Raw genomic sequence first — 288,358 nt, forward strand, 5'->3', positions numbered from 1 at the left:
TGAATGGGGTATGGTAGTAGGTGCCAGGCACACTGGCAGTTCTGGTGTCAAGAACTGCAAAGATGATGTCCCCCCCCCCCTCCCCCCGTGTCTATCAAGAATGGTTCACCACCACCCAAAGGACATCCAGCCAACTTGACACAACTGTGGGAAGCATTGGAGTTAGCATGGGCCAGCATCACTGTGGAACGCTTTCAACACTTTGTAGAGTCCATGCACTGACAAATTGAGGCTGGTCTGAGGTCAAAAGGTCGGGGTGCAACTCAATATTTGGAAGGTGATACTAATGTTTGGTATACTCGGTGAAGAATGTTAAATGTGTTCAACTGACAGTCAGTGTTAAGCGCTCCCAATGGTCAATGGATGCTACTGCGTGTGATGCTCATGACGTCACGAGCAATTCCCTGGGGTGTATTCATTCCACCTATTCTGTTGCAAAACGTTTCTTAAACGGAAGCGAACGAAACGAAACGGGCGGAACCTACTTGAATTGGTCCAATAGAAACTCTCGTTCTGCTCTCTTTGCTTCCGGTTGGTTCTTAAACGGTAAATGGTTATCGTAATGAATACATACCAGGACTTCTGAGGGAGTCGGAGGGTGCTGCTGCAGGAAGGGGAGCTCTGGGAGAGCTCGGATCTGCACCCGGCAGTCTATCGTGGAAACTTTACATGTTTTATAGACAATTAGTGTCCGACTGCACAGGTTGAAACGCATACGAGGTAGGTAACGTCCGCGACTGTCTTTTTCCTCCACAAACTGAATCCAATGTAATTGTTGAAAGCTTTGGAAATGGTGGTAGTTTTCCGTAGCTGGCTAACGTTAGCAGGCTACATTGATGCCAATGGAGGCTGTCAACACAGAAAGCGATTGACATCAAATGTATCATTCCTTTCGAAAACCGTAAACGCTGCATCTTGGAATGTGGAATTGTGTTGCCATTGTCGCTGAAAGCAATGCTCCCTTTTAGAAAAAAACTACAGGTTTCGAATGATATGAAGCTATATCTGGAAAATTCGACATTTGACAAAAACTCCAGGACAGAACAGTGTGGGAATCACTGGTTCGTTACACCACTCTTCAGTTCAGTCGTTTCCCAGCTGTAGAGCATGCCAGACGGTTGTTTTATAACCGTTCCAAGGAATAGTTATATTCCAATAGAATCCTGTCAATCGCGCATCCCCAACGCGACTCCATGAGGATTAATGGAACCCTTACTTGTCCCCTGGCCGTGGTGTACCGGTTTGTGTATTCATTGTCCACAGTGTTAATGAAGTATGGGCTTAGGCCCGCATATATCTTACAGTACACAGTGTTGAAAATAGAAACAGATGTCATATGTGGACACACAGGTGTGCGGGCTCACGTTATGATTGCAATAACTAATGCCTATGCTCTTTTCACATGTGTAGCCTACTGTCCTGAAAATTCTACCCTTTCTGTTAATGATTACGTAAGAGTTCAGTGTGTGCAATGTAATCAACGCTGTTCTCGGGTCTGACAATTAGACCAGACAGACCACTGATGATGGAAAGAACTAGAGGTTTCAATTTGACAATTTCCCATTGGTCCCGCTGTTTGTGGAGGGACGTTTTCCACAGAACATTATTTGTCATCGTTTTTCGAGGGACTATGATCTTTGGTCATTTCCCTACCTGGTTTTACGAGAGTGAATTGGTATGAGTCATGTCACAGTGATACTGCTGCTTTTTGCCACAGAGGTGTAGTACCTGTGACATCCTGCTAGTAAATGTTGAGGGAATTAAAACTTCAAAGTGCTTTTCATGAAATGCTCACTTCAATACCCAGCTCCTGAACTAACCTGTTTTGTTTACATTCTGAAGACCATAATGGCGAGACCCAGTGGAGGCTCCTCCAGAGGAGGAAGGGGAGGACCGTTCTCAATTTTTCAGAAGTTCACTAAAGTTAACCTGACTCATAAGAAGGCAGTGGTGTCAGTTCAGCTGGGAAACTTTCCAGTGAATCGGCGCACTGCCTAAACAGTTTAATTTGCTGGTCAGCCATCTGGCCCCATCTCTGCTTTTTTAATTTAAAAAAAAGAAAGAAAGGTGTGGCAGGCTGGCAACTTCTCCCGAGGCAATGCTCCGCGTGGTCCTAAAGCCAGCCTGTCTAGATGCTTAACAGCCGTTTCATTTGAATTGAGATTGATTTTAGTCTACTTTTTTGTAGTCTACTTTTACATTTTGGCCTTGAGATATGCTATGGTGCCATAACCTGTTTGAAGGCCTTTGGATTTACTGGCGCTGCGCGTACACTATAAAACACAAGGTTTTTGAGGCTGTAAAATGCAATCTCACTGGTTACTTATTTGATTACTGTCGTCTGTGTGTTGATTGTGAAACTTGGAGATGTTTTCCTAAAACAACATCCCACACATTGGCCTAGCCAGGGTTACTGTGACCCTTTCATCAGGCGTTGGCTGCATCCTTGATAGTGCCCTACATTTGACTGGGGTCCTGGTCAAAAGGAGTGCTCTATGTAGGGGATAGGTTGCTATTTGGGACGCAGACATTGACTCCACCCATAACCGAAGCAGATTTTAAGGCTAACCACCACAGTAGTGCGGTGGGTGCCAGTGATGACAGAATGGGGACGGGACTGCACAAATGGATCGTGTTTCTGGATGGTGTGATGCTCCTATGTAAGGTTCCAGACCCCACCACCTTTGTAATTAGTGTAATGTGAGCTGAATTAGTCATGTCCCAGTGATCAGACTGAAGTCTCAGTTTAGTGTGATGAGGAGTGTCACCTTACACAGTTTGCGGTGTAGGCTATTGAGCCTCTTCTCCAGGTGCTGTGTCTGTTGTACGTGCGCGCACTGTTGTACAGGACAATATGCTTAGATTGAGGGGCAATGGAGGTTGGAGCTGTAAAAGGAAAGTATTTAGTTTTTCTTTCATTGTGCTATTAGCACATAAAACAAACTGTTCTGGTTTGTAGATGTTTAGGGGTGTAAACATTTCTTTAAATCCAATTGGGATGTTAATAAATAATAAAATCCCTAACCAAAACTTTTTCTTCCACAAAATAAAAATCCCAGCGCAGTTATCACACACTTCCACTAACAGGCGAATACTTAACACATCAATGCTGTAACGTTAGGAGACGTCTTTCAAATGATTTGCCATGGATATAAAGCACTCCGCACGTAATCGTTGGAAAAATGGCAGAGAAAGGCAAGCAAAAGTAGCGAAACAGCCTGCTCTGCCCTGAGTCAATACTGCTGCCTGTGCTTTTTAGTGGGCCCAATGTTACAACGTATCGATTGTTGCTTTGGAAACATGTCGACAACTTCATCAGCAAGCTGTCAAACAGTTGTAAATAAGTGACAAGTTACACGCTGTTTATCAGTGCAGTGCCCAACATCCTTGGCTAGCTAGCTAAAATTCCATCTCTGTGTTTGTCAGGGAATCTACCTAGCAGCGGACAGGCTACAGCAAACTAAATCAGCTGATGAAATCACTGGTGACTGATTTATACTTCACAACTTTCTCAGGGCAAGTTTGTCTCTCCCCCAGTGTGTTTCATAGCGAGTGAGGCATGCACAACGGGTTGCGGGAAGCAATGCTAGCGAATCTATTTAGAATTTTTGAAATATTGATAAGTGGCAGTTGGGACATGGAGTGTGCATCGTCTCCATAATCATTTTGGCCCAAACACTTGCGGACTAGTAATCACTATCGAACAAAACAGCAAGTGCCCACTCAATAAAGGGCTTATGGGCGAATTGTTCAGTTTGAGATTTAAGACGGACTGCGGTAGGTAGAACTTCATTGCCCCCTAGAGGTCATAGGCAATATGACTATATTCGCATTGTGAATAAGTGTGGAATTGTATTCATCTTTCTAATTGAGACATATTCCCCCCCCCCATCTGTCACATATCTATGTGATTTCTTTCTTCACTTCCTAAACCAAATGGCTGAGCCTCTGTACTGACCATGGCACATTTGGCATGACACTTACCACCTCAGACTGTTGTGTTTTGGGTGTGGGCTCGACTCTTCCGTTCATGTGTTTTTATCCCTCCATAGCTCAGCTGTGAACTTGGCCTTATTGCCAAACTTAATGCCTTATGTGATTCAGCTGGCAACATGCATGCAAATGAACCCAGACATAACTAAGGCAGGGAGTGTAACATACATTGCATTATACCTTGTCCCGGATGCCAGAGATCACACGTTTTTGACCTTTGGAACCTCAAGCCAAGGCTGCCCTCAGAAATGGCGTTAGCCTCTGTGTGTCTCTGTACCAGATAGTCTGTACTATTGCTGTAAGGACAATAGCCTACATGGTTTAGACTGCAGTGCACGCTACAGTTAATGTAGGCCATTTCCATGTAAAAGGACCCATGAGCACCAACGTGAAGTTCATAAGGGCGCATATGATTGTGTCAAATGAAAGCAAAGGGTCTATATTTGAGAAATGAAGGCATATATATATATATATATATACTTTTTTTTCCCAATCTAAAGATTTTGAATGAGGAAAGCCATTTTGATTTCTGGTTTAACAGATGGAGTAGGGGTCTTCACTTTTAAGACTTTCTGGTAGCTGTTTTATATTAGAAATGCCTCAACCCAATAATGTTGACGTTAAGACCCTTGCCAACTAATATCAACTTTTTTGTTTCGTTTTAGAATTAGAATAATAGCCAATGTGTCAAATAATACCCAAACATGCAAAAGGAGGATATGGCCTGTTTCTAACTTTTTTTTTTTTTTGTACTTATTCAGGATGCATCACAATGATCACATAAGTATGCATTTCTGTATAGTACACATCAGGGACTCACGATGTCATTCACTTATCAGGTGTAAATCCGCTTCATTTACTGTACCAAAACATATTTTTTTTCAAACTCAAGGTGTCATATCTGACACCCCATTCTTTCTGCTGACATCTTAAAATCTTAATTCAGTGTAGACATTTTTTGTGTTTTTGGGGAACTTGGTGTCAAAAAAAAAAAAAGAAACTGAGGGAGATGTTCACGTCCCTATGCACTGTTCTTTGGCAATTTTCTGTGGATGTTTTGTGTAAGGTGGTAAAAATCTGTCTCCTTGTGGTTCTGTTACCATGGAAATTGCCCAGTACCCGTATGTTTTAGTGTTGTTGCTGTTAGGAAGTGTGTAATCTCGGATATATTTGGGGATTTGAGTATCAGCTCGATAGTTTTTATACCAGTGCCCAAGGCTGAATAAACCTAGTAACACACAGCCACAACACACAGGCTAGACAGAGGCCTATTAAATCCATTTATTTCCATCTCTTTTCACTGTCTGCAGCCAGCTAGTGCTCTAAGCTATGACTTTAGACTAAAAAGTTGCTGTTGACTCAAGCATGAGGAGTTTCCATTTGTAATATATGACTGCATTATTGATCCCTTCCATTGCCATCCCTGAAGGCTCATTAGGTATTTATTCTGAACAAAAATAGAGGCAACGTTTTTCAAATATTTTACTAAGTTAACAGTTCAATTGACTGATTTCCTCATGAAGTCAATTAATTAAGCCCTAATCTATGAATCTCACAACTCGGAATACAGATCTGCATCTTGGTCAAAGATTCCTTTAAAAACAAATAATAATAATAATAATAATAGAGGCGTGGAGCAGAAAAGCAGTTAGTATCCGGTGTGACCACCGTGCTGCGCTGCATGAGGTAAATCTCCTTTGCATGAAGTTGAACAGGCTGTTTGTGGCCTGTGGAATGTTGTCCAACCAGAGCATCCCAAACATGCTCAATGGATGGTGACATGTCTGGAAGAACTGGAATGTTTTCAGCTTTCAGAAATGGTGCGGCAAACTGCTCGTCAACATGACGTCATACATGTTGTCTGCCATTTTCCTCGTACTGTTGAAACCGGTATTCATCCATGAAGAGTACACTTCTCCAGTGTGGCAGTCAAAGGTGAGCATTTTCCCAGTCGGTTACGACGCCGAACTGCAGTCGGGTCAAGATCCTGGTAAAGATGACACGCATGCAGATGAGATGTTTTCTGACAGTTTGTGCAGAAATTCTTAGGATGTGCAAACCCACAGTTTCATCAGCTGTCTGGGTGGCTTGTCTCTGACAATCCCGAAGGTGAATAAGCTGGATGTGGGGGATCCTGGGCTGGCATGAGTTACACGTGGTCTGCAGTTGTAAGGCCGTTTGGACGTACTGACAAATTCTCTAAAATGACTCTGGAGGTGGCATATGGTAGAGATATGAACATTCAATTCTCTGGCAACAGCTCTGGTGGACATTCCTGCAGGAGCGTGCAATTGGCACACTGACATCCGCTCGACACGCCTGTGGCATTGAGGTGTGACAACTGCATGTTTTAGTTGCACCTGTGTAATCCACCTCTTGATATGCCACAACTGTCAGGTGGATGAATTCTTGGCTAAGGAGAAATGCTCACTAACAGGAATGTAAAGAAATTAGTGCACACAATTTGAATTTGTTTGTACGTATGGAACATTTCGATTATCTTTTATTTCAGCTAATGGAACATGGGACCAACACTTTACATGTTTTTATATTTTTGTACAGTATTTATTAGGGTTGTCGCGATGCTCTGAGGTATCGTGGCAAGGTAACAAACATAAAGCGGACTGAATTTCTTGAACAAAAAAGTTCTGTTGGAACAAGCGGCCTTATGTTGTAACCCTGAGTCACATGTTTCTTTTCCAGACTATAGTACACAATATTTTACATACAGTACTTTAATGGACCAAAGAGTTTAGTCTGCTTTATGTTTTCCTTTTATGCCATGGAAAATCCGGTGTCGAAGTATCGCTGGTATCGTGACAACCCATATTAGGATCCCCCATTAGCTACCACGGCAGCAGCTGCTCTTCCTGGGGTCCAAACAGGAATTAAACAATACATAATAAAACAATACATCATACAAGACATTGTTATACATGTTTAAGTTGCGCCAATATTACAAATGTATTATATTGCTAAAATATTTACAGCTGTGTGTCTCCACAGTCCGTCTGGTTCCATCAGGTGTTTCATTTATTTTTTTATTTCAGGTTTTACTGCTAGCTTGAGTTACCCAGCCTGGATGAGTTCCATGTCGTCATGGCTGTATATAGTACTGTGCATTTCCTAGCCTCTGTTCTGGACTTTGGGACGGTGGAGAGACCACTGGTGGCATGTCTTGTAGGCTATGTATGGGTAAAGCTTATTCAAGGTGAACTGAACCCATATTATTCCATCAGCTCCCTTATCCCAACCCTGTGACATAAAAGGGAATAATAGGCCAGTGCTTTTAATTGAGGATGTTTTTATTTTATTTTTTGGGGGGCTATTTTTCTACACAGAAATATTCCGGTTCTATAGATAGAGTAGTGGAAAAGGTTTTGCCTCGCCCATGGGATGAGCATTCAGCGTTCACTGTTTTTAAAAATAAATAAATCAGCATTTCGCCACAGCATCCATTATTCACGTGTCTCTCTCGCCTTTAACCATGTATAGCTTTTTACTAAACTTAGCTCTCCACTGTGTTGCTATCCATCCTGTACCTCTGCTGATACTCAACTAGTGCTTTTTAAGAAACAGTGGGATAAGCAGCTTGGGGCCTCCAGACCCTATTGTGGGTTTGTCGGTCTGGGTTTCCTGGGCCGTGTGTGTGTGTGTGTGAGAGGCCACCACGGTTTTCCTTCCAGTCCCATTTGGCTCCAGTCAGTATCTCCATGTGTTTTCCATGTTCTCTTCAGCTGGATAAGATTGATTTGCCTCTGGGGGAAGTGGGGACTCCTCTCCTGGTTCTTTGGTTGGCGGTGTGCCTCTGTTGCTATTGGAGTGTCTTCCGACCGTGGCGCCACTGAGGCTTCCACTCTATTCATTGTGGGCGTCTGTAGAGTCCCTAAGTCCCAAATGGCACCCTATTCCCGAGTGCACTACGTATGGCCAGAGACCTATGGGCCCTGGTCAAAAGTAGTGCGCTTTAAAGGGAATAGGGTGCCGTTTGGGATGTGCACGTAGAATAATCAGTGGTGTTCACACAGCAAAGAGATTACTGTACGCCTGAAAAGACAAGATTGTGGGGAAGAGATTTTGTCTGTGTATGTCTCGAGGGACTGGCGGTAGAGGAAGTTATCTTAGGGGTTAGTTGACAAAAGACCGACTGCACAGACAGGGCCCCAGTTCTGTCTCGTTTTCAGTGAGCGGAATCCTTATTTGAGTGACTCGCACCAAAATTAGCCTATGCATACAGTATGTCAATGGAAGATTGGCACGAATCGTTGTATGTGACGATGGAATCAAAGATTATGGCGCACGACTCGAAGCATGACTGGAAATAAAATAAGAGTGTACTTTTTTTAATATGAACTTGAACAGTGATGGGCTTCTTGCCAGAGGAGTTTAAAAGCTCTTGGAAGCTGTGGTGCCAATAAGGCTGGGCACATTAGAAGTGAATTGACACTGAACATGTTAAGCTCATTTTAAAATGTTTTATTGATACTTTAATTTCAGGTAATAATGTGTGATCTGTAAGCCACCTTGGCCCTTTTTTAGTCAGTTTGACTTTTTAATAATACCAGTGGATGTAGCCTAGATCTAGTGCAGTGCAATCAGGATCAAATCCTCTCGTCTATGCTTAGGCAGAAATGCTGCTCAGTTCATTAGGGGCAAAACATTTGTTAATCTTTTTGTGGATTAAAGTTGGATTGAATTTGGACAATTGTTATTTAAAGTGCTTTCGGAGAGTATTCGGACCCCTTCCCTTCCACATGTCATGTTACAGCCTTATTTTAAAATGGATTAAATACAAGTTTTTCCCTCATCAGTCTACACAAATTTACCCCATAATGACAAAGCGAAAACAGGTTTTTAGAAATGTTTTTCAAATTTTATAAAAATAAACAAATACATTATTTACATAAGTATTCAGACCATTTGCTATGAGACTCAATTGAGCGCTGGTGCATCCTGTTTCCATTAATCATTATTTAGATGTTTCTACAACTTGATTGGAGTCCAACGGCGGTAAATTCAATTGATTGGACATGATTTAGAAAGGCACACACCTGTCTATATAAGGTCCCTTAGTTGACAGTGCATGTCAGAGCAAAAACCAAGCCATGAGGTTGAAGGAATTGTCCGTAGAGCTCCGAGACAGACAAGATTGTGTCGAGGCACAGATCTGGGGAAGGGTGCCAAAACATTTCTGCAGCATTGAAGGTCCCCAAGAACACAGTGACCTCCATCATTCTTAAATGGAAGAAGTTAAGAACCAACAAGACTCTTCCTCGAGTTGGCTGCCCAGCCAAACTGAGCAATCAGAGGAGAAGGGCCTTGGTCAGGGAGGATGGTCATTCTGACAGCGCTCCAGAGTTCCTCTGTGGAGATGGGAGAACCAGAAGGACAACCATTTCTGCATCACTCCACCAATCAGGCCTTTATGGTAGAGTGCCTAGATGGAAACCACTCCTCAGTAAAAGGCGCATGACAGCCCGCTTGGAGTTTGCCAAAAAGCACCTAAAGGACTCATACTATGAGAAACAAGATTCTCTGGTCTGATGAAACCAAGATTGAACTCTTTAGCCTGAAGTGTCGTGTCTGGAGGAAACCTGTCACCTTTCCTACAGTGAAGCATAGTGGTGGAAGCATCATGCTGTGGGATTGTTTTTCAGCAGCATGAACTGGGAGACTAGTCCGGATCGAGGGAAAGCTGAATGGAGCAAAGTACAGAGTTCCTTGGTAACCTGCTACAGAGCGCTCAGGACCTGACTAGGGCGAAGGTTTATCTTCCAGCAGGACAACGACCCTAAACACACAGCCAAGACAACCCAGAAGTGACAAGTCTCAATGTCCTTGAGTAGCCCATCCAGAGCCCGGACTTGAACCCGATCGAACATCTCTGGAGAGACTTGAAAATAGCTGTGTAGCGACGCTCCCCATCCAACCTGACAGAGCTTGAGAGGATCTGTAGAGCAGAATGGGAGAAGCTCTCAAATACAGCTGTGCCAAACTTGTAACTTCATACCCAAGTAGACTCGAGGCTGTAATTGCTGCCAAAGGTGCTTCAACAAAGTACTGAGTAAAGGCTCTGAATACTAATGTAATTTCATTTGAAAAATGAACACTTCTAAAAACCTGTTTTCACTTTGTCATAATGAGGTATTGTGTGTAGAACTATTTTAATCCATTTTAGAATAAGGCTGTAATGTAACTGTGTAAAGTCGAGGGGTCTGAATTCTTTCTGAATGCACTGTATGCCCAACACCTCTAAACAACTGTATGAAATAGGAATTAGGCCCAATAGGAAGGAATTGATTCGATCCACTAGACCTGTAGAATTTGTCCAATGTTTAACTTTTAAGTTGTAGAGTCCCTCTGAGAAACTTTTTTTAATGGGGTTAGACTTGAAGATGATTCTTGTCAATCTTTAAGCTGTGTAACAGGGGTTGTAGGTTGAAGTTTAGCTTTGGATTCACTGCATCTGCTGACCTCATCAAAACCAAATTCACTGGACTGGGAGGGAGTTCACAAAATGGAGTCTCTAGGAATGAGGGAGGGGGGGACTCAGGAGGGGAGGAGATTCCTGTCCACTTCAATAGCAAAAAGCTGGTAATCTTCTTATCCTTTTACACTCCTAGTTTGGGCAATGCTTGGCTTTAGGAGAGTAGTGCTTCAGCTTTTGTACAGTTGCCTATACTGGGTCAATCGCTCACTGGGCACACAAACTGGAGAAATGTTGTCAAATTGAGAACATGAGCAGTAATACAGGCTGAGTTCAGGTACTGTTGGCTACCTCCTGAGTTTAAAACCCTTGTTTTAAACCCTAGACTCATGTCTGGTGAGCTTGACCCCCTAGTAGCCATTACCTTCCTAGACCAGACTGGCTGGAACCAGGATCAGGGAACTTCTCCTGCTGAGCCCATGTCAGCTCCAGTTAACAGGGCATGGATAAGCCCTATTTCTGACCTGCAGTCAGGAACCTTAGAATGAGTTTACCAGACCAATTGCCAAGGTTAGAGGGTTGGAACCTGTTCTACTCATTCTATTTCTTTGGGTGGAACCCTTTCTGACAAAACATTTATTTTGTGTGAGCATGACAGTGAGAAATTGAATTCCCCACATAGTTATAACAAGATGTATCCGTAAGGTGTTAACTTAAATCATTAGGCCCTATAGTTCCAAAACCTGTTTTTGTCAGGTATGTACAGACTGTGTTCTAGGGCAAACCGACGCACCCTTCAGCAGGGAAGCAATAGTTTTATAGTCTCTCTCACTCTGGGACATAGGTCATGTCTCGACAAACCACCTCCACCTGACTCTTACTCCGTGAATCAAGTTCTAACATAGTTATTAAGCATGGCATATGTTATTAAAGTCCACTAATCTGCTGGAGTAGGCCTCTCCCACTCTGAGCTCATACCACCATTTAGCTTACATTTTGCAGGCTGCAATAATTGATATATCTGATATCCAATCATGTTAAACACATTAAACAGGAAACGATAGTTCATACCAGTAATGTGCTATATTTATAGAGCTAAGCATAGCCATAGAAAGAAAGGCTGAGTGTCATAGAAATTGAAAGAGACTTTGCAGGCAGATTCACAAGGCTTTGAAGGCTCAGCTCTTCTTGGCACGTTCAACACAGCCTCCAGGCCCATTGTTTCTAAACCCATCACAGGGTTTTGTGTTCAGAAGCTGTCTGTGTCCCAAATGGTACCCTATTCTCTGTATAGTGCACTGCTTTTGACCAGGGCCCCTAGTCTCTGGTCAAAAGTAATGAGCAGGGTGACATTTGGGATGCAGCCTCTCTTTTGTCTCTCCACCACGTGACTTTGCTTTACCATGACAGTAAAGCTCTGTGTGCAGCAGACAGTACAGACAATACTCCAACAATCCTCTGTTTTGTTCCCGCTGTGGCCGAGTGAAGAGTAGGCCCGACATGCATAACTCACAGCCCATTCAAACACTGCCTCTCAACTATTTCCTCTGCTAAGGTAGCAGTGTCTTTCTTTAGAATGGAAAGGCTACAGTCTGCCTTGATCTCCAGCTCCTCTTCAGAAACACACAAGAAACCTCAACCAGCAGCTGCCATTGGCCTAAACGTTCAACTGAATACCATTGGTTAACTGTCTTCACAGAACTGTCCCTTTTCTTAAATACCATTTTGGTTAGAGTGAGTAGGCTTGGCTATGTCTCCCAAAACAAATACACACACACACACTCCCACCCCTCGTGGCATCCTCCCTAAGCTCTTCTCCCATATTTGCGTCCCTCTGTTTTGACAGATTGTGGCATCCTCAGAAGAGCGAGAGTAGCGTGCAGAGTGGGTGAAAACGTGCTTTGGTGATGACATTCTATGTAACAAAATACATTTTACCAAGACACACACAATTTTCATGTCCTGAATCGTCAATCATGAAGATTCTCATGACCCCAACCATATGAAGACATTTGTGATTAACAGCCAATGTTTACTTTTTTTTTTTTTTTTGAGGCTATAGCAGTCAATGGAAAAACATTCTAACATGCTGACCACACCGACCGTTTTGCGTGCTTGGTTCTATTTGAGACGCTCAACACGCTGCAAGTCCTGCCTCTCCCATCTCCTCATTGGTTTTTAGGAGCATATGCCCATGTGGGTGATTGAAAGATGAACTGAGGTCCCCACTCCAGTTGGTGGTGGTAATGCACCTTAAAGTTGGTTGCCAACCTCCATATGAAGGCCAAAGAAGACTAGAGAAGGAGTGATGACTAGAAACTAACTTCATCCTGCGTGTCCTGATCGTCTGTGGGTGGGCCAAATCAACATGGAGCACGCAAGTGGTCAGCATGTAACAGTATTTCTGATTTTTGTCTTCTCAACTCACAATCACTTTTTTTATGTCTGGCTATGACTGTCAAATGCAAATTAGTCTGACATGTCTATCTCTACGCAACTAATGAGATGAGTGTGCTTAATGAATGTCTGAGCTTTGCAAAGTTGGGGCGTGGTCAACAGTACGCACCTCATCTCTGCAGACGAGCACACTAAACCCAGCTTCACACAGATATGAGCTGGCGAAGGGTACCGTGAGTTTTGATGCTCAGAGGAAGGTGGCAGGGTATTCCCTTTGAATCAGGTATCAAAACCCCTCTGCAGGGTCCCGTGAATGCGTTGTCTGCAACATTCTGTCACATGACAGCTCGAACAGTTTTATTTCACTTACCGGCATGACAACTGAGCCAGGATCACAGTCAAACGGATTGGGAAGTAGGTCCCGAAGTGCTCTGCCAAACGTTGGCGGTGAGCAGTCACCACTCGTGTGTGTCACTTACTGATGCTGTTCTGCTGTTTTCTTTCAAAAGCATGATTCGCTTTTGAAAGACATTCTTTCCACTGACTCGATCACTCATCTGTCGAATGTTTTTGTATTTCCCCTGCATGCTTGTGTTCAGTTCATTCAGTTTCCCAAATATGTCTGTTACATAGGCAAGGAGACATTCTTTTCATTACACAAAGTCAACCAAGTGTTTAAAAAAAAAATGGTTTTATTTTTTTACATCCATTGTGAATCACAACAGTTCCCCTCTTAATGTGAAAAATCTTTCCAACCCTCCCTCTTGATAACCACCAAGCCTTGGTGTGTAGCCTGGTCAGCGTGAAATAGAACATCGTCATGTTCTGATCCCACATCTCCACATAGCAACAAAAAAAACAACTAACAAGCAGTGGATGTGGTTTACAATTGAAGTTACCTGCTGTAGTAAATCTCAGTTCTGTGATAAGCTCTTGCCGACAGTTGCTCTCGTTGTATCATACAGTGCGTCCATATGACAGAGGGAGACCCCATTCATAACTAGAGTGCAGATACCGTCGCGCCTTAGATGGAGCCCATCTGTTGCGGAAGCCCACTGTTCAACCCCATGGGATCTGTTTTTCGTCAATATAGCCACGCAGCACACTGAACATCCCCTGTGCCGTTTCATGCTTGTGAATTGTGAGACCGAACAATATTTCCTTGTGAATAGTATTCCCCCGAGATGTATAGCAAACAGAGGTCAATGCTTGGGAGTCTTAGCCTCCCTCACAGTTAACATCCATTTGGAGAGCGTAAGCTATGGAGTTCTTGACTTGTTCAGTTGATTGCCAGCAATGGCAACACTTGAAGAATTGATATCTGACAAAAGGTATTGATGTGAGTTTCTGTGCCTCTGCCTCCCCACACATTTATTTTCACCATATACATTTTAGGCGGTAATATGTAAGTCTCTGTCATAGTGTTTCGTAGCGAGCCTAGCCATGAACTGTAGGAATGATTCCAAGGGCAACGGTCAAGTGGCCTTTTCCCATTGGTTGGTTTAATTTGATTCTTTTAGATTTGAATAATTTTCGTTAAGGGTAACCACATTTTACAATGATTTGAGATTCAAAGACTATTAGTTTTTGTGTATGTATATATTAGTTTCTCTGGATTTGGGAAATTTTCCTGCAACCTCATTTTCATATCAGGCGACCCCTAATTTGGTTACTGCTGCCCTAACATTAACATGTTATATCCAATAAGTCAAATTTTGTTACCTAATACATCTGATAATAAACACCAAGCTCTGGCAGAACGGTGCAGATTCCTCCCTAAAACTTTTGAGAATTTTACATTTTGTGGTTGTGCGCTCACAAGATACTTTGGGGGCAGCTGACATTTCACGTGTACACACAACACAATCACTGATGCAACTGGTTCATCATGATGGCATAAGGCTGTGCGAACTCTGCGTGACGGTAGTGTGTATGTCGCCTTGTTGCTGCTAATGTACCTGACTCCAGCTGGGCTCATTATGACAGTAAAGCAAGATTTTGTGGTTTCGTTGAGCTGAACAACAAGTCAACCCTTAAGTTCCCATGTCATTTGCTATGTTGTATGCTGAGCTTCTTTGAGTTAGGCCTACATTTTGAATGTTACTGAAAAAGAGCCGTGCATTGCTCAAGTTGTTCATGTCCGAAACCAGTTACTGGCCTTGATGTCTTCCTCAAATTTCTTTGCTTATTATGTAAATTGTAAGAGACGTGGGCTGATAAGCAAATACCTCCTTGTTACACAAGCATTGTCCTAGTAGGTGTGTCGAGCCAGCGTGTCATGCCCCCCCCACCCCAAAAAAAGAAATTCCTGTGAAAAATGTCTTCTTTAGTTGCCAGGCGTTTGCCCAGGCGCCGTGCTGGAGTTGCCATGATGCAGCAATACATCACAGCAGGACTTTGTCTGTCTCAAATGGCACCCTGTTCCCTATATAGTGCACTACTTTTTTTTACCACAGCCATCTAGGCCAGGCTGGGCACTAGTCCTACACAGGGAATAAGGTGCAGCCCTTGTCACAAGGCCAGGCAAATAAGTCTCGGCATGCCCTTTCCTCTGCCCAGGGATTGGTAACATGTTTTCTTCAAATGCACATTGCTCAACCTATTTCAAATGTGCCAGAGTGCCTTTTTTTGATCAATGGCGTGAGCTGTGAAGATTGGCTGGCATACCTAAAGTGCGTTCAGGAATCTCATTTCTGGTTTTTATTTCACATGCCAATGGATGTGATAGTGAGCATGCGTGATGTATGCCAGTCAGCCCTGTGGTGGAACTCTGACACGCACAGAAGGAGAGCCCTTTGCCATGGGACCTTTAGTTTTAGACTACGAGCTAAAATGTGACCACAATTCTGCTTGTGAACACATGGGCCTACATGCATTTTTAGGTGCTCATTGAACCTTCAATAATTCTGCTGAAGCTAAACTGTCAGATGTTGCAGTGTGTAGGCTTCTGTGGGTGGGTATCAGGTTCAGTCTTGCCTCGCTCTGCTCTGCATGGCTCCAGCTTCTTTCCATGTCATTTCAGCAATCCATGACGCCCACCATCTCAAATTTGTCTGAAATTGTTTCTGTAGTTGGAAACGGATAAGAAAAGTATTACAGAAACCTTATTCTGTTGAGTTTATAATCTGATTTCTGAGAAATTAAGCTAATTCATTGCACCAAAATTAGCATTTTTATTTATAGGATTCATTTGACAGCAGTCTATGCAGTGGTTTTGTTGGACACTGTTTCAAATGCTAACTTTTTTTAGCATTTGTGTCAAATTCATTGCAAGAAAATGGTACCTAATATTAGAGTTTTCGCGCTTCATATCCAAGTCGTCTAAAGTAACATCGTTGTTCCACAATCCATTTTTTATGCATTAGGATGATTTGGACATGAAGTGTGTAAATGCTCATATAAACTTAGCAAAAAAAAGAAACGTCCCTTTTTCAGGACCAGGTCTTTCAAAGATAATTTGTAAAAATCCAAATAACTTCACAGGTCTTTGTTGTAAAGGGTTTAAACACTGTTTCCCATGCTTGTTCAATGAACCATAAACAATTAATGAACATGCACCTGTGGAACGGTTGTTAAGACACTAACAGCTTACAGATGGTAGGCAATTAAGATCACAGTTATGAAAACGTAGGACACTAAAGAGGCCTTTCCACTGACTCTGGGGAAAAGCACCGACAGCCAATCGTCCTCGCAGTGGCAGATCACGTTTAACAACACCTGCACAGGATCGGTACATCTGAACATCACACCTGCGGGACAGGTACAGGATGGCAACAATAACTGCTCGAGTTACACCAGGAATGGACAATCTATCCATCAGTGCTCAGACTGTCCCCAATAGGCTGAGAGAGGCTGGACTGAGGGCTTGTAGGCCTGTTGTAATGTAGGTCCTCACCAGACATCGCAGGTAACAACGTCGCCTATGGGCACAAACCCAATGTCGCTGGAACAGACAGGACTGGCAAAAAGTGCTCTTCACTGACGAGTCGCGATTTTGTCTCACCATGGGTGATGGACAGATTTGCGTTTATCGTTGGAAGGAATGAGCGTTACACCGAGGCCTGTACTCTGGAGCGGGATCAAGGTGGAGGGTCCGTCATGGTTTGGGGCGGTGTGTCACAGCATCATCGGACTGAGCTTGTTGTCATTGCAGGCAATCTCAACGCGGTGTGTTACAGGGAAGACATCCTCCTCCCTCATGTGGTACCCTTCCTGCAGGCTCATCCTGACATGACCCTCCAGCATGACAATGCTACCACGCACAGAATGAGCAGTGTGACTGATCTCCTGCAAGACAGGAATGTCAGTGTTCTGCCATGGCCAGTGAAGAGCCCGGATCTTCAAACTATTTTTCACTTAATAGCAGGAACAGCGTCTAGGTGTTCAGAACCTGGTAGTATTAGTGCTGGAGGGGACATAAATCTAACTAAGTTCTCTGAATAGGGGAAAAAATAAACTTCTTCTCCAAATTCACTGAGAATACATTTTACACAGGATGAAGAAGCAAAAATCAGAAACGCAGCTGCATACTACATGGGTGACTTTTGACTTTCTTGGGATTCCTCATGTCGAAGTCATTGTTAGAAAAAAGTTTGGTCCAAATCGGATGTTAGGTACTATATTTAGTTTAATATTATGTGAATCCTCTAAATTAAGTGCCAATTTGGGTGCAAACAGTTACCATTTTTAGATCAAATGATTTCAATAGAATGCTGCAAGAATCTTAACCGTTTCTAATAACGGGAACGACTTTGGAACAATCTGAGATGGTTGGGGTCAATCTTCTTTCTTGTACTTTTTGAGGTGGAACGACCCTCCAGGCAGTTCTAGTAACGCATTTGGTTCATGTGACTATATTAGAGTACTGGATGGGCATGTGTAGTACGTGGTAGTATGTGTTGAGGTAATGTCTAACTGGGTTAATTTAGCTTAAAGATTGCTTAAGGTTAGGAAAAGGGTTAGCTTTAATGCTACAGTTCTGTCACTCGAACGTGCAACCTTTTGGTCTGTAGCAGTACTCCATGTACCCACAACCTCCTGATGTGGTTTCAGGAATTAAGCTTTGACTTCAAATGATCCTGCATCATCAGCTCTGTCACGTGTCTTCGCATTGGGAGAACTTCCTTCTCCTCAATAGACTGGTCAGAGTGACGTTAGCCAGATGCCAAAGAGTTATTGGCCAAGTGTAGCAAAATATTATGGACAGACAAAAGAAAATAGTCTTTAGACCTAGTATTTCCGATGGAGTTAGCCTATCTCTCTCAAGAGTACTCATCAGCATGAGGATGTGATGTGTAAAACTTACAAGGGCAGGTGAATTTTACAGCCCAGCCAATAAGTTACTAGCAAAGGCTGATGTTTTGTTATGCCTGATTGGATAAAGGGACATTTCTGGAGTAGTGAGTCCCTTTTAGGGTTATGTGGAAAGCAGACTCAGCTCTTGGCACAGGGCTGAATTGATAGAGGTAATGACTGAAGGAAGGTCCCCACACCTACTCACTCCAGGGTTTTTCTTTATAGTTAATGTTGTCTTCATTGTACAATAGTGAAGACATCAAAACTATGAAATGGCACATATGGAATCATGTAGTAGGAGTTAAAAGGAGTTAAACAAATCAAAATATATATAATAATTTCTTCAAAGTAGCCACCCTTTGTATTGATGACTGCTTTGCACACGCTTGGCATTCTCCCAACCAGCTTCATGAGGTAGTCACCTGGAATGCATTTCAATTAACAGGCGTGCCTTAACCTGTCTAAGATATTGGTTCCCAATTGGGGATCAACCCTCCCACGTTCAGCTGAAACGGTGGCGCATGGAACGCAAAAATATTCTTAAAAATATTTAACCTCCACACATTAACAAGTCCAATAGCTCAAATGAAAGAAACACCTTGTTCATCTAGCCAGCAAGTCAGATTTCTAAAATGTTTTACGGCGAAAACATAGCACATATATATGTAAAACCACCACCAGACACAGCTCATTTGAATAGCCAAAACATGCAATCAACAAACGCAGGATTAAAAAATAAATCGCTCACTAACCTTTTGAAAATCTTCATCAGATGACAGTAATATGACATGTTACACAGTACATATATTTTTTTTCAATAATATGCCATTTATATCCATAAATGTCCATTTACAGTGAGTTCACGTTCAGAAATTACTCAAAAATGCCCGCAGGAAATCTATGTAGCGCGGCAAGATAACGTAAATAGACATCATAAACTTTGACTAAATATACATGTTCTACATATAGTTAGAAAGATACACTGCTTCTTTATGCAACCGCTTTGTTAGATTTATTTTTAACGTTACAGAAATCGCACACTATTCCATATGCTGAGACAGCGCTCAGTTCCAAGCTACATTTCTACGTAATGTTGGAGTCAACAGAAACACAGATTTAAGCATAAATATTCCCTTACCTTCGATGGTCTTCGTTCAGAATGTTCTGGAAGGCTTCATACTTACCCAATACATCGTTTGGTTTCAAGTCTTGCGTCTTTGTATTAGCTACTGCTAATAACATCAGCTGAAATGCACCCAAAACGTCCTCTGGTCCGGAAAAGTTGCGCATCAAAACTTCAAAATTACATATTATATGTCGACTAAACAGGTCAAACTAAGTGCAGAAGCAAGCTTTATGATGTTTTAGACACGCAAAACAAACTTCAATTCAATCGGCCATCGTCTGCCCTTCTCTTGAGTGCTGGAACAAAGGAATGGCTGGGACCAATTCGCGCCCATACGCACAGCCTATTCTCTCGTGGCACGCACTAATTTCACTCCCATAGGGTCAATTCTTGCGGGATTTGAACGATTCAAAGCTCTACTGAAAGAGGACATCTAGCGGAAGAGAGAGTGTCCCCAGAATCATAACTGGTTGGGAAGGGTGGGGGCCATGACGTCAAAGTTGCTCCAACTTTCATGGCCACAAAAACTAGTTTGGAAGAATGCCTGCCCTGTGAGTTCTGCTATACTTACAGACATAATTCCAACGGTTTTAGAATCTTTAGAGTGTTTTCTATCCAATAACTTTTATTTGCATGTATTAGCAATTTTTGACAGATTTTTTTTTCAGTTTACTAGGGGTACCCAATCTCTCCAAAGGGGGCGTATGTCTGCCATATCCTTTTTAAGTTACTTTGTGGAACTTCTTTCATCCTTTTAAGCCAATCTGTTGTGTTGTGACAAGGTAGGAGTGGTATTCCAAATATAACCCGATTTGTAAAATACCAAGTCCATATTATGGCAAGACCAGCTCAAATAAGCAAAGAGAAATGACAGTCATCATTACTTTAAGACATGAAGGTCAGTCAGTATGGGAAAACGTGCAGTCGCAAAAACCAAGCGCTATGATGAAACTGGCTCGCATGAGGACCGCCACAGGAAAGGAAGACCCAGAGTTACCTCTGCTGCAGAAGATAAGTTCATTAGTTACCAGCCCAAATAAATGCTTCAGAGTTCAAGTAACAGACACATCAACATCAACTGTTCAGAGGAGACTGTGAATCAGGCCTTCATGGTTGAATTAATGCAAAGAAACCACTACCAAAGGACACCATTAAGAAGAAGAAGATGAGACTTTCTTGTGCCAAGAAACACGAGCAATAGACATTAGACCGGTGGAACTCTGTCCTTTTGGTCTGATTCCAAATGTGACCTTTTTTGGTTCGAACCGCTGTGTTTTGTGAGATGCGGAGATCACAGTAGATTCCTACTGTGAAGCGTGGAGGGGCTTTGCTGGTGACACACTGATTTTATTTCGAATTCAAGGCACACTTAGCCATGCTGGTTATGTGGCAGCTTCATTAAATAGTACCCACAAAACACCAGTCAACGTCAACAGTGAAGAGGTGACTCCGGGATGTTGGCCTTCTAGGCAGAGTTGCAATGAAAAAGCCATATACAATAAAAGATTAAGGTGGGCAAAAGAACAGACACTGGACAGAGGAACTCTGCCTAGAATGCCAGCATCCCGGAGTCACCTCTTCACTGCTGACTTTGACTGGTGTTTTGCAGGTACTATTTTAATGAAGCTGCCTGTTGAGGACTTGTGAGGTGTCTGTTTCTCAAACTAGACACAGTGTTCTTGTCCTTTTGCTTAGTTGTGCACCGGGGCCTCCCACTCCTCGTTCTAGTGTTTAAAAAAATATATATTTATATTTTAAATTGAATAACTGTTTCATGGCTTTAGGAATGTGAACAGGCCTCTAACGGTCCCCTGTTTCTTTCCTTTTGTGTTGCAGTGCTCTTCAAGCGGTCCAATGGAGGATGGGAAGCCGGTGTGGGCGCCCCATCCAGCAGATGGGTTCCAGCTGGGGACCATAGTGGACATCGGAGCCAACAGCTTGACCATCGAGCCGCTGAAACAGGGGCAAAAGGTAGGCGATCATATGTCCTGCAAATATACACACACCCTTGCGAAAAACAGACATCATCGCTGTAACATTTTGCACATAGAATTAGAATTTGCGTAATTGTGGTGGTGGCCATCAGTAGGCAGGTTTCTATTGCACCAGGTTAAGGTGACAAAAGCAATGTCCCCACCCCCCTAAAAAAACATTGTGACATGTTAACTGCAGCTATAGGATAAATGCTCTAAAGATCAACTTATCTGTTCGACAGGTGGATTTTCTTCTAAATTTATTGTGACAAATTTTGATGGAACCAGTTTTTTGAATAACTTAGGATTGACAAGGAGGGACCTCCACTCTGCAATTTATTTTAAAGGTGTACTGCTTGGTAAAATCTTGTACTGACTTTCAAGAATGCCTGAATTGCTTTGCTTTGCTTTTTTGGATGCAAGTTCCACCATCCAATTATTTCAGATCTACAGGAGTGCAAGTTTCCCCATGGCACGGACCGTGGCAATACCTTGATACCTGGTAATATTTAGAAAATTGCAAATATTTGATGGGGCGGGGGCCACAAAAAATCGGAACTTATCTTGAGGGGCCGCAGTTGCTGGCGGGTTTGCGTGCCCATTTTGCCATGGGGCGTAGAGAAATGTTTGCAGGTATTAACATATGAGTAAGACTAACAAAATCATATCTTTTTATATAAAAAATGTTAGTTGACATGTCAGTAATTGATAGTCACTCAATTAGCCTAACACGAGAAACTACTGATGCATAACCAAATTTTGAAATTGCACCTAGTGTATTCGACTATTCAAACTCTCAACAGTAAGTTGAGACCCCGACTGAGTTCCTAACACTGTTCAATATACAGTCTGCATAACCACAGCATTCAAATAACGCTGCAATGAAAACTAATGGGACTGTAGAAACTGTGGCATTAAAATCCGGGGTGTAAACTACATTTCTATTCAAGTGTTGATTGACAATGGTAATGGACCAATAGTACTGGAGAAACTATGAGAAAACGGACCTCTCTGACGCGGTACTCTACATCGTGATGTTTCGGCACGCATTCTGCAACTCGTTGTGTGCCGTACAACCTCTTTCCACCAGGAGTAGCGCTTCTCTCGCAGAATAAAAAACAAGAAATGATCAATGGTGAGTTAATTACTCGTGAGTTCATCAATAGTTAATTCAATCAATAGTCAAATGTTTGCGTCATCGCTGCGAGCCGTCATGACTCTAAAAAGTCGCGATGGCCGCGGTTTACTTGTGAGAACGTTTTCCCGCACAACATATCTCCCCCCTTTTTACCATCACTCAGTAGCCTTCGCTTTCCCCTCCGCCCTTTTTAACAAGACCTGGCAGAGCTCCATTGCCTTTTTTAGTCCTCCGTAGACGTGCAGCATTAAGGTCTCATTTATTTTGTTGGAAAGGTGAGATTGCGCTTTACAATGATATTCATATTATAGTTGACCAGGAAGTATTACATTTTTGGGGTGCTAAAATAAGGTCAAATGTACAGAAGTTTGCTAGCTAGTGTTTTCACACACCGAGTGTGTATACAATACATTAAGATCATGATTATGAAAGCTTGCAGTCTATGACCCCTTACTGATGATGTCACTTGTTAAATCCAACATCAATGTTGATGAAGGGGACGAGACCGGTTACAGAAGGACAAGACCTGGATTGTGGATGGGTGCCATTCAGAGGGTGAATGGGCAAAGGATTTAAGTGCCTTTGAATGAGCTATGGTAGTAGGTGCCAGGCGCACCAGTTTTTTGTCAAGAACTACAACGCTCCTGGGTTTTTAACTCTCAACAGTTTCCCTTGTGTATCAAGAATGGTCCACCACCCAAAGGATATCCAGCCAACTTGACACGACTGTGGGAAGCAATGGGGCTAACATGGGCCAGCATCCCTATGGAATGCGTTCAACACCTTGGAGGGTCCATGCCCTGACGAACGCAATATTAGAAAGGTGTTCCTAATGTATATATATGTGTGTATGTATATATATATATATATATATATATATATATATATATATATATATATATATATATATATATATATATTACACAGTGCCTTGCGAAAGTATTCGGCCCCCTTGAACTTTGCGACCTTTTGCCACATTTCAGGCTTCAAACATAAAGATATAAAACTGTATTTTTTTGTGAAGAATCAACAACAAGTGGGACACAATCATGAAGTGGAACAACATTTATTGGATATTTCAAACTTTTTTAACAAATCAAAAACTGAAAAATTGGGCGTGCAAAATTATTCAGCCCCTTTACTTTCAGTGCAGCAAACTCTCTCCAGAAGTTCAGTGAGGATCTCTGAATGATCCAACGTTGACCTAAATGACTAATGATGATAAATACAATCCACCTGTGTGTAATCAAGTCTCCGTATAAATGCACCTGCACTGTGATAATCTCAGAGGTCCGTTAAAAGCGCAGAGAGCATCATGAAGAACAAGGAACAGGCAGGTCCGAGATACTGTTGTGAAGAAGTTTAAAGCCGGATTTGGATACAAAAAGATTTCCCAAGCTTTAAACATCCCAAGGAGCACTGTGCAAGCGATACTATTGAAATGGAAGGAGTATCAGACCACTGCAAATCTACCAAGACCTGGCCGTCCCTCTAAACTTTCAGCTCATACAAGGAGAATACTGATCAGAGATGCAGCCAAGAGGCCCATGATCACTCTGGATGAACTGCAGAGATCTACAGCTGAGGTGGGAGACTCTGTCCATAGGACAACAATCAGTCGTATATTGCACAAATCTGGCCTTTATGGAAGAGTGGCAAGAAGAAAGCCATTTCTTAAAGATATCCATAAAAAGTGTCGTTTAAAGTTTGCCACAAGCCACCTGGGAGACACACCAAACATGTGGAAGAAGGTGCTCTGGTCAGATGAAACCAAAATTGAACTTTTTGGCAACAATGCAAAACGTTATGTTTGGCGTAAAAGCAACACAGCTGAACACACCATCCCCACTGTCAAACATGGTGGTGGCAGCATCATGGTTTGGGCCTGCTTTTCTTCAGCAGGGACAGGGAAGATGGTTAAAATTGATGGGAAGATGGATGGAGCCAAATACAGGACCATTCTGGAAGAAAACCTGATGGAGTCTGCAAAAGACCTGAGACTGGGACGGAGATTTGTCTTCCAACAAGACAATGATCCAAAACATAAAGCAAAATCTACAATGGAATGGTTCAAAAATAAACATATCCAGGTGTTAGAATGGCCAAGGCAAAGTCCAGACCTGAATCCAATCGAGAATCTGTGGAAAGAACTGAAAACTGCTGTTCACAAATGCTCTCCATCCAACCTCACTGAGCTCGAGCTGTTTTGCAAGTAGGAATGGGAAAAAATGTCAGTCTCTCGATGTGCAAAACTGATAGACATACCCCAAGCGACTTACAGCTGTAATCGCAGCAAAAGGTGGCGCTACAAAGTATTAACTTAAGGGGGCTGAATAATTTTGCACGCCCAATTTTTCAGTTTTTGATTTGTTAAAAAAGTTTGAAATATCCAATAAATGTCGTTCCACTTCATGATTGTGTCCCACTTGTTGTTGATTCTTCACAAAAAAATACAGTTTTATATCGTTATGTTTGAAGCCTGAAATGTGGCAAAAGGTCGCAAAGTTCAAGGGGGCCGAATACTTTCGCAAGGCACTGTGTGTGTATATAGATAGATATATATATATATATATATATATATCTATCTATCTATCTATATCACATACACACACACACACACACACACAGTGGGGCAAAACAGTATTTAGTCAGCCACCAATTGTGCAAGTTCTCCCACTTAAAAAGATGAGAGGCCTGTAATTTTCATCATAGGTACACTTCAACTATGACAGACAAAATGAGAAAGAAATCCAGAAAATCACATTGTAGGATTTTTTATGAATTTATTTGCAAATTATGGTGGAAAATAAGTATTTGGTCAATAACAAAAGTTTCTCAATACTTTGTTATATGCCCTTTGTTGGCTATGACAGAGGTCAAACGTTTTCTGTAAGTCTTCACAAGGTTTTCACACACTGTTGCTGGTATTTTGGCCCTTTCCTCCATGCAGATCTCCTATAGAGCAGTGATGTTTTGGGGCTGTTGCTAGGCAACACGGACTTTCAACTCCCTCCAAAGATTTTCTATGGGGTTGAGATCTGGAGACTGGCTAGGCCACTCCAGGACCTTGAAATGCTTCTTACGAAGCCCCTCCTTCTTTGCCCGGGCGGTGTGTTTGGGATCATTGTCATGCTGAAAGACCCAGCCACCTTCCATCAGCAAGGGCATTGAAGATGAAATGAGGTTTTCACTCAATCTCACGATACATGGCCCCATTCATTCTTTCCTTTACACGGATCAGTCGTCTTGGTCCCTTTGCAGAAAAACAGCCCCAAAGCATGATGTTTCCACACCCATGCTTCACAGTAGGTATGGTGTTCTTTGGATGCATCTCAGCATTCTTTGTCCTCCAAACATGACGAGTTGAGTTTTTACCAAAAAGTTATATTTTGGTTTCATCTGACCATATGACATTCTCCCAATCTTCTTCTGGATCATCCAAATGCTCTCTAGCGAACTTCAGACGGGCCTGGACATGTACTGGCTTAAGCAGGGGGACACGTATGGCACTGCAGGATTTGAGTCCCTGGTGGCGTAGTGTGTTACTGATGGTAGGCTTTGTTACTTTGGTCCCAGCTCTCTACAGGTCATTCACTAGGTCCCCCCGTGTGGTTCTGGGATTTTTTCTCACCGTTCTTGTGATCATTTTGACCCCACGGGGTGAGATCTTGCGTGGAGATTCAGTGGTCTTGTATGTCTTCCATTTCCTAATAATTGCTCCCACAGTTGATTTCTTCAAACCAAGCTGCTTACCTATTGCAGATTCACTCTTCCTATCCTGGTGCAGGTCTACAATTTTGTTTCTGGTGTCCTTTGACAGCTCTTTGGTCTTGGCCATAGTGGAGTTTGGAGTGTGACTGTTTGAGGTTGTGGACAGGTGTCTTTTATACTGATAACAAGTTCAAACAGGTGCCGTTAATGCAGGTAACAAGTGGAGGTCAGAGGAGCCTCTTAAAGAAGAAGTTACAGGTCTGTGAGAGCCAGAAATCTTGCTTGTTTGTAGGTGACCAAATACTTATATTCCACCATAATTTGCAAATTCATTAAATCCTACTATGTGATTTTCTGGATTTTTTTTCTCATTTTGTCTGTCATAGTTGAAGTGTACCTATAATGAAAATTACAGGCCTCATCTTTTTAAGTGGGAGAACTTGCACAATTGGTGGCTGACTAAATACTTTTTTGCCCCACTGTATACACACACACACACACACACAAGTATGTGGATTTGGCTATTTCAGCCACACCCATTGCTGACTGGAGTATGAAATCGAGAACACAACCCTGCAATCTCCATAGACAAACATTGGCAGTAGAATGGCCTCACTGAAGAGCTCAGTGACTTTCAACGTGGCACCTTCATAGGATGCCACTTAAGTCAGTTTGTCCAATTTCTGCCCTGCTTGAGCTGCCCCCCGGGCAACTGTAAGTGCTGTTATTGTGAAGTGGAATCGTCTAGGAGCAACAACGGCTCAGTCGCGAAGCGGGTAGGCCACACGCGCTCATCATATAGGTTTCCATTGCCGAGCTGCCGCACACAAGCCTAAGATCACCATGCGCAATGCCAAGCGTCAGCTGGAGTGGAGTAAAGTTCGCTGCCATTGGACTTTTGAGCATTGTAAACGTGCTCTCTGGAGCCCTGACCTCAATTGGACCGCCGACTGCATGTCAGGCCTAATCGCCCAAAATCAGTGCCCGACCTCATTAATGCTCTTGTGGCTGAATGGAAGCAAGTCCCCGCAGCAATGTTCCAACATCTAATGGAAAGCCTTCCCAGAAGAGTGGAGGCTGTTATAGCAGCAAAGAGGGGATCAACTACATATTAATGCCCATGATTTTGCAATGAGATGCTCAATAAGCAGATGACCACATACTTTTGGTCAAGTAGGGTATGTATTTTTAATTTGGGTGGGGCAGGGAATTGATCCGAGGACCTTCAAAAGGGGGGCCGCCAGTTGCCGATTCCTCTCATAAATGGATAATGGAAACACTTCAACCACTTTTATTTGACACTAGGTTTTTGTAAAAAATTGTTTTAAAATTATTTTTACCGACAGTCAATTGTCACATCTATTTTCTATTAACTTTTTTAAAGTCGACCAAAAATCGCTGGAGAAGTTAATGGAAACATATCTTGACACGAAGACCCTCCACTAGCTAACATACTAGTGAAACATCAAATCTCCCAGAGGCTGTAGTTTAGTCGTTTACCCTCCACTGGTACAAAATGAAGCCCCAGTGTCTGAGGTAAAGTGGCTCTTACCTAGTCAAGTAGGCTTTCCCTTCGACGCCACCAGCCACTGCTAATTCACTAGATAATGTATTACGCTAAAGCTCTTGACGTTAGCGAAACCCAGTTTCTATGGTAACTCGTACTTCCTTGTGTGGCTTTGTCATAAAGTGAACGTCCTCCTCAATTTGCTCACTTCTAGTGTTTACATCCGGCCCATAAATCATCAGACTCCGTCAGATCTTTTATTATGAAGGAAGTTGTACGTGTGTGTTCCAGTCATTTGTAACGGAAGAGTCCGTTCTCTGGAATTTATGGTCCGTTCTGTGCTGTAACAGGCAGTCTGAGGGGCACAATGTGTCTTCTGTTCCTGCAGCAGCCAGTTAGTGCCAGTCTACAGCTCCCTTCCTCCACACCCAGTCCGCTCAGAGCAGCAGCGGTGTACGCAGCCTGGCAGACCCCTGGGGGGGGGGCTGGCTGTCAGGAGAGAGGGGCTGCTCAGTGCATGACACCGTGTCACACACACACACAGCCTGAGCCACAATGGCTGACTCTGTGGCCCACAACGTTAGGTCATGTGTCCCCAATGGAACTCTATTTCCTATATAGTGCACTCATTTTGACCAGAGCCCTGTTTGAAATGGGTGCCCTATAAAGGGAATAGGGATATATATATATTTTTTTCTCACTGTTTCGCTCTGCCTTGGTGTCTGTGAAGAGGGAGGGGTGAGGGACGTATTTAAATTCAAGGGGGCATTGCCTCACCGTTCGTCCCTCCCCACCTCCCCACCTCCCTCTCCTTTTACTCTTGCCTTCAGTCACCCCATGTGGCTCAGTGCTTTGGAATCCTGCCAGTTTGGGCCCAGAATGTGGCACATGTCAGTGCAGGAAGAATGAACTGACTGTACGTCACCTTGGCATCTCCACTCTTGGATGTTTTAAAACCTTCTTGCAGTGCCTCTATTGGAGACACTAAGGACACATCCCAAATAGCACCCTATTTCCTGTATAGTGCAATACTTTCAAAAGTAGTGGACTAAATAGGGAATTGCGTGCCAATTGAGACGATACCTAAATTGCTGGCCCAGAAGAGGAGATGCCAACAGGTCCCCATGGCCCGCAGGAGGGAGCTAGCACGGGCTGTGTGTGTCCCAAATGGCACTCTATCCCCTACATAGTGCCCAGAGCGCTGGTCAAAAGAAGTGCACTATGTAGGGGATAGGGTGCCATTTGGGACGCAATGCTATGTCTGGCTTGGCCTAGTTAGCTACACACATTGCAACCCGCCTGACCCGCCTAAGGTCACCCCACATATGTTCCCCAAACGAACTTCTAAAATATTTGTTAAACATGTACGTTTTTTCCCCCCTGGTGAAGAAATGTTTTTGCCACGTGTGGAATGGACAAGGTAAAATTGCAGAAGGCTTTTAGCTGGTGCTGTGTTAGGGGCAGGCCAGGAGAATGTAGCTCTCAAACTCCAGGCTGCATTCTGCCTTCTCCCTACAGTTTTTACCAGTTAACTCAGCGCCGGGATTGTAGTTCACATGCGCTTTAATGTTTAGAAACGTCAATCATCGCTTGCGATACGGCTTTCGAAAACAACATATGGCACTTATCTTTCATCTGCGAGAAAGATAACCCTTCTAATAAAAAAATATACACTTTTACTGTAGCAGTTATGCACAGATCCATAAGGCTGTGTGTCCATCTGACAACTACACTTCCGTAGTGACGCTTGGAGCACACTAGATGGCGAATTAGCACAGGCGTTCACCTCGGCCTTTTGTCTGTTTTCCTTAAACAAGCGCTGTAACATTGGGATATGCCCCGGTGGGAACACTAACCCTATAAAGGTGTGTAGTAATTTAAAGTTTTTAATTAAAAAATATATATATTTGTATAATATTTATATTCTCACTGATATGAAAGATGCGGTACTGTTTTAGAAACATAAGGAAGGCAAGTTGTGCGTGTTAATGTTTACAGCAAGCGTCTGGGCTCTTACCAAAACTCCCTCGGTCAGAAGATACCATCGTCACTAGGCGCTAAAACAGTTGGCGTCTCTGAATTGGGTAAGAAGAATGTATCCATGCAGAAGGAGAAAGGATGGCTGGCTGCACCTTTCACTAGCTTTGGTTATCCAAGTAGTCCACTGTGTTTGTTCATAGTTCCATAAACATGAATGCACTGCATAGCTTCAGAAACTATTCATACACCTTGACCTTTTCCACATTTTGTTGTGTTACAGCCTGAAATGTATTCAATTGACATGTTTAGTCACTGCCCTACACAAATATACCCCATAATGTCAAAAGTTGAATTATGTTTTCGGAATAAATTAAAAGCTGAAATGTCTTAAGTCAAATATTCAACCCCTTTGTTATGGCGAGACTAAATCATTCCAGGAGTAAACATTTGCTTAAGTTGCATGGACTCTCACTCTGTGCAGTAATGGTGTTTAACATGATTTTTGAATCACTGCCTCACCTCTACCCCACACATACAATTATCTGTAAGGTCCCTTAGTCGGGCAGTGGATTTCAAATATAGATTTAACCACAAAGACCAGGGAGTTTTTCCAATGCCTCGCGAAGAAGGGAACCTATTGGTGGATTGAGTAAGGAAACTCATCAACTACGCTGAACTGCTAGTGCGCTCTCACATACGGAGTCACGCTAACTTGCAATTGCAGTGTGCTTTTGATTCTGAAATAACCCATAGTACTCGCCAGATGTGTTCACCTTAAAAGCACATGCTATGAGTTAAACACACCAGCCTCACATCTCAAGCCCTGCCTATGGGAACATGTAGCTAGCCGTATTGTTTGTCCTGGGCCATGCACGTGTACTGATAATGCATGGTGGCTGTGCTCTGCAGTGGAGGTGCTGACCAACAACCATGGGCCTGAATAGGGGAGGGGCTGCTGCTTGCAGCCAGTCTCCACAGCGCCTCACTAGTTACTCCCAGATCCTGTTTCTGCCGCTCTCTCCAAATAATTAATTGTCCCTTGACGTGTCACTCACTGCTGCATACACCAGGGCTTTTTGAAGCAATGGCGTTCTGAACAGTCAGTATTTGAGTGGCCGTTGGGGAAACTTGGGGATTGATGAAAGAGCACGTTAACTGACTTGGAAAAAGGTTACTGACTTGTATTTTTTAAAAGCAGGCACATTGATCGGAGTCAAAGTAGACTTAATGGGTTTATTTACTCGTGTGTGTGTGTGTGTGTGTCTCTCCTTTGTGCGTTATTTGGTATTTTAGGCCACATACTTTTTATGTACTTCGTTGAACTACTCCAACTTTAATGCATTGGAAAGAGAACAGCACGGTGAAATGCTTCAATTGAACAGATTTCAACCCTGTTTCACGTCCATCTTGTTTTGACAGAGCTTTACGGCCCAGATCAACCAAGTGTTCCCAGCTGAGGATGATGTCAACAAGCATGTGGAAGACAACTGTGAGTTTTTTTTATAGCACCAACACTGCTATTGTTTTACAAGAAGTCTCCAGCACAAGGTTTTTGTTTCTTACCATCACATAAAGTTGCCCTAATGGGCACCTAAGTGATTTTGCAGCAAGTAATGAACTCAATTTACAACCCTGAAACTGTTACCCCCCCCCCCCCCCCCCCAAAAAAAATAAATCCACTGCGGATTTAGGAATGCCATTTTGTGACATTGTGTTTTCCATTTTGATCCGTCCTCTTCTTGACAGCTTGTGATTTACTGTTTTTTCAGGTTCGTTGATGTACTTGAATGAAGCCACTCTACTGAACAACATCCGCGTGCGGTATAGTAAAGACAAAATTTATGTAAGTACTTTTATAACAGACCTAACCTGTATTTACGCTGCCGTTCAAAAGTTTTGGGTCCGGTGCACAACTGAGCAAGAGGACAAGTACATTAGTGTCTAGTTTGCGAAACAGACGCCTCACAAGTCAACTGGCAGCTTCATTCAATTGTACCTGCAAAACACCAGTCTCAGCGTCAACACAGAAGAGGCGACTTCGGGATGCTGGCCTTCTAGGCAGAGTTGCAAAGAAAAGGCCGTGTCTGACTTTCCAATAAAAAGAAAATATTAAGGTCAATGGTCAAACGAACAAAAACTGGACAGAGGAACTCTGCCTAGAAGGCCAACATAACTGCAAAAGGGTTTTCTAATGATCAATTAGACTTCTTAAAATGATTAACTTGGATTAGCTAACAACGTGCCATTGGAACACAGGAGTGATGGTTGTTGATAATGGGCCTCTGTACGCCTATGTAGATATTCCATTAAAAATCAGCCGTTTCCAGCTACAATAGTCATTTACAACATTAACAATGTCTACACTGTATTTCTGATCAATTTGATGTTCTTTCTTTTGTGCTTTTTATTTCAAAAAACAAGGACATTTCGAAGTGACCCCAACCTTTTGAACGGCAGTGTGAATCCTGCTGTCTTCCCCATCAGTCTTGTTCCAACAGGTTGAACCAGTAGTGGCAAGGCCGATCGAACACTCACTCATTATCATGCTAAAGCCCTGTCGCCTCAGCCACTTCTGTCTCTCTATGCCTGCTGTACTTTACTGCATGTGTTGTGTCCCCTCCCTGATGGACGGCGTGACGGTCTTATCGTTGTCACTCTGGGCTGCATGTCCGGTGGCTGATGGGCGCGAGGGCCGTTACATTGACGCGCGCACACACACACCGTTATAGCGCGTGTCACTGTAACTACCCTCCCACCCAGCAGCCACCTGACAGGCAGCCCAGAGTGACAACGACAAGGCCTTCACACCGTCCATCAGGGAGGGGACACAACACATATACACACACTGACACAGCTAGCGCTTGTCATCAGTCTCCCTGCTGGCCCCTGTGTCTACCCCTTTTGTAATTGGCCAGGGAGCAGAGCAGAGCCTGGGAGCGCTATCCTGTTCCCCACTGAACTTAATTAGGTCCTCTGAGGTGACAGCCAGGCAGGCAGGCAGGGGGACATGGATGCCAGCTGGTGGGGAGAGGAGAGTCATGGGACACTTGTCTTCCAACGGGTGGCATCTAGTGGCTGCAGTGAGAAACTGCCTTGCTGTGTTCTATGGAAGTGTTTGGCTGATATGCAGTGAGACAATTCCTTTTAGCAGTGATGAGACTCATGATTTGTTAGGTACTTGAGGAAAAGCTGGGTGTTATATCAGAAGTGTTTACCCCAAAAGCATTTGATGTGTATTGAGCATTTAACTGAAATGTTGGTCATTTCTTTGCTTTTTAAACAACTAATTTGCTGACATCAGTTAAATTATTTGAATTCCATGTTCCTTTTTTTTCCTGTGAGCTCAATGCGCAGTTTCTCTAGAGAGAAATCTGATGAAGCCTGAACTGTGTGAGTTGTGGTTTTCAACATGGCAGAAATAATATGAACTACAATAACCATAATCCATTGCATGCCTACGTGTCCGGTCTGTGTGGGGCAGACATGGAGAGGGAGAAAAGAGACGGAACGTGCTGTTGCTTTGCTTGGTATATCTACCTGAAAATGCATGATTTAAGTGATTTTGATAGTTGGTATTCAGCAGTCAGTATGCCTCATCTCTATAGAGATGAGATGCTGATATAGAATGAAGTCATAAAACAAAGTAAATGTAATATACATTAACAAAATATAGTTAAGTAATGTGAATAAATGATGGTTAATAAGTGCCGTTACGGGCAGTCACTACCATCATGGGACTTATTAATTGTTTTATTCTGTGTTACATCATTCAACCCACAATGTATGGTGCATTATATTGTTTTAAAAAATGTACGAAACTGAACCGACCTCAAAAAGCACTAATCGCTCAGCACTTAGTACCGTATCTTGCTTAAAAACTACCTTCTGTGCTAGAGTATTTCTGACTTCAGGTTTCCCTTTGATTTTCTCCCAGACGTTTGTAGCCAATATCCTGATTGCAGTGAACCCGTATGTTGACCTCCCAAAGCTCTACGCTCCAGAGACCATTAAACAGTACCATGGGAGGTCCCTGGGCACCCTGCCGCCCCACGTCTACGCTATCGGTGAGTACTAGGGAGGAAGGAACACACAGGCTGCATTCCAAATGGAACTCTCTTCCCTATATAGTGCACTACTTTGATCTAGTCAAAAGCAGTGCGCTATGTAGGGAATAGGGTGCCATTTGGGATGCAGGCACACAGCTGTCTCTGTGCCACTGTTGGGCTGACAATGCGTTACTTTCACATCTGTCCACTGGAGGGCAGTCTATAGTAATTTTCACAATACACTTATGCTCTGAAAATCACATTTTATTGGTCACATACACATTTAGCAGATGTTATTGCGGTCATAGTGAAATGCTTGTGTTCCTAGCTCCAACGGTGCAGTTATCTAACACATCACAATACACATCTAAAAGTAAAATAAAGGAATTCAGAAATATATAAATATTAGGACGAGCAATGTCTGAGTGGCATTGACTAAAGTTGAATAGAATACAGTATGTGAACATTATTAAAGTAACCAGTGATTCCATGTCTATGTATATAGGGCAGCAGCCTCTAAGGTGCAGGATTGAGTAACCGGGTGGTAGCCGGCTAGTGATGGCTATTTAAGTCTGATGTCCTTGAGATAGAAGCTGTTTTTCAGTCCCAGCTTTGATGCACCTGTACTGACCTCTCCTTCTGGATCATAGTGGGGGGGGGGCAGGACGTGACTCGGGTGGTTTGATGTCCTTGATCTTTTTGGCCTTCCTGTGTCTTGGCATATTTTCAGTGTGATTTCGCGACCTATTTCCAGTTGACATTCAATGTACAGTTTGACTTTGCCAATGCAGCCATCCATCTTGAGGATCCCATTTGGATGATGTGGTGTGTGTGTGTTACTGATGTCAACACTAATCATTTAGAAGTACAAGGAGCATTCATTGTACCTTCTGCATGGCCATTGCAACCGTATACTTCATTTATGATCCCATTGAGATACTTTTTTTGTGTCACTGAGGTAGTGTAAATAAACTGTCTAATGGCTGGATGTCTCTTGTCAGCTGACAAGGCCTATAGGGACATGAGGGTGCTGAAGATGAGCCAGTCCATCATCGTGTCCGGGGAATCTGGTGCCGGAAAGACTGAAAACACCAAGTTTGTCCTTCGGTAAAGTCATGACGTTCTCTGTGCATCGTCAACAGACCGGCTGTGTCCCAAATGGCACCCTATTCCTCATGTAGTGCACCATTTATTTTCCAGAACTAGTCAAAAGTAGTGCACTATATAGGGGAGTAGGGTGCTATTTGGGACGTACCCCAGTCTGATCTGGCAGGCTGTTTCTATTGGTTCGTGTAAAGAAGTGCAGTCAGAATATTCACATTAACTCTGACATGTTTTTTTTTCTGCCCTGTAGATACTTAACAATGTCCTATGGAACAGGTCAAGATATTGATGAGAGAATAGTTGAAGGTACATCAAAATCTCACTCCCCAGCAGCATGACTTAATACCACACTGTATGGATTTGTGTTTTGATTTCTTTTTATCAATCCCACAGCCAATCCCTTGCTGGAGGCTTTTGGGAATGCTAAAACTGTCAGGAATAATAACAGTAGTCGCTTTGGGAAGTTTGTAGAGATCCACTTCAATGAAAAGGTACAGCAGCAGCACTGTCAACAGACAACACCATGATAATAGTGTTTTAAATACTATTTGAAATTGTTAAAGTACTTTTGAGCGTTTGCTTTGGCTACGTCTGCTGCTAATTGAACCGGTGTTGTCTGGTCAGAATACTGTGGTGGGAGGCTTTGTGTCCCACTACCTGCTGGAGAAGTCCAGGATCTGCCAGCAGAGCCAGGAAGAGAGGAACTATCACATCTTCTACCGGCTGTGTGCCGGAGCCTCAGAGGACATCAGGACCAAGTTCCATCTGGAATCCCCAGATGCCTTCAGGGTAAGTGGGGCCTATCGGCCGGCCTAAAACTCACTCACCTTTCGCTAGCTCCTTGGAGCCATGTGCGCTCAAGAAGATCAACCTGAGTAAGGCGCTCCGCAGAATCGCTGATCTACAAATCATCTTGCATCTCAAATAACGAGTCATCGTGTGATTGAGATTCGTGAACCGGCGCAGCTCCTTGCTAAGGGCGATCCCCTCAAACACACTACTTGACCCTCGTATCAGTGTGAGGGAGTGAGGACTCAGCTCCTCCACCTCAAGCAGTCAGCTCAACAGCTCCTCGTTAATATTAAGGAAACTCACGTTTTGGTGTTTAGGATTGACATTTTCATAGCATCATTTTATGTTAAGTCACGATACTTGTTTGGATACATTTTTATTGTTGCGCCGTACCTCTGAGACCACTAGATGGCAGTCTCAGCCATCCTTAAAGAAGGGCTTATTTTCTTGCCATAAACTTCACAAATATAACAATCAATTTCATTGCGCTTTAATTAAACAAAAGCCAATTCTGTTATAGTCAGTTGTCAGATTATTTGAGAAGTTGTACAAACTCTCTTCCTGCCTTGTCCATTATCGTTCATCCTTTATTAAAATTCCCTGTCTGGTTCCCCTCAGACTCAGTGTTATCGACACCCAATTCTGCTGTTATTAGCTGGCAGTTGTACTAACTCCGTGCCTGCCATTTCTGTCCGTCATTGGTCTAAAGATCCATGTCAGGGGGATGAGATTCTTTTAAGACACCCCATTATGTTAACTGGCAGGTTTTTAAGGAAGTTGTACAAACTCCCCTCCTGCTTTGTCCAATATTGGTCCCCTCTTTTAAAGTTCCCCGCCAGGGCTCTTTAGGCCCGGTGGTTCCCAACCTTTTCTGTTCTGAGGACCACCAAATTGTGATCAACTGCGCCACATTTCTTCAAATTGACCACCAAGATATTTTATCAGGGAATGTAATAGATTAAAGGCATTATTATTGTTATTATTATTACTATTATTATTATTATTATTACTATTATTATTATTATTAACAATTGTCATTGTAGAAATTAATGTAAAATTGCAGAATAGCATTAATACTCCAAAAAATGGTGAACTACCTGCACACCCCTGCAGACCACCAGTAGTTGTTCAGGAAGATGAAGTGCTTTGACTCCACCTCCTGACAGGAACATCATCCACTATAATGGAGATAGTCAAACTGAGGGATGCAGTGAAATCTCAACTTGGACATTACTATTGACCGTTGGCAATTATATCGAATTATCAGCACCCAGACAACCCATGTGCTCTCTGTTTCACATCCAGTGCAGATTAGCATCGCATGGAATTGAAACAGAGTTTGAGCAGCTAGACAGGAAGGAAGTTGCAGGGAAAAGAAAGGATTTCAGTACCTTCAACATCACTTGCTGCAGACACATCATTTCAGAGTGGCTCCAAAGGTAGCCTACATCTCCCCTCTCTTCAGCTGGGCATCACTTTAATGTCAGAATTTTCTTCAGCCTCCTCTCATTTGTGTCATTTTAAGTACTGCTTTTGGCCATAGTTTCCCTGTATTTCTGTGATTTATCTCCCCTGCGAAGCATTCTGGGCAGTAAGCCAGGTACTTCTGCTCGACCGTGGTCCCTTGCTTCCTCGAATAGTCTTATCTGTCCTACCATTTTTCTGATGATCTGGAAACGGAAAATGACATTTTATGTATTGATCACAACAATTACTTTTGTGCACAGCAGAGACCCAGTGGGATTAGCAGCAGGGCTGTGTGGAGCTTTGTAAGATGTCTGTTATGCTCTATAGCCTTGTGTTGTTACTGAATATGCCCTGTCTGGAGTGTAGAGCACAGGGCTGGGAAGAGAAGGAGCGCGACATGTACAATCCTCCTCAAGGCCTATCTCTGTAATTAAAGTCTTTGTTCCGTTCCATCTGGCCAGCTGAAAATGACTCGTCTCCTACAAACAAGATAAGCAACCGGGTTCTGTTTTGTTATTCTCTCCTACCCACCTGGGACACTGTCGTCGCGCTCATCAGGCCCGTATCTCTAGTGACAGGCAGGAAGGGAGCAAGCGACTGAGAAGTCATTAAAAGTCGCACAAAGGCAATTACGGAGAGGAATAACGTATTTTGTGCCAAATACACTCTTTGCCATGAACAAATGGTGAATGATCAAGACCCAAGTAAACAGCAAATCCGCTCACAGCGAAGTGTAATCCATCATGTGGAACGCCTGTGCAGGCCACACAGACTTTACATGGAAATAGAGAGACAGTGATGTGGAAATACAATCGCTACGTTTTGTTGCCTTCACATGAACCCTCAAAAGGGAATAACATTAGTTATTTATTTTTTTGTCCTACTCCACATTTTCAAAGTTGAGCTACAATTATCAAAACGTTTCCAATTAAATAAAAAAATAAAAAATGTAGTTATTGCTCAATGCTTCACTCACCAGAGTTGATGCTTGTTGGAAGCACCTTTCGTAACCATTACAGCTGTAATCGTTTTTTTATGAACATCTACTAACTTTGCACAACTCTCAGGGCAGCATTTGTTTTTGTCAAAATTGCTCAAGGTCAATCAATTTGGCTGAGTCATTGATGGACAACAATATTCAAGCCTTTTTTTAAGTCTGTTCTGAGGCAGGACCACTCGGACTCTCAACACCTCATGGAAAGCCATTCTTGTGTTTTTTTTAAAATTTATTTTACTATTTTCTGCATTGTAGAATAATGGTCAAGAAATCAAAACTATGAAATAAAACATGGAATTATGTAGTATCCAAAAAAGTGTGATAAAATATATTTTGATTTGTTTTATCTAAATTCTTCAAAGTAGCCACCCTTTTCCATGATGACAGCTTTGCGCACTCTCCCAACCAGCTTCATGATGTAGTCACCTGAAATGCATTTCGATTAACAAGTGTGCCTTGTTAAAATAATTTATGGAATTTCTTTCCTTAATGTGTTTGAGCCAATCAGTTGTGTTGTGACAAGGTAGGAGTGGTATACAGAATATAGCCCTATTTGGTAAAAGACCAAGTCCGTATTACGGAAAGAACAGCTCAACTAAGCAAAGACAAATGACAGTCCATCATTACTTTAAGACATGAAGGTCACTCAATACAGAAAATATCAAGAACTTTTAACATTTCTTCAAGTGCAGTCATAAAAACCATCAAGCACTATGATGAAACTGGCTCTGAGGATCGCCACAGGAAAGGAAGACCCAGAGTTACCTCTGCTGCAGAGGATAAGTTCATTAGTCACCAATCTCAGAAATTTCAGGCCAAATAAATGCTTCACAGGGTTCAAGTAAGAGACATCTCAACATCGACTGTTACGAGGAGACTGTGTCAATCAGGCCTTTGTGGTTGCTGCAAAGAAACCACTACTAAAGGACACCAATAATAAGAAGAGACTTGCTTGGGCCAAGAAACACGAGCAATGGATATTAGACCGGTGAAAATCTGTCCTTTGGTCTTAGTCCAAATGTTTGATTTTTGGTTCCAACCTCCGTGCCTTTGTGAGACGCAGAGTAGGTGAACAGATCTCCCTCCGCATGTGTGGTTCCCACTGTGAAGCATGGAGGATGTGGTGTGGGGGTGCTTTGCTGGTGACAATGTCTGTGATTTATTTAGAATTCAAGGCACACTTAACCAGCATGGCTACTACAGCATTCTGCAGCGATACACAATCCCATCTGGTTTGGGCTTAGTGGGACCAACAGGACAATGACCCAACACCTCCAGGCTGTGTAAGGGCTATTTGCCCAAGGAGGAGAGCGATGGAGGGCCTACACAATCACCCGACCTCAACCCAATTTGAGATGGTTTGGGATGAGTTTGACCACAGAGTGAATGGAAAGCAGCCAACAAGTGCTCAGCATATGTGGGAACTCCTTCAAGACTGTTGGAAAAGCATTCCCTGTGAAGCTGGTTGAGAGAATACCGTGTGCAAAGCTGTCAAGGCAAAGGGTGGCTACTTTGAATAATCTAAAATATAAAACATGTTTTAATTTAACATTTGTTTTTTGGTTACTACGTGATTCCATATGTATTATTTCATTAATGAGTAGGTGTGTCAACTTTGGACTGGTACTGTGTGTAATTTTTAAAATTGTATTGTTCCAATAACAAATCAAACTCTATCCCAGGGTTAGCTTTTCAGAAGACTAAGGCAGGTTTTCCTCAAACTTTTTACCTGGGCTTTGCTCCTTTTACATATTTTATCCTGACAAATGTTCCATTCCTTGCCAGTGACAAGCATATGCATGACATGATGCTGCCACCACACTACTTGAAAATACAGAGCGTTTCACTCTGTTTTGTTGTACATGATTTGACCCAAGACTGTTGTTTTTAATGAAGTAAATGTCTTTGCAGTATTACTTAACAGCCTTGTTGCAAACAGAATGGATGATTTGGAGCAGAGTGTTAAAAATTAAAAAGAGACTTCATTATGCGTATGCCGATCTCCTGCAGGGACTGGGGAGTTTGTTAGGATAAAAGTAAACATGAAAGTAGCAAAGCCCAGACAAAAAGTTAGAGGAAACCCTGCCTCAGTCTTCTGAAAACCTAAACCTGGGATCGAGTCCAATTTTTCAGCTGGACAATTACACACATTTTTTATGCTAAAGACACACCAGACTGGCTTTCCAATATGTGTTGAGTTTTCCTGATTGGTCCTGTCTCAGGCCTGACTTAATTGTGCTTGAATCTCAGAGAAGATGATTGAATGGTTCTGGCATCAATGACACCCAACCAAACTTACTGAGCTTGAGCAATTTTGACAATAATGATGTATATATGTTGTGCAAAGATTCTTATTCAAAAAACTTTTCATTTTTTAAATGTGGAGTAGGTTGTGCACATCAGTAGGAACAGAAATCTAATTTTAAAATGTTTTAATGTAATTTTAAGGCAGCAAAATGTGAAGACTGTGCAAGGGGTGTATAGACTTTTACTAGGCACTGTATTACTTACCAATGGCTTTCAAAAGTCATAGTTTCCCATATTACTGCTAATGGATTGTGTTTGATGTGTTGACAAACCATCCTGTACCAAGGTTGATGGGATATTCAATAGATTTAGGGCCAGTTTTAACTATACTGAACAAAAATATAAACGCGACATGTAAAGTGTTGGTCCAATGTTTCATGAGCTGAAATAAAAGATCCCAGAAATGTTCCATACGCACAAAGATTTCTCTCAAATTGAGCGCACATGTGTTTACATCCCTGTTAGTGAGCTTTTCTCCTTTGCCAAGATAATACATCCACCTGACGTGTGGCATAAAAAAAATCTGATTTAAACGGCATGATCATAACACAGGTGCACCTTGTGCTGGGGCCAATAAATGGCCACTAAAATGTGCTGTTTTGTCACAACACCACAGATGTCTCAAGTTTTGAGGGAGCATGCAATTGGAATGTTAACTGCAGGAATGTCCACCAGAGCTGTTGCCAGAGAATTTAATATTCATATCTCTACCATAAGCCAACTCCAGCGTCGTTTTAGAGAATTTGTCAGTACGTCCAACTGGCTTCACAACCGCAGATCACATGTAACCATGCCAGCCCAGGACCTCCACATCCGGCTTCTTTACTTGCGGGGTCGTCTGAGAGGGTGCTGAGGCGTGTTTCTGTCTGTAATATATCCCTTTGTAGGGAAAAACTAATTCTGATTGGCTGGGCCTGGTTCCAAACTGGAACCCTCCAAGGCCCACCCATGGCTCGGCTGGGCTGCGCCCCTGCCCAGTCATTTTAAATCCATAAATTAGGGCCTAATTTTATTTTAATTGGCTGATTTCCTTATGAACTGTGACTCACTAAAATCTTTGAAATTGTTGCATATATATCATACGGCAGTATCTTGATCCATGCAATCTTCTGTTGATTGTTATATTTCTCTGTGTTGCAGTATTTGAACAGAGGATGCACTCGCTTCTTTGCAAACAAGGACACAGACAAACAGATCCTTCAGAACCGCAAGAGCCCAGAGGTACAGTGCATGTCTTAATCTCTTTCTCTCCTTCATGTACCTTCCATATTGATTGTCTTTAGCTACTCTGGGTATTCCCAGATATCTGGACAACCACAAAGGAAAATCCTCACACTGATGCTTAGTTTTTGGCTGTCTAATGACAGATGGTTTGTCATCTCCAGAACTAACTGGAAATGCACTTAGGCACGACTGTCTGTGCTGAGAGAAAATAACAGAACGTACTCTTTCATCCCGATCTTGCTCGCTGAATCTGTCACAATGTCTTTTTACCTTTTACTAAACGACCTGCTCAGTCAAATAACGATCATTGTTCTTGGTCTGCGGATGCAATGATGTAGTGACTCTTTTTATTTTATTTTAACTGAACGAGACACTTAAATATATTTTTTTACAAGTTTTAGAACTCCCACCAGTTGCCTACAAATTGTTTTATTTTATTTGTATCACTTTATCTGAGATGTAATGCAAACAATTGAATTAAGAAAGGAGCCAATGAGATGAGCACCCCTTTTGAATAGATGAAAGTACCGTATCAATGAGAATTCTTTATGCTCAGTCGAAATGAGTTCCTTGCTTTGCCTTCTCCCTTTGATTAATTATGCATAAGTTCTCCATTATTGCAACACCCCTTCAGGACTCACAAGTGTAATGAATTATTATTGTTATTATGAAATGCTCTGTACAACAGTATGCCTCTCTTTCTCCCTTTGAGGGACATTGATGATTAATCCATTCTATGTAGTCAGGGACATCAGTGGGAGAAAATAGCGTGGCTATGAGTGTGGACGTTTTCAATCCGATAATATGTTTTGTAATTGTGCTGCTGATGCCGTATGTTTTACTAGAGGTTATACTACCATGTAGGTTAAAACCATACAATTTAGTATGACTTCCATTTCTATAGTTAAAACTACACAGTAAGCAAACAAATTGAGTACTTTTTGGGCTGAGTTTTTCAGCGTCTGTTTTACCTAAGCAGATGGTTTTCAGATGACTCTTTTAGACGGGTAGGAACAGTATATGTAGGTGATACCTTTGGCCCCTTTTTAGGTTCACACCAGGAGAAGGCAGTCTCCAGAGAGGTGTGTAAGCTTGTTGTATGATCATGGAGGATTGTACCTTTTTGATCACAGGAAGCACCTGTTCATGATAAATGCTGGGTTTGGCCTATTAGAGAGAATCATGTTGTGACCGATGCTGAATAAGGCCTTTATGCTCATTGTCTGTGTTCCAAATGGCACCCTATTCACCGTGAGGCCTGGTCGAAAGTAGTGCACTAACTAGGGAATAGGGTGCTATTTGGGACGGACCCCTCGTTTTATACTATGTTTACTGTCACTGTTGTTGATCAAGGTTGTATGTCTCTTTGCACTGCTTCTGCTCTATATAATACAGGATGATCAGGTGATTATAGATTTGGTGCTGTTACAAGGATTATTTATTTTATATTTTATGATGATGTGAATTTTGGAGTTTTGTTTTTTGTGTTTGGGTTCACATTGGTGCTGAGTGTGGTGGATTCCTTGCATGCTTTCTCTCTAAGTGCATGATGGGATTTTTCTCTGGAGTGTAACACCTGAGGTCAAAAGGACCACATATTTAGTGTCCAGCGTAAAGTTGGACCAGAATGTCAGAGTACAATGGGTTTTTTAATGGTGTAGTCGAGGACTACAGATGCAAAGTAGCTATTAGCGAAATCTGGTGGGACGCATCATTTGAGTGCTCTGAGACATATTTTTTTGTTGTGCATCGTCCCTGCCAAATAAACCTAAATAAATAAACTGGCACTCGGGGCAATATTATCCTTCTATTTGATATCCAAAAGTTACTGGAAAGTAAAGGAACCAAGGAACTTTTACTCGGTACATGAAATGCAGCCAAGCAGCTACTGTATAATTGGGAATGAAGTGTTCAAATGTGCTTTTAATAAACTGCTTGGTTTCCATTATTGTAATGGCTTGCATTTCATATCACCTTAGGCCATCAATTTTACTGTAGAGAAGAATAAACTGCTCTTACACACTCCTATCACTCCTATAACTTATGGTTGTTGTTTACAAGGCCATGTCTGCTCTGTACTGTTGTATGCAGAAACGTATTACTCATTGCCTTCGAGTTCATTCATAAACCAGTGCAACCACCTTCAGTTACAGAATGTCAGTTTATTGCTTTCATGAAAAAAAAATTAAAGAGTGTTAAGTTGAATGATGAGATGGATTCGTACGAGTGTCTCATTAGCCACAAAACCCATTCAAATGTACGTCTTTTTAAAAAAAACGATTTTATATTAGGGAAGCCCAATTATCATGAAAGCCATTTATCTGCCATTCTAATCTGGTGTTTGAAGCTACTGTATGTTGTTATTGCAATGCCAGTATACCATTGTACTGTAACATTCTTCTTTGTGTTGCTGGTTTTCCAGGTGTGGGCTCTACCTTACTATCCTTGCTCCTCTTCCTACCGCAGCGAGCAGGAGATGTTATGTACTTTGTCTTCCATGCAGGTTTAATGTGCTTATTCCATTTTAAAAAATCAGCCCAATTAGCTTAAAGTCCAATAGCATTGCCTCATCTCGGATCTAAACAAAAAAGTTGTGCCAGTGAGGGAGATGGATGGTATTTTTTATTACTTTATAGGGTAATATGTTTTGTGTCATTTTATTGACGTTGGGGCACACCATTAACACGGCTACAATGCAAGCCTTCAATCTTTGAGACAGTACCCCTTCTGTAAAGAGCTTGTGACCCTGGTCACTGACCCATCCTCTCCCCGTGGTTCCTCAGCACCTGAAATCTGGGCCCCTGAAGGACCCTCTGCTGGACGACCAGGGGGACTTCAACAGGATGTGCGGGGCCATGAAGAAGATCGGCCTGGATGACACGGAAAAGCTGGACCTGTTCAGAGTGGTGGCCGGGGTTTTGCACTTAGGCAACATTGACTTTGAGGAGGCAGGGAGCACATCAGGTGAGCAGGGTGTCTGTCGGTCTTTGTCCGTCTCTTCGTCTGACTGTCCTTTTTCTCTCTCACACACTCTCACTTTGTCTCTCACTTGTTCACGGCTCACTATAGTTTCCACATCAGGTGAGCAGGGTCTTGGTCTCTCTCTCCCTCCCTCTCTTCCGCTCAGCGCTCATTATAGTTTCCATGTCATGTGAGCCGGGTCTCGCGCTCACTCTCACTGACTCCTCATTCTTTCAATAGTTTTTTTTGCATGCTTGTTTGCAAGCTTTCTTAACAGATGGCTGGCTTATAAGATGTCAGAGTATATCACCCCACTCACTATTTGGTACACTAACCGACAACAAAGACACAGCTGTCTCTCTTTCAGTGCAGTGACAATATGAGTAAAGCACCAGGGCACAGGACAGGATGTCTAAGGGATGCTGAGGAAGTGGTAGTGTTTTGTCAGAGAGCTGGCAGATACCTTTTTGCATTTTCCTCATTTGTGTGGTGTTGCCTCAATAAGTCATCTGTCTAGTCCAGGTATGGGACATTTTGATGGGGGGGTGGGACACAAAAAATCTGAACTCATCATGAGGGGCCGTGACCAGAAACACAAGTCTTCTTTTGTGTTCTTGCAGTAGGTGCGCCATTTTTCTGTTGTCCACAGGAAACTCTGCTCTGTGATCAATTACTTTAATCTTCAGCTTTCTTCTAAAGGCCCACGTGGCCTCTTGTTGTAGTCTGAAATGTCTTTTATTCACTATCAAAGAGCCACCGACACAAGGGCACTTGGGACTTGTCATTCTCCTCCCATTCATTTATTATTGATACAAAGCCATTGGATTAATTGATGAAATGTTTCACATGTCTCTTTGTGAGTGTCGCTCTTTGTTAAGTCCCCAACGGTTATAATAATATCATACAGAATAATCTCATAGATTTCTATTATTGTTGTTAGGGCAAGTATATTCTTTCATTTGGCAAGGCTGATTCATTACGATGTGAATGTCTTAGGCTCTCCTCCAGCCACTGACTTCACATTACACAACATGCTGTTTCCGACAACCCAAAGGAAGGTCACACTTTGAGAATAGACCATTCCTTTTGAACATCAGAGTGAAACTCGAACGTACTGCCTTTCAATTCTCTTTTTTCCCCCCTCTGTGAGAGTAAGAGCGGCACAGCACGGCAGCATTTAAAACGAGTAGTTTGTACTCAGTGGGAGTCTCCCGTGGCGCGTTTTTACAGTGACCTGAAGCAAAGAGTCCAGTCAGAGAAGATGATGATCATGAGGATGGGAACTGTCCTGCTGCTCCCTGTCCCTGACATGAAACACAGGATATCCTGCCTCAGCTCCTTTTGAGAGAAGGGCATTCTGGTGTCGCACGGAAAACTGTCTCCCTTATCGCCCTTTTTCCGTCGTCACCACCAAACTGTACCCCTTATCCCCTCCTTCCCGTGTCGCCCCAGCCAAACATCCCCCTTATCACCTCCTTCCTGTCACCCCTAAAATTGTCCCCCTTCTTCCTGTCACCCTTAAACAGTTCCCATTATCCCCTCCTTTGTCTCCTCCCGAAACTGTTCTCCTTATCCTGTGTTGCACTTGAACTAGCCATTTTAGCTCATTACTTTCCCACTCACCTGCTTATTGCAATCTACAGACTGTATGCCAGATAATGTGATATAACCAAAGATTGTTGGGTGTCAGTTACAGGAAAGCCCCACACAAACCACGCCATATAATTTTGAAATAACCTGTTTTTGGCCATTTTAATTTCTCAATTTGGACAAAAAGAAAGTATCTTTTAGAAATGTCAGTTTCCAGTTGCATGTGGTTCTACAAAAAAAAACATACATTCTGAAAGATATGAATAAATCCATGTTTTGTGTCAATTGAGATGTCATCTTCTACACATGGCCGCGTCGCATAGAAACGACTAGTACCTGTGAAGATGCTGGGAAATGTTAGATTTGGGAAGCTAAAATGGCGAGGAACCTCCTTGCTGGTTTTTGTAGGACCACCTGCAACTGGAAACGGCCATTTATAACAGAATGAAGACAGTACCGCCAGGAAATGGTTAGCTGAAAAATCTATGGCGGCGGTTTGTACGGGGCTTTCCTGTAATGTCCAGAAAATGGACACCAAAAACCTTGTGGTTATATCACGTTGGCGTAAAATCTGTAGCTACCTCTTGTCCAACCCTGGCACGGTTGGAGACTAATGAAATGCATAGCGTTAGGCAGTGATGGGGTGCTATGGTTCAGGAATAATGAAGCCTGTTTCATTGTGAAATAGATTGGCAAAAAGGTTACGTCTGTGCTGATAAATCATGCGAGATTGTTTTGTAGGCTTTGTCCTAATACAATTGAGACCAGATTAGGGTGAAGCTGGATTGCTGTACGTAGCTAGTTCTTTTTTTTTTAAACGCAATAGTCCCGCAGCTAGCAAGAGTATCAGACTTTGATCGTGCTGTTTCCTTATTGACGGTCTGTCAGAATCAATGACTCTATGGCCGGAATGGATGTTATCGATATGGGCAGTATTGAACTGCAATCCATGTCATATGTCAAGACCGTGCTGTAATGTACAATATGTGCAATCACTGTATGCATCTTTACCCAGGGTCAGAGTTTACTCAGTCTTCAATAAAATCACTGACATTCTTCCTAACCGCCAACATCATTCTACACGTCATCCTTACAACGTTGCTAACAACCTTACTAGCTACTTACAACGTAACCACTCCGTATGTCTGGCCCACCAGGTGGCTGCACCATAAAGAACCAGTCAAGCCAGACTGTGGAGTACTGTGCTGAGCTGCTGGGTCTGGAAGAGTCGGACCTGCGAGTCAGCCTCACCTCCAGGGTCATGCTCACCACAGCAGGGGGCGCCAAAGGAACAGTTATCAAGTAAGTCACCATATAATGACTTTTTGAACATTATTATTACATACAGTACCAGTCAAGTTTGGACACACGTACTCATTCAAGGGTTTTCCTTTATTTTTTAAAACTAATTTCTACATTGTGGAATAATAGTGAAGACATCAAAACTATGACATGGTCCTCGTGAGAGCCAGTTTCATCATAGCGCTTGATGGTTTTTGCGACTCCACTTGAAGAAACTTTCAAAGTTCTTGAAGTGTTCTGGATTGACTGACCTTCATGTCTTAAAGTAATGATGGACTGTCTTTTCTTTGCTTATTTTAGCTGTTCTTGCCATAATATGGACTTGGTCTTTTACCAAATAGGGCTATCTTCTGTATACCAACCCCTACCTTGTCACAACACAACTGATTGTCTCAAACGCATCAAGAAATAAAGTAAAACAAATCCACAAATTAACTTTTAACAATGCACACCTTTTAATTGAAATGCATTCCAGGTGACTACCTCATGAAGCTGGTTGAGAGAATGTGCAAAGCTGTGCAAGTGTGCAAAGCTGTCATCAAGGCAAATGGTGGCTACTTTGAAGATTCTAAAATATATTTTGATTTAACACTTTTAATTACTACCTGATTCCATGTTATTTCATAGTTTTGATGTCTTCACTATTATTCTACAATGTAGAAAATTGAAAAGATAAAACCCTGTAATGAGTGTCCAAACATTTGACTGGTACTGTATAGCGCTATAGCATTTCTGTTTTAAGTCACTTCCTTCTCCTCAACAGCCTTGCATGGAGAGAGGACTGAGGGTGCATCTTAAATTGCACCCTATTCCCTATATGGTGCACTACTTTTGACCAGGACCTATAGGGTGTTTTTTGGGAACCATGCACTGCCTTTTATGAGAGGACAGGCAAAATAACAGGGAGCGCCTGTGTTCTTTAATTGCATGTGACATGTGTTTGAATTCCTAAACGTTCCGATGTGAGACAGTATGTGTGTCAATATGGTGATTCTAGCCTATATTTCTATTTATATTGGAAGGCTTGTCTTTGTGCAGATGGTGTCAGGTCCACATGATTAGCACTCATGCTCTGTTAACAAATGCCTTACTGTTCACATGCCAGTTACCATAGGAACCAACAGATGCGTGTGTGTGTGCGCATTTGTATTGTGTGTGTGTGCTGCAGTTGTCACTAACAGTAGTGCTGTGCCTCTGAGTAAAAATAGGAACTAGCCACTTTAATGAATACGGGCCCTTCCCTAGTCCCTGTATGTGTCCTAAATGGCACACTATTCCCTATATTCTGTAGTGTACTACTTTTGACCAGACCCCTATGAGTCCTGGCCAAAAGAAGTGCACTATATAGGGAATAGTGAACCATTTGGGATGCATACCTCGTTCTTGATCTATGGCAAGGCCCTGTGTGCATTTAGCCGTGGCCCAGCCTGTCTTATGCCTGACAGTGATTGTTGTATGGGCAGCTTGGCGCTCCCTCAGCTCGCCAGCCTGAATGCCAAGCCAGTCGCTATGTGCAATTACCCTTATGTCCTCCCTCACTAATGTTTGTCTCATTTGTGGCGAGAGAGCGACACTTCACCACAGTAGTTAAGCTTTAACTGCTGCTTTATACGGGCCTGGCTGCGTCTTAGGGTGTGTCCTACTCTATTCCCTACATAGTGCACTATTTTTGACAAGGGCCCATGTTGTTCTGGTGAAAAGAACAATGCGGGGGATCTGGTGCGATTTGGGACATAGCCTCTGAGGGCGTAATATTAAGCAATTAATTAGTGGTGTGCTGTGGCTTGTTTAATTAATAGCAGCAATCGCAATGTGTGAGTACAGTTACATTAAGTGACTTATAAAGGGTGGGTAAGGATTTCAACCGGCTCTCTCGGTCTGTGGCTCCACCACTAAGCGGCCTATTTTTATGACTTATGTAAGGGGGAAAGCCGTAACTAAATGTTAGCCTGTTTAGGGACTAGCTTTTAAGGTGTTTATGTGCGAGGCAGAGTGTGTGTGGGGGGGGGTGTTAATCGTGTTGACCCCACCACGGTGAATTCACTGGCGGACTTGGCATCTCGGCAAAGCCAGGTGGGGTCAGTCCACTCTCTCAACCTGCCCATATGCGCAGTGCAGTACCAGACTCTTAACGGTGATTTAAATAAGATGTGTGCCCCTCAACTTCCTGATAACATGCTGCCGGAGGTAATTTTGTGGAGATCATTGAGCAAGGTGGATAACCTCGAGCTTCATAGGGAATACACACATCCCCCGCTACTGTTAGTATTCTGGAATTTCATACCTCTTGGTTTGTAAATGAGAGGCCAGGGCTTAACCCTGGTATTTAAATGTTTTAGCTGTGGACCGTTAGTTTCTCACTGGCTGGGAGAATATAAATGAAACATGGTTTGTGGTTGAGAGAGGGCGAGCGAGGGCCCAGGTGTACTGAGAGCTTAAGGGGGCAAAGGTGTAAGACGAGGTGGTGTGATGCTGGTATCATAATGGGGAGTTCTTGTCTTGTGGGATGTGTTAAATGGAGATCCACAGGGGGGACGAGATAATGGATAAGTCCTGCCCGAAGAGTTTGTGTGTGGGTGTGAGGGGTGAAGGTGTATGTGAGGAGAATCTTTAAATCAACTCTCACTTCAAGACATTAGAGGTGTCTTTTGGACATAGCCGTTCTCTAAGTACTTAATGGCTAAGTGCTACTTGTACTGCATTATCCTGGTTCTCTTCCGCCTGAAAGGAGAGACTTTAGAAGGCAAGTGTCACTTGCCACTTAATCACAATGATTCATTTTACATCATCTTAATGTGACAAGTGACACTTTGCATCTTGAAGTACAATAGCTTAGACTTGACATGCAAAACATTGTGGACTAATGAAGAAAAATACCAAAAATATAGTTTGAGTGGAGTTTTCCTTTTAGGTGCACGACAAAGAAGCGAAGGTAAAGCTTGACGAGAAGCTTCAGTCCACGTGGTAGTCACGGTGTACATTTCACGCTCCGCTGCATTCATAGCCCTCTCTCGGTCTTCTCGGAGTATTCAGCTGAGCACTTGACCGCAGTCCAAGCTCTGGGGACGTCGCAGTACCTTCACAGAGCTCTTTGACGCTTATACTTTCTCTCATTGTCATGGCTCTTTATCACACCACAATCACTCTTTCCCCAAGATGTCAATAACCCAATTATCCGTTTGGGAAACCAAGCAGACCCTCAGTATTTTTGCAGACCCACGGTGATGAATGCATACGATTATTTAAACGGACTCTGCCTCTGTTATGAATTGTTAGGCTATTGATTTCACCAGCCGCCATTGCTCAAGTCTCTTGCCTTAGCGCTATGTTTCTTTGCTGGTGACAAATCCAATTTCCCCTTGTGCGGACCACATGGTAGATTTTGGATGAGATATACTTAAATGTACTTTGCATGCAGAAAAGGCAAGTATTCAATTATAACATACAGTATGCTATTTTTAGCAGCTGCTTTTATCCAAAGCAACGGTCATGCTTGCATACGTTTTAGACATGGTTGGTCTTGGGAATCGAACCCGCTATGCTGGCGTTGCAGAGTACGGCGCTTGCAAAACGGAGCTACAGAGGACCAGTGCTAGAAGGAGGAATTATGTGCTCTCTCTTTGTCTCTCCCTCCCAGGGTGCCATTGAAAGTGGAGCAGGCAAACAACGCGCGGGACGCCCTGGCCAAGGCTGTGTACAGCCGGCTGTTTGACCACGTGGTCACCAGGGTCAACCAGTGCTTCCCCTTCGACTCCTCCGCCAACTTCATTGGGGTTCTGGATATCGCAGGCTTCGGTCTGTATCCCCTATATGTGCTATATCTACGTGATATATGATGTAGTAGTAAACGATATTATCCCTCAGGCGGAAAATGGTTTTGCAGCGTAATTGTCCATAAAAACGACATCAAACAGACATTTCGCCATGGACATTATACACAACATAACACAAACCACACATTGCACACGCATGCTAGAGTTCATTAGTCGGAGACGGTGGTTTACAGCTGAAGTGTCTTTTTTTTAATGTCTTTTCATTTCCTCTTCCAGAGTACTTTGAGCACAACAGCTTTGAGCAGTTCTGCATCAACTACTGTAACGAGAAGCTGCAGCAGTTCTTCAACGAACGCATCCTGAAAGAGGTGAGAGCTTCTTCCACTGTGTCTGTAGACCCCGATGCCCCCTCTCGACTTAGTTGACATCCCAGCTGTCCAAGAGCTCAATCTCAAGTTGCCTTTCTGTGATTCCTACCATCCTATCTGCCTTGACTCCTCCTCAACTGTGTTAGAGGGGAAAGACCAAGGTCCCTCCCATTGGACCTTCTCCAATGCATCCTGAGAAGGAGAGAGGATGCGAGAAATCTAGGAAAGATGAACTGAGAACGAGGCCAGATGTTTGCAACAAGCAAAAGGAAACCTTGATTTTTATAAGATTCAGTTGTATTGGTTAGTGAACTTGCTAACGTAATGTATTATTGCTGGATAGCTATAATAGACAAAGCTTCTGCCCTCATAGACTTTATTTGAACACATTTGAGTCTTTGTTCTCTATTCTAATGGAGCAAATCTTATATACACTACCGTTCAGAAGTTTGGGGACACTTGGAAATGTCTTTTTTTTTTGTCCATTTAAAATAACATCAAATTGGTCAGAAATAGTGTTGACATTGTTAATGTTGTAAATGACTATAGTAGCTGGAAACGGCTGATTTAAAAAAATAATAATACAAAAAAATATGGAATATCTACATAGGCGTACAGAGGCCCATTATCAGCAACCATCACTCCTGTGTTCCAATGGCACGTGTGTTGCTAATCCAAGTTCATCATTTCAAAAGGCTAATTGATCATTAGAAAACCCTTTTGCAATTATGTTAGCACAGCTGAAAACTGTGGTTCTGATTTAAAGAAGCAATAAAACTGGCCTTCTTTAGACTAGTTGAGTGTCTGGAGCATCAGCATTTGTGGGTTCGATTACAGGCTCAAAATGGCCAGAAACAAAGCACTTCCTTCTGAAACTCGTCAGTCTGTTCTTGTTCTGAGAAATGAAGGCTATTCCATGCGAGAAATTGCCAAGAAACTGAAAATCGACCGATTTTAAAACAATTAAAATATTTTTCAATGCCGATTTATTGGAGGACCAAAAAAAGCCCATACCGATTAATCATCCTATTTGTTTACAGTTGAAGTCGGAAGTTTACATACACCTTTGCCAAATACATTTAAACTCAGTATTTCACAATTCCTGACATTTAAAACTAAAACTTCCCTGTCTTAGGTCAGTTAGGATCACCACTTTATTTTAAGAATGTGAAATGTCAGAATAATAGTAGAGTGATTTTATTCAGTTTTTATATCTTTCATCACATTCCCAGTGGGTCAGAAGTTTACATGCACTCAATTAGTATTTGGTAGCGTTGCCTTTAAATTGTTTAACTTGGGTCAAACATTTCACATTTCCACAAGCTTCCCACAATAAGTTGGGTGAATTTTGGCCCATTCCTCCTGACAGCTGGTGTAACTGAGTCAGGTTTGTAGGCCTCCTTGCTCGCACACGCTTTTTCAGTTCTGCCCACAAATGTTCTATAGGATTGAGGTCAGGGCTTTGTGATGGCCACTCCAATACCTTGACTTTGTTGTCCTTAAGCCATTTTGCCACAACTTTGGAAGTATGCTTGGGGTCGTTGTCCATTTTTGGAACACCAATTTGCAACCAAGCTTTAACTTTAACTACTGATGTCTTGAGATGTTTCTTCAATATATCCACAATTGTTCTCCCTCATGATGCCATCTATTTTGTGAAGTGCACCAGTCCCTCCTGTAGCAAAGCACCCCCACATGATGCTGCCACCCCCGTGCTTCACAGTTGGGAAGGTGTTCTTCGACTTGCAAGCATCGCCCTTTTTCCTCCAAGCATAAAGATGGTCATTATGGCCAAACAGTTCTATTTTTGTTTCATCAGACCAGAGGACATTTCTCCAAAAAGTATGATCTTTGTCCCCATGTGCAGTTACAAACCGTAGTCTGGCTTTATTTATGGCAGTTTTGGAGCAGTGGCTTCTTCCTTGCTGAGTGGCCTTTCAGGTTATGTCGATATAGGACTTTTACTGTGGAAATATATACTTTTGTACCTGTTTCCTCCAGCATCTTCACAAGGTCCTTTGCTGCTGTTCTGGAATTGATTTGCACTTTTCGCATCAAAGTACGTTCATCTCTAGGAGACAGAACGCGTCTCCTTTCTGAGCGGTATTGCGGCTGCGTTGTCCCATGATGTTTATACTTGCGTACTATTGTTTTGTACAGATGAACATGGTACCTTCAGGCGTTTGGAAATTGCTCCCAAGAATGAACCAGACTTGTGGAGAGCTACGATTTTTTTTTTGAGGTCTTGGCTGATTTCTTTAGATTTTCCCATGTTGTCAAGCGGAAGAGGCACTGAGTTTGAAGGTAGGCCTTGAAATACATCCACAGGTACACCTCCAATTGACTCAAATTATGTCAACTAGCCTATCAGAAGCTTCTAAAGCCATGACATCATTTTCTACAATTTTCCAAGCTGTTTAATGGCACAGTCAACTTAGTTTATGTAATCTTCTGACCCACTGGAATTGTGATACAGTGAAATAATCTGTTTTGTAACAATTGTTGGACAAATTACTTGTCATGCACGAAGTAGATGTCCTAATCGACTTGCCAAAACTATAGTTTGTTAAGTGGTTGAAAAGGTTTTAATGACTCCATCCTAAGTGTATGCAAACTTCCGACTTCAACTGTATATATATTTGTAATAATAACAATTACAACAATACTGAATGAAGAGCTTTATTTTAACTTAATATAACACATAAATAAAATCAATTTCAGTCTCAAATATATAATTAAACATGTTCAATTTGGTTTAAATAATGCAAAAACTGTTGGAGAAGAAAGTAAAAGTGCAATATGTGCCATGTAAAAAAGCTAAAGTTTAAGTTCCTTGCTTAGAGAATGAGAACATATGAAAGCTGGTGATTCCTTTTAACATGAGTTGTCAATATTCCCAGGTAAGAAGTTTTAGGTTGTAGTTATTATAGAACTATTTCTCTCTCTACCATTTGTATTTCATATACCTTTGACTATTGGATGATCTTATAGGCACTATGGTATTGCCAGCTTAATCTCAGGAGTTGATAGGCTTGAAGTCATGAACAGCGCTATGCTTAAAGCACAACGAAGAGCTGCTGGCAAACACAAGAAAGCGCTTGTTTGAATGAATGCTTACGAGCTTGCTGCTGCTTACCACCGCTCAGTCAGACTGCTCTATCAAATATAACATTAAATATTAATTCTAATAAACACACAGAAATATGAGCCTTAGGTGATTTAATAGTGTCAAATCTGAAAACTATCATTTCAAAAACAAAACGTTTTGTTCTGAAAAATACGGAACCGTACCATATTATATCGAACAGGTGGCAACCCTAAGTCTATGCATTGCTGTTACATGGCACAACCTTCAATGTTATGTCATAAATATGTAGAATTTTGGCAAATGAGTTACGGTCTTTGTTAGGAAGAAATGGTCTTCGCACAGTTCATAACGAGCCAGGCGGCCCAAACTGCTGCATATACCCTGACTCTGCTTGTGTTGAACGCAAGAGAAGTGACAGTTTCCCTAGTTAATATTGCCTGCTAACAAATTTCTTAACTAAATATGCAGGTGGTCAGCCTGCCACGCAGTCTCCCCGTGGATTGCAATGTAATCGTCCATACACCGATTTTGTTATAACTTGAAATTGGCCCTAATTTAATCGGCCATGCCAATTTAATTTGAGCCTGTAATCGAACCCACAAATGCTGATGCTCCACATACTAAACTAGTCTAAAGAAGGTCCAGTTTTATTGCTTCATTAATCAGAACAACGGTTTTCAGCTGTGCTAACATAATTGCAAAAGGGTTTTTAATGATCAATTAGCCTTTTGAAATTGTATACTTGGATTAGCTAACACAACGTGCCATTGGAACACAGGAGTGATGGTTGCTGATAATGGGCCTGTACGCCTATGTCGATATTCCTTAAAAATCTGCCGTTTCCAGCTACAATAGTCATTTACAACATTAACAATGTCTACACTGTATTTATGACCAATTTGTTATTTTAATTGACAAATTGCTTTTCTTTCAAAAACAAACCCATTTCTAAGTGACCCCAAACTTTTGAACAGTAGTGTAAGTAAACAGACTTAAATAACTTACTGAATGTCATTATAAATGACATTACCAATGCTTGTTATTGGTACCGTTCTGTTTTGAATTCTAGGAACAAGAGCTGTATCAGAAGGAGGGTCTTGGAGTAAATGAGGTCCATTATGTCGACAATCAGGACTGCATAGGTTTGTCTCGTCTTCGTATCATTACATGCACATCATTTCATCGGTTTACCCTACATACATTATCCTCCGCCTAGTTTCCAGCGTTTTCCCCATGTTTTTATTTCTCAATGTTCTTCTGACTGGAGATGTTTTGGCCTCCGTTTGCGTGGGAAGGTGGAATAGCTGTTTTCTCTGAGGTTACGCTTTTGAGCACACTACTCTTAACCCTGACCCCAAGTTTTATGTTTCATGGTCAACAGAAATGAAGCAGTTGATGGGAGGTAGATTGATTATGTTGCAGAGCACCCCTAAACCCCTCTCTTTGAGATATGTGTGGGGTACGGCGGCAGGATACCAGGGAGTGGAATGGAGGTGACCGGGGTTAATGCTAGATAGAATTGGGTCTGCGTTTAAGAGAATCAGCCGTTGGTGCAAAGCATGCCCTGTAGACTCACTCTCTGAGAACAGACATTTTACTTTTTGTTCCATCAAATATTTTGGCCAGAAACGGCCAACCCTATCACAATATTTCACTTTTTTTTTGTAATTTTATAATTTTTAATAGAACAGGTTATACATTTGCTTTAAGTAGTGCTAAGGTCATACCTTAGCATGGCAACACATACATTCTAAGTGATTTCAATGAGTCTTTCTCAATACTGGTTGTTTTATACTGTTAAATCAAACTTCAAACAAATGTAATTTTCATAAATGTCTGCATTTCTTGCTCTCATTTTGAGATCATGTCCACAGTGCCACGAATGGCGGCAGGATATGGGCAAAAAATTGAGGCCTCATTTTTAAACAAATGTTGCTATTGCTATTTGACTTGTGATTTCGATCAAATTACTTGGGTGAACTGTTGCAATCATGAAAATATATCTAATTATTATTTTAATTCTATAGTTATAATATAATAATGGGCACTTTGAATAGTGTTGAAAAAGCCTGGGAGTTATTGTGACCGGTTAGGAAGTGTTGGTCAGTGTTTCCCAGCGGACCCTAATTAGATGTTAGCTACGTTAATGTTTTCTCTAACTTGATCTAGCTAAAATATTCCTGTCTGATTTAAAAGATACTGTTGCATAAACAAAATGCTGACTGGTATCCAGCTGTATTAGCTAGCTATGTTTTCTCAGTAAAAACTCAGTAAATAGTGAACTATAAAAACGGACCTGTTACACGACACACGCACTCTACACACGTACACATGGATTTTGTGTTGATATGTGATAGTAGAGTAGGGGCCTGAGGGCAGACACTTAATGTGTTTTGAAAAGTGTTATGAAATGTAATATCATGTAATATTTGTATCTAACTGCCTTAATGCTGCTGTGTCCCAGGAAGACAGCAGCTAATGGGAACCCCTAATAAATACGCCACACTGCCATGTTTATTTTATCACATTTAGCAAACCAAACATTGAAATACCGCTATAGAAGGTAAAGTAAAAACCCAAACCGGTCTGTGCGTCAATACCGATGTCAAATTTGATTGGTCACATACACATATTTAGCATATGTTATTACGGGTGTAGCGAAATGTTTGTGTTCCCTAGCTCCAACAGTGCAGTAGTAATCTAACAGTTCACAACAATACACACACCTAAAAGTAAAAGAATGGAATTAAGAAATATATAAATATTAGATTGAGCAATGTCAGTGGCATTAACTAAAATACAGTAGAATAGAATACAGTATATACATATGAGATTAAAGCAGTATGTAAACATTATTAAAGTGACTATTTTTCCATCTATTCAATTGACCAGTGATTCTAAATGTATAGGGCAGCAGCCTCTAAGGTGCAGGGTTACGTAACCGGGTGGAAGCTGGCTAGTCTGATGGCCTTGAGATAGAAGCTGTTTTTCAGTCTCTCGGTCCCAGTTTTGATGCACCTGTACTGATCTCGCCTTCTGGATGATAGCGGGGTTCACAGGCCGTGGCTCGGGTGGTTCTCCTTGATGATCTTTTTGGCCATCCTGTGACATCGGGTGCTGTACGTGTCCTGGAGGGCAGGTGGTTACAATTCAAATGTTTATTTGTCACAGGCGCCGAATACAACCGGTATAGACCTTAGCAGGAAATGCTTACTTACAAGCCCTTAACCAACAATGGAGTTCAAGAAATAGTTAAGAAAATATTTACTAAATTAAGTAAATAACTTTTTTTTTTAAATCTAAAAGTATCAAGAAAACTACATAACAATAACTAGGCTATATACAGGGGGTTCCGGTACCGAGTCGATGTGTGGGGGTACAGGTTAGTCAAGGTAATTTGTAAATTTGACAATGTGTAGATAATAAATAGCGAGTAGCAGTAGTGTAAAACAAACGGGGGGGTCATCAATGTAGTAGTCCGGTGGCCATTTGATTAATTGTTCAGTAGTCTTATGGCTTGGGGGTAGAAGCTGTTAAGGAGCATTTTGGTTCTAGACTTGGTGCTCTGGTACCGCTTGCCGTGCGGTAGCAGAGATGAGTCTGATTAGGGTGACTGAAGTCTGACAATTATCCCCTGACACTCAGATTGTCGGTAACGTGTGCACCGAGGAACTTAACTTTCCACCTTCTCCACTGCAGTCCTGTCCATGTGGATAGGGGCGTGCTCCCTCTGCTGTTTCCTGAAGTCCACGATCAGCGCCTTTGTTTATTTGATGTTGAGTGAGAGGTTATTTTCCTGGCACAACTCTCTCAGTGCCCTCACCTCCACCCTGTAGGCTGTCTCGTCATTGTTGGTAATCAGGCCTACTGCTGTTGTGTCATCTGCAAACTTGATGATTGAGTTGGAGATGTCCGTGGCCACGCAGTCACAGGGAGTACAGGAGGGGGCTGAGCATGCACCCTTGTGGGGCCCTTGTGTTGAGGATCAGCAAAGTGGAGGTGTTTCCTACCTTCACCACCTGGGGGTGGCCCATCAGGAAATCCAGGACCCAGTTACACAGGGCGGGGTTCAGACCCAGGGCCCCGATATATATATATATGAGTCAATGAACTGATTTCTTACATAGGTATTCCTCTTGTCCAGATGGGATAGGGTGGCGTGCAGTGCGATGGTGATTGCATCGTCTGTGGATCTATTGAGGTGGTAAGCAAATTGAAGTGGGTCTAGGGTGTCCAGTAAGGTAGAGGTGATATGATCCTTAACTAGCCTATTAAAGCACTTAATGATGAAAGAAGTAATTTAGTTCAGTTTGTTCCTGTACCCAAGAAATGGTGGACATCTTGAAGCGAGTGGGGACAGCAGACTGGGATAGGGAGAGATTGAATATGTCCGTTAACACTGCAGCCAGCTTGTCCGCGCATGCTCTGAGGACACGGCTAGGGATGCCGGGCTGGCATCCTTGCGAGGGTTAACAAGCTTAAACGTCTTACTCACGTCGGCCACGGAGAAGGAGAGCCCACAATCCTTGGTAGCGGGCTGCGTCGGTAGCACTGTGTTAAAGCGGGGCAAAGGATGTGTTTATCTTGCCCGGAAGCAAGACGTCGGCATCCACGACTTGGCTGGTTTTCCCCTTGTAGTCCGTGATTGTCAGTGGACCCTGCCACATTCATCTCGTGCCTGAGCCGTTGAATTGCGACGACACTTTGTCTGTCGTTTAGCCTGTTTGATTGTGTTACGGTGGGAATAACTACACTGTTTGTATTCGGCCATATTCCCAGTTACCTTGCCGTGGTTAAATGCGGTGGTTCACGCTTTCAGTTTTGCGCAAATGCTGCCATCTGTCCACTGTTTCTGGTTTGGGGAGGTTTTAATAGTCACAGTGGGTACACCATTTCCTATACACTTCCTGATAAACTCAGTCACTGAATCCGTGTATTCGTCTAAGGGACGGTCTATTGTGATTCTAATGCCTGTGCTTTTGCAGCATTGCGAAATCCAGAGAATATGCCAATTTGCGCTTTTGTTTGTTTTGTATTTATATTTGACCTTTTATTTAACTAGTCAAGTCAGTTAAGAACAAATTCTTCTTTACAATGAGTAGGAACTGTGGGTTAACTGCGGCAGAACGACAGATTTTTACCTTGTCAGCTCGGGGATTTGATCTAGCAACCTTGCGGTTACTGGCCCAACGCTCTAACAAGTTTTGCAGAGTCACAAGCTTGATATCGTTGCGTGCTACAAGTATGGGACCAAATACTAAATGTTGGACTACATTAATACACATATACAGTAACTGAATTTGTCCCAATGCTTTTGGTCCCCTAAAATTGGGGGGGGGGGGGACACTATGTACAAAAGGGTGCTGTAATTTCTAAATGGTTCACCCGGTATGGATGGAAATACCTTTAAATTAAAGCTGACAGTCTGCACTTCATAGTTGTTTGTATCATTTCAAATCCGAAGTGCTGGAGTACAGAGACAAAGCAACGAAACATGGGTCATTGTCCCAATACTTTTGGAGCTCTCTGTATCTCTTATACCTTCAGTGCAGTGTTTCCGCTGCAATCATTTTGCTGTGGCGTTGCGCCACGGCAACATCATTGCCGCCACAACAAAAATATATGGAACATGAAAGGCGCACTTTCATGTTCTACTTTGAAGATGCTAGAAGAGCACACAGACTTTTCCTCTGCAAACAAAATGACTAATGAATAGAAAAATCTGACAACCCCATAGTAAAATATTATATCTATTGACCTAGTCGGCTTGTTGTTGTGCGTTCTAATGCAAGATAAATATTCCTCAAGGCGCATTCAAGTTCCCAAGTGCCATTGGGAGGGAAACATGTATTCTGTCAGTCAAGGCACAACAATTCATAAAGCTGTTTTAATGGCCTTTGTTAAAAAGAGGGGGATCCCAGCTTTGTGTTTATTATGGATCCCCATTAGCTACTGCGAAGGCAGCAGTTACTCTTCCTGGGGTCCAGCAAACATTAAGGCAGTAATATACATTTATGATACAATTTTTAAACATTAAAATACATTTTACATCAAATTTCACAGTACATTAAGTGTGTGCCCTCCAGCCACTGCTCTACTAACCACAACACACAATTCAGGCATGTGTGTGTGTGTGACTCAGTTCCACACTGTTTCGTAAGGTGTAATGTGATTTGACTGCTTATGTGAGTTACTTGATGTGGAATAGAGTTAAATGTAGTACGGTGCCCCTCCCATAGTCTGTTTTGGACTTGGGTAATGTGAAGGGACCTTTGGTGGCATGTCTTGTGGGTTATGCATGGGTGTCTGAGCTGTGTGCTAGTAGGGCTGGGCAGTATACCGTATTTTACAATATACTGGTATTGATGCTTGGACCAGTTTTTGTTTCTTTACATTCTGTAACGGTATTTGAATGTTTGGTTTGTTAAATGTGATATGCCGTGTTTTCATTTTTATAGTTTTCTACTTGAGTCATCTCTCTCCGCTCTCTCTCTATGCCGCTGTCCTTACAGACCTAGCCCGGAGCGCATTTGTTCCTTGAAAACGAGACACTTGCGTTCAGTGTGCATGGTCAATGCAGCACATACAATGCTCATAGGAGGTGGACATTATATTTTAGGTTGTGGCAGCATCGTTTTATTTTAATTTTGTAGTAAAATGTCCCTTTTAAAAAGTCCCCAGAACTGAGCTTCTCAGTCCTTCTACATTATTCAGTGGCCCTGGGCATGGCCTGGACTACTGCGTTTGGTAATCCAACCCTGGGCTATACAAAGACTAAACCCCTAAGGAAATACAGGAAACAGTATAGCTCAAACTGAAATATGATTGAATATAGTCATTTTGGGATACGTTGATCTTTTTACCTCTGTCTGTTTACAGACCTTGTGGAGGCCAAGCTGGTGGGCATCTTGGACATCCTGGATGAAGAGAATCGTCTACCTCAGCCAAGCGACCAGCACTTTGCAGAGACGGTACACAACAAGCACAAGAACCACTTCCGACTAACCGTGAGTTTTAACTTTAATCAGGATTCATGTCCTTTCTGTCTGTTATAGGCTGTGTGTGTGTGCATTTTAGCGTTTGTAAAGTAATTTGTGTTTCTTTCTTTTAAGCCATTTGAAAGGTCATGCTTCAGTGGTTGTATTCGTTTCGCTTATTTAAAATGGATGGTGTGTGTGATGCATCCCTCAGGTGCCCAGGAAATCCAAGCTGCAAGTCCACAGGAACGTGAGGGATGACGAGGGATTCATTGTCAGACACTTTGCAGGAGCGGTGTGCTATGAGACAGTATGTTCAAGTTCACACACAATGACTCAGCATGATGTCTGAAGGCAAAAAAAACATGACACCTTTTTTTTTATGATTTTTATCATGTATATTTATGTTATCTACCATATCCTTGTGGTAGCCCTATACTGCAGCATCGCCCACCAAACATTCTCCTGCTTTGAAACCTGCTCAAAACCCAGCAGGTGGAACTCAAAGCATGTTTATTTTTGATTTAAGTGCCCCACTTATCTTCCCAAGCAGAGTAGCCTTTTTCTGAACAGGGTTCTTCTGCATCTTCAAGGTTGTACATTTTCTCTGAATTGCAGACCAAGTTTGTGGAGAAGAACAATGATGCGCTGCACATGTCCCTGGAGTGCCTGGTGAGTGAGTCTAAAGACCGGTTTATCCGGGATCTCTTTGAGAACTCCAACAACGCCAAGGACTCTAAACAGAAGGCAGGCAAACTCAGCTTCATCAGCGTCGGCAACAAATTCAAGGTGAGGACGCTTTTTATGGCCACGCTTTTTATGGCCACGCTTTTTATGGCCACGCTTTTTATGGCCACGCTTTTTATGACCACGCTTTATTCTTATGCTGCTTAACATGGTAGGTATCCCAAATGGCACCTTATTCCCTATATAGTGCACTACTTTTGACCAGGGCCCATATGTTCATGTATGTTAATCCTGTGTTTTTATAGGCAAAACAGTAGCATCAAGGCTACATGTTTACTTTATGGTCATAACAGTCATGTTCTTCCTCACTCTATGCTAAGTGATATTGACCCTGTGAGAAGTGTTATTATATTAATAATTATTAAGTGAAATCCGAGGGAAATATTTTGTCATGTTAATAGGCATTTCTTGTTAGCTGTCACGGAACTGCACTGCACCTAGACAGTGGAGAGAAGCAGAAAGGTTAAGGGCACAAAGAGAGTAGCAAAAAGTTATTGCAATTTTAGAGGGCTTGAACAGGATTCTCGGTTGAATAATGTGTTTTGAAGGTGTTGTCTGATTTGAATCTACCCTTCGTTTAGTTTCCACAGAGTTCGTGTTCTCTCTCTCTCCTGTTACCTGTGGTGTTCTTCCTAATGCCTCTCTCTCCCACTGTTCCACCTCCCTTTCTGTATCTCCATCCTTTGCCTATCCCCCCCATCATAGCTGTGATTTAAAGTTGTGTAGTGAGAGGGAGAAATACAGACAGGAAAAGCAGAAACGCAGGGGGGGTAAAAATCAATCGTGATGACTCGTAGAAACAGCCAGGGAAATAAGGTAACTCGTCTTGTGCTGTTGTGTGTGACGAATCCCACAATGCATCAGTGAATAATGCAGTGAACGCCCTGCTGTTCTCCAGCTAACCGCTTCCAGCCACCCCCTGTCCCCTCCCTCCCCAGTCTTGTCTCTGTGCTGCCTCCCTCCACAATTTGTCCCCTGCAACACAACATGCATACTTTAGGTTTGAATCTGAATTCAGCCCACGGCAAACACTTGCTAATGATATCTGGATGTTGGCAGCTTTCAATTCCAATTCATCAAAGTTATTCATTTCAATATTTTTGCAACTGCGAGATCCATAGCTTGTAGGATCAGTCTTTACTGACAGGATCAATGACCATCGATCCAATTACGATGCCTCATTGAAATTCTGACAAGTACAAGACTTATGTGCATTCCAGTTGGCAGTTGCTCCCAATATGACTGCCTGCCAAGCAGCTACTGTAAATATTATGTAGCTACTGTAAATATTATGCCGCTACTGTAAATAAGGCAGCTACTTTAGAAATAGTGATATAGATCAGAAGTCTTTGAGCTTGATTAAGGCCTGATCACTGATGCAGTGTAGTACCTGTCTGTTCTCAGAGTTACGAGGTGAGATAGAAAGCGTTAGCAGCTGACTATGGGTGGGTGGGTGTATGAATGTCAATGTCCCACTGGTGGTCCCTAGAGCAATCAGTCTGTTAAACACAGCTCTTTGCAGACTAGGGTTGCAAAATTCCCAGGTTTTCCAGAAATACTGGTTGGATAATTCCTGAAACCCAGGAATTCATTTGAACTGGGATTTCTGAGAAACCTGGCCCAGTTGGGAAAGTTACAGGGGATTTGCAACAAGAGCTCTAGAACAGTGATCGAGAGGGGCCAGCAAGCGGTTGTCTGTCTGTCTGCCATCCCACAATGCGTTCCTCCGTCTGTGTCTGTTCCTGTGGTCCTACCGGGGTTGTATTTAGACCCGTTTGCATGAATTACATTAAAACAGAATCTCTCTTGTTTTAGTTTCAATGCGCTTCAACAATAAAATGCGTGGTTTCACGGCTGTACTGTTGCTTATTAAGTAGCTGTTGATTCTGAGTTTTGGGCAGGTGAGCTGGAGGCAGAGAGCGAGCGAGCACGCTTAGTAAGCATGTGTTAATATCGTCTTGGACTAGACAGGCCTGTCGGTGTCACTAAACAAAGGTTCTCTCTTTCTTTTACCTCGACAGACCCAGCTGAACATTCTACTGGAGAAGCTTCGCAGCACGGTTAGTATTTACTGCAGTGCTCAACGATTTACTGCTTCACCCCACTCACAGGGCATCTAACTTGAGCTGAGATCAGGTCTCCTATAATATAACTTTATCGATCTCCCAGGGAAATGTTTTCTTTTGTAAGTGTCTGATGCCTAAGCCGATGTCCAACCAATCTGGGGCACCAAAGAAGTGCGCTGTGGCCATCTTCAGTGTGGCTGCTGTCAGGGCTTGACAGCCTGAAATTGCATATAGAAACACTTCAATTGAATAGGGTCTTTATGATTCTCTCTTTCTCACCCCCCCCAGGGCTCCAGTTTCATCCGCTGTATCAAGCCCAATCTGAAGATGGTTAGCCACCAGTTTGAAGGGGCCCAGATCCTCTCCCAGCTGCAGTGCTCAGGTTGGTGTATATATATAGTGCTAAAGAGAAGGACTAATCAACTTGGCACCCTAGTCCTTATGGGCCCTGGTCAAAAGTAGTGCACTATAAAGAGAATAGGGTGCCATTTAACACACTCTACATTGGTGTTGGATGACGATGAGTTTCCCTACCATGCTGTAAAGCGTTAATTATTAATTTGTTTATATTTGACTTGCGTACAACTAGACTGGGAAACATGACTACAGATGTGGATTTATGAATCTGCCCGAAAGCAATCAAATGCAAAATGACCGGTGTGATTTCATGTGCGTTTATTGAAAACTCCGTTTTCTTTTCTCTCCAGAAATTGGCACACAATTACAGTTGACGAGCTACTGTATAGCATCTACGTTTCTGCTTGTTTGTCACAAGTTCCTACCAGTGACCTGAACTTGACAGTGCCCAGTTCCACAGCAATCCTCTTCGTCCTAGACCTAGATGGTTTTATGTGGGGGGGCCCCCCCGCTGGGGACAACAGCCAAGAGCTGTTCTACTTTAGTGTTTTCTGAACTTTCCTCTTTCTTGGACCTTTAAACTAAAGGCTGCTAGGCAAATGAAATGTCCCATTCTCCTGGTAAACTTGCATATTGCATTTGACATGCTTTTCTTCTGTGTCCTTGGAGATGCCAGATGATATATATATTTTTTTTTAATCTTCACGAACTCATTAGTGATCCCACAGATAAAGGGCGAGACACTGCGCCAGTTCTCTGAGTTTAAGTACAAATGGTAGTGCATTAACTATATTGAGTGGGTGATGGACTGAGCGGAGTCAGCAAACGTTAGTTTGATACATTGGAAGAATGAGTCTGAGAAATGTGTGTTGACGTTTACCTCTGAAGCCTTAACTATGGTTTTACAATACATTTAAATGGCGTGTCACGCCTCAACTTCTGATGCAACATTTGATTCTTTAAGGTTATTTGATGCATCGTTCGAGGGAGAAAAAAAATCCCCCTTTCGACAATAAAGCTGCCATTAGTTACAAGTGCCAAGATGTTGTGTTCTCTCTTTGGCCTGGAGTGACCCCTATGTATGTCTGTGTAGGAATGGTGTCTGTGCTAGATCTCATGCAGGGAGGCTTCCCCTCCAGAGCGCCATTCCATGAGCTCTACAGCATGTACAAGCAGTACATGCCTGCCAAGCTGACTCGCCTGGACCCAAGACTCTTCTGCAAGGTGAGTGCCTCATGGCACACATACACACACACACACACACACACACACTGGCCCTGCTCTGGGCTCCTCTACAAACACAGTTTGGACATGTTGATATGACATGTATTGACGTCTTGTATTTGCGCTGCAGGCTTTATTCAAAGCGCTGGGTCTGAACGAGAACGACTACAAGTTTGGGCTGACCAGAGTGTTCTTCAGACCTGGGAAGGTGAGAACTCCACGATCTGTCTCTGTGCTGTTGTCATTGCGCTGGTTCTCATCATTACGATGTTCCTCTGACTGAATGCACTTCAAAGGAATCCGCATTAGTCATTTGACAGTGAGGGGAAAGGGATTTTGATAATAAGCCATCTAACACTGTGGGTATTCATTTCTGCACCAGATGAGTTGGTCAGTGATGTTAAATGTGCGGTTTGGCATCTCACATTGAAGCTCTGTAGTTTGGTGCTTATGAGTAAATCAATATGTTATCCTCTATTGACCCTGACCAGACAGGAACTGCTGTTATGGCTTTGAATTAATATATCCACCCGCTATTGTCATCTCCACTGAGCAGGGAACATCCGCATACTGATGGCTGTTTTAGAGGGGAAAGTGCCTTTGAATGCTCTGTTCTCTCTCTCCCACCCGTGTCTGCCTCCTCTCTCTCTCACCCGTGTCTGCCTCCTCTCTCTCCCCACCCGTGTCTGCCTCCTCTCTCTCCCCACCCGTGTCTGCCGCCTCTCTCTCCCCACCCGTGTCTGCCTCCTCTCTCTCTCCCCACCCGTGTCTCCCTCCTCTCTCTCCCCACCCGTGTCTGCCTCCTCTCTCTCCCCACCCGTGTCTGCCTCCTCTCTCCTCCCACCCGTGTCTGCCTCCTCTCTCCTCCCACCCGTGTCTGCCTCCTCTCTCCTCCCACCCGTGTCTGCCTCCTCTCTCCTCCCACCCGTGTCTGCCTCCTCTCTCCTCCCACCCGTGTCTGCCTCCTCTCTCCTCCCACCCGTGTCTGCCTCCTCTCTCCTCCCACCCGTGTCTGCCTCCTCTCTCTCTCACCCGTGTCTGCCTCCTCTCTCTCCCCACCCGTGTCTGCCTCCTCTCTCTCCCCACCCGTGTCTGCCGCCTCTCTCTCCCCACCCGTGTCTGCCTCCTCTCTCTCTCCCCACCCGTGTCTGCCTCCTCTCTCCTCCCACCCGTGTCTGCCTCCTCTCTCCTCCCACCCGTGTCTGCCTCCTCTCTCCTCCCACCCGTGTCTGCCTCCTCTCTCCTCCCACCCGTGTCTGCCTCCTCTCTCCTCCCACCCGTGTCTGCCTCCTCTCTCCTCCCACCCGTGTCTGCCTCCTCTCTCCTCCCACCCGTGTCTGCCTCCTCTCTCCTCCCACCCGTGTCTGCCTCCTCTCTCCTCCCACCCGTGTCTGCCTCCTCTCTCCTCCCACCCGTGTCTGCCTCCTCTCTCCTCCCACCCGTGTCTGCCTCCTCTCTCCTCCCACCCGTGTCTGCCTCCTCTCTCCTCCCACCCGTGTCTGCCTCCTCTCTCCTCCCACCCGTGTCTGCCTCCTCTCTCCTCCCACCCGTGTCTGCCTCCTCTCTCCTCCCACCCGTGTCTGCCTCCTCTCTCCTCCCACCCGTGTCTGCCTCCTCTCTCCTCCCACCCGTGTCTGCCTCCTCTCTCCTCCCACCCGTGTCTGCCTCCTCTCTCCTCCCACCCGTGTCTGCCTCCTCTCTCCCCCCACCCGTGCCTGCCTCCTCTCTCTCCCCCCACCCGTGCCTGCCTCCTCTCTCTCCCCCCACCCGTGCCTGCCTCCTCTCTCTCCCCCACCCGTGCCTGCCTCCTCTCTCTCCCCCACCCGTGCCTGCCTCCTCTCTCTCCCCCACCCGTGCCTGCCTCCTCTCTCTCCCCCACCCGTGCCTGCCTCCTCTCTCTCCCCCACCCGTGCCTGCCTCCTCTCTCTCCCCCACCCGTGCCTGCCTCCTCTCTCTTTCCTCCACCCGTCCTCACCTCAGTTTAAGGAGTTTGATCAGATCATGAAGTCTGACCCTGACCACCTGGCAGAGCTGGTCAAGAAGGTCAACCAGTGGCTCATCTGCAGCCGCTGGAAGAAGGTCCAGTGGTGTTCCCTCTCTGTCATCAAATGTGAGTAACATCCTGCTACCTACCACATCACCATTATACACCAGGGCCTGTATTCTCAGTGTCTCTGAGTAAGAGTGCTGATCTAGGGACAGTTCTCCCAATTAAGTCATAATGAATACAATTATATGGACAGGGGGGACCTGATCATAGATCAGCTCGCCTATGCTGATATGCTTTGTGAACACGTGTTTAAGGAGACAAATGGTTTAAAGTGATTTGCACCAGTTGCTCCGACCCAATTCTGACCATAAAACGCCAACTGGCTCTGGCCATCTGTTTTGTGTGGCGATGTCCTCTGATATAATAAGACCGCCTCGTTAAACCCTCAAATCAGTCACTTTAAACCTCTTCATCCTGGACCAAGATATTGCTTTTTCCTCCATTACTCTAACGTGCTGTGGGGACGTGTTGGCAGACCGTTCACCTCAGTCCTTCAGATATGATCTATTACCTGCCCAGACAGTATACACTGGGTGTACAGAACATGAGGAACCCCTGCTCTTTCCGTGACATGGACTGACCAGGTGAATTCAATCAGTGTAGATGAAGGGGAGGAGACCGGTTAAAGAAGGATTTTTACGCCTTGAGACATGGATTGTGTACGTGTGTCATTCAGAGGGTGAATGGGCAAGACAAAATATTGAAGTGCCTTAGAACTGGGAAGTAGGTGCCAGGCGCACTGATTTGAGTGTGTCAAGAACTGCACCGCTGCTGGCTTTTTCAAGCTCAACAGTTTTCCCGTGTGTGTCAAGAATGGTCCACCAACATCCAACTTGACAAAACTCTGGGAGTCATTGGAGTCAACAAGGCCCAACATCCCCGTGGAAAGCTTTCGACACCTTGTAGAGTCCATGCCCTGACGAATTGAGTCTTCTGAGTGCAAAAGGTGGATGGTACTCAATATTACACTCCTTGTGTGTGTCCCAAATGGCACCCTACCCCCTAGGTAGTGCATAGGGCTCTGGTCAAAAGTAGTGCACTAATAAGGGAATAGGGTGCCATTTGGAACATGCACTCGGTCACACATAGTCTTTGACCCATTGGGTTTACCTCTCACTGAGGCAACATTTCCATATCGTCTGCTCTTTCTGTGTGAATTACCACTGGAGTGTACTGTGCAGCGTGTCCCCTATATTAATTTAGCAGCGGCGCGCCACATGTCTGGGCTCTCGTTGTCATTCTCTTTCTCTCCCCTCTTTCTCACGCTCCATGTCTCCCACAGTGAGGAATAAGATGATGTACCGCGCCAGTGCCTGCATCAAGATGCAGAAGACGGTGCGCATGTGGCTGTGCAGGAGGAAGCACAAGCCCCGGTGGGTATCCTCTAATACCCCTCTCTTCCTCATTATACTGCACTTTCACAGCTCAGGGGTGCCAGGCTGCTTAGCACATGATGCATGCATCTCCACGGAGACCGTCTTATCTGTACCAGCTGGTGCCACAGGACTGTCTTATTACCTTTGTAAAGCTCCAGGAGATCTGTACTGATTACCACAGAGCCCGGTTGCATGAAACACCTTCAGTTACTTCTCCCTTCCCTTTAATTGTCCTTAACTTTAAGTCAGTTGCACCAAACGTTTTAAGGTGAAGTCCCCCCCCCCCCCCCCCCCCCCTTTAAATTAAGTGGAGGTTAATTGTACCCGTGAGGTCCCTTAACGGGTTCATTCAGTATGGATATCAATGTACACATTATTTGTGGAGGGGAATGTTGCTTTCATCTCTTCTGGTTCCCAAAGGAAAACATCAACCAGCTAGCTACTTAGCTAAACAATGGAAGGTGCACAATCCATGGCTACAAAGCTAGCTGGCTCGTTAGGTATAGGTACTCTGTAAGCTAGCTTGACGTACTAGAAAGCCATATAAAAAGTAACAAGAAACAAGGTTTATTATCTTCTGAAGCAATTTGGTTGTCCTGTCTTGATTGTAGATCTCTTTGACGAGACGTTTAGTGAGTGAATCAGGTCGTGTCCATGGTAGCCAGATACTCTTTCTGCCAAACATGCCTTCAAACCACCGTAAAACCCCTTAAGTATGCCCCTACCTAAGGAGATATTTGATATTTAAACAATTCCCTTAGGTAGGGGAACATTATTCCTTAAGGTAAACCCTAAAGGTGTTTTATACAACCGGGACCAGAGCTTCTAGGCCAGTGTGATAGGTTACTATGCGTTTTTTGTAATTATTTGAAAACCAACTGTCTTCGACTAACTGTGTGTATGGTACAGGATCGATGGGCTGGTGAAGGTTCGTAACCTGAAGAATAGGATGGATAAGTTCAACAAGGTTATCGCCGGCCTGAAGGAGGGGAAGCAGGAGATGAGCAAGCAGATCCAAGAGCTGGATGCCTCCATCAATGCAACCATGGTCAAAATCAAGGTCTGTGAGATGATACCCCCCCTAGCCTTGTAACCTCTGAGTTCTATGAAACCTCTTCTTTCTGCTTTTTAAGTCAAACTTCTACATAACCCCTTTCTCCTCTTGTCTATGAATCCAAAAACAAAATTCTATTTCATCAAGTTAACTCTCTCTATTTCCAAATAAATTATTTCTCCACGTTTCGACGTTGAAAACCTCTATACAACTCCTTCTTTCCCCTCTTGTCAGTTCTCTAAGAAACCAAAAACAAAAGTCTTAAGTTTGCTAAAGGGAGATCAGACATCAGACATGTTTGTTCACCTTTGTTTCATCATTCCTTCTTTGAATGTCAAACTTCTATCCAAATGCTCCAAAAATAGTATTTTGTCAAGATATTTCATTATTCATTATTTCTCTACATTCAACATTGTGTTTTCTGAATGTCATTACGCCAGTATGTGCATCGAATCTGCTCAACGTCAAAGACTTGTCCCAAACAGCACCCTGTTCCCTGTAGTGTGCGGTACTTTTGACCGGCCCTGGTCGAAAGTAGTCCACTATACAGGAAATAGGGTGCGGTTTGGGATGCAGGCATAGCGCTTATATAACACATTCATCCCAGTGTGGAATATTTAACACATGGTGGATAGTTGGAGGGAAGCTCTACCTGTTAATAATAGGCTTCAGCCAGCCAGATGGTGTGCAATTATGGCAGGCTCAGTGTACAGACTGAATGTTTGGGGAACCTCTGGGGAACCTCAAGACTTTTAAATGAGGGCAGCTTTGACTGCTGTAAATCACTCCCCTGTTCATTTTCTCTCATTTTGTGAGTAGCATGATACAGGGTTTGTTATTTATTCACAGGATCTGATGTTTTTTTTGGCAGCTATACTGTATATTTGAATCAGGCCTTCTCTCTCTCTACCCATTGGCATCGTGGCTTTTTTTTTAAAGATGGGAGGTATTTTTCATCAGAGCCAAGGCTGGATTTAATAGGATGCCTCAGTCCATGATCTGCATTTTGAGAAGAAATGCATCTGGTCTGAGAGCCGTGTATATGAGCTTTTCATTTTTAAGGTTCTGTTAATGATCAAATTGTATTAGTCACATGCTCTGAATACAACCGGTGTAGACCTTAGTGAAATGCTTACTTACGAGCCCCTAGCCAACAATGCTGTACAAATCAAATCTTCCAAAGCCAAGTTGACAAACAGATCACCGACCATTTCGAATCCCACCGTACCTTCTCCCCTATGCAATCTGGTTTCCGAGCACCTCAGCCACGCTCAAGGTCCTAAACGATATCATAACCGCCATCGATAAAAGACAGTGCTGTGCAGCCGTCTTCATCGACCTGGCCAAGGCTTTCGACTCAATTACCGCATTCTTATCGGCAGACTCAATAGTTTTGGCTTCTAAATGACTCCCTCGCCTGGTTCACCGACTACTTCTCAGAGTTCAGTGTGTCAAATTGGAGGGCCTGTTGTCTGGACCTCTGGCAGTCTCTATCGGGGTGCCACAGGGTTCAATTCTCAGGCCAACTCTTTTCTCTGTATATACAGTGAGGGGGGAAAAAGTATTTGATCCCCTGCTGATTTTGTACGTTTGCACACTGACCAAGAAATGATTGGTCTATAATTTTAATGGTAGGTTTATTTGAACAGTGAGAGACAGAAAAACAAAAAATCCTGAAAAACGCATGTCGAAAATGTTATAAATAACAACAAAAAAATCAAGAAAAAAGTAATGTTAAAAATGTATTTGCATTTTAATGAGGGAAATATGTTTTGCAGAGGGGTCAAATACTTGACTTAGTACTTGGTGGCAAAACCCTTGTTGGCAATCAGAGGTCAGATGTTTCTTATAGTTGGCCACCAGGTTTGCACACATCTCAGGAGGGATTTTGTCCAACTCCTCTTTGCAGATCTTCTCCAAGTCATTAAGGTTTCGAGGCTGACGTTTGGCAACTCGAAACTTCAGCTCCCTCCACAGATTTTCTATGGGATTAAGGTCTGGAGACAGGCTAGGCCACTCCAGGACCTTAATGTGCTTCTTCTTGAGCCACACCTTTGTTGCCTTGGCCGTGTGTTTTGGGTCATTGTCATGCTGGAATACTCATCCACGACCCATTTTCAACGCCCTGGCTGAGGGAAGGAGGTTCTCACCCAAGATTTGACCGTACATGGCCCTGTCCATCGTCCCTTTGATGTGGTGAAGTGGTTCTGTCCCCTTAGCAGAAAAACACCCCCAAAGCATAATGTTTCCACCTCCATGTTTGACGGTGGGGATGGTGGTCATAGGCAGCATTCCTCCTCCTCCAAAGATGTTGAGTTGATGCCAAAGAGCTCCATTTTGGTCTCATCTGACCACAACACTTTCACCCAGTTGTCCTCTGAATCATTCAATGTTCATTGGCAGACTTCAGACGGGCATGTAAATGTGCTTTCTTGAGCAGGGGGACCTTGCGGGCGCTGCAGGATTTCAGTCCTTCACGGTGTAGTGTGTTACCAATTGCCTTGAGATCATTGACAAGATCCTCCCGTGTGGTTCTGGGCTGATTCCTCACCGTTCTCATGATCATTGCAACTCCACGAGGTGAGATCTTGCATGGAGCCCCAGGCCGAGGGAGATTGACAGTTCTTTTGTTTCTTCCATTTGCGAATAATCGCACCAACTGTTGTCACCTTCTCACCAAGATGCTTGGCGATGGTCTTGTAGACCATTCCAGCCTTGTGTAGGTCTACAATCTTGTCCCTGGCATCCTTGGAGAGCTCGTTGGTCTTGGCCATGGTGGAGAGTTTGGAATCTGATTGATTGCTTCTGTGGACAGGCCTTTTAAACAGGTAACAAGCTGAGATTAGGAGCAGTCCCTTTAAGAGTGTGCTCCTAATCTCAGCTCGTTACCTGTATAAAAGACACCTGGGAGCTAGAGATCTTTCTGATTGAGAGGGGGTCAAATACTTATTTCCCTCATTAAAATGCAATTCAATTTATAACATTTTCGACATGCGTTTTTCAGGATTTTTTGTTCTGTCTCTCACTGTTCAAATAAACCTACCATTAAAATGTATAGACCGATCATTTCTTTCTCAGTGGGCAAACGTACAAAATCAGCAGGTGATCAAATACTTTTTTCCCTCACTGTATATCAATGATGTTGCTCTTTCTGCCGGTGATTCGCTGATCCACCTCTAGGCAGACGACACCATTCTTTATACATCTGGCCCTTTGGACACTGTGCTAACAAACCTCCAAACAAGCTTCAATGCAATACAACACTCCTTCCGTGGCCTCCAACTGCTTTTAAATGCTAGTAAAACTAAGTGCATGCTCTTCAACCGATTGCTGCCCGCACACTCCCACCCGACTAGCATCACTACTCTGGACGGTTCTGACTTGGAATATGTGGACAACTACAAATACCTAGGTGTCTGGTTAGACTGTAAACTCCCCTTCCAGACTCACATTAAGCATCTCCAATCCAAAATTAAATCGAGAATCTGCTTCCTATTTCGCAACAAAGCCTCCTTCACTCAAGCTGCCAAAAATACCCTCGTAAAACTGACTATCTTACCGATCCTTGATTTCGGTGATGTCATTTACAAAATAGCCTCCAACACTCTACTCAGACTGCATCCAATTTGCTATCACAGTGCCATCTTTTTCGTCACCAAAGCCCCATACACTACCCACCAATGCGACCGGTATGCTCTCGTTGGCTGGTCCTTGCTACATATGTTGCCAAACCCACTGGCTCCAGGTCATCTAGAAGTCTTTGCTTGGTAAAGCCCCGCCTTATCTCAACTCACCGGTTACCATAGCAACATCCACCCGTAGAACGCGCTCAAGCAGGTATATTTCAATGGTCATCCCCAAAGCCAACACTTCCTTTGGTTGCCTTTCCTTCCAGTTCTCTGCTTCCAATGACTGGAACGAATTGCAAACATCACTGATGCTGGAGACTTATCTCCCCCTCTAACTTTAAGTGTCAGCTGTCAGAGCAGCTTACTGATCACTGTACCTGTACACAGCCCATCTGTAAATAGCACACCCAACTACCTCATCCCCATATTTTTACTTATCCTCTTGCTCTTTTGCACCCCAGTATCTCTACTTGCACATCTCACTCCAGTGTTAATGCTAAATTGTAATTATTTTGCCTCTGGCCTATTTATTGCCTTACCTCCCTACTCTTCTACATTTGCACACACTGCACGTAGATTTTTCTATTGTGTTATTGACTGTACGTTTGTTTAACTGTTGTTTTTGTCGCACTGCTTTGCTTTATCTTGGCCAGTTTGCAGTTGTACATGAGAACTTGTTCTCAACTGGCCTCCCTGGTTAAATAAATAAAGAATAAGAAATAAAAGTAACAAGTAGTTAAACAGCAACAGTAAAATGGCAATAGCAAGACTATATACAGGGGGTAACTGGTACAGAGTCAATGTGCGGGGGGCACCGGTTAGTCGAGGTAATTGAAGTAATATGTACAGGTAGAGTTATTAAAGTGACTATGCATAGATGATAACAGAGTAGCAGCGGTGTAAAAGAGGGGGGTGGCAATGCAAATAGTCTGGTTATCCATTTGATTAGATGTTCAGGAATCTTATGGCTTGGGGGTAGAAGCTGTTTAGAAGCCTCTTGGACCTAGACTTGGTGCTCCGGTACCGCTTGCCGTGCGGTAGCATAGAGAACAGTATGACTAGGGTGGCTGGAGTCTTTGACGATTTTTAGGGCCTTCCTCTGACACTGCCTGGTATAGAGGTCTTGGATGGCAGGAAGCTTTGCCCCAGTGACGTACTGGGCCATATGCACTACCCTCTGTAGTGCCTTGCGGTCAGAGGCCGAGCAGTTGCCATACCAGGCATTGGTTACCAGGCATTGATGCTCTCGATTGTGCAACTAAAGAACCTTTTGAGGATCTGAGGACCCATGCCAAACCTTTTCAGTCTCCTGAAGAGGAATAGGTTTTTTGTCGTACCCTCATCACAACTGTCTTTGTGCTTGGACCATGTTAGTTTGTTGATGTGGACACCAAGGAACTTGAAGCTCTCAACCTGCTCCACTACAGCCCCTTCGATGAGAATGGGGGCGTGCTCGGTTCTCCTTTGTCTTGATCACATTGAGGGAGAGGTTATTGCCCTGGCAACACACTGCCAGGTCTCTGACCACCTCCCTATAGGCTGTCTCTTTGTTGTCGGTGATCAGGCTGGTCTGTTTTGTCAGCAAACTTAATGATGGTGTTGGAGTGATGAGTGAACAGGGAGTACAGGAGGGGACTGAGCATGCACCCCTGAGGGGCCCCTGTGTTGAGGATCAGCGTGGCGGATGTTACCTACCCATACCACAAGGGGGCGGCCAGTCAGGAAGTCCAGGATCCAGTTGCAGGGGGTGGTTTTTAGTCCCAGGATCCTTAGCTTATTGATGAGCTTCGAGGGCACTGGTGTTGAACGCAGAGCTGTAGTCAATGAATAGTATTCTCACATAGGTGTTCCTTTTGTCCAGGTGGGAAAGGGCAGTGTGGAGTGCAATTGAGATTGCATCATCTGTGGATCTGTTAGGGCGGTATGCAAATTTTAGTGGGTCTAGGGTTCCTGGGATAATAGTGTTGACGTGAGCCATGACCAGCCTTTCAAAGCACTTCATGGATACAGACGAGTGCTACGGGTCGGTAGTCATTTAGGCAGATTAAATTGGTGTTCTCGGGCACAGAGACTATGTTGGTCTGCTTGAAACATGTTGGTATTACAGACTATGTCAGGGACAGGTTGAAAAAGTCAGTGAAGACACTTGCCAGTTGGTCAGCACATGCTCGCATTACATGTCCGCAGTACATATAATCCGTCTGGTCCTGCGGCCTTGTGAATGTTGACCTGTTTAAAGGTCTTACCCCCATCTGCTGCGGTGAGCGTGATCAGTCTTCTGGAACAGCTGGTGCTCTCATGCATGTTTCAGTGTTAATTGCCTCAAAGCGAGCATACAAGTAGTTTAGCTCGTCTGGAAGGCTTGTGTCACTGGGCAGCTCTCGGCTGTGCTTCCCTTTGTAGTTTAATGGTTTGCAAGCCCTGCCACATCCGACGAACGTCAGAGCTGGCGTAGTACGATTCGATCTTAGTCCTGTATTGATGCTTTGCCTGTTTGATTGTTCGTCGGAGGGCTTAGTGGGATTTCTTATAAGCTTCCAGGCTCCTTGAAAGCGGGCAGCTCTAGCCTTTAGCTCAGTGCGAATGTTGCCTGTAATCCATGGCTTCTGGTTGGGGTATGAACGTACGGTCACTGTGGGGACGACATCATCGATGCACTTATTGATGACGCAAATGACTGATGTGGTGCACTCCTCAATGCCAACGGAGGAATCCCAGAACATATTCCAATCTGTGCTAGCAAAACAGTCTTGTAGTTTAGCATCTGCTTCATCTGACCACTTTTTTTTAAATTTATCAAGTCACTGATGCTTCCTGCTTTCATTTTTGCTTGTAAGCAGGAATCAGGAGGAGAAGAATAATGGTCAGATTTGCCAAATGGAGGGCGAGGGAGAGCTTTGTACGCGTGTCTGTGTGTGGACTAAAGGTTGTCTAGAATTATTTTAACATGCTGTTAGAAATTATGTAAAACTAATTTAATTTTGCCTGCATTAAATTCCCTGGCCACCAGGAGCACCATCTCTGCGTGTGCGTTTTCCTGTTTGCAGCTCATTGAGTGCAGTCTTAGTGCCAGCCTCTATATGTAGACAGCTATGAAAAATACAGAAACTCTAGGTCGATAGTGTGGTCTACAGCTCATCATGGGATACTCTACCTCAGGTGAGCAAAACCTTGAGGCTTCCTTAGATATCGTGCACCAGCTATTATTTACAAAAATACATAGTCCGCTGCCCCTTGACTTACTAGACGCCGGTGTTTTATCCTGCCGAGACAGCGTATAACCAGTATGTTGATTATGTCATCGTTCAGCCACAACTCCGTGACGCATAAGATACTACAGTTTTGAATGTCCCGTTGGTAGTTTAATTTTCTGGGTAGGTCATCGATTTTATTTTCCAAAGTTTGCACCTTTGCTAACAGAATCGAAGGCAGGGGTTTATTCAATCGCCTGCGAATTCTCATAAGGCAGCATGCCCTCCGGACCCCTTTTCTCTGCCTTCTCTATATGCAAATGATGGGGATCTGGGCCTGTTCCCGGGAAAGCAGTATGTCATTCACGTTGGGCTCGATAAAGGGAAAAAAGGATTCTGCCAGATCGTGTTGAGTAATCGCAGTTCTGATGTCCAGAAGTTACTTTCGGTCATAAGAGACGGTAGCAGCAACATTATGTAAAAAAATAAATAAGTTGCAAACAAAAAATCACCATTGGGTAGGAACACGTAAAATGTCAGCCTTCTCAGTCGTTATGTTTACAATTGATAGTACAAAAAAAAGTGTTAAACAATTCATTCCTTTGCGTCCAACTGATTTGTTAGCCTTTTAAAAGTTCAACTTTTTATTGTAGAGTAGTGGGCCTTTTTAAGGTGAAACTAACATCAAATGCTGTTAAGTGTGACTTCAGAGTCTGATGTCGTACACAAAGCATAATTCAACGGATGTTTGGGTTATGAAAACCGAGTGAGGAGACGCTCTGTAGCCGTGTCCTCGGGCGGTAGTAAAACACATCAAACACAGGCCCACAGCTGCGGAGCAGAATAGGGCCTGATAAAAGGTTACTTTGACGGCAGATGTGTATGAATATTCATCAGCAGCAGTGTGTTGCTGTAATACGTTTGCCTCTAATTCAAACCTACACCACTGTCTGTGGAAGCTCTGTAATTGCCAGCAGTCACAAATGTAGGGGCTCTGATTGGGATGAATGTGTTAGTGCTCAGGGACGGAGATGGCACCCAACAGAAATATGAACTTGAATACCCTCCCGTGCCATCAAGTCCAATTAGTTGAGGCGTGAGTCTTGATGGTCTGGGAAGGTGTTCCAGGATCGTATTTCTGTTTGCTGCAAGGAGACACTTGCTGAATCCCAAACCAGTCCCTTCCTCTCGGCCCTCCATCTGCGGAAGTGTCCCAAAGCTGAGGGAGTGAAAATTAAGTCTGTAGGGGCTAATTAGACCCTTCAATAGTCAATTCGACCAAGCCAGCAAAGCTGAAGTACTATTCCAACACGCGCCAAGATTTTGCTCAATTGCATACAAAATAATGGAGAGGAGTAGCTTAATATTTGCATTGTGTATTTGTTTGTTTTTCGAGGTTAAAATGACATCTCTCTTACCTGTACAGATGTCCTACTCCCCCTTCAATGTAGAGATTGGGTGGATACTGCACCCTGTGTTACTTGGTCTTTACTGAATTCAATCAAATTTTGGCTGATGCCTTTTTCACGGAACTCTACTCTCTCCTCAGACTACAGTCATGACCCGCATGGACATCGACCACGAGTACCAGGCCCTGGTGACCCGGTCAGAGCAACTGCTGACCGCCATGCAGAACAAGAAGAAGGAGGAGGAGGAGAAGGAGCGACTGAAGAAGATCCAGGAAGAGATGGAGAGAGAGAAGAATAGGAGGGAGGAGGAGGAGCAGCGCCGCAAGCAGGAAGAAGACGACAGGCGCCTGTGAGTGGAGGGGGATGGAGAGATGGAGGGATGAAAAGAGAGCAGAGGTTGTCAGATACATTAGTCATGCTTAGTGTCCTCCCCTCTTTTCATTGGTGTATAAAACCATTGAGCAGAACTAATGGCCTATTGTATCTGTCACTAGATCCTAATTTAAGGCATTAGAGACGACTACCAAAACTTTATGGACCTCCGACAACTCTGCCAACTTTATATGCCTGGTAACTGAAGGGCACCGTCATGGATATGGTCTAATAATTAGGCCTACCTACTGCGGAGGCACTTTGAGCATGACCATGTCAGAGGACCTTGATAAAGTCATAGATGTCGTAATGCAATTATCAGGGCTCTTCCAGTGGTCACTTACTGTCGGTTGGATTTTTTTATCCAATTATTATTTATTGGTTGAATCCAATTGAATTGATTCATCTGTTTCACCTCCCTTAATACTGTAGCAGTGTCCTACCAGGATGGATAAAGTATTGATCTACAGACTGTATGAGCTTGACTAGTACTGAGGAGCTGCTGTATGTTACAGTATTGATGATGAAGTTCAACCTTTATGACTCTGTGAGAGAGACACCAGTCCCTAACAGCCTTTCTTATTCTCCCTCTTCCTCAGGAAAGCAGAGATGGAGCTGAAGAGAAAACACGAGGAAGAGGAGCGGAAGAAGAGGGAAGAAGAGGAGAGGAAGCTTCAGGTTAGTGGCAGTGTTCTTCGAGCGCGCTCTCGAGCTCTTTCACTCTCTCTCGAGCTCTTTCACTCTCTCTCGAGCTCTTTCACTCTCTCTCGAGCTCTTTCACTCTCTCTCGAGCTCTTTCGCTCTCTCTCTCGAGCTCTTTCGCTCTCTCTCTCTCGAGCTCTTTCGCTCTCTCTCTCTCGAGCTCTTTCGCTCTCTCTCTCTCGAGCTCTTTCGCTCTCTCTCTCTCGAGCTCTTTCGCTCTCTCTCTCTCGAGCTCTTTCGCTCTCTCTCTCTCGAGCTCTTTCGCTCTCTCTCTCTCGAGCTCTTTCGCTCTCTCTCTCTCGAGCTCTTTCGCTCTCTCTCTCTCGAGCTCTTTCGCTCTCTCTCTCTCGAGCTCTTTCGCTCTCTCTCTCTCGAGCTCTTTCGCTCTCTCTCTCTCTCGAGCTCTTTCGCTCTCTCTCTCTCTCGAGCTCTTTCGCTCTCTCTCTCTCTCGAGCTCTTTCGCTCTCTCTCTCTCTCGAGCTCTTTCGCTCTCTCTCTCTCTCGAGCTCTTTCGCTCTCTCGAGCTCTCGAGCTCTCGAGCTCTCTCTCTCGAGCTCTTTCGCTCTCTCTCTCGAGCTCTCGAGCTCTCGAGCTCTCTCTCGTGCGCTTTAGCGCTCTCGCTCTCTCTCTCGCGCTTTAGCGCTCTCTCTCTCGCTCTCTCTCTCGCGCTTTAGCGCTCTTTCTCTCTCGCTCTCTCTCTCGCGCTTTAGCGCTCTCTCTCTCTCGCTCTCTCTCTCGCGCTTTAGCGCTCTCTCTCTCTCGCTCTCTCTCTCGCGCTTTAGCGCTCTCTCGCTCTCTCTCTCGAGCGCGCTCTCTCTCTCTCGAGCGCGCTCTCTCTCTCTCGAGCGCGCTCTCTCTCTCTCGAGCGCGCTCTCTCTCTCTCGAGCGCGCTCTCTCTCTCTCGAGCGCGCGCTCTCTCTCTCTCGAGCGCGCTCTCTCTCTCTCGAGCGCGCTCTCTCTCTCTCGAGCGCGCTCTCTCTCTCTCGAGCGCGCGCTCTCTCTCTCTCGAGCGCGCTCTCTCTCTCTCGAGCGCGCTCTCTCTCTCTCGAGCGCGCGCTCTCTCTCTCTCGAGCGCGCGCTCTCTCTCTCTCGAGCGCGCTCTCTCTCTCTCGAGCGCTCTCTCTCTCGAGCGCGCTCTCTCTCTCTCGAGCGCGCTCTCTCTCTCTCTCGCGCGCTCTCTCTCTCGAGCGCGCTCTCTCTCTCGAGCGCTCTCTCTCTCTCTCTCTCTCTCGAGCGCGCTCTCTCTCTCTCTCGAGCGCGCTCTCTCTCTCTCTCTCTCTCTCTCTCTCTCTAGCGCGCTCTCTCTCTCTCTCTCTCTCTCTCTCTAGCGCTCTCTCTCTCTCTCTCGAGCGCGCTCTCTCTCTCTCTCTCTCGAGCGCGCTCTCTCTCTCTCTCTCTCTCTCTCTCTAGCGCGCTCTCTCTCTCTCTCTAGCGCGCTCTCTCTCTCTCTCTAGCACGCTCTCTCTCTCTCTCTAGCGCGCTCTCTCTCTCTCTCTAGCGCGCTCTCTCTCTCTCTCGAGCGCGCTCTCTCTCTCTCTCTCGAGCGCGCTCTCTCTCGCTCGAACTCACTCTCACTCACTCACTGACTAGCTCTCTACACCCACTCACTCCAGTTCTGTGGAGATGGTTAGACTTCTGATGTTTATATACTGTCCATCTGGCTCCCCATGTTGTCCATCTGAAGAGGGATAGCACGAAAGCGCCCCAGAGATCTGACCCTGGATAATCTACAGGCTTTTTAGCTTTTATTGCTGAAAACTGCACTCTTAAATCAGTGTCTGGCCTAGAGCCCACCCTGAGCCAGGGACAGGGTTGGTGCTTACGCAAACAGCCTTTTTAACCTTTAGATACCCCATCAACATCACATTTGGCTTCCGTGTACACGTTGGTATGAATATGCATGATTTACACTGCAGATGTTTGAGTTTTGGGAGGAAATAACTACATGAAACAGGGCTGTGACGGTCACGAAATTTCGTCAGCTGGTGATTGTCAAGCAAATAACTGTCGGTCTTACGGTAATTTACCATTTAATTAACATAAACACATTTAGCATATCATGGCCTATATGCCACTGATGCAGACCTTTGGAACATCTACATTTTAAGTTGAATAAATCCATGTAATATAGCCTCTACTTTCAAAATAAATCCATTATTTATTTTAGACAGGTCTAAAGAAGCATGATAGGAAGAGTCTATTTCAGAAGAACAGAATAGCATACTCTGAGTTGTCCTTATGTTAGGTCCTGATCTGGCTATGCCTTTTGCGGCCAGTGGATGTTGTACCCTTTGCCCCGAGTGCTAGTTGTGCCGTTCTCCCTGATTGCTGCGAGCTCCAAAGCACCTCTCACTCATATGGCTCTCCATCACGTAATTGGGTCTTTCTCACAGGTTACAAGTGAAGACCGACACATCGGGGACGCAACTGCATGTGTCCTTATCCAATTCCGAGGTGCATATTGAAGATATTGAAAGAACTGTCCACATTTACTTCAGCCAACAAGATGAGTAGGCCTTTACTAACAGCAAAAGCACTAGCCTATGTCAATCGACTATCCCCCATAGTACAAAAGTTGACCTATTATATTCTTTGCAATAAATAAATATTCCAAACATAGGCTGGGACAGTTGTGGGATGCAATGGATCTCAAATTAATACAACCACTAGTATCAAAATATGCAATGTGACTGATGCAACAGATACGAACATTTAGCTTAAAATGTTGATAAATTATTAGGCTACTTCTTCACATGAGCGCAGCAATGCGCACATGGCAGTAGGCTATAAGCGCTTATGTTCCATTAGCGGAAAACACCGTTATCAAAAGTGACCGCAAATGTGATTATGCAAGTCATGCTTTTATTATAAAGGTGCAGCTTTATGGTGAAAATGATCTTCCCCAAACTTGAAACTCATGCGCTGCTTATGTATGCCTGTCTGCCAGGCTTTACGCCCCATACGAAGCGGATTTTTGCTTAATTTTAAGAAGTTATTTGGCCACTTTGTGCGCTCCGAGCGCGAAACGCTCCAAATTTACAAACTGACAATTTGACAAACGCTCTGACTTTACGAGCGCACTCTGGCACTCCAGATTGAATTTAAGAACACACCCGAAGTTGTATAATGTAATTTGTTATGCTAACTAGCTAGTAAGATGTTGCATAGCAACAGCATCAACTTCAGGTTGACGGGCTAACAGCACAACTGAAAGCATAAGGTTTGTTTACAGAAAACTAAAAATAAACTAATAGTATATACTCATTAAGTACGTAGTATACAGTATGTTAATATGGGTATTCGAACACAGTTTGATTTAGAAAAAGTTGCAACAAAAAAGGCATAATTTCTTGCCTTATGCTGGACATCATTCACAAGTGATAGGCTAATATTGTCACCCATCAGACTATTCTTGATTTATTCTTGTCTTTACATATACTAAATAATATGTGACATTTTGGGGATTTAGAAAGGTGCGTGCTAATGGTCCAATCTCGAAGCAGGGGCAACGGGAAAAATGCATGTCATCTATGCACTTAAAATAAATTGAGGACACTTTTCCCGTGATTCATTTTCATGCCAGGCAGGTAGGCTATACTCCTGTTGTAAAGATAAGCAATGTACTTAATATTAGGAAAGTTGAAATAAATATAGTAGGCCTAGCCGATAGAAAGCTGATGGGGTCCTCTTTTTATTAAGAGGCCATCACTGTTTTCCCGTACAAATGCATAGCCTATAGAAATGCTGCGCAACATGAGCTCATGATGTTTGATTAGATTTTCGATTACATTTGCATTGATGTCAGGTGATTAGAGGGACAATATAGTGCTGACTACCAGGCAGGTAGCAAGTTTGGTAGACTACTAATGACCAGCAGCAGCATTAGAGCTTGGAGAAGTCTAATTACCGGAACTAAATGGTCACGTGGAATTTGACTACCTTCATGACTCGGCGGTTGTCTTCCTGAATGGCATTTCTCTCAACCCAGGTGTTTCTTTCAGTGGTGTAAAGTACTTTAAAGTACTACTTAAGTCGTTTTTGGGGTATCTGTACTTAACTATTTATATTTTTGACTACTTTTACTTCACTACATTCCTAAAGAAAACATTGTACTTTTAACTCCATAACATTTTACCTCCATAACATTTTACCTGACACCCAAAAGTTAAATTTTGAATGCTGAGCAGGACAGGAAAAGGGTCAAATTCACAAACTTATCAAGACAACACATGGTCATCTCGTCTGCCTCTGATCTGGTGGACTCACTAAACACAAATGCTTCTTTTGTAAATGATGTCTGAGTGTTGGAGCGTGCCCCTGGCTATCCATATATTTTAAAAACAAGAAAATGGTGCCGCCTACTTTGCTTAATATAAGGACTTTTAAGTGATTTTGACTTCTGATACTTAAGTATATTTTAGCAATTACATTTACTTTGAAACTTAAGTATATTTTATAACCAAATACCTTTACTCAATTAGTATTTTACTGGGTGACTTTTACTTGAGTAACGTTCTATTAAGGTATCTATACTACTACTCCAGAATGACAATTGGGTACTTTTCTCCAATTGGGTTTCTTTGAACACAAGTTCTCCATTGATCTTATTGCCAAAAAAATTTGGTGATATTTTCAACCCTGCCCCTTGTATTTTTTCCCAGTAGAAAACTTGACCAAAATATAAATGTGCTTGGCTTGGTACTGTGGACTCCATTCCCTAGTTGCATGCCTGAGGGCTGCTTATCTCCTGACCCTGGATGGTGGCCAGCTCCTGTAGACTACAGCTAACAGTCCCTCAGGGATCGACAGGCAGAGGAAAGGCTCATTAGTGGATGTGTAACGAGTCTAATCAGGCCCTGCCACACATATAGCCACTTCCTTTACATCTCTGTGCTTAAGTCCCTGACAGACTGTATAGAGACTGCGGCGGGGGGGCGCAGATGTAGACTGGGAGGACGAGACTGGGAGGGCGCGAGGGCAATTTGAAGGTGCCAAAGGGAGTATCACCCAATCTTGTGAACCTGCAGTCATCCCGAGCCTGCAGCGATGAGCTGCTATTTTGTGAGCGCTGTAAAACGTCATGCCCATGTTTATATGCGTCAACTTCATACAAGGCGTCTTTGGTGCCCTTCATGAGTCTGGCTTGGGCAAGGAGTGACTTATGAAAATGCTCATAAGGACATGGTGCAGGCAGGACCATCCATCGTATTACTGGGTCCATCAGAAAACCACATGCCACCTTCAGCGTAACAGGAAATGAGGCTGTCTTCTGACTCGCCTCACTCCCACAGGGCTCATTCTACGCTGCCTTGGGTGTGTTATTGGATGCTGTACTTTGTGTATTTGTGCTTGTGCATTACAACATCCTGGGATGTGGTGTGTGTGTGTGTAAGCACGTATATTAAGGTAAACTGTCTCTGCAGGCGGAGATGGATGTTCAGCTGGAGGCTGAGCGAGAGGAGGAGGCGGTGCGCCAGAACATCTTGGAGCAGGAGAGACGCGACAGGGAGCTGGCCATGAGGATCGCCCAGAGCGAGGCTGAACTCATCCCAGAGGAGAGCCAGAACGACGCAGGCCTGCGCAGGTAACAGCTCACTAACACCGCTAACACACCTCTATAGACCATCTGTTACCCTCTGATGAGAGAGGGTCCCCAGAGATGGGTCTTGATGAGGACTTTGGACCTGGGAGAGACTCTGACCGTCTGTAGGCCTGCCTAACCAATCTCTTCTCTTCTCTTCTCCCAGTAACGACACCTCAGGTGTTCCATCATCCCCAGAGAGCGCTACGTAAGACACCAAGATTTAAACCCCTTAACCCCGTCCCGTCCCGTCCCGTCCAACCTTAACCTGACCAGTGAAACATAACTACCCTGCATGCTGTAGCAATCTGCCAGCTAAACCAACCTTACCTCTTACATGCAAACACAGCCATTGATTGATGCTAGGCTAAGTATGATATTTAAACCAACTCATAGTTCAGTTAGTGCTGACTTTTGATTCAGAATCACCTTTATTTACCAAGTACATTTACGTGTACCAGGAATTTGACCTCCGAATTTGATTCCCAGACATGACTGAGCTCACTCGATCAATCAAGTCCATTTATTTTCAAATGATTGCCAGAGGAATGATCTGTCCTTTTAACCAATCAAAGAAAGAGGAAAAGGAAGTACCTTTTCTTCCAGTTCCCCATTGTATTGTGTACGGTTGTAATCCTCATCATTCTCTTGTTGCAGTGGAGCTGGTGGATCTCAAAAGCTCAAGGGCATGTCCATGTAGGTTCCTTTTAAACATCACCTTTTCTGTGTAAATGCACCTTCAGCACACTGGCACTTCTTCTTTTAAATTCAGACGAGGTGCACGTAGAATATCACACGTTATGTTTTCTATTAATGAACTATAAGGATCTGCACTTCTCTTTGCATGCCTTTTGTTCTCTTTTTTTTGTTGCCTTGAGGCTGAAAATAATGCATTGTGGGAAAAGCAACGGCTAGGCTGACTGCACTGACCGTTATCTTGATATTACTAATCCACTGTGTGCTGTAGCAGCATCTGCCAACTAGACCTCTGCTCCCCACAGCATTCCCACAAGCCCCTGAACTGCACCAACTCACTAACCTACGTGTTGATGGATGTGTCACGTTGTGAATCAAAGACATGCTGATGTGCACTCTGAAAGGGTGTTTTGAAGGGTCATAATGGATTTGCCATGTGGTTACTCTCTTTTACAAGCCACTGTTCCTGTCAGTTTAAAAGATTTCTTTGGAAATACGCTCTCTCTCATCCGGTAATAAGAAATTGCTTGGAAACACAGTAATACATGTTATAGGCAGAGCATAGCTATAAGAATGTACACGTTCTCTCAGTTCTACGTCACCTGAGAGTGAGCAAACCGGGAAGAGAAGCGCTAAACAACAGGAGTGAGAACATCAGAGTGGTGAGTTTTTAATCAGTGGCCCTGTAGATCAAATCTAAGTTTGGTGGTGGCGTCCACAGATTTGCAAGTGAAGCTAAGCGTTTCTGTTTATAGCTGCAACAGTTCACATGCTGAGCTCTGGGCTGTTCACACGGCCTCATGCGGAAAGGATCTCACACACACACAGATTTACATTTGAGTCATTTAGACAATTATCCAGAGCGACGTACGGGAACAATTAGGGTTAAGTGCTTTGCTCAAGGGCACATACAGATTATTTTTTTCTTCACCTAGTCGGCTCAGGGATTCAAACCAGCAACTTTCCGGTCCAACGCTCTTAACCACGTGACTACTGTCCGCCTGATCAGCCTCTGTATGTCACGCCAGAATGTGAGACCTGCTTAGATGATACAGTGACCAGTAAACCAGCAGTGTTCCAGGGAGGGAGGGAGAGTGCATTATATTCCTGGCTGCACCTGCACACACCTTTTCTCTCTTTACACGCCTTCTTTCTCTCTCCTGTCTTACAACTGCAATCAATGTGACAGTTGGCTGGTATTGAAAGTGGTTCTAACTCTTATTATGCTGGGCTCATCATGTCCTTTTAGGGAGGAAATGGCCAAGGAAATGTCTGAGCTTCTGTCTAGGTGGGTAGAAATCCTTTCAATTCCATGAATTAAATCTCAGGTAATCGTTACGATCAAATCTCTGGATCAAAACGTGTGATTCTGCGTATCCATACTAATCTTCTTAGTAGATATGTATCATCATTTAGGCTAATTCTTCATAATTCCACACGATTAACCATTGAGTGTTCCTACACAATGGGGTAGGGCTCCTCACCATGCAAATGGATGGATGATTGGTTTTCAAATCTTTTGAAATTTGTTAAATCTCAGACGATCACTTAACTTCAACTAGCTTTTGCTACTGGTAAGTAAATAATGGTGGCCTCATATGTTTGTTCCAACTATTATAGTTACTCACACATGATATAAGTCAGCTATATCCTGATTCCTGGCCCACTGATATTGCACTGTAGTAGAGCTCTTCTTTATTGGGATCCCAATTAGCTGGCGCCATGTGGCCAGCCGTCAGAATGACTGAATGAGAGATGTTTGCTGGAGCCCGTCGACCACAAACCCAGCAGGCACTGTTACGTTGTCTGTTTACTAATTGGTTCAAGCCGCCTCCCACTACGCCTTATTGCGACACATGGCCACAGGAAGTGGGAGCAGAAGGTGCCCCGGCCTGCTGGCCCAAGGTCGATGGGGCTGCGTGCTTCTGGGTACCCGGAATAGCCGCCAACGGTGCGAGGCACGCACCCCTGGTTGGAGAGGCTAAATCAGCCAATAGGATTAGAGCGTGGCCCAGGGCCCACTCCAGCCTCAGATCCAGAGAGTCTAAAAGGGGCAAATCCCAGCCAGGATGTAATTAGCCCTGTCAGCAGTTAGGAGGAGGAGACCACAGATCAGACTAGCAAGAAACAGCTGGAGAGTAGAAAGACACACAGGGCCAATTTCCCAGACATGGATTAAGCCTAGTCCTTAATCTGTGTCAGGGAAACCATCCCATACAGTGCTAAATGGCTGTTCAACAGAATAAAGCAGCACTGGAGCAGCTCCATGACCAATTCCGTGGCCTTGTGGTTAGTGTCCTGCCTGAGGTTGGGAGTTCGATTCCCGGCCGAGTTATACCAAAGACTGTAAACAAGGGACCCAATGTGTGTCTGTTTGGCACTCCGCATTATGGAGAAAAATTAGGGGCGAGGCCCTGTGATAGACTAACATCCTGTCCAGGAGGTGTAGTTGCACATCGAGCTGCCTCACGCTACAGAAACAGGAGATGGGCTCCTGCTCCTATGAGCCGTTCCAGCTCCATACAGTTGGGTTGTGAATAGTCTGTGTTACTGGTGTGAGGTTGTTAAATTTCTCTTGTCTAGCTGCAGTTCACCTGACAAACTTCACATTTCACCCCACATCATCCTGCTCCCAACTCCTCCAATGAAAATCGCAATATGTCATCATGTGATTATGACCTTTGATCTCTCTCGTTATGGATCCTGTCATTCTTGCTCCACTGGTGTAGGGTGAAGTTGCTCCTAGATGCTGATCTTGGGTCAGCTTAGAATTTTTCCCACCGATGGTTAAGGATTGGGGGAGGGTATGCCGATCCTACATCTGTACCTAGGGGAAACTTCACCCCGGAGCCTGCTCTGGTTTTGGTTGTAATCCCACTGTCTTGATTGTTTCTGTGCTGCCAGAGGCCCACAGGTTCAGGCCACCAAAGCTGCTGCTGCTGGCACCAAGAAGTACGAGCTCAGCAAGTGGAAGTATGCCGAACTGAGGGACGCCATTAACACATCCTGTGGTAAGAAAGTCAGCCATGTTGAATGTTTGGGTGAAGCTCATTTAGAAACTTGACTCTGACATTTTGACGTTAAGAATCTTGACTGGGACATTTTGCTGAGACAGTGTCGCTCCTAACGAACCTTATGCAATATTGAACTGTCAAACTGTTTTCTGAGCCTGGTTCGCTTCGGTCTAAAAGTGAATTGTGATTTTACAGCTTTAACTTGCTCCATGGTTATTTATTAATGCCTACGTTATTATTTGATCACTTCCTTGTACATGAAAGTCAAATTCTTCTATCATTTGGTAAAACAGTGGGGTACCAGTGGTCAAATGTTGTGCAATATGTAGGGCAGGGATCCTCCATTACATTAATCCTCGGGCCATTTTTTTGTAGTTGAGCAGATGGTTATAAATAATTTGTATACTGCAAATGGACCACAAGAAGCCAAAACGGGTATAGTATTTGACCAAAACATAATCATTTCAAACCTTGATTATTGATTTACACACTTGAATACTCTGTAACAGATTTCCTCAATTAGAAACACTACGCTGATTTCAACGGGGGGGGGGGGGGGGGTTTAAGTCACCCCTGACCCTATTGGGGAACCCTAGAATTGGCTTTCATTTTGGGCGCAGGCTCATTCATTCGCTGCTCCCCAAGCCCTGTGTCTTATGTGCTACCAAAAAATGCCCAACAATGGGGTATCTGGGGTTGCTGACACATTTGTATTGAAAGTATTCACAAAGCAATCAGGCATGCTGATATTAAGTAGTGTGCCCATTACAGGGAGACCTTTTTGACAGTGAAATGACTCATTTATCTGGTAGGTAGGGAGCCATCTTTGTGAATTCAACTTTACCAAGGCACTTAGCGGGTCTGCTGATGACAGTTTAAATGCGTTTTAACCCTAGCAGCAATTGTTTTAGAATTTCATGAAGACATAGAAAGACAAACCCATAATGCTGTCTTGTCTTTTTATTCTTTTATGGCTTTTGAATTGTTGTTGAAGTAATGAAAGTCTTTTAGCTGTAGCTATCGTCTCTCTGTTGGTCGTCCTCCATCTCTGTGTGCAGCTCTGTCCTTTGTGGTGCTGGTCGACTTTAGAACCTGCCATGCTCTAATAGCTCTTCCTCTCCCGATCTTTCTCCCTCCCTCTCCACCCACAGATATTGAGTTGCTGGCTGCCTGCCGAGAGGAGTTCCACCGCCGGCTGAAGGTCTATCACGCCTGGAAGTCAAAGAACAAGAAGCGTGGCAACGACACCGGCAACACTGAGCAGAGGGCCCCCAAATCAGTCACCGACTACGGTAAAGGGACCCCACAGGCCACCTTGTCCCCAACCCACAGGGTGTTTCAGACAGTGTTATACAGTACAACATCAATGTAGGCGTCTTATTATGGGTCTCTTTCCATGCTGTGATAGTCGCGATTTGGAAGCATACATTTTTTTTATTCTGCTCCCAATATCAGACCTCTAGTCCCCTACTGATATATTCTACTGCAATACTGAGACTGTGGCTGCATCCCAAATGGCGTCCTATTCTCTACATAGTGCACTCCTTTTGACCAGACCCATGTGGGCCGTGGTCAAAAGTAATGCACTATCTAGGGAATATGGTGCCATTTGGGACACAGCCTGTTGGTGCCTGCTCTCATCCTCCAGCCTGACCTTTTCTCTTATTGTTCTCCATAGCACCCCATGCTGTCTCGCTCTGTGAGCCGCAAATGGGTCCTTTCCATGTACAAAACATGGAGTCGCCATGACAACAAACAGCTATTTTTCCTGTGTGGCAGATTGCAGATCCACTTTGTATGTGCTGTTTGTTAGACAACTGCATACCACATACACAGCCCCCATAGAATTACATGTATAATTCTAGGATCTGTAGCTATGCCCAGCCCCCACCTGTCCTCCTCTCACTTAGTGCTCTATTTTCATCTGGCGTTAAGAAAGCACTATTGTCAAACGTGTGCTTGTTTGCAATTTCGACCTGTTAAATCCCGACGCTCTTCTATTTTCAAACCCTAGTGCCAGGATTGGTAATTTACCTGTCTTATATGAGCCCGCTTGCGCAAAGGTTGGAGGGGTAGCGATATCTGATTTGTTTCCTTAAAAACATGCGCCGTTTTCAGTATGAGCTGGTGGGGATATTTTAAGACCAACCGAAAGCTGGTTTTAGCGGTAACGCGGTTGGTTATGGCATGGATTTTGACAGCAGAAGCTCAGCCTATCCAGCCATGATGCATAGTGCCCATATACACATGGAGCAAGAGATGTGCTTTGTGCCCGTGAATCTCCTATTTAGAAACTTTTTTTCCCCCATTTTTGTTGTGAGGATTGTGAGACTTCTTAGAAATTAATCTTGATCACCAAAGTTTTATTCAAAGATCAAGTTTGGCAGCAGCAAAACTGTGAGCGGACATCACTTTTTTTTTTAAAATCTATGTAGGCTATTACATTATTTTAGCCAGCGCCTCTTATTATTATGGATGTGCATAAAACCCCTCCATGTAGACTAATTACCCATCATGGAACGAGAGATAAGATCATCCGGTGACATTAGTATTTAGATTTTTTTTGTTATTTTCCATTTTGTTTAATAAAAAAAAATAATAATAATAATAATTAAAACCTTAGTAGGCTACCCTTACCCTACTATAACAAAAGCTGGTTCAACAGCAATACATCTGGTGTCAATCTTGTCCTGGCCATGCATTAGCCAAGTAGCCTTTCTATAACGCATGCGGTATTAAGGCATGGAACGCCATGATTGGCTAGTGAGTGACCAAGCCTTCGTCACAACCACAACTTGTTTATTCATCAAAACCCAGCCCTTTCGCGCCACCGCCAGCTATTGCGCTCATAATAACGGCTGTGAAAATAGCAACAAACAAAAAAATATTGCCCGGACCAATAGCGCTACCGCCACTGCTTAGATTTACCATTGCGTTAGGTTTGTTAAAATAAAGCCCGTAGTGTCAGACACAGCACAGTGCCAGCTATGCCTACCTGCTCTCTGACACATTAACAAGGCAGAGGCTGAGGAGAGCTCTCATATTTTCAGGCTCCAAGGATAATGTAACCTACAATCAAATGGTTTTGCTTGTGAATGGCCTTCCCTGTACTTCCATGCCTATGGTCTCATCCATTTAGGCCATGGCTACAGTAAACACATGTAAAGACATGGTAATAGCGCTACCATTAATATCTATGAAGAAGAGGCATTGATATTGGTGATCGGCTCAAAATAGCCTAGTCTTTCTAGGAAATTAATTTGTAGTTCCATAATATTGTCTTGCATGTTGATTTTGTTTTATACCTGTGTCATACTGCATGTGTTTGTAAGTGTAACCTGGCATGTTTACTTTCAGATCTCGCACCTCATGTGAGACAAGCACGTAAGTGGTTCTCCATGATGTAGTAGCACCACTAACCTCAGCCCAGTGCTAAGCCCTCTATTAACCATGGGGAAATGGAGGGGAGGGCTGTCTGTGTGTGGTGGTCACTACTCGCCTATGTGGAAGGGTTTTACTTTCTGTTTTGGGATAAGGCTCTGGTCAACAGCAGTGCACTATATAGGAAATAGGGTACCGTTTGGGACATAACCTTGGTGATGGCGTGAGGAATCTTACAGCAACTGGTTTCTTTCTAAATGTAATCGTCTTTGGTGTGCATGTTATTTTATAACAGAAGAAGGGGTTTCAGCTAAGTGCACCTGGAATTATTTGTAAGTGTAGGCTATTGTATGAGATGCTACAGACTTCTAGTTTTTTTTTTTACAAGGCAGTGTTCGATTTGGATGGTGTTTTCAAATGTGGAACTCGAGCTGATAGAGAATGAGGATGGGCACAAAGAGATTTCAAAGTGTTAAAATGGCTGCTGTTATTGATGTTGCTGCAAATGTTTTGTGGCTACGCTTGACAATTGGAGCTAAAATCATTCAGGGCACTTAGGCTAACTGGTGTTTGGATGGATGTGTGCCCGCCTCCCAAATGGGACCTTATTCCGTAGATGGTGCTCTACTTTTGGGCCAGCAGCCGAAAGGTTGCTGGTTTCTAATCCCTGAGCCGACTAGGTAAAAAAAAAGATCTGTCTGTGCAGACCCTCTCATTCACTGAAGTGCATCAGACAATGAGTAGCTGGCCGTACAAATCGACGGACATCCTTGCAACAAAAATAATTCACATATAGTGCGTCTGTCAAGGAGTATGTTCAAAAGGAATGATGTGTATTCACATAGAGATTGTGTACACGTCATTGGAACAAACACCACCAAAAATTCTGTCAGTCTCGGTTGCAGCTTTTGCAAGCTTTTTCTCTGGACAAAATCAACTGTTTATATGAGGGAAGGACTCTCTGAAAGGTGTTGGGAATGAGTGGGCGGCCATTGTTTCTCTAGTTAATTGTACCGCAATGGTGTTGGTTGCAAAGTGTCATCCTCATAGTTAACGGCACAACCTTTTCGGCTTTCTCACCTTTTAGTAAAGGATCCGTTTTGTTTGGTGGCAGGGAGTCAGGGAGAGGTTGCTCTAAACTAAAGAAAAATATGTACTGTACCATGCCTGTCAACAGGACTGAGGCTACTGCACCCCCACCCCCCCATCTTTCCCTGGTCCTTTTCTCCATAGAGCCTCCCACCCCTTTCAATCACTTGGCCTATGTATGTTCTTTATGTTTTGATACGAGCAGGCTCTGTAACAAACATCTGACATGCCGCTTGTCCCTGATTTGCTCTCTGCTAATGCTGACCCCCCCCTAGCTCTAGCAGCAACGCAGTCCCAGCATCCCTATTGGTTCCTGTTTTCATTTCTATTGGTTCCTGTTCCTTCCCATCCCTATTGGGTTCTGTTACCATTGCAATCAGCCAGCATCATTAGCCTCTAACTAATCCCTTCCCCAACAGCCCAGGCGAACCCAGCCCCACCCATCCCAGCCAGGCAGCATGAGGTGGCCATGAACCGGCAGCAGCGCTACTTCCGCATCCCCTTCATCAGGCCCGGGGACCAGTACAAGGACCCCCAGAACAAGAAGAAGGGCTGGTGGTATGCCCACTTTGACGGGCCCTGGATCGCCAGGCAGATGGAGCTGCATCCGGACAAGCAACCCATCCTGCTGGTGGCAGGTCGGTCAGCAACCTGACCCCGTGGGGTGTCTTTGTGTGCATTTTGTGCGCGCATGTGCCTGTCCTTTTCATACTGTTACTGCCTCATAAAACTTGTTTTGCTGTTTTCTCTGTGTGTCTGTAGGGAAAGATGACATGGAGATGTGTGAACTGAGCCTGGAGGAAACAGGCCTGACGAGGAAAAGGGGAGCTGAGATACTGCCCCGGCAGTTTGAGGAGATCTGGGAGCGCTGCGGGGGTATCCAGTACCTCCGGAGCGCTATCGAGAGCCGACAGGCCCGCCCCACCTATGCCACAGCCATGCTGCAGAGTCTCCTCAAGTAAAAAGTGTAGGGTGAATTTCCCCCTAGTCACTGATTCTGGGTCAGTTTTTCATTTTCCCCACTAATGGTTAGGATTAGGGAAGCTGATCCTAGATCTGTACCTAGGGGAAACTTCCACCCAGGCGCTAAATCCCCTGTCCCAAACCACAGGCCTCTATCTCACTACAGCAAAGGGAAGAATGCATTTAGCTACTGTACCGAACACGGCGGGCATTCAAGCATACTGTACCATGTTTTGACTGGAGGTACTCAAGTCATAAGTGAACTGCTTTTTGTTCATTGTCCATTTTTTTTTTCTTCATGTTCTTGCCGGCTTTCAATTCTCTTGTTGGTTATTATTTGTTGGTGGGAGCAGAGGAATTTGCAGTGAACCTATGCAGAGTAATCAGACACTAATTACATCTAGTTTTGTTTCTTGAGCAAATGTGAGGTTTTTCTTTAATATTCCTGCTACTTTAACTACGAGGCCTTATAAATAAAAAACGACTTTAACAGGGTCATTTGCTGAAAGTAGGGACTGTTTTCAAAGCTGCGCCTCCAAATAAGAGTTTTAAGAGTATTAAATCGTAGATGTTTATTACTGTGTTGGTGGTTTAACCTGACATCTCATCGTTTTCTCTCTGCAGTCTTAATAACAGCTTTTTGATGATCTCACGTAAACCAATACTTTCTGTTCATGTGGTTATTACAGGACAATACTTGCACAAAAGAGATGTTTGATCCATGGGTGGAAAATAGGCTTCAACGCATTCTGGGGGTGGTGGTGTTGGCGGGGTGATGATGATGATCTCTCATGTGAGGCAGTTATACTTGAGCGTCAGGTTCTTAAGGATTATTTTCAGTAACTGCCCATAAATTAATTCATTTCAAATTATTATATTTGATAATACTGTAAACTTCTTCTTTTTTTTTACCTCTGACTTTCAGACAGAATGTAATTGAGTCGATTTTGTTCCTTCAGTCTTTACTTTTTGTTTATGTGTGATTTAGGAATGCTAATGAGAGAAAGAACGAAAGAAAGCTAAAGATGTTTTCATTTTCACATTCCCCAACCATTCATTCCTAAAGCCACATGGTTGAAATTTAAATGCATTGTTTTATGTTGTCCACACAAGGCTATGATATTCCAAATATTGTCTTAAGAAGAAAAATAATGTGCTAATCAAATTTAATTTATGATGTGGATTACAAGAAGTGAACCATACAAATCTTGAGATACTCTAGGATTTCAAATAGCATTCAAGTCATACTGTTGGACCAAATGTGTGTATGGGAGCAGAACTGAATGGAGAAATGAAGTAGGAGGGGTCAAGGAGACCTCAAGCTCAGATACAGTATCCAGCTAGTCTTCCCTCCTGGATATATCATCTCATATTTCAATAGACACTTACGTACAGGATATTTTATGATACAAAGAGAGTAATGTTTCTACAGGAATGTACACATTTATTTTCAAAAGAAATCTTTCTACTCTAAAATCAAAAGGGTTTGGGCACATGACTCATGTTTCTTGAAAAAAAAATAACTACTTTAAAATGAAGCAATAATTCCTCAAAGCTACAAGGAGAAGGACAGCCTTTGTCATGTACAGTACTGTGTGTTTTAGAGACAATCTCTTGTGAGACTAGAACTACTCTCTTCAGGTAAGGCTGATTTGTTAGTCTGGGGTTTGTTTTCTAGCGCTTCTTCTCATTCCCTTTGACGCTCGGCACAAGCGAAAAGGCGACGTCGTGGTTGTTTTGAATGCATGAGATCTATCCACTCGTGCGCGTGTCTGAGGCATGTCTTCAGTTTAGATCTAAGTATTTATTTATGACTTGAACACCAGAGTATACTACTGTACGTACTGTGTGGTCTCCTGGAATATCTCTTGTAATGTACAACCAATTACTGACTGGCTTCGATATGCTCTGTGTGTCTCTCTCCACGCGTTACAATCATTCCTCAAATACTGCCTTTTCACTGTCACGTTTTTCTAATGCTGATCTCTAACTGTTGAAATAAACGCATTCTTTCACTCAACTGATATTGCTCCTCGTGTTTTACGTTCTGTTACTCAATGCTACAGCAACACAAATAGAGTTCTGTGAGGAAATAGTTTTAAAAAAGCCCTATTGAAGATGGTGAGCAATTCATTTCCCCGACGTGTACAGAACAGCAGTAGTTTTACGACCCTGAGGAAACACCATTACATTATTACAGAGACAGATGTATCATTAACATCACCCACACAGGTGTACAGTACGTGTTATTCACTATACAACGTTGCAACATAAGTACCTCATTATGAGGAAAACATTTCTTGTAACTTTTCGTCTGGCATTTTTACATTAACACTTTCACTACTAAAATAAATGTCAGCACATATGTATAAAAGCAGTTAGCGGTCCTGGGATGCCATAGCAAAATGATCACATCCGTTTGACATTCATCTGTCGTTCCCGAGTCATTTGTTCACTGATGACAATGACCGAGTACGGCTGTCCAGAGTTCGCCTGAATGTCTGTTTGACAGAAAACGGGAGTATCCTTTCTGGTGAAACACAGGCTTTGGAAAGGTCAAATGAAGGGGTTGTCTGGCTGAGTGCCTGTCTGTCCATCAGTAGCCAACAGGTCAATGTCTTTCTGCAATCACAACATTGTCCGTGATCTGCATCTGCGATTTAGCTATTGTTTTATTAACATTCCTGTGTCTCTTCTGCAGTTGCCAAGTCTAAAAAAGAGAGACACAGATTCCAGTTGTTACCTTTCACAAAGACTGTACAGTGCAAGCTAAAATGTATGTCATTAATCTAACTGGGATACTTTATAAACCCAAGTCTGATGCTTTGAATTGTATTATCTTTTGAATGAAAGTTAGACAAACTCAATTCTGCATTCCGTTTCCTTTCATTTAACTCTTAATTCAATTTGACCCTGTTCCTCAACAACTAACACTGACCCGGAAAGAGGATCAAAGAAGGCCAGACTAATCACAAAGCCAGACTACCGACAAAGCCTACATTCCGAAAGCAACAACGGCTTCTGCTCATAAACAGGCTTGACAATCCGCCTCTCCTCCATCAAGAGGTGAATAACATGGGATAAGCCTTCCCTTTGGTAGGTTTAGTTTGTCTGTGTGAAGTGTTTGTCTGTCTGTCCGGCTTACTGTCGTGTAGAAATACACTCCGCTCTAAATCCATTTGAGATCCACCCGTAAACTATCAAAATATAATGGAACAGTTTGAATAATAATTATGTCATGGTTTGATTCGCCTTTCTTGTTGCGATAATGTAATTTGACACTTTGGCATTCTCTGTCTGGGTCAGAAATGGAGGTCAAATGAAAGTCAAAGTTGTCCAGAGAGAACAAATGACCTAACAAGTCCTTACCTCAATACGGAGGGTTGTCATTCAACACTCGACGTTCTTAATTTGTCAGCCCTGGAAGACGTATACTTTTCTGGGTATCTACAAAATAAGAGAACTGATATTGAGACAAAACGAGCAAAGGAAGCAGCAAAAAATAAAACCATTATCCCAAGGGGCAAAGTCACATGGGGTGAAGCGCAACAAGGTTTTTCTGTAATGAAGATGTATTAGTCAGGAGCTTCTAGTGTTCATTATAAAGACCTGTGAGATGGAAGGACACCAAGTTAAATATGGTGCAGTATCCTCTTGGCGAAAACAAAGTACTTGACCTTCACGTTGCTTATAGACCAATCATTTTCAAATATATCCTGATTGTAGGCCTAAATTGCTGTTCAATAGCAAACGTCTTTGAGAAAATAATACATTCCATAATGTATACATTTAATTTCAATTTGGCTTTAGACCCAACCATTCTACAACTACAGCATTAGTGAAACATACTGATGATGTACCTTTTTCATCTGACCAAGGCAAACTAACGGGTGCCATTTAAAAATAAATTAAAAAGCATTTGATTTATTTCAATATTCTATCTTAAAAGAATAAATATTTGGTTTCACAACAACAAAAATTTAAACTGGTTCCATGCGTATCTGTTTTCATAAGACACAAATCACAACTTCTTGGACTCACAACCTCAAGGCTCAGTATTCATCATTAAATTGCCTCATTTGTCAGAATACACATGTTCACACACATGCTAATACAAAGCTCCCTATACATCAGGTTAAAATATTTTGCAGATCCAAGCAACACTCCAAGATGATATTAACACTGGTTTTAAATCAAACAAAGTCCTATATGCTGTTTAGTACATGGCAGAGAATAAACTCCACATCAGGCAATTGGGTTACTATACAGATCTACTGTAAGAATTGTTTTATTGTAACCAGTTGTGTTACTATGGTGACTATCAAAACACTGCCAAGACCTTACTTTACGAATTAGATGTCATTTATAACGATCTTTGCAGATTCATTCTTGGATGCCGTTATAAGACACATTGCACAATGTATGAATAACTAAATTGGCTGTTACTCCCAAACAGGAGATGACTGCATTGGTACCAATTTCTTTTTTAAGTGTATCAACTTACAATTCCTTGTATATATTAAGGAACACCTAACTTCACAAGACTCGCACTACTCCTTTCGACAACAGCAGCAATTCCACATTCCAAGGGTACATCACGAAGTTGGAGTAAGATCTTCCAGATACAAAGGCCCAAATGACTGGAATAATTTACCTATAGAAGTCAAGGCATTAAAATGAGTGAATTTAAGAAAGCTCTTTTTCAAATGTTAACCGTTAGTTTTTAACTAATAGAAACATCTCCATGAAGATATTTGTAAATATGTATGCTGTTGAAGTCGAAAGTTTACATATACCTTAGCCAAATACATTTAAACTTAGTTTTTCACAATTCCCGACATTTAATCCTAGTAAAAATTCCCTGTCTTAGGTCAGTTAGGATCACCACTATATTTTAAGATTGTGAAATGTCAGGATAATAGTAGAGTGAATATTTCAACTTGAATTTCTCTCATCACATTCCCAGTGGGTGAGAAGTTTACATACACCTAATTAGTATTTGGTAGCATTGCCTTTAAATAGTTGAACTAGAGTCAAATGTTTCAGGTAGCCTTCCACAAGCTTCCCACAAGTTGGGTGAATTTTGTCCCATTCCTCCTGACAGAGCTGGTGTAACTGAGTCAGGTTTGTAGGCCTTGCTCACACACGCTTTTTCAGTTCTGCCCACAAATCTTCTATAGAATTGAGGTCAGGGCTTTGTGATGGCCACTCCAATACCTTGACTTTGGAAGTATGCTTGGGGTCATTGTCCATTTGGAAGACCCATTTGCGACCAAGCTTTAACTTCCTGACTGATGTCTTGACATGTTGCTTCAATATATCCACATAATTTTCCTTCCTCATAAAGCCATCTATTTTGTGAAGTGCACCAGTCCCTCCTGCAGCAAAGCACCCCCACAACATAATGCTGCACCCCTGTGCTTCACGGTTGGGATGATGTTCTTCGGCTTGCAAGCCTCCCCCTTTTTCCTCCAAACATAACGAGGGTCATTATGGCCAAAAAGTATGATCTTTGTCCCCATGTGCAGTTGCAAACCGTAGTCTGGCTTTTTTATGGCGGTTTTGGAGCAGTGGCTTCTTCCTTGCTGAGCAGCCTTCCAGGTTATGTCGATATAGGACTCGTTTTACTGTGGATATAGATACTTTTGTACCTGTTTCCTCCAGCATCTTCACAAGGTCCTTTGCGGTTGTTCTGGGTTTGTTTTGCACTTTTCACACACAAGTACGTTTATCTCTGGGAGACAACGAGTCTCCTTCCTGAGCGGTATGATGGCTGTGTGGCCACATGGTGTTTATACTTGCGTACTATTGTTTGTACAGATGAACGTGGTACATTTAGGCATTTGGAAATTACTCCCAAGGATGAACCAGACTTGTGGATGTCTACAAATAAATGCTGATGTCTTGGCTGAATTCTTTTGATTTTCCCATGATGTCAAGCAAAGAGGCACCGAGTTTGAAGGTAGGCCTTGAAATTCATCCACAGGTACACCTCCAATTGACTCAAATGATGTCAATTAGTTTATCGGAAGCTTCTAAGGCCATGACACATTTTCTGGAATTTTCCAAGCTGTTTAAAGGCAGTCAACAGTGCATGTAAACTTCTGACCCACTGGAATTGTGATAAAGTGAAATAATCTGTCTGTAAACAATTGTTGGAAAATGATTGTCATGCACAAAGTAGAAGTCCTAACCGACTTGCCAAAACTAGTTTGTTAACAAGAAATGTATGGAGTGGTTGAAAAATGAGTTTTAATGACGCCAACCTAAGTGTATGTAAACTTACGACTTCAACTGTATATTATAGGTAATTGTTTTATTCGTAGTTGTAGCAGTAGTTTTTATTAGTTGTAGGGTAACACTATACTTGACATCTAGCATCATATCACATTATGACATGGTCATAACCATGTCATAAAGACATAACAGCTGACAACTTGTCTTAACCTGTCATAATATGGTCATAACACTCATGGCCCATATATTTAGACATTGTGATATTGCGTTATTTTTATGGCTGGTTATGACACCTACATAAGTTTCAAAACCCACATTTTATTCAAATGCTTTTTTTTCCTGCCAAGAAGTTTCCTTTCATTTGAAAGTTTAACTCATTTTTTGTTGTTGTAATGAGTTCTTTAAAGTCATGTTTTTTTTTCATATTTTAAATAACTTGTAGAAAATACACTTTATGACACTGTCATGACGCATAATGACCATCCTGTCACTTTACTTGGATTAAGAAAATGACCTTTATGGCACTGTCAGGAAGCCTTATAGCCATCCTGTGTCACTTAGACTGAGAAAAATGCACTTCATGACACTCATGAAGCATTATGACCATCATAATTATAAAAGAGGGTGTGTTGTCCTGCTCCTGCAATATGATTTCATATTCATCTCAGTCATCAGCATCAGAGCATTGGGGTAGGTGCATCTCTGACATTAATGTGTGTGCAATTACAATGATTACTTAATATGGTCAATTTCAGAAAATGATATATATAAAAATACTGTGGACAAGTAGGCTATGGTGTAATAAAATGTTTTGCTTTGTAGTGGTAGGTTTTTTTTGGGCACTCTTATGTTGTCATAATCAGCCATAAAATAACACTATATAGTACCAGTCAAAAGTTTGGTCACATCTACTCATTCCAGTGAAAACATTTTTATTTGACTGTTTTCTACATTGTGGAATAATAGTGAAGACATCAAAATGATTGAATAAATATGGAATTGTGCAGTAAAAACATTTGTTAAACAAATCTAAATATATTTTATATTATATTTATATAAGTAGCCACCCTTTGCCTTGACAGCATTTCTACACATCTTGGCATTCTCTCAACCAGCTTCATGAGAAATCACCTGGAATGCATATCAATTAACAGGTGTGCCTTGTAAAAGTTTAATGCGTTTGAGCCAATCAGTTGTGTTGTGACAAGGGAGGGGGAGCTGTACAGAAGATAGTCCATATTAGGGCAAGAACAGCTCAAATAAGCAAAGGGAAACAACAGTCCATCATTACTTTAAGACATGGTCAGTCAACTGTGAAAGTTTCTTCAAGTGCAGTCGCAAAAAAACATACATCGCTATGATGAAACTGGCTCTCATGAGGACCGCCACAGGAAAGGAAGACCCAGAGTTACCTTTTCTGCAGAGGATAAGTTCATTAGAGTTATCAGCCTCAAATGGCAGCCCAAATAAATTAGTTCAAGTAACAGACCCATCAACATCAACTGTTGAGAGGAGACTGAATCAGGCCTTCGTGGTCGAATTGCTGCAACGAAACCACTTCTAAAGGACATCAGTAAGAGGAAGAGATTTGCTTGGGCTGAGAAACACGAGCAATGAACAATAGACCGGTGTAAATCTGTTCTTTTGGTCTTGTGTCCAAATTTGAGATTTTTGGTTCCAACCGCCGTGTCTTTGAGACACGGAGTAGGTGAACGGATGATCTCCGCATTTGTGGTTCCTACCGTGAAGCCATGGAGGAGGTGTGATGGTGTGGGGGTGCTTTGCTGGTGACACTGTCAGTGATTTATTTAGATTTCAAGGCACACTTAACCAGCATGGCTACCACAGCATTCTGCAGTGATACACCATCCCACCATCCCATCTGGTTAGGGCTTAGTGGGACTATCATTTGTTTTTCAACAAGACAATGACCCAAAATGCACCTCCAGCCTGTGTAAGGGCTATTTGACGAAGGAGAAGTGTGATGAAGTGCTGTGTCAGATGACCTGGCCTCCACAATCACCCGACCGCAACCCGTTTGGGATGAGACGGACCTCAAAGTAAAGGAAAAGCAGCCAACAAGTGCTCAGCGTATGTGGGAACTCCATCGAGACAGTTGGAAAAGCATTGCTTATGAAGCTGGTTGCGAGAATGCCAAGAGTGTGCAAAGCTGTCATCAAGGCAAAGAGTGGCTACTTTGAAGATTCTCAAATTTAAAATTGATTTTGATTTTGTTTAACACTTTTTTGGTTACTACATGATTCCATATGTGTCATTTCATAGTTTTGATGTCTTCACTATTATTCTACAATGTAGAAAATCGGTAAAATAAATAAACACCCTTGAATGAGTAGTTGTGTCCAAACATTCAAATTGTACTATATGTCACAACAGGTCTAAATATGTGTCATGATCATATGACAGGTTATGTCAACTGTTATGACTGTTATGACGCTGGATGTCAAGTAAAGTGTTACCTTATTTTGGGGGGGGGACACACCCTTGAAAACGAGCTGCTGCATCTCAAGAAATTCAAAATGTCTAAATAAAATGGTTTCATAGAATAGATCTGCTGAGACAAAATTGCTCTTTATCTTTGACCGGAGAAATCTTAAACTAGTTACAATAAGATTACAGGAAAGCTAAATAACGTATTAACCTTTTAGATGTTCTAAGACTTGATATTGTTGACTGTCTGTGGTGCTGTCTGGTCTAGGAGCTAGATTAGTACTATATACGGAATAGGTTGCCATTTTGGATGTACACTGTGTTAATGGGAGATGGCAAATCTAGGTCTGTGTGGGTGGGTTGACTGGTTCCTTGTAGGGTTGAAGCCCTCAAATCCCCAGACAAGCAGAAAAGCTGCTCTCACATGGAACTAACTGGATCAGAGGGGGAACTAAAGCCACTGACACTTTAACCTTTGCTTGAACACGACTTTGTCACTGTAAGTACTTTATCGCTGTTTTTACATATACTGTGTCGAGGGATTAGTTAAGTGGTAGCATAGTTAGTGAAGGATATTTGGACGTTTCTGATTCTTGTCGTATGGGCTTTACTGAAGAATAAACATTAAAAAGTTGCCCCCATACAGAAATACATCTTTAAGCATATACCAGTAAAGACATAATGATTAGCTTTGAATGTGTATGTTAAATAAGAACCAAGATTTGAGTGGTGGTGACTTTAAAGATTTAATCCCCAAAAATAAAACCTTTTTTCCAGAAGGTGAGTATGTTTAATCGGGTCTAAACAAAATGATATTAAGGGAAAAAATGATTATACAGAAATGTTTTCTGTAGGTTCCAGTGTCAGCATGATGCTGTCTGGATGACTGCGAGCTGTGAGCTTATAGCGCCAAGATAACGTCACTGAAGTCCACTAGTATTAAGACTACAGTACCAGTGCTGCTCTCAAAGCAAAATTTATGTTACCTCTAACCAGAGTGTATGTGTATATGTGTGTGTATATATATATATATATATATATATATATATAGCAAGTGTAGAAGTAAAAACACATATAGTACAGCTAAGTACATGTACCATACAAATCCGCACGGTGAAGAAAATAATTTTGCTCACGCCAAAGTCACTGTCTCTCTGGTCCGTCTACATTGTGTGTACATGAATGACATGAGCGCTATCACGGCATAAACAAAGGACAGGAAGCCCACAAAGCAGCTCATGAAAAGGAAAGGGTCTACTGGCACAGCCACCAGCTCAGTGCAGCGCTCCCCGTTAAAGTGCCAGACTTTACCTATTGGGCATCTAAAGCAGTGAAAGACACTTGGTTAGAGCACATAATGTACAGTTCATGAAGAGTATGTGTAGTGTTGACTGTGGTATTACATTGTCACGTTGTGTTGCTTCCCTCGCAACACTTGAGGGAACAAGTGGTAAAGGTAAAGGTAAACAACATAAACAAGTAGAACAACGTAACAGGTGAGAGAAACAAGTGATGACAATGGATATTATGAATATTAGGTAGCAGTAAAAATGTACGGTTTAATACAAATCTTGGTACACGTATAGAAACCTACTGCAATGCCTCCCATATGTTCAGATAGTTGAAGTATTCTAAGGTACCTGCAAGTGGCTCCATGCCTTGGTACTATCTCACAACGGCCCCCGTTCTGGCAGTAGTCAGGCTGCAGGACACAGATACTCTGACAGGGCAGGCCGTCCACAGCCATGTACCCCGGGTCACAGAGACATTCGGCCTCCCGTGACCACCGATTCACCACACAGTGAGAGAAGTCGTTGCACGCCAAGAACTTACAGGGATCTGCTTGATCAGCTGTTCAAAAAAAATGAGGAAGGGGGAAATGGTAGGATCAGTTTCCATGAAATACCAAAGTATCTGTGTCTTCTCCCCTTTTTCTTCTCAGGGAGGTAGTCAAAAGTGTTCGATGTTTAATGAGGTTTTCCCTCTGTTTTTGTCAGAATTGAATTTGAAGGTTTAGCACTTTAGTTATTGAAAAGTCTAGCAACGATGGCCCATTGCATTCGATAGATTTTAGACTCTCGACAATTTATAGTCTGCGATAAAAGTACTTTATTCTTTCAAGCTGTAAAAGTCTCCGTGCAAAATGTTCTCATTCATTCGACTGTTACTACAGTATATTTGTTATGTTCTGTAAACATCTTGAAATGAGTGCAACTGCAGTGAAACATGGTCTGAGTCTGAAATGGCACACTATTCTTATGCATCGCACTACTTTTGACCAGGGCCCTGCCTATGGGCAAAAGTAGTGCACTATATATGGAATAGGGTGCAATTTGGGACACAACCCCGGGCCTCGTCTCGTACCAGGCTCTATGTCCAGAGAGTGACTGTCAATCTCAATGTTGAGTCTCATGGCTGCAGCGTTGCAGAAGTCTTCCAGGACACAGTGGACGGCCCGGGTCACGTTGTATGGCACTGACTTGGTGAACTTCATCTTGCTGTTGACCACAATGCTGCCATTCCTGAAGTTAAGAATCTCTAGCTTCTTGAATCCTGTTAGATTGGACTGCAGGTACGGCAGCAGCTGAACAGAAACAGAAGAGAAAAGCCACAAGTGACTAAAGCGTTGAGGACAAATTCTTTTCAATTGACATTTCAATGTGTTTAAACTTTTTTCTCTTAGGCATAGAAAGAGATTATTGGCCTTCACTGACTTGAACGACTTTCTCATAGCAGTGACATTTAATCACTATCCGTAATAACCATGTGGTAGTTCAAAGAGTTCTACCCGCTACTCCCCATGTTTTTATACACGATTGAAGTGTAACAAAGCCCTTTTACTAAAAATCCTCTACTTGTGTGTGGCAGGGTCCCATTATTCAAAGCCATGAAGTGATAATACCAGGTCTGAGGTCTAACCAGGTCTAAGCCAGGTCTAACCAAGTCTAAGCCAGGTCTAAGCCAGCGCCTTCCCTCTGAGTTAAATAAACCATTTAAAAGGATGTAATTCCTCGGCTCCTGAGCATAGATCAGACAAGTCCGGGGGGCAAAAAAAACTTTGCCTTCAGTGATTTCTTTCAATTGGAAATATTGAATGTAGAACCGTTACTGGCAGGCAGCACATTGAATAGTTTTTGATCTTTGGAGGAAAACTTAGGACAGCTTTGATGCTGGTTGAGATCTCGGAGCTTGGCAGTTCATCAGACTTTTGTTGTCAGCACAGCAATCTTCCTTATAGTTTTTCTCACTCCTTGGTTTTGTCAAAGGGATTCAAAGCTACCATTTTAGACAAACAGAGAGCATGACCCACTCTGCAATTATATGTTAATTATGCACAAATTGTGAGTGAAGTGCCATATCTTTCGAAAATACATATCCTCAAGAGTTGAAACACCTTAAAGGTTGCCTAGTTAAGGCTCTACGGGTCCAGTATAGAATAGATCTGATCAGGCTCTATGGAGCATTTGGTGTTGAAGTATCATGTTATTATGACGCAGCTGGTCATAATGGCTCTATCATTCATTTATCCACATACAGAACGTGCATATGTTTACAATGAGCCGTCCATTTCAAATCCATTAACTTCTCAGAGAGTCTGGCCCTTCAATTTACAAATAGAGTTATTTTTTAAGCCTGAAATTAGCCCAAACAAACTATTCAGTTGGAGTCTGTACATGTGGAGAGGCTGAGGGGTTACCAGCACGCTTTTAGTGATGAAGCTATGGGGTCAATGACAGCAACAACAAAAAAATGGTTTGACATATGAAATATTTAATCTCCCTCTCTCTCTCCTTCTCTCTCTCCCACATCTTGTCACGTCAAAAGGAACCAGACCAGTGTCTACGTGCTCGGTTGTCAACATGGCAGCCCTCATCTTCTACAACTTATTTAACTGTAAGCTGAGTCATTGCACTGTATACCGAGGGGAACGGTGCAGTTGTTTCAGCGTGAAAGCGAGACATGTTATTCGACTTATGTGCATAAGTAAATCTAATCGATGTAAATATCTGTTGATGAACCAATCATTAAAGGCAGCTAATAGAGTATTCCTATCTAACATGTCAAGTTCAAGAGAAAGGTGAAGACAGGTTAGCTATGCATATACTTTCACAAACAATATACCCATCAGCTGCATCATTTCAATGTATCTTATTCTGAAAGCTAAATCTGCTATCTTTATGACTCGTTGCTAAATTCGCTCAACGTTAAAGCAGGCACGTCAGTTTAGTCCGGGGAAAAAGGAGTCATGCGAAACGCAGGCCTTAAAAATATGGACGTCACTCTTAAATAGACGTCACTCCAAAAATGAACAAAGCTGAATTGATGCATTTGCTAAAAAAAAAAAAAAAAGGCACTGCATCGCAGTGTTGTGGCGTCACTACAGCCTGGAGTTCGATCCCAGGCTGTCATTACCGTCCGGTAAAAAACATACTCTGATCTTGTATATTATTTAGGGTTAGGAAAATATTCATGAGTAATAATAAAAAAGAGTTCTGGAGAACCTTTACAGACTAAATATCTTGGTGAATCAAAAATACAGTAGTTTGATTCATCCTGAAAGTTGACATATTCAATTGTTTAATCCATTAAATATTGGAAGGTGAGAAACGAGTACAACAGGGCTGAAACGGTAGTACTATAAATCTACCTTAATAATCCTCACTAATCACGGAACTGTGATGACAACCGTTCAATCTCCAGGTTTAAACTGCTACGTATGGTCTGTGTTCAGTAAGGATTCAAATAGGCCACATGTCCCAAATTATTGCACAGCTTGTAATACGTTAGCCTAATTGGCAAGCGATCCTCAGGAACAACCACACAAAGGTGACCGAGGAAAGATATGCTACCGATAGTGGGTAATATTTAACACAATACAAATTGTACAATTTTGCAAATCATAAATCAACTGAGTAGGTTTGGTGTTATAATGTCATTTGCTAATGGCTACAGAAGCCTATAGCTTGGGTCTCCAAATGTCATCCCTGCAAGGTTAAAAGGCCAGTATTTCATAAATGTCCCTGTGGAAAAGGTGATATGTTGATATGTTACAGTTTGCCTCCGTACTGTACGACTGGTTTCACATTTGTCTCCAGCGATCATAAGGTAAAATAGATCTAAAACAATTGTCATTGATATTTACAATCCCCTTATCCAAACAGTTTACAAATTTACCTAGCTCTTATCAATAGCGCTGATCAATTTGTAAATTACAGTGCATGGAGAATGTTATTTCTATTGAAAAACAATAAAGTAGATGTTATTCCACTTGGAACAGACAGGTTGCTCGACCTCATTCATCGCTTCATCACGCATAAAGATTGTGGAATTACGAGGGAATTAAATCCAGGTCAGAATACAGTGTATCTGTAGACACACTTCTGCCACACCTTACTTTCCTTGATTTCACACCTTCATTTCCTTAATCTCCACCCCAAACGAATAGCGGATGAATAGAATGCTATTCTCATGCTTAAGTTCAAGGTCAGAATACGTGTAAAGAGAATTATGTTCCATTTACACGCTTAACTTGGGTCGGAATTCCCCCCTTTATGAACATATTTCATTCTCACTCACCAGTTCCAAAAAGGTGTTCTCCAGGGATCTGTATTCTGAAGAGCTCTTGTTGAAGAGGTCATCTGAGAACCTCATGTTAGTAACCCGTAGACTGAAGAACACCACCAGCTCCCTGCCTTTACTCGCCGTGGTCATGGAGGGAGTGGTCAGGTATCTCAGTGGTGGAGAAGCTGTGGTCTCGACGGGGTGCTGCTCAGGAGACAATGAGTATCCACTGGCCTCTGGAAGGTTAATGGGCTCTGTGCTTACCAGGTCCATTTGATCAAGTTCGTCTGCAAGGTCTTGCACACGCTCGTCCTCAGGTTCTGAGTCCTCTACGACTTCCTCTTTAGCCTCTTCATCGATAACAACCACCTCCGGCTCCTCAGTATCCTCCACCATCAGCTCTAACTCTGAAGGTGACTCTGTTACATCTACCACAGGCACAGTGTCAGATTCTGCAGGGGGTGTTGACGTAGAGTCAGGGATGGGTTCTGCTATCATTGCTATCTTCTCTTCACTCTCCTCTGGCAGTGGAGCCACTTCCACTTCACTGACCTCTGCTGTGTCATCTTTGTAATAGAAGGGGATATTTCAATAAGTCACTAACCATCACAAGTGTGTTTTACCCATACTGCAAATGCCTGCCAACTGTCCAATACATAATACATTATCCTGCTTTATACTGAATGTGGAGCTTCATTCCCTATATGACTGCTGGAATGAAACCGTTCCAGGCGAGCCATTCATTTCTGCCGGGGCCTTGCAGTGAATAATATTTGTCTGATTTATTCTATAAAAATCAATCAGCATCATTTGATAAAGTATCTCTCAGCGGTATAAGCATGGGTAATGAATGAATTGTCAAAAGCCTTGTGTTTACTGCATACAAAATGATAAACACGACAAAAGATTAATCAGCAGGCAGCACAGCATTCAGCCCAAATATAGACCATTAATACATCTCCTCCCTGGGCCGGCCTGTAATTATTAGTTGTGATGCAGCAACAAAATTCATTGTTGAAAATGTTGAATTATATATGACTGTTATCTGTTCTTTACTGGTCAAAAACAGCCTTTGTAACCTACATTACTCACCTGTTTCTTCCACATTATCAACAGCTTCCTCAGGATAGCTGTCCTCATACCCGTGGTATTCAGGCAATAGTTCCTCCATGTCCTCCTCAGTTGACTGGTCTTCTATTGGGACAATATTGTCCTCTTCAACAGGATCAGGTATCCAGGTTTCCTCTCCAAATAGAGTGTCCTCTAAAGAATCCACAGGTTGGATGATTTTAATTTCTTCAGCTGGTGGCTCACTAATATTTTCCTCAAGCTGTGTTTCCTCAACTACCCCTTCCTCAGGTTCTGGATCTTCAACTTCCTCTTCCTCAGGTTCCGGTTCTTCAACTTCCTCTTCTTTAGTCATTGGTTCTTCTACTTCCTCTTCCTCAGGTTCCGAGACCTCAACTACCTCTTCCTCGGGTCCTGGGTCTTCAACTTCCTCTTCCTCAGGCTCCGGTTCTTGAACTTCCTCTTCCTCAGGCATTGGTTCTTCAACTACCTCATCCTCTGGTTCTGGTTCATCAACTACCTCTTCTTCAGGCTTTGGTTCCTCAACTACCTCTTCCTCAGGCTCTGGTTCCTCAACTACCTCTTCCTCAGGTTCTAGTTCCTCAACTACCTCTTCCGCGGGTTCTAGGTCCTCAACTACCACTTCATTAGGTTCTAATTCCTCAACTACCGCTTTCTCAGGTTCTAGTTCCTCAACTACCGCTTCCTCAGGTTCTGGTTCCTCAACTACCTCTTCCTCATATTCTGGTTCTTCAACTACCTCATCTTCTGGTTCTAGTTCCTCAACTACCGCTTCCTCAGGTTCCAATTCCTCAACAACCTCTTCCTCAGATTCTAGTTCCTCAACTACCGCTTCCTCAGGCTCCGGTTCCTCAACCATGTCTTCCTCAGACTCTGATTCCTCAATTACCTCTTCCTCATATGCTGGTTCTTCAACAACCTCAACCTCTGGTTCATCAACTACCTTTTCCTCATGTTCCAAGACCTCAATTACCTCTTCCTCGGTTTCTGGTTCTTCAACTACCTCTTCCTCAGGTTCTGGTTCCTCAACCACTGCTTCCTCTGGTTTCTCAACAACCATTTCCTTAGGTTCTGAGACCTCAACTACCTCATCCTCTGGGTCTGGTTCCTCAACTACCTCTACCTCAGGCTCTGGTTCCTCAACTACCTCTTCCTCAGGTTTGAGTTCCTCAACTACCTCTTCCGCGGGTTCTAGGTCCTCAACTACCACTTCCTTAGGTTCTAATTCCTCAACTATCACTTTCTCAGGTTCTAGTTCCTCAACTACCGCTTCCTCGGGTTCTAGTTCCTCAACAACCTCTTCCTCAGGTTCTAGTTCCTCAACTACCGCTTCCTCAGGCTCCGGTTCCTCAACCATGTCTTCCTCAGGCTCTGATTCCTCAATTACCTCTTCCTCATATGCTGGTTCTTCAACAACCTCAACCTCTGGTTCATCAACTACCTTTTCCTCATGTTCCAAGACCTCAATGACCTCTTCCTCAGTTTCTGGTTCCTCAACCACTGCTTCCTCTGGTGTCTCAACAACCATTTCCTTAGGTTCTGAGACCTCAACTACCTCTTCCTCAGGCTCTGGTTCCTCAACAACCTCTTCCTCAGGTTCTAGTTCCTCAACTACCTCTTCCGCAGGTTCTAGTTCCTCAACTACCGGTTCCTCAACAACCTCCTCCTCAGGTTTTAGTTCGTCAACTATCTCTTCCTCAGGCTCTGGTTCCTCAACTATGTCTTCCTCAGGCTCTGATTTCTCAATTACCTCCTCCTCATGTTCTGGTTTTGCAACTACCTCATCATCTGGGTCTGGTTCCTCAACTACCTCTACCTCAGGCTCTAGTTCCTTAACTACCTCTTCATCAGGTTCTAGTTCCTCAACTACCTCTACCTCAGGCTCTAGTTCCTTAACTACCTCTTCATCAGGTTCTAGTTCCTCAACTACCTCTTCCTCGGGTTCTAGTTCCTCAACAACCGCTTCCTCAGGTTCTAGTTCCTCAACAACCGCTTCCTCAGATTCTAGTTCCTCAAATACCTCTTCTTCTGTTTTCTCAACTACTTTTTCCTCATTTTCCGAAACCTGAATTACATTTTCTTCAGGTTCTGGTTCTTCAACTACCTCTTCCTCAGGCTTTGGTTCCTCAACTACCGCTTCCTCAGGTTTTAGTTCCTCAACTACGTCTTCCTTAGGTTCCAAGAACTCAACTACCTCTTCCTTTGGTTCTTCAACTACCTCTTCATCAGGTTCTATTTCCTCAAGTACCTCTTTCTCAGGTTCCAAGACCTCAACTACCTCTTCCTCAGTTTGTAATTCCTCAAGTACCTCTTTCTCAGGTTCTGACAACTCAACTACCCCTTCCCCAGGTTCAAGTTCGTCAACTACTTCTTCCTCAGGTTCCAAGACCTCACCTACCTCTTCATCAGGTTCTGAGACCTCATCTACCTTTTCACCAGGTTCTAGTTCCTCAGCTACCTCTTCCTCAGGTTCCAAGTTCTCAACTACTTCTTCCTTAGGTTCCAAGACCTCAACTACAAAGACCTCATCTACCTCTACCGCAGGTTCTGGTTCCTCAACTGGTTCTTCACCTACCTCTTCCTCAAGTTCTGGTTCCTCAGTTACTTCTTCCTCAGGCTCTGGTCCCTCAAATGCCTCTTCCTCAGTTTCTGGTTCTGGTTCTACCTCTTTCTCAGGTTCCGAGACCTCAACTACCTCTTCCTCTGGTTCCTCAACTACCTCTTCCTCTGGTTCCTCAACAACCGCTTCCTCGGGTTCTAGTTCCTCAACTACCTCTTCCTCAGGTTCCAAGAGCTCAACTACCTCTTCCTCTGGTTCCTCAACCACCTCTTCCTCAGGTTCTGGTGCCTTAACTACCTCTTCTTCGGGTTCCGAGACCTCAACTGCCTCTTCCTCAGGTTCTGGTTCAACTAATTCTTCCTCAGGTTCCAAGACCTCAACTACCTTTTCTTCAGGTTCCGAGACCTCATTTACCTTTTCACCAGGTTCTGGTTCCTCAGCTACTTCTTCCTCAGGTTCCGAGTTCTCAACTACTTCTTCCTCAGGTTCCAAGACCTTAACTACCAAGACCTCATCTACGTCTGACTCAGGTTCTGGATCTTCAACTAAGTCTGCATTGGGCTCTGGTTCCTCAAATACCTCTTCCTCAGGTTCTGGTTCCACAACTACCTCTTTTTCAGGTTCCGAGATCTCAACTATCTCTTCCTCAGGTTCTAGTTCAACTACTTCTTCCTCAGGTTCCGAGTTCTCAACTACTTCTTCCTCAGGTTCCAAGATCTTAACTACCATGACCTCATCTACATCTGCCTCAGGTTCTGGATCTTCAACTACGTCTTCATTGGGCTCTGGTTCCACAACTATCGCTTTTTCAGGTTCCGAGATCCCAACTACCTCTTCCTCAGGTTCTGGTTCCTCAACGTCTTCCCCTTCAATCGGAATATGGATAATATCATCCTCAACTTCAAAGTCCTCTATTGCTTCAGTGGCAGGCTGATCTGTGATGGCTGAGAGAGTCGTCACATGTAATTCAGGGTTAGATACCTCTTCCTCAGTGGCAATGACTGTGGTAAGCTTAATCTGAGTGGTCGGAGTAGGCTCAGCCTCCTTCTCAACAACAGCCTCCTCCTCTGATATCAAGTTAGGAAGGAGTTTAGCTGGAGCATTAGTTTCTATATTTTTTATTTCATGGGCAGAGGTAATATCCAAATCCTCATGGGGCAAAACAGGGTACCCATTAGTAGGGACTAAATTACCAAAAGGTGGCTCAGGGTATTCCTCAGCAGGAGAGGTTGGGAAATAGTCTCTTACAAGCTCACCAGTTCCCTCATCAATGGCTTGAATGGTTTCAATCATGTGTGTGATAAATGGCACCTCTTCCTCTGGTTCAGTTGTTGCTTCAGATTCACTCTCCACTAATTCATCACTAGTGTCCTTGTAGATGTAGGGCACATCTCCCCTCTCTGGTGGTGCTGCTTCTTCTTGTTTTTCTGGAATATCTGTAGAGTCCAGGAAGGTGATGAGCGCATTTTCCTTTTCCACAGGGCCAAGTGGAACATCCAGACGAGGCTTCTCCATGGCAATCTCTGGCTCATCTGTGGATATGTCCAGATCGTTGTGGAAAGCTGGCTCAAACGACTGTTGATGAAACAGACAAAAAAAAGGCATGTTGATGCAAAGTATGGTATTTTACCATTAGTCTAGATTAATAAGCCAGTACTTACATCTTCAATCGTTTCCTCAACAGCTTCCTCAACTGGTGTTGTAGTTGGTGGAATCCCTTTTACTGTGGAAAGACGTACAACAACGATGCAAAACATGTATTTCACAAATATAACAACTTATTCACAGTGATTTGGCTACCTGGTTCAAAGTTTAATGACTGTAGATCCACTGGCAGAGAGGCCTCTTCACTCAAAGCCTTGGCCACCATTTCCCGCAGGTTGGGCACAGCTGACACTGGAGTCCCTGTGTCATCCTCTGAAATTGTCTGAAAGACCAGAGAATAGTGCACTGTCACTCCTCCAGGTCTGAAAAAGAAGAATATATTGTATGAGAGAAAATAAGAGTAGTTAGTGATTACTGTATTATACAGATCTATATACACTTTAAGCAATTAACTAAATCAACTAAAAACAAAGCAATCCCCTGGTAGGTTTAAGAATTGGAGAGTCAAGATACAAGATCAATTGAAAAGTAGTGTACTTGAAATGCAGAGCATGGAAATCAACCACTTTTTTCTTGCAGATTTGAATGACACTATCAAAAATTTAGCAATATTCAGCTCTGTCAATGCGGAAGCTGGAGGGTAAACATATTAGTTCAATGGGATTAATAGCAATGATACATCAATGTTGATACATCAATTTCTTTCCTTTTTGTTTTTGTGAACAGTGAAGATGCCAAGGTCGAATGAGTTGTGTAATCCTTTATCAGATTAGTGAAGCGGGCTCGAGCCACTAACTGGCATGGATATTATTGCATGTGACAGCACTGGCCACCACAGGGCCCGCAAATTAGGGAGGGAGCAACTCTGCAATTATTCTATTCACACAGGGCTTTGTATTGTACTACTTACATGCCTTCCATCCTAAGATGAAAAAGCCTATGAAAACCTTGTTAACCCAAAAGGGATACTTTGTGATTTTGGCAACGAGGCCCTCTATCTACTTCCCCAGAGTCAGATGAACTCGTGGATATAATTTTAATGTTTTCATGCAGTTTGAAGGAAGTAGCGCTTGAGAAATTGCTAACTAGCATTAGCTCAAGGACTGGAAATCTACTGGTATGCTACTAGCATGCTAGCAGATACCCATGGACTTCCAGTCAATGTGCTAATGCAGTACCTCTAACTTCCTTCATACTGGACACAGAGACATAAAAATGGTACCCACGAGTTCATCTGATTCTGGGGAAGTAGATAGAGGGCCTTGTTGCCAAAATCACAAAGTATAAATGAGCTACAGAAGGGGAGAAAAATGAGTCCCAGTTTCAGCTGACTTTGGTCGCCATTTCTCAACAATGTCCCTGGTTGATGTATTGACCCATCATGGCTGCAGTGCACAAACAGCCGAGTAATAGAGCTCGCCAGCTTGTAGTCCTAAAAACCAGAAATGATTTACCTCTGGTTCGTTCAGCCATTCCTAATGGGCAGAAAGAATAGAGTTTTGGAATAAATGCCAAAAATAAGGTCTGAGGTTAACACAGGCTTCTGAGATCTTATATGTTTTGTTCTACGAGATAACATCAGTCAGTTAACATGACCTTTATGAATTATGAAGCCTTAGTCTATTACTTTAAAAAAGTTCACAAATTCTTCAAAATTCACAAAAACTGATGTAAGCTGATGAAGATTATAGCATAGAACAAAACGTATATATGATCTCCTAAACTTATGTTTACCACAGACCTTATTTTCGGTCTTTATAAAAAAAAAACTATATTTTGACATAGGCTTTGTTGGTGAGTTGGTGCCTACAAAAAGACGCCATCACTCTCTATTAATCTCTATTGCCGAGTTGCTGTTTGTTTAGGGGAAAATCCATTTGAATTCAATCACTTTTTTAAAGCAGTCCTTTTTGATTTGAACGAAACCTTCCGTACATATTTGTGATTCGTAGAAGTGCTCAGAAAGTGACTTTTTGGACTTGAATGGCAAAACATTCAGGCGCTAAAGATGCTGAAAGTTGACCTATTTTGCATACCCCACCATAGCATGAGACATTCATGTCTTCATTACTGGACAATATAAATGGTTGAGGTTGACATCATTAGAAAGCTTACGAACAGGGTTGTTAAACCATTGTATTATTTATTGATTTAAAATAAGAATAATTTTGGATAATTCTTTTTTTCAAAAGAATATATATGGGTGATTGGAAATTATGCAGACAGTTACATTGATAGAAGCCACAATCTATCTGCAATGTTAAAGCTGATATTATTTATTTCATATTCACATATGTTGTAGCTTAGACCCTATTTTACATCATCTGAGGTTTTTGTGTTGTGCCCGCCATCGGTTGAGACACAACATGCTTCTAATTACTTCTTTGTGGTTCTAATTACAACCACAAAGATGGCCCCTGGTCCACCCACCAAAAAAAATCGTGAGTTTATCCATTTTTAGATAATGTTTTTTATAAAAAGAAACTCAACCATAGGTTGAAGATGTGACGAAGACATGGACGTCTCGTGGTATGGTGGGGTATGAAAAAGGGGTCACCTTTGAGCACCTTTATCTCCTGAATGTTTTGGCATTCGGGTCCAAAAAGTCACTTTCTGACCACTTCTTCCATGGACAAACATGTACAGAAAGTTTTGGTTTAAATCAAAAGGGATGCTGTCAAAAAGTGATTGAATTGAAATGGATTTACTCTCAGGTTATCTGATCCCTCTCTCCCTGGGTCCTGTGATAGATCCAGATACACACTGAGCGAAGCAGCAGACTGGCAGGGACAAGCACAGACACAGAGGGAAACTGCAGCTACCACTCAAGATGGCTCTCATCACAGTAATTAAATTACCCTTCACTCTCATGGGCCTCGCTAAGATTTGGAGAGAGGGAAGAAAAGAGGACAGACATTAGTATGTGATATATTGACTTGTCAGCCGTTAGTATGTGATGTAATGACTTCTCAGCCATTAGTATGAGATATAATGATTAATCATCTACAAAGGAAATAAAACGTCCTTCATTGCTGGTCGGGTGTCATCACAAACATGTGCTTTTCACTCGTGACATGTATTCTTTTGTATTTGAATGTAAAGATATAATGACCTTTAAAGATATAATGACCTTCAAAGGAAAGATGTATTTTTGGCATGCATGTCGTTCACACTAATGACTAAAGAACTCTTATTACAGTCAGCATAGCCAAGACCACAACCTGTAGCATGACAGAATGGCTGGATGGCACTAAAATATTTTCTGTTCCTGGCATTTGACTGCATTTCAGCTCGGTGGGAATGGACTTGTTATGTGTTCAAATGAATCCAGAGTCCATTCCAAATCAACACGTAGTTAAAGGTCCGATTAAAATAAATTGAGTCTGAGAGGAATTTCTCAGCGCAGTGAGAGGCTGTGCTTCACTTCTACTGGTGGAGCTACCAGCTTTCACCTGGCTTTCATCTGTCTCACCTAATCTATTGCTTTTTTCATTAGCTCTCCAAAATGTTGGAATTAAGCTCGAAGGCACCAGATGTGATTATTCATGTCTGCCACAGACTTACCTGATTCCCAAAACACTGATCTCTTTAAATCCTGGGAGCTTGTCAAAAACATGGAGCATCTGTTGAAAAAGAAGATGGACTAAATTAAACTTGTTTATTACAGAATCAAATATGATGCCATTTTCTGTTGGCACAAATGTTACTGGTTACCAGCTCTCATAATGTAATCTGAGGATATCTAAAGTACTGTAAGTCAGGAATGTATGAACGGGACACTTACACTCATATATCTCTACCTTTAGTTACTCACATTTAGCAGACACTTGCCACTGGGCACACACTGGTTGAATCAATGTTGTTTCCACGTCATTTCAATTAAATTTCTTTGAACGAACGTGGAATAGACGTTGAATTGACGTCTGTGCCCAGCTTTGAGAGTCCAATGAATTTCCACCATTGTAACATCCAATGGGAGAAAATGTGCAAGTGCATATTTCGGGAGAAGGGTGGAGATCGGGACTGAACCATGGTGTATTCAGGTTGAGAATCCATTAATTGCAACTCAGTAATCTGCTTTCTTTGCTTCTGACTCATGATCCTGTGGCATTCTATAATTATTTTTAACCATGAACCCCTTCAGAGGGCCACAACCCATGAGGACAGGAGCACTTGTAGCAACGTGTCACAGATCACACTCTACTGCATCAGGTCCCTGTATCTGTTAGTTGATCGTGTGACACTGATAAGATAATGACTTTATTTCCAATGGAAAATGTTGTTTGCGGCACTGTGCATACATTAAAAACATGTTTTTAAAAAACCCATCAAGACACCAAATAAACTGTACCTCAATGGGATAGCCCATTGGTCTTAGGGACATTTACATTACTGATGGACATAAAGAGGGTATACAGACTACAGAGCCTGGCCTCCCATAAGTCTTTCCATCTACTGTGCAGTATCTCGACTAGCCTGAGTGTCAGTCCGTTTGCCCCATCATGCCAACTCCTTGTCACTCATTTCCATTCTATTTGGCTTGACAATGACAGCAATGGTTATTATCTCACCTGGTCTTGCAGGTGTTGAGAGAGGTCAACATATTGGGGGGAGTCAGGGTCGTCCAGTAGTTCCCTGTAGCCTGGGTCCACCAGGTCAATGCTGAACTCCACTATCTCCTCCACATGGTTCTCCGGAACAATGTTGGGCAGCTCAGAGTCCTACAAACAGTGGAAGAAAACAGGGCCCTATTCATTAGGTACCAAAAGAGCCCTATTGATTAGGTACCAAAAGAGCCCTATTGATTAGGTACCAAAAGTCCTATTCATTAAGCATCAAAAGGAAAGAAAACAGACTGAAATAGGGAGGGACAACCTGAACTTAAGAAATACCCATTTTAGTTTTCCCTTGCAAAACGTTATGCTATGGTGTAGGCTCGGCCCTAACATACTGTATGTGCTCTCTGTAACCTCTGGGTCTGCATGGCAAATGGCCCAGGAACACAAGGAACATTCTCAAGGACCAGTCAATCCTTTCCCCATCAAGAGGCCAAAATGCCTTTCTCTCTCTCTGTGACACAGTATGCAGCGGATAAACTATTGAAATGTGTGTTAGTGATGCTTGTTTGGTCTCTATCTGAAACTTGTACCCTGAAGAGAACACTGATGCTATCTACGTGGATGTATGATCTCTGTAGTAAGTCTAGATGGTCAGAGTGAACTCTGACGACACTGTATGCAAGGATCTCTCAGGAATGATGTCTTCTCTCTAGTATACCCAGCCCTCCCCCTCAGGTCATCAAACATAGATGTGACCGCCTTCCTAGAGGATGTTGGCTGGTTCGATCTGATTGGATATCTTATTTTTATTCATTTTGGTTTGGTCTGTGGTTGTCAAAAAAACATATTTTCAACACAGATAATTCAGATCTGGTATAAATGGAATGGAAGTACTTACTTCTCTCACTTGCTTCTGTTATCCACTCTACAGAAAGGTTGTTTGGACATGTTTCTCTTGTAGGCTGCTCGGCCTTCTGCCTGAGTAGACCTGTTTTGTTCATGCTTTGCTTTGTAACTCTGACATCTTTATGCCTAGAATAATTCCTTGTAGTGCTTGTTAATGTTTTGTAACTTAAGCTTTATGCCTTGTGTGGGATTTCATTGTTTTACAATGTCATGAAATATCTGCCTTAGGCAATTCTCAGACATTTCTCGATGGCTTATTACTGTAATCCAACTATAGTCTCTTGCAAAGAAAGCGAAATCATCTTTATGTAGTCAGGTATTTCGTTTTAGTAGACTTTGATCATATTAATTGCATATTAGTCTTATGATGGGTCATATGTAAGGTATACTGTATATAAAATGCATATGATACATATTACTTCACTACAATGGTTTGCCCTAATGAATAGGAACAGCAGTTAGATAATGTATTTGATGATAGCTTTTAGACCATATGGCTAAATGTTATCAGCTCACCCTCTCTGTCTGAGACATACAAGGCAACAGCTGGGCTGGGCAACCACAAGCAAACATTCTGTCAGCTTTCCTTTCAATCTGCAAGCTGTTAGCAATCTTAACATCTAGCCTAAGCTACAGTGCCTTCAGAAATTATTGATACCCCTTAACTTATTACACATTTTGTTGTGTTACAGCTTGAATTCAAAATGGATTCAATATTTTTCTTACCATCTACACACCCATAATGATGAAGCAAAAACTGATTTTTATAAATGTTTGCACAGCTATTTAAAAAAAAGAAAGAACTGAAATATTACATTTACATAAGTATTCAGGCCTTTTACTCAGTACTTTGTTGAAGCACTTTTGGCAGCGATTACAGCATCAAGTCTTCTTAGGTATGACGCTACAAGCTTGGCACACCTGTATTTTGGGAGTTTCTCGCATGCTTCTCTGCAGATTCTCTCAATCGCTGTCAGGGTTGGATAGGGAGCGTTGCTGCACAGCTATTTTCAGGTCTCTCCAGAGATATTAAATCGGGTTCAAGTCCGGGCTCTGGCTGGGCCATTCAAGGACATTCAAAGACTTGTCCCAAAGCCACTCTTGCATTGTCCTGTCTGTGTGCTTAGGGTCTGTGTCCTGTTGGAAGATGAACCTTCGCCCCAGTCTGAGGTCCTGAGCGCTCTGTAGCAGGTTTTCATCAAGGATCTCTTTGTACTTTGCTCCGTTCATCTTTGCCTCGATTCTGACAATTCTTCCAGTCCCTGAAAAACATCCCCACAGCATGATGCTGCCACCGTAGGGATGGTGCCAGGTTTTCTCCAGATGTGATGCTTGGCATTCAGGTCAAAGAGTTCAATATTGGTTTCATCAGACCAGATAATCTTGTTACTCATGGTCTGAGAGTCGTTAGATGCCTTTTGGCAAACTCCAAGCAGGCTGTCATCTGCCTTTTTACTGAGGAGTGGCTTCCATCTGGCCACTCTACCATAAGGCCTGATTGGTGGAGCACTGCAGAGATGGTTGTCTTTCTGGAAGGTTCTCCCATCTCCACAGAAGACCTCGAGAGCTCTGTCAGAGTGACCAACGAGTTCTTGGTCACCTCCCTGACCAAGGCCCTTCTTCCACGATTATTCAGTTTGGCCAGCTCTAGGAAGAGTCTTAGTGGTTCCAAATGTCTTCCATTTAAGAATGATGGAGGCCACTGTGTTCTTGGGGACCTTCAATGCTGCAGACAGGTTTTGATACCCTTCCCCAGATCTGTGCCTCGACACAAGCCTGTCTCAGAGCTCTACAGACCTTATATAGACAGGTGTGTGCCTTTCCAAATCATGTCCAATCAATTGAATTTATCACAGGTGGACTCCAATCAAGATGTAGAAACATCTCAAGGATGATCAATGGAAACAGCATGCACCTGAGCTAAATTGCGAGTCTCATAGTGAAGGGTCTAAATACTTATATAAATAAGGTATATCTGTTTTTGATATTTTATACATTTGCAAAAAAAATGAAATAAGGCTTAACAAAATGTGGAACAATTCAAGGTGTCTGAATACTTTCCCGCTGGCAAGATTTGAAAACGGCTGTCTAGCAATGATCAACAACCAACTTGACAGAGCTTGAAGAATAATGTCAAATATTGTACAATCCAGATGTGCAATACTCTTAGACTTACCCAGAACAATTCACACCCCTGAGTCAATACATGTTAGAATCATCTCTGGCAGCAATAACAGCTGTGAGTCTTTCTAGGGTACATACAACATGCGGAAAAAGTCAAGGGGTGTGAATACTTTCTGAAGGTACTGTCAATGGCGTTTACCTCCTCAGCAGCGGTTTCTTCTTCTACTTCAACTGTATCATCAGGAGCATCAGGGACACTGGAATCACTGGTCACGGGAGTGGGTGGTTCTGGTGCAGCAGTCTGGGTCTCTTCTGGACCTAAACGGATCATTGATGTCATGAAGAAGGGCTCATACCCGAAACGTTTGTGCAGGAATACAAATCTGTTCATTTAAGCTGTTTTGGTTTTCCCCTAACAGATCATTACAATCTAATTATACTATATGCAAGACAAACATACTGTATATTCAGATTTATAAAATCATTGATTAACTATTGATATGTGCCTTTTGATAAAGTGTCTTGCCATACCTGCTATCTCAGTGACCTCTGGTGCTGCTGTGGTTGCGGCTGCTTCTGCTCTGCAGGTGAAAGAGTAGATCATACGAATAATGAATGATGAATGTTTGTCCATAATAGCCCAGCTGTGAGTGTTTAAGCTAATGGTTTGTGAAAAAACAGCATTTGACAACAAGCACTTATCCCCCAATTACTTTACAAGATAATTACCATGGCAATGCACAAGCTCTCCACCTGTTTTAAGAATACAATGGTCTTCAACCAGCAGCACCATACAAGAGTGCATGCACATGTACAGTATACCAAAGCAGATGTAATGTACAGCATATAGTAACAACCTGGGTAAATACTTGGTCATTTATGGTAATTATGTCACGTGATATGGACTTTGACCTCTAGGGTACATATCTGAATTACCTGTATAAATTGCTTTAAAAAAAGAAACCCTGATACATTTTAAACTATGTTGCCAAGTGTTTCTAAAAGGTGATGAAATTACCTTTAAAATTATAAATAATATAACTCTATGGACAAGCTTCCGACATTCTAATGTCAATGGCACAATAGGGCCTATTTTTAAACAATAGTTGTAGGTGGTGCTTTCAAAGTTGGTTATATTACAACAAAGTAACAATGTATCAAGGTGTCCTTTTTAAAGCAATTTATACAGGTCATTCGGATATGTACTCTAGGTTCCCAACATTTTTCCTCCAGGGCCCCCTTTATCACAATTGAAAAATGTCAGCCCCCACCCTACCCCCACCCAATTCACCCCTGACTTCCCAAAAATAAAACGTTTTATTATGATATGTATATAAACCTTCAATTTAATTATGGGGTATACGTGAGCAATAACTTGTTGACATTGTTTGTCATAGGGTTAAATCCATATGGGAAATGTGAAGAAAGCTGAAGAAAGCACGCAGAAAGCTCTCATTGCTGCAATGCTATCACACATTTTCCAACTCTAGGGACATAAACCTCCAGGAGAATCCCTATTAGACATCGTCACCCCAAGTGAGCCTGACCGACCCCCCCTGGCCCATGGACCACATGGAGTGCTGGAATTATATGGCAGGTCAAATTCAAAGCCGGACTCAAGAGGGCTGTAGTGTGTGTGAGAAAGAAGCACCGTTGACATCTATCAGCAGACAGCAGGCGGCATACTGCCTTGTCTCTAAGCCTTACCCAGTCGACTGCCTCTCGTCTCGCAGATTCATCCTCTACGAAAGTAGAAAAATCACATCACCACATCAGTCATACACATCATCTGGACTTTAAACCAATAACATAATACATCAAAACTGTGTAGCATATAAAGTATCACTGAAACTTGGGAGTGCTGTCTGCAAATATACATGCATTTTATAAACTCTTATAGATGTAAATGAACCAAATTGACTAGACTAGAGATTAATATGATGCTGTTTTGTGTATTAATGGGAGCAATATAACAAGGATATGTTTCCCCTTCACTCAAGAGACTGATATGTAATTAATACTGAGAGGAAAGACGAGTTCCTACAATTACTTTCCCTGTGGCTATTGTGCAAAAAACAATGCTGTTGTTTCCTGAGGAAATGTACTAAAATAAATGGATTTCACATGATATCATAAATTCACCCATTGGCTATTGCCATTGAAAATTGTTTTACCCTCAGTAACGACGTGCATATGCTCATTCAAATCATTAAAGTCATTATTGGTCTCACTGCTACAAAACATAAAAGGAAGGCGTGTGTTGTTGGTTCCTCACCCTGTACACCATACTCATGTGCTCCTCTGAGTTGCTGAAGTTAGTGGCCAGGTCGGCGAGACACAGAGACTCGTGTTGACATGTGTGAACCCATGTTGTGTACTCTGTAGTGACAGGGATCCTGTCAAAGAAGATTCGGAAGGCCTCCCACACAGCCTCCTGACAAACTGACCAAAGACAGAACAGTCTTCCGGTGAGAATGAAAGATCCTCAGCACCTCTACCAATAGATAGAGATCCACATAAAGTCCAAGTGTACATCCCAAATGGCACCCTATTCCCTATATTGTGCACCACTTTTGACCACAGCCCTATTGGCCCTGGTCAAGAAAAGTAGTACACTATAAAGGGAATAGGGTGCCATTTGCGGGGTGATAGAGATGTCTCAAAGGAAAAATAACTCTAAACAAAGCAGATTGTTTTCAGATACATGAGGGTTCAACAGTAGTGAGATAAAAGCTGGGAGAACGGCGGCTTTATCTTGTCAAGAGAACACACCGATGGTTCTCATGATGAACGACTAAATTCAGATTTTTTTCCCCTGACCTGTCCTTAGCCAAGTTCCCCACTCCATCCTCCATCCTCCCCTCAGGATGGCCCAGCGCTATCGGATTGGTTACCCTTTCAAATGCGAAATGAACTCAAGGCTATTGCTGCAATCATTCAGTTTGTTCTTATCCTTCAATCCACCTATTTTGAGACTCTCAGCACGAAAAGAGTTGTAGAGTAGACACAAAGTCTTATGTCTGGTGAAAAGATAAAAGTCTGCTCTTTTATCATCTTTACAAAACCTCTGGGGGAAAAAATGGAATTCCTATTCCCAAAGGTGTGCTTTTATGTTTTTAAAAGGCAGCGAATAAGTCCCAAATGGCAACCTATTGCCTATATAGTGCACTGCTTTTGTATTGCATGCTGCCTCAGGGTGAACCTGTGAGTTTTCTCCCTGGATTACTTTGTTGTTATTCTGCTGCCCAGTCTTCAGTTCTCCTCACTGTCTACTGTAGACTGTAGACTTATCAACATGTTCTCTCTGGTGCACACCTGGATATCAAGTTGTAGGTATTGCTGGGCACTGCTATGGTCCACAATCTATACTAATTGAGACGTTTATCACTGGTGCATACCACAACCTTCACGATTTAGTTTGAGTATAGGCTTTATACTCACCACGCAGCAGGCAGAGCCTCAACTCATGCCCTCTGGGGCAGAAGAGCTGGATACTAAACATATCACCCGGCAATAGCCAACATGATAGCATTTGATGACATAACTGTAATGATTGTCTGTAATGAACGGGAGGCCCATACCTCTGAGCCTGTAGTAGGCTTGATGGCTGGCAATGACCTCATTGATGGTCTCCTGAGGACAGACTCTCACTCCAGAGTGAAAGACTGCGGACCGCTTCCTCCGATGCTTTTCCAGGTCAAATACCGTTCTGACATTAACGTTTTGTTTGGTCGTTTTCAGAAGTTCAACCAAGTGCATTGAATTGATGGCTTCTGTTTCTGTCCCGATTACTCCTCTCTGCAAAGAGCCCCGATTATTCCTCTCTGCAAAGACAAGATAAAAGGAAAAATACATTCAAAACATGATATTTACAAGATGTGTCAAATTGTATAATGTACTGTACGATGTTTGAAAAGCCTGTGTTGAAAAGCAACATTTTCTCTCATGGCTATCCTGAAATAGTTCTGTTATATCAATGCATACAATATTCAACCATGTCTCTGGCTTCTATTTGTGATACAATTACATAATTGACTGATCTCTCAGCTGTGAGAGAGAAGAATTCTACTGTAGTGGCGGGAGGGAAATTCTCAACTTATCAGCAGAAAGTATCCCAGCTAGCACAAAGCGTTCTGAGAACCGTATGTTTCTTAGAGTTTGGTCAGAGCGTGGGAATGGTGCAGGATAGTTGCTTGGCTTTGGACATTCTCAGCACATTTAAGGAACTTTAAAAAAAAAAAAAATTCAGTACTTCAGCATAATGTTTCCTACCGGTTTGCTCATGGTTTTATTTAAAGTAATGTTCTCAAATTGTTCCAAAAATGTTAAGAAACAACGTTCTTCTGTAGGAATTTCAGTACTTCACCGTGACATTTTCATACAGATTTCCTCATGGTTCTTTCAAAGAAGCGTTCTCAAATTGTTCCTGAGGACATTAAGAAAACATTCCATAAAAACCGCAGGAAAACTTTGTTAAAGTTCATGGAATGTTCTAGAAATATTATTTAAAAACATATCCGTTCCGTTCTAGAGAACAGAAGATTATAGGTTTGAATCTCACTCATACCGGATCACAATAACAAACAAAAAATGTGATTGCATTAATGCCTAAGGAAATTCATTTCCATATGTGCTTGGAATTCAAATTCCCCAAATAAGCTAGCAGTGTTATTACAACTCTTAATGAAGCATTCCGTGAAAGTTTTAAGGAAGTTATCAAAAAAACTCAAAATAACCTATAATTTCCGTTCTCGGAGTGTTAATAAAACCTCCCAGGAAAACCTTCAAGGAACCAGACTAAAAGCTTCTCAGAAAGTCTCTGCCACCTAAAAATAGGCTTCCCAGAACAGGCAAAATGTTCACTATTGTTCTCAGAACGTTTAAAAAACGTTCAGTTTTACCAGTCAGGAAACCTATGGCTTCATTCCCACAACCAATGTGAAACCAAAAACATACATTTCCACAACTTCAAAGGAACTAAATGTGCTAGCTGAGTTATGTTTACATCCCCTAACCATGAAAGAATGTAGCCTTTTCAGATTTGCACTCATCACCAAGGAAACAGAGACCACCGCAGTCTTAATTTAAATGTTGCCAGTAGATTTCCATGTCGTACACAGACAGGAAAGATCCATGAAATTGAGGATCAACATGATTCGGAAAATGATTGTTACTTCATGGTCATGGGTGGATATTCCAAATTGAGTCACTTCCTTTCATTGCAAATATTTACAGTTTGAGTAATTCTTTAAGACCTTGAAACAGCCTTTCGTCCTGCGCGTGTGTGTCTTTAATACTACAAGAAAACATCTGTCTTCTTTTGATATAACAACAAAAAATACTGAGCACTTTGTGTGGATATCAAGTTGTGGGTACTGCTATGGATACCGCCATGGTCCACACTCTATTAGCCTACTTATTTAGACATTTCTGCTGGTATGGTGTAGAACCGTGATCACGGCACAATCAAACTACAATAAACAGGCATTCATTTGTCTAATGTTAAATTTGACCCTTTGTCTCTATAGCCTTGAAACAGTTATATCTTCCAAGCCATTATTACGTCACCGAGTTAGTGCCAGCTGGTTATGCAACCACAATGAGCTCTAAATTGTTCAAACAATGCCAAAAGTTCAAAGAGCTTGTGACGCTCACCTCTTAGGAAAACTCACCAGTATCAGGATGGGAAGCACTGTATGTATAGTAGATACTCTATGAGATATTGTAGAACTACAGGCCTGTTGTTATGCCACCATTATGCAACCTGCTCATCCTGCCCGTCATATTCCTATCACGCCAGCCATATTCACCATCAAATTCTGGCTTCCTTGCTGCCATATTCACTCCTTACAAGGTGCAGTATCTCTTACGTGCGTTTCAAACGCAAGGCTGGGAGTAGTATCTTACAAAACCTTTTGTGCAAACATATTGCAGTTGAATCAGTATAATCAGCGTAATCAGTAGGCCTCTTGTGTCAGAGCTTTAATGGTAGCAGTGATATACCAGTGGTAAAGATAGAAAGCTCATTTTGGATCATTCTAATGCTTGGTTACACCCAATTACCCTTAAAGTAATCTTGCAGATTGCCGTTGTAAAGTTCCACACACAATGTCCAAAATGTAAAATCGTCTTAGCTATGAAACTGAAATGATTTAACCCACTGTATAAGGGGTGTAACATTTGATATCTAAAGCAGCGAGATCCCATAAAAACGGATTAAGTGTAGTGCCCTTCAGGTACTTAAGGTTTATGGCTCTGTGAACTAAAATGGAGCTGGAAGCTTACCTTTAATTGCAGTGGCGTGGAGAGTGAAGAGGACCAGGAACAGCGTAATAACGAGTCCACATTTCCAAGGCATAACGGAACCGTTTTGTTTGCAAAGTTAGAATAAGAAAAAAATCCAGGTGCGGAGTTTATCTCATGTGGTGCTAATACAGTCCTTGGGATCATTTAGTATCAGGGTGTCTATCGATTCCGCATGTAGGAGGCTGGTCATTTAGGCTAAGGCTTTGACTTGCTTCCCGGCAGATAGTGAGAATTTGAGGGTGGCATCTGATAGACATGGCATGGAACTAGGCAAGCTCTCTGGGTCCAACTAGGGATAGTGGACTCGCTCGAAGTGCGACAAGAGGGACAGGGTTAAAAAAGCAGACACTGTTTCGGGAATAATCTGTTTATCTACTGCTCAGACATAATCCGTCTTTACCCCATGGGCCCTACAGCCCCAGCGTCATCCTGTTAGGGACTTTCTTGGTGGAAGCATCTGTCAACCAGACCTGCCTGCCACCCCCTGGCACTCCTGCCCACCTCATCCTCCACTCCCATCCTCACCTGATACCCCCCCCCCCCTTTACCTCCTCACCCCATCAACTACTCACTATGTCACCCAGATCCCTACTGTCCTCTTTAAGCTTACTTGGAACCCAACTGCAGCAGCTTTCAGTAAATCCTTGACAAGACAATGCACTCTGTTCCCCCGTGTGTTGTACTGTACAGTACGTCAGACAGTGTTGTGTCTCCTCTAGGGTTTAAAGTGGGTGCTTTAACTGTGGATTTCCCCCTGCACTCCTGTCAGCTAGCAGGGGGGTTGCCAACCGCCGCTGTTATTTTTGTTCTTGCCGCTCTAAGCCCCCTCTTAGGATGAGTGTCTATGAACTGTGACCTGTTTGATTAGGATGAGTGGGGGAAAGTTGCAAGTACTTACTTATGTCACTGACCATTCAAAATGCCACCCAGTGGAGGCACAGCTTACGCTCGTTGGTCAGAATATTTTTTACATGTAATGTCTTACTGACAATGTATGAGCAAACACAACAAGTTCACAATCGTGGTTCTGTGTGGTTCAATATTGTGAGTTGTAGCATTTAAGTTCCATTCCATTAACCACGTAATCCCAAGGCAACTGGATGGTTGACATTTTATTATTAAGTAGCCTCCTTCTGAAGCTATCACCGTTAATATTCAGATGCTGTATTCATTGCCCTATTCACAGAGGCAACACGCAAAGTGTAAATTGACTCCTTAACAAAAGGAAGTGATGAGCTAAAAATAATTGATATTTGTTTGGTACAAACTGTAGTATAAATACACATGTAGGTAGACTCCATTCTCCATTTTTTTCCTTCCTTTTCTTTTAAGAGCTTTGTCACAACGGACCACTCAGTCAATGCCCCCTCAGAGGTTATGGAGTATGCAGTGTCACTCAAACGGAACATTCTAATAGAAAATGGTAGCTGGTAACTATTGAACGGAATTGTTAGATACTACTACACTGTTGGAGCTAGGAATGCAAGCCTTTCGCTACATTTGCAATAACATCTGCTAAATCTGTGTATGTGACCAATAACATTTGACTTGTTTGTACGTAAAGGTGTTTAAGCCTTACACTTATAACCATAATCTCCATGATTGAAGCCAATTTCCCAAATCAAGCGACATTATTTTGTCTTCAAAAGGACAGCTCTCTTATAGTGCATTTCAGCTAAATATGAAGATAGATTTTCCACAGGAATCTATAGTATATGGCTATTGTCCTTTGTCCTGTAAGTGCCCTATACAGTTTCACCCTGCCTCTGTGATAACATTGACAATGAGGGCTAAAATGTCAAGTCTTAACACCTGCATGGAAACACTAGCTACTACAATGCTGTGTATGTTTTTACTTTGCTCAATTGAACACTTCATGCCATAAAATGATTATAACTTTTGTTCCATTGTCATGGATGATCAGGCAGTGCTGTCTAACCTATGTTTGGTTGTCCCCCTCTGACCCTTTTAAATAGCATTATGAGTCATCATCTCATCACTGTTTACACTCCCTGGGGCTAACCATGTTGCCTGAGGGCTTTGCTAACATGAAAATGTCAATGCTGTTATAGAGGCTGTTTTATATCATATGCTTGGTTGAGCCTTTCCTTATCATCTTGAATCATGTTCTGAAGGGAATAAGCATTATAGTCTTTCTTAAAGTGATATTCATTAAGGGATTTGTTGGGGGTAAAGGTACATGTCATTGGTACAGAACAAATCCTTATCATCAGTCTAAACGAAAGAGCTCCTCCGGGGGTTTACTTTTGAACAACGCCCTATATAACATCACGTTTACCATCGCAAATCCAACATCCTCTTTCCCTTTTAGAACAGGGTAGCGAATCATTTGGCTATGGTCTGTGGTGTTCCATTGGTTCAAGTTTAACTTGAACAAACTAAGTTTGCTAACTAATCCTGTCAAGGCACTTCAGTTCTGCCTCTGGATTACTCTGTCTGTCGGTTTTGCAGACAAAGATCTGACTCACCCTCAGTCTCTAAAAATGTAATCTTGTTCCAAAATGTATCCTTTGATCTCTCAGCATGCCAGAGTGTGCGTGTGTAAATGTTCTCATTAGCATCCCAGAAAGAGGTATATTTGTAGGCCTCAGAGAAAAATAAAGTGTATGATTTTTGTAAAATTACTATTCCATTAAGCATTTACCATCTTTTTTTGGTCCTGTCCAGACCGGCTGTCTTCTCTAGGTATTTTTTTGGTGCGGTCCGGACTGGACTTGATTTCAATGTCCAGGGACGTATATTTTTGGTTCGGCCCGGACCAAATCTGAACCAATCATAGATGTCTATGTTTGTTTGGCCTTAATTTCAATGTCCACAGACGTCTGGTCTATATTTGGCCCAAATATAGATGTCTATAATTGGTTCAGATCTGGTCTAGTCCAGACCAGCCTTAATGTGGCCCAAACACAGATGTCTATGATTGGTTCAGATTTGATCAGGTCTGGACTAGACGAAATCTGAACCAATCATAGACGGCTATGTTTCATACGTTTGGACAGTACAGCAGAGCACCACAGATTACAGTAAAGTACAGTAGAGCACAGTAGAGTACAGTAGTATGTCGTGTATTGTACTCTACTGTAGTCTACTCTATTAAACTCTAGTGTTCTGCATTGAACTAAACTGTACTGCACTCAGTGCATTCGGAAAGTATTCAGACCCCTTGACTTTTTCCACATTTTATGACGTTACTGCCTTGTTCTAAAATTTATTAAATAAATAAATGTTTTCCTCATCAATCTACACACAATACCCCATAATGACAAAGGGAAAAACAGAAATACCTTATTTACATAAGTATTCAGACCCTTTGCTATGAGGCACAACATTTTGTTCGGGTGCATCCTGTTTCCATTGATCATCCTTGAGATGTTTCTACAACTTGATTGGAGTCCACCTGTGGTCAATTCAATTGATTGGACATCATTTGGAAAGGCACACACATGTCTATATAAGGTCCCACAGACAGTGCATGTCAGAGCAAAAACCAAGCCATGAGGTTGAAGGAATTGTGCGTAGAGCTCAGAGACAGGATTTTGTCATTGCACAGATCTGGGGAAGGGTATCATTTCTGCAGCAGTGAAGGTCCCCAAGAACACATTGGCCTCCATCATTGTTAAATGGAAGACATTTGGAACCACCAAGACTCTTCCTAGAGCTGGCCGCCTGGCCAAACTGAACAATCGCGGGAGAAGGGCCTTGGTCAGGAAGGTGACCAAGATCCTGATGGAGCCTGTGGAGATGGGAGAATCTTCCAGAAGGACAACCATCTCTGAAGCACTCCACCAATCAGGCCTTTATGGTAGAGTGGCCAGATGGAAGCCACTCCTCAGTAAAAGACACATGACAGCCCACTTGGAGTTTGTCAAAAAGGCACCTTAAGGACTCTCAGACAATGAGAATCAAGATCCTCTGGTCTGATGAAACCAAAATTGAACTCTTTGGCCTGAATGCCAAGCGTCATGTCTGGAGAAAATCTGGCACCAGACTGGGTTCACCTTCCAACAGGACAACGACCCTAAGCACACACCCAAAACAACACAGGAGTGACTTCGGGACAAGCCCAGACTTGAACCCAATCGAACGTCTCTGGAGAGACCTGAAAATAGCTGTGCATCTGTGACTTTCCCCATCCAACCTGACAGAGCTGGAGAGGATTTGCAGAAAATAATGGGAGGAAGAAGACTTAAGGCTATAATCGCTGCCAAAGGTGTTTCAACAAAGTACTGAGTAAAAGGTCTGAGTACATAATTTAATATTGAAATTTTTGCTTTGTCATTATGGGGTATTGTGTGTAGATTGATGAGGATTTTAAAAAATCAATTTTAGAATAAGGCTGTAAATTAACAAAACGTGGAAAAAGTCAAGGGGTCTGAATACTTTCCGAATGCACTGTAACTTTACTGTACTGTATGGTACAGTACAGTAAGGTACTATACTCTACTGTACTGTGCTGTTCTATACTGTGCTGTTCAACCTTGGGAAACATAGACGTCTATGGTTAATTCTGATTTGATCCAGTCTTTACCGGCCTTAATTTGGCCCCCAGAAAGACATCAATGATTGGTTCAGATTTAGTCCGGACTGGCCTTGATTTGGCCCAAACAATATCTATTATTGGTCCAGTAGGGCGTTTGCCTTTCATGCCACGACCCGGGTTTGTCGTTCTCTACAAATGTTAGCCATGACCGTAAAACATCATGACTGGTAGTCCAAGTAATATGGTGAAAACTCATTCTACTAGCCTATAATTCCACTGATCCTGCTTTTAGATTAGTGGGAAATACTGTAGGGAATGAGTATAGGCCTACACTTATTTTTTTAAGTTGTGGGTAATGCCCTTTATAGGAACCTTCTGAGGCTGAATGATTGATTTCTCTCCGGATCCAGATTTCCTGCAGTAGCAAATACATCTTTCCCATCCAATCAAATTACTGAATGAACAGGCATAATCAACAAATTGTTGCTACAGCAGACCAGGTGTAGCTTGTTAAACACCATATGGAAAGAAGAAGAAGTAGCTTGGCACTTGTGCTGCAAGACAGACGGAAGACTCACTAAACTGGGTAAGCTTTTTCTTTTTCTAAATTAACATTCAATTCAACGTTATTTCTAATTCTGCCTATTCTACTTAAACTGCGTTTGGTAAATTCGCCAGCAGCGATGGCTAGGCTACTGGTATACTGTAAAAATAAAAAATAAATAAAAAGAAACTGTAGAAACTTAGCTAACGTTAAATATAATCAGCGTATTATGCTGTCTATATGCTGTAAGAGTTGATAACCAATTGGTGTTAATTGTAATTTTTATGTCATATTTTGCACGACTCTTTAGTCATTTTTGACCTAGTGCGTACAGCGTACTACGATTCCCAGAGTGTTATTCACCTCTCAGAGCGCCAGTAACCTCCCTCAATAAATACACTTAGATGATTGTGTGTTCTGTGTAATTCCTTTTGTATTTTCCAATGCTAACTAAATGGTGAATGTCTGGTGTCATTTTGTCTTCTTTTTGTATGTGAGAAGAGATGTTGTTTCTTAGAGGAAGGTAAATGTTCATTTTCTATTCTGTATATTTGAACAAAATTCCTTAAGGTGCCCGTTTAAGACCTGGGAAAAGCTACACATCTCACTGTGGGGTAGATGGTGAAAGCTTCTAAACTGAATTGTCATCAACACGTTTCCACTGTCCATACCTGCCTACACCTTTAACACCTTAGACAACATGATTACTCAGTTTATTTGGACTATTAAAAGGACAAGGATTAACCTAGCTAGATTAGACAGAGACGGGAGAATTAAAGCTGCTTAACATGTAATTATATCAAGAAGCCTTTATAACTGCCCAAATAGGCTCTAATAGGGCAATTTGGGTTGACATTGAAGAAGAACTTAATGCCCCATTTGGAGCATCGTTTTATCTGAGTCCACACTTAAATGTGGGACTGCAGAATCCCATAATGTCTGGTACTAAGAAATATGGCGTCGGAAAAATAAGAGACATCTTCACCTTTCCTGACAAGCTCTGCTTCGTTATGGAACAACCATACATTAGGAGGACAGGTGGTTTTCTGGAAAGAGTGGTATACGTTTTGTCTAAGCCTCAAAACTAATACATTTCACTTTTGCTTTTAGTGTCAACTTGAATTTAAGTTAGGCTGTGGAATACTGGTCCCTTGATGATGTCTACAAGTGGCTGAATACCAATGATCTCCATGATTCAATACCATCATTCCAAGGTTAACAATCTGTCTGAAGAATAACAACTCTATTCAATTGTCCATTTGTAACAAACATACTTTCTCTGTGTCCAGACCACTCACACATATTGGCCTCTATCACCAGCATGAACCATGTTTTCTAATTACCGGTGGACTTAATGGGTGTGGGAAAACAAATAGATGTTTCAGAGCCTATCGGTCACACATCTACCGAAACCACTAAGAGCTTTTAAGTGCCAACTTAGATGAGAATTGCCCTCGTGATGAACCCATTGAAGATAACGTGAGCAGTGTAGAGACTCTGCCAGAGGCTGAACATGTTCATGCCACAGAGATCAACACTGACCAGCTAATTCAAGGTCTAAAAAATAATATCTGTCTTTTTATTTTGAAAATCAGGGAAGAACACTGCATCCCAGCTACGGTACAGAATAGCATATTTGAGGACCTCAGAACCATTTTTGATGCATTTATGAAACGCGACAATGATGCCCTCAGGTTTTACCTTACAAATAAGCAAAGAAATGTGGCTGAAGATGACAATCTCAGGGCTTAACAACTCTGTAGTAGTTGAGGAATTCATTAGAGTGGATGCTGGAGCACTACTGTGTGAAAGAATTGGATATGGTCAGGCCAATTTGTCAGGCCAATTGAAGTACCCCTGAGCAACAAAGAAGGTCATAAAACAAGGTCATTTCAACACATCCCATTGGTCAGCATACTGCAAAAAATAGCAAGTAATGAACAGTTCCGGGCCACCTTGAATCAATATCAAAAGCCACATAATGATGAAATTCTGGAAGACTTTACTGACAGTGAAGTGTTCAAATGAAATCCCAATCTAAGGAAGCAGAGCCTCCATCTGCAGTTCTGTATAAATGCATTTGAAGTTGCCTTCTAAAAAAGGCAAGCACAAATTGACCACAATGTACTTTAGATTAGGAAATCTTTACCACAAGGATACTTCCCATCTCCAAAATATATACCTCTTCACACTGGTTCATCGCCACCTCATTAAAAAATCCATCACTTACGAAGAAGTATTGAAGCCTTTGATACATGACATCCAGGAATTGGAAACACAGGGTGTTACGTTATCATGCAATGGTGAAAACGAAACATTCCGAGGCACAATCACAACAATCTCAGCAGATATTCTCATAAATTCATAAAAAATCCTACAATGTGATTTTCTGGATTTTTTTTTTCATTTTGTCTGTCATAGTTGAAGTGTACCTATGATGAAAATTACAGGCCTCTCTCATCTTTTTTTAGTGGGAGAACTTGCACAATTGGTGGCTGACTAAATACTTTTTTGCCCCACTGTATCTCCCCAAGCAGATACCTCGTCGGCCCTGGAAGCACTTCACTGGACTCCATGTAAACTGGAAACCATACATCCTGACGCTGCATTTATTGTAGCCGGGGATTTTAACAAAGCTAACCTGAGAACGAGTCTTCCTAAATTCTATCAGCATATCGAATGCGCAACACGGGCTGCTAGCATTCTGGATCATTGCTACTCTAACTTCCCGAAATGCATACAAAGCCCTACCCGCCCTGCCTTTGGCAAATCTGACTCCAAATCTGACATGACTCCATGTTGTTGCTCCCAGCCTTTAGACAGAAAGTAAAACATGAATTGCCCATGCTCAGGTCTGTCCAACGCTGGTGTGACCAATCAGATTCCACACTTCGGGATTGTTTCGATCACGTGGACTGGGATATGTTCCGGATAGCCTCAGACAACAACATTGATGTATACGTTGACTCGTGACAGAGTTTATTAGCAAGTGCATCGGAGATGTCGTACCCTTTGTGACTAAAACATTTCCTGACCAGAAACTTTGGATTGATGGCAGCATTCGCACAAAACTGAAAGCGATAATATTGAAATGGAAGGGCGAAAGTATTCGGCCCCCTTGAACTTTGCGACCTTTTGCCACATTTCAGGCTTCAAACATAAAGATATAAAACTGTATTTTTTTGTGAAGAATCAACCACAAGTGGGACACAATCATGAAGTGGAACGACATTTATTGGATATTTCAAACCTTTTTAACAAATCAAAAACTGAAAAATTGGGCGTGCAAAATTATTCAGCCCCCTTAAGTTAATACTTTGTAGCGCCACCTTTTGCTGCGATTACAGCTGTAAGTCGCTTGGGGTATGTCTCTATCAGTTTTGCACATCGAGAGACTGACATTTTTTCCCATTCCTCCTTGCAAAACAGCTCGAGCTCAGTGAGGTTGGATGGAGAGCATTTGTGAACAGCAGTTTTCAGTTCTTTCCACAGATTCTCGATTGGATTCAGGTCTGGACTTTGACTTGGCCATTCTAACACCTGGATATGTTTATTTTTGAACCATTCCATTGTAGATTTTGCTTTATGTTTTGGATCATTGTCTTGTTGGAAGACAAATCTCCGTCCCAGTCTCAGGTCTTTTGCAGACTCCATCAGGTTTTCTTCCAGAATGGTCCTGTATTTGGCTCCATCCATCTTCCCATCAATTTTAACCATCATCCCTGTCCCTGCTGAAGAAAAGCAGGCCCAAACCATGATGCTGCCACCACCATGTTTGACAGTGGGGATGGTGTGTTCAGCTGTGTTGCTTTTACGCCAAACATAACGTTTTGCATTGTTGCCAAAAAGTTCAATTTTGGTTTCATCTGACCAGAGCACCTTCTTCCACATGTTTGGTGTGTCTCCCAGGTGGCTTGTGGCAAACTTTAAACAACACTTTTTATGGATATCTTTAAGAAATGGCTTTCTTCTTGCCACTCTTCCATAAAGGCCAGATTTGTGCAATATACGACAGATTGTTGTCCTATGGACAGAGTCTCCCACCTCAGCAGTAGATCTCTGCTGCATCTCTGATCAGTCTTCTCCTTGTATGAGCTGAAAGTTTAGAGGGACGGCCAGGTCTTGGTAGATTTGCAGTGGTCTGATACTCCTTCCATTTCAATAGTATCGCTTGCACAGTGCTCCTTGGGATGTTTAAAGCTTGGGAAATCTTTTTGTATCCAAATCCGGCTTTAAACTTCTTCACAACAGTATCTCGGACCTGCCTGGTGTGTTCCTTCTCCTTCATGATGCTCTCTGCGCTTTTGACGGACCTCTGAGACTATCACAGTGCAGGTGCATTTATACGGAGACTTGATTACACACAGGTGGATTGTATTTATCATCATTAGTCATTTAGGTCAACATTGGATCATTCAGAGATCCTCACTTAACTTCTGGAGAGAGTTTGCTGCACTGAAAGTAAAGGGGCTGAATAATTTTGCACGCCTAATTTTTCAGTTTTTGATTTGTTAAAAAAGTTTGAAATATCCAATAAATGTCGTTCCACTTCATGATTGTGTCCCACTTGTTGTTGATTCTTCACAAAAAAAAATACAGTTTTATATCTTTATGTTTGAAGCCTGAAATGTGGCAAAAGGTCGCAAAGTTCAAGGGGGCCGAATACTTTCGCAAGGCACTGTATGTGACCAAATAAAATTTGTTTGATGTGTGACTGTTATCTGCATCATTGATTCTGTCACATTGATCCTATTCCAATCCTCTGCTCTTTTGTTTCCCTTTCTGAGCCTGAAACACAAAACAACTGTGTTATTGTTAGTTCACAGTTATAGCAAACAGCCCAGAAAAATGACCCAGTATGTCCAGCAAAATGACCCACCGACTGGCCTTCAGCATGACATATCAACTAGCCAGCAACAGGACATCAAATCAGCCATCTCCCTACTGTGCGCTCGAAGTGGAGGTCTCAGATTGTGCAGGTCTTAGCTTAATGTTAATGATATAAGTTCCTCAATTATGAATCATAATGCTTGTGTGTGTGTGTGTGTGCGTCATCCTGAGCCCTTCTCCTGTCTTCCATACTCTCCCCCATACTGTTGTCATAGCCACTGCATCAGATAGCATAGCACATATTCAACTTTTACATGATGATAATCAACGGCATCAATCAATGTCATTTGCATTACAAACATAATTGTTAGTCTAAATGTAATGTTGTTTAAGCACCCCAGTACCCGGCAATACATGAATGTGTGCACAGCTCTCAATCAAAAGTACCCCTTGTTGAGAGACCAGACAGGGAATGGATATGTAAGAATTCTTCAGTTTTCCGACTCACACTAATTCACACTAATAACCTTTTTACACTATTTTGCCTACCCAGACCATAATGTGCTGGCTTGGATATTTTCTTCTCGCATTGTTAAACCATCACATTTCCAGCAGCATAACAAGACCATCTCTAGTCTGCTCCTCTGACCTCAGTCCCAAAATCTGTCATGACATTTCTTCTCTCCACATTTGATTTTTTTAAGGAGTCAAGCCACGGGAAGAGAAATAATAAATACAAAAAAATAACATCAGCCGCTTGCTCACGTTGCACAAGTACAGGAAATGCAGAAGAGGTTTGGTAGGCAAAAAAAACCCCCCGATGACACCAAAAGTGAAGACCCGACCAAAATAGCCAAGGCAACTGCTTACAAAAAATGGCCCTTATTCAGTGTGTCGAAGTCGCAGAGCTGATCACGGATCAGTTTTTAATATCAAATAAAATTGTATGGACAGGTGGGACCTGATTCCAGATCAGCACTCTGAGATGCTTTGTGAAGACGGGACATTTTGCCTTTTTCTGTAGACTTTGATCCTGTTTGAGGCTGTATGTATCAATATTTGATCATATTAATATTAGATTTTCAGATTGAGGCTGGTGAGGATTCCTTCAGTCAGAAGTTACATGTTGAAAAGATGCAGGTGGAATGCCAAAAAAAGAGACAGAACAGAAGTTCCCTACAAAACAAAATGAAAAGGACTGAAAAATATCACTTTCTATGAAACAAAAAGGCGCCAAGAACATCTTAAAACAGTACCCAACACTCCGTTTGTCAGCCATTGTAAGTAGACAAAAAGTTGCAGAATCTCTACACACGGTGGTTATTTTTTTTAAAGCATCGTTACTGCATGTAAAATGTACCCTTAACAGAATAGAGACGTTCTAATAATATTGATTCTAATCTAGACTTTTTATTACACACCCTCCAAGTTAAGGTCTGATCACTGCAGCCATTTTGCTCCTCCCCTACTTCTTCAAAGAAGATCTAGTGGGCTGTACGTCACAGACAGGGTATGTATTTCCCAGCAGACAAATAAATAAATACAAAGTTAGTAGTACTGTGTAAGGTCTACTGGGCTCAGTTGTTAACTTACTGTTTGAAATATGACTCGAGTAACTTTCATTTCATTTACTTTTTAATTTATTTTGACTTTTTACAGTGTGTAAAGTTCCCATCTCTGTAGAGAGGGATAAGGGAGAGCAGAGATTTTGTGATGTCTGCAAGTGAGATTTCTGTGACTTTTCAAGTCAATAAAATGAATTTGTGACTTTACAAGCTTGCCACTAAATGTTATTTGTATTATTATTGTTAATGTTATTATTATTATTCATAATAGAAAGCATGGGACATAAAAGGTTTCTAAAGGTTATTTTAGGGACCTTTTTAAAAGGTTCCTCAAGGAAAAGGTTCCTGGAAGTACCTTAATGTGTTCCGTCATTGTTGAACCCCTAAAGGTGCCTCCGGGAATCTTTTCTTTTGAGAGTGTGCTACTGCTTACATAGCTGTCTATAACGATGCCATAATTGAGTGCATGGCTCTCTCGGCACATTTTAGAATGGAGACTAAACGCAACTTCTGCTATGTTCTGTAGAGACAGACTGCACTTTTTCCTTGTGATGCAGTTTGACTGCAGAACATAGAAATGCGAGGAAATGTCAGCTATGTAGGTATAAGTATGGTGTCGTAAGGAACATTGCAGAAGTAGTGTGTTTAGTCTCAACTGTAAAACGTTGTGCTGACAAATAGTAGCCATGCACTTTGAGCTGTCATGGTATACGATAACGTCCAGCTGCAGGAGTACCAGCTCTGTGGTTCTGCTACCGCTAAATTACGGTCTTACTAATTAATATTGTAAACTACTTCAAGAAACGCGTCCTGTTTTAGCTGGTGGCAATATTGGAGGATAGGTGGAATCGCAAAGCCAGACGACTCAGCCTTTCATATCAGGAGGCTAGAAATTAGAGGAGCATCTGGAGCAAAAGGTCCAGCTAAACAATTCAGACGCCATGGTATTGTTTGATTTCTTTGAATTAAGACAACTAAAAATGGCGTGTCTACCACAAATTGAATATTGGTCACAATCAAGGCAGAGAGTACTGTATGATGTATCATCTTTGGTAGTTCATGAAATGGTACAACATTGTTTTGCTATAGATTATTCTTACCCTCAGATTGTGCTGCTGGTCAAAATTGGTGGGAGGGATGTGAAAGACTGCACCAACAAAATCCTGGACAGGTAGTTACTTGATCATCTAATCATCTAGTTTCCTGATCTTTTCTATTCATTTGAGGGTTAAAGCAAATAGCTGGTCCCTTCTGCACAGCCCCTTATACAGTCAAGTAGGCTCATGCATTTGCAGTGTTATTATCTTACTCAAACGTGACTACATCATACACCTTTTGCTCACACTCACTTATACCTAGTCATTGTTATTAAATGTGCTTGCTTGACATTTTTGGCTATTCTTGCTTGTATCCCATGAGTTTATTGTGTTTCAGGATATTCACAAATGGCCTGATGGCAAAATTGTACATGAAAGGGGAGGGGGAAACTGTCTAAGATACCCTTCTTTAACACCAACATCTGTTCTGTAGTGAACGTAACTACCACCATTTTCCATTGTTTTGTGAATTAATCATTTGCATTTGCTTTCTTTCTTAGCTTTGTACCTTGATACTGGTATGACGTGTTTCCTGAATTTACCGTGACTTGAAATATAAACTGAAATGTGACGTGGAACTTTACCCCTAGAACTGTTGCGTTAGAACCGTAGGCTCTATTACACCCTGCTCCTTTAGGGTATCAGTAATTCAAGCCATTGTTTTAGCATTTCTGCACTCATGAGTGCAGGTATGTGCACAGATAGAGGTCTACCCCTGCCCGAGCACCTGCCCCTTTGCCCTCCCAAGTGTCCTTTTGGGTGGTGGTATACATATTCTTTTTTTTGTATACCATTTGTGTCGTTGCCTCCAAGTCATCGTGACATCGTCAGGTTTGCCACCCCCCCATCCATACCCAGTCCGTTGTTCTGCTCTGCACGGAGCTGATCTGCGCCCAGTTTAGCCTTTTTCACAGTCTGCCCTGTATGGAGATTACGCGCCACACCCGGTATCCAAACATGCATGGCTTGAAATGTGGTAATGGTTGGCTTATGGCCTACATGCAGCAGCACGTCATAATTTATTTCGTAATAAAATCATATTCAAATTGAAATACATTTTCCAAAGTTATGGAATTACTGCTCTCTGTTCAGAAATAAATTAAATAATTCAGAATAGCCTACAACACCATGAGTAGGCTTTTAATTTAGCCACAGAGGACCAATAGCTTCTTTTTGAAAATAGCCTAGCTGTGGATTGTGTGTAGCCCAATAAAAAGCCGTGATCCACTATATGGATAGCCACGCCAGTTTCGCCCTCATGTCAGTGCTAGCAAGCAGGCTGGGCAGTGCTAGATATCAATCCAGTGGGAGCTGGAAACTATAGTGAGTTTTGATTGGTCAGTCGAAGTTCTGCTTTCCCAACTTTGGTCCCGACGTGTTCACACTCCCTCGCCCATGCTTGCTTTGCCCAACGGTCCCCTGCCCACTTCGCTTCCCTTCATTCAGGAGATGATTGTGGACAACAGGAAAAGGAGGACCGAGCACGCCCCCATTCTCATCAACAGGGCTGTAGTGCAGCAGGTTGAGAGCTTCAAGTTCCTTAGTATCCTAGCGGTTGGAGCCAGAGCAGTTGCTATACCAGGCAGCTGGTGCAGCTGTAGAACCTTTTGAGGATCTGGGGACCCATGCCAAATCTTTTCAGTCTCCTGAGGGGGAATAGGCTTTGTCGTGCCCTCTTCACAACTCTTAGTGTGTTTGGACCATGTTAGTTTGTTAGTGATGTGCTAGGCACTACAGAGGGTAGTGCGTACGGCCCAGTACATCACTGGGGCCAAGCCTCCTGCCATCCAGGACCTCTATACCAGGCGGTGTCAGAGGAAAGCTCTAAAAATGGTCAAAGACTCCAGCCACCCTAGTCATAGACTGTTCTCTCTGTACTTCATGGTAAGTGGTACCAGAGCGCCAAGTCTAGGTTCAAAAGGCTTCCTAACAGCTTCTACCCCCAAGCCATAAGACTCCTGAACAGCTAATCAAAGGGCTACCTCTTTTACACTGCTGCTACTCTCTGTTTATTATCTATGCATAGTCACTTTAACTCTACCGACATGTACACATTAGCTTAATTACCTCGACTAACTGGTGCCCCCCCACATTGACCCTGTACCGGTACCCCCTGTATATAGCCTCACAATTGTTATTTTACTGCTGCTGTTTAATTATTTGTTACTTTTATTTTCAAATAACACTTATTTTTCTTAAAACTGTATTGTTGGTTAAGGGCTTGTAAGTAAACATTTCGCTGTAAGGTCTACCTACACCTGTTGTATTCGGCACATGTGACAAATAAAGTTGGAAAGCAAATGATTCTTGCTGAAAAGTGAATACTCTAATCTGTCTGTAGGCTACCAAAATATTTTATCTTCCAAATAGGCCTATTGAGCGAACATTGTTTTTGAAAGTAAAACAAGAGAGAGGTAGGCTTTTGGCAAAAGTTCATCACGGCCATCGCAGCGAGTAAACTGCTCATCATTGGGTGACTCAGTGAAACTGGACAGCTTTGGCCAAGCAAGTTAATGTTTCCATCATTTTTGGACCACTAAACAACTATTGATTTAGAACCACAGAGAGTTACTGCAAGTCGCAAAGGAAACAGCAGCTGCCTCCACTATTTGGGCGGAGCCTGACTTCCCTTGGCCTCGATGAATACACGCCACTGTGACAAATTCTCCAGTCATGTATAATGACAGTAGAATTGCATGAAATGCAAGGCCAAATCTTTCCCAGACCCTAGGCTACAAAAAATAGTCCCCATGTGTGCAACTACTGCTCTATGCCACTACACAAATGCGATGATATGCATAAAATGCTTTATTACAAAAGTTAAAAGAAATGTCATCTCATGCGTTCTAGCTAACTAGAGGATTTGCATCAATCATCAACATCAATGATCAGCTGATAGCCCACCCTCTTTTCCCGATATCAGTCATGTCTTAAGGAGGCACGGTAACTAGCTTGCTTACAATTTGCGCTGAGTGAGTGTGTTGTTTCTGAAATAAATAGGCCTACCCAACAACAAAACATGTAGAACTGTCGCTACAGAGGCAGTTAGCATGTTATGAATTTCGAGATGTGAATTACTGTACTGTTGTTGAGCACCAGCCCCCACTGAAAGGTCTGTGCACGGCCATGCAATGGGGTATACTTTCCTGTTAATGTTGCAGGTGCAGTAAAGAAGTGGGATCTGAAGGCCCTTGACACACAAACATAAAGGGTGCCATAGCAAACCACTTAAAACATGCGCCAGCAAGAGCCGGGGGCGGTGGCTATAGAAAGGGGTTTACATTGATCTTAGTGGCTGCTAAAAACGCATGTGATACTATATGCACACGTTTTAATGCAGATCATTTTTGAAGGTATCAACGACATGATTATTTGTTATCGAATACTTTAAATACTTTCTGTTTATTTGAGCATTTTCAAATAAAGTGGCCAGAGTCAACTACTTCTATTTTAACTATTTAGAAATGTTTTTAACATTAAAAGGCTACTATTTGAAAGTATTTTCAAATGCTTAAATCGAAGTACATTATTTCAAATACCAACAGACCTGGGATCATATTTCTATTTGAAAATACTGTGTATTTGAGTATTTTCAAATGCTTGCCAATACATTCCAAGAGTATTTCACAATACATTCCAATATTACAGATAAAGAATGTTTAAATACTTAACTTCCAAACGTAATGGAAATACCCTAAATCGTATTTGAACCAAGGTCTTTTATGTCTTCTAACTTTTCCTTCAGCACCTGAAATGCACGTGACCCTGAAATGCACGTGACCCTGAAATGCACGTGACCCTGAAATGCACGTGACCCTGAAATGCACGTGACCCTGAAATGCACGTGACCCTGAAATGCGCGTGACCCTGAAATGCGCGTGACCCTGAAATGCGCGTGACCCTGAAATGCGCGTGACCCTGAAATGCACGTGACCCTGAAATGCACGTACCCCTGAAATGCACGTGACCCTGAAATGCGCGTGACCCTGAAATGCGCGTGACCCTGAAATGCGCGTGACCCTGAAATGCGCGTGACCCTGAAATGCGCGTGACCCTGAAATGCACGTGATGTCAAAGTCTGGAAAATACATTGAAAAGATGTCATTCAGGGGTACTTCAAGAGGAAGCAAAAAGCTTATATTGACCACAAACGATTTCTGTCAGACATCCTACCACCTCAGGCCAAAATGAAATGTTAACTTTCTCTAGCAGTACTCTTAGCTTCTCTCTCTTGTTATAAGGGGCCGATTGACTGCCTGAAGATTACATGTTCCCCTCTGCAGCATAGCACTGAGAAGATCCCCCAGCTGTAGAGACAATGGTGGCCAACAGAGGGCACAGTGTGTGATACAGTATATAACAGTGATTAGAAGCTACAGTAAGTGATTCATGATTGCCTACATGTTGCTAACCAAATGGATGCATTGGACATGACAATTAAACTTGAATGGAAAGATCTTGGGATCTTTCCATTCAGCCCTGCCAGTATACTGTTTCCTCATGTGTATTCGCACCTATTGAATGTCACAGTAACGTCTGGAAAGAGTATTTAACGAGTTTGAGAGGTCTGAGTATCATTGTCCACACCTGATAACACATCACACATCAACAATATGTTATATTTCTCACAGCAGAAACACCATGGAGGGAAACCAGATGCCCTCTGTCAGTCCCTTACTTCTTCCTTCGCCTGGGTTGAGAAAATGCTCCAGATTAGATATACATTTTAGTAATTTAGCAGACACTCTTATCCAGTGATCATTTTTCACATGTTTTTTTCTCCACACTGGAACCCACAATCCTGACGTTTGCTCTACCAACTGAGCCACACGGGACAGGAGATTTATAGTGTGTCAACGCAGCAACCCTGCAGTTTAAATCCCAGAATGACCTTGGGGCATTTTATCATTAGAAATGAGCACTATGGGAGGAGAAACAAAGGCCATTTGTCTAGTACTGCAAGCAAGTTATGACTCGTTATGACTCGTCTATACATATCAAAGATGGGGATGCCTTTTCAACTGGACAGACAGATAATGACTGTGTAATGAGATGACCTTCAACGTTCACCTTTGCAGTGATTAGCAATGTGACTGTTAGCATTAAGCCATTCTTCCATCCATGCCATCTGTCTAACTGTAGTAATTTAATTGCTGCCCTATGTCTCATCATCACCCGGAGGTAATATTACTGTAGGCCTACATGAAATCATTTGATAATTGCATCATTAGATTCCTGTGCTGGTAAATGCATTTAGTGGTGATTTATGCTATATTTGGGCACATCAATGGGGAAAGCAATTGCACCATTTTGATTCTGACTCTGATAACCAGATTTGACATAGCCTACAGTATGCCCAGATAGCACATGTGGTTCCTTGGAAGTTGAGGGAACGTATGTTTTTGGATTCCCATTGGTTCTGGGAAAGAAGCCATATGTTTCCTGACTGTTAAAACTGAATGTTTTCTGGGAACATTCATTTTGAGGTTGCAGGGAGGTTCCGAGAACGTATTACTATGGTTCCCTGAACATTTTCCTGGGAGGTTTTATTAACGTTCTGAGAACGGAAATTCTAGGTTATTTGAAGGTAATTAAAAAACAAGCTGAGAACATGTTTCAATAAGACTTTTAATAACACTGCAAGCTTAGTTTGTGTTAACTGTTCTGAACTCCAAGCACAGAGAGGACACATGGAAATTAATTTGCTTAGGCGTTAATCACATAGATTTTTTATTGTGGCACCGAGTCAGTGAGATTCAACCCTCTTATCTGCTGTTCTCTAAACATGAAATTAGTCCACTGCACTACCAGGATGGAGCTAGCATGCCATGATTCTTTACTCATACAAAGCTGCTAATTGTTTCCTATTCAAACAACCACTATTTTAAAGGAAACACCAGTGGCATGTATTCATGGATGCCAAAGGAAGCCAGGTTCCCCCCCAAAATGTATTTTGCCTGTCTGTGTTTCATAAATGTCCTTCAATTCGCAAGAGACTGAATGTATCTCACTGTTGAAAGCACCCTTCCCCTCTGTCTCAGTATGTGTAGCCCATCTATAGGATGCTGTCTGGTCAAAAAGAGTATGACACTGTTGTCGCCCATAGCACTGAAGGCAAGGATAGCCAGCGACCATTTGGCCACCCAGGATAAAATAAATAAATAAAATAATAGCCAATCAGCATTAAGCTAAACTGAGTGAGCTAAGCTGTGAATGGTCCTGGCGCACAAACAAAAAGTGTCAAGGGAAGCAATTATGGATTTGGCTTCCCACCAAATCTGAAGCCAAACGTCATTGACAGAAAAAAACTTGAATTGTTTTATCTCGTTGTGTTATTGTCCTCCGGTGGCTAGCAGGCAGAGAGAATACAGTATACGGCATGTGTCCGAAAGTGATTGATGATCTATTTTATGTGTCACGTGTTTATGCCCATTTATGGACATCCTGTCCGGATGTTCTCACGCTATGGCCATCCTGTCCGGATGTTCTCACGCTATCGAGTGAGTGCTTTTGTAGCATGATAGTGCAGCTGTTTTGGGTAAAGCATATGTTTTATGCAATAAAACTGTCCTGGTGACTGATGTGTTGTGACCTTGCTGAACTAAAAGAAAATGTGAAACAGTTGGGAAATTTTGTAGTGAACTTATGGATCTGCTGTTAAGGGAGCGTGTATATGAAAAAGTAATTTCCGGGGTAGGTATGCCTGAGTATAAGTAAGAGCTGTGAACACTACGAGTGACAAGAAACCTCAAGAGAGATAAACTACATAAATCATGGCTCCTAGACCAATTCTCAGTGTATTGTGTCCTTCATGTCATGAACACAATGACAAATCCATCGATGCAATTCTTTGTGATGCCCCTGATTGTTTTAATGGTGTGATGGATATGAGTAAAGGACATGTGGGTTACATTTTCCAACCGGACAATTCAACGGTGAAGATTTTCACAAACAGCTGCCTCAACACTGTTACCCATTTTATTTCAGTTCAACAAGGTCACAACACATCAGTCACCAGGACAGTTTTATTGCAAACATATGCTTCACCCAAAACAGCTGCACTATCATGTTACAAAAGCACTCACTCGATAGCGTGAGAACATCCGGACAGGGCGGCCATAGCGTGAGAACATCCGGACAGGATGTCCATAAATGGGCATAAACATGTGACACATAAAATAGATAATCAATCACTTTCGGACAAATGCTGTATACTGTATTCTATCTGCTAGCCATGGATGGAAATAGAGATTTGGAGAATTTTACTTAATTCTCAGTACTGGCCAATGATTATAAAGGCGATTCATAAATTCATATATTGTGCCCCTGGTCTGAGAGGATGGAAGTTCAAAATGTAGCTAGCTGTACTAGGCTAATGTTAATTAGCTGGCCTGGCGCATCGTTTCCCATGAAAGGAAGTTAGGCTAGCAAGCAAGCATTTTAGCCAGGTGGCCTAGTACAACAAAACCAAACGGGTGTACTGTGTGACAGAGTCATAGACCGTTCAGGCAACATGAAAGAGTGGGATGCATTGGAGTTTTTCTATAAGTAGGGTGAGTCTGCTTTTTTTTCTACTTGCACGCACACACATAAACAGGAATCAGTAATATGGAAAGCCATATCATATATTGTTTGGACTAAATATTTTTTGGTATCTTTAAGTCACCGTTTTAGAATAAGCATAGGTGATGCTGAAATGTTGAAGTTGAAATGGTGCTGGGATAGTTGAGGCAGTGACTTGCAGTAACTTTCCGTGGTTCTAAATCAATAGTTGTTTAGTGGTCTGAAAATGTCAGAAACAATAACTTGGTTCACATTGCTGTAGATCATGTAACTGTTTGTTACATGCAATATGTTTTGTGGACTTCAACAGACAGATGTTGCTCTCTGGTTTCGTGATGAAACAAAGGTGTGGTTGAATTTATTCTGCCCGCTGTCTTATTGTCTCGGTTTAGGCCTATATATCACATTGTCAAGGCATGTGAACTAGCAGGTTATAAGAGCAAACAACGCAATTATCACAACACACAGGTTGTAATATGGCATTTTTTCCCTGGCTTAGCTTCCTTGTTTTTTTATACCCATGCACCGCTACCGGGAAACATGCACTCAACAAGATAGAGGGTAGAGAGAGTTTTGTTGATGCTGAAAATGGAATGTATATGTTTCTAATTAACATTCTTAGAACATTGTTTGAACGTTACTAATGTTTTTCTATGCAAGGTTTTCTTAATGTTCCGAGAACACGACTTGAAATAGAACCACGAGGGAACCTGCAGAAAACTATGCTGAAATTCCCACAGAAGAACATTGTTTCTTAATGTCCTCTGAACGTTCTGAGAACATTACTTTCAATAGAACCGCGAGGAAACCGTCAGAAAACAATATGCTGGCGTATTGACATTCCCATCACTCATTTCTTTACCTTGGAAATTCTTCAACACATGAGCACCTCATTTTGAGGACTCAAGTATTATCATTTTAATCCAGAAACATTTAGGCGAACCACTTGCGAGTCAAAATTCTGTCTACATGTGTTGCTGAGAAATGTGTGGTAGTATTCACACAATATTCTGCACACAACAGTATTTGTAATCCCCATCTGTAGTTACAGTAGCTAGTACTGCTAGTTTAGAATGAGAAATGCCTATACTGTTTCCCATTCTGCCTAAAGACTTTCCAGACTTCACTGTACTGTACCTGAATACAGAGTACTGGGCCAGAGGAGGACTGTAATTCAATAGGGGGGTGAATAAGGATAAACACATTTCACCAAGCCTTCTTTCATCAACAAGTCCAATTCAAGTCATCTGACATTTCATACACATAGTAGTCTGTGTTTATCAATGGCTTAAATGCAAAAAAACATCTCTACATTTACAGGTCAATTGATACAAATTAATATGTATTTTTAAATTACACCAATAGCAAATATGACATGCCAAATAGTCTAATTCAATTGAGCATACTGTGTCATTCTCAATGACACAGCAGGGATGGATGTATCCATGTGCAGTATTGCCTGTGGGTCTAAATAGTTGTGTAATAGGCACAGTCCTGGCTAATTAACTTAATCGTAATTTACCAAGTACACACCAGTCCATCACTGTCAACCCTTAATGAAGAATGTCTGAATGAATGGACAGACTTGTAGTACATTTAATTAGTGTCTAGCCTGAGATTATCTCTCATTAATGTCAATGATCCTGTTCCTTTGCACAGCTGACCTTGTAATGGGACATTTTACTGGCTAAACATCAATGGGGGGGGGAGCAATTTCTAGGTAAATGGTTGAACTGACAAGACTCACCTGTGTAGACGCAAGTCTAGAGACGTTGAGAGTCAGGTTGACCGCCGTTACCCTACGAGAGATGGACTTGTAGAACACTCTCCTGACAGTTCATGTAAGAGGGGAGGAGGAGTTGTGTATTGGGGTTGTGCCGCAGAGCATCATGGGAGTTGCATGTGTTGAGATGAGCAAGTTGTAAAACTAAAGTTTTTTCTCCCCAATTTTGTGGTATCCAAATGGTAGTAGTTACAGTCTTGTCTCATCGCTGCAACTCCCGTACGGACTAGGGAGAGGCGAAGATCGAGAGCCATGCGTCCTCTGAAACACACAACCCAACCAAGCCGCACTGCTTCTTGACACAATGCCCATCCAACCCGGAAGCCAGCCAGCCAGTACCAATGTGTCGGAGGAAACACTTTTATACTGATAACAAGTTCAAACAGGTGCCATTAGTACAGGTAACGAGTGGAGGACAGAGGAGCCTCTTAAAGAAGCCTCTTACAGGTCTGTGAGAGCCAGAAATCTTGCTTGTTTGTAGGTGACCAAATACTTATTTTCCACCATAATTTGCAAATAAATTCATTAAAAAAAATTCTTATTTTGTCTGTCATAGTTGAAGTGTCATAGTTGAAGTGTACCTATGAGGCCTCTCCCATCTTTTTAAGTGGGAGAACTTGCACAATTGGTGGCTGACTAAATACTTTTTTGCCCCACTATATCTATCCGATTTGGTCCTGCCGTACATACCTACAAGTACGCTACGGTCACGAGACACAGGCCTCCTTATTGTCCCTAGAATTTATAAGAAAATAGCTGGAGGCAGGGCTTTCTCCTATATAGCTCAATTTTTATGGAAAGGTCTGCCTATCCATGTGAGAGACACAGACTCGGTCTCAACCTTTAAGTCTTTACTGAAGACTCGTCTCTTCAGTAGGTCCTATGATTGAGTGTAGTCTGGCCCAGGGGTGTGAAGGTGAACGGAAAAGCACTGGAGCGACAAACCACCCTTGCTGTCTCTGTCTGGCCGGTTCCCCTCTCTCTACTGGGATTATCTGCCTCTGACCCTATTACAGGGGCTGAGTCACTGGCTTTACTTGTGCTCTTCCATACTGTCCCTAGGAGGGGTGCGTCACTTGAGTGGGTTGAGTCACTGACGTGATCTTCCTTTCCGGGTTGGTGCCCCCTCGTGCCGTGGGGGAGATCTTCGTGGGCTATACTCAGCCTTGTCTCAGGGTAGTAAGTTAGTGGTTTGAAGATATCCCTCTAGTGGTGTGGGGGCTGTGCTTTGGCAAAGTGGGTGGGGTTATAACCCGGACAGGTTATGCCCTGTCCGGGGGTGTCGTCAGACAGGGCCACAGTGTCTCCCAACCCCCTTCTGTCTCAGCCTCAACTATTTATGCTGCAATAGTTTCTGTGTCGGGGGCTAGGGTTCGTGTTATATCTGGAGTATTTTTCCTGTCTTATACGGCGTCCTGTGTGAATTTTAAGTATGCTCCCTTGAATTATATCTCTCTCCCTGCCCTCCCGGGGGAACCTGAGCCCTGGGACCATGCCTCAGGACTTCCTGGCCTGATGACTCCTTGTTATCCCCAGTCCACCTGGTCGTGCTGCTGCTCCAGTTTCAACTGTTCCCTGGAACCCTGGCAAGTTCACCGGACGTGCTACCTTGTCCCGGACCTGCTGTTTTCGACTCTCTCTCACTCTGCCGCACCTGCTGTCTCTAACTCTGAATGCTGGCTATGAAAAGCCAACTGACATTTACTCCTGAGGTGCTAACCTGTTGCACCCTCAACAACCACTGTGATTATTATTATTTGACCCTGCTGGTCATCTATGAACGTTTGAACATCTGGCCATGTACTGCTTTAATCTCCATCTAGCACAGCCAGAAGAGGACTGGCCACCCCACAGAGCCTGGTTCCTCTCTAGGTTTCTTGCTGGGTTCCTGCCTTTCTAGGGAGTTTTTCCTAGCCACCGTGCTTCTGCATTGCTTGCTGTTTGGGCTTTAGGCTGGGTTTTTGTATAGCACTATGTGACACCGGCTGATGTAAAAAGGGCTTTATAAATACATTTGATTGATTGATTGTAGATAAATGGTTGAACTGATTCCTGTCTCCCGTCTCATCAGTATTGAATTGTGGTTCTAACAATATTATTACTCAGAAACACACACAGGCCAACCTGTAATGGCTGTCGTGGGTTGAAGAAGGTGAAGAGGACCAAAGTGCAGCGTGGTACATGTTCATGATGTATATTTATTTTAACTCAGAACACTACGATCAAAATAACAAAAAATAGACCAACACGAAACAGTTCTGTCTGGTGCAGACACAGAGACGGAAAACAACTACCCACACCCATAGTGAGAAAACAGGCGGCCTAAGTATGGTTCTCAATCAGAGACAACGATAACCAGCTGCCTCTGATTGGGAACCATACCAGGCCTAAACATAGAAACACAACACCTAGACATACAACATAGAATACCCACCCACATCACACCCTGACCAAATAAAAAATAGAAACATACAAAGCAATCTACGGTCAGGGCATGACACAACCTGATTCCATACACTGGGAGTTGTTTGGTCCCCATACTGATTACACTGCTACAATATGTGAAGTGAGTGAATGAGCCACAGTTATCATAGCAGCTATTAGAGGAATATGCTATAATGGAAGTGTGCCAATGGGATATTATAATTGGGTGATTTGACTGATAGACGCATTGGCACAATTATATTTTAAAGAGCTAGTTGAGCCATAAAAATATTGGTAATGACATGTGGAGATAGACTTTCAAGTAGAAAAAGTGAGAATGAAGGAAAAATCACAACAGTGTGTCTAATCTCACCCCACTTCAGTTCTCCATTAGCAAGGCCAAACATAGCTCAGTTGAGAATAATAACTGTCTATTTTTAACAAGTTTTATTTCTCTGAACAGAAGCGACAAAAAAAACGTTTCAAATGCAGGTAAAATGTGAGACTGATCTTCAATATAGAGAATCATCAAAAGATCAGCGCTGTTGTCAAGAGATGAGAAGCGGTGGCGCCTCATTTCTGTGAAGGAACTGAATGGGATGAGTCAAATATAAAATTGACCTCCGTCCGTTTCATTATAGACTGATGGGGAAAGGTGGGGTGATATGGGAATATGCATGATAACACATTTACTCAGACAATTTGAGAGAAAATGTCTGCGTTAAGCCCATTGAATAAGTGTTCAATGGACAGATACTGTCGATTCTATTCCAGAATGCCCATCGTATGTGAACTCTATTTGCTTTCGCAGCAGTTTCACTATTGGATTCATCAGAATATAATTTTGCCATAGAAGCTATTTAAACTTGCAAAAGAACAGTGCTGCATAATTTAAAGTCAGGTTATAAAAGAGCAAATGTGACTTGATACTGCCGGCTATGTCTGGAAATACTAATAAACCACTTTTGCCCCAACAATCTCAGAAGTCAATTAAATAGTTCCAGTAAACATGACTATTTAATAGGGTAATTTCTATTCAAGTAAAACATAATAGTATTTACGTATTCAAAACCCCAAAATCAAAGATTGCAATTATTTTGATATGTTCCTCATTTTTAGTCCAACACCCCCAACTTCTGAAAAACACTTGGTGCCATTCTCAATTTATGAATGTCAATAGAGCTAATAGCCCTTGAGACAAAGACGTTTGAACTGAGAAGCTAAGTTAGACTGTCATTACTGACCAAGTACTGGAGACAGACCCACTGCTAAACTTGAAAATGAGTTTGCCATGTCACTGGTTGGGGATTTATCTTGATTTGGATGAAAAGCATAATAGATCCCAGTTGATCCATAGGTTCCGGATTGAAAAAAATACATTCATAATTCTCAGGGGCGGTTTCCTGGACACAGATTAAGCCAAGTCCTGGTTTAAAAAGCATGCTCAGTACACCGGTATTTCTTCTTCTGTTTCTTGCCAATACACTTGAGAGTGCTGTCTATCACCAACTCTTTCGTTATATCTCTCAGAGCAATCTCCTTGACACTAACCAATCAGACTTCAAGGGACCGCTCAACTGGGGCCGTTTTCCTCTGTCACACAGAGGCTCTCCAGTCTACCAAAGTGAACTCTCTCCTTTGTTCTTACACTCATAGATTTATTCCAAGAAATGTAAAGAAAGTTAAAGCTCATTCACTGCAATTCTATACAGTTTAAAAAACTCTAAATCGCTATTTGGAGAACACAAACGAGCAAAAATGACCCCAGCCGTTATCACATTGGTTGCTGTAGATTCATTGACCTCAGTCGATCTACAAACATGTAGCCTATTATCTATACAATTAGCTACTACACATGAACAAACATTAAGTCAGCACCGGGATTAAAAAATATAATTGAATAGGTACAGAGGGATCTGTTAGCAGAAAAATGTTTTATGAACAAAAGGTAAACAAATGTTGCTTTACAGGACAATTTTCTTAGCAGTTTTACAGCTAATTTCCTGCAATTCTACACATTTTGGCATGGGGAGAACATTTTCCAGTGTTAATGCTAATTACCTGGTATTCAGCACATTTTAACATGACTTATGCCCTGTTATTATGATATCTGAGTGAGAGTGACTTACAAAATCAATGGAGGCCCCCTGGGGTATGAGCCCTGCGTGCGCGGTCGGTAATTCGGAAATGATTACTACAAGTTTAGATAGCTGGCTAACTAAACTAACTTAACAATCTGAAAGAAAACCTAAATTGCACCTTGTGTATTATACTATCTTAACTCTCAACAGTAAGTTGAGACCCCGAATGAGATAAAAAATAAAATAATGATGTCCTCATATGTAGCTACGGCCCTGTACGGGGGTCAGCTCCCCCTCTCATCCCAGTCAAAGTTCTTCTCTGTCATGGCACCCCAATGGTGGAACGAGCTTCCCCCTGAAGTGAGGAGCTCCTGACCATCTTTCCCGAAAACCTACCTCTTTTTATGAAGTATCTTAATTATACTACTAAATCTATTACATTTATAAAGTGCTTTTCAATATACAAGAATAATCTCAAAATAAAAAGTGCCTAAACTAAAAATAGTAAATAGAATAACAAAAATAAATAAATGTACAATACCAATAGAACACAATATCGAGGCTATATACAGGGGATACCGTTACAGAGTCAATGTGCGGGGGTACCGGTTAGTCGAGGTAATTGAGGCAATATGTAGATGTAGGTAGAGTTACTAAAGTGACTATGCATAGATAATAAACAGAGAGTAGCAGCAGTGTAAGGGGGGTGGGGGGGTGGGGGGGGGGGTTGGGGGGGGGGGGGGCAATGCAAATAGTCTGCATAGCCATTTCATTAGATGTTCAGGAGTCTTATCAAATCAAATGTATTTGTCACATACACATGGTTAGCAGATGTTAATGTGAGTGTAGCGAAATGCTTGTGCTTCTAGTTCCGACAATGCAGTAATAACCAATAAGTAATCTAACCTAACAATTCCAAAACTACTACCTTATACACACAAGTATAAAGGGATAAAGAATATGTACATAAAGATATATGAATGAGTGATGGTACAGAACGGCATAGGCAAGACGCAGTAGATGGTATAGAGTACAGTATATACATATGAGATGAGTAATGTAGGGTATGTAAACAAAGTGGCATAGTTTAAAGTGGCTAGTGATACATGTATTACATGTATTACTGCACTGACCTCGCCTTCTGGATGATAGCGGGGTGAACAGGCAGTGGCTCGGGTGGTTGTTGTCCTTGATGATCTTTATGGCCTTCCTGTGACATCGGGTGGTGTAGGTGTCCTGGAGGGCAGGTAGTTTGCCCCCGGTGATGCGTTGTGCAGACCTCACTACCCTCTGGAGAGCCTTACGGCTGTGGGCGGAGCAGTTGCCATACCAGGCGGTGATACAGCCCAACAGGATGCTCTCGATTGTGCATCTGTAGAAGTTTGTCCATCTGTAGAAGTTTGTGAGTGCTTTTGGTGACAAGCCGAATTTCTGGCAGTCGTGGGTGAACAGGGAGTACAGGAGAGGGCTCAGAACGCACCCTTGTGGGGCCCCAGTGTTGAGGATCAGCGGGGTGGAGATGTTGTTACCTACCCTCACCACCTGGGGGTGGCCCGTCAGGAAGTCCAGTACCCAGTTGCACAGGGCGGGGGACCCAAGGTCTCGAGCTTGATGACGAGTTTGGAGGGTACTATGGTGTTAAATGCTGAGCTGTAGTCGATGAACAGCATTCTCACATAGGTACTCCTCTTGTCCAGATGGGTTCGGGCAGTGTGCAGTGTGGTTGCGATTGCGTCGTCTGTGTACCTATTTGGGCGGTAAGCAAATTGGAGTGGGTCTAGGGTGTCAGGTAGGGTGGAGGTGATATGGTCCTTGACTAGTCTCTCAAAGCACTTCATGATGATGGAAGTGAGTGCTACGGGGCAGTAGTCGTTTAGCTCAGTTACCTTAGCTTTCTTGGGAACAGGGACAATGGTGGCCTTCTTGAAAAATGTGGGAACAGCTTCAAGAGGATTGATTGAATATGTCCGTCAACACACCAGCCAGCTGGTCTGCGCATGCTCTGAGGACGTGGCTGGGGATGCCGTCTGGGCCTGCAGCCTTGCGAGGGTTAACACGTTTAAATGTTTTACTCACCTCGGCTGCAGTGAAGGAGAGTCCGCAGGTTTTGGTTGCGGGCCGTGTCAGTAGCACTGTATTGTCCTCAAAGCGGGCAAAACAGTTATTTAGTCTCTCTGGGAGCAAGACATCCTGATCCGCAACGGGGCTGGTTTTCTTTCTTTCCTAATCCGTGATTGACTGTAGACCCTGCCACATACAGTCGGGAGAACAAGTAGGAAAACCTGCCGATTTAGCAGGTTTTCCTACTTACAAAGCATGAAGAGGTCTGTAATTGTTATCATAGGTTCACTTCAACTGTGAGAGACGGAATCAAAAAATCCAGAAAATCACATTGTATGATTTTTAAGCAATTCGTTTGCATTTTATTGCATGACATAAGTATTTGATACATCAGAAAAGCAGAACTTAATATTTGGTACAGAAACCTTTGTTTGCAATTACAGAGATCATTCGTGTCCTGTAGTTCTACATGCTTTGTAAGTAGGAAAACCTGCAAAATCGGCAGTGTATCAAATACATGTTCTCCCCACTGTACCTCTTGTGTCTGAGCCGTTGAATTGCGACTATACTTTATCTCTATACTGACGCTTAGCTTGTTTGATTGCCTTGGAATAGCTACACTGTTTGTATTCGGTCATGTTTCCGGTCACCCTGCTCAGGTTAAAAGCAGTGGTTTGCGCTATCAGTTTCTCGCGAACGCTGCCATCAATGCACGGTTTCTGGTTTGGGAATGTTTTAATCGTTGCTATGGGTACGACATCGTCAATGCACATTCTTTTTTTTTTTAAATTTCTTGAAATTTACCCCCTTTTCTCCCCAATTTCGTGGTATCAAATTGTTAGTAGCTACTATCTCGTCTCTGCAACTCCTGTACGGGCTCGGGAGAGACGAAGGTTGAAAGTCATGCGTCCTCCGATACACAACCCAACCAAGCCGCACTGCTTCTTAACACAGCGCGCATCCAACCCGGAAGCCAGTCGCACCAATGTGTCAGAGGAAACACCGTGCACCTGGCAACCTTGGTTAGTGCGCACTGCGCCCGGCCCGCCACAGGAGTCGCTGGTGCGCGTTGAGACAAGGATATCCCTACCAGCCAACCCCTCCCTAACCCGGGCGACGCTAGGCCAATTGTGCGTCGCCCCATGGACCTCCCGGTCGCGGCCGGTTACGACAGAGCCTGGGCGCGAACCCAGGGACTCTGATGGCACAGCTGGCGCTGCAGTACAGCGCCCTTAACCACTGCACCACCCGGGAGGCTGTCAATGCACTTTCTAATGAACTTGCTCACCGAATCAGCGTATTCGTCAATGTTGTTGTTGGTCGCAATGCGGAACATATCCCAATCCACGTGATCGAAGCAGTCTTGAAGCGTGGAATCAGATTGGTCGGACCAGCGTTGAACAGACTTGAGCGCGGGAGCTTCTTGTTTTAGTTTCTGTCTGTAAACTGGGATTAACAAAATGTCTTGGTCAGCTTTTCTGAAAGGAGGGCGGGGGAGGGCCTTATATGTGTTAGTTAGAATAACAATGATCCAGGGTTTTACCAGCCCTGGTTGTGCAATCGATATGCTGATACAATTTAGGGAGTCTTGTTTTCAGATTAACCTTGTTAAAATCCCCAGCTACAATGAATGCAGCCTCAGGATATGTGGTTTCCAGTTTGCATAGAGTTAAATAAAGTTTGTTCAGGGCCATGATGTCTCTGCTTGGGGGGGAATATATACGGCTGTGATTATAATCGAAGAGAATTATCTTGGTAGATAATGCGGTCGACATTTGAATGTGAGGAATTCTAAGTCAGGTGCACAGAAGGACTTGAGTTCCTGTATGTTGTTATGATCACACCACGTCTCGTTAATCATAAGGCATACCCCCCCTTACCAGAAAGATGGTTGTTTCTGTCGGCGTGATGCGTGAAGAAACCAGCTGGCTGTACAGAGTCCGATAGCGTGTCTCGAGTGAGCCATGTTTCCGTGAAGCAAAGAACGTTACAGTCTCTGAAGTCTCTCTGGAATGCTACCCTTGCTCGGATTTCATCAACCTTGTTGTCAAGAGACTGGACATTGGCGAGTAGTATGCTAGGGAGTGGTGCGCGATGTGCCCGTCTCCGGAGCCTGACCAGAAGACCGCTTTGTTTGCCTCTTTTACAACGTCGTTGTTTTGGGTCGCCAGCTGGGATCCGATCCATTGTCCTGGGTGGAAGGCAGAACACAGGATCCGCTTCGGGAAAGTCATATTTCTGGTCGTAATGATGGTGAGTTGACGTTGCTCTTATATTCAGTAGTTCCTGACTGTATGTAATGAAACCTAAGATTACCTGGGGTACCAATGTAAGAAATAACACGTACTAAAACAAAATACTGCATAGTTTCCTAGGAACACGAAGCGAGGCGGCCATCTCTGTCGGCGTCGGAAGGTATTGGACGCCTCTTGGACCTATACCATGTTTAGACGCCTCTTGAACCTATACTTGGGAGCTCCGGTACCACTTGCCGTGCGGTAGCAGAGAGAGCAGTCTATGACTAGAGTGTCTGAAGTCTTTGACAATTTTTAGGGCCTTCCTCTGACACCGTCTGGTACAAAGGTACTGGATGGCGGGAAGCTTGGCCCCAGTGATGTACTGGGCAGTATGCACTACCCTCTGTAATGCCTTGAGGTCGGCGGACGATCAGTTGCCATGCCAGGCAGTGATGCAACCAGTCTGGATGCTCTCGATGGTGCAGCTGTAGAACCTTTTGGGGATCTGAAAACCAATGGCAAATATTTTCAGTCTCCTCAGGGGGAATAGGCTTTGTCGTGCCCTCTTCACAACTCTTAGTGTGTTTGGACCATGTCCTGTTTTGGTGTGCTTGGACCATGTTAGTTTGTTGGTGATGTGGACACCAAGGAACTTGAAGCTCTCAACCTGCTCCACCACAGCCCCACAGCCCTTTTCCTGTTGTCCACAATCATTCAGACTCAAGGCTGTAATTGCTGCCAAAGGTACTTCAACAAAGTACTGAGTAAATGGTCTGAATACTTATGTAATTGTGACATTTCAGTTTTTATACATTTGCAAATAAATTGAAAAACCTGTTTTTACCTTGTCATTATGTGGTATTGATGTAGATTGATAAGGGAGAAAAACTATTGAATTCATTTTAGAATAAGGCTGTAAGGTACCAAAATGTAGAAAAAGTCAAGGGTCTGAATACTTCCCAAATGCACTGTATATTATAGAGATCATTCCTTTCGGTGCCCAGATAATTTATTTATAAATCCCATAGTTCGGTAGTTGGGTTTCCCAGGGGTGTCATGTATTGTCATGTTGTGTCCTGTTCCTGTTCTTTCTCTTCACCCTGTCTCCCTCTGCTGGTCGTATTAGGTTACCTTTTCTTCCCCTCTTTCCCCCAGCTGTTCCTTGTCTTCTCTAACTACCTCGTTCACCCCTTTTCCCACCTGTTCCCTTTTTCCCTCTGATTAGGTCTCTATATCTCTCTCTGTTTCTGCTTCTGTCTTTGTCGGATTCTCGTTTGTGTTTCCCATGCCTGAACCAGACTATCGTCGTGTTTGCTGCAACCTTGTCCTGTCCTGTCGGAATCTGCCTGTTCATCTAACCTTGTCCTGTCCTGTCGGAATCTGCCTGTCCATCTGAGCCTACGTGTGTTTCGTCATTAAAGAAACTCTGTTTTGTTAATTCGCTTTTGGGTCCTCATTCACGCACCTGACAGAAGAATCCGACCAAGAATGGACCCAGCGACTTCGGATCCTCTCCACTCAGCCGTCGAGATCCAGGGAGCGATGCTAGGCAGACACGAGCAGGAATTGTCTGCTGCTCGACATGCCGTTGAGACCCTGGCCACCCAAGTCTCCAACCTCACAGAACAGATTCACCATCTCCGCCTCGATCCACCGGCCACTTCCAGGGCTTTCGAATCTCCGGAGCCCAGAATCAATAACCCGCCGTGTTACTCTGGGGAGCCCACTGAATGCCGCTCGTTCCTCACCCAGTGTGATATTGTGTTTTCTCTCCAGCCCAACACTTACTCCAGGAGCACTGCTCGTATCGCCTACGTCATATCTCTCCTTACTGGACGGGCTCGTGAGTGGGGCACGGCAATCTGGGAGGCAAGGGCTGAGTGTACTAACCAGTATCAGGACTTTAAGGAGGAGATGATACGGGTTTTTGATCGATCTGTTTTTGGGGAGGAGGCTTCCAGGGCCCTGTCTTCCCTATGTCAAGGTAATCGATCCATAACAGACTACTCTATTGAGTTTCGCACTCTTGCTGCCTCCAGTGACTGGAACGAGCCGGCTTTGCTCGCTCGTTTTCTGGAGGGTCTCCGCGCAGAGGTAAAGGATGAGATTCTCTCCCGGGAGGTTCCTTCCAGCGTGGATTCCTTGATTGAACTCGCTATTCGCATTGAGCGACGGGTTGATCTTCGTCACCGAGCTCGTGGAAAGGAGCTCGTGTTCTCCGTTGCCCCCCTCTCCGCATCACTACCATCTTCCTCTGCCGGCTCGGGTGCTGAGCCTATGCAGCTGGGAGGTATCCGCATCTCGACTAAAGAGAGGGAACGGAGAATCACCAACCGCCTCTGTCTCTATTGCGGTTCCGCTGGTCATTTTGTCACTTCATGTCCAGTAAAAGCCAGAGCTCATCAGTAAGCGGAGGGCTACTGGTGAGCGCTACTACTCCTGTCTCTCCTTCAAGATCCTGCACTACCTTGTCGGTCCATCTACGCTGGACCGGTTCGTCAGCTTCCTGCAGTGCCTTGATAGACTCTGGGGCGGAGGGCTGTTTTATGGACGAGACCTGGGCTCGGGAACATGACATTCCTCTCAGACAGTTAAGGGAGCCCACGGCCTTGTTCGCCTTGGATGGTAGTCCTCTCCCCAGGATTCAGCGTGAGACGCTACCTTTAACCCTCACTGTCTCTGGTAATCATAGCGAAACCATTTCTTTTTAAATTTTTCGTTCACCTTTTACACCTGTTGTTTTGGGCCATCCCTGGCTAGTTTGTCATAATCCTTCTATTAATTGGTCTAGTAATTCTATCCTCTCCTGGAACGTCTCTTGTCATGTGAAATGTTTAATGTCTGCTATCCCTCCTGTTTCCTCTGTCTCTTCTTCACAGGAGGAGCCTGGTGATTTGACAGGGGTGCCGGAGGAATATCACGATCTGCGCACGGTGTTCAGTCGGTCCAGGGCCACCTCTCTTCCTCCACACCGGTCGTATGATTGTAGTATTGATCTCCTTCCGGGAACCACTCCCCCCCGGGGTAGACTATACTCTCTGTCGGCTCCCGAACGTAAGGCTCTCGAAGATTATTTGTCTGTAGCTCTTGCCGCCGGTACCATAGTCCCCTCCTCCTCTCCCGCCGGAGCGGGGTTTTTTTTTTGTTAAGAAGAAGGACGGGTCCCTGCGCCCCTGCATAGATTATCGAGGGCTGAATGACATAACAGTGAAGAATCGTTATCCGCTTCCTCTTATGTCTTCAGCCTTCGAGATCCTGCAGGGAGCCAGGTTTTTCACTAAGTTGGACCTTCGTAACGCTTACCATCTCGTGCGCATCAGGGAGGGGGACGAGTGGAAGACGGCGTTTAACACTCCGTTAGGGCACTTTGAATACCGGGTTCTTCCTTTCGGCCTCGCTAACGCTCCAGCTGTCTTTCAGGCATTAGTCAATGATGTCCTGAGAGACATGCTGAACATCTTTGTTTTCGTTTACCTTGACGATATCCTGATTTTTTTCACCGTCACTCCAGATTCATGTTCAGCACGTTCGACGTGTCCTCCAGCGCCTTTTAGAGAATTGTCTTTTTGTGAAGGCTGAGAAGTGCACTTTTCATGCCTCCTCCGTCACATTTCTCGGTTCTGTTATTTCCGCTGAAGGCATTAAGATGGATCCCGCTAAGGTCCAAGCTGTCATTGATTGGCCCGTCCCTAAGTCACGCGTCGAGCTGCAGCGCTTTCTCGGCTTCGCGAACTTCTATCGTCGTTTCATCCGTAATTTCGGTCAGGTGGCAGCTCCTCTCACAGCCCTTACTTCTGTCAAGACGTGCTTTAAGTGGTCCGTTTCCGCCCAGGGAGCTTTTGATCTCCTCAAGAATCGTTTTACATCCGCACCTATCCTTGTTACACCTGACGTCTCTAGACAGTTCGTTGTCGAGGTTGACGCGTCAGAGGTGGGCGTGGGAGCCATTCTTTCTCAGCGCTCCCTCTCTGACGACAAGGTCCACCCTTGCGCGTATTTTTCTCATCGCCTGTCGCCGTCGGAACGTAACTATGATGTGGGAAACCGCGAACTGCTCACCATCCGCTTAGCCCTAGGCGAATGGCGACAGTGGTTGGAGGGGGCGACCGTTCCTTTTGTCGTTTGGACTGACCATAGGAACCTTGAGTACATCCGTTCTGCCAAACGACTTAATGCGCGTCAGGCGCGTTGGGCGCTGTTTTTCGCTCGTTTCGAGTTCGTGATTTCTTATCGTCCGGGCTCTAAGAACACCAAGCCTGATGCTTTATCTCGTCTCTTCAGTTCTTCAGTAGCCTCCACTGACCCCGAGGGGATTCTCCCTGAGGGGCGTGTTGTCGGGTTGACTGTCTGGGGAATTGAGAGGCAGGTAAAGCAAGCACTCACTCACACTCCGTCGCCGCGCGCTTGTCCTAGGAACCTTCTTTTCGATCCCGTTCCTACTCGTCTGGCCGTTCTTCAGTGGGCTCACTCTGCCAAGTTAGCCGCCCACCCTGGCGTTCGGGGTACGCTTGCTTCCATTCGCCAGCGTTTTTGGTGGCCCACCCGGGAGCATGACACGCGTCGTTTCGTGGCTGCTTGTTTGGTCTGCGCGCAGACAAAGTCCGGTAACTCCCCTCCTGCCGGCCGTCTCAGGCCGCTTCCCATTCCCTCTCGACCGTGGTCTCACATCGCCTTAGATTTTGTCACCGGACTGCCTTCGTCAGCGGGGAAGACTGTTATTCTTACGGTTGTCGATAGGTTCTCTAAGGCGGCTCATTTCATTCCCCTTGCTAAGCTTCCTTCTGCTAAAGAGACGGCACAAATCATCATCGAGAATGTTTTCAGAATTCATGGCCTTCCGTCAGACGTCGTTTCGGACAGAGGTCCGCAATTCACGTCTCAATTTTGGAGGGAGTTTTGCCGTTTGATTGGGGCTTCCGTCAGTCTCTCTTCCGGCTTTCACCCCCAGTCTAACGGTCAAGCAGAACGGGCCAATCAGACTATTGGTCGCATCTTACGCAGTCTTTCTTTTCGCAACCCTGCGTCTTGGTCAGAACAGCTCCCCTGGGCAGAATACGCCCACAACTCGCTTCCTTCGTCTGCGACCGGGCTATCTCCTTTTCAGAGTAGCCTCGGGTACCAGCCTCCGCTGTTCTCATCTCAGTTCGCCGAGTCCAGCGTCCCCTCCGCTCAGGCTTTTGTCCAACGTTGCGAGCGCACCTGGAAGAGGGTCAGGTCTGCACTTTGCCGTTATAGGGCGCAGACTGTGAGAGCTGCTAATAAGCGTAGAACTAAGAGTCCTAGATATTGTCGCGGTCAGAGAGTTTGGCTCTCCACTCAGAACCTTCCCCTTAAGACAGCTTCTCGCAAGTTGACCCCGCGGTTCATTGGTCCGTTCCGTATTTCTCAGATTATTAATCCTGTCGCAGTGCGACTTCTTCTTCCGCAATATCTTCGTCGCGTCCACCCGGTCTTCCATGTCTCCTGTGTTAAGCCCGTTCTTTGCGCCCCTGCTCGTCTTCCCCCCCCCCCCCCCCCCCCCATCCTTGTCGAGGGCGCACCTATCTACAGGGTCCGTAAGATTTTGGACATGCGTCCTCGGGGCCGTGGTCACCAGTACCTAGTGGATTGGGAGGGGTACGGTCCTGAGGAAAGGAATTGGGTTCCCTCTTGGGACGTGCTGGACCGTTCGCTGATCGATGATTTCCTCCGTTGCCGCCAGGTTTCCTCCTCGAGTGCGCCAGGAGGCGCTCGGTGAGTGGGGGGGTACTGTCATGTATTGTCATGTTGTGTCCTGTTCCTGTTCTTTCTCTTCACCCTGTCTCCCTCTGCTGGTCGTATTAGGTTACCTTTTCTTCCCCTCTTTCCCCCAGCTGTTCCTTGTCTTCTCTAACTACCTCGTTCACCCCTTTTCCCACCTGTTCCCTTTTTCCCTCTGATTAGGTCTCTATATCTCTCTCTGTTTCTGCTTCTGTCTTTGTCGGATTCTCGTTTGTGTTTCCCATGCCTGAACCAGACTATCGTCGTGTTTGCTGCAACCTTGTCCTGTCCTGTCGGAATCTGCCTGTTCATCTAACCTTGTCCTGTCCTGTCGGAATCTGCCTGTCCATCTGAGCCTACGTGTGTTTCGTCATTAAAGAAACTCTGTTTTGTTAATTCGCTTTTGGGTCCTCATTCACGCACCTGACAAGGGGACTCCATAGGCCAGCATAGCTGACCTAAGTTGTAAATATAGAAAAAAAGATTGGCTTGGTCTTTCAAATCTTGGAATGTTCTGAAACAATTACTGTCCATGATATCGGCAAAGGAACGGATTCCACATTTGGACCATTGGTGGGGATGCAAAATAGCATGCCTATACTCCAATATTTAACAATAACGCCTCACCCTCCAGATCGCAAGGCGTTATTGTTAAATATTGGAGTATTGGCATGCCATTTTGATTCACAGTTACATTGCTTTTCAAATTTTGCGCCAAATAGAAATCGTCTGAGCAATAATAGGACCAAAGCAATAGTTTACCATGTTTAAGGCATATATTAGTGAAGATCACCTTTTCCTGGGCAATAGGAGACCCCATATTTCTCTATATACTCAGCGGAAGAATCATGTCTAAACCAATTTAGGATGGAACGAAATGCTAGTACTTGGAAATAGAACTTAAAATTTGGTATGGAAAGTCCTCCTATATCTTTGCAAGTTAGTTAATTTATCCAGGCTCACTTACTTTGCCATATAACCTTTTGAAACCGCACTATGGATTATATCCCAACAGCCATTGTCTAAATAAAGTAAGATATCATCAGTGTATAATGAACCGTACTATTGAGAGATATTGGTGTAATTTCTTTTGATTGTGCAACGGCTGTTGAAAGGAGAGGACCAAGGTGCAGCGTGGTGAGTGTACATTTTCATTTATTAATCAAAATGACGCCGAACAAAACAAATAACACTACAAAAACAAACCGTGAAGCTCAAAGGCTATGTGCCTTAAACAAAGTCAACTTCCCACAAAGAAAGGAGGGAAAACGGGCAACCTAAGTATGGTTCCCAATCAGAGACAACGATAGACAGCTGTCCCTGATTGAGAACCACACCCGGCCAAAACATAGAAATACAAAAATCATAGATAACAAAACATAGAATGCCCACCCCAAATCACACCATGACCAAACCAAATAGAGACAAAAAAAGGCTCTCTAAGGTCAGGGCGTGACAGATTGTTGAATTGCCTGGGCCAGGGCCTCCAGAGACAAAACAAAAAGCAGAGGTGAGCTGGGATCACCTTGCCGGCTACTTCTAGTTATTCTGAATGGAACAGAGCAGGTATTGCCTGTTATTTCTATGGCCGAGAGATTGGCATTTAGTATTTTAATCACATTAATTAAATTGGAGCCAAATCCCATACAGTATGTTCCAAAACTGACCAAAGATATGACCATTCTATTCTATCAAAAGCTTTTTCTGCATCGAGAGATAGAACTGCCCAAGGAGAATGTACAGTCCCTTGCGAAAGTTTTCGGCCCCCTTGAACTTTGCGACCTTTTGCCACATTTCAGGCTTCAAACATAAAGATATAAAACTGTATTTTTTTGTGAAGAATCAACAACAAGTGGGACACAATCATGAAGTGGAACGACATTTATTGGATATTTCAAGCTTTTTTAACAAATCAAAAACTGAAAAATTGGGCCTCGCTTCATACTCGTCACCAAACCCACTGGCTCCAGGTCATCTACAAGACCTTGCTAGGTAAAGTCCCCCCTTATCTCAGCTCGCTGGTCACCATAGCAGCACCCACTTGTAGCACGCGCTCCAGCAGGTATATCTCTCTGGTCACCCCCTTAAACCAATTCCTCCTTTGGCCGCCTCTCGTTCCAGTTCTCTGCTGCCAATGACTGGAACAAACTACAAAAATCTCTGAAACTGGAAACACTTATCTCCCTCACCAGCTGTCAGAGCAGCTCACAGATTACGGCACCTGTACATAGCCAATCTATAATTTAGCCCAAACAACTACCTCTTCCCCTACTGTATTTATTTATATATTTAGCTCCTTTGCACCCCATTATTTCTATTTCTACTTTGCACATTCTTCCACTGCAAATCAACCATTCCAGTGATTTACTTGCTATATTATATTTACTTCGCCACCATGGCCTTTTATTTGCCTTTACCTCCCTTATCTCACCTCATTTGCTCACGTTGTATATAGACTTTTTTTCTATTGTATTATTGACTGTATGTTTGTTTTACTCCATGTGTAACTGTGTTGTTGTATGTGTCGAACTGCTTTGCTTTATCTTGGCCAGGTCGCAATTGTAAACGAGAACTTGTTCTCAACTTGCCTACTTGGTTAAATGAAGGTGAAATAAAAATAAATATATCAAATCCTTACCTTTTTTTAATAAAAGTGAAATTAGTGCTGTATTTTACATCCCTGCCAAATGAACGACTGTGTTAATCATCTCAAGTAACAGTGGACCTGATTGGTTCCGAAAATCGTAAATAGACCTCGGGAGGAATACCTTCACAACCAGGGGATTTTCCTTTTTTCATGTTATCCAATACCCTTTTGAGTTCATGTAGGCTCATAGCAAGTAGGCTTCCTCAGATGAGAGAAGAGGAGTTATTATATCCGTTAATAATGACTATCTGGCTTGTTGTGGAATTACAATCAGAGGTGTACAACTCTTTAGGGGTGGCTGGTAGCCTGGCGGGTAAGAGCATTGGGCCAGTAACCGAAAGGTTGCTTGATCAAATCTCCAAGATAAAAATCTGTTGTTCTGCCCCTGAGCAAGGCAGTTAACCCACTGTTCCCCAGGTGCTGATGACGTGGATGTCGATTAAGGCAGCCCCCCACAGCGCTCTGATTCAGAGGGGTTGGGTTAAATGCAGAAAACATATTTCAGTTGAATTCATTCACTTGTACAACTGCCTAGGTATCTTTCTTTATAGTAACAGGAGAATCTTTGGTTGAGTAATTTGGGTTCTGATAGTAATTCACCTGATACAGATTCAATAGTTGCAATATCCGCTAAATGTTCATTACTGCGAAGCTTGTTAGCCAGTAGAAGACTGGTTCGATTACCATGGAAGTAATGGTTGAGTCTAACTTGATGGATGGCAGATTCTGCTCTCTGTCTAAACAATAGATTTAGTTCTGCCTTGGCTTTGAAAAGCGTAGTCACTACCTGGTCTGAAAAAGGTGTTTGTTGAGAACGCTCTAACGTTAACAACTTCTGCAATTCTGATATCTTCTTTAATTGTGATTTATCCTCCCAGAAACACATGTAGTTGCATGGTTTTTAATAAAACCTTTAATGGCATCCCAGAAAATCACAGAATCATCAACTTAATTTTTGCTAATCATTATGAGTTCAAATTGTTCACAGAGAGTAGAATTTTGTAGTAAGGAAACATTAAAGCGCAATCTTATGGCTCTTTTAGGAGATTCTGACATTTGAATCTGGCAGTAATAAGCATTATGATCACGAGGAGGATGATTTTACAGTCAATTCTTTGAGGAATAGGTAGTCAATGGAGATTAGCAAGGATGGGGTGATGTGGGCAGACTTTTTGCTAGTGTCAGAATCCTCGTGGCACCGTTTTGGATGAGCTGGAGTTGAATTTGCAGGCAGTACCCCAAGTACTTTGTTTCAATAATCAATTCTGAAGCCAGATGTGTCAGATGTGGTGAGAGAGAGTCTGAGGCGGGTGATGTTCTTAAGGGGGCAGAATTACAGATGACAGACGTGACTAATGTGGGCACTGAATGAGAGCGCAGGGTCGAATTTCACACCCAAATTAGTGATTGAGTAGAGGGGGTTGATGTGACCGTCAATGGCAGGGTGGATGCTGCAGGAGTTGGTGATCTGTTGGGTTGGTGCCCATCAGCATTGACTCTGTCTTGCTGCTGTTGAATTGGAGGAAGTTGTTCTGCATCCATGATTTTACTCCTTCCAGACAGTTGGACAATGTTGACAGAGAATATTGTAAACTATGTCATGCTTGGAAGATTTTTTACATGACACCCCTTAGTTCCTGTGAAAGGATACTTTACGCTACAACATACAATGACATTCTAGACAATTCTGTGCTTCCAACTTTGTGGTAAGTTTGGGGTAGGCCCTTTCCTGTTTCAGCATGACAATGCCCCTGTGCACAAAGTGAGGTCCATGCAGAAAGGTTTGTTGAGATCGGTGTGGAAGAACTTGACTGTCCTGAACAGAGCCCTGACCTCAACCCCATCGAACACCTTTGAGATGATTTGGAATGCCGTCTGCGAGCCTCTGTAGCGCCTTGTGGTCGGATGCCAAGCAGTTGCCATACCAAGTCGTAATGCAGCCAGTCAAGATGCTCTCAATGGTGTAACTGTATAACTTTTTGAGGAACTGAGAGAACATGCCAAATCTTTTCAGCCTCCTGAGGGAAGAGGCGTTGTTGTGCCCTCTTCACGACTGTGTTGGTGTGTGTGGACCATGATAATTCCTCAGTAATGTTGGCACCGAGGAATTTGAAGCTCTCGACCTGCTCCACTACAACCCTGTAGATGTAGATGCGCTCGGCACTCCGTTTCCTGTAGTCCACAATCAGCTCCTTTGTCTTGCTGAGCAGAAGGTGGAGCAGGCTGCTTTTAGTGTTTTGAAATAGCAAGCCTGGTGGTATTTATAGGCCAGTAGGTGTACAGTTAGTTCAGTACTTCTCCACAGATGCTTTAGTCTTTATGCTGCACAGCTCCTCTGTGAACCATGGGGAGGACACTTTGTGTGCTTTTTCAGGGGCAAGGCTGTTTAAGGTGTTGTTTAGAGTGCTGTTATGCAGGTTGACTAATCCCACAGTACCCCCCTCACCCCCTAAAAACAACACCCTTTACTTTCTTGAACTAACACTCACACTTGACTTTTCCTACTAGCACCGATATTACTGATAGCTACTTTGTTGAGATATATATATTTTTTTTTTTTTTTTACTGTAGCTAGGTTTCCATCCATTTTGCAACAAATTTGTATGTAAATATTCTAGAATTCGCACAATGACACATCTTCCCACCAGTGGTATTTTTCCACCAAATGAATTTATTGTGGATAGAACTTTGTGCGTGATGACGTAGTGCACACAAAATGTACTTGTCATGTACCAAATAAATTATAAAGCTCAATGTGTTTCCATCGCATTTTCAACTCTACCGATAGTTTTGTCACAAAAACAATTGCGTTAAATGTGCCTATGGTCTTGGCACCTACACTCTAGCCGACAGCTCCCAGATACAGAGCGAGCAGCAGCGCGGGTTGTCTAGTCTACATGAGGAAATTATTATGGATAAGATCAATAATATTTATATTAGTCAAACGGCAGTCAAGCATGGATCAAGTAACCAGAATAAGACCCTCAATATTAATTGGAAAGCAGCATCAAGCTCATGTGCACTATCAATAACCTGTGAAGTTCATCGTAACTTATTCCATCTGTAGCCTAATAAACTGCACGGTTTACTGAGTCCTAGAGGGAGAACCACACACCATATCACCACGTGACTCCAAATCACCTTTGAGATGATGGTTATTTTCTCAATATTTGCACATAAAGTGTTTTCACCGCCATTTCCAGCATAATACATTTTACAGACACAAAAGATCCCACCATGTCGAACAAACAGATGATCTGTTGGCATTTATGAAATTACACCAAATCTCCCTTTTTCCATCACAGCTGTCGTGATTTCTTTTTCTTTTCTTTTTTCTTTACACAATATGACTTTACTCACATGAAAACTGTGGATGGAAATATGGTTAATGACAGATTTTATGTATTCTTTATTTATTCAGGGAAAACCCATTGAGACCAGGGTCTCATTCGCAAGGGTGTCCTGAATACAGATACACAACAATCAAATACAATATGAAACAAAACAGCGATCAATTCAAAGTCAGATAAAATAAAATATACAGCACATCACTACATTTAGAAAACAAAGTTACATTCCTCAGTTACCAGGTCATCAATACAATTCCTTAAAATGATCCGAGTGGCACCAGAACATCCAATTGTAATGAGTTTTGTAAATTGTTCCAGCAGTGAGGTGCATTAAAACTAAAAGTGGATGTGCCTAATTCGGTGGAGACCCGTGGAACCTCAAGAGTTAACCAACCCTGTGAACAGGTTTGGTAACTTATGTTTTTATACTTCCACAACGAAGTTAGGTAAGTCGGAAGCTAGTGTAGTAGACCTTTGGAAACAAATTGGGAATAGTGAAGTGATCAAAAGGACTTTAATGAGGACCATCCAACCTTTTGATGCAGGATGCATTTCTAAAAAAAAGAAGCCCACTTTAAATCTTTGCTTTTTAACTAGCTCATCAGTAAATGTTTTAAACGTTAAATCCTTGTCAATCCAAATGCCCAGATATTTATTGGCGGGAACCCAATCAATGGGAGAACCATTGAATTAATAAATATGTAACATTTGTGAGAATTACAGAAGACCATTACCGAATAACATATATACAGTGGGCTCCAAAATGACTGGCACCCCTGACTGGCTATGCACAAACAATGCTTAAACAAATATAAACAATATAATTAAAGAGATAAACTCAAAATACCAACATGTGAGAAATACTGTACTTTATTAATGTTTCAATGGAACCAACCATAAATAATTTTATGATTTAATTAAAAATCAATGTCCACCAAATCAAGGTTTCACAATTAATGGCACCCAGATGACTGTTAATAACATCTACCAAAATTAAACCACAAATTAAATTCCACTTATTTAAGTTTATCTAAATCTTAGGGAACTATATTGAGCCATTACTTCCCTTCCTGTTTCACTAGGGTATAAAAATGAGGTAACACACATGCAATATCCCGCTGTCATCCAACACCATGAAGAAACAAAAGAACTGGCAGTTCAAAAGAGACAGATGGTCGTAGACCTCCATAAATCTGGTAATGGCTACAAGAAGATCCACAAACGATTGAATATACCGCTGAGCACTGTCAGGGCAATTATTAAAAAATTAAAAATATATGGAACAGTTGAAAACCTCATGGGTAGAGGACACAAATGCATTTTGCCCCCCAGGATAGGGAGGAGGATGGTGAGAGAAGCAACAAAATCCCCAAGAATCCCTGTTAAAGAATTGCAGATATTGGTGGCGGCTTAGGGTCACCAGGTTTAAAAAAGAACCATCAGACGCCACCTCCACATCCACAGGCTCTTTGGAAGGGTTGCCAGAAGAAAGCCCTCTCTGACCACAAGACACAGACACAAGCGCTTGGAGTTTGCCAAACGTCATTTCAATTATGACTGGAAGAAGGTGCTCTGTTCAGATGAGACCAAAATTCAACGTTTTGGTCAGATACAGCGTCGGCATGTTTGGTGCGAAACAGAGATGCATACAAGGAGAGGCACCTCATACCCACGGTGAAATATGGAGGGGGGTCAGTGATGTTTTGGGGCTGTTTTAATTCCAGAGGTCCAAGGGGCACTGGTTAAGATTGATGGCATAATGAATTCCACCAAGTATCAAGCAATTTTGGCTGACAATCTGGTTGCCTCTGCCAGAAGGCTGGGACTTGGCCGTAGGTGGACTTCCAACAAGACAATGACCAGACACATACCTCAAGATCCACACAGAAATGGTTCTGTGACAACAAAATCAATGTTCTGCCATGGCCATCTCATTCGCCGGACCTCAATCCAATCGAAAACCTGTGGGATGAGTGGAAGAGGGCAGTTGATAAGCGCAAACCCAAGAATGTGAAGGATCTTGAAAGGATCTGCATATAGGAATGGTCCAAAATCCCTCCAAATGTGTTCCTTAACCTTGTCAACCATTACAGGAAAAGACTCCATGCTGTTATCCTTGCCAGAGGTGGTTGCACTAAGGGCTAAATGAGGAGTGCCAATAATTATGAAACCTTGATTATGGTTACATTTCTTTTGTATTCAATAATTGTATGATTTTGGGTGGTTCCATTGAAACATTGATAAAGTACAATATTTCTCACATGTTGGTATTTTGAGTTTATCTCTATAATTATATTGTTTCAATTTTTTTAAGTCTTGTTTGTGCATTGCCAGTCAAGGGTGCCAGTAATTTTGGAGCCCACTGTATAACAGAAGAACATATATATTACAGAAGAACACATAATGCAGCTAGCTAATTTAGCCTCCTCAAACCTCCGGCTCTAACAGAGAGGAATGCTATTTATGTTAGCTAGTTGGCTAAGGCTTTCCAACAATGGAACTCAAGGTAAGCTTTCGATTTGATTAATTTATTGCCACCGGTGTAACTCCTAAACTGCTTGCTGTACACTGTACTGTGTGATTGTAGCAGGTTTACTAATGCGTTAGTTCTAGTAGCTATGTTGTCTATGATGTTAGCTAATATGGTGACATTAACAGCGATGTAGATTGTGTGTAGTGTTTATGGTATGAAGATATGGCTTGGAAAGTTCTCGCCAGCTAGATAAAGGCAAGCGTGTGCGAGGCGGGATTGAATGTGTCACTGTCTGTCACCTTGATTACTCCAATTTGTCTCTCGACCTGTTCACCTACGTTATAAACTTGAATTTGTCGTCAAAGTTGTAGCAACCTCATGGTGGATATAATTAGAGTATCATGTAGTGGCCTAAACCTTTCAATGTTACATTGAGCCGGGTGAATGGAATATGAATGACAGTCATCCAATATGCTGTAATAGAAATAAGGTAATAGAAATGGGCAAATGGGTCATAAAAAAACAACAACATCCTCTCTAACCTTAAATGGCAGCAACCGCCACTGTTATACACATACCCCAACAGTACTCTGCTCTATTTGTGGTAAAGGCAGAAGACAAGACAGTGCCAGAGAGGCTTGAATTAATGTACTTGGTGCAGGTGCTAAGGTTATGATTAGAACACAGAGGGCTGTATTTTAATAAACCTAACGCTATGGTAAATCTTAGCGGAATATGTTTGGGAGGGAGGTCAGAAATATTTTTTATATTTTCACAACCGGAATTATGGGTGCAGTAACTTGCGGTGGCACGAAAGGGCTGGGTTTTAATGAATAAACAAGTTGTAGGTGTACCAAGGCTTGACCCCTCACTGGCCAATCAGAACACGTTACATGGCTAAATATGCGGTTGCTTCAAGTTGTGTATTTACAGTCTTTTCTGTATTGCATTGTCATCAACAATGACAATGTGGGGGGGGGGGGGGGGGGGGCGGGGGTGAGACTGGTCTCAACGTCAACAGTGGAGAGGCGACTCCGGAATGCTGGCCTTCTAGGCAGAGTTCCTCTGTCCAGTATCTGTGTTATTTTGCCCATCTTAATCATTTATTTTTATTGGCCAGTCTGAGAAATAGCTTTTTCTTTGCAACTCTGTCTAGAAGACCAACATCCCAGAGTCGTCTCTTCAATGTTGACGTTGGTTTTTGAGGGTACTATTTAATGAAGTTGCCAGTTGAGGACTTGTGAGGTGTCCGTTTTTCAAACTAGACACTCTATGGTGCACAATTGCTCAATTGTGCACCAGGGCCTCCCACTCTTTCTAATCTGGTTAGAGCCAGTTTGCGCTGTTCTGGGAAGGGAGTATTACACAGCGTTGTACGAGATCTTCAGTTTCTTGGCAATTCCTTGCATGGAATAGCCTTTATTTCTCAGAACAAGAATAGACTGATGAGTTTCAGAGGAAAGTTCTTTGTTTCTGGCCATGTTTAGGCTGTAATCAAACCCACAAATGCTGATGCTCCAGATACTCAACTAGTCTAAAGGCCAGTTTTATTGCTTCTTTAATCAGGACAAGAGTTTTCAGCTGTGCTAACATAATTGCAAAAGGGTTTTCTAATGATCAATTAGCCTTTTAAAATGATCAACTTGGATTAGCTAACACACGTGCCATTGGAACACAGGAGTGATGGTTGCTGGAAATGGGCCTCTGTATGCCTATGTAGATATTCCATAAAAAATCTGCAGTTTCCAGCTACGATAGTCATTTACAACACTAACAATGTCTACACTGTATTTCTGATCAATTTGATGCAATTTTAATGGACAAAAAATGTGTTTTTCTTTCAAAAACAAGGACATTTCTAAGTGACCCCAAACTTTTGAACGGTAGTGTATATAAATAATATTTTATGAAAAAGTATTTTTGGCCTTACTGTATTGTATTAGCCCATACAATCACATTGAATAAAATATTCACTACATGGAACAACAGATTGTCCCCCCCCAAAAAAATCGAAAAGATGTTTGTTCTGAAGTGTCTGTCCTATATCTGAGAGAATTTTACATGTATTTAACCCTTTATTTTTGGCGCTAAAACAGTCTCTATATATGCCTCCATTCATTTTTTCATCTGGTACCGGGGGACCTTTCAGATTAGTCTTGTGAAGCCTGTTGGCGTCCTGGAACAAAACAACCAACATGCATGTGTTCGTGAGAGTCTCGCCTTCCCACAGTGGGGTCATATTATTGTGAAGCCCAAACTGTTCTGACGCTACAGACAGAAGTTTGCAGATTGGGTTTTCTGACGAGTCCCAAGACACTTGTGGGGGTTGTAGAGCAAAACGGATCGGGGTTGAAGAGTATCGTGATCGTGAGAATCTCATCTTTCCATAGAGGGGTCATAATAGTTTGTCGGCCAAACCAACGATTTTGTGAGAAGACCGATTTCTGGGAGGTCTCATGGTCTGACAAACACCACTCTACAGCTGTCTCCTTTCACCGCTGTTGCGACGCATCCAATACATAAAACAAACATCTCTAGCCTAAATTGACAGATTTTTCTAGAGAGTTTTGAATTATGCTAATTCGATTTCCGCAGAGGCGTGGACATCGACTTTAGGTTATAGCCTAGAGAAACAAAATGTATGTACAGTTAGGCCCCTCCCATCTTTGCTAAATATGTTGAACATCTTTGCAGTCCACACTGTAAGAAGCCTAATTACATGCTGCATGGCTTCAATATGGAAATATATTGTTAAATATAACATTTGCACTGCTGTAGAGGTCAGGCCTACTGTAAATGTCATTACTGTATGTCTGCCATGTCTGAGCCATGGACATGCCAAATGTTGTCAATAAGATTAAATTAACTATTGATAAGGCTTAAAAAGACTGAATAATTCAAATAAAATTTGAATCAAAACAACTCGTTTTAAATGTCTAAATGCACGCACCACAATTGCCCCCCGTGGGAGCAGGTAAAGGTAAACTATGGAGGCTTTTATGCACATCCAAACTTTTGCATTGGGCATGGGAAAAAAAGCCTTCATTGCTTGGTTTTAAATCAAATGAAAAACAAGCAACCTGTTTTTAAAAAAAAACTATATTTCTAAAACAGGATGGGGTCAGAAGCATGATATCATAAATCGCATCTCTCGTTGGCACTGTGTGCACACATAGGCCTAAATGTTTTTACGCATAGCGTTTTCACTTCCATACAAAATACTACGCTCCTGTCAATTGTATTGTTGCCTGTGGTTGTGCAAGGAACATTCTCCCAAAAATCTGCGGTTTATATGTCATTATAAGTGGACTTGAATAGTTTAGAGGAGTTCGTCTTTGAAAATGAGGATGGATAACCTACTTGAACAAGCAAAATGAAGTATACAGGTTTTTTATGTTTCTAAATATGAGATTCACCGGCACAAAAGTCACATCTCTCCTTCCATGGACACTGTGCGTCATGGCTGGATAGGCTGCACTTCCGCTCTCAAAATCCATGTAATTATTGACTGTGTTACCATTAATACCTGCTTTTTGTGGGTTTTAAATGTTCCCTTTAGCGCTGCATGAAATTGTCCGTTTTGTGCTTGTTTTTGAGGAGACACCTCAAATAGTCACCCCACCCAAGCAAATTTATGTTTTAGACAGGTAAATTGCCAAACCTGGCGTAAGGGGTGAGAAATTCCAGTTTACACTTCCACCTCCTTAGCGCCAGCCACAAATAGAGCCCAAAACAGAGACTACATCCCAAATGGCACCCTGTTCCCTATATTGTGCATTACTTTTGACCAGGGCCCTAAAAGTAGTGTACTATGTAGGGAATAGGGTGCCATTTGGGACAAACACACAAGATTGGCTGTGTCTGTTACTACAGCACTGCACAATGGTAGCAGTTCTCCAAGCCTTAATAACTCATTCTGTGACTGCTATGATCATGGGGAAGATGAATGGGACTGCAGGTCTACATGATCCATCTCTAGCATTTTGGAGCTGTCGAGGAGAGTAATCACTGCTCCGCTGTGTGCTAAACAGAAGGCTACTATAGGGGTAAACATAACCCCTACACACTCACCCTTACACTGGCCTTTGCACATCCAGCTGCCTGTTTATCCACTCTTTGGTGAGTTAAACTATTCCTACAGTACTGTGAAAGTCTTATGACTAATAATGGTCAAATGGTTTTACATGTGGTACTTTATTCTGTCCGTGCACAGCATAAACAAAAACACACAAACGTGTTGAATAAATTCATTTGGTTATCAAATTGAATGCAGTCAACAAAGCAGATTCTTCAGATCGTTGTCAGCGGTATACATTATGCGATAATTCATTAGGCTTTGTAGTGTCCTTGGTAAACAACAAACATTGGGTATACTAGCCAGCAACAATCTGGTCGGCCGCCAATTCTGGAAGCTCTCTGGATTTGGAGTGAGGAGAGATCAAAGCTTTGTTTAACTTTTTATTTCCCCCCCGGCAGAGTAATCGTTGCACAGCTATAGAAATTAAGTGTGAAGTGAGTCATAATGTATTCTGTATGGAATTTTGTACCTGTATTGTTTGTATCTTCCATGACCTCTACTACTCAATGCGGCTCAACTCTTCATCCCAAACTCTTAACTTTCAAAGTGAGACAGTGCTTGAAACTTTGTTTGGCAAGGAACCAGAGAGATTAAGGTACCGCACCTCTGTGTAGCAGCCTCTCTGGTAGGGATGCAATGAAGCTGTGAGCTGATGTTTTAAATTATGACAGGGGAGAAAGTAGATACACTTCATATCACAAATCAATGTGTTCATATAGGCCTATAACATCACCTGAAAAATCCCTGGCCCACAACTACACTCTTAGAAAAAAGGTGCAATTTAGAACCTTAAAGGGTTCTTCAGGTGTCCCCATGGGAGAACCCTTTGAAAAACCCTTTTTTGGTTCCAAGAACAACCATTTTGGGTTCCATGTAGAACCCTTTCCACAGATGGTTCTACATGAAACCCAAAATGGTTCATCTGGAACCAAAAGTTTTTTTTTAACCTAAAACCAAAAAAGGGTTATCCTATCCTTACCCTTTTTTTCTAAGAGTGTAGCCTATTGCATGACTGTTGCAAGTGTTAGAGGACAAACTAAGCTGGACATAACAATCTCAGAGGCCAGACTACCACTTGGCTGTTCAGGATATGTCTGTAGAAAAGGGCATGCAGTCAACCGTTTCAGCCTTTTCAACACCCCAATCACAAAGTAGAAGGCTTCGAACAAATCACTTCAAGCCACTCCACCTCAATATTTCTCTTGCATATTGCTGTAGCAGACAATCCACATGAGGGAGCGGAATGAATAGAACGGTTTTAAATACATCAAACACATGGTTAGATGCCATTCCATTTGCTCCATTCCAGCCATTATTATGAGCCGTCCTCTCCTCAGCAGCCTCCGCTGATACAATTGTCTGTGCTTTTTATCGGCAACAAGATATATGTACAATTAGCTCACATTTACTTTCTATCTCTCTCAGAATGCTCTGACCTCTTTGTTTTAAGTTTACAACTGCAGGGTACTGGTTGTAGTGAGACTGTTGTCATGAGACTTTTGAGTCAAAGTCTGACTGCTGAGGGGCCTCAAGTCACCTTCCTATAAATGTCAGTCTCTTTCCTTGTTTGTTTCAGTCCTAGTTTGTTTGTCCTGCCACAGTACCTTACTGGTGGAAAAAGAGCAGATTGTTTATTGTTATTGTATCTTAGAATCTGCAGGAAAGACAGATGTTTTGTGTACCTGAAGCCTGTAACATCTGCTGAATATGCTTGTCATAAACTATCTGTAACAGGTTTATTTTAATAACTGGGGGTCAGCAAGGTACCAAATAAAGGAGTAACATGGGTAATGCATGGCATGCATGTCCAGTTCATTTCACAAGTGCATGATGTCAAGCTTGAAAATGACACTTTTTTTCTTCTTTTTTAAAACTCGCTGTAGGAACTTTGATTGTTTTGCAAACCAAATTATTTTCAAGCACTGCACATTTCCACGTTCAAGTGTGACTGCATGTCATTGACTTGGTTACGAGCATATTAATACACATTTATATTCCAAGGTTAGAGGAGGTAAGGCAAAAAGTATCAGTGAACGAACATCGCCCGTGGCAACACAGCTGTTTCCAGAGTGAGCACCTGACTTAGGCCCAAACAACAATATCAAAATGAAGTTAGAAAAAAAGTAAGAAAGAAATGAATCTGATGATCATGTTCAGAGATTTCAAAGATTCGATTCTCATTTGCCAAATGGAAGTTCTCTCAAATGAGCCATGATCAAAGACATTCGTATTCTTTGGGCCTTGTCACATTTGACTTTCACTGGCAGCCAGAGAAGCGAGAACTAATTTTGCAGTACTAATGAGTGTTGCTACCACTACTTAATTTGTGTGCCAGAGGAGAAGGACCGATCCGAAATATTGATACCTCTCTTTTCCTATAATAATCTCAGATTTCACTGTTATAATGAGCATTGATTAGATTGTACAGCACAGACAGGGAGCATATAATGGAGTTCAATTCTCCCTCAGTGTTTGAAGACCTATTTGGGGTTATGAATGATTCAGTTTCGGAATGATGCTAACATATTAACAATAAATAGGAATAAAAAGGACTTGCAGAGACATTGTGAGACGAGTGGCCTTGTGACGAAGCCAGAGGACATATCGCATAATAAAAAGATAGGGAGTAGGAGCCCATGATGTCTAACCAAGCATTGGTTAGTCTTTTTATTAGATCCAATATGGACTTGTCTCATAAGCCAAATGTATCAGTTCCAATCAAACACTCACCTTTCATTCGAATGCTATGACTGAATTTGAATGCTATCAATTCGATATTTGGTATACAAAAAATATTTTGCTCCTACGTCATATTGTGAAAAACACACAAAGATGAAATGGTGGGTTTCTTCTGTACATTGAAAAACGAATCTGTCTATCTAGCCATATCTCAATATTTTAACGTGATAGATGTAGATCAAATCAAATGTATTATAAAGCATTTTTATATCAGCAGAACACTGATCAGAGAGAACAAAATATGTAGTCAGGCACTTTGCCTTTACAAATGCCAATACTGACAGAAATCTAATTTCTCTATGAGAATAAGGACCATTATGATGTTAATTCATATTGCAGACACATGAAAGGAGGAAATTCAAAAGGAATAAAAAAATATATATCTATTTAACGCATAAACTAAGTTTATGCGTAGCTAGTTTTGAAAAACTGATGAATTAAAGAACAACGCACTGTAATCAGTGTATCTGGGAGAAAAGCACACAGCACTCAGGTAGAACCCTTTCTGGCTCCAGGTGGAACCCTTTTGGGTTTCATGTAGAACTGTCACGTTCTGACCTCTATTTCCGTTGTTATGTATTTATTTAGTATGGTCAGGGCGTGAGTTGGGTGGGCAGTCTATGTTTGTTTTTCTATGTTTTGGGGCTTTTCTATGTTTTCGGCCTAGTATGGTTCTCAATCAGAGGCAGGTGTCATTAGTTGTCTCTGATTGAGAATCATACTTAGGTAGCCTGGGTTTCACTGTGTGTTTGTGGGTGATTGTTCCTGTCACTGTGTTTGTTGTCACAGGATAGGACTGTTTTGCGGTTTCACATTTCTTGTTAGTTTGTTCATGTGAAGTTATTTATTAAAAACATGAATCAAAACAACCACGCTGCGCTTTGGTCCGCCTCTCGTACAGACGAACGTCATTACAAGAACCCTCTGTAGAAAGGATTCTACATGGAACCCAAAGGGGTTATATCTGGAACAAAAAAGTGTTCTCCTAAGATTCTAGATAGCACCTTTTTTCCCACTAAGAGTGTACTCAAGTAGAAGTACTGTTACTTTAATAACATCTTACTCAAGTAGAAGTAAAACTACTGGTGTGAAAATAAAAAGCTGGGTAAGGTTACCTATTAAGCCCACATACCCATTAAGTCCACTCCATCTTTGGTTGTTGTAGCCATACCAGTTATTTTCCCAAGCCAATTTGATATCCTTATCAAGTTATTGACAGTTAATTTTTGCCCTCAGAACAGCCTCAATTCGTCAGGGTGTGGACTCTACAAGGATTTGAAAGCGTCTTCAGACAGGCTTTAGGAAGCCAAGTTGAACTAACAAAGAATACTACAGCAAATGTGAACCAGCTTTCAGATAATTGGAAGATATTTGTGTTACGATCTTTGTGCATGATGTCTTATCCACAGAGGGCCAGTGCAGGTTTTTGTTCTAACCAAGCAGTAGCACACCTGATTCAACTAATGAAGTCTTGATTCAAGTCTATGATTAGTTCATTAGTTTAAAAATCAGGTGTATGCAGGTTGTCAAGAACAAAAGCCTGGGCCCAAATGGATCTCTGCAGGTACAATTGGAAACCCCCTGTTACGAGTGCTACTTCCATGATGAATAGTAATGATCAGTTGATTTTAATAACTTTAGGGGAGATTATTATAATTTGAATTTACATCAATGTCAGTTTGTAAGTTTCAACATTTGGAAATTAATTTAAATTGATTATTTAAGGGGTGGGCTTATTTGGAACAGGGTATATTTGATACCCATTAAACTCAGTCTGGACTTTTCACATATTTAATCAAATATTATTATCTCACAATAAAGAATTGTGTAAGTAAAGTCATACACTACATGACCAAAGGTATGTGGACACCTGCATGTCGAACTTCTCATTCCAAAATCATGGGGATTAATATGGAGTTGGTCCCCCCTTTGCTGCTATAACAGCCTCCACTCTTCTGGGAAGGCTTTCCACTAGATGTTGGAACATTGCTGAGGGGACTTGCTTCCATTCAGCCATGAGCATTAATTGAGGTTGGGCACTGATGTTGGGCGATTAGGCCTGGCTCGCAGTCTGCGTGCCAAATCATCCCAAAGGTGTTCGATGGGGTCAGGGCTCTTTGCAAGCCAGTCAAGTTCTTCTACACCGATCAACAAACCATTTCTGTACGGACCTCGCTTTGTGAGCGGGGGCATTATGCTGAAACAGGAAAGGGCCTTCCCCAAACTGTTGCTACAAAGTTGGAAGCAAATTGCCTAGAATGTCATTGTATGCTGTAGCGTTAAGATTTCCATTCACTGGAACTAAGGGGCCTGGCCCGAACCATGAAAAACAGCCCCAGACCATTATTCCTCCTCCAACAAACTTTACAGTTGTCGCTATGCATTGGGGCAAGTAGCGGCTCCTGGAAGCCGCCAAACAAAGATTTGTCCGTTGGACTGCCAGATGGTGATGCGTGAGTCATCGTTCCAGAGAACTCGTTTCCACCGTTGCTCCAGAGTCCAATGGCAGCAAGCTTTACACCAGCCAACAATTGGCATTGCACATGGTGAGCTTAGGCTTGTGTGCGGCTGGTCGGCCATGGAAACCCATTTCATGAAGCGCCTGACAAACAGTTATTGTGCTGACGTTGCTTCCAGAGGAACTTGATAGTGAGTGTTACAACTGAGGACAGAGGATTTTTACGCACTTCAGCACTCGTAGGTCCCATTCTGTCAGCTTGTGTGGCCTACCACTTCGCGGCTCAGCCGTTGCGGCTCCTAGATGTTTCCACTTCACAATAACAGCACTTACAGTTGATCGAGGCAGCTCTAGCAGGGCAGAAAAATGTCTAGTTTACAAGGACCCGATAGCTGAGCGTTGAAGCAAATCATGATTGCCAAATTGCGACAAGATATGGGCACATGCCAGATGTGTCCAGCCCAATGCTGGCCTGCTGAGTGCCTTGCATTGCTACAATTAAGAATGGACAATCATGAAATGGACACCAACGACTATATCTATTTATGTGACTGGATACTCACTAAATGAATCGAACATTTTCTGAAGGGTTTAGATTAAATGCTACAGTACCAGTCAAAAGTTTGCACACCTACTCATTCAAGGGTTTTTTCTTTATTTTGACTATTTTCTATACTGTAGAATAAAAGTGAAGACATCAAAACTATGAAATCATGTAGTAACCAAAAGAAAAGTGTCAAACAAATCAAAATGTTTTATTTTAGATTCTTCAAAGTAGCCACCCTTTGCCTTGATGACAGCTTTGCACACTCTTGGCATTCTCTCAACCAGCTTCACCTGGAATGCTTTTCCAACAGTCTTGAAGGAGTTCCCACATATGCTGAGCACTTGTTGGCTGCTTTTTCATCACACTGCAGTCCAACTCATCCCAAACCATTTCAATTGGGTTGAGGTCAGGTGATTGTGGAGGCCAGGTCATCTGATGCAGCACTCTATCACTCTCCTTCTTGGTCAAATAGCAAAATAGATTTCTATTCTATTTCTTTGCAGCAATTCGACCATGAAGGCCTGATTCACGCAGTCTCCTCTGAACAGTTGATGTTGAGATGTGTCTGTTGCTTGAACTCTGTGAAGCATTTATTTGGGCTGCAATGTTTGAGGCTGGTAACTCTAATGAACGTATCCTCTGCAGCAGAGGTAACTCTGGGTCTTCCTTTCCTGTGGCGGTCCTCATGAGAGCCAGTTTCATCATAGGTCTTGATGGTTTTTGTTCTTGAAATTTCTTGAAATTTTCCTTATTGACTGACCTTCATGTCTTAAAGTAATGATGGACTGTCGTTTCTCTTTGCTTATTTGAGCTGTTCTTACCATAATATGGACTTGTTTTTTTACCAAATAGGGCTATCTTCTGTATACCACCCCTACCTTGTCACAACACAACTGATTGGCTCGAACGCATTAAGGAAAGAAATTCCACAAATTAACTTTTAACAAGGCACACCTGTTAATTGAATTGCAGCTGGTTGAGAGAGCTGTCATCAACACAAAGGGTGGCTACTTTGAAGAATCTCAAATATAAAAATATATTTTGATTTGTTTAACACTTTTTTGGATACTACAAGATTCCACGTGTTATTTCGTAGTTTTGATGTCTTCACTATTATTCCATGAGTAGGTGTGTCTAAACTTTTGACTGGTACTGTACGTCTGCTTGTAGATGAATCCAACCAACGCATGCTGTAATGCAATTTGTATAGATACAATTACGCGCTTGCTGTGCAACAATTACATGCTTGCTGTGCATGAAACCCAGATTGGCACAATCCCTGAGTGTCTGGCCCAATGCGGGCCTGCTGAGTGCCTTGCATTTGTTATATTTACGAATGTGCAATAATAAATGCCCGCCACAAGCTATATGCATGTGTGTGATTGGATACTCAAACACTAATGTAACTGTGTGTTTTGATGCTAGAATTATGTGAATGAAGCAATAATGAATGACCACCACCTGCTAGCTATATGCATGACTAACTAAATGCATGACCGTGAAGCCATGATGAAGTCTGCTTTAATTGATACTAACGTATGAAGAATAGGTAGAGAATGACCAACACCTAGTTGCTGGAGATTGAGGTTGCAGCCCCATTCTGAATGAATGGCCAGTATAAAGGTGGAGATGGAAGATAACACAGTTGTATGTGGTAGAGTTGATATGTACACCAGGTTAAGACAAGGGATGTTTAGGAGGGCTACGAAACAGAAGGTGAGCAGAAGCAGAGTGAGGTAGAGCAAGAAGATATTTCAATGTATAAGCACAAGGACCGAATTCAGTGTTTATGCGAGCTGAAATAATGCTGCGACCGAAACCCATTAGAGTGCTTAAGCGTATGGAGATAGCGACTAGGGTGTAAAACCAGATCAAGAAACATGTATAACGAGGAGGAAGGAAAGCCCCTGTGGAAGTTGTAAGCTCCCCACAATAAAGAAAACCAGTAAGAAGACCGCCTCAAGAAAACATCAATGCAGAGTGAAACAGCCTTGTCTGAGTGTTTGATGTACAGCAGAAAAGGAATAGTAGCAGGTAGCTTAGTATCATGAATAAAACTGTTGTATTACAATGAAAAGTCATGCAGATTGAATATGAGTGGGACTATTGTGCGTTTCAACCATTGCTACGTGAAGCAGTCTCTAGGCCTATGAGCTGAGGCCCACTATTACCGTTAAACCGGAATGCAAGCGCAATGACCTGCAAACTACTGAGCCTGAAGAATCCCCCCCCAAAGTACATGGATGGGAAGCATCCATAGTAAAACCCAGACTCCGAGATGAACTGTCAACACAATGAGATCTTGAGATCGTCCAGACAGAGTCCGAGATGATCTGTTGATCCAGAACCGAACCAGTGTGCATATGTAATAAGATCCCGTTTGGAGTGTGATGGAAAAGCCTAGGTGGAGCTAGGGCCCGGGCGATATGACGATATATATATATATATATAGTGTGACGATAGAAAAACGTCTATCGTTTATTTCGTTGTGTCGCAAATCACACTCTTTACGGCAATATTTTTGTCAATTGGACGACGCTTTGGAACACAAGCAAACATGGAGAGTGAACGTGACACAAAACACGGAGACACGGAGCTCATGTCTAAAAGAAGGGCTACTTCGGTCACATGGACATGGTTTGGGTATGAAAACTCTGAGTCGGACCAGAAAACCATCCTCTGCTAAATATGCCACAGGTCGGTCCTGAACAACAGGCTCAAACACCACTAACCTCTTTTACCACCTACGCAAGAATCAAGTGAAACAGTACGGAGAGGCTACGGATGAGACCCAACAGTACAGTTGAGGGCTCAAAACAAACAATCCCCAAACTCAGACGTTGCAAGAGGTTTTTGCCCGCGGCACACCATATGGCAAAGAATCACAAAGATGGAAGGAGATAACAGCTGCTGTTACAACTTACAACTGCAAAGACACAGCCCCAATGACATGGCCCCAATGGGGGTTTCGTGAGTTGGTGCTAATACTCGGTACCAAATGCAAATTGATATGTGACACATATTAATGCCAAAATAATATGCAAAACAGGCAAGGCCCCCCCCAAAAAAAATATATATATTTTGGGCATATGTTTACTGTATTTTATTTGCAAGGATAGTTGTGTTTTCTATTCACCTTTTCAGATTTTATACATTAATATTTTGTTACATGCTTAATTGAAAATATGCACAAAGGTTCTAAATAAAGTAAGAAATAATCAAATATGACTAAGTACCTTTTATATGTTGAGTATAATTAAAAATGTAATAAGAAATAGGCCTTTACATGTGGTAATTTTATATCAACTATTTATTCATTGAATTTACACAAAATGTGCTGTATGGTGATATGTATCGTTATCAGGATATGAAATGACCTATTTCAGGATATGAGATTTTGGCCATATCGCCCAGCACTACGTGGAGCTAAAATAGTCCATTGATATGTAGCCTAATTCAGATGCAAACGTTAACTTGAGTAAAGTTGAATCATGATGCAACCTTGCGGAGAAGAGCAAAAAACGTACACAAAACAACTGGCCAGATCGGAAGGCATGAACATGCCTCATGCCGCCAACATTATTATTTTATTAACTAGGCAAGTTATTATTAACTAGGCAAGTCAGTTAAGAACAAATTCTTATTTCCAATGACGGCTTAGGAACTGTGGTTAACTGCCTTGTTCAGGGGCAGAACGTCAGATTTTTACCTTGTCAGCTAGGGGATTCGATTTAGCAACCTTTCGGTTACTGGCACAACACTCTAACCACTACCTGGCATGTAGCTGGTGCGGCAGGCTACATAGGCTATTATCTATGGAGACCGTGCTTCATTGCAAGAAACATAACAGATGTACAGAGAAATAACATTTAGTTCCACCTGTAAAATATCATAAAACAATAACTTTGATCAAATTTATTTTAAAAAATAAGCCAGTTACAGATTATTTTGAGTCTTTAGAAGATGTGGTCAAATGTGCTCTTTGTACAGTACTGTAGTAGTTATCAACAATGTGATTGTAAAAAGTTTCTGAAAACAGAATTTCTCGAGTCGACTGCGAATTTAACAAAACATTGTTTTTGACATTGTCGCCATTGATGGTGGATGAAGTCTTATCTCCCCCAGCAGTAGTGGTAACTAAACAACTCTTATCTCCTTTCTCTCTCCGTCTCCCTCGCTTTGTCACTCTCCCCTTCCATCTTTCTCCCCCTTTCTAAGTACAGTATATTAGATTGAGTTTTGGACTTAGTCAAGCATATGTTCTCTGCCTACCTCTCAGATTCATGTTTAGATAAATGCCTTGTTCATAAAGTATTATCTTGAAATGTAAATCTCACATCCTTGTTTAATGTATTCATCAACTATGTTAAAGAGGTGGTTCATCGAAAAATACGTTTAATCTCACTAGAACATTTTCCTAGGCATTAGCCTTCACCAGAGACAGTTATTAGGTTGGATGGATCAGTATTTAGTTTAGCTCATCAGCGAATTCTACTTCTCCCTCTCCCATAGAAACCCCATTTAATGTCAAAGTTTATCATAAATACCTGAAAGACACCACCTGTCACACCCTGGTCTTAGTATTTTGTGTTTTCTTTATTATTTTGGTCAGGCCAGGGTGTGACATGGGTTATTTATGTGGTGTGTTTTGTCTTGGGGGTTTTGTAGGTTATGGGATTGTGGTGTAGTATAGTTGTCTAGGTAAGTCTATGGTTGCCTAGAGTGGTTCTCAATCAGAGGCAGGTGTTTATCGTTGTCTCTGATTGGGAACCATATTTTGGCAGCCATATTCTTTGAGTGTTTTGTGGGTGATTGTTCCTGTCTCTGTTTGCACCAGATAAGGCTGTTTAGGTTTTTTGACGTTTGTATTGTATCGTTATTAAAGATAACCATGCTGCATTTTGGTCCGATCCCTGCTACACCTGCCTCTTCAGAGGAAGAGGAGGAAGAAAACCTTAACACCACCGGTGCTTCCAATAACTGAAATAGTAGTTAAAATCTTGATAAGATTACTTTGATCAAATATTTACCTAGCCTAATATTTCCCAATGATATCGGTAATTTTTTCATTAAAATCCAGGAAGTAATTTTCGATTAATCCGCGCCAAGCCGCGACTTGGGTCAGAGTCAACTTCTTGGTTCAAAGATTGGATCAAAGATTTGCATCAACCAGATGACACAAACTGAAAACATTTGCTCTAGTAGGTCGATTTTTGGTATATGTTTTGAAGCCAATCAGATTGTTTTATGGCAATTCAACGACGAGACAACATTTGTTGCATAAAGTGAGGATAAATACATATCGTTTTTCATACATTCTAAATAAAATAGTAAATGTCGCATTTTTAAATAAAATTGCAAAAGTCTAAATACTGATCCAGCTAACCTAAAAATGGTATCTGGTAAAGGCTAATGCCTAGGCAAAGTTCTAATGAGATTAAAAGTATTTTTCGATGAACCACCAGTTCATTCATCATCACCAAGTAAATGTATTTGAATTATAAAACCATTCTCGCAGTCCTTTCTGCCATGACTCAAGTTGTTTGCTTGCTGTACTCCGTTCGATAGTTTTGTATAATCCTATATGGCGCTCTATAAGTTAAAACACTTATAAGACAAATTATCATTGTACTACAATATGCATTAAACATTTATGTTAAATTAAGCTAAACTGCACATGCATACAGTATTTTCCTGCTTGCTGTATTCAAATGGTGACTAGTTTGCATCCCCGCTTTACAGCTCAAGGTTTGAAGTCACGCTACCATGCTGTCTGGGAGGGTTGTGACGGCTATGTCTTGGAGTGCTGCTTTTGGGGGTTGGAAGAAGGGCGTGGATCCACCAGCCATGTCTGGGAACACACAGTATGACACACAGTTAAAGAGATTGAATACAGATTCATTCAACCACCTCCTTACAACTTCTAATCATCCCTCCTACTCTCAATCTCTACTCCTCATATTCTGATCATCAATCAGCAACAATCTATAACACACACACCGTTAGAAACTGTTTTTTTCTCTCTCACCATTGTGAGATTTGGAGATGGGTCTCAGACCACCAGCAATGTCTGGGAACACACAGTATGACAGACAGAGAAAGTGAATACAGGTTCCTTCAACCACCTCCTTCCAACTTCTAATCATCTTTCCTACTCTCAATCTCTACTCCTCATATTCTGGTCATCATGCTTAAACCAAACACACAGGCACTCTTTGAAGTTGTGTGTCTCATTCTCTCCCTCTTTAGATTTTTCACCTCCTGGAACAAACCTGGCAACTCTGAAAATATAGAACATAATGGGCTATCATTACACTTGCATGCAATATGCCTTCAACTAATAGGCAGACACTATACAACTGCACCTACTCACAAATACACCTACAACTGAACCTAATCACAGTATCTATGGGTATATACACAAGTAAACCTGGACTTGCATGCAGGGTGAGAATATTCAGTGGGAGCATCCACAAACAGGAAAGCTTACCTTCAGCCACGGAGAGAGATTGTCTGAGTGCTGCATTTTCTCGTTAGAGCTCCCTTATTTGAAAGTTTGCAGTGATTAGCTGAATTTGCATTTCCTGGTCCTCCTCATGTCCTCCTCATTCTCTGTGTCACTTTGAGGTCTGGCCTGGAAGAACAAGTTTGTAACACTTACAAATTTAGACATGAATAGGGGAAATGTTTTTTTTAAGACAAAATCCACAAATTGACACTATTTGTGGTAAATTGTTCAAATGTATTTGGTTGTGTTGAGGAGAAATCAGATTTTTATGACAAAGTGTTAATACATTAAATAGGTGAGACAGGGTTAAAATCACCTTTAATGCATCAACTTAAATTGCACAACGAATGCTCAAAGTATTAGAAACTTACTTGACATGATATACTGGTCATTAGTTCCACCTGGTGTTTTTTTCCAGACTTGGCCATCTTCTTTTTCTGTGATACACTCTTGTAGTGTAACACAGCTACAGTCAGGAAATTACAGGTTCAAAGTTTCAGAGACTGCAGCTGGCTGATGGCGTGCTACAGCAGGCATGGAAGGAGTCAGCTACAGGAGAGGAGAGGTGGCAGGTGGTGGTCCCAAAAGCACTGCGGGAGGCTGTGCTCCAGAGTACTCATGGGGGGGGGGGGGGGGACTGGACACTTTGGGGTCACAAAACACTCCGCCGCCTCAGTCAGGGCTTTAACTGGGGCAGCACAAGAGGGATGTGGAGGACTTTTCCCGCCGCTGTGACAGTTGGGTTAATAAACTGGAAATTCGTAAACCTAACCCCCTGTCTGGACAATTGTTCTTTTATGATCTAGTCAGATCATTACAATACCTTTTGAGTAGTATTTTCTGCTTTTTCCACCTAATGCAGGTTCTTTCTTTTCTCCCTCATTCCTCTCCTTTTCTTCTCTTGCACATTCTGACCTGGTCCTCTTTTTTTTGTTTTACATTTCTACTAACGTTAGTCTCTTGTGATATTCTACAAAGTAAAAATGAACATTATTAGCTAGGCGATAGCTAGGAGCGGCTCGCACCACTCACCATGTTGCTAGTTAACATTAGCTGGTGGATCGGCCTGCCGAACAGCTAACTAGCATGCTACCTACACATACCAGTGAACTTAATAAGTGATATAACTAGCTCCTTAGCTAGCTAGGGTTAGCTACATCAGTTGTTATTGTTATAGCCAATGTCTTGGCTGTATTACTTTTTTCATAACCAAGTTTAACGATTGATAACATTAACCATATCGTGTTAGCTAGCGACGTTACACTGTGTCATTAGCTGGGTAGCTAGCTAGTTAGCTTTACCATCCAGAGCCATGACAAAGGCGGGATATCTTTTCCCTGTGCGCTATCAATTAACAATACATTCTTTCAAATTGTCGCACGTCCCATCAAACTCTTCAATATTTTTCAACTGGAACAATTTCTGATATCCCTTCTTCTTAAAAAAAAAAAATAAATCCACAAGTGCATACATGTTTGGTGATATTTTAACTTTCGCCCATGAGCACTATTTAGTTACGTAGAGCTTGACGCCTTTTATCGCTAGCGACGGAATCAGTTTCATTAGCAGTTGACGTGACGCCAGCAGTTTTCAACAATTAGCTCATTTGCATATCCTTGTAAGAAATGTGTCCAGTCTGGGTGATAAGGGGACCATATAGAAAATGGATGCGTGATGAATACTTCCCTTTTCCCTTGACAGACCAGGCCATGCAGGGATATTATTAAGGTATTGTTGTTGTAATATTGCTTTAGCAAGGTGTGATCTCTAGAAAACGAGATTCATTTTTTTTAATGTAGCTTCAACCATATTACTGCTTGGGGTGTTCAATTGCTGATGCTATGCTGTTACTGGTGTGTATACAACAGCTGTATATCTGCAAGCTAGATGCAGTAGCTAGTTAACTTGCTAGCAAGATGGTACATTGTCAGTGTTTGTATTCAGTATCTAGTTTCTAGCTAGTTACTTACCAACCTCAATCAACATTGAGGTTGGTATCTACAGACCCCCCCCCCCCCCCCCCCCCCCCCAGACGCACTCACATACACACACACATTCAGTTTCTTTGCCTCACCCTTGTGAAGTCAGTGTCATGTATTCTAGCTAATCATTTCTTTAGATAATGTTCTGTGTTGATTTCTCTGTTCATTTTTTAGGACCCTCTAACACACCCCAATCAACCTGGCTTTGATGATTTAGACTGTGATGATGCCTGAGATGGTGTCAGGTGCACAAACATACACACACACACACACATTCTGTTTCTTATCCTCATCCTTGTGAAGTCAGTGTTACGTATTCTATCAAATATTTTTGTTACATAATGTTCTGTGTTGGTTTTCTCCATGTATTCCTAATTTAGGACCCCCAGACACACCCCAATCAACCTGGCTCTGATCATTTAGACTATGATGATGACCCTGAGATGGTTAGTGTCAGGTGCACAAACACACACAACTCTCAGGCCTTAGCAATCTGTTCTACCTTTGCAGATGTATTATATGTTTCCTTCTGGCTTAAACAAATGTCTAAATATACCTTGCATCTAACTCTTTTTAGAACGAAGAAAGAATTTACCCTGGGGCATCAGTAACAAAGAGGCAACTTCTTATGGCAATAATGTTCTTTGTTCTGCTTCATCACCTGACTGGAACTTCCCTGATATACCTACTTGCCTTGCTGAATTTGCTTGTCCCCAACTTGGTTCCAACATTTAATATCTCTTCAAAACGTTTTTGGGTAATCCAGCCCTGACAGCTGTCTCTCGTTTATTTTGTGATGAATGCCAAAATCACTTAGGAAGCAACCCGAAGACACAAATTGCTCACATTGTGGAACGATCTTCATCAGAGAAACAAAACTTTTATTTTTGTCAATACCTTTGAGGGACCTTCTGTGAGATACACCGGAGAACCATGGAATAGATATTTTGAGGAAAACGGTGAAGGAAGAATAATATGAAATCGAGGATGTCGTGGATGGAAAGATGTACCAGACATTACTGAAAGAGATGAGGCTATCTGCTGACGATTTAACATTAACCTGGACCTGTAAAGGAGTACCCATTTTTAACACCTCAAATTACTCAGTTTGGCCCTTTCAATTTACCATGAATGAATTGCCTTACATACATCGGAAAGAAAATGTGATGCAGGACTTTGGTTTGGCCCAGAAAACCCCAGAATGGATACCTTTTTAAAACCTTTTATTGATGAATGTTGCGATTTAGCCCAAAACCCATTACTTTGGAGAGATAACAGTTGGATTCTGAAGAGGACAAAGGTCTTCTCCTTGATGTGTTCCTCAGATGCAATTACCAGGCCAATCCTTTGTTACTGTAAGCAATTCAATGGTGAATATGGTTGTGACTGGTGCTTGCACCCCGGTAAAGTCGGGGGGGAATTTGATGGGCATTTCAGTTTGTTACACTAAAGATTCTAATTCGCAAGTACACAATAACACAGCTATGATATAATTTGACAGTTCTGTTTTGCCTTTCAGTCAGTATACTTTCAGTAGGTTAATTGTACATTACTTATACTGCCATACTTACTTTCAAGGCAAAGACCCCACAAGAAGTAACATCTTGTTGGCATGGGTGAGGAAGGGTACCACACGCCCATCTGGATATATTACACCCCTTCTCTCTCAGGAATGATCTGAGCATATATGTTAATAAAGGTACAACATTTTGAAACACTTTATTGATTACAATGTAGAGTTAACAACTGCAACTGCGACCTGGCCAAGATAAAGCAAAGCCGTTCGACACATACAACAACACAGAGTTACACATGGAATAAACAAACATACAATCAATAATACAGTAGAAAAATCTATATACAGCGTGTGCAAATGAGGTAGGATAAGAGAGAGGCAATAAATAGGCCATGGTGGCGAAGTAATTACAATATAGCAATTAAACACTGGAATGGTAGAATGTGCAGAAGATGAATGTGCAAGTAGAGATACTAGGGTGCAAAGGAGCAATATAAATAAATAAATACAGTATGGGGATGAGGTAGACTAGATGGGCTATTTACAGATGAGCTACAGTGCCTTGCGAAAGTATTCGCCCCCCTTGAACTTTGCGACCGCTTCACGGTTGGGATGGTGTTCTTTGGCTTGCAAGCCTCCCCCTTTTTCCTCCAAACATAACGATGGTCATTATGGCCAAACAGTTCTATTTTTGTTTCATCAGACCAGAGGACATTTCTCCAAAAAGTCTGATCTTTGTCCCCATGTGCAGTTGCAAACCGTTGTCTGGATTTTTTATGGCGGTTTTGGAGCAGTGGCTTCTCTTCCTTGCTGAGCGGCTTTTCAGGTTATGTCAATTTAGGACTTGTTTTACTGTGGATATAGATACTTTTGTACCGGTTTCCTCCAACATCTTCACAAGGTTGTTTGCTGTTGTTCTGGGATTGATTTGCACTTCTCGCACCAAAGTACGTTCATCTCTAGGAGATAGAACGCGTCTCCTTCCTGAGTGGTATGACGGCTGCTTGTCCCATGGTGTTTATACTTGCGTACTATTGTTTGTACAGATGAACTTGGTACCTTCAGGTGTTTGGAAATTGCTCCTAAGGATGAACCAGGCTTGTGGAGGTCTACAATTTTCTTCTGAAGTCTTGGCTGATTTCTTTTGATTTTCCCATGATGTCAAGCAAAGAGGCACTGAGTTTGAAGGTAGGCCTTGAAATACATCCACAGGTACACCTCCAATTGACTCAAATGATGTCAATTAGCCTATCAGAAGCTTCTAAAACCATGACATAATTTTCTGTAATTTTACAAGCTGTTTAAAGGCACAGTCAACTTAGTGTATGTAAACTTCTGACCCACTGGAAATGTGATACAGTGAATTCTAAGTTAAATAATCTGTCTGTAAACAAATGTTGGAAAAGTTACTTGTCATGTACAAAGTAGATGTCCTAACCGACTTGCCAAAACTATAGTTTGTTAACAAGAAATTTGTGGAGTGGTTGAAAAACAAGTTTTAATGACTCCAACTTAAGTGTATGTAAACGTTTGACTTCTGTATGTGTATGTGTATATAAACTCAGCAAAATGTTTTATTTCTTCAGGACCCTGTCTTTCAAAGATAATTCGTAAAAATCCAAATAACTTCACAGATCTTCATTGTAAAGAGTTTAAACACTGTTTTCCATGCTTGTTCAATGAACCATAAACAATTAATGAACATGCACCTGTGGAATGGTCGTTAAGACACTAACAGCTTAGAGACGGTAGGCAATTAAGGTCATAGTGAGAAAAACTTAGGACATTAGGCCTTTCTACTGACTCTGAAAAACACTAAAAGAAAGATGCCCAGGGTCCCTTTCAAGACATAATCCTCCCTCATGTGGTACCCTTCCTGCAGGCTCATCCTGACATGACCCTCCAGCATGACAATGCCACCAGCCATACTGCTCGGTCTGTGCGTGAGACAGGAATGTCAGTGTTCTGCCATGGTCAGTGAAGAGCCCGGATCTCAATCCCATTGAGCACGTCTGGGACCTGTTGGATCGAAGGGTGAGGGCTGGGGCCATTCCCCCCAGAAATGTCCGGGAATTTGCAGGTGCCTTGGTGGAAGAGTGGGGTAACATCTCACAGCAAGAACTGGCAAATCTGGTGCAGTCCATGAGGAGGAGATGCACTGCAGTACTTAATGCAGCTGGTGGCCACACCAGATACTGACTGGTACTTTTGATTTTGACCCCCCTACCCTTTGTTCAGGGACACATTATTCCATTTCTGTTAGTCACATGTCTGTGGAACTTGTTCAGTTTGTCTCAGTTGTTGAATCTTGTTATGTTCATACAAATATTTACACTAGAGGTCGACCAATTATGATTTTTCAACGCTGATACCGATTATTGTAGGACCAAAAAAAAAAGCCGGTACCGATTAATCGGCTGCTTTTTATAAGTGCGTATGTATATATAAGTGTACATATATATATATATTTGTAATAATGATAATTAAATATATATGTTTGTAATAATGACAATTACAACAATACTGAATAAACACTTATTTTCACTTAATATAATACATCAATATAATCAATAAAATCTATTCAGTCTCAAATAAATAATGAAACATGTTCAGTTTGGTTTAAATAATGCAAAAACACAATGTTGGAGAAGAAAATAAAAGTGCAATAAGTGCCATGTAAAAAAGCTAACTTTTAAGTTCCTTGCTCAGAACATGAGAACATATGAATGCTGGTGGTTCCTTTTAACATGAGTCCTCAATATTCCCAGGTAAGAAGTTTTAGGTTGCAGTTATAATAGGACTATTTCTCTCTATACCATTTGTATTTCATATACCTTTGACTATTGGATGTTCTAATAGGTACTTTAGTATTGCCAGCCTAATCTCGGGAGTTGATAGGCTTGAAGTCATAAACAGCGCAATGCTTGAAGCACAGCGAAGAGCTGCTGGCAAATGCAGGAAAGTGCTGTTTGAATTAATGTTTACGAGCCTGCTGCTGCCTACCACCGCTCAGTCAGACTGCTCTATCAAATCATGAACTTAATTATAATATAATAACACAGAAATACGAGCCTTATGTAACGGGATTCTTCCGTCGAAAGAGAGGAGGACCAAAATGCAGTGTGGTTGAAATTCATGTTTGTTTTTAATAAGAAAACTATACATGAATAAACTACAAAAACAACAACGCGGAGCTGGTATGTACCGCACCGGGCTATGCACCCGCACTGGGAACACCGTGCGCTTCACAGCATAACACCTGGCTTCTCCACACTTCCTGTGTGCCCCCCCCCCAATAATTTTTTGGGTCTGACTCTCGGGCTTCCATCCACGCCACCGTGCTGCCTCCTCATACCAGCGCCTCTCCGCCTTCGCCGCCTCCAGCTCTTCTTTGGGGCGGCGATATTCTCCTGGCTGTGCCCAGGGTCCTTTACCGTCCAACTCATCCTCTCATGTCCAGTCCTCCTTGCGCTGCTCCTGCTGCCTGTCACCACGCCGCTTGGTCCTTTTGTGGTGGGTGATTCTGTAACGGGATTCTTCCGTCGAAGGAGAGGAGGACCAAAAAGCAGCGTGATTGAAATTCATGTTTGTTTTTAATAAGAAAACTATACATGAATAAACTACATAAACAACAAACGTGTAAACCCGAAACAGTTCCGTGTGGAACAAACACTGACACAGGAGACAATCACCCACAAAGCCCAACACCAAACAGGCTACCTAAATATGGTTTCCAATCAGAGACAATGACTAACACCTGCCTCTGATTGAGAACCATATCAGGCCAAACACAGAAACAGTCAAGCTAGACACACAACATAGAATGCCCACTCAGATCACACCCTGACCAAACAAAACATAGAAACATACAAAGCAAACTATGGTCAGGGTGTGACACCTTAGGTCATTAATATGTTCAAATCCAGAAACTGTCATTTCAAAAACAAAACGTTTATTCTTTCAGCGAAATACGGAACCATTCATCGAAATACGGAACCATTTATCGAACAGGTGGCATGCATAAGTCTAAATATTGCTGTTATAATGCACAATCTTCAATGTTATGTCATAATTTTGTTAAAATCTGGCAAATTAATTACTGTCTTTGTTTGGAAGAAACAAGCCAGGCGACCCAAACTGCTGCGTATACCCTGACTCTGCTTGCACGGAACGCAAGAGAAGTGACACAATTTCCCTAGCTAAAATAAATTCCTGTTAGCAGGCAATATTAACTAAATATGCAGGTTTAAAAATATATACTTGTGTATTGATTTTAAGAAAGGCATTGATGTTTATGGTTAGGTACACATTGGTGCAACGACAGCGCTTTTTGGGGGAATGTGCTTGTTATATCACCTTTTTGGTGAAGTAGGCTGTGAATCAATGATAAATTAACAGGCCCCGCATCGATTATATGCAACGCAGGACAAGCTAGATAAACTAGTAATATCATCAACCTTGTGTAGTTAACTAGTGATTATGTTAAGATTGATTGTTTTTTTATAAGATAAGTTTAATGCTAGCTAGCACCTTACCTGGCTCCTTGCTGTACTCGCATAACAGGTAGTCAGCCTGCCACGCAGTCTCTGCGTGGAGTGCAATGTAATCGGCCATAATCGGTGTGCAAAAATGCCTATTACCGATTTTGTTATGAAAACTTGAAATCGGCCCTAATTAAATCGGCCATTCCGATTTAATCGGTCGACCTCTAATTTACACATGTTAAGTTTGCTGAAAATAAACGCAGTTGAGTCATTTAAAGTACCTTTTTTTGCTGAGTTTATATCTTGGTATATATTTTTTATTTAAATGTATATTATTATTATAATTATTGTGTTTTGTGGTTGAAGGGTGGGGAGAGGCTGAAGGTGGAGGTGCTGGGGGTGTCCTATTGAGGGTTGATGGGGATGGTGGAGGTGCTGGGGGGGGCTGTCCTATTGAGGGCGAAGGGACCTATTGGAGAGGGGATTCTTCATGGAGGCACATTCAGTCATAGTTTTGTTTATTATATTATTGTACATTTATTTTTTTCTATTATTACAACAGTTACTGTGATTATGGATATGCACTCATATTGACTTGTATATAACTTTCTTTTTGGCCCAGAGTACAAATGTTAGATTTATTATTGTTATTATTATATTATTATTATTACTACTGTAACTACATTCTTAACTATAACAGAAAGTGTTTTTAAAAAAGTAAGAAAATCCATAAGAGGGAAGATGACGGGATGGGGGATTGAGGGATGGGTAGAGAGAACAGTAGAGGGCTCTGAAAAATATAATTGCGAAAATAACCACTTCCTTTTGTGACTAGAGTCTAATACTTCCTGTGGCACACATCAGAGGGCATAATAAACATTTCAGAACAACTACTAGTCTAATAAGACATGGGAAAGATGCTGAATTTTGGCAAAGAGATTTATTTACAGACTAATACACTTGAAACAAATAGCCAAACTGAAAACTGCGGACATTACTAGTGCCTCCCCCGCTATCAAACCAACATAAAAAATCTGAAATCTCAACTAGCAAGCAAGTCGCAGCAATGAGGAATTGACTGCGTGCACGTTCAAGGAGTTTCAGGGATGCCCATTCGATGATCTGATCTCGGGTTGACTTTAGTTCAAGTCCACTCCATTTCATGTATAGATCAGCTGCAGCAAAACCACTTGCGCAGCCCCACGGTCTGGGCTTTCACAGGCCAGGCACGGCAAATTCATGGAAATGAACACTGGTGATTTATGGCGTTCCTATACATTCAGGACAGAACTAAAAGAGGCAAGAGCAAAACAGGGTAGAGAAACGGCACAAACACATTAAGCAGGAGAGAGGCCTAGGTGTAACCAGCTCGCAGGCTATACACCTGAAATGAATTATGCATAAACTGCAAATGCGTGCTGTTCATGCTCATTCAACATGACATGATAAGTACAGACGTAGCCCTATAATGAGTGAATAAAAGTGCCACCAATTACGTACAAAAGCCGCTACAATAGCCTAACAGCTATAATGTAATCATTATAGCTGTATTTATGCATTGCCTACATACCGTTGAGAATTAATGTGACAATATATGAAGATGAATGTCATCAGAAAAATATATACATGATTCATACTTGCGAGTCACTTATCCAGTAACGGCTACTAACAGTAGCCTGTGCTCTCCTGTCTGACTGCAGAGAAAATATTGGGCCATTCACTCCCTGCAAAATAAAGTTTGACAAAAAGCACCATATTGTTTAACAAGCAGATTGTTATTATTCCTATTATGAATCCCGAAAGTAAAGAGAACCTAAAGGCTTGTGTGTATTCCATTAAACAGCCTGAGAGACAATGCATGAACAGTGCATTTACAAAGCCAAATCTTCTTCTTTGAGATTGGGTTGGCGGATCGCCACCTACCATACTGGAGTGTGAGGCCAGTCACGACCTACCAACAGTACATTAAATTGTCTTCATTAGTCCTCTTCCTCTAAGAAAGTGAAATAGAGCCCTAGACACCACTTTCCTCCCCCCACTAAACCACCCAAACCCCAAGCCCGTCCAGCCTCTCTAACCCTTTCACACAATCTCTCCCTATCTACATCATACAGTTAACAAAATATCAACACATGCTCCACTGTTTCCTCCACTAAACACTCATCACACAGACTTGATCATGTCTGCCCATCATCCACAATGTGACATTCTAACCTGTGTCCCCAAACCATAGTCTACTCCACACAACTTCCTCTGTCCAACATCCCATACTCCCCACCTCTTATTTTACTGACAAGTGCACACGATCAAATTACCTCCCCTTACTACTAGCATCCCAAAGATCGAGTCCTTTTGCCCGGATCAAGGACTTGACTTGCCTGCGGCCCAGCGGGACCTGAATATCTACCCCCTTTCTCCTCACCACACTCTAAGCCACCACAACAGCCTTCTCATTACCCTCCACACCCACATGGGCGGGAACCCAGCAAAAGCTTACCACCACTCCAATCCCATTAACAGCACCATCATATCCACAAACAAGACTCCCCTATCCGACCTGCCCATCTTCACACTACTCAACACTGCAGCCAAATCAGAGCGGATCACCACTCTGAGTGGTTTCACCACCTCCACCCATCTCAGACCTATAATCATGGCCGCCAACACGGCCGCATACATAATCAGTTAACCGCTTACATACTCTAACATTGATATCTGGGATATACACCCCTGACCCACCCTACCACTGACTGGATCGTTTGAGCCATCTGTATATATTCTTTAAAAAACGAATAAAACTGATTTATCAAGATATCTCTCCGCACACCGTCTCACCCCATTCTCTCCTACCATCAATCATATCCACATCTACACTTGTTTTCGGAAACAGCCATGGAGGTACGTTCCCGAATGCAATTGCCAGCCCTATCTCTCTCTCTTGCCCAGTCCATATTCTACCACTTTCTGCCCAGTTGTCCACCCGTATGCCCTCTGCTCACACACTCCTTTATTCCAGCATTCCCCAGTTGCTGTGACCACAGGATTTCCTTCTGAACTCCATTTCAACCTCACCCAGTACGCTAAATCAAGTTTGTCCCTCCTTATCCTCAGTGGCAGTTCCCCACTATCCACCTGCAATGCCTCAACAGGTGTCGTCCTGAAGGCACCCACACACAATCTCAAGGGCCCTTGAGGCACTCCAGGCACTCTAGTACCATTTTGGCTGCCAATCCATATACAAAGCAACCATAATCCAAAGATGAACTGATCGATGCCTAATACATATACAACAGTGTTTGTCTATCAAGCATTTCGCTACACTCGCATTAACATCTGCTAACCATGTGTATGTGACAAGTAAAATTGTATTTGATTTTGATTTGACCCTCAATCATATCCTGCCACTGCCCTCGTGATGTTTAGCACCTTCCTACACCTAATTTCAATAAATGTCACCTTCCTACACTTAATTTAATCTCAACCTCTTATCAAACTACATATCTAAATACTTAAGCTCAGACACCCAACCTTTATCCTTACTGTATATATGCAGCCTAACATCTTTAACCTTCCTCCTAGAAAACACCATCAATCAGGACTTGGCCATAGACATCCTAAACCCCCATGTCAGAGACCAATCTTTCACAACTCCCACAGCTTCTTGCATCTTCCTCATCACATATTTCACATTCTGACCTCTTTTCCATACATCCCCATCATCAGCAAACAAGGCCCCTGCCTGTCCCACCACCTTAAATATGTTATCTCTCATCAGGGTGAACAACACTGGACTAACCACACTTCCCTGAGGAGTACCATTGTCTACTTTAATCCACATTGACAATTCCGACCCCACCCTCAATGCCCAATGCACTCAACTTGAGCAACAACCCTTCCCTCCACATGGTATTGTAAGCTTTCTCAATGTCAAAATACACATCATTCATTACCTATTTTTTTTTGTCAGGGCCTTGGCTATCTCTGTACTAACTGTCACCAGGGCATCCATGGCAGACCTCTCTCTCCTGAACTCACTCATCAAATCCCTAACTTCCAAGAAATACATCATCTTTTCCTTGGATGACAACACGATGGCCTATAACTGGTATCACCCCAGTCCGCCACACCTTATTATACAACCCTAATAATGCTTTCAACGCACTGTTCGGTGCATGCTTCAACATCACAAAGCTAAATCCATCTGGTTCAGCTGAGATTAATTAAATGTATCAACGTCGGATGAACACTAGACATGCAGCATGATTGAGTGAAAAAGTGGACCACGTGACATGCGATGCAGTACTAAAAAACAAAAGTACAGAGATACTAAATATGTCTGCGTACTAGGTTTGGTTTGCTACTAGCAGAACTCGGCTAGGTGACGCGAACGTCTGTGCTTCGCATACTAATTCAAACTATTTCCTCAAAATAGTCAGAATTAATCTAAGATAAATCAAGAAACCTGTAATTACTTTAGACTTTTTTTTTGCCACGGTTGTTATTTTAATCTAATTCAATCCCATGAGTTAAGGAAAACATTCTCACTTGTTTGAATAGGCCTACCGTTCACAGCTTGCCGACCATGGTCATAGGTAATATAACTTCAGCTTATATAGTGCAAAGAAAAGAAGGTAGGCTAATTGACAGAGCAATAATTAAAATAAAGTTTTCTCCGAAGCGTGGTGGCCTACACGACTAGCCACGTTAGGCAAAAGCATGCCAATGTGCCTGAACAAAGGTCGAGTGGGTGACTCGACGGAGTGCTTCTGCTGCAAGAAGCGAGTCGGAGAGAGAAGTTGTCTGTTGCTGAAAAACAAGAAGTGAGAGAACAAAGATGCGTTGACATATAAATACATCCCAAGATTTATGCCAATTGGTTGAGAGAGAGAAAAGGTGATAATTGACACCCTATTCCCTATATAGTGCACTACTTTTGAACAGAGATATGTGGCCCCTGGTCAAAAGCGGTGCACTAAATAAAGAATAGGGTACGATTTGGCATAAAGACATACAATTTATGTATTTCTAGTAGCTGTTGGACAAGCAGATTCAGAGTTTGATTAAAACAAGGCAATTCTCAAACAAAAACATCCCAAATACTGTACATCACCCAGGAGGTCAGTGTGAATAGGACACACTGTACAGTACCTGTCAGAATGACCACACATACTGTATTTATCATTTAAAAGTTGTTTAATCTTTCCCCTTAGCCATCCACAGAAAAAGTGATTAACATATTGTTTGTTGTTAGGCAGCTGTGACACGTGATTTTGCTTCAATGGATCATTGATGCTTCTCCATATGAAAACACTGATAATTATGTTGTCAATTCTTGAGCCACCATAGCATAAAAGCCTCTTTCTGAGGCGTGATGAGCCAGCTGAATGTTTAATTATCCCTTTCTCCTATGCTGGTCTGAGGGTCTCAAAAAGCTCCTCAAACTGTTTAGCATACATGTGCACAGCCAAAAAGAGGCAACGTTTTTGTCTAGAATCTCTGGCACAGTGCAATCAAAGCCAACAGTTCTCCTGAGTGAAGCAGGAGAAGAGATAGAAAATGAAGCAGCCAGAACACGCTCTGCGAATCCCAAATGGCACAATATTCCCTATATGATGCACTACTTTGAGCCCTATGGACCCTGGTCAAAGGAAGGGCACTATAAAGGGAATAGGGTGCAATTTGGGACCCAGTCGGAGCACACTGGGCAATGGATCCACTCTTCATTCCAGGCCCAAAGCTATGAAATTCATGAACCACCCATGAGACACTTATTTCTCAAAGTGGGAAAATGAGTACTGTACATATAACAGCTTGGAGATACAACTGGGAAGACCAATTCATGTTATATGAAGGAAAGTGGTTAATCACATTCAAAGTCCCTAAGTCAATTTGCAACTATGATTTTTATTTTACCTTGGCAAGTCAGTTTGTAGCGGTATTTATTAGAGAGGGGTAAAGAAAGCTTTTGTTCGGGCGCCAGGCAGGTATTAACCATGCCGAAAGGAAAAGAGTAGAATAGAGATAACCACTACCAGACCCACACACATCAGCAGAAGAGACTGCCTAGAGTGTAGCCTGTTTACCAGATAGCCAGTGGAGAGAAAAGAGAATACACACCATATAAAACCCACATCACAGCACAGGGGTAACCCAAACAAGAATACCTCATACAATAATACTAATACTAATAATGGCAGAGCAATTCAACAGCAACTTCATACAAGAACGAACCCAGTCATCAACATAGGATTTGCAATAATCTGTATTATTTTCTAGTAGATGAGTGCAGAGGGTATGAATGTGGGGGGTGTTCATCGACACAACAAAGGCCTTAAAAATGTCCAGTCTTCTCAGCCACATGTCATTAGTACATCTCAATACAGTTCACATAACACTGGAACGATAGAGGGAAGAGAAAAAGAGAAAGAGAACAAGAGAGGTCTTAGCTGTGGTCTTCAGGCGTGCAGGTGTACTGTCTGACTGTCCGATGGTTTGTATGTTAAAGCTTCGCAACAATGTTGCTACTAATCCATGCGATCCATAACGGGCATGGTCCCAAACAAAAACAACCACGACCTAGAGCGATTACACCGATGATTGAGTTAAATACTCTATAAACTACACACGCTGAAAACAAACAACTTCTGCAGCACAGCACACACAATCAAACTGTCGCGCCACCAAAGAGCCCCTCCCCAAAGAGCTGAACGAGCTCTCTTTATATTCTTCTTCCTTACTGCTCATGCGCTCTTAAAGTGGCAGTGCACGGTGAAGGCTCTGTGCAGATTTCGCCACACTCCTCCCCCCATGAAAAAACAATGCCTGTAGAAACAGAGAGGATGCAGGCTTTGACAGGTTCATGTTCCTGCTACACAAAACCAGGGAAGTCCTCCTCATCAGAGTCCTCCACGAAGAGATCCTCCAGATTCTTGCCCGCTCTATGTCCAGCATCAGGATTCAGGAAACGGTCGGAAAGGACCGAAGACTGAAAGTCTAGACAGGCGAATTCAAATTCTTATTTTCAATGATGGCCAAGGAACAGTGGGTTAACTGCCTGTTCAGGGGCAGATTTGTACCTTGTCAGCTCAGAGATTTGAACCTGCAACCTTTCAGTTACTAGTCTAACACACTAACCACTAGGCTACCCTGCCACCTCTTGAGCTTTAAAATGGAGAGCCACTTAAAAATGGAGAGACAATCATATCTTGTGGATACAGAGATGTACATGAGAGGGATTTGTGTAACCAAAATAGCCCATGTATGAAAATTATTTGACATTTAAAATATCTTGTTTGTATTATCATATTATTTGTAATTGATGTCTGAGTAAATGTCGAGACTGAAAAGCTGTCTGATGTATTGAAGCTCAGGAGGAATTTCACATTGGGCAGCATAATGGTAAAGGCCAAATTCGGCTACTTTCCAGACAGAATAAGATTATATTTTAGATTGAGGAAGTGTCTGGTGAAGTGTCTGGTGATCAGGGTTGGGTCAATTCTGAATTGAGTTGCATATTGCTCTCTAATTCCAAATAAATTCTTTAAATTTAATTGGCCACACCCTACAGGAAGCAGAATTGCAATTGAATTTGAATTAAAGAAAGTATCATTTAATTCAATGAAATTCAAATGCTTTATTTATTCTACACATCACCATAATGTTTTTATGTTGACATCATGTTTGGTGACCAATACCATGTAGCACAACTCTAGATTGTCTTCATCATGCTTTCCTAAACTGAAAATATTGTGTAAAGATGGTTTTGGAGTCAGTGGGAGTTGGTATGGTATAAATCAAATCAAATCAAAATCTAATTTATTCATAAATCGTACATCAGCTGATATCTCAAAGTGCTGTACAGAAACCCAGCCTAAAACCCCAAACAGCAAGCAATGCAGGTGTAGAAGCACGGTGGCTAGGAAAAACTCCCTAGAAAGGCCAAAACCTAGGAAGAAACCTAGAGAGGAACCAGGCAATGTGGGGTGGCCAGTCCTCTTCTGGCTGTGCCGGGTGGAGATTATAACAGAACATGGCCAAGATGTTCAAATGTTCATAAATGACCAGCATGGTCCAATAATAATAAGGCAGAACAGTTGAAACTGGAGCAGCAGCACGGCCAGGTGGACTGGGGACAGCAAGGAGTTATCATGTCAGGTAGTCCTGAGGCATGGTCCTAGGGCTCAGGTCCTCCGAGAGAGAGAAAGAAAGAAAGAAAGAGAGAAAGACAGAATTAGAGAGAGCACACTTAAATTCACACAGGACACCAAATAGGACATGAGAAGTACTCCAGATATAACAAACTGACCCTAGCCCCCCGACACATAAACTACTGCAGCATAAATACTGGAGGCTGAGACAGGAGGGGTCAGGAGACACTGTGGCCCCATCCGAGGACAACCCCGGACAGGGCCAAACAGGAAGGATATAACCCTACCCACTTTGCCAAAGCACAGACACCACTAGAGGGATACCTTCAACCACCAACTTACCATCCTGAGACAAGCCCGAGTAAAGCCCACAAAGATCTCCGCCACGGCACAACCCAAGGGGGGGCGCCAACCCAGACAGGAAGATCACATCAGTGACTCAACCCACTCAAGTGACACACCCCTCCTAGGGATGGTATGAAAGAGCCCCAGTAAGCCAGTGACTCAGCCCCTGTAATAGGGTTAGAGGCAGAGAATCCCAGTGGAAAGAGGGGAACCGGCCAGGCAGAGACAGCAAGGGCGGTTCGTTGCTCCATAGTCTTTCCGTTCACCTTCCCACTCCTGGGCCAGACTACACTCAATCATATGACCCACTGAAGAGATGAGTCTTCAGTAAAGACTTAAAGGTTGAGACCGAGTTTGCGTCTCTTACATGGATAGGCAGATCATTCCATAAAAATGGAGGTCTATAGGAGAAAGCCCTGCCTCCAGATGTTTGCTTAGAAATTCTAGGGACAATTAGGAGGCCTGCGTCTTGTGACCGTAGCGTACGTGTAGGTATGTACGGCAGGACCAAATCAGAGAGATAGTTAGGAGCAAGCCCATGTAATGCTTTGTAGGTTAGCAGTAAAACCTTGAAATCAGCCCTTGCTTTGACAGGAAGCCAGTGTAGGGAGGCTAGCACTGGAGGATTATGATCAAATTTTTTGGTTCTAGTCAGGATTCTAGCAGCCGTATTTAGCACTAACTGAAGTTAATTTAGTGCTTTATCCGGGTAGCCGGAAAGTAGAGCATTGCAGTAGTCTAACCTAGAAGTGACAAAAGCATGGATTAATTTTTCTGCATCATTTTTGGACAGAAATTCTCTGATTTTTGCTATGTTACGCAGATGGAAAAAAAGCTGTCCTTGAAATGGTCTTGATATGTTCTTCAAAAGAGAGATCAGGGTCCAGAGTAACTCGGCTGTACAACCATTAAGATTAATTGTCAGATTCAACAGAAGATCTCTTTGTTTCTTGGGACCTAGAACAAGCATCTCTGTTTTGTCCGAGTTTAAAAGTAGAACGTTTGCAGCCATCCACTTCCTTATGTCTGAAACACATGCTTCTAGTGAGGGCAATTTTGGGGCTTCACCATGTTTCATTGAAATGTACAGCTGTGTGTCATCCGCATAGCAGTGAAAGTTAACATTATGTTTTCGAATGACATCCCCAAGAGGAAAAATTTATAGTGAAAACAATAGTGGTCCTAAAACGGAACCTTGAGGAACACCGACATATACAGTTGATTTGTCAGAGGACAAACCATTCACAGAGACAAACTGATATCTTTCTGACAGATAAGATCTAAACCAGGCCAGAACTTGTCCGTGTAGACCAATTTGGGTTTCCAATCTCTCCAAAAGAATGTGGTGATCGATGGTATCAAAAGCAGCACTAAGGTCTAGGAGCACGAGGACAGATGCAGAGCCTCGGTCTGATGCCATTAAAAGGTAATTTACCACCTTCACAAGTGCAGTCTCAGTGCTATGATGGGGTCTAAAACCAGACTGAAGCATTTCGTATACATTGTTTGTCTTCAGGAAGGCAGTGAGTTGCTGCGCAACAGCCTTTTCTAAAATTCTTTAGAGGAATGGAAGATTCGATACAGGCTGATAGTTTTTTATATTTTCTGGGTCAAGGTTTGGCTTTTTCAAGAGAGGCTTTATTACTGCCACTTTTAGTGAGTTTGGTACACATCCGGTGGATAGAGAGCCGTTTATTATGTTCAACAAAGGAGGGCCAAGCACAGGAAGCAGCTCTTTCAGTAGTTTAGTTGGAATAGGGTCCAGTATGCAGCTTGAAGGTTTAGAGGTCATGATTATTTTCATCATTGAGTCAAGAGATATAGTACTTAAACACTTGAGCATCTCTCTTGATCCTAGATCCTGGCAGAGTTGTGCAGACTCAGGACAACTGAGCTTTGAAGGAATATGCAGATTTAAAGAGGAGTCCGTAATTTGCTTTCTAATGATCATGATCTTTTCCTCAAAGAAGTTCATGAATTTATCACTGCTGAAGTGAAAGCCATCCTCTCTTGAGGAATGCTGCATTTTAGTTAGCTTTGCGACAGTATCGAAAAGGAATTTCGGATTGTTCTTATTTTCCTCAATTAAGTTAGAAAAATAGGATGATCGAGCAGCAGTAAGGGCTCTTCGGTATGCACGGTACTGTCTTTCCAAGCTAGTCGGAAGACTTCCAGTTTGGTGTGGCGCCATTTCCTTTCCAATTTTCTGGAAGCTTGCTTCAGAGCTCGAGTATTTTCTGTGTACCAGGGAGCTAGTTTCTTATGAGAAATGGTTTTAGTTTTTAGGGGTGCAACTGCATCTAGGGTATTGCGCAAAGTTAAATTTAGTTCCTCAGTTAGGTGGTTAACTGATTTTTGTCCTCTGGCGTCCTTGGGTAGACAGAGGGAATCTGGAAGGACATCAAGGAATCTTTGTGTTGTCTGTGAATTTATAACACAACTTTTGATGTTCCTTGTTTGGGGTCTGAGCAGATTATTTGTTGCAATTGCAAACGTAATAAAATGGTGGTCCGATAGTCCAGGATTATGAGGAAAAACATTAAGATCCACCACATTTATTCCATGGGACAAAAAGATTAGAATATTATCTGCTATGACTACAAGGTCCAATAGGAATTCAGGGAATGCTGTATATGGCGTTCCCAGGAGGCCTGTAAACAGTAGCTATAAAAAGTGATTGAGTAGGCTGCATAGATTTCATGACCTGAAACTCAAAAGACGAAAACGTCATTTTTTTTTTGTAAATTGAAATTTGCTATCGTAAATGTTAGCAACACCTCCGCCTTTGCGGGATACACGGGGGATGTGATCACTAGTGTAGCCGGGAGGTGAGGCCTCATTTAAAACAGTAAATTCATCAGGCTTAAGCCATGTTTCAGTCAGGCCAATCACATCAAGATTATGATCAGTGATTAGTTAATTGACTATAATTGCCTTTGAAGTAAGGGATCTAACATTAAGTAGCCCTATTTTGAGATGTGAGGTGTCATGATCTCTTTCAATAATGACAGGAATGGAGGAGGTCTTTATCCTAGTGAGATTGCTAAGGCGAACACCGCCATGTTTAGTTTTGCCCAGCCTAGGTCGAAGCACAGACACGGTCTCAATGGGGATAGCTGAGCTGACTACACTGACTGTGCTAGTGGCAGACTCCACTATGCTGGCAGGCTGGCTAACAGCCTGATGCCTGGCCTAAACCCTATTTCATTGTGAAGCTAGAGGAGTTAGAGCCCTGTCTATGTTGGTAGATAAGATGAGAGCACCCCTCCTGCTAGGATGGAGTCCGTCACTCCTCAGCAGGTCAGGTTTGGTCCTGTTTGTGGGTGAGTCCCAGAAAGAGGGCCAATTATCTACAAATTCTATCTTTTGGGAGGGGCAGAAAAAAAATGTTTTCAACCAGCGATTGAGTTGTGAGACTCTGCTGTAGAGCTCATCACTCCCCCTAACTGGGAGGGGGCCAGAGACAATTACTCGATGCCGACACATCTTTCTAGCTGACTAACACGCTGAAGCTATGTTGCGCTTGGTGATCTCTGACTGTTTCATCCTAACGTCGTTGGTGCCGACGTGGATAACAATATCTCTCTACTCTCTACACTCGCCAGATTTAGCTTTAGCCAGGACCATCTTCAGATTAGCCTTAACGTCGGTAGCCCTGCCCCCTAGTAAACAGTGTATGATCACTGGATGACTCGTTTTAAGTCTAATACTGCGGGTAATGGAGTCGCCAATGACTAGAGTTTTCAATTTGTCAGAGCTAATGGTGGGAAGCTTCGGCGTGTCAGACCCCGTAACGGGAGGAGTAGAGACAAGAGATGGCTCGGCCTCTGACTTCGACTCGCTGCTTAATGGGGAAAACCGGTTGAAAGTTTCTGTCGGCTGAATGAGCGACACCGGTTGAGCATTCCTACAGTCCTTGAAGCCCAATATAAGCCTGAGAGTTCATTCAAGTTTGACGTAGGTAACTGGCAAAAACATCTTTTTTTTTAAATGGCTAAATAGTAGTATGTCTCAAAAGTGAGTCATAAGATTATAGTACGTGGCTGAGAAGGAAATGCCCGGGATAGCATATGGTCTGCCTTTTGGTGCCTATTGTGTATCATATTGTGATTGTCTTGTATATACAGTTGATGTTGGAAGTTTACATACATGTGGGGGAATAATCAGAATTAGTTGGGTAACATAGATAAGATGTTATATTTTCATTATATGCTTGTGAGTTACTTCTCATCAGAATGTCTATTTTTGGATAATACTGTTGGCCGGTTGCAGTTATCTGTTCTCTGTCAAGGTTTCAGTTACTTGGGCCGCAGAGAGGGCAGAGGTCAAGATTGTCTTCATATGTAAACATATCTTTTAAACCAATTATTTCTTGGCTCCACAATGTCTGTGTGCCAGTCACTGTGTCTCTGTGATCTTGTCCAGGAGGGGTGTATTTGATATATGCCTGTTGATGAGGTTTTGTTTTATGGTCCTGAGAGCGAGATGAGAACATAGTTTAGGAGACAAAGCTGAACGATAATTTATAGCCAATGCTGTCTGGCTATGTGTGTCTTTGCTATAAAGGATCTCAGTTGCAATGTGTAAGGACTCTCAGAGAATTCATTTACAGACACTGAATTTATCTGAGAGTCACAGGGTTGTGATGGAGCTCATATAATTAAAGATGGAATTTATGATAACTCTGACTTGTGTGTGGTTTGCTTTCATGATTTGGTAAATACAGGAAATTTCCACTACAATACACCTTAGCCAAATACATTTAAACACAGTTTTTCACAATTGCTGACATTTAATCGTAGTAAAAAATCCCTGTTTTAAGTCAGTTAGGATCACCACTTTATTTTAAGAATGTCTTCCACAAGCTTCCCACAATAAGTTGGGTGAATTTTGGCCCATTCCTCCTAACAGAACTGGTGTAACTGAGTCAGGTTTGTAGGCCTCCTTGCTCGCACACACTTTTTCAGTTCTGCTGACACATTTTCTATAGGATTGAGGTCAGGGCTTTGTGATGGCCGCTTCAATACCTTGACTTGGTTGTCCTTAAGCCATTTTGCCACACCTTTGGAAGTATGCTTGTGGTCATTGTCCATTTGGAAGACCCATTAGCAACCAAGCTTTATCTTCCTGACTGATGTCTTGAGATGTTGCTTCAATATATCCACATAATTCTCCTCCCTCATGATGCCATCTATTTTGTGAAGTGCACCAGTCCCTCCTGCAGCAAAGCACCCCCACAACTTGATGCTGCCACCCATATGCTTCACAGTTGGCATGGTGTTCTTTGGCTTGCAAGCCTCCCCCTTTTCCTCCAAACATAAGAATGGTCATTATGGCCAAACAGTTCTATTTTTGTTTCATCAGACCAGAGGGGAAAAAAAGTCTGATCTTTCTTCTAATGTGCAGTTGCAAATGGTAGTCTGGCTTTTTTATGGCAGCTTTGGAGCAGTGGCTTCTTCCTTGCTGAGCGGCCTTTCAGGTTATGTTAATATAGGACTTGCTTTACTGTGGATATAGATACTTTTGTTACTGTTTCCTCCAGCATCTTCACACGGTCGTTTGCTGTTGTTCTGGGATTGATTTGCACTTTTCGCACCAAAGTACATTAATCTCTAGGAGACAGAACGCATCTCCTTCCTGAGTGGTATGACGGCTGCGTGGTCCCATGGTGTTTATACTTGCGTACTATTGTTTGTACAGATGAACGTGGTACCTTCAGGCATTTAGAAATTGCTCCCAAGGATGAACCAGACTTGTGGAGGTCTACAATTATTTTTCTGAGGTTGGCTGTTTTCTTCTGAAAACTTCTGACCCACTGGAATTGTGATACAGTGAATTAATCTGTCTGTAAACAATTGTTTGAAAAATGACTTGTGTCATGCACAAAGTAGATAAAACTGTAAAACTTCAACTGTATTAGGGATTGATTGTTATATATATTAAGGGTATGTGAGACAAGGATGTACCTGTCCATAGTTGTTTATTAGGAAAGGGAATTGTGCCAATTATCTCATATTATGGAACAAACAACAATTTTGTATTTTTTTACCTTTATTTAACTAGGCAAGTCAGTTAAGAACAAATTCTTATTTTCAATGATGGCCTAGGAAGAGTGGGTTAACTGCCTGTTCAGGGGTAGAATGACAGATTTGTACCTTGTTCAGCTCGGGGGTTTGAACTTGCAACCATTCCAGTTACTAGTCCAACGCTCTAACCACTAGGCTACCCTGCCGCCACTGGGCTACCCTGCCGTCTGTCATTGTCTGTTGCCTCTTCAATTGCCATCTAACCTTGTTGCATTCCCCCTTACCTCTTCAAAATGACCACAAAGGAAATAAGCTTTTAAGCTTTGTGTTATCCTCGATGATTAAAAAAAATATATTTGTTGAAGCGTCACCGGCTGGACCGCCCTTATGTATGTATTTAAAATATGTTCTAATAAATTAAATCAATCAAAACTAATCCATATGGCCTCTTCTGGCTGTAGGGTTGTAGGGTACTGTCCACCTAGCAAAATAGGTCATGTATTTTCTTGATTCACTTTAATTAACTATCTAGTTATCGTTTAAAAATAGTTTCATTATCTGCAGAGAAAGTGTTGTTTGTTATTAGGCAGCCGTGACTCATGATTTCACATCAATGGATCATTGATGCTTCTCCATATGAAAACACTGATAATTATGTTGTCAATTCAAGAGCCACCATAGCATAAAAGCCTCTTCCTGAGGTCCGATGACCCAGCTGAATGTTTAATTATCCCTTTCTCCTCTGCTGGTCTGATGGTCTCCAAAAGGCTCATCAGACTATTTGGCATACATGTTCACAGCTAAAAAGTGGCAATGTCTTTCAAAAATGACTAAGAGTGTCCTTCATTAGTCAAGATGAGCCTACTAGGCTATAAATCACAGTCACAGCCAGCCATCATCATCAAGACATGTCTTAACCAAGGTTTTATGGTAAGCTAAAACTGAAACTAATCATGAAAAGGTCTACATTTAAAGAAGCACCCCAGCTATTTTTAAAATTACTTTTCCTGTTGAAAAACACACCTGGACTTCATAACTACCTTGATTACTTCCCCTTTATCTGCCACTCTGTAGCCTCACTCATCAGACAGTATTGGTTCTGTTTTCTTATCCAGCTTTTTGTCTCTTGTTCTGTATCTATGTTTGTTATTAAACTCACCAACTGCACCTGCTTCTTGCGTCTCCGTTACAAAAGAACAAAAGAGGAAAGGCCAACCCCCCCACTTGTGCCATGTCATGACATACCCGGACCACATATTGAGATGTCTTTTGTTAAGAAACTTTCCGGAGAAAGTATAAAAGATCGGTGAAGAATCCAGCTACAAACTGGTCCGTTTGTCACAACTTTGGGAAGCTCATGGGAGATGGTGTGGCCGCATTACCATAACACTGTTTATATAATAGCCTCAGATATGAGGTTTACATCTAATTGTTGTAGAAGATGAGTATGATACTGTTTGTAAAATTGTGTAGTATGATTTTGGACTGTTTAATGAAGGAAAACTCAAAAAGGGGATTGGAGTTAACTAAATCAGAGGATCGCCCGAGCCCAGTTAGGGTCAGGCATCCTGGGACAGCCCTTTTCTGCCTTCCGAATAAAACCCCCACTCGGGTTTTCGATCAGCAGACCAAGCTTACCTCAATTACGAGGTAAGGCCTGCTAAAAGTTGCAGACCATGTTTTTCTCCATTAGGAGGACAAAGGTTGTAGACCATTGCTGAATCTTTTAACCATACATGGTTAAACTCTTAGTCTATCGATAGAATAAGAACAAGTCTTTGATATTAATTACTAGTCTGCATCTAGGAATTCGGTATCATTGAACGCGAAGAACGACAACCGCCGAAACATCCATTCTATAACGAAACAAATGAATGTCACTATAACCGACAGGGAGAGAGATGGACAATTCTACAAAAGAAATGAACTTTTTACCAGCGATCAAGACGACACACCGAGCGTAAATATATATATTGATTGCAATTGTTTCTGAATGAGTGAGCGTTCATGTGCAAAGGATTAGCATTTCAATTGTTATAACTATCACTTTGACTTTAGTTGACCCCCACTTCCCCTTTTGTCTAACAAGCCGGTTTAGCCCACTAGGGCACATTCTCATTTCATGTAACCACATTTACCTTGTTTGTTTGTGCATTTCTGTGAATTACTTCGTAATAAATAAATTATTTAAGACAATTGATGTTGTCACGGTCGTCCTCCCCTTCATCTGAAGAGGAGAGGCGAGATGGATCGGAAGACCAAAATGCGGCATGGTAAGTGTCCATGCTAAATCTTTAATCAAGAAAGTACTGAACACTGAAAACTATACAAAACCAGTAAACAAAATAACAACCGTGAAGCTAATGCGAGCTGCGCTGAAACAAGCCATCAACATAGACTATCACCCACAAACAAACAGTGCAACCCAGGCTACCTAAGTATGATTCTCAATCAGAGACAACTAATGACACCTGCCTCTGATTGAGAACCATACTAGGCCGAAACATAGAAATGCCCCAAAACATAGAAAAACAAACAGACTGCCCACCCAACTCACGCCCTGACCATACTAAATAAATACAAAACAAAGGAAATAAAGGTCAGAACGTGACAGATGTATGGATGACTCATAGTGAAGACTGGGTTCGTGCAGATAACCAACAATTTACGACGTTTGGAATGAGACTAACATAAGGTAAGGTAAATAATGAATTAATTCGAAGACCAATTGATCAGATAATATATATGAAAAGTTATTTTAGGAAATGATAACTTTGTAATCTGAATATTTTTCCTTGGTGCCCCGACTTCCTAGTAATTACGGTTACATGATTAATCCGCCTAATCGCGTAATACTAATTACAGAGAATCTTTGATAAAAACTATCCGTCTTCAGTTAATGATAGTAAAGACACGACAACTGTAACATTCTTGTTGAATACCCTTTCTGAGTAAACATTAAATATGGTACACTCCCCTGTTTTTTAGATTTTGACAAATACATGTTATTTGGATATCTGAATGTCTAACATCTGTTTGATGCTACAGAGACCTGTACAGTTTATGTAAATATATTCTGTGAATCCATAAAGGCAGATACATTTAGAAGATTTATTGAAAAGATCCCTATTTATTTACATTCCTTTATCCGGCTTCGGTACACTGACAATGGTGTTTGGCATAGTAGGGTGTGGAAGCAAAGTGCTAGTGGTGAATGGGGGCTGCAGAAGGTGTGTTCTTACACGGTATGTATTGTTGTGTATGGGAGATTGAAGAGAAATTGCACCTTTCAATCATTGTCCTACACAACAATACAAAAAAGACTTCCTCATCTCAAAGACCTATCTGTAAACCTCCCCCAGCCCATTGACTTTGACAGATCATTCTTGTCAATAGTAGCAGGGGATTTTGGTACCATGTTTTGGTATCATGTATCATGTTTTGAGAATTTGCAGAGAGAAGAATGAGGTGGTTGTGATTAATTACATGGTCTGGAATGTACTCTGTGGTCCTCAGGCTACATCTAACCACCTTTAATCCCATAACACAAACACAAACACTACCCAATTCATGTTTATGCCATGCTTACTGTAAATGTAGCTATCTATACGCTTGTAAATATTTTTGCATACTAACCTTCATCTTGTGCAGGGCTAGGGATTGGAAACATGCTGGTGGAATCAGATTATACACCACCTACATCAAAACACACAGCAATACACAATTTTACCACCCCACTAATTGTATCGATCTCTATTAGACTGGCTAGCATAGCACACCTAACATGCTATTAGCTAGTTAGTGTCACTAAATTTGCAGCAAGATTGCTAGCCAGCTGAGAAACTTACAAACCATAGACAATTTATACACATTCATTATTACTACCAACACACCGAGAGTGAGTTAGCTATATCAATAATATTTTTTTTTCGTTTTCCAGACAAGGGTGGAATAGATGGCTACTAGATTGAGTTATTATTATTTGCTAACATTAGCTAACTTACGATAGCTAATGTTAGTCAAAGATAGAACAAACAGACAAACATGTTTACTCTTTCGAAGGTAGCTACTAGTCTAGCAGTGACTACCATGGCATATGCAAAATTGATTGACAGTGTGTATCCAAAAGATAGCTAGCTATATGATTTAGGTGATGGCTTTTAGAGTTCAATACAGCAGGACTGTAACGTTAGCTAATGCTAATTTACCTGGTCCAGCTAACGTTACCTTACCTCTAATCGAGAATCTTCCGTTTTGTTGTGAAGGGAGAAAACTATGGTATCGCATCACTTCTCAGCTGTCATCTAAATGGGTTCCCCATCCGTTCAACCTGAAAATACCTCTGATAATCTTTGGTCACCGTAAGCATCATTCTTGATAGCCGCAAACCACTGGCAGCATCACGGTATATTTCTGGTAGGTAGAATGTTCCACATCTTAGTTGAATTGGTTTAAATTGCTTAGAATTAAACTTCCTTCAATACAAATTCAATAAAATGTTTGCATCCTGTGTGGTGTGGCCAATTCAAATGTATTGTTTGAATTTGAAATAAACTCTGAAATTCCTAATTGACCCCAACCCACCAGGTGGTTTAGATGAGATATGTTTTACAATATTCATCTCTGAGCGTTGAATCTTAGCCCTCTATCATACTATGGGCTTTATTTTAACAAACCTAACGCAATGATAAATCTTAGCGCTGGCGAACACACTATAGGTCCAAGGATGTGCCAGAAATATTTAGCTATTTTCGCTGCAGGAATTATTAGTGCAATAACTGGTGATGGCGTAAAAGGGCTGGGTTTTGATGAGTAAATAAATTATACAGTGCATTCAGAAAGTTTTCACACCATTATATTTTCCCACATTATGTTGTGTTTCATGGCCTACGGAGCAGCGACCAACATGCATAGCAAAGAGTATCTCTCCTCTCTCAGTAGCAGAAGTTTGAGATTCACGTTAAAGCAATGGTGTTGGGTTTACACAGGCGCTTTCCCATAGTCGGCCAATTTGATGGTTTTTAGGGGTTCTTCATTTTAAATACACTAAATGTTCCATGTTCTGGTCGTTTCATGGACACTCATGTTAATCGTATTTTCATACACTCCAAGATTTAAGACTAGCAACTGATCATTGGTTTTAATCACTACAATTAACACTGCTTTTCATCCTCTCTTTCATGTTATGCTACCTGCATGCCGATCACGGGCGGCACCTGGAAAACCTCTCTTCAACATTGATGCTAGCAACAATGACAAGATACTGGAACTCGTCATGGCTCTGGTTCCTTCGCTATCGCTGCGGGCTAGCTCTGAGCGATAGACATCTCACTCCAGCATGGGTGCTGCTACTGCTTCACAATCGGTCCCAGCTTCACCCTGAAGATTATGGGCCGATGATCCTCTGCTGCTTGTGTACTAACCACAAGGAAATTCTCGAGGGAAACTTGTTTCAGTCTTATGGGCCGATGATTTGATTAAATGTTCTGAGATCGTGGACGCCTAGAGGAGGTCCTGCAGTAATTGCTCATTTTGCCATGACTGTCTAGTAGCTATGTTGCTTTTCTCTTGCAGCATTGCAATCTTCCATATAACACTGACTGTATATATAGCTGCAACTGGTTGGCTGGGTTCACAGGTAGAATATTGTCATGTACCAGATGAGAGCTCATTTTGCCTCTGCGAGGGCACTCGGCTGTGCGTCACATGAGAATTAGCCTACTCATAAGTCTCAGAAGCGTAATCTCAGTGGCGTGATTACGGCACAGTGTAGATGGGTAGATGATTTTAATTTACCAAGATGGCAGGTTTGTCAGGTACGTGAATGAGGACCCAAAAGCGAATTAACAAACAGAGTTTCTTTAATGATGAACACAGGTGGGCTCAGATGGACAGGTAGATTCCGACAGGACAGGACAAGGTTGCAGCAAACACGATGATAGTCTGGTTCAGGCATGAGACACACAAACAAGAATCCGACAAAGACAGGAGCAGAAACAGAGAGAGATATAGGGACCTAATCAGAGGGAAAAAGGGAACAGGTGGGAAAAGGGGTGAATGAGGTAGTCAGAGAAGACAAGGAACAGCTGGGGGAAAGAGGGACAGAAACGGTAACCTAGTACGACCAGCAGAGGGAGACAGGGTGAAAGGAAAGGACAGAAAGACACAACATGACAATACATGACAGTACCCCCCCACTCAACGAGCGCCTCCTGGCGCACTCGAGGAGGAAACCTGGTGGCAACGGAGGAAATCCTCGATCAGCGCACGGTCCAGCACGTCCCGAGAGGGAACCCAACTCCTCTCCTCAGGACCGTACCCCTCCCAATCTACGAGGTACTGGTGACCACGGCCCCGAGGACGCATGTCCAAAATCCTACGGACCCTGTAGATGGGTGCGCCCTCGACAAGGATGGGGGGGGGGGGGGGGAGACGAGCGGGGGCGCGAAGAACGGGCTTGATACAGGAGACATGGAAGACCGGGTGGACGCGACGAAGGTATCGCGGAAGAAGAAGTCGAACTGCGACAGGATTAATGACCCGAGAAATACGGAACGGACCAATGAACCGCGGGGTCAACTTGCGAGAAGCCGTCTTAAGGGGAAGGTTCTGAGTGGAGAGCCAAACTCTCTGACCGCGACAATATCTAGGACTCTTAGTTCTACGCTTATTAGCAGCCCTCACAGTCTGCGTCCTATAACGGCAAAGTGCAGACCTGACCCTCTTCCAGGTGCGCTCGCAACGTTGGACAAAAGCCTGAGCGGAGGGGACGCTGGACTCGGCGAACTGAGATGAGAACAGCGGAGGCTGGTACCCGAGGCTACTCTGAAAAGGAGATAGCCCGGTCGCAGACGAAGGAAGCGAGTTGTGGGCGTATTCTGCCCAGGGGAGCTGTTCTGACCAAGACGCAGGGTTGCGAAAAGAAAGACTGCGTAAGATGCGACCAATAGTCTGATTGGCCCGTTCTGCTTGACCGTTAGACTGGGGGTGAAAGCCGGAAGAGAGACTGACGGAAGCCCCAATCAAACGGCAAAACTCCCTCCAAAATTGAGACGTGAATTGCGGACCTCTGTCCGAAACGACGTCTGACGGAAGGCCATGAATTCTGAAAACATTCTCGATGATGATTTGTGCCGTCTCTTTAGCAGAAGGAAGCTTAGCAAGGGGAATGAAATGAGCCGCCTTAGAGAACCTATCGACAACCGTAAGAATAACAGTCTTCCCCGCTGACGAAGGCAGTCCGGTGACAAAATCTAAGGCGATGTGAGACCACGGTCGAGAGGGAATGGGAAGCGGCCTGAGACGGCCGGCAGGAGGAGAGTTACCGGACTTAGTCTGCGCGCAGACCGAACAAGCAGCCACGAAACGACGCGTGTCATGCTCCCGGGTGGGCCACCAAAAACGCTGGCGAATGGAAGCAAGCGTACCCCGAACGCCAGGGTGGCCGGCTAACTTGGCAGAGTGAGCCCACTGAAGAACGGCCAGACGAGTAGGAACGGGAACGAAAAGAAGGTTCCTAGGACAAGCGCGCGGCGACGGAGTGTGAGTGAGCGCTTGCTTTACCTGCCTCTCAATTCCCCAGACAGTCAACCCGACAACACGCCCCTCAGGGAGAATCCCCTCGGGGTCAGTGGAGGCTACTGAAGAACTGAAGAGACGAGATAAAGCATCAGGCTTGGTGTTCTTAGAGCCCGGACGATAAGAAATCACGAACTCGAAACGAGCGAAAAACAGCGCCCAACGCGCCTGACGCGCATTAAGTCGTTTGGCAGAACGGATGTACTCAAGGTTCCTATGGTCAGTCCAAACGACAAAAGGAACGGTCGCCCCCTCCAACCACTGTCGCCATTCGCCTAGGGCTAACCGGATGGCGAGCAGTTCGCGGTTTCCCACATCATAGTTACGTTCCGACGGCGACAGGCGATGAGAAAAATACGCGCATGGGTGGACCTTGTCGTCAGAGAGGGAGCGCTGAGAAAGTATGGCTCCCACGCCCACCTCTGACGCGTCAACCTCGACAACGAACTGTCTAGAGACGTCAGGTGTAACAAGGATAGGAGCGGATGTAAAACGATTCTTGAGGAGATCAAAAGCTCCCTGGGCGGAAACGGACCACTTAAAGCACGTCTTGACAGAAGTAAGGGCTGTGAGAGGAGCTGCCACCTGACCGAAATTACGGATGAAACGACGATAGAAGTTCGCGAAGCAGAGAAAGCGCTGCAGCTCGATGCGTGACTTAGGGGCGGGCCAATCAATGACAGCTTGGACCTTAGCGGGATCCATCTTAATGCCTTCAGCGGAAATAACAGAACTGAGAAATGTGACGGAGGAGGCATGAAAAGTGCACTTCTCAGCCTTCACAAAAAGACAATTCTCTAAAAGGCGCTGGAGGACACGTCGAACGTGCTGAACATGAATCTGGAGTGACGGTGAAAAAATCAGGATATCATCAAGGTAAACGAAAACAAAGATGTTCAGCATGTCTCTCAGGACATCATTGACTAATGCCTGAAAGACAGCTGGAGCGTTAGCGAGGCCGAAAGGAAGAACCCGGTATTCAAAGTGCCCTAACGGAGTGTTAAACGCCGTCTTCCACTCGTCCCCCTCCCTGATGCGCACGAGATGGTAAGCGTTACGAAGGTCCAACTTAGTGAAAAACCTGGCTCCCTGCAGGATCTCGAAGGCTGAAGACATAAGAGGAAGCGGATAACGATTCTTCACTGTTATGTCATTCAGCCCTCGATAATCTATGCAGGGGCGCAGAGACCCGTCCTTCTTCTTGACAAAAAAAAACCCCGCTCCGGCGGGAGAGGAGGAGGGGACTATGGTACCGGCGTCAAGAGCTACAGACAAATAATCCTCGAGAGCCTTACGTTCGGGAGCCGACAGAGAGTATAGTCTACCCCGGGGGGGAGTGGTTCCCGGAAGGAGATCAATACTACAATCATACGACCGGTGTGGAGGAAGAGAGGTGGCCCTGGACCGACTGAACACCGTGCGCAGATCGTGATATTCCTCCGGCACCCCTGTCAAATCACCAGGCTCCTCCTGTGAAGAAGAGACAGAGGAAACAGGAAGGATAGCAGACATTAAACATTTCACATGACAAGAGACGTTCCAGGAGAGGATAGAATTACTAGACCAATTAATGGAAGGATTATGACAAACTAGCCAGGGATGGCCCAAAACAACAGGTGTAAAAGGTGAACGAAAAATTAAAAAAGAAATGGTTTCGCTATGATTACCAGAAACAGTGAGGGTTAAAGGTAGCGTCTCACGCTGAATCCTGGGGAGAGGACTACCATCCAGGGCGAACAAGGCCGTGGACTCCCTTAACTGTCTGAGAGGAATGTCATGTTCCCGAGCCCAGGTCTCGTCCATAAAACAGCCCTCCGCCCCAGAGTCTATTAAGGCACTGCAGGAAGCTGACGAACCGGTCCAGCGTAGATGGACCGACAAGGTAGTGCAGGATCTTGAAGGAGAGACAGGAGTAGTAGCGCTCACCAGTAGCCCTCCGCTTACTGATGAGCTCTGGCTTTTACTGGACATGAAGTGACAAAATGACCAGCAGAACCGCAATAGAGACAGAGGCGGTTGGTGATTCTCCGTTCCCTCTCCTTAGTCGAGATGCGGATACCTCCCAGCTGCATAGGCTCAGCTCCCGAGCCGGCAGAGGAAGATGGTAGTGATGCGGAGAGGGGGGCAACGGAGAACGCGAGCTCCTTTCCACGAGCTCGGTGACGAAGATCAACCCGTCGCTCAATGCGAATAGCGAGTTCAATCAAGGAATCCACGCTGGAAGGAACCTCCCGGGAGAGAATCTCATCCTTTACCTCTGCGCGGAGACCCTCCAGAAGACGAGCGAGCAAAGCCGGCTCGTTCCAGCCACTGGAGGCAGCAAGAGTGCGAAACTCAATAGAGTAGTCTGTTATGGATCGATTGCCTTGACATAGGGAAGACAGGGCCCTGGAAGCCTCCTCCCCAAAAACAGATCGATCAAAAACCCGTATCATCTCCTCCTTAAAGTCCTGATACTGGTTAGTACACTCAGCCCTTGCCTCCCAGATTGCCGTGCCCCACTCACGAGCCCGTCCAGTAAGGAGAGATATGACGTAGGCGACACGAGCAGTGCTCCTGGCGTAAGTGTTGGGCTGGAGAGAAAACACAATATCACACTGGGTGAGGAACGAGCGGCATTCAGTGGGCTCCGCAGAGTAACACGGCGGGTTATTGATTCTGGGCTCCGGAGATTCGAAAGCCCTGGAAGTGGCCGGTGGATCGAGGCGGAGATGGTGAACCTGTTCTGTGAGGTTGGAGACTTGGGTGGCCAGGGTCTCAACGGCATGTCGAGCAGCAGACAATTCCTGCTCGTGTCTGCCTAGCATCGCTCCCTGGATCTCGACGGCTGAGTGGAGAGGATCCGAAGTCGCTGGGTCCATTCTTGGTCGGATTCTTCTGTCAGGTACGTGAATGAGGACCCAAAAGCGAATTAACAAACAGAGTTTCTTTAATGATGAACACACGTGGGCTCAGATGGACAGGTAGATTCCGACAGGACAGGACAAGGTTGCAGCAAACACGATGATAGTCTGGTTCAGGCATGAGACACACAAACAAGAATCCGACAAAGACAGGAGCAGAAACAGAGAGAGATATAGGGACCTAATCAGAGGGAAAAAGGGAACAGGTGGGAAAAGGGGTGAATGAGGTAGTCAGAGAAGACAAGGAACAGCTGGGGGAAAGAGGGACAGAAACGGTAACCTAGTACGACCAGCAGAGGGAGACAGGGTGAAAGGAAAGGACAGAAAGACACAACATGACAATACATGACAAGGTTCATCTTGCCTCAGCAAAGTCACTGGGAGATGAGTAACATGGGAAATGAACTTACTGCGGGTGTGCCTGCTATAGCCCACACATAAATTCACTTGCATGCTACACATACAGAGGCTTGCGAAAGTATTCACCCCCCTTGGCATTTTTCCTATTTTATTGCCTTACAACCTGGAATTAAAATGGATTTTTGGGGGTGGTTGTATAATTTGATTTACACAACATGCATACCACTTTGAAGAAACAAAATATTTTTTATTGTGAAACAAGCAAGAAATAAGACAAACCATTTTTTTACTTGAGCGTGCATAACTACTCATCCCCCCCAAGTCAATACTTTGTAGAGCCACCTTTTGCAGCAATTACAGCTGCAAGTCTCTTGGGGTATGTCTCTATAAGTTTGGCACATCTAGCCATTGGGATTTTTGTCCATTCTTCAAGCCAAAACTGCTCCAGCTCCTTCAAGTTGGATGGTTTCCGCTGGTGTACAGAAATCTTTAAGTCTTACCACAGATTCTCAATTGGATTGAGGTCTGGGCTTTGACTAGGCCGTTTCAAGACATTTAAATGTTTCCCCATAAACCACTCGAGTGTTGCTTTAGCAGTATGCTTAGGATCATTGTCCTGCTGGAAGGTGAACCTCCGTCCCAGTCTCAAATCTCTGGAAGACTGAAACAGGTTTCCCTCAAGAATTTCCTTGTAGTTAGCGCCATCCATCATTCCTTCAATTCTACCAGTTTCCCAGTCCCTGCCGATGAAAAACATCGCCACAGCATGATGCTGCCATCACCATGCTTCAGTGTTCTCAGAGTGATGAGAGGTGTTGGGTTAGCGCCAGACATAGTGTTTATCTTGATGGCCAAAAAGCTCAAGTTTAGTGTCATCTGACCAGAGTACCTTCTTCCATATGTTTGGTGGATTTCCTGCATGTCTTTTTTTGCGAACACATCATGCAATTGCTTTTTTCTGGCCACTCTTCTGTAAAGCCCAGCTATGTGGAGTGTACGGCTTAAATTGGTCCTATGGACAGATACTCCAATCTCCGCTGTGGAGCTTTGCAGCTCATTCAGGGTTATCTTTGGTCTCTTTGTTGCCTCCCTGATTAATGGCCTCCTTGCCTGGTTCGTGAGTTTTGGTGGGCGACCCTCTCTTGGCAGGTTTGTTGTGGTGCCATATTCTTTCCATTCTATAATAATGGATTTAATGGTGCTCCTTGGGATTTTCAAAGTTTTAAATTTTTTTATAACCCAACCCTGATCTGTACTTCTCTACAATTTTGTCTCTGACCTGTTTGGAGAGCACCTTGGTCTTCATGGTGCCGCTTGCTTGATGGTGTCCCTCTTCATTGTAAAAGGTTTAAACACATGCTTGTTCAATGAACCATAAACAATTAATGAACATGCACCTGTGGAACGGTCATTAAGACACTAACAGCTTACAGATAGGTAGACAGGTAGGCAATTAAGATCACAGTTATGAAAACTTAGGACACTAAAGAAGCCTTTCTACTGACTCTGAAAAACACTAAAAGAAAAATGCCCAGAGTCCCTGCTCATCTGCGTGAACGTGCCTTAGGCATGCTGCAAGGAGGCATGAGGACTGCAGATGTGGCCAGGGCAATAAATTGCAATGTCCGTACTGTGAGACGCCTAAGACAGCACTACAGGGAGACATGACGGACAGCTGACCGTCCTCGCAGTGGCAGACCACGTGTAACAACACCTGCACAGGATCGGTACATCCGAACATCACACCTCCTTGGATAGGTACAGGATGGAAACAACAACTGCCCGAGTTACACCAAGAACGCACAATCCCTCCATCAGTGCTCAGAGTTACACCAGGAACGCACAATCCCTCCATCAGTGCTCAGAGTTACACCAGGAACGCACAATCCCTCCATCAGTGCTCAGAGTTACACCAGGAACGCACAATCCCTCCATCAGTGCTCAGAGTTACACCAGGAACGCACAATCCCTCCATCAGTGCTCAGACTTTTCCGTTTTGAAAGTTTTAGAATTTTTTGAAACAAGTAATTTTTTTGATTTCACTTCACCAATTTGGACTATTTTGTGTATGTCCATTACATGAAATCCAAATAAAAATCTATTGAAATTACAGGTTGTAATACAACAAAATAGGAAAAATGCCAAGGGGAATGAATAATTTTGCAAAAAAGCTCTTAAATGGTGCACTTCTACCATACACATAGTTTGTTGTCTGACAACAGTTCTGCTGTTTTGGGGATTGGGCTATGGTCAAAAATAGTGCACTGTTTGGGAATAGGGTACTATTTGGGACTGCCTTTCAGCCGGCTGACAAATCTGGGAACAAAAATGATCTGATAGGTTGCAAGATGTAAATAAACCATCACATTGGCCTTGCTATTACCCTCAGCCTGAACTTGCTTTTTTTCCTGTTATCAACTCCACAGAAAGAATAGGCTGCATTAAGCCTTTACATTTGGGGATTCCTCCCTATGATGGCATTACAAGCCCTCCAAAACACTCCCATCAGTACTTTTGAACAGTCCTCGTAAATTGTGAGAAATTATGGAAGTTCTGTCCGAGCTGGAGAGTGGGGAGTTGGCAGCCTCTTCTAACTGATCTATGGATCAGAGAGGCTGTGTGGGACAGAGAGAGGCTTCTGCGTCCCAAATGGCACCCTATTCCCTACATAGTGCACTACTTTTTTAAACCAAGCTATTCCCTATATAGTGCACTACTTTTGACCAGGCCCTGGTCAAAAGTAGTGCACTATATAGGGAATAGGGTGCCATTTGGGACACACACAGAGTGGCGGTGCCAGATATAGAAGGGGCTTGGGCTCTGTTTGCCAGATGGATCGACACGACGCTGCTGGCGAAGGTCTCATTACAACGACTCGGGGGCCTTCCTAAGATAAAACAGGCATGGGGATCTGAGGAGAGAAATCCAGTCAGCATTCTGGCAGCCCAGTGCGCTCTCTCTCTACCTCGTTCCCTCCTCCCCCCTCACCCTTCAGCCGACCCCTCCCTGGCTTCATCAGAGCGCTATTGTTTGTGCTGTGGCAGAAAATAGCCCTGTCCACCATGTAGCCCAGCAGTGACATAGGAACACTCCAGCAGAGAGGAGAGATTCTGTCTGCTGTGAGCGATGCACCTGTGTGGTGACTCAGAGCCCAAGATGGAGTGGCAGAGTTGGCAGGTGTTGTTGCTCCGTCAGGTGGTTATTTCCCTGGTTGTTATGTAGAGCTGCAATTAGAACTTGTGATGAGTTGGAGGAAATGGTAAACAACCATGTTGTGTGAAAAATACAGCAAGTAGAGGTGGTGTACTGCTAATGAATGTTTATATACTGTAGGCTAATAGTGGAGCTGATTATCTAAGAGGCGATAGCATGACTCTTGCTGATCCGAGCGTCCCAAGGCAGGAGGGGGGAGGATAAAGACATCTCTTACAGGCACTGAGTGCTGGATGACAGCGAAGCTGAAGAGATTGAGCTCGGCGCACATGTGATAGATGAGCTGCACGAGCCTGCATGAGCTTCTGTGACTGGGGTTTGAATCTTGGCTGTCTGTCACTACGGCAGAAGAGGCTTGGCATGTGGGCCAGCTAAATAATCACACCACTGCGATTACTGGTCCATTTCTAACAGGATAATCCGCTGTGAAAGATGAATGGGGAAGTTATGTAATTGTGAGGGATATTATGGAGCGGGACCTAGCTACAGTACATCAATCTATTTTAAAATCTATCTCTGCATTCACACCTTCAGTGTCTTTTGTAGTATAAAGTAAAAGTTGCCTTGGCTGGCTTGTGCGAGCCAGAAATACTCATAGGAGCAGGAGCCGGTTTCAGTATCATGAGACAGTTTAATGTACAAGTATACCCTCTGGGCAGGACGGTAGTCTGTCGCAGGGCCTTAGCCCCAATCTATTTCCTTGATGCTGAGTGCTAAACGGACGCATCGGGTCCCATTTTAAGGTCTATGGTAGGACTTGGCCAGATAGAACTCCCAACCTTCCAATCCCAGGGCGGACACTAACCACAAGGCCCCTGACTTGGTCTGTTGCAGTGTATCTGGTATTGATTGTTTTTGCCTCGTTGGAAAAATGTGATTGTTTGGATAGTATGATTTATATTTCCAGTTGAAGTCGGAGCTTTACATACACCTTTGTCAAATACATTTAAACTCAGTTTTTCACAATTCCTGACATTTAATCCTAGTAAAAATGCCCTGTCTTAGGTCAGTTAGGATCACAACTTTATTTTAAGAATGTGAAATGTCAGAATAATAGTAGAGAGAATGATTTATTTCAGCTTTTATTTCTTTCATCACATTCCCAATGGGTCAGAAGTTTGCATACACTCAATTAGTATTTTGTAGCATTGCCTTTAAATTGATTAACTTGGGTCAAATGTTTCAGTAGCCTTCCACAAGCTTCCCACAATAAGTTGGGTGAATTTTGGCCCATTCCTCCTGACAGAGCTGGTGTAACTGAGTCAGGTTTGTAGGTCTCCTTGCTTGCCAACGCTTTTTCACTTCTGCCCACAAATGTTCCATAGGATTGAGGTCAGGGCTTTGTGATGGCCACTCCAATACCTTGACTTTGTTATCCTTAAGCCATTTTGCCAAAACTTTGGAAGTATGCTTGGGGTCATTGTCCCTTTGGAAGACCCATTTGAGACCAAGCTTTAACTTCCTGACTGACGTCTTGAGATGTTGCTTCAATATATCCACATAATTGTTCTACCTCATGATGCCATCTATTTTGTGAAGTGAACCAGTCCCTCCTGCAGCAAAGCACCGCCACAACATGATGCTGCCCCCCCGTGCTTCAAGGTTGGGATGGTGTTCTTCGGCTTGCAAGCCTCCCCCTTTTTCCTCCAAACATAACGAGGGCCATTATGGCCAAACAGTTCTATTTTTGTTTCATCAGACCAGAGGACATTTCTCCAAAAAGTACAATCTTTGTCCCCATGTGCAGTTGCAAACCATAGTCTGGCTTTTTTTATGGCGGATTTTGGAGCAGTGGCTTCTTCCTTGCTCAGTAGCCTTCCAGGTTATGTCGATATAAGACTTGTTTGACTGTGGATATAGATACTTTTGTATCTGTTTCCTCCAACATCTTCACAAGGTCCTTTGCTTTTGTTCTGGGATTGATTTGCACTTTTCGCACCAAAATACGTTCATCTCTAGGAGACAGAACCAGTCTTCTTCCTGAGCGGTATGATGGCTGTGTGGTCCCATGGTGTTTATACTTGCGTACTATTGTTTGTACAGATGAAAGTGATACCTTCAGGCAATTGGAAACTGCTCCCAAGAATGAACCAGACTTGTAGAGGTCTACAAAAAAAATGTCTGAGGTCTTGGCTGATTTCTTTTGATTTTCCCATGATGTCAAGGAAAGAGGCACTGAGTTTGAAGGTAGGCCTTGAAATACATCCACAGGTACACCTCCAATTGACTCAAATGATGTCAATTAGCCTATCAGAAGCTTCTAAAACCATGACATAATTTTCTGTAATTTTACAAGCTGTTTAAAGGCACAGTCAACTTAGTGTATGTAAACTTCTGACCCACTGGAATTGTGATGCAGTGAATTATAAGTGACATAATCTGTCTGTGAACAATTGTTGGAAAAATGACTTGTGTCATGCACAAAGTAGAGGTCCTAACCAACTTGCAAAAACTCTAGTTAGAAATTTGTGGAGTGGTGGTTGAAAAACTAGTTTTAATGACTCCAACCTAAGTGTATGTAAACTTTCAACTCCAACTGTATATACAGTGCTGTGAAAAAGTATTTGCCCACTTCCTGATTTCTTATTTTTTTGCACATTTGTCACACATAAATGTGACATAAAATGTTTCAGATCATCAAACAAATTTTAATATTACACAAATATGACCCAAGTAAACACAAAATGCAGTTTTTAAGTGATTGCTTTTTTCCTTTAATACATCAATTTATCCGAACCTTCATGGTCCTATGTGACAGAGTAATTGCCCCCCCCCCCCTTGTTAAATCATGAATTTACTGTGGTTAATCACATTTTTTGGAAAGCTGAGTTCAATCATCACTAGCCACACCCAGGTCTGATTACTGCCAGACCTGTTTAATCAAGAAATCACTTAAATAGAACCTGTCTGACAAAGTGAAGTAGGCCAAAAGATCTCAAAAAGCAAAACATCATTCCACGATCCAAAGAAATTCAGGAACAGATGAGAAACAAAGTAATTGACATCTATCAGTCTGGAAAGGGTTCCAAAGCCATTTCTAATGCTTTGGGACTCCAGCGAACCACGGTGAGAGCCATTATCCACAAATGGAGAAAATTTGGAACAGTGGTGAACCTTCCCAGGAGTGGCCGGCCTACCGAAATTACCCCAAGAGCGCAGCGACGACTCATCCAAGAGGTCACAAAAGATCCCACAACAACATCTAAAGAAGTGCAGGCCTCACTTGCCTCATTTAAAGTCAGTGTTCATGACTCAACCAAAAGAAAGAGACTGGGCAAAAATGGCATCCATGGCAGAGTTCCAAAGCAAAAACCACTGCTGACCAAAAAGAACATAAAGTCACGTCTGACTTTTGGCAAAAAACATCTTGATGATCCCCAAGACTTTTGGGGAAATATTCTATGGACTGACGAGACAAAAGTTTAACTTTTTGGAAGGTGTGCGTCCCGTTACATCTGGCGTAAAAGTAACACAGCATTTCAGAAAAAGAACATCATACCAACAGTCAAATATGGTGCTGGTAGTGTGATGGTCTGGTGCTGATTTGCTGCTTCAGGACCTGGACAACTTGCTATGATTTATGGAACCGTGAATTCTGCTTTCTACCAAAAAATCCTGAAGGAGAATGTCCGGCAAACAATTCGTGACCTCAAGCTGAAGCGCACTTGGGTTCTGCAGCAGGACAATGATCCAAAACACACCAGCAAGTCCACCTCTGAATGGCCTAGTCAAAGTCCGGACTTGAATCCGATTGAGATGCTGTAGTATGACCTTAAAAAGGCGGTTAATGCTCGAAAACCCTCAAATGTGGCTGAATTAACACAATTCTGCAAAGAAGAGTGGGCCAAAATTCCTCCACAGCGATGTGAATGACTCATTGCCAGTTATCGCAAACACTTGATTGCAGTTGTTAGTGGGCAATTACTTTTTCACATAGGGCCATGAAGGTTCGGATAGCTTTTTTCCCTTAATAAATACAATTATCACTTAACCCAAGTAAACACAAAATGCAGTTATCTTTGTGTAATATTTACATTTGTTTGATGATCTGAAACATTTAAGTTTGACAAATGTGTAAAAAAAAAAAAAATCAGAAAGGGGCAAATACTTTTTCACAGCACTGTATATATCTATCTTGGCAGTGATCAAGGTGAGCTCTTCAAAAAGATGTTGCTGTGTTTTGTTTGTTTGATGTGGAGGCAGCCTTGCTCCCATTCAATCAGCGGGCTACAGAGCTGTAAACTAAACTCCTCAAGCCGCCATTCACTCCTATCACAGCCCGATGAACTGAGTCCTTTGTAGACCATGCAAGACAAATAGGTACTAAAGGCAGAGACTAATAACTTCCTGGCAGGATTTGAATCTGGAGCAGCAATTAATATTGCCCTCTTCATATCAACTTCAGATCAAATACAGTATGTAACCAGTAATGTGTCTCGATTCATCTCACTCTGTTCATATCAATTTTATACCAAACGAGAAACCTTCAATATCTCAATACTTTCTCACTCGACACCACCCAGAGAAACATTAAAAAGAGATGCCTTTTGTAATCTAACTTTCAAATGTATACAGATTCCTCTCCGCAAGGGAGGTTTATCTACACAAAATTCACATAACAGAAAGTACAGATGTAGAAAAATGCATTTGGAGCGTACCTTTTCTTCTAAATTGAAGTCCACCCCTCTTCATCTTTCTTCATCCATATCCCGTTCAATATGTTTTTTTGGCAATAGCAAAATAACCAACTACCCACTGAACCTCTGTTCCTGTTTGATAAAGCAATGCGAGGAACCATGGAAACAGTAATCAGAGTGCAGACTTTTAAATGTGTCAAAGTTGGCCTAATCGATCTCAGAGGCAGAGCAGGATATTAATTTTAGACTGGGTAAGAATAATATTGTTGCCATAGAGTCTGTCTCCCCTAAGCACAGAGGCTTTTACCTGAGAGCAAAATGTACCACAAGAGGGAAAATGACATTTTTCATATCATAATACAACTGAATCTAATGTACAGAAGGCACCATCCATCCAAAATCCCAGTACGATTCTAAAATGGTCAATTTAGAAGGTGCCCACAGCGTATGTTAATTCTCCTATACACACACACACACACACATACACACACACGAACACACACGAACAAACACACACACACACACAGACACACACACACACACACACACACACACACACACACACACGAATACAGTGGGCAGCTTCTGGCAAAAAAATAAAGAAAAGGATGCACCACCATCCACACATCTGGTCTCTGACTTTCACATGAATTAATGATTGTCTATATTATTTTGAACAATTAGGATTTGCAATACCGAGCTGTGAGAAGTGCCTTGAAGTGATGAGAACAGAAATATTTTAAAAAGCAACAGTGATAGTGAACCTCATTAAATGTCATCTGGAGCATTTTCATCAGTGATGTCCAATAATTCAAATGGTCTTTAAAGTTGTGTTCGATTATTAACTTATTAACGTACCGCTAAAATGGTTGTTCGGTGTTCAAGGAGGTCGTAAACACCTGGCGTATGTTATAACACACTCTACTATCCCTTTAAGTTTGTTATCTGTTTTGTTACAGCATTCAAAAGATGGCTTTATCTCCTCTCCACAATTATGAGAAACTGATACAGCAAACAAATGTTATTACTATTTCAACATCATGATTTAACAATATCAAGCTTTTTGGCTGGAATATAGCGGTTGACCAGCATCATCATTTTTTACCACAGTCTGTTCTGAATTATAACCTGCTATGTTATCTAATACTTTGGGCTTTTTAGTTGCATTTCCATCTGACGTATGAAGTGCAAACTCATCATTTACCATCCTTCTACCATCTTGTTTTTTCCAAGGAAAATGGCCATACCCTTAGATTCCATTGAACGTTTTATTTCTTGTATTTCACAATAGCAGAAGTGATTTGTACTCCACTGGGATGGACCTCTACTCGCAGAGTCAATGCAATTACAGTGCATTGCTTATGAGCAGAGAAGCTTTATTGTACAGCATTAGTCAATTTGGATCAAATAGAACCTCCATTACATGAGTACTTAGCTGTTGCATCTCTGTAGTTTACTGTGGTTGTATTCGTCAAAATGTGATGTTTAACAATCAAATCTCAATGGATCTTCAACAGCTTATTATTTCTGTAAATTCTGTCAATTTTATCTAGCACTTAACACATGCAGCCTGGAATGTAAAGGGAATGCTGAGACATCTTTGAAACATTATCAATATGAGAAATGGCACTGTAGGTGAAGAAATGTGTTAGGTGTCTGTATTCTTGTCTGTCATATTTGACTTTGATTGGTATAATTCTACCAACAGCAGTATTTTGTAATACCCAGAAGGTTGCAGCAGAGTGAACTCACAGGTAATTTAAGCAGCTCCATAGCAAAATATAACAAAAACTACACACAAAAAAAATACACACGTTACAATGCGTACAGATATAGATACTTTGATTGAGGCTTGTTTGATAAAACAAGAAGTCCGCTTATAGTCCAGTTTGAAGTAAACAACCTTATTCACAATAAAAATAATAGTCAATTGATTATTTTTACATTGACCATGAGATTAAATGAGAGATGGTGTTTAATCATAAAATCCATGCTAATCTCATTAAAGAGTTAGAACAATAGTAAACATACAAGAAATGGAACAGGAAAGGTCTCTGTTGGCACCAAGATTTTTGATGTGACTGAGTATTATTTTCCTAAGGGGGGAGGGGCCTTCCCAGAGGGCTCAGAACCTATTTGTGCTTATCATTCCCACATGAGTTAGCCTACAATAAGTATATGTCCCGAATGGTACCCTGTTCCCTACAGTGTGTACTACTTTTGACCAAAAGTAGTACACACTGTATGTTGGGAACAGGATACCATCAGGATACCATTTGGGACGGATTCTAAATCTGTCATACAGCAGGCATTCCATGAATGTTTAAATATTAAACGTTATATTAAGCCTCTGTTCCTCCAAGTCAAAGAGCTATTGATATCCAACACATATTAACCTTGATACCAATAACGCAAAAAAGTTATTGCTGGTTTAGGTTGGAATATGAATTGTTTAGCCTGGGTGGGTGGTAATCTCATGACTGACTGCCAATCATAAGGAAGGTAGCAGACTATATAGCCTATTTCTGAATAGGTGTCAGTGATTAATTAATACATTTTTGCTTTGCAAAATAATCAAGTTCCCAAACTTGCCTGCAGGCCATGTAGATAGGCTTATGAAGTATAATATCATGTTCCTGGGCTTTTTGAAAACATACTAGATACAATACTGCAATAGGCTAACATGCTGTAATTATTGGAGAGCTGCAGTTTGTGGTGCTGCTGACGTAGCTGAGTAAAATGAAATGGGTTTGGCACCCTTTGTCTGGTAGGTAGCTTATTTTCAGGACCTGCAACATCTAAAGCGTATTAGTTTGTGGAACGCCTTTTTAAAATCCTCATTGGACATGGTGTAAATGATGGGGTTTATTAAAGAGTTAAGATAACCCAACCAAGTGAATATGTCAAATAATTCTGGATAGAAACATGACGCACAGACTGAAACCACTAAAGTGTAAATGAAAAACGGTAGCCAGCATATGATGTAAGCTCCAAGAATGATCCCTAAAGTTTTTGTCGCCTTTCTTTCCCTGGCAGCGGAGATCCTCTTCTTCTCCAGGAGCGCGTCGGATACAATGACTTTCACATGGTTCACATTGGCAGTTGAGCTATTAGCGTCGCAAGAAGAGGCTTCGTTCGTCCCGTAATTTAGAGAGGTGGTGGATGCCACAGAATGTGTACCCGGTGAGTTTGTTATCAAATGGGCAGAAGTGAGTCTTTTCCCCGGTTTATTAGACGACTGTTTCAAGATTCTCTTTCGGGCTTCCACGTAGATCCTACCGTAAAGGGCTATGAGTAACAAAGTGGGAATATAGAAGGCTCCAAAAGTGGAATAAATAGTGTAGAAAATGTGATCAGTATTCACGTTGCAAGTGGTAACCTCGTCCGTTTTCACCTGACGCCAGAAGAAGGGCGGCAGTGAGATGGAGATGGCAATCACCCAGGCAGTGGCGATCATCCCCGCTGCGCGCGATGGTGTGCGCTTCTTGGTGTACTCAACCGCGTCTGTTATTGCCCAGTAACGGTCCAGTGCAATTACGCACAGGTGAAGAATGGATGCGGTGCAACACGTAATGTCTGAAGACAACCATATGTCACACATAACTTGTCCCAAAGTCCATGTTTGACTCACCGTGTATAGTGCACTGATTGGCATCACCAATACCGACACTAGAAGGTCTGTCAGGGCGAGTGATGCTATCAGAAAGTTTGCAGGCGTATGCAGTTTTCTGGATTGATAAATAGTAGCAATAACGAATGCATTTGATAATGTTGTTGCAAAGGTTATCAGAGATAATGTAAATGCTAAACCGGCTTGGAAAGCCAAACTATCCACCTCCTCTCCTTCAGTCGTAACATTTACATTGGTATCATTGGTTGACATATTCCAGAACTCTCCATAAATAAAAGAAGTTGGCTTCAACTGACTGGCGCGCTCCATCCTTCGACACTCTTTTGACAGATGTCATTGAGCTTTGAAGGAAAACCCTTCATAAAAAGGAGCACAGGGACTGCTTATCCAACGTAAACGTCGCATTTATTATCATTTTCCATGTTATGCGCAGCTTCATCCCCTTCGGTGTCCATCAGACGCACATTGATTATCCAAAAATCACAAGAAAAAAATGTGAACCCTTCTTCTTGAAATATCCTTTGCCTTGACTTCCCATTAATGTACTTTATTGTTTGTTATACATTCAGCTTTTGAATGGAATGTAGATATGAGAAACTTCCCATTCTATCCATTATTGATTGTCGTTAGTTTGCCCAATTAAACGTGCATTTATTAATTATGTAGGCCTATCACAGTATTGATAAAAACATTTAAAGAATGATAATGATCTGTAGTAGTTTGCTTTCTTTATTGTTGTTCTTTGAGTCTGTTAATCCGCTCTTCTAGCCACTGTGCTGGATCTGCGGCACTTCAGAAGTTGGGCGCGGGCGAGGTTTCACACTTGGTTTTATAGAGAACGCTCGAGCTGGCAGAACCCTACAGATATCACACTGGTCCTCCTCTCTCTGTCTCTCAAGGCTGAGCAAGTGGTTTCATACACCGGGTCATAATGCCCTTGGGTTTAGTATTAATCATAGCCAGAAAAGGGCTATTAAACTATTTTGACATGCAAATATGGTTATGGTATCTGAAATAGGCCTAACTAATAACATAATAAAACAAATCTTACATTTACAAATGCATTCCGCCACATAACATTGATTGAGATGCAGTGCAACGCCAGAAAAGTGTCAATCAGCACCTTGGATAGCTCCACACAGGCGGTCCGCTGCAAGGATCTTTGGACAGCTCCTCTTCGGAAGTTTGTTACAATGTCATCAGTTCAACCGGGAAAGCCACGCATTGTGATGATTATATAGTACTTGGATATGTTGTTGGTGATATTATTATAGTCTATACGATACTGGTTGTGCTCTGTTCTTTAGAAAATGAAAATACAGGTTTTGTAGGGCGTATAATGAATACCAATGTCAAATCAAAATCAAATCAAATTGGTAGTGTACACATATTTTGAAAATGTTATCGCAGGTACAGCGAAATGCTTGTGTTCTAGCTCCAACGGTGCAGTAATAGGCTACCTAACAATACAAAACAATACACACAAATAAAAAACATTTAAATAAAGTAATTACGACAGATGGGGATGAGCATCCGGAATATAAATATATGTGTATATGATGGTGTGTATAGACTTTACGGACAGTATATGAATAGAAAAGGTGTGTACAGCAGTAGTTATATAGGATGAGCCTTGACTAGAATACAGTATATTCTGTACACTTAAAGTCGGTAAAACAGTATGTATTAAAGTGACCAGTGTTCAATGACTATGTACATAGGGCAGCAGTCTCTAAGGTGCAGGGTTTAGGACCGGGTGGTAGCTGGATAGTAACAGTGACTAAAGTTCAGGGCAGGGTACTGGGCGGAGGCCGGCTAGTGGTGAAGTCTGCTGGCCTGGAGATTAGATCTGGGGCTACATGTCTGCATTAGGCCACTGAATGCATAATTGGTCGTCCAGTCAGACCTTTGTATCTAACGATGTATCCTATGATCAATCAATGTAAAACCATAATGGCATTGCCAATCTGCCTGTCTTTTTGGATATCTTTGAGTATGGCATATAGCCTTTCTCTGTCTGTCTTTTTGTATCTCCACAAGATGAAAATAGAGAGTTGAGACTGAGATGGGCTTTGTGAACTTTGTTATTAACTTTGTAAATGATTAATATGTTGGTGCATAAATTATAGAAGACGATCTCTATTAGTGTTCAAAATAGTTATCCTCACAATCCCTCAAGTCACTACAATAGGGGAAATCAATTGTGCAATGCATATTGAAAAAGTTTGAGTTATCTTTGTGTAAAGAAGTTGAAGCAACTATGTCTCTACACCAACTGGGGATTTTATAGTTTATTAAGCTTCTTGGATTTTACTCAATTTTATGCCTTCATTCTAAACTCAACTTAACTTTTAAGTGGGTCATTATTAAACTTTATTAGGCAGTCATTTTCAATGAAATTATATCTGGGGTTCATTCTCTTTCCCCAACCTAGGTCTTGAACAGAGTCAAGGATGGTGAAATCTGCTGAAGAGAATAATCATCCTTATCTGCTAGTGAGAAAAATAAGGTCAAGCGGTTGCTTATTGCATTTCTATTGACAGAGACACTTTGCAATCGTGTAGAATTTGCCTTTGCAACACGAAAGCTGATTGTGATATTGATGTGAGCCTAAATGCTAATTATGACTAATGTATAGTGACTGTACATTATCATTAAGTACTAATTTAGGACCTGTTTGTCAGTCTGTCTTTGTTTCTTCCTGGCTGTACCTCCACCGTCAAAGCTATGCTTTTCCAATCCTACCTGCCTTAACTCCCAGGCTTTCAGCCTAAGCCAAATAGAGACATTCAGTGTCTCTACCATCTCAATTGAAATGTGTTGTTTGTTTGTATAGCTTTTGATGAGCTTTGAAATAATTTTCTGTAATGAAAAGTGCTATACAAGTTAAATAAATTATTATTAATCATAATCAAGTGAATCTGTATTAAAATAGGCTATATCATTCGTATTTATCAAAGCTAGATTGAATGTTTGAAACATGTCCTAGAATCCTTTCTTTGTGCTGAGAACCCTGAATATCACTGATTTAATTTATTTGATCAAATCAATACGTTTCTTTCATCAGATCAATTTACACTAAATTAGACCATCATTGTGACTGGGACAAAAGTCTTCTCCCCAAGACTTGAGATAAAAAACAGTAGGTCTCTGGTGTTACTGAGAAGGCCATATTTTATCTCTTCACTTGATTACAATGTTAATGTATTTGACTGTAAAAGGTCTACCTGAAGCTGGCCACGGTCTTGTTCCATCATTGTCTGGTATGACAATGACAATTGCTGCTCTCCTCTGTCCATGAGAAGGATTTGTCAGTCAAGAGTAGGGTGAACACATTTAATATACCCAAATGCAGGACAATAGGAGGATTTTTCAGGGTCAGTGTAGCCTAAGAATAAAAACTATCTGGCCAGGTTTTGTAACTAATTTTGTGGCACAGACTCTACGTGGATAACTATACATGCAGCCAGAGACAGTAGCCAGCAACATCGCCCTTGCAAAAAAAATCTGCAACAGATTGGCTGGTGAAACGCACACTCGGTAGTCTGAATGGACCAGCAAACTGTCAATCAACACAGGTCGGGTGAGTTGCGAACAGATTGCTGATTTGCTGTACAGCTATATGATCTATTTCCATTGCAGCACAAACGTCAAATTGTAGGAAGAGAGGATTGCCATAATAATGAAATATGCAGCTCCAAAAAAAAAATGGCGACCAAGAATATTAACTTTTTACTTTGCAAACGCACCAGCAATGGGACAACAATTACTAGCATATGCCCACTGGTCATTTGGTATGTAACAATTACTTGAAATTGATCATTTACTTATGAAGCTTGCATTTTGGATTTTTTTGTTAAAATTATTACTGTGGCGAAGATGCACCATAGGCGCGGCTCTTCACATGCACTCTCCAAACTTCCACCACTGGAAGGTGCTTTATGTGCTCTTGTTGAAATGTTTGCGTTTGCTTTCCATGTTTAAATGCATAGGCCCTATGAGGTGAATCTATGTTCCATCTAATACTACAATAATTGCTAGCGTTTCATCATTCCGTCCCTGTACCGTGTATTGCAACATATTTCTATTACATTTTTAATAGGCCTACATAGACATTTCTGTTTCATGTTTGATAGGCCTACGACACATTTCCATTTAGCCAACCATTTGTTACCCTGCTCTGAGTGGGCTCGATGTTTATAGTGCACATGCACATTCCTAAGACCCATGAGGTAAAAGTTATGTTCATTTAATTCAATGTATGATTTCCTTTGTTTATATTTCCCGGGTTATGCCAGAGTTATGTGCGTCTGTGTCCATTCTGTAATTTTTGTTGTTCATAAGGAGCGCGCTCCTCAGTGCGTGGCCTGCGCTCCACGCTTTGGAGTCAGAAAGTTGAATAAGAGAACATTATTGTTCCATGTATGCATGGTGTTGAAATATAATGAATAATCATTAAGTCTGATTAAGACGAATGTACCAATGTATGTGGATGTGGAAATGGCCTTTTACATTGTAGAACCAATGTATTGGTTGTAATTGTCAATTGGGTAATTGTGTGGTCCTGGGGGCCAAGTGTTTATATTATGCAGGCCTACCTGTTTGAGCTCCTGTTAGACAGATTCCATTTGGTTTCTCAAGGGGAGGCTGTTCAGTCTTGCCCTCTAGCTATGTCCATTCAGATTGTATCCGGTTTAACCTGTCCTAAGGCTATTTCTTTTGGGCTATTGCCCATGTATATTTGGTAAATCTACTTGTATATTTTGAATGAAATGGCGTTTTTACCATTGGATCACCAAGACCTAGAAATACATTTACACTATGAGCACGTCAACTTGCATTGCCTTCTGCTGATTTCATGCCCTTACGACTGTTACAAGGTCCCTATTTTAAAATGACATGGGCTAATCAAAATGTGTTGTAGACAAAATAATGAAATGGGCTGTCTGGTAGCCTCAATAAATAGACAAAGATGTGTATTTGAACAAGTCATTGTATGTATATATATATATATATATATTTTACTAGACTTGAGACTCTTAGAAAGCATGACTTGGGCTTGACTCGAGTCTTGACCTGTTTGTTCTACTTGGGACTCGACTTGAGACTCGGGTCTTGTGACTTTCTTGTGACTCGAATAATAGTGATAGTAGTCCCACTATCATTTCTCAAAGATGGTACCGATAGACTCATTTTATATAATATATATAATGAGTCTATCGGTATATATATATATTTACTATTCAGCTGACCATCCTTAAACCTAATAAGAATAAGGTGGTGTTTTTGGTGTAACAGTAACGTCATACCTTTATATTTGGTTATGTAGAACACCAATTAATCATTATGTGATCTTCCGAGACATTGATTCAGCTTTGATCTAACTTTACTAAACGAGCACCATTGTGAGAAGTGGCGGGTGCTATGGTAGCACTACACCCCCGCAGTCCGCTGAAACGAACAAGCAATTGAAGCGCCCCTAGCCTACTCTTTTGCCTCTTTTGCCCGACCACCTGTGTGGCTGTTTTATGAAAATCTGGGAATATTTGGCCAAGGAAACATTTCTGGTTGTTTTTAAAACAGTTAGGAAAGGAGACTTTTAAAAGGGGATTGAGTGAAGTAGCAGAAAATATGTTGAATGAGCATCTAATAAGCATGGAGAGCCTCACATGTTTGACTAATTTACCTCATATCTTTCAGTTTAATATGGCTATTTACTTACTTTTGTAGCTCTTCACTAAAAGCACACTAGTTAGGCTGAACTGTCGTCTCCAACTTTAGCTGGAATTTAGCCCTAAAGGATTTGAGAAATATGATTGGTTGACGATAGGCCTATGACGTTGGCCTACGTCTCATCTTGCGCTGCACAGCATATCAGAGCTCAACAACGATTGGAGATGCGTTTAACATCACCAGTTGGTTTACGCTACCACATCCTTATGATATATATTTTAATACGCGCAACGCGACTGCAAGAGAGATCTGAACGTCTGACTGAAATACGGGACAAATTGTATAGATTTTTTCTTCTTCTAAATTGGTGACGTTTGATGTTCGGTTGCGAGACAAAGGGCCAAAATCCAGGACTCATAGTCACACTTCAATTAATAAATTGAAAGTACTGGATATGTTCATTAAAACATATCGCAGGTTTGGTCAGTCTCATGCACACGCGCTTTCATATGATTGACAGCGATCATCATGCGCGAGAGGCTAACTACTGGTAACAATGGCCTAGTTAGCCACCGAACGTGCTCGTTCAGGCAGGCATCATATCTGATATTTTCACAATACAACGAGAACAAGAGTAACTAGGGTGACTAGCCAAGTTAGCTAACTATATGAAGTTAGTAAAAATACCAATACCTTGGGGTAATCCGCCTCAGGTTTTTATGAACTCGGCTTGAATGATGGATCACAAAATTGAGCGAAGTCCGGCTACCAATGGTAAAATTGCATAGCTAACTTTGGCTAGCTAGCTTGTTAGTGTGATGTTGTGTTTGCCTGCTTGTTCGTTTTAACGCAACGTGTGTTTACCATTCCCCAATGTTAGGCAGCCAATTATAGTGACATTGATGGGCTAGCTAGTTAAGCTACTTCTAGCAAACATTGGGCAGACGGTTAGCTGCTACCGTTAGCGCCAATATTGTGGAGGAAGATGGCTAATTGCGCATAGGCAGGAGTGTCTGGTGTCGAACCAGACTAGAAGATGCATAGCTAGCTAGCTAAATGAACACAACAACATGATTGTTTCCCCTTGCTTTCAGGGACAGACACCGCGGAATGGGGTATTAGAAAAGCTAAACTTGTCGTGGCTGTTGCCATAATAAAGAGTAAACCTCCCGGGATAAGTGGTCGGAAGCATGCGGAACATTTGGCCAACAAGCTGAATAGCCAGACTGAGGCCTGGAAGACCAAAGCTCAGAGGCTGCAGGAGGAAGTGCTCAGAATGCGTCAAAAGCTCCTTCTCACCCAGATGCTCTCAAAGCCAAAGAACACCAGTGGAACAGAAGCTGGTGGTGGGTCTCATTCATCCTCTGCTAGTTTGTAACTAGCTAACCATCAGTCCTTTAAAGTGTGACTAATAGCATATACCCTATGCTAGACATTTAATTTAATAAAAATGTGTCTTCTATTGGTCCATCACATGTGAATACAGTATACTCAGTAGGCCCGTTGTACGTTAGGTCTGCTGGATAGGTCCAAAGCAATGCATTTAGAATTAGATATCTGTGCCTCTGGATAGGGCTACAGCAGTGTACTGTCACAGTAAATAGCATCCCAGTTTTATTATTTTGTTCAATTGAAGAACAGTAGGATTCATGCTCATTTAAATGTAGCATATTTTCAGTTAGTAAAGGACTGTTCAGCATGGATTGGATTACAATGTCTACATGAGGAGTGGAGCCTAGATTTCATACCTTAGCTATCAGCCGGGGTGGGGTGTACAGTCGTGGCCAAAAGTTGAGAATGACACAAATATTAATTTCCACAAAGTTTGCTGCTTCAGTGTCTTTAGATATTTTTGTCAGATGTTATTATGGAATACTGAAGTATAATTACAAGCATTTCATAAGTGTCAAAGGCTTTTATTAACAATTACATGAAGTTGATGCAAAGAGTCAATATTTGCAGTGTTGACCCTTCTTTTTCAAGACCTCTGCAATTCACCCTGGCATGCTGTCAATTAATGGACCCAAAATATCAATGTTTTGTTCCCCGAGCCACTTAGTTATCACTTTTGCCTTATGGCAAGGTGCTCCATCATGCTGGAAAAGGCATTTTTCCTTCACCAAACTGTTCCTGGATGGTTGGGAGAAGTTGCTCTCGGAGGATGTGTTGGTACCATTCTTTATTCATGGCTGTGTTCTTAGGCAAAATTGTGAGTGAGCCCACTCCCTTGGCTGAGAAGCAACCCCACACATGAATGGTCTCAGGATGCTTTACTGTTGGCATGACACAGGACTGATGGTAGAGCTCACCTTGTCTTCTCTGGACAAGCTTTTTTCCGGATGCCCCAAACAATCGGAAAGGGGATTCATCTGAGAAAATGACTTTACCCCAGTCCTCAGCAGTCCAATCCCTGTACCTTTTGCAGAATATCAGTCTGTCCCTGATGTTTTTCCTGGAGAGAAGTGGCTTCTTTGCCACCCTTCTTGACACCAGGCCATCCTCCAAAAGTCTTCGCCTCACTGTGCATGCAGATGCACTCACACCTGCCTGCTGCCATTCCTGAGCAAGCTCTGTACTGGTGGTGCCCCGATCCCGCAGCTGAATCAACTTTAGGAGACCGTCCTGGCACTTGCTGTACTTTCTTGGGAGCCCTGAAGCCTCCTTCACAACAATTGAACCGCTCTCCTTGAAGTTCTTGATGCTCCGATAAATGGTTGACTTAGGTGCAATCTTACTGGCAGCAATATCCTTGCCTGTGAAGCCCTTTTTGTGCAAAGAAATGACTGCACGTGTTTCTTTGTAGGTAACCATGGTTGACAGAGGAAGAAAAATTATTCCAAGCACCACCCTCCTTTTGAAGCTTCCAGTCTGTTATTCAAACTCAATCAGCATGACAGAGTGAGCTCCAGCCTTGTCCTCGTCAACACTCACACCTGTGTTAACGAGATAATCACTGACATGTCGTCAGATGGTCCTTTTGTGGCAGGGCTGAAATGCAGTGGAAATGTTTTTTGGGGATTCAGTTCATTTGCATGGCAAATAGGGACTTTGCAATTAATTGCACTCTTCATAACATTCTGGAGTATATGCAAATTGACATCATACAAACTGAGGCAGCAGACTTTGTGAAAATTAATATTTGTTTCATTCTCAAAACTTTTGGCCACGACTGTATTATTGAACTGAAGGCCATTGTGGCCAATGAGCGGCTTGCTCATTAATGAAGTTGAGCATCATGGACACACAAGGTTGCTTTGGAAACAAGGCCCGTTGATGTGCAAAACAAGTAAGAATTAGACCTATATGAAATTACACAAGGTGGTGGTGAATTACTTAAAAGGCGAGAGAGACATAATTGAATGGAGTTTAATGACAAAGCTAATTGTGTGAAAACTGAGGGTGTTTTAATTATAGGGCCTAATGCTTAATTCAGTGACACAGAGTATAATGAAGCTGACAATGAGATATGCATAGTGATGAAGCTCATGTCCTACTTGGTGCAACCTGCAGGAGTTGGCTTCATGGACCTGCTCTCTCAGGACTTCATGGGGCCGGGCTTGGTGAAAGATCCGCTCAACTCAGACATGGACTCCGGCTGTGGGATGGAGAACAACACAGAGACACTTCTGCCCACTCAAGACTCTGCAGAACCCAGTGCCCAGCCCGCCTTCCCACCTGTCACCACCACACCCCCCCAGATCCCATTCTCCAGCCTGTGTGAGGCAGACCCTCGTGGGAAGGCCATGCTGCTCCACATGCAGTTTCTCCAGAGCCTGTGTGGGCTGAACAGGGTGGAGTGGGAGGCAATGGGTGCAGAGGCTGGAGGGTTTAGCCTGGACAGGGACAAGGACAGGTCCGTGGTGGCAGACTCGGTGTGCCAGCTGCTGTCCTGTGTGGTGTCTGCTAGTAGGGATGACAGACCCCTGCCTCCACGCTCACTACTCCTGCAGGCGTCCCGGGTGGCGGCCCAGGCAGTGGATCACTGGCTCTCCCACAGACAGCCCTCCCAGCTATTTGTGACAGGCATGGAAGATTCCCTGAAAGAGCTCACTGATGTTCTATTACGCAACGGCCAGCTCAACAGGGTAAGAGAACATAATGCATATCGTAGTGTATTAATGACAATATGTTTTACAGTACTATATTTGTGTAGGTGTTTAAAATATACTTCCTTTAGGAGGTAACACCAGACATTAAATTCCAAAGCGAGAGGTTCTCAGTCCTAGTCTCACTTACAGTTTGGATGATCATAGCATGGCTAAATGTAATATCAAGTTGACCGGAGATTGATGAGTTCAGTTGTTCTTAGTATGCAGTCCAGAATAACAGCCTGTATGTTTCATTATCCTCAGAAAGAAATGACAGTCATCAAAGTGGCATTGAGGTTTATAGATGATCATATCACCAGCTGACTGGTTTTCTGATTCACGCCCCTACCTTTAAGGTATCTGTGACCAATAGATACATATCTGTATTCCCAGCCATGTGAAATCCATAGATTAGAGTCTAATGATATTATTTAAATTGACTAATTTACTTACATGAACTGTAACTCAGTAAAATCTTTGAAATTGTTGCATGTTGCGTCTATATTTTCGTTCAGTGTAAATTGAAGACAGATAATTTTCTGTTTTAATGCACAGTAACATTAATATACACTGAGACTGTAGGAGGAAGGAAATGAGAGCATGGAGAAACAAGTGAGATAAAATGGGGAACGCCACCACACCCACTGTTATGACTAATCATGAGATATGACTGGCAGCACCAATACTTATTAGCTTCTGAGGGGACAGACAATCACCTTAGTGTCAGCAGGCTTGAATAAATGCTGTCACAGTTGAGTTGTGAAGGGCGTGTTGTCCCTTTCCGAATGAAGATTAATAGGTGGGAGGTTATATGTTGCTTTTAGGCCAATTGTTATTACAAATCTAGCCACAAGTCGCTTTGGATTTCCTGAAAAACAGCTTGAAAGATTCTTACCTGGCGTAAAGCATTATGTTGATTGTTGTACCAAACTACTTCCAGTAGTTGGACCATTGGTTGAGAGGCTGCTGAATCATAGTTATTTTGGTTACCCGATTATATGAATGGCCAGCAGTTTGCATGTTAGTCTTGGCTGGAACCCAGAAACAAATCTGTCACCAGAGACTAATGTGTCATAGCATTTCCATTATCCCCAAATAGACAGTATGTTGTCCGTCCGTATAGGCTAGGTCAGGGATGGGCAACTTTGATGGGGGTGGGGGCCACAATCTGAATTCATCACTAGGGGCTGCAGTTGTGCTGCCAACATGCCCTGACCATGATTACTATGTTTAGATATATGGCCGCTAGACTAACAATCTAAACATTTTAGCTGATATGGGCTAGTTGAGTGACTCTCAGTGACTGACATAACAAGAGAAAAACTGCTGATGCACAAATTTCGAAATTGCACCTTGTGTATTCTACTATTCTAACTCGCAACAGTAAGTTGAGACCCGAACTGAGTAAAAAGATAAATATAGATTTTGTATACTCGTGTGTGTGTGTGTGGGGGGGGGGGGGGGGGGAGTGTGATCCGAGGGCGAGTGTAAATGTAAATAATGTATAGTGTAAATAATGTATAGAATTATTTCCATTGGGAGCTCTCAAACATGTCTGGCTAAAGTTCCGTTAGATATTTGCAAACACTGTATCCCAAGTGCTACCCTACTCCTTTTTTAGTGCACTACTTTTGACCAGTGTCCACGATCAAAAGTAGTGCACTGTGTAGGAAATAGGAAATAGAGTAGCATTTGTGACACCTAGCACGCTTTGGTCTCTGCGTCTTTAGCATGTCCTCAAGGTTACTGTTATTTAGCGGGACGGTAGATTGATGACCAGTCAGTCAAAAGGGAAAACATATAAGCTAGAAGTCAGCTTAATGTCAGTCAAGGAGGAACAGTCACGGCTGCTCTAGTCTAGAGAGTACAGAATGTTTTCCCAATCGTAATACACTGTGTACAAAACCCTCACAGCCATGTTGCCTGCACCTGCCACCAGTATTTCAGAGTGGAATAGCCTAAATCATTGCAATGGTTTCTGCATCACCTGTAACAGCTCTCGTTGGTAGAAGAGTGGACAAAAGCGCAGCGGGGAAAGTGTTCATGATACTTTTATTATTTAAAAAAAACACTCAAACAAAATAACGAAAGCGCACAGTTCTGTCAGGTACAGACACTGAACAGAAAACAAGATCCCACAAAACCTAAAAGGAAAATGACAACTTAAATGTGATCCCCAATCAGAGACAACGATAGACAGCTGCCTCTGATTGGGAACCACACACACACACACATACACACACACACACACACACACACACACACACACGGCCAAAAACAAAGAAATAGAAAACATAGACATTCCCACCCGAGTCACACCCTGACCTAGCCAAACATAGAGAATAAAAAGGATCTCTAAGGTCAGGGCGTGACATCACCAGTATTCACGGTACACAACACAGTTTGAGGCAGTCTGGGACAGTTTATTCTCAAGTGCAAACTACTCAATAATGACCTTTGTTGAAAGGTTAGAGAAGTTATGATATCAAATTAATTGACATCAAGTTTCCTTATGAATATAATATATATACAGTGCCTTGCGAAAGTATTCGGCCCCCTTGAACTTTGCGACCTTTTGCCACATTTCAGGCTTCAAACATAAATATATAAAACTGTATTTTTTTTTGTGAAGAATCAACAACAAGTGGGACACAATCATGAAGTGGAACGACATTTATTGGAAATTTCAAACTTTTTTAACAAATCAAAAACTGAAAAATTGGGCGTGCAAAATTATTCAGCCCCCTTAAGTTAATACTTTGTAGCGCCACCTTTTGCTGCGATTACAGCTGTAAGTCGCTTGGGGTATGTCTCTATCAGTTTTGCACATCGAGAGACTGACATTTTTTCCCATTCCTCCTTGCAAAACAGCTCGAGCTCAGTGAGGTTGGATGGAGAGCATTTGTGAACAGCAGTTTTCAGTTCTTTCCACAGATTCTCGATTGGATTCAGGTCTGGACTTTGACTTGGCCATTCTAACACCTGGATATGTTTATTTTTGAACCATTCCATTGTAGATTTTGCTTTATGTTTTGGATCATTGTCTTGTTGGAAGACAAATCTCCGTCCCAGTCTCAGGTCTTTTGCAGACTCCATCAGGTTTTCTTCCAGAATGGTCCTGTATTTGGCTCCATCCATCTTCCCATCAATTTTAACCATCTTCCCTGTCCCTGCTGAAGAAAAGCAGGCCCAAACCATGATGCTGCCACCACCATGTTTGACAGTGGGGATGGTGTGTTCAGGGTGATGAGCTGTGTTGCTTTTACGCCAAACATAACGTTTTGCATTGTTGCCAAAAAATTCAATTTTGGTTTCATCTGACCAGAGCACCTTCTTCCACATGTTTGGTGTGTCTCCCAGGTGGCTTGTGGCAAACTTTAAATGACACTTTTTATGGATATCTTTAAGAAATGGCTTTCTTCTTGCCACTCTTCCATAAAGGTCAGATTTGTGCAATATACGACTGATTGTTGTCCTATGGACAGTCTCCCACCTCAGCTGTAGATCTCTGCAGTTCATCCAGAGTGATCATGGGCCTCTTGGCTGCATCTCTGATCAGTCTTCTCCTTGTATGAGCTGAAAGTTTAGAGGGACGGCCAGGTCTTGGTAGATTTGCAGTGGTCTGATACTCCTTCCATTTCAATATTATCGCTTGCACAGTGCTCCTTGGGATGTTTAAAGCTTGGGAAATCTTTTTGTATCCAAATCCGGCTTTAAACTTCTTCACAACAGTATCTCGGACCTGCCCGGTGTGTTCCTTGTTCTTCATGATGCTCTCTGCGCTTTTAACGGACCTCTGAGACTATCACAGTGCAGGTGCATTTATACGGAGACTTGATTACACACAGGTGGATTGTATTTATCATCATTAGTCATTTAGGTCAACATTGGATCATTCAGAGATCCTCACTGAACTTCTGGAGAGAGTTTGCTGCACTGAAAGTAAAGGGGCTGAATAATTTTGCACGCCCAATTTTTCAGTTTTTGATTTGTTAAAAAAGTTTGAAATATCCAATAAATGTCGTTCCACTTCATGATTGTGTCCCACTTGTTGTTGATTCTTCACAAAAAAATACAGTTTTATATATTTATGTTTGAAGCCTGAAATGTGGCAAAAGGTCGCAAAGTTCAAGGGGGCCGAATACTTTCGCAAGGCACTGTATATATATAGTTCCTTAAAAAAAAAATCTGTCAATTTGTCTCTGTTATTCAAATCGAAGCCTGAAAGTTTGGATAGGGATTTGTTTGTTTGTGGAAACCCCTCCTCACAAAGTCCCTGAGAAGAGTTTCCTTTCCATTGTGCACTAAGCTGGTGTTTGCCTGAGTGTTGGCAAATTGTAATGCTTTGACAAATAGGATCAATGTTTGCTGTAAAATGTTTGCCATTATGCCATGACTATTAAAATCTCATGTTCATAAAAAGACAAGGGAGGAAAGCTAACTTTGATTTATCTTAATATAGAGATCAATTGGCTGTGTCAAACTATCACAATTCTGAAATATTTTAAACTTGTCATGTGCCCATGGGCATCAGCAACAAGCCAACATGTTGGCGTGAAGTGGTGCAGCATGGTTGAATGGACCTGCAATTTAGGACTGCGAAATACATTGATTGTTAAGTCATTTATAATGAAAACAGGACAAACAAGTGCCCAGGGAAACTATTTTAGGAGGCTCTCAAACTCACTCCAAGCGGGTGCCCTCACTCCTTTGGTCCAATAGTTTCTGGTGTAAAATACGACAATAAGAAAGTCCGAACTAAAGTGGCTTGTTCGGAGGAGGGCACCATAGAATACCGCTGTAACTCTCTTTCACATGGCCATTTACAGGACAGTGAATGATCCGGACCAGGATGAACCTGCAGCACTCTGTGCCTCTGTGTGTATGAATCACAGACTGCTGAAATTGGGCTGTAGCTTTGGGACAGGAGGGCATGATGCAATGTCCTCTACTGCTGTGACAGGGACTAAGGTCCTCAGCCCTGTTCTGTCTGTAGGACTCGGGAATCAGCAGCAGAATAACAGAGGCTACATCCCATATTCCCTATAGCAGTGTTTCTTAATCCTGGTCTTGTGGACCCGAAGCGGTGCACATTCTTGTTTTTGCCCTAGCACTACACCGCTGATTCAAATGATTAACTCCTCATCAAGCTTTGATGATTTGAATCAGGTGTGTAGTGCTAAGGCAAACACAGAAATGTGCACCCCATTGGGTCCTCAAGACCAGGATTAAGAAACACTGCTATAGGGAATATGGTTTTATTTGGGATGCAGTTTCTGTCATTCTGTTGCTGATTCCCCAGGACCAGGATTAAGAACTGCCCTATATAATGCACTACTTTTGACCAGTGTCCTTAGGGTGCCTTTTGTGACTCACATCACTCCAGACATCCTTGATTGTGTTTGTAAAGAAAAACAATTCTATTCACCTCATGCCTGACTGATATTGCCAGTGAATAAAGTCATTAGCCAGGTAATTTTTACTCCGGCTGCCTGTATCAAGCCAAACAGCAGTCGGCCTTTGGGTCATTTCCATGCAAATGAAGGCTGCTCACTGCTCAGAAGGCTGATCACTGACACAGCTTGAGTGACTGAGGAAGAGTAGGCTGTATGCCGTTTCAGCAGGAGGAGCATCACTGCTGCAGAGTATTCTTTTTTTGAGATGGAAGCATCAGAGATACCGAAGGAGTTGTTTAAATGATTTCCAGCTCCATCCTGTAATTAGCGTAATAGGAGCTGTCTCCTCTGCTTTGGGATGACGCTGATGCTACTGGAGCTTATTGATGTCATTTGCAGTTGTGGAAATAGGATCCTTCAGTGATGTGACTTTATATTTATAACCCTCATTTCATTCAAGTTGATTAATTTCAATTTAAAAAAACTGTAAATTAAACCAGATCCCATCCTATTGCTGGCTCGAGCTGTGTTAGTTAATTCTGCTGAGTAACTAAATGTGGGCGTAATTTTTCTTCTTCCTATTTCACACATGTGGAAGTGTGTTAATGTGTTTACTATGTTATGAATTGGTGGTTTGGTTTATAACAACTAACAAAAGCTTGAATGGTTATCAGCATCCTCAAGGAGGAAATCCTTAATTGAAAAATATGTTGTATTTTTATTCCGGTTCTAAACTGTGCTTCTTTAGGCCTCCTGGGAATCTGCCTGCAATTTTCTATTAGGCTTAAATCTCTATCTTGACTTCAAATGCACGCTTCATTCCCTAGCAATGTGAAAAGAGATGAACTGTTACCATCAAGACGATGATGATGAAATACGCTATAGAGGCCTCTCTCAATAGCTGACATACTGTCAAATAATTTGGACTGGGTATTTCATCTGGAGACGTGAAATAGGTAGGCGATATCATTTACACCGACTGCAGCCCTCAACCTGGGTGATGATGGTAATGCCACAGAAGACAGAACTAGATTGAGATTCTATGGTTAATGCTGAGGCCCTTATGTCTGAATCTTTACCTGGCCCTGTCTGTCTGTAATGGCTTCACAGCTGTCTAGGGGCCAGTCTACTCTAGTCATGAAGGTGACGCGCCTAGATTAAATGGAATATCGTGACTCCCCAGAGGCACCAGTCAAATGTCACTCTCATAGCGTAAAAGGCTCAAGACTATAAGGTGATATTATTTCATGACAGTATTTTATTTCAACTGAGAATAGCACAAAGTTTAGTTGTCTGTCTGGTCACATAGTAGTCTCACTTATTATCATGGCTCCCGTTTCTCTTAGGGTGCTCAGTTATTACCTGTATCTTATGTGAAGACCTACAATTTGTCCAGCTTGTTCTCTTTGCGATATCGAAAAACCTTAGGCCTATAGTCTGAAATCTGAATACATTTTGTATCATAGTGTTTACGGTAGCCTATTGCATAGCATAGCCCTGCATACTGTGCAGGGATGATATTATAGTACAACCGTTATCGTACGCTGTTCAAAACAAATTGCCAGTAGCCTAGCTATACACTGAGTGTATTCCATGACATAGACTGACCAGGTGAATCCAGGTGAAAGCTATGATCCCTTACTGTGAAGTCCACTTCAATCGGCGTAGATGAAGGGGAGGAGACCGGTTTAAGGAAGGATTTTTAAGCCTTGAGACAATTGAGACATGGATTGTGTACACTACCGGTCAAAAGATTTAGAACACCTACTCATTCAAGGCTTTTTCTTAATTTGACTATTTTCTACATTGTATACTAATAGTGAAGGCATCAAAACTATGAAATAACACATATGGAATCATGTAGCAATCAAAAAAGGGTTAAACAAATGAAATATTTTATATTTGAGATTCTTCAAATAGCCACCCTTTGTCTTGATAGCTTTCTCTCAACCAGCTTCACCTGGAATGCTTTTTCAACATTCAACAGTCATGAAGTAGTTCCCACATATGCTGAGCACTTGTTGGCTTCTTTTCCTTCACTCTGCGATCCGACTCATCCCAAAACATTTCAGTTTGGTTGAGGTCCGGGGATTGTAGAGGCTAGGTCATCTGATGCAGCCCTCCATCACTTCCCTTCTTGGTCAAATAGCCCTTACACAGCCTGGAGGTGTGTTGGGTCATTGTCCTGTTTAAAAACAAATGATAGTCCCACTAAGCCCAAACCAAATGTATTGAGGATTGCTGCAGAATGCTGTGGTAGCTATGCTGGTTAAGTGTGCCTTGAATTCTAAATAAATCACAGACAGTGTCACCAGCAAAGCACCCCTACACCATTCAGTGTCACCCGTTCATCCACACCACTTCTCACAATATCGCCAATTTGGACTCCAGACCAAAGGACACATTTCCACCAGTCTAATGTCCAATGCTCATATTTCTTGGCCCAAGCAAGTCTCTTCTTGTTGGTGTCGTTTAGTTGTGGTTTCTTGCAGCAATTCAACCATGAAGGCCTGATTCACACAGTCTGCGCGAATCATGCCTTCATGGTTGAATTGCTGAAACGAAACCACTACTAAAGGACACCAATAAGAAGAGACTTGCTTGGGCCAAGAAACACAAGCAATGGACATTAGACCGGTGGAAATCTGTCCTTTGGTCTGAGTCCAAATTTGTGATTTTATTCTGCAGCAATACGCCATCCCATCTGGTTTGGACTTAGTGGGACTATCATTTGTTTTTCAACAGGACAATGACACAACACACCTCCAGGCTGTGTAAGGGCTATTTGACCAAGAAGGAGAGTGATGGAGTGCTGCATCAGATGACCTGGCCTCCACAATCACCCGACCTCAACCCAATGGTTTGGTATGAGTTGGACTGCAAAGTGTAGGAAATGCAGCCTCCAAGTGCTAAACATATGTGGGAACTCCTTCAAGGCTTTTGGAAAATCATTCCTCATGAAGCTGGTTGAGAGAATGCCAAGAGTGTGCAAAGCTGTCATCAAGGCAAAGGGTGGCAACTTTGAAGAATCTAAAATATATTTAGATTTGTTTAACACTTTTTCGGTTATTACATGATTGCATGTGTTATTTCATAGTGGATGTCTTCACTATTATTCTACAATGTAGAATAGAGGTCAACGATTAATCGGAATGGCCGATTAATTAGGGCCGATTTCAAGTTTTCATAACAATCGGAAATCGGTATTTTTGGACACCAATTTGGCTTTTTTTTTTTTTTTTTTACACCTTTATTTAATCTTTATTTAACTAGGCAAGTCAGTTAAGAACACATTCTTATTTTCAATGACGGCCTAGGAACGGTGGGTTAACTGTCTCGTTCAGGGGCAGAACGACAGATTTTCACCTTGTCAGCTCGGGGGATTCAATCTTGCAATCTTACAGTTAACTAGCCCAACGCTCTAATCACCTGCCTCTCATTGCACTCCAAGAGGAGCCTGCCTGTTACGCGAATGCAGTAAGCCAAGGTAAGTTGCTAGCTATCATTAAACTTATCTTATAAAAAACAATCAATCAATCATAATCACTAGTTAACTACACATGGTTGACGATATTACTAGTTTATCTAGTGTGTCCTGTGTTGCATATAATCGATGCGGTGCATATCGTTGCTCCAATGTGTACCTAACCATGAACATCAATGCCTTTCTTAAAATCAATACACAGAAGTATATATTTTTAAACCTGCATATTTAGCTAAACGAAATCCAGGTTAGCAAGCAATGTTAACTATGTGAAATTGTGTCACTTCTCTTGTGTTCATTGCACGCAGAGTCAGTGTATATGCAACAGTTTGGGCCACCTAATTTGCCAGAATGTTATGTAATTATGACATAACATTGAAGGTTGTGCAATGTAACAGGAATATTTAGACTAATGGATGCAACCCCTTAGATAAAATACGGAACGTATTTCACTGAAAGTTAAAACGTCTTGTTTTCGAGATGATAGTTTCCGGATTCAACCATATTAATGACCTAATGCTCGTATTTCTTTGTATTATCATGTTATAACTAAGTCTATGATTTGATAGAGCAGTCTGACTGAGCGGTGGTAGGCAGCAGCAGGCTCGTAAGCATTCATTCAAACAGCACTTTTGTGTGTTTTGCCAGCAGCTCTTCGTTGTGCATCAAGCATTGCGCTGTTTATGACTTCAAGCCTATCAACTCCTGAGATTAGGCTGGTGTAGCCGATGTGAAATGGCTAGCTAGTTAGCGGGGTGCGCGCTAATAGCGTTTCAAACGTCACTCGCTCTGAGACTTGAAGTGGTTGTTCCCCTTGCTCTGCATGGGTGTGGCTGTTGTCGATGTGTTCCTGGTTCGAGCCCAGGTAGGGGTGAGGAGAGGGACGGAAGCTATAACGTTACTGTTACACTGGCAATACTAAAGTGCCTATAAGAACATCCAATAGTCAAAGGTTAATGAAATACAAATGGTATAGAGAGAAATAGTAATATAATAATAATATAATATAATAACTACAACCTAAAACTTCTTACCTGGGAATATTGAAGACTCATGGTAAAAGGAACCACCAGCTTTCATATGTTCTCATGTTCTGAGCAAGGAACTTAAGCTTTTATATATATATATATATATATATATATATATATATATATATATATATATGCGCCATCTCTGTGAACTATTCCATTGCGGAGGCCTAGACTAAAAGACAATTTATGCTTGTTCTGAAAATGTGGTGGAGGCTCCGTGTGGAGGGTGTGAGGCAATTGCCGAACCTCCGTACCGCATCGCCATTCGCCTCCCAAATGTAGTAACAATGCAGAGGGCTCTGTATAGCACCGCATTGACATGATTGGGTGACGGGAGGTGGGGGCGGTACATCCTGTATAAACACAAACTCACTTCACAGCTTTGACCTGCTCTGCGACGCTCAAGAAGTATGAATGCCCTGATTTCTGCTGAGTCTGTATCACCGTAAATTCGGCATGGCCAATGCAGACATTGGATTGACCCTGCAGCGCCCAGATGCACAGTGCTCTCCAGGAATGCGCTCTCTCCCGCCAATTTGTGCACATTCATTGTTTCTTAACTTCATTGTGTGAATTGTTCGCAGGTGGTTGTTAGGAATATATGTAATTCCCCCATTACATATATCACCAGTCATACGTTTACCTTTAATTCCTATAATTTCTAATCTACAATGTTTGTTTGGTTATGGTAATTTCTGTTAATGTATTCAATATATTATTATTCCAGTCTTAAGGTTCTCATTGTCGGAGTAGACACATTGATTGCATAGCGCACAATCTATGCTACTCTTGTGAGAAACAAGTTTTGGTTTATTTCATTCCATTTAGAGTTTTGTCAATTCAATTTAGTCATTAACAGAAGCGCTCCAAACAAAAGACAATGTTGAGTAAGGACGCACACCTGATTACGCGTAGAAGTATATAGGCCTAGAGGCTACCTGGCCTGCACGCAAATGTAGGCATATAAATGTGCCTGTTTAGGGATCTAAAAGTATTTCTGATTGGATTAACACACCACCACTAATGAGCTGTGGAGCTTCTCAACTTAAAGTTTTCTTCACCTCAAACAGCAAGCAAACAAAGTCTGTTTTTACACCCATTGACAATGACAATATTTACTCAATGTAGTAACGCCACAATACTTTTGAGATATTTTATAAGAGGAACAGGAGTAGAACATTTGAGGTGCTAGTGCTCAGCTCCGGTGAGCTCCTGCCCAAGTCAAGCACTGCTTCTTATCCCTTGCGCAAATAGCCTACAGCTGTGTCTGTCTCAAACTCACTTGCATGGGAAACTGAGGGCCCAGAATATTTATATAGCAAGTTCGCTAGTGCAAGCTTCTGGCTGAACCCAAGTTAATAATTGATACAATGATTCAAGTTCGTTGCAGACAGGCCATGTATAGCAAATGTGATTTTTAGGATATTTTTTCTTTATCAGGATATTTTCTACCTGCAGGTTGCAATGTTTTTATTTGTTGCCTTTATATAGGCTATTTTTACATAGTTGACGATGGCAATAGAAGGGACTTTTTAGGTTTGTATCATTTTCATTTAGATTAGGATAGAATTCTAATTAACCACATGACAATGATTTGGAGATATGAAGACGATGTTTTAAATGAAATGAAATTGTTCCACGAAAATGTGCATATGAAAACCATAACTGGCACGCAGATCAGTATAAATAATAAGATATATTGGCAAAATGAGAAAGGTTACCGACTTCTAGTATAGTCTATTACCGGCTTAAAGCATCAGACAAGCTCAATATATATAGTTGGTTTTATTAAAACACATAGGGTGTGTCTATATATGCAAAAATACACCAATTGATTGGTCGAAAGAACAAAACTGTTGGTTGACCAAGATTTTTTTGGGGTTGGGGACAGCCCTAGTTAAGTGAAAGAATATGGGGGTTGGTGGTGTTACCGTGCTGTTTTTTGATGTGTTTCCCTCTGGTCTGCATCAGTTCCAGGTTCAGGAGAGGCTGACGGAGTGTTTGATCCTGTTGGGAGGGAGCAACTTGCTTAGGTCCCTGCTCATCCGTCATGTGCTGTCTGAGATCAACCGGCTGGCAGAACACCTCTGGATCACCTGCCAGGTAAGGACCAGGACACGCGCACACAAACACACACACACACACACACCTCTTGTTTGCCAACGCTCTCCACACAGACCTGGGGTGGGGGAAGGGAGGATGTTACAGGTTTGTATAGGATGAGTTAAATCATTGAATTTAATGATGTTTAGTACTGTTTATTATGCATATGTAGTGAGCCAATATTGGGACAGTGACATGTATTTTGTTGTTTTGCCTCTGTACTCCAGCACTTTGGATATGAATGATACATATCCAAAGATACAATGACTATGAGGTTAAAGTGCAGACTGTCAGCTTTAATTTTAGGGTATTTTCATCCATATCGGGTGAACCGTTAAGGATTACATTACTTTTTAGACAAATTCACCCCATTTTAGGGGACCAAAAGTATTGGCACAAATGTACTTCAAGTAGTAAAACGTTAAGTATTTCATCCCATATTCATTGCACGCAATGACTACATCAAGCTTGACTACAAATTTGTTGGAAGTATTTGCTTGTTTGTTTTGGTTGTGTTTCAGATTATTTTGTGCCCAATCGAAATTAATGGTATATAATATATTGTGTCATTTTGGAGTCAGTTTTATTGTAAATAATAATATAATATGTTTCTAAACTCTTCATTAATGTGGATGCCACCATGATTACGGATCCTGAAAGAATTGTGAATAATGATGTGTGTCTAACTTTCTCATTCAACTATCATACCCCCCCCCTCCCCCCAAAAATGCTAACCTCCACTCTTAATGTAATAGTGTTAGCATGTCTTGGTGGTATGATATTTGAGTGTCTGTAACTTTCTCACTCAGGGCATATTGCACAAGCCTACATGTCACAACATTGGTCTCAGGTAGCCTACAAGGTGTGGTGGGTGATGCTGTTTGACTGGCACGTCTCCTCTGAAACCCAGTGTATACACACAGCCCAGCCGCCAGCTCTCATGCAAAATAGAAATGTGTGAATAGGGAATTGAAAGCAGATTATTCTCCCTTCTCGTGGCGCTCAACTCCCACTGTAGAGAGACAGTTTGTGTGTTTTTCCTTCATCCTATTGGGGGAAAAAGCCCTAATTTAAGCAGCCCTGAGCAAAAAGCAGAACACAGTGCTGCTGTACCAAGTGAATGAGAAAAGAGAATTTCTGTCACATCATTTTGTCTGCAAGCAAAGTCCTAGACATTGGTTTATTAAATACTATAGGACCTTTTCTTTGCTGAGACCATTGTTGTTGAGTTATTTAAGTACACTGTGGCTGCTACTGTAGACCACTGTTATTTGGTTATAATGTATTCAGATGACCTGTAATTGTTCACTTAATTTTTGGGGCTGTTGACTTGCCTCGTACCCCTCTAACATTGAGGTCTTGACACTTCATAGTACTTGTGCCTCTTCAAAGCCATTATGCCCTTGCACTTGACCCCTCTGCTGTCAATGTAGAAAAAGTGTCGGATAAATTGCTGGTAAAGACCTCTACCGTTTGAAGACTTAGCCACCAGACTGGCTAATTAGTATAGCCTGACCGATATATTGGTTCACCGATATCGGCTGATATTGGCCTTTTACAAACATATCGGTATCAGCCGATAATTCCACCGATAACCAATATTCAATAAATAGGATGAAAAAAGGGAATCTCATGCTTATCCGAACACTTAGATAGCAATGTTTCATTATTGTCACAATGCAAGAAATCAACATTTGAAGCATATTTCTTGGACAATTGGTCTTTTGGATGGCAATTTCTGAGAACTCGTGTGGAAAAGTTACACGTAAAACAGTATATCAGCAGATGTATCGGTAAGTTTTGTACCCCCCAAAATATTGGAATCGGTATCGGACCCCAAAAACACATCAGTCGGGCTCTACTCGGCATAGTACCTCACCCCCCAGAGAATGGATGTCCCTGTCTGTGTCCCAAATGACACCCTTTTATAAGACACCACTTTTGACTAGGGCCAATAGGGCTCTGGTTAAAAGTAGTGCACTATATAGGGAATAGGGTGCCATTTGGATCGTATCCCCAATGATGCGGTTGAAAGGATTGAGGTGCATTTAACAGAACTTAGAATGGGCTGCTGGCTTGCAGTCGCACTGTGGTACATTATTACAACAACAGGCTTAATTTGCTCTACAAGCTTGTCTGTGCTGTTGAATGTTTGCATGAAAATTGAGACATAACAGGCTTCTTTTTGGTTGATTTAGAGTCTTGGAATATGCTCTCTATACAATAATACATGAATGCAACTGTGGAGAAGAGGCCAGTGCATTGAGAGCTGTAGGCTGGGCTTTTGTCATTATTTTTTTATTTCACCTTTATTTAACCAGGTAGGCCAGTTGAGAACAAGTTCTCATTTACAACTGCGACCTGGCCAAGATAAAGCAAAGCAGTGCGACCAAAAACAATTACACAGAGTTACACATAAGCAAACGTACAGTCAATAACACAATAGAAACATCTATGTACAGTGTGTGTAAATGTAGAAGATTAGGGAGGTAAAGCAATAAATAGGCCATAGAGGCGAAATAATTACAATTTAGCATTAACACTGGAGTGATAGATGGGCAGATGATGATGTGCAAGTAGAGATACTGGGGTGCAAAAGAGCAAAAAGATAACAATATTGTCAGGTCTTCTAGGAGTAGTGGGTTTGGAGTCAGGCGCAGAGGGTTAGGACAATCAAATTTATTCCGGTGCAAAACGGCCACGCCAAAAACACTAGGCGCATAAAAGTGACCGGCCCAAAAACAGGACCCAAACAGTCCGGAGAAAATACAATACAAATGCACATCCACAAACTAACAGAGGAACAAGCCCGCACAAAAGCAGGCAGGCCTAACCGGCTTAAATAGCCCTAACCAAAACCCAAACAAGAAACAGGTGTAACTAAACTAACAGAAGAGGAAAAGGGGATCGGTGACAGCTAGTAGACCAGTGATGCCAAGCGCCGCCCGAACAGGAAGAGGAGCCACCTTCGGTGGGAGTCGTGACAAATTTGGGGATGAGGTAGTTGGATGTGCTATTTGCAGATTTGCTCTGTACAGGTACAGTGATCGGTAAGCTGCTCTGACAGCTGATGCTTAAAGTTAGAGAGGGAGATATAAGTCTCCAGCTTTAGTGATTTTGCAATCGTTCCAGTTATTGGCAGCAGAGAACTGGAAGGAAAGGCGGCCAAAGTAGGTGTTGGCTTTGGGGATTACCAGTGAAATATACCTGCTGGAGCACGTGCTACGGGTGGGTGTTGCTATGGTGAGGAGTGAGCTGAGATAAGGTGGGGCTTTTCCTAGCAAAGACTTATATAGACTTATATAACCTGGAGCCAGTAGGTTTGGCCAGGAATATGTAGTGAGGGCCAGCAAATGAGCGCATACAGGTCACAGTGGTGGGTAGAATATGGGGCTTTGGTGACAAAATGGAAGGCACTGTGATAGACTACATCCAGTTTTCTGAGTAGAGTGTTGGAGGCTATTTTGTAAATGACATCTCCAAAGTCAAGGATCGGTAGGGCTGCCTGATTTGCCCATCAAAACACAGCGAGTGGGATTGTATACCGCATCAAGCCTCTGTTACTGCATCTTGCCTTGCAATGCAGTGGAGCAGTTTCTGTTAATACTGTATGATTTTCGAGAGCTGTGGTCGAGTCCTGGGAAATAAAGTTTGAAGACTTGCCAGCAGGGCCTAAAACTAACTTTTTAGTTTTAGTGGCAGTACTGTAGATAATCAAATCTACCAGCCACACTGATTTTCTTACCATCCAAAATATTTTGGATGGATATTTTACACAAAAAACGGATGAGCATGCTTATTAATGTTTCTAAGCATTAAATGTATTACTAGCAAGAAGTAATGTGGTATATTGCTTGATTTAATATTCTGTGACCTATGATGTCTATTTTTTCTAGCAGTGGGAGCAAACTCAAACATTGAAAAGCAACCGAGCTTGTGAACAAAACAATGTAAATAGACAAGAAACACAAGGAAAACTTGAGTAAATTAGACCAATTTATATGCCTGTGCCCAATGCTTCTACAAACAAATCTTTCGGGCACTCACGGCCCCCCAGACAGGCAGTGTTGCTGCATGAGGTGGGATAGCTACAACGTTCGGATTCAGATTTCTTTGTGCCTTACTAGATATGAAACAAAACGGCAGAAATAATTTGAAAACAGCTACAGCAGCGTTTATTTTGCTATAAATCACAACTCGCACTTGTGGCCATACTTGACCATTTTTTTTCAATTGCTCACAGTGTAGAACCCGGAGTGTTACCACGCGGTAACGTGGCTGGTAAATCAGACATTCTTACCCACCAATGCCAAAACTCGCTTTTGGCAGGTGGCGGGTGTTCATTTTAGGCCCTGCTTGTCACACTTTAGTCTAGCCGTGGCTCGAAGGTCTTGTGAAAAAAAAAAAAAAGTACTCATTTATCAGTCTCTTCTTTTCCGTCCTCGTGGCTGGGTAATGCACGGTACTGTATGCAGGGAGCATCCTCGGACTGATAGCCTCCCTGTACGTTTGAGCCTCCCATGTGTCCGTGCGTGTTACCCCTGTCTTTCCCCCAGATCTGCAGTGGGACTGTGATAAAAGCAGACCAGTCAGACCAGTGAGGTGTATTTCTAGGGTGATTTATGTGAGCATTAAGATTCCGTTAACCCTTCACACAGAGTGACAGAGCCACATGGTTTCTTCCTGCCTCTGTAGCTTCATGCACTCAGTAAGGGGTAACGCAGTGGGGGCTGCTCCTTTGGGATGGAGGTTGGGATGATCAGTTCAGTCCACCGACACACACACACACACTGCAGCAACATAAACACACACTGCCTTGGTCGCTAGAGGTGAGATAGGCATCCCCATCTGTTTGCTAGACCCTTCCCATGGTAAAAAAAATAAAAATAAGTCAGGACTTGGTAATGGTTGTATAAGGGAGATCTGTGTGTTGGCCTAAAATGTAATTTTAAAAACCATGTCACTAGTTGCTTCTCTGTTAATGTAGCGGTCTGGTAACACCTAATAACAAAACAGTTCTAAGGACAACATGGAGAGGATGCTCAATTATGCCAAATTGTTTTAACGATGAGTCAGTCAGAGCTCTATTGGATCTGGTTGTATTCTGAGAAGTAATTTAGGATCAAATTGTTGTATAATTGGTTTGTTGCCCGATGGACATTGTAATCATGATTATTATGAGAATGATTGCATTTCTAATTGTTTTTTCTACAGACATGCTGTAGGCTGCATATAGCCTAATACTGAACCAAAGAGTGGTGCTGCCTCAAGTCTCTAGTGATGACAATCAATTAAAGAATGATTACTTCAGTAGTATTTTCTTTAAGCCATTATTATTTAATCGGGAGTAGTGACTATTAGGGTTGGGCGATATTACAACACAATCGGAAATCAACGATGTTTGACAGACATTGTCGATTGCAACGACATCATGATGTGACAGATGATAGTTTTTATATGTTTACATTTTTTTTTTTTTTACAGATGATAGTTTAACCTATTTGAACATGACTGGCACAGCAGAAGTCGGCCAGCGCACAACAGTGCAGCTCACAGCCTGGCGACACGCCAAATGACCTACCTATTCCTATTTGCCGTAGCCTTTTTCATGAATTATGTAGGTAGACTTAGCCTACTACATAACGCACGAGTAGGCCTGCAATGTAGACGGCGCGGAGAGTTCCAAAAGCTGCACAAAACGTCAGATAACATTTCTCTCGCTCACCTCTCCAATGTCGGATGATCATGGGCCTTTTGCAGCAGACACTCCGTTGTGTGGCTTGTTCTGAAATCTTCATTTCCCTTTTTGTCCCGTTCCCCATGTTTTATTTGCATGTGACTTGTTAGTCTAAGCAGATATTTCACGATCAACATTGAAATTAATCCAGGAGGCCAGTAACCCGAGTTCTATCTCAGTTATGTTTGTGAATATCCTAAATAAAAACATGATATGGTAATAATGAGAGATGGATAACCAACAATTGCAAGATGGAATAATTGAATGGGAGGTTAAACAAACCTTAAACGTTTTTGGACTCCACCTGACCAAAGTTTTTAGGAAAAACAAAGTGTTCCGCCGGAAATTCCTTGCAAACTTAACAGCCAATAATATAGCCCTACACTAGGCTACTGTCAATAAAATGAGCAGTTAACGTTACTAGTACAAGTTTAAATAGATGTTTGTATTATTGTGGAAGTGTTTATTCATATCCTTGAATTGCGCTACGGGCATTACATAACCACCCGCAGCAGCGCTTTTGATAAGCGCAAAAACAAAATGTATGTTGCCTATAAAAAGAGTGGCTACAAATTACAAAATGAATCAAGTAATCAAAAATAAGTATGAAATTAACCGAATAAATGAAAGTGCAAAAAAGTTTTAAAGCACACAACAGAGTATTCTAGCCTAGGCTACATTTATTTTGAATAAGACACATCTGTGAATACAGGCTTTGAAAATTAAACAAATAATGCAATGAAGAACCATTGACTATTTTTCTTTTCATTATACACTGCTCAAAAAAATAAAGGGAACACTTAAACAACACAATGTAACTCCAAGTCAATCACACTTCTGTGAAATCAAACTGTCCACTTAGGAAGCAACACTGATTGACAATAAATTTCACATGCTGTTGTGCAAATGGCATAGACAACAGGTGGAAATTATAGGCAATTAGCAAGACACCCCCAATAAAGGAGTGGTTCTGCAGGTGGGGACCACAGACCACTTCTCAGTTCCTATGCTTCCTGGCTGATGTTTTGGTCACTTTTGAATGCTGGCGGTGCTTTCACTCTAGTGGTAGCATGAGACAGAGTCTACAACCCACACAAGTGGCTCAGGTAGTGCAGCTCATCCAGGATGGAACATCAATGCGAGCTGTGGCAAGAAGGTTTTCTGTGTCTGTCAGCGTAGTGTCCAGAGCATGGAGGCGCTACCAGGAGACAGGCCAGTACATCAGGAGACATGGAGGAGGCCGTAGGAGGGCAACAACCCAGCAGCAGGACCACTACCTCCGCCTTTGTGCAAGGAGTAGCAGGAGGAGCACTGCCAGAGCACTGCAAAATGACCTCCAGCAGGCCACAAATGTGCATGTGTCTGCTCAAACGGTCAGAAACAGACTCCATGAGGGTGGTATGAGGGCCCGACGTCCACAGGTCGGGGTTGTGCTTACAGCCCAACACCGTGCAGGACGTTTTTCATTTGCCAGAGAACACCAAGAGTGGCAAATTCGCCACTGGCGCCCTGTGCTCTTCACAGATGAAAGCAGGTTCACACTGAGCTCATGTGACAGACGTGACAGTCTGGAGACGCCGTGGAGAACGTTCTGCTGCCTGCAACATCCTCCAGCATGACCGGTTTGGCGGAGGGTCAGTTGTGGGGTGGCATTTCTTTGGGGGGCCGCACATCCCTCCATGTGCTCGCCAGAGGTAGCCTGACTGCCATTAGGTACCGAGATGAGATCCTCAGACCCCTTGTGAGACCATATGCTGGTGCGGTTGGCCCTGGGTTCCTCCTAATGCAAGACAATGCTAGACCTCATGTGGCTGGAGTGTGTCAGCAGTTCCAGCAAGAGGAAGGCATTGCTGCTATGGACTGGCCCGCCCGTTCCCCAGACCTGAATCCAATTGAGCACATCTGGGACATCATGTCTCGCTCCATCCACCAACGCCACGTTGCACCACAGACTGTCCAGGAGTTGGCGGATGCTTTAGTCAAGGTCTGGGAGGAGATCCCTCAGGAGACCATCCGCCACCTCATCAGGAGCATGCCCAGGCGTTGTAGGGAGGTCATACAGGCACGTGGAGGCCACACACACTACTGAGCCTCATTTTGACTTGTTTTAAGGACATGACATCAAAGTTGGATCACCCTGTAGTGTGATTTTCCACTTTAATTTTGAGTGTGACTCCAAATCCAGACCTCCATGGGTTGATAAAGTTGATTTCCATTGATAATTTTTGTGTGATTTTGTTGTCAGCACATTCAACTATGTAAAGAAAAAAGTATTTAATAAGAATATTTCATTCATTCAGATCTAGGATGTGTTTTTTTAGTGTTCCCTTTATTTTTTTGAGCAGTGTATATTAACCTACCTAAAGGTTACTGGCAAGGAACACAAGCATGTTCACCTTTTCTGGCTTTAATAGACTCTGATGTGGCATGCTGTATGTAGACCCACTGAAAATACATTCAGACCGAACACTTTTTGCACAAATGCAGAGGTAAAAAAAAAAATGTTGATGATACAATTGTATAGTAACAAGGTTTGGACAGGTCGATGTGTCATTCCAGACATCTCCCAACCCTAGTGACTATTCCATAAGCAGAGTTTAACCCAGCCAGCAGGTTTGCAGGCTCCGGTGGTGGGCAGGCGGGTTGCCACTGCCCTTGGACCATTCAGAGAAGCCCAGCCATCTGGGCCCCGTGTTGCACTGTGACAGGGCATGACAGTCACAGCACATAGCACCCAACCCAAACAGACAGACAACCCACACAGCCCATAGGACAAATGGTACAAACACTCACTCACTTCTCCAATAACACTATAACACTGGGCAGTAAAAATGAAAATCTGGACTGTTTTTCTGACTGTGCTTTATGTCAAGTTTAAATCATGGTTGTTCTGTGGCTATTGTGAAGCAATTTATCACCCTGGCCCTGCCATTTTGTAATTAGTAAAACACTTTACCGGAGCCATATATTTAGATATATGGCTCTGCTATTTACTGATGGTTGTCTTTTTCATCTTACACAGGGGTACTCCAAGGACAAACCCATAGCCTGAATATGATCTATCAGACTCGGTGTCCAAGCAGCAAACCTGTTTTTTATTGTCTAATTAGAGTGTGCTAGCTATCCCAGTCTTAAGTCTGGGGAGGGAAGGGATTGTCAGGGATGACTACCTTTTAATAATATGAAGTTTGGCTCCAGGATGATGAATGAAAGTTATCAGATGTGCAGAGCTCGGTCAGCTATCATGTCAGCTAGAGCCAGAGGAAATGAGTGTCAGAGCTGAGGCTTGTAAAGGGCAATGGCAGCTAAAACTGTTCTGTTTAGCCTCAGAAAACTGCAGTGTAATGCTCGGGGGAACATTTTCACTCCGGATTACGCTGTCCATCTACAGTAAGCAGACCACTTACTTTTCATCCCTAAATGTCACGAGTGAGATATCTGTATCTGTACATTTTTAGCCAAAGCTTTCAGTAGAATCAGCTTTCCCTTTCATTTCTGGAGAGAGTATGCTAATCTTTCCTGAGTTGGGAAGGATGCACACTGAAAATTGAGAGCGTAATTATATGTGACCATTGTCAGTTTGAGATGTGTTATTTAGAGACTTTTTAAAGAAATTTCATTGCATCCCACTTCACCATTTATCATTTATCAATGACTAGTTTCTGATGCAAAGCACCTTCTCGTCATCATAACATCCTGTATGTCGCCATGGCAGCCTGAAGGCCTATGTATACACTGCAAATTGGCCGGTATTACCTAGTGTTGATTTTCAGTATAACATGTAAGGGAAAGGGGTATACCTAGTCAGTTGTACAACTGAATGCCTTCAACTGAAATGTGTCTTCCGCATTTAACCCAACCCCTCTGAATCAGAACGGTGCGGGGGGCTGCCATAATCGACATCCACGTCTTCGGCTCCCAGGGAACAGTGGGTTAACTGCTTTGCTCAGGGGCAGAACGACCCATTTTTACCATGTCAGCTCGGGGATTCGATCCAGCAATCTTTCGGTTACATGTAGTGTTGATTCAAGTGTTAAATTAACACTAGTTGGTGTAAAAATAACCCTAGTGTTTGTGTTAATAACCATTGTTAAACCAAGACCACGCCTATCATATTTCCCAGCATGCTCTGTTGCAGGTTGATTTTTAGAATGGTTTGTTTCATGCTATGTGTTTGCATGTACATAGATTAATTAATCTTATGCATCTCATATAAATAACATAAATGTTTCTACTAATCCAATCTGTTACTTCAATTTATTGCACCCGTTACTGAAATGGTTGTACCAGTTTAGATGCTTAGGTAGTCTCATATCTTAGTCTTCCCAACCTGGCAGTCATTCGGAATGCATGTTGCGGGGTGAATTAAAATTCAAAATGTTGGATATCCCCACTCTGGCTGGATTCCAATAAGACTTGTACATCACTTTGCACACCATCATAAAGTGACTTGCAGGCCCGATGTGGCTTGTAAATCATGAGTTTCGGGCCACTCTATTAGGCTAAAGCTCTCAAAATAAGCCTTGTGAAATATGTATTGTGTGAAATAATTTAATTTGAATGATAACATATTTGCTTAGGATCTCATCACTGAAAATGGATAATTGCAACAACCATGTCACTGACAAATACAGTCATGGGTGGTAACTCTACAATTCACTCGAAAGGCAAGGCACTCTGGGAAATATGCAAATAGGGCATTACACTAAGCATAGTGTTAATTTAACACCGGAGAATTTGTGGCGTAGTAATGCACATGTACATGAGAGATTTCAGCTGAGGGACACTGCCTGCCCTACCACGACAGAGTCAGCAGCTCAGACTCCAGCCCCACACACACACACATAGTGACACAGAATCACACACTCATGCCTGCTCTGCTCCCCCACCCGTCCTCCATTAGTTAGTGGTAGAGTGAGGTCAGGACCCTGCCTAGGACATCCTGTACCCTCAGTGCATCAGGATATTTGTACAGCCGTCCTCTGAGGGACACCGTCCCTGCTTCTGCCTTGGGTTAACTGCAAAGAGCCTTTTCAGGACAAATATTCCTCTCTCACACACACATGCACAGTGACACACACACACACACACACACACACACACACACACACACACACAAAGGGTGTCCCTATAAAGACAGAAAAATGATTATTCTGTGTGAATTATTCTTATCAGAGAGAAACTAATAACAGTACTTTTGTACTAAAACAATTGAGGTCATCGTTGTTGTTTTTCTACCACTGTAAATGTGAATTTTTTTGCACATCTCACTGAGTCAGCGGTAAAGTGACCAGTGAAGATGGCTTTTCTTCTGCGGGAGAAAGACACCTTTGTCTATGAACAGCTTCCGTACCAGTCACACTATTTATAGCTCCTCAGACTGCAGACTGCAATCTCAGGCCTGTTGAACTTCTCTCGGCGGGATCATAGAGATCTACAGGCCGATCTATTCCATTTTCAGTAGATGACAATACCACATATCCCACAACTCCTGTCTAGGTCCCACAAGACATGACCAGGCATACCGATCCTTCTCTAGTAAGAACAAGTTATTTTATCTGCTATGTGGACTGCTTAAAGGATAACTCCAAAGTATTTAGTGGTGTCATACACAATTTTTGTATAATTGTATGATTTAACGTCTATTGACTGTTTAGTGATGAGCAAAACAGGAAAGTGCTCTTCTGTGACGTTTTCATGGAGGATCTCAGAGATAACTAATGCAAGAAATGGATAGTCATTTTCAGCGATCTACAGCATTCAGACCCCTTGACTTTTTCCACATTCTGTTACATTACAGCCTTATTTTTTACACGCAATCCTCCATAATGACAAAGCAAAAACAGGTTTTTAGATATATATATATTTTTTATTGGTACTTTTAACTCTTTTTTTCCCCTTCCCTAACCCGTACGACACTGGGTCAATTGTGCGCCGCCTCGGGTCTGTAGTGTCATGACGTTGCCCTCTTTGGGTACAGCAAGCCCCACCCCCCTCTCCCTGCCTCCTTCAACTAGGCTGCTGTGGTCAGAGAGAGGTCGTAAATTCCTGAGGAGAGGATCTCCTCATGGCCACACAGTATAGAGAGAGAGTGAAGTTTCATAGAGAACAAAGGAATTTCTTCCACCTCACAGAACTTGAGGTCCGAACAAATTTCATGTTCCGGAGAAGGTATAAAAGATTGGTGAAGAATCCAGCTACTGGTCCGTTTGAATCCAGCAACTGGTCCGTTTGTTACAACTTGGGAAGCCCATGGGAGACGGTGCGGCCACATTACCATAACGCTGTTTATATAATAGACTCGGATATGAGGTTTATATCTAATTGTTGTATAAGATGAATGAGTGAGTATGACACTGTTTGTAAAATGGTGTAATGTGATTTTGGATATTTTTTTACCTTTATTTAAGGCAAGTCAGTTAAGAACAAATTCTTATTTTCAATGACGGCCTAGTGGGTTAACTGCCTGTTCTTGCAACCTTCTGGTTACTAGTCCAACGCTCTAACCACTAGGCTACCCTGCCGCCCCGTTCTACCTGTTCAGGGGCAGAACGACAGATTTGTACCTAGTCAGCTCGGGGGTTTGAACTTGCAACCTTCCGGTTACTAGTCCAACGCTCTAACCACTAGGCTTCCCTTTTGAGTTGAACTAAATCAGAGGACCGCCCACGAGCCCAGTTAGGGTCAGGCATCCTGGGACAGCCCCTTTTCTGCAATTCCGAATAAAACCCAACTTTGAGAAATTCTCAGTAGACCATGTTTTCCTCCATTAGGAGGGGACAAAGGTTGCAGACCATTGCTGAATCTTTTAACCATACCACGTGGTTAAACTCTTAGACTATCGATACCGACAGAATAAGAACAAGTCTTTGATATTAATTACTAGTCTGCAGCTAGGAATTCGGTATCATTGAACGCGAAGAACGACAACCGCCGAAACATCCATTCTACAATGTCACTCTGAACTATCCACTATAACTGCGACAGAGAGAGAGAGAAGGACAATTCTACAAAATAAATGAACTTTTCAACAGCGATCAAGACGACACACTGAGCGTAAATATATATATTGATTGCAATTGTTCCCGAATGAGTGAGCGTTCATGTGTAAAGGATTAGCATTTCAATTGTTATAATTATTAACTCTGTAGTGACTTCTTTGTCGACCCCCAGTTCCCCTTTTGTCTAACAAGCCGCCATGTCGGTTTAGCCCACTAGGGCACATTCTCCTATCATTTCTTGTAACCATATTTACTTTGTTGTTTTGTTTATGCATTTCTGTGAATTACTTAGTTAGTAATAAATAAATGATTTAAGACAATTGATGTATGGATGACTCATAGTGAAGACTGGGTTCGTGCATATAACCAACAATTTACGACGTTTGGAATGAGACTAACGTGAGGTAAAGTAAATAATTCATTAATCAGAAGACTATTGATCAGATATGAAAATATCTGAAAAGTTATATTGGGAAATTATAACTTTGTAATCTGAATATTTTCCTTGGTGCCCCGACTTCCTAGTTAATTACAGTTACATGATTAATCAGTTTGATCGCGTAATACTAATTACAGAGAATCTTTGATAAAAACGAAGTCATCAATTTAATGATAGTAAAGACACAACAGTAGTGACGTATCCTATTTCCATTGATCATCCGTGAGATTTTTCTACAATTGATTGGAGTTCACCTGTGGTAAATTCAATTGATTGGACATGATTTGGAAAGGCACACACCTGTGTGTATATATAAGGTCCCACAGTTGACAGTGCATGTCAGAGAAAAAAACAAGCCATGAGGTCGAAGGAGTTGTCCGTAGAGTGCCCAGACAGGATTGTGTCGAGGTACAGATCTGGGGAAAGGTACCAAAAAATGTTTGCAGAATTGAAGGTCCCCAAGAACACAGTCATATCAAATTTCAAATCAATTTATAAAGCCCTTCTTACATCAGCTGATATCTCAAAGTGCTGTACAAAAACCCAGCCTAAAACCCCAAACAGTAAGCAATGCATGTGTAGGAGCACAGTGGCCTCCATCACTCTGACAGAGCTCCAGAGTTCCTCTGTGGAGATGGGAGAACCTTCCAGAAGGACAACCATCTCTGCAGCACTCCACCAATCAGGCCTTTATGGTAGAGTGGCCAGACAGAAGCCACTCCTCAGTAAAAGGCACATGACAGCCCGCTTGGAGTTTGCCAAAAGGCATCTATTGGACTCAGACCATGAGAAACATGATTCCCAGGTGTGATGAAACCAAAATTGAACTCTTTGGTCTGAATGCCAAGCGTCTGAAGGAAACCTGACAGCATCATACTGTGGGGATATTTTTCAGGGACTAGGAGACTAGTCAGGATCGAGGGAGAAAATTAACGGAGCAAAGTACAGAGAGATCCTTGATGAAAACCTGCTCCAGAGTGCTCAGGACCTCAGACTGGGGCCTTCCAACAGGACAAGCACACAGCACACAGCCAAGACAACCCAGGAGTGGCTTCGGGAGAAGTCTTTGAATGTCCTTAAGTGGCCCAGCCAGAGCCTGGACATGAACCCGATCGAACATCTCTGGAGAGACCTGAAAATAGCTGTGCAGCGATGCTCCCCATCCAACCTGACAGAGCTTGAGAGGATTCAACAAAGTACTGAGTAAGGGTCTGAATACTTATGTAAATGTGATATTTCCATTTTTTTTAATACATTTGCTAACATTTCTAAAAAGCGGAATGTGGAAAAAGTCCAGGCGTCTTAATACTTTCCGAATACACTGTAAGCCTTTGCAACATTGACCAATTAAAAGCAGTTCTGTAGCGATTAAGTTTCTGCAGTATACTATATACATTATCACTGCTATGCTTGCCCTGCCGATGTTGTTCTTTTCAGATCATTTTAAAATTATATTTCAAAACTTGAGTTCTATGATCACACTGGTAATAGATCATAATTTGTGGCACAGCTGAGTGAGAAATAATGTACTTTCTTTATAGACTTAAACATGAACTCACTCATAACAGCTGTATTCATTGACATGTGATAGTCTCTCTCTTCATCATTTTAGACATTTTAAAATCACAGTAGTATCAACTGCCTTTGCTGTTTGTTCGAGGAAGCTGCCGTGCGTGTACAGACACTGATCTGAGCAATCCGATTGGGTTGTGGTTGGGCTATAGGTGTATTTGATTTGCTGTCCGGGTATGCTGAGTAGGCAGAGGTTACCTTCAGACACATGAAATTATTCAAAATAGGAACACTTTGCCTACCCGGCGCAAGGCAGCTGAAACAAGTGCACCTACCGCCAACAGCAGCCTTTATCGTTGGGTATTTTATAGAAATGTTTTGCGATCGATTAGGAATGCCTTGGAGATCAACCAGTCGATCGCGATTGACTGTTTGGTGATTGATTTAGACTAAGCTTAGTCTGGGCTTTATAGCCAGCTTGCTATGCTAACTGCAGGCTAACTAGGAGGAGCATTGCATCATGAGAGATTAAATGCACCCTGGCAATCGTAGTATGCTGTAAACGAGGAATCGTGTGGTATGACTAACAAAAACAACATCAATGTGTATCAAATCTTACAGTAGTGCATGTATACTAAAAATGTAATAACTGGTTAGAAAGTGTCGCAATTGCCCTTTTTTAAAGGGAAAAGGTAGAAGGAAAAACTGACGAGTAGACTTTTCATGAGGATGTCAAACTCTTATAGCCTAGTAATGGGTGGTGTGCAGTGCACCTGAGGAAAAACAACACTCTTTGCCAATTTATCCTTTACAGAATATCCTGGAATGTAGAGAAGGAGAAAAAGAGCGTGTGTGTTCATTCATGTCCAAGTGAGTCTCTCTCATAAAAGTCATTTTATTCTAGCATTGTTTATGTCCCCCCAGCTGACATGCACCCGGGCTGAACCGCCTTATATCGTATCCAGCAAGCCTACGAGTCTGAGGGAAACGTGACTTATGGCTCTCAGCACTTCATGATACTGATGCTCATTAAAACCCTGGCCATTCTGACTGAGCTATGTCTCTCATTACACATCTGCCTAGTGCGTTTACGAGATTTGTGTGTGTGTGTGTGTGTGTTTGTGTGTGTGTAACAAAGTGCCGCCTCTCTCTTTGTGCTCTCTCCTATTCTCTCTTATTCTCCACGGTTGGTGCTTTCCCTTCTGGGCCAGTGACCGGTTTCAAGGAAGATCAGATTAAGAGCTGCAGCAGAGGTTTTGCTGGACCGTTAAATAGCCAAGGATCAAAGTCGTACTTGGCCCCTCAAAGCAGCACAGATCTCTAACCGAGAGGGAAAATGAAGCTGTTTGATCAAAGTCATGTAATGATGAAACAAAGCCAGGAGCCACCAGTGCGTCGGTAAATCGCCTCATTTTTCCACTTCCTTCGACAGACTCTCACACTCTGCTGATGGCAAACAAATGTGTATCATGGTAGACAACGTGTTTTTCTCTGTGATATCTTGCATTCTGTTCAGGAGGCTCTACATACGTCTATGTTGTGAGATGGAACATAGTATACAAATAGTATATTTCTTTTGTTGTCTTTTGGTGCCTTGACAATATAACTTTTTATTTAAATTGTAATAATATTCTTATGTTATTCTTGTCTATAACTGTTCTGTAGTCTGTCATGTATTTTATGTTTTATGTGGGCTCCAGGAAGAATAGCTGCTGCATGTGCAACAGCTAATGGGGATCCTAAACTAGGAAGCCACCAGGGAAGAGGATATGGTAATGCTCTGCAGACCAGCCCTCTTTGTCCTTCAGCTTAGCACGTAGCAGCAGCAAGCGTCTCTGTGCCATCAGCATTGACCTACACACAGAAGTAGTGGGGATGAAGAAAATAAAGCCTTATCTGAGCCAGAACGCCCCACAGGGCAGGAGTCTATCTCCTGTGTCTGTAGTGTGAGGCATCTTGATGTACAAGTAAACCCCCTGGACAAAAAAAATGGATTAAAAAACACCCCCCAAAAAACAGACCTGGTAAATAGAGCAGAGAGGAGCCTGGGCAAGCTGGAGGCTGGAGAGATAGGTAACTGGGGAGAAGGTATACTGTGGTGTCAGGCCCAAGGCGGGCGAGCTGACAGAGGGGGCTGTAGCCTGTGGGGTTTCTGTCTGTCAAACCATATTTCTTGGGGAAATTGACGGAATATTGCAGTTCAACCCAGGTGAAGTAATAAATCTCTCTGAAGGTTGATGTCACTTTTGGTCTCTTCATGAGTGTAGTGGGCAGTGAATGTGCCAGTGAGTCAGCGTCCGTATACTCACTACATCACAACGGTTCTGACTGAGGAAAGACCTCGAGAGACAGTTTTCTGAAGAACTACAAAATGCTTTTCTTCCTCAGAGAATAGCCTAGATTTTAATGGTGTTGCTTTTGAGGCAAGCTTGAAGAACTTGATGTTTCTTTTATCTTGTAACAAAAGGTATATGTCCTCACACTAAAAGCGGTCAAAATGCAGTCAGATGTAAACTCGGAGAATTCCCTCGCGGATGAGATGGGATCGATTAGCTGTCGGAGAAATCAGTGTATTGTCAGTCCACCGCCTTGAATGAGACGCTATGAAACACATTGTAGCTTTCTCTGAGGCAGAAGACAAATCAATTCTGGGGAGTTGTTTTCCTTATCTTGAGCCAAGGTGATGACGGCCGTGTGGGCTAGTATTGTCTGCCTTTGTAGTGCTGGCTACAATAGGCTTCGGTCAGATGGCTATCAGAAAATATTAGATTCACTAAGAGCATCTGCTCGGCTCTGCTCTCCACAGTTTACACACCGACCTCGTGACATAGAATGGGATTGCAAATACCGGACCAACAGTCCTGGAAAGAACCCATTTTTCGGCAGCAGTTTTGTTTCCACACAAAGAGATTTATTGAAACTTATCCTGATTTATGGTCCAGGATTTTGTTTTTTTTACGCCTCATAACATGTCCTGCACAGATCATTGATTTGCTTTATAGTGTTTATGAGTGACTTGCATAACATCATTTGCAAATAAGTACAGTACAATGTTCCTCAAATAAATGGATTGAAATTGAGTTCAAAAGTTACCTTTTAAAAATGATTTGAAATGGGTACTCGTCATCTTTTGGCTGCTGATATCTCAGACTCCAAGTGCTAAAACATTTTCCAAGTTTGGAAGATCAACCCTCCAAATGTGTGGCCGGCAGGCAGGTTTTGTTTGACATTTGATTTAAACTCTAGCATTTTGGTTTGTACAGCCAATCTGTCACAGACGCGAAGTTTGGTGTTTTGAGGATCTGGCTACTAAGTTAAGTGAACAGTGTTAGTGATGAGCAAATGTCTATTTGCTTTAGTGTTGTTGGCTCTGTACTGAAATGAGCAAGCACTGCATGGATATATTGTCCAAACTCCAATACAAACAGACACCTGTGCATACAGTCAGGTACATAATTGTTGGCACCATTGATAAAGATGAGCAAATAAGACTGTATGATGTAAGTAATACAAATACTGAGCTATATTGTATGCTCCAAAAAATTGGGAAATTATACTGAACAAATATATAAACGCAACATTCAACAATTTATAATATTTTACAGAGTTACAGTTAAATGAATTCATTAGGCCATAAATCTATGGATTTCACATGACTGAGCGGGGCGCAGCCATGGGAGGGCATAGGCCCAATCAGAATGAGTTTTCCCCCACAAAAATCAACATTTTGCAACGGCCATCTCAGTTTCCAGACTTGAACCCCTTTGAAAACCTGTGGTTTGAATTGAAGAGGACTCTACATAAGAACAGACAAAGGATATCAATGATCAGGAAAGATTCAGTATGGAGGAATAGTCTAAGATCCCTCCCAATGTGTTCTCCAATCTCATTAAACATTTTAGAGAAAGGATCAGTGTCGTTATCCTCACAAGGGGAGTAATAATGTATTTTTCATTATTACTTGTTAAACCAAATCTCTTTCTCTGAGCAATTTTATTAGTATAAATATAACTCAGAATTTGTATTTATTTTATACAGTCTTTTTTGCTCATCTTTATCCAGGATACCAATAATCATGGACAGAGTTTGATACTGAGTTTGTGCAGAGATCAGGTACCTGTAATATTAGAATCTTAGCATCACTAACATTCTTTGTCTACCCACAGTGCATATTAATTCCATTCAGGCCACATTGGAGTCTGTTTTACCCTCGCCCATATTAACCACCAAATAATTACGTTTTCTGTCCTTCTCTATCAATTGAAGGCCTTTAATGTATTTGTTTACTAGGATCCCCATTTAGCTTTTGCAGAAGCATCAGCTACTCTTCCTAGGGTCCACAGAATACAACAAAAACAACATGACAAATAACAAAACATTGATACACATTTAAAACACGATATACAAAGAACACTACCAGGGTGTCTGTGTGCGTGTGTCCCCTCACAGTCCCGCCGTTCCATGAGAGATGTTGTTTAATCCGTTTTTTAAAGGTAATTTTGCTGTTTGCTTAAGTAATTGTAGATGGAAAGAAGTTCCATGCGATCAAATCAAGTCTAATTGTATTTGTTGCATGCGCCGAATTCAACCGGTGTAGACTTTACCGTGCAATGCTTACTTACGAGCCCTTTTCCAACAATGCAGAGTTAAAAAGTCAAACTAATTTGCAAAAATGTCAAAAGGAAATAGTAACACAATAAAATAACAGTAACGAGGCTTTATGCAAGGAGTACCGGTGCCGAGTCAATGTGCAGGGGGTAATTGAAGTAATATGTACAAGTAGGTGTGGGTAAAAGTGACTAGGCAATTCAGGATATATAATGAACAGAGTTGCAGCAGCAGATGTGAAAGTGTGTGTTTTTTTTTTTCAAAGTCACCTTTATTTAACTAGGCAAGTCAGTTAAGAACAAATTCTTATTTACAATGACGGCCTAAGAACAGTGGGTTAACTGTGCAGGTGCAGAACGACAGATTTTTTACCTTGTCAGCCTGGGGATTCGATCCAGCAACCTTTCGGTTACTGGCCCAATGCTCTAACCACTAGGCTACCAGCCGTATGTGTGAGTGTGTGGGTAGAAGCTAGTGAGTGTGCATAGAGCCAATGTAAGAGAGACTGCTGCCCTGAATTCGTTTTGGACTTGGGGACTGTGAAGAGAACCCTGGTGACATGTCTTTTGGGGTATGTAAGGGTGTTTGAGCTGAATGTTATTTGATTATACAGACAGTCTGGAATTCTCGTCAACCCTCAACCAGGAAATACTGGTATGCATGTTGTTGGTTCTGTATGTGCAGTTAAGGGCAAGGTGTCCTGCTCTGTTCTGAGCCAGCTGCAGCTTTGCTAGGTCATTCTTTGCTGCACTTGATCAAGACTGGAGCCATAACCTTTTACTGCAGAGGTCTAAATCAGGGTCACACAGTGTTTCTTGGTAGTCTTAAATACATTTTTGAAACAAAAATATACACCTCATACCTATGGTTATGGGCTTTAAAAAAAAAGACACCTGTACCATGTCAGATATAGAGTTGAAATGTAGAAAACGTTTAGTTTGCATACCAATATTACACTTTTATATATACTGAACCAAAATATAAAACATGCAACAATTTCAACGGCTTTACTGAATTACAGTTCATATTAGGAAATCATTAGGCCCTAATCTATGGATTTCACATGACTGGGCAGGGGCGCAGAGTGGGCAGGGGCGCAGAGCATAACTGGGCAGGTTCGCAGAAGAAGAGAGCTAACTGGAAGTTAACCCCCACCCCTCACTTAGCAGGCACAGGCCATTTGACCATAGTTACGGGCCCTGGTCAAAAGTAGTGCACTATATAGGGAATAGGGTGCCATTTTGGACACAGCAACAGTGTGTACCAAAGTCCTGGTGGATCGCAGGCTATGCATTTAAGTGAGCGTTAATACTGAGCCTGCCCGCTGACTGGAAGTCTGGACACAGTATTGTTGCGTTAGTGAGCACTGAGAAGGGGAGCAGCTCTGTTCTGGAGAAGGGAGAAAATTGTGTATTCCCTTATCTTTCCTCCTTGTCTGAATCAAACTGTGGGCTTTTCTGTTTCGCCTCCGCTCTGTCAACGAATCAATCTCTGTCTATCATTATATTACTACCCCTTTAGGCCTCTTAGCACAGCTTTATCATGCTGTATATACTTTTTCTCTCCCAATCTCTGAGATTGTGATGGCTGACTCTCCAATCAGAGAGTGGGACTGTATGTAGTCTCCTAGCTTTAACGAGCCGCAAGTCTAATCAACACGGCCAATTGAATTCCGTTCAGGGTCCACTTCATTATCTCAAACCTCTGCTATCAAGGTCACAGCACATTGTGATTAGAATCCCTGCAGACAGACAGATAGATCCAGTACAGGAGGCCCTGACACCACTGAAGGCAGAGCCGGACTACCGCATTTGGGGTACTTCCTGCATATCAACACATTTTGTGTAGGACAAATGTACGGTTTTATTATGCTATTTTACATATTATGTCATGAGGCTAAGAGAAAATGTTTGACAAGGGGGCCCCCAACCCCTCAAAACAAAAACAAAAAATTCACACGTATTAGTACACACCAAACAGACACACACACAAACAGCATTACAAAGAGAAGGGACTAGTGGAAGTTGTAATTGGACAGAAGGAAAGCATGTATTACACAGTGGCATTACTTGTAATAATAACAGTAGCAGCAGATAACTGTATAATAGCAGTGTACTGCTATATTATTTAAATAACAATATGCAATACAGCAGCTAATGCAGTAGCGTAGCATAGTTGGAGGCTAGCAATGCTAGGGAAAAGCCATGGAGGCAGCCATCTTGGGTTGCATAACAACACCGCAGCCATCTTCAGGCCTATAGTAACAGTGGAGAGAATACTCCTAATGGCCTGGATACTATACTGTAGGGTTGGGCGGTAATACTGTGTTTTACAATATACCAGTATTGATCGGTTTGCGTTTTTACTTTACCTTCTATAACGGTTTTTGAATGTTTGGTTTGCTAAATGTGATACGCCGTATGTAACGTCCCTTTTTATAATTTGCTCAGCTACTCGAGTCATCTCTCTGATCTCTCCGTGCCGCTTCCCACACAGACCTAGCCCCGCCCCCTGTCACTCAAGGGGCGCATTTGTTCGTTCAGTCTGCATTGTCAATACAGCACATGCAACAATATTGGTGACAACGATGCTGTTTTCACTTTGCTTCTTCATATAAATCCACTGGCGTTCTATAATTACACTATGAGTTTGTGTTTCATACATCTGTAAATGGCTAATTTGTCTTTTCTTAGCTAATTTTAGATCCTCTGAATGGAAACTTGAACGTTGTTCGAATTTTGTGCAACTTCCGGCACGTGTTTACAGTTAACTCTGAGGCTGTACCCCTACAGTTTTAGACAGTAGCCAATAGGCTATTATTGCAATTTGAGCATAATGTAGGCTTATCAGAGTGGCCAACCAACAAATCCAATGGAGAAAATCCCATTACATTTTCACATGTAAATAGCTTTTGATTTCTATGATATAGCCTACAGCCTATATGTGGTGTTCAATGCAGGCCTATATTGCATTAGACGTTTTTACATTATGCAAGGCTTGACATGAATTCATTATTATTATTGTTTTGGTCTATAACACCATGGGCCAAATAGGTGACTGTAAATTGCATTGTATTGTGTTGTATGATGTAAGAAACCACTTTACAAAATATAATTGATTATTATGGTCATACAGAGAATTAGACAATGTAGGCTACCCCTCGGGATATTGGCTTATTTGTACATTCAAGCCTGTCTCAAAATACAACATTGCCCTGTTAATTAAGACAAAATATTTTTGCCTGTCTCAAAATACAACATTGCCCTATTAATTAAGACAAAATATTTTTACCTGACTTGCTTTTCAAAGACAGCTTGAAATGTAGCCTACACGTTTTGTGTTTGAGTAGGAAGCAGTAACTCCCTATTGCTGACCTATACTTACCTATAACTGGGCTAATAACGCACTAACTATCAAAGAATATCCACAAATGTGCACATGCGTGGCTCTGATCTGAGCTGATCTGAAAAGCACATTCACTTGCGGGTGATTGAAGATTGAAAGACCGCTTGTGGGCTAACTACCTGCCAATAGAATTCTACTCCTTTGCGATTTGGCTCTGCCTACAACAAAATCCACCTCAATCTTACAAAGTTAGATTTGTTTTGTTACATTGAAAGGGGGCTGAAATAATGTTGACTCTATCACAGAAAAAACATTGCTCTATATAGTGCAAACTAATGAGGCGAACTCGGTGAAGTTCTGCGCAGCCTGGCATTTCTTCTGCGGCGCAGTCCTGGAGGATTGTTTTAGCTTGCAGTTTAATTGGAACAGTTTAAAACAATCAGAATGGAGAAAGATCCATTGAAATCACTTAGAATGTATGTGCTGACCCTTGGATGGCATACGTATTTATTTATAAATACCTTGATGTGATATTTTGCCCATATCGCCCAGAACTACCCGAAGGGCGTATGTGGCAGGGGCTTCTAACGATCACGGATTACAAAAAAAAAGCCAGTCACGTTGCAGATACCAATGTCGCCCTACTGAACAAGCTAAACACCTTTTTCTCACGGTTCAAGCAAAACGACTCTGAGCTGCCGATGAGAGCCTCTGAGGACAATGAGGGTTACGTCTCCACGGAGGATGCATGCAAGTCATTCAAACATGTTAACCCCTCGCAAGGTTGCTGGCCCAGATGACATCCCTAGCCACGCCCTCCGAACAAGTGCAGACCAGCTAGCTGTTGTGTTTTTGGACATCCTGTTGTGTTTTCCGTTATCCCCACCTGCTTCAAGATGTTCACTATCATCCCTGTGCCCAAGAATGGTAACTGAACTGAATGACTACAGACCCGTACCACTCACTTCCGTCATCTTGAAGTGCTTTGAAAGGCTAGTCAGACTACATCAGCGCCTCCCTCCCGACACTGAACCGTCTCCAATTTGCCTACCGCCCGACAGATCCACGGACAACCCAATTACCATTGCACTGCACACTGCCTTCACCCACCTGGACAAGCAGAATGCATATGTGAGGATGCTGTTCATCAACTACAGCTCGGTTCTTCAGTACCATAGAGTCCCTTTATGCTCACCACAAAGCTCACAGCCCCGGGACTGAACTCCTCCCTATGCAACTGGGTCCTGGATTTCCTGACGGACCCCCCCAGGTGGTGAAGGTAGGCAACATTAACTCCTCCACACTGATTCTCAACACTAGGGCCCCACAAGTGTGCGTCCTCAGTCTCCTCCTGTACTCCCTGCATACCCACGACTGTGTGGCCTCACACAGTTTTCAACTCTCATCATCAAGTTCACTGACAACACGACAGCAGTAGGCCTGATTACCCACAACAGCGAGATGGCATACAGGGAGGAGGTAGGCACTCTGACGGTGTGGTGCCAGGTAAACAACCTCTCCCTCAACGTCAGCTAAACAAAGGGACTGATTGTGGACTTCAGGGGGAACGGGGCCGCCGTGGAGACCGTCAAAAAACGTAAAATGGTCAAACCACACAGACACCGTGGCGAAGAAGTTACAAAAGTCACTCTTTAACCTCATGAGGCTGAAGAAATGTGGCCTGTCCCCAAGGGCCCTCAGTCTTCAACAGAAGCACCATTAAGCGTGTACTCTCCTCCCTGCCACTAAATCTGCCATGTGCATGTGACTAAATAAAAATCTAAGGGGAACAGTAGGGAAGATGTGTTCTATGTAAGATTAGCTATAACACTGATATGCATTAGCCTGCTAACACACTACATTGAATGAGACATGTAGCAGTAGTATAGTAGGCAGTAATACAGTAGCATGTTACATTTGAATAGATAAGGTACATGCAGCAGTTGAACCCTAACCCACTAGGTGTCCACTTACATGGTCATTCCATGCACTAACCCAGTGGTTCCCAACCAGGGGTACTAGGACCCCTGGGGGTACTTGGCCTATCCACTGTGGGTACAAGAGAAGCCTCATGAGACCATAGGTGTACTGGTAAAATAGACGAGGGGGTACTTCAGGGGTAATCCAGGCAGAGCTAAATTCAGTTCTTGGTACAGTAACCAGAAACGGTTGGGAACCACTGCACTAACACACAGTTAGGAAGTCCAGATTAGAGGATTGTCCATGTGGAAATGGGAGAGGTCCAGTTGTTGAATTGTGATGGAGGACAGAGACACTCAACCTGCCCTCCTTGGAACAACTAAAGCACCAGCAGGAATTGGGGGCCTGTTACCACCACCAGGTTAGACCGCTGATTGGCTGGCCAAGGTCAGCTGACCCACACCAGGAGAGAGATCCAGAAGAGGTGTGAATAGGTTGGGGGCAGAGAGACCTGTAAACAATGGAAAGCCAATTCCCCGAGTACCTCTGCTCTCTGCTAGGGTAATAAAGGTCCTATTCCCACTACGAGATATGAAGGAGAGTCTGTAGAGCGGGGTGGCGAAAGATAATTCAACTTTTCAATTCACATGACATCTTTGCCTCCCTCACCTTTCGTTCTGGCTGGTAACACAACATTCTTGGTCTGCAGCTCAAATTGACTGTAAATGGCACAGTAGCCACTAGCCAGTAAACACAAACAATTCAACAATAGCAGAACATGTTCTTCTAAAATGTATGACACTATTGAATAATACAACCAAACCATATTACACTTGAATAATGCAGCAATTCACAAGCATGTATGTGCAGACAATTTATTTTCTCGTACATTTAGCTTCAAGACCAAAGCACAGAGTTGCTAAAAGAGCGTGTCTTCATCAAGTAACGTTAGCCTATCAAAAATGAATGATTAACCCTCTCATGCCAATATAAAAGTACAGTAGGCCTACCTTACATTACTCCAAATCAGCTTAATTTTCCTCAATATCATGCAAATCATTACATATGCTAAAAGCTCATTGTGACTGACAACATGGATATAAGTGAATTCACCACGATCAGCGGTGGAAGCCTAAGGAAGCCCCCCCCCCCGCAAAAAATTATCTGACTGTGAGTTATGACATAGTAAATCATAATTATGAGATACTAAATCATAATTATGAGATCTGTAAGTCATAATTATGATATATAGTGAGTCTGGATCATGGACTTGAAAAGTAATCTGTGATTCAAACAATAAAGTGGCCCCACTGAGGAAAAACAAAAAAAGCTGAGGAATGGGGCAGGAGAAATGTAACCACTCTCAAATATGTACATAGTCTCAAGGACTCTCACATAGGGATGCAAGGACTGACCATCCATGAGATCAAAATGATAGTTTTAACCATGTTTTGAAGCTATACAGTGTTTGTTTACAATTATACTGTTTACAAACAATGGAGTTAAACAAGCTTATATTTTGGTTTCTGATGGCATAAGTAAGAACGTTGCTCATGAAGCATTTCTAAGTTACATTCTTAAGGAATCAATGGCTATATATACCAAACCCAGATTGCCCCTTTAACAGATTGGATTGAATTAATGCATTAGTCATATCTGATCAGATGTGAACCAGATGTCATCAAGCAGGCACCAACTCATATCACACACACACACACACTGTGATTGACTATAGGATATACAGTACATAAGGCTGTCCTTTGAAAGTTGAGGGCCTGATGCAAAGTGCACATTGGATTAATGTGATACAGATCGCCTGAACGTGTATCATTATTATGACTTACTATCTCATTATTATAACTTACTATCTCATTATTATGACTTACTATCTCATTATTATGACTTACTATCTCATAACTCGAAGTCAGATTAAATGAAATAGATTTTGTGGTGGGAACAGACTTCCATAGTCAACTTGCACAATTAGTCTGTGCTTCAATCTCACCAACTGTAGCCTACTGATAACAACCACAGCTGCAGGTAACCTAGAGAAGCCTATACGCATCTGGGCAAACATAACTGTCACGCCCTACACCTTAGAGAGCCTTTTTATTCTCTATTTGGTTAGGTGGGGGTGTGACTAGGGTGGGCAATCTATGTTGTATTTTCTATGTTGACCTGGTCAAAGGCAGCTGTCTATCGTTGTCTCTGATTGGGGATCATACTTAGGCAGCCTTTTTTCCACCTTAGTTTGTGGGATCTTGATTTTGTATAGTTGCTGTGTAGCCTGCAGAACTTTACGTTCGTTTTGTATTTTGTTTTTCGTGTAACAATAACGTCCTGTATTTATAGCCTAAAATAGGCCCATTTATTTGTGTTCTGAGAAAATGTGAATGATCAAATTTGGTTTATATTCACACTTCGTGTGACTAGGCAACCTAGTCCTTTTTAATCACAAATAATTGACTGGAATTAATCAATCAACACAATTGTGATGACATACTGTATGAGTATCTGTTTTATTACAGATGCAAAGGCCTACAGGATGCAACCATGCATACAGTGAGCGCAGCCATGTTTGTTTTTTTCCGATCACAGTTGTCTCTGTCTGTGTAAAGGGTTTTCATGTTTTCATCCTCCCTAGGGTTAGGACTTTTTCCAGGGTTGTTCTTTTTTTTACCATATGACCTGATCATACACTGTAACAAGGGTCTGCAGTTGATTAGGTACCAGATCAGGAAAAACTCTGGGCCCCAGGAAAACAATTTCCCTCTACCACTCTGGAACCTGTAGTGCCACCTTTGAAATCACCACACAATGTTACAAATTAAAAAACATATCCTATTTGTATGACCACCACGTTTTTGGTGGTGTGGAGGGGCTTCCATACTTTTACATGGCTCAGTGCAGCCGGCAGCTACTGCGACAATTTCAGAATGTAACAGGCTGTTACTGAAATTTCTGGTTAAAAAATCTCAATAAACGTTTCAAATATTTGAAAAAAATGTCAGCTGTTTCAAAAACATTGCTCTGCTATTACCATTTATATTGTAGGAGTGTTGAGTCAATGAGACAATTCTGTTTACACTGCCTTGTTTCAAGGGGGTCAACTGTCGGGCGAGTGTCGTAGCGATCTAGACTTAGCAAGTATGCACGCTTACATTTGAGTAATATGTGTAGTCGACGGTATTTTTTTGTCTTGGAGTTGTGTCTCTGACAGGGTAAAAGAAGTCTGAGAGAAGTGTTCAGGAGCAACTGTATGGGTTTTCTACACCGTTACGTTATTCTCTGTATATCGGTTATGATGCGCAAAAAGCAGGGAGTTGTTTTAGTGACACAAAGATTAGAGGACATTGGTCTCCAAAGAGAAACGACTAAGGCTCTTTTCCTTCTGAATATCTCTTCAAGCTGTAAGGTGCCCAAAAGGTAGTTGTTTTAGTGACTCGGTGTATCTGGGCTGTTTTCCTTCTTCAGGAGGACTCTTATCTGCAGACCATCGGTGTTCTGGGGGTTTGTGAGCTACTCAAAATGTTTACTACTAGGCTACTTTAGTTTGCCCCCTCAGCGTATTTTGTCTTTGCAATGTTGGCACAATACTCATGTAATGTTAGCCAGCAGAAGGCATTATCTGCCGCTGTTTATTGTGCTAGTTCGGTGCTATTCTCCATGGTGGCATTGGTCAGCTCATTGAATAGCTTCCTCTGTTATAATAGCGGGATATTTACCATGGGACCTAAGTGGAAAGTTACTTCTGAGGGGAGAGGAACCCAGACCCCCCACCGCCACCGATAGAGGTCTTGCAGTTCATTTCAGGACTTCATCTACATTTTAATTTCCCAACCTGCTGCATTATTAATGGGAAAATGTGTGATCTTGTTTTCTGTGACACAACCTATTGGGGGAATAGATTGCATTGCGAAACATTTATAAGCCTTATGATTACCGTAGATATTTGATCATACTTTCCCGGGTTGTTGTGGTTTGGGAATACACCTCTAACACTACGGGAACCACCTGAGATGTGACACAAGCCTCAGAACCTGAGGAGCGGGAGGCAGGTAGGTAGGTAGTCGAGCGGCTGGAGCGTTAGGCCAGTAACCGGAAAGTCGCTGGTTCGAATACCCGAGCCAACAACGTGAAAAATATGTCTGTGCCCTTGAGCAAGGCACTCAACCCTAATTAGCTCCAGGGACGCCGTACAACTATGGCTGACCCTGTAAAACAACACATTTCACTGCACCCATCTTATTTATTTATTTTAGTTTTCATGGCAGCAGCCATATTGAGACTATACCATTAGCACCCCAGGGAGAGGAGGTGTATGTTTGTGATCTACCCAGATGGGGTCCGAGTGAGTCAGGCAGGAGAGACTATTTCACATCCTGTCAGCTCTCTGGAGACAGCCAGCAGCCTGGAGCCGCACCTGACAGCCATCTGGCTGCTGTTCTACTCATTTTCACTCCACACACACAAACACACATACACACACACACACACGCTCACACAAACAGCACAAGCGTAAATGGCACTCATACACATACACAAATACACGCACACAGTGATACCAGTCAACTGGAATTAGGCTTCAAAGCACACTTTTTGCACACAAGTAAAAAAAATTGTCATCAGTTTTTCTCTAAATTCGGTTGACTGTATATAATTATTTTTCATTTCTCTTTTTAGAAGCCTGTAAAATGACCTGAGAGCAGGTTGAGTTCAAATATTAAGTGTGAGATGCTGTTGGTATATATTCCAGCCAGGTAGTTTACTTTAATAGGTAGTTTACTTTAATTTCCTCTGTGATGTTTGTGTTTTTCAGGGGGAAAGCAGCGAGGGGTCCGGACAGTTTGACATATCCCTGTATGAGAACTCCTTCTATCTGTTCTGGCTCCTGGAGCAGCTCCTTCAGGTCGGACAAGGACCTCCAGGGGCCACAGGGGGAACTGGGCACCACTGGAGCCCAGAGCAGAGGATCCTTCTGGGCCGGCTGGAGCATAGCGTCTTGCTCCTGTCCGATGATTTCCCTCTGTACTCCCTCTACATGTGGCGGATAGGGGCTCTCCTCGCCCCCTCCGACATCAACAACACCCAGACCTGAGACTGGCGTTCCAGGAACGAGCGCGGCACCGCCACATGCGTGTAATTCCACCTCCAGATCTTTCTACTTCAAAGGGCTGCAGAAGTTGGTGCAGTTAGTCAAGGAGGATTTGACTAACTTAGCAGGAATCAAAAGACAGGACTTGACAGGACTGGAGAATGAGGTGGTGGCTCCATTTGAAATTCTCCTCGGAAGAAGAATCTAAAAATAGTGTTGTGGCTCGTATAGTAAGCTAAACCAATTATTATTGTGTGGCAATGTGAGAAAGACTACAGTGGATGACATTAGAAAAAAAGCATTACATTTTTAATTAGTTTTTATTTACAGACTGTAAATGTAGAATTAACATGCTGAGTATTGTATGAGCAGCTATTTATAGGAACATATTACTGTAAGGAAGGAATGTACAGAATGTTTGTGCTTAGACATTCGCGTTTTAATTTGTTGATTCTATTAGCAACATTTTTACTAAAAGGACTTGAATAGAAAAAAAGCCTAAATGTTTGTATTCCAGATTTTCCCCTTTCACTTTACAGATTAAAGTCCATGTAAATATTTTGGATTTTAGACTTTGATTTATTAGACCTGTTTATGGAAGTATTAGCTGATATATTTAACATTTTAAAAGCAACATCCTGCTCCTTACCTGATCTTTCCAAAATATTTGTATTTTACATCGCTCTATTGTCAGAATTGTAATATCTCAAACAGAAGGGCCCTGGACTGGGATTCTACTAAACTAACATATGGAATTGTTTTAAGATGGTAATACCAACGAACATTTAGCATGATTTTTTTAATGTTTTATGAATAATTTCATAAAACACTGAATTTGGCCTAACTGCTATTAGCCTATAGAAACGCATTGAATAACATTCATACATGGCAAAACAGATAGTCCAAAAATGTATAAAATTGAAGTTTGTTTTGAAGTGTCTGTCCTAAATATGAGAGATATATATATATTTTTTTTAAAAGCTCAGGAATTTAGTATATCTATTTTTTTACACATTTTTAACCCTTTTTTGGGCACTTACAGTGCCTTGCGAAAGTATTCGGCCCCCTTGAACTTTGCGACCTTTTGCCACATTTCAGGCTTCAAACATAAAGATATAAAACTGTATTTTTTTGTGAAGAATCAACAACAAGTGGGACACAATCATGAAGTGGAACGACATTTATTGGATATTTCAAACCTTTTTAACAAATCAAAAACTGAAAAATTGGGCGTGCAAAATTATTCAGCCCCCTTAAGTTAATACTTTGTAGCGCCACCTTTTGCTGCGATTACAGCTGTAAGTCGCTTGGGGTATGTCTCTATCAGTTTTGCACATCGAGAGACTGACATTTTTTCCCATTCCTCCTTGCAAAACAGCTCGAGCTCAGTGAGGTTGGATGGAGAGCATTTGTGAACAGCAGTTTTCAGTTCTTTCCACAGATTCTCGATTGGATTCAGGTCTGGACTTTGACTTGGCCATTCTAACACCTGGATATGTTTATTTTTGAACCATTCCATTGTAGATTTTGCTTTATGTTTTGGATCATTGTCTTGTTGGAAGACAAATCTCCGTCCTAGTCTCAGGTCTTTTGCAGACTCCATCAGGTTTTCTTCCAGAATGGTCCTGTATTTGGCTCCATCCATCTTCCCATCAATTTTAACCATCTATCCTGTCCCTGCTGAAGAAAAGCAGGCCCAAACCATGATGCTGCCACCACCATGTTTGACAGTGGGGATGGTGTGTTCAGCTGTGTTGCTTTTACGCCAAACATAACGTTTTGCATTGTTGCCAAAAAGTTCAATTTTGGTTTCATCTGACCAGAGCACCTTCTTCCACATGTTTGGTGTGTCTCCCAGGTGGCTTGTGGCAAACTTTAAACTACACTTTTTATGGATATCTTTAAGAAATGGCTTTCTTCTTGCCACTCTTCCATAAAGGCCAGATTTGTGCAATATACGACTGATTGTTGTCCTATGGATACCTCGGCTGTAGATCTCTGCAGTTCATCCAGAGTGATCATGGGCCTCTTGGCTGCATCTCTGATCAGTCTTCTCCTTGTATGAGCTGAAAGTTTAGAGGGACGGCCAGGTCTTGGTAGATTTGCAGTGGTCTGATACTCCTTCCATTTCAATATTATCGCTTGCACAGTGCTCCTTGGGATGTTTAAAGCTTGGGAAATATTTTTGTATCCAAATCCGGCTTTAAACTTCTTCACAACAGTATCTCAGACCTGCCTGGTGTGTTCCTTGTTCTTCATGATGCTCTCTGCGCTTTTAACGGACCTCTGAGACTATCACAGTGCAGGTGCATTTATACGGAGACTTGATTACACACAGGTGGATTGTATTTATCATTATTAGTCATTTAGGTCAACATTGATTCATTCAGAGATCCTCACTGAACTTCTGGAGAGAGTTTGCTGCACTGAAAGTAAAGGGGCTGAATAATTTTGCACGCCCAATTTTTCAGTTTTTGATTTGTTAAAAAAGTTTGAAATATCCAATAAATGTCGTTCCACTTCATGATTGTGTCCCACTTGTTGTTGATTCTTCACAAAAAAATACAGTTTTATATCTTTATGTTTGAAGCCTGAAATGTGGCAAAAGGTCGCAAAGTTCAAGGGGGCCGAATACTTTCGCAAGGCACTGTAAGTACTTCCATATTCATTCAAAATGTATTTACCCCTTGACTTATTCCAAATTTGTTGTGTTACTGCCTGAATAAAAAATAAATGAAATAGATTCGCTCTCACCCATCTACACACAATACCCCATAATGACACATTGAAAACATGTTTGACATTTTTTCAAATATATTGAAAATTAAATGCATATGTCTAATTTGCATAATTATTGACACCCCTGAGTCAATACTTTGTAGAAGCACCTTTGGCGGAAATTACAATCTTTAAGAGGATTGTAAAATATTTGCCCATTGTTCTTTCAAAAAATATTCAAGCTCTGCCAAGTTGATTGTTGATCATTGCTAGACAGCCATTTTCAAGTCTTGCCATAGATTTTCAAGCCAATTGAAGTCA

General features: G+C 42.5%; 4 protein-coding genes across 11 annotated transcripts; 2 read left to right on the forward strand and 2 right to left on the reverse strand.

The window, feature by feature from the left end:
* The first annotated feature begins 565 nt into the window (after positions 1 to 565).
* myo6a (myosin VIa) lies at positions 566 to 96,464 on the forward strand. Of its 8 annotated transcripts, XM_036975640.1 has the most exons (36): positions 566 to 720; positions 21,075 to 21,209; positions 30,967 to 31,036; positions 31,317 to 31,390; positions 33,482 to 33,611; positions 34,595 to 34,700; positions 34,948 to 35,003; positions 35,091 to 35,188; positions 35,322 to 35,486; positions 41,401 to 41,481; positions 44,268 to 44,448; positions 47,193 to 47,337; positions 50,975 to 51,132; positions 51,387 to 51,478; positions 55,636 to 55,708; positions 61,446 to 61,573; positions 61,758 to 61,853; positions 62,162 to 62,332; positions 64,312 to 64,350; positions 64,645 to 64,738; positions 65,807 to 65,937; positions 66,068 to 66,145; positions 67,918 to 68,047; positions 69,270 to 69,360; positions 70,273 to 70,423; positions 78,787 to 78,995; positions 79,618 to 79,696; positions 85,144 to 85,304; positions 85,468 to 85,509; positions 85,959 to 85,997; positions 87,247 to 87,285; positions 88,902 to 89,008; positions 90,163 to 90,303; positions 92,369 to 92,395; positions 93,901 to 94,119; positions 94,244 to 96,464. In XM_036975640.1, exons 2-36 carry the CDS (start codon positions 21,093 to 21,095, stop codon positions 94,441 to 94,443), a joined length of 3,918 nt encoding a protein of 1,305 aa, XP_036831535.1. In that variant the 5' UTR covers positions 566 to 720; positions 21,075 to 21,092; the 3' UTR covers positions 94,444 to 96,464. The 8 variants fall into 8 exon arrangements, with proteins under 8 accessions (XP_036831535.1, XP_036831537.1, XP_036831538.1 ...); XM_036975642.1 differs by lacking the exon at positions 87,247 to 87,285; XM_036975643.1 differs by lacking the exon at positions 85,468 to 85,509.
* LOC110522089 (titin) lies at positions 94,854 to 128,309 on the reverse strand. Its single transcript, XM_021600182.2, has 17 exons — positions 127,820 to 128,309; positions 125,116 to 125,358; positions 123,810 to 123,976; positions 123,242 to 123,276; positions 122,066 to 122,115; positions 121,734 to 121,852; positions 118,517 to 118,666; positions 117,510 to 117,568; positions 116,804 to 116,824; positions 114,141 to 114,307; positions 114,002 to 114,063; positions 109,784 to 113,915; positions 108,707 to 109,257; positions 105,494 to 105,713; positions 104,770 to 104,980; positions 97,814 to 97,891; positions 94,854 to 97,154 (listed from the first exon to the last, which is right to left on the reverse strand). Exons 1-16 carry the CDS (start codon positions 127,890 to 127,892, stop codon positions 97,831 to 97,833), a joined length of 6,321 nt encoding a protein of 2,106 aa, XP_021455857.2. The 5' UTR covers positions 127,893 to 128,309; the 3' UTR covers positions 94,854 to 97,154; positions 97,814 to 97,830.
* A 102,802-nt stretch (positions 128,310 to 231,111) lies between these two features.
* Positions 231,112 to 234,668, reverse strand: LOC110522094 (5-hydroxytryptamine receptor 1B-like). The gene has a single exon (XM_021600197.2). It carries the CDS (start codon positions 234,194 to 234,196, stop codon positions 233,039 to 233,041), a length of 1,158 nt encoding a protein of 385 aa, XP_021455872.1. The 5' UTR covers positions 234,197 to 234,668; the 3' UTR covers positions 231,112 to 233,038.
* Positions 234,669 to 239,778: 5,110 nt separating this feature from the next.
* On the forward strand, positions 239,779 to 285,877 carry mei4 (meiosis-specific, MEI4 homolog (S. cerevisiae)). The gene is made up of 5 exons (XM_021600199.2): positions 239,779 to 240,334; positions 240,655 to 240,906; positions 243,071 to 243,645; positions 255,531 to 255,662; positions 285,044 to 285,877. Exons 1-5 carry the CDS (start codon positions 240,295 to 240,297, stop codon positions 285,320 to 285,322), a joined length of 1,278 nt encoding a protein of 425 aa, XP_021455874.2. The 5' UTR covers positions 239,779 to 240,294; the 3' UTR covers positions 285,323 to 285,877.
* Positions 285,878 to 288,358: the final 2,481 nt, after the last annotated feature.

This window comes from Oncorhynchus mykiss, chromosome 4 (assembly GCF_013265735.2).
Source record: "Oncorhynchus mykiss isolate Arlee chromosome 4, USDA_OmykA_1.1, whole genome shotgun sequence".
Taxonomy (NCBI): Eukaryota; Metazoa; Chordata; class Actinopteri; order Salmoniformes; family Salmonidae; genus Oncorhynchus; species Oncorhynchus mykiss.

Excerpts from the sequence above, each read along its gene's own strand:
- mei4 (XM_021600199.2), top strand. The coding sequence starts at position 240,295 with ATGATGGATCACAAAATTGAGCGAAGTCCGGCTACCAATG. Across the intron at positions 240,335-240,654 it reads GCGAAGTCCGGCTACCAATG|GGACAGACACCGCGGAATGG; the intron begins GTAAAATTGCAT and ends CCTTGCTTTCAG. Across the intron at positions 240,907-243,070 it reads CAGTGGAACAGAAGCTGGTG|GAGTTGGCTTCATGGACCTG; the intron begins GTGGGTCTCATT and ends TGCAACCTGCAG.
- myo6a (XM_036975640.1), top strand. The coding sequence starts at position 21,093 with ATGGAGGATGGGAAGCCGGTGTGGGCGCCCCATCCAGCAGATGGGTTC. Across the intron at positions 33,612-34,594 it reads GCCCCACGTCTACGCTATCG|CTGACAAGGCCTATAGGGAC; the intron begins GTGAGTACTAGG and ends GTCTCTTGTCAG. Across the intron at positions 79,697-85,143 it reads AAGAGGAGAGGAAGCTTCAG|GCGGAGATGGATGTTCAGCT; the intron begins GTTAGTGGCAGT and ends CTGTCTCTGCAG.
- LOC110522089 (XM_021600182.2), bottom strand. The coding sequence starts at position 127,892 with ATGCCTTGGAAATGTGGACTCGTTATTACGCTGTTCCTGGTCCTCTTC. Across the intron at positions 122,116-123,241 it reads GACGAGAGGCAGTCGACTGG|AGCAGAAGCAGCCGCAACCA; the intron begins GTAAGGCTTAGA and ends TTTCACCTGCAG. Across the intron at positions 114,308-116,803 it reads GAGGCCCATGAGAGTGAAGG|ACCTGGAGGAGTGACAGTGC; the intron begins GTAATTTAATTA and ends CTTCTTTTTCAG.
- LOC110522094 (XM_021600197.2), bottom strand. The coding sequence starts at position 234,196 with ATGGAGCGCGCCAGTCAGTTGAAGCCAACTTCTTTTATTTATGGAGAG.